This window comes from Myxocyprinus asiaticus, chromosome 11 (assembly GCF_019703515.2).
Source record: "Myxocyprinus asiaticus isolate MX2 ecotype Aquarium Trade chromosome 11, UBuf_Myxa_2, whole genome shotgun sequence".
Classification (NCBI taxonomy): Eukaryota; Metazoa; Chordata; class Actinopteri; order Cypriniformes; family Catostomidae; genus Myxocyprinus; species Myxocyprinus asiaticus.
Window position 1 is genome coordinate 24118051 of NC_059354.1, and position 288358 is coordinate 24406408.

General features: G+C 42.7%; 2 protein-coding genes and 1 pseudogene across 2 annotated transcripts; all 3 read left to right on the top strand.

Moving 5' to 3' along the window:
- Nucleotides 1-17296: 17296 nt before the first annotated feature.
- Nucleotides 17297-31747, top strand: LOC127447998 (uncharacterized; annotated as a pseudogene).
- A 6259-nt stretch (nucleotides 31748-38006) lies between these two features.
- On the top strand, nucleotides 38007-205217 carry LOC127447843 (contactin-associated protein-like 5). Its single transcript, XM_051709940.1, has 24 exons — nucleotides 38007-38106; nucleotides 61187-61297; nucleotides 62875-63068; nucleotides 95976-96123; nucleotides 113275-113478; nucleotides 114137-114321; nucleotides 118321-118464; nucleotides 119799-120072; nucleotides 127567-127710; nucleotides 128621-128792; nucleotides 134696-134802; nucleotides 140831-140950; nucleotides 141950-142150; nucleotides 152172-152328; nucleotides 162918-163045; nucleotides 163234-163404; nucleotides 164826-165044; nucleotides 165159-165398; nucleotides 184800-185024; nucleotides 189034-189167; nucleotides 190966-191050; nucleotides 196022-196222; nucleotides 200074-200148; nucleotides 204792-205217. The coding sequence occupies exons 1-24, from the start codon at nucleotides 38037-38039 to the stop codon at nucleotides 204986-204988; spliced, it is 3906 nt and encodes a 1301-aa protein (XP_051565900.1). The 5' UTR covers nucleotides 38007-38036; the 3' UTR covers nucleotides 204989-205217.
- Nucleotides 205218-220439: 15222 nt separating this feature from the next.
- Nucleotides 220440-221363, top strand: LOC127447999 (uncharacterized). The gene has a single exon (XM_051710282.1). The coding sequence runs from the start codon at nucleotides 220440-220442 to the stop codon at nucleotides 221361-221363; it is 924 nt and encodes a 307-aa protein (XP_051566242.1).
- The last annotated feature ends 66995 nt before the right edge of the window (nucleotides 221364-288358 follow it).

Sequence of the window (288358 nt, forward strand, 5' to 3'; positions counted from 1 at the left end):
AACTGGGAAAAGAGCAAGCTCTCCCCAGTTCAGAGCATCTCTTTTCTCAAGAAGGAGTTAGACTTAGTCTCCATGATAGCATGCCTCACGAGCGAGTGCGCGCAGTCGGTGCTGAACTGCCTGAAGTCATTCAGGTGGAGTACGGTGGTCCCACTGAAACAGTTTCAGAGGCTCCTGGGGCATATGACGTCCACGGCGACAGGTGTGCCGCTCGGGTTGATGCATATGAGACCGCTCCAGAACTGGCTTCAGACTCGAGTCACAAGATGGGCATGGCACCGTGGCACACATCGCGTGGCCATCATGCCGATCTGCCACCACTTCTTCAGTCCTTGGACAGACCTTGCATTTTCATGGGCAGGGGTTCCCTTACAGCAAGTGTCCAGGCGCATCGTGGTTATGACAGATGCCGCCAAGTTACACCGCGACTGTGTTGGCATATCAACAGCATCATGTTTTTGGCGGTACTGCTCACCCTGCGGAGGCTTTTGCCGTTGATCCAGGGCAAGTTTGTGTTGGCCCGGCCGGACAATACGGCGATGGTGGCGTATATAAACCACCAAGGCGGCTTACGTCCAAGTTGCATGCCACAACTCACCTGCTGTCTCCTCCTCCGGAGTCAGAGTTCAGAGTGACTGATGTTGCTGCGGACCACTCACATCCCAGGTGCCCCGAACCGTACAGCAGACGTGCTATCATGGCAGGTGATGCTCAGGGGAGAGTCGAGACTCCACCACCAGATGGGCCAGCTGTTTTGGAGACGATTTGGCAAAGCACAGGTAGACCTGTTTGCTTCCCGGGAATCCTCCCACTGCCCGCTCTGGTATTCTCCGATGGGGGCTCCCCTCAGCACAGACGCGCTAGAACACAGCTGACCATGGAGGCTACGTGAATGTGTGCCCCCCCAGTGAGCCGGCTTGCACAGACTTTGTGCAAGGTCAGGGAGGACAAGGAACAGGTCACCCTCATGGCACCGCACTGGCCCACTCAGACTTGGTTCTCGGATCTCATGCTCCTCACGACAGCCCCTCCCTGGCAAGTTCCCCTGAGGCACGACCTCCTCTCTCAGGGACAGGGCACCATCTGGCACCCTTGAAGGTGTATGTGGCCGCCATAGTGGCGCACCATGATGCGGCAGACTGTAAGTCCTTGGGGAAGCACGATCTGATTATCAGGTTCCTGAAAGGCGCCAGGAGGCGGGATCCTCCTAGGCTATGCCTCTTTCCCTCAGTATCTCTCCGTGGTCCTTTTGGGCCTTCGGAGAGCCCCGTTTGAGCCCCTACAGCCAGTTGAGCTGAAAGCCCCCTCTTTGAAGATGGCCCTCCTGACTGCACTCACGAAATCCATCAAGAGGGTTCGGGACCTGCAGGAGTCTTCTGGAAGTGACACCTGCCTGGAGTCTGGTCCGGAGTGTTCTCACGTGGTCTTGAGACCCCGACCGGGCTATGTGCCCAAGGATCAAATGACCCATTTAGGGTTCAGGTGGTAAGCCTGCAAGCGAAGCTGCACCAGGAGGAGGTAGACCCAGCCTGTCTCCAAATAGAGGCTTGCCCACTGGATCATGGACACCATCGTGCTGGCATACCAGGCCCAGGCCGTGCCCGCTCCTTTGGGAATACGAGCACACTCTACGAGGAGTCTGGCATCCTCGTGGGCACTGGCCAATGGCACCTCTCTAGCAGACATCTTCAGGCCAGCGTGCTGGGCAACACCCAATACCTTCACGAGATTTTGTGATCTCCGGGTTGAGCCGGTTTCATTCCGTGCGATGTCAGGTATGAACAGGTACATTTACAGGACAGCTGGCTGGGTATACCACTTGCGTACACCGCCTTTCCCCTCCATGAGGAGAAGACATGTGCTTCTTCTCCCATGTTAGTTCACGAACCCGTGAACCCTGGATGTCTTCCTCCCTAGCCCTATGGCTCGTGAATTCGGTGGAGGAATTTGCAGCCAGATCCAGTACATGCGCTAATAAGCCCTGTACTGGGGTGGGTGCTCCACAGGTGTCAGTTACTCTGGTAGCCCCCTGTGATGTATTTTCCATGGTACGGTCTCCCTGTCGGCAGACCCGCGTCTCCCTTGGGCAGAGCTCTCTCTGCCCCTGGTCACTGTGTTGTAGAGCTCCTCCCCTTTGAGGTAGGACCCACCACCGCACCTCTTCCATGTGCAGCTGGTCAGCCCACATGACCTATTGCCACATGTTACCTCCCCTTTGGACAGGATGTGGTCTCCGCGGGGTCTTTTCCCCCTGAAAGTATAGAAAAGGAAAAGAACACCTTCCCCAGCGCGTGTAGTAGCGTTAGATGGCCCCAGCCGAATCTAATACTCTGTGGAGAGAAACATAGAGAGAAAAGGCCGCGGCTGTCGCAACTAGTCGTAACTAGCTCTCATGCTAGTTACATCACTTCCCACCCTCAGGGGTGTGGGGAACTACATGACGTCTTTTGATGCATTGGGGGAGGCTACGTGCAGACTGATGCACCTGCTATTATGCATGCAGCAGCTTGCTTGCACCTGCATCAGCAGTTCACGTAACACGGTCAAAGATGATCATTAATTATTAACATTGATGAAACATTGATTAAAATTAACACTAGCTTATTGATCCTTCAAATTCAACAATCATCAAAGATAATTATCAATTATCAAAAATCAATAGAATATTAATAAGGATTAATATCACCGGGGCACCACCCTTGAATCAGGGACTAATAACCAGATAGTATAACAGTCTCAATATTAGATTGTTCTCTTAGGAAAATCGACATCCTAAGAATATTGAACTTCGGAAAGAAATAATGAAGGCTTGAATCTGAGCACTGACATCCCCTGTCAGCATTTGACACAGGTGTATGGAAAACAAACCAAAACACTTCTCTTTGAAATATAACAACATTTATTTATGCAGTAATATCAATTAATAATCAATACAATGCAGTCAATAAACTTCCGACTTACAACTACAAACTAAACAGTGACATGATTAGATATGGTAACCAAAATAATCCTATATCACATGAGAGGAAGTTGTGTGTGCGTGTGTGTGTGTGAGAGAGAGAGAGAATGGGGGTGTGTGTGTGTGTGTGTGTGTGTAAGGAGGGATGCGCACAAAATGGCGGACATGACTGTCATGGAGAGTACATCACGCGAGATTTCTGGCTGCGAATGTGGGCGGAGAGAAGCCAGTCAATGGCGTCTGCCCACTTATCGCGTGTCTCCGCTTGTACGATAATTTAGGGACAAAGCTGAGCTTTACCATGAAGTTATCTACTAGCCAAAAGTGTGTGCGAGAATGTTTGTGAGGGGTCGTGTGTGTGGTTAGTACGAGAGAGAGAGAGAGAGAGAGAGAGAGAGATTAAAGTGGCAGCACCAAAGCCGGTTTTGCGATCGTGGGAGAGAAAGCAACTGTTAGTTTATCACTCAGAGACGTGGTGGATGGCTCGTAAACCGTCCCGCAGTCTTTGTTTCTTTAATGGATAAACTCAGTGTGCCGGCCTCACCCGCGATGGCGGAAATACACAACAGTCCAATGTGGTTGGACTACAACACAGCAGATCTCATCCGTGATAACAGTACATTACTGTTATACCTTGAGTATTATTAGCAGCAATGAGCGGACTCGGCGGTCTGTAAACTGTACAAGCAATAACCTTGATACACAAGAATAACACACTATAATATTCTATCTCTGCCCAGATGTAAACCTCTTACTTGAATCGTATGTGGACGCAGACGAATGTGTGTTCATCCGTCCTTTAACTCCGACTCGGTTCCTCGAGGCTCGGGTGATGATGGGAGGCCGTTTCCTTGCTCTGTCGGCGGGCGGTACGGCTGCTGATTCTCGGCAGGCTGGCGGAGAAATCAGCGATGTCGACTTGATTGAAGAGGGAAGAGCAATCTTTTCTCTTCACTTCTGCAGGCAAACGGATGAAGATGCGGATTGCTCGGCGGTCTCCTTCGGATCTGTTAGTGTTCGGTGGAACACAGAGTAATCTCAACTCGTTCAGCGAGATGGAGATTGTATGGCCACAGTTTCAATTCGGATGTTACTTTCTTGTGACACGAGGCTACACCTGAGAGCAGTGATGAGCTGCGTCTACACACAGCGAGCAAAGTTGCTGGAAGCAAATCCCGGAAGCATCTCAGAGGTATTTCTACTCCTGATGACGTCATGTTTGAGGGGCGTTCTGTCGTGTGCCTCATCCAATAGGAGTTGAGAGTTTGATCCTTTAGTGAGCAAGGATTCATGGGATTTGTAGTCTGTTTTGGACTCCCTTTGTTTGATTTTGGCGTGGTTTTTATCAGTAAGATTTATGACGAAGTGTGTGGGCCTCAGTTAGGTTTTACCACTGTGTTATTCCTGCCTTTGTCTTCTATCTGAATACATGAGGCCCAACAGGGGGGTATATGAATAGCACAAAGATTTAAAATAGATGGAAACACACTTAACTACACCACCCTGGAAACTGCATCCAGGGAAATTATTTAAACCCAACCAAAAAGTCACTCAGGTTCGTTTGTGCAATAAGAAGGCCTGGAAAAGTTACCGGCCCAAAAGAAACAATGAATCACAGAAGAAGGGTCACACACAACCCACACTTTAAGGAAATCTTTTAAATGGACAACACATAATCAAATAGTTCTGATAGGGATAAATTAACGGAATTTGCACAGAAGCACCATAGAAGGCAAAATAGCAGCGTCACTTTCACAATATTATACAGGCCAAACTGGAGTTGAAGCAGCCATCAGCCAACCAGCAGGGTACATCACTGCCTTCCACAAGATGGAATACAGGTTTTAACGGCAAGCAAGATCAGCAGTCTACTGCTGCTCAGACTACTTCATGCTTTTGATAAACTCTCAGAAAGCGAAGAGCAATTGAAAGTAGCAATAGCATATGTTTCAGCGTGTAAACTTGCAGGACCGGAGAGATGAGGTGCAAAGGGCAGAATCCCATACAATAGAGAAGACACTCACTCTGGGAACATTGATCTCTCAATAAGTTTGTTTGGGCCTGATATACCTACACACTAATTGCTGATTAGAAACAAGGGTGAGGAGGAGAGAATGACAGGAACACATGCACACACAGAGATAGATAGATAGAGAGAGAGAGAGAGAGAGAGAGAGAGAGAGATCCTTAAAGGGCCAGACTCTAATCTCTATATTGCCACATATATTTTATTTTATGATGTGATATTTTACAAATTTACCTGTCTTATATTTTAACCCATGCAATTCCATACAACTATCCTGCTTTCTCTGTATTACCTCACCATGTGGTGGGCCAAGTTTCTGAAGGCAGAATAGTAAATGTGGGTGGTGATGTGTGCATGTTTTCAAATGTATTTATCTGTCTGACGTCAGTAAGTTTCGGAAGTATAGAACTAGAACGTTTTTGCAGTAGTTCCAGTAAATTATCTTTGTGAATTGAGGAGGAAGTTTAAAGTTCTAAAGGTTACAGTATGTTTACATAGAACAATGAAATCTTTTATCTCAAAACATCAAGGGAAATTTGATTTCTGATGATACGATCCCTGTAAGTAACAAAATCCCCCAGCTTCATATTCACTGCTCGTGTCATGCAGCATGACAGGTCACATTAGAGCTTTATTGACCATCTGTCAGTGACTGGCCTCAGATGCCAAAGGCTGTTTCTGCGTTTGAATGACAGCTTTTTTGTTGTGGTGTTTGTGTGACAGCGGCCTGTCCTGACACCCGTCTGTAATCTGAGAATTAGAAATAATCATGAACCCTCAATGAAGTGCAGAACGGAAACTAAGACCCAGGGATAAACTGTAAAGGACAACACTGTTTTATGTAACAACGCTACAATACAGACACTTGTCTTCTGTCATGTTTAGGTCTTACTTTGACAAACACATGACACAGTAATGATTTGAAACCAGTTTTCCGGTGTATGGCATGTGTACATTACAATGCAGTGTAATATTGTGTGTATTATGATGTCTTGAATCAAGTAGTTTATTTTAGTATAAAGAAATCTACCCTGTACAAAGCTAAAACTACATTATTCCTATTACTAATAAAATATCCCTCAGAGTTCCAGAATTAACTTACTGTTTGTAAACACATGTGCCTAGTCATCATGTAAGAGTATATGATTATATTTCTAATTATTTTAGGTCATTTGTTGTTTTAGAATCACAATAGCCTCTCAGTTACAGCAATTAAAAACTACACATTTGTGCATGTTATTAACAGGTCACGTTATTAACGGTTCTTTGATTAATAGGTAGTATGGTTGCAGAGCAATCCAATTAGAACTTTCACTTTAATATATAGAGTAGTGTTTGGTTACATCATGTCTGGTGCTGTTTGGGCTGGGGAAGGTACTTTGAAGCTACTCTTGAATTAAAATAGATAAAACTACACACAAGCTACTCTTGTATAATAGTATAACAGTAGTTAGCTAGTTACTAACAAAAAGCAGCTAACTACATTGAAGATATTTAACAAATTATACTATTTATTTCTGCTGTCAGATTGAAATTATACTTTTTTAATGGGTAATATATTTAATTAGGGTGGCAGTAGAAATACAATTTAACAATACATGTTTGTACTAAATATAAAGTAATAATAATAATAATAATAATATATATATATATATACCGGCTGTCACGTGTTCCGGCTGGAGAAACTATGCTGTTCAGTTCAGTCAGTCACTGTACACATTTCAGGACAGCATTGCTTCAGTCTGGATGGATGTTTATCTGTTAACTGTTTGGCGAAGTTGTTTACTTGCTTTGCCTGGTTATGTTGTCTGGTAGGGTTGTTGAAGCTTATATTGCCTGTCATGCTCGTATGAAATGAAAAATACTCGTGTTTTACCGATCGTGATGTATCACATTGTCAGGTGAAGTTACTGTAGCATGTTTACTAATATTCATGACTTCGGAGTATTTTATAACACTGCTGTAGTTTCCAGGTTCCTTAAGAGTGTGCCGCTGTTTTCTCATTTCTTTTGCCCCAGTCGCAGAAATGCACAAGCTACTGTATCACTTATTATCCTTTTATCAGTCTTTCTGTTTACAATGTAAAATCATCTCAAGTTGTTTAAAATGTACTGATTTTATAGCACAGTAATGTACATATTAATTTGTTTATTGTGTAACCATCTATCTATTATAACTTTACTGCAAAATAAATTATTAATGACATTTATTATTGTAATTTTTATATTGCATATTTCTGCAAAATAAATTTCATGTTTAATACAGTGTTTTACTTGCATTATCAACCGAGACTGTATAATTTAATATAAAAGAATAAAGACTTCCATTGAACTCTGTAACAAAACTTCACAGCAGGAGGGGAAGGAGGACACAGGGAACCAGTTTCTCCATCTCACAAGTAAGGCTTTTAATTAACAAAACTTTCAGCATTACAGCAACTCAACAGCTTCACAAACAGTCATCAGCTTCTCAATGGCTTGTCAGAGTCACAATAGCTCTAACAGCATCACAATAACTTTATCAGCATCACCATAACTTTTATCAGTGTCACAGCAGGTCTCTTGTCCCTGACTTTCTCTGACTCCCCATCGGTGGTGTGGTCCTTTTATACCACTCTCCCCAAGCTCACTGCAATTAGAAACAGGTGTTAAACATAATCTGGCTCAGGTGTATGCACCCTTATCGCTTTCCCTCTCGCCGGGCGGACGCTCGACCATGCCCCCACTGCAACATATCCCCACCGCCAGACTCAGGCCGGGGAGACATCCGGCCTGCCTACCACTCCCCCCCTCCCTCATTTCTGGAAAGGAAGTCAGCGACAGCCATCTGCGCTCCCAGTCTGTGGAGCCAGATACCAATGGGTGATCCGCATGTTGGTATGCTTCATGCAGTGGAGCCATTGGAGTGGGGCGTAATCTGAGCAGAGGGTGAAGGCCCGCCCCAACAGGTAGTACCGGAGAATGAGGACCACCCACTTGATGGCAAGACACTCCTTTTCAACAGTGCTGTACTTAGTCTCCCTCAGCGAGAGCTTGCGACTAATGTACAGCACCAGGCGCTCCTCCCCCTCCACCACCTGCAAGAGCACTGCCCCCAGCCCTCTGTCTGAAGTGTCCATCTGTAACACAAAAGGGAGAGAGAAATCGGGTGAATGCAAAAGCGGCCCCCCACAAAGTGCATCTTTAACTCGCGTAAACGCCTTCTGACACTGCTCCGTCCACTGTACCAGGTCTGGAGCTCCCTTTTTAGTGAGATCAGTCAGCGGGTTGGTGACGTCCGAATAATTTGGCACAAATCTCCTATAATAGCCAGCCAGCCCCAGGAACTGTCTCACCCCCTTTTTGGTCTTGGGTCTCGGGCAGGTCACAATCACCGCAGTCTTGTCAATTTGGGGACCACCTGCCCATGGCCCAAGTGGAACCCCAGATTCCGTACCTCCACCCACCCAATCGCACACTTCTTGGGGTTTGCTGTGAGTCCCGCCCGTCGCATTGACTTCAGAACCGCCCTTAGATGCTGCAGATGCTGCTGCCAGTCATTACTGTAAATGATGATATCATATAAATAGGCAGCAGCGTAAGCCAAATGCGGTCTGAGGATTCGGTCCATGAGACGCTGAAATTAGCTGGGGCCCCAAACAAACCGAATGGAAGTGTCACAAATTGGTGTAAACCAAATGGTGTGGAGAAGGCCATTTTTTTCATGGGACACTGGTGTCAAGGGGATCTGCCAATAACCTTGTGTTAAATCCAGTGTAAAATAAAATCGAGCAGTGCCCAACCGATCGAGCAACTCATCAACACGAGGCATTGTGTAGGCCTCAAATTTAGACACCACGTTGACTTTTCTATAATCCACACAGAATCATACCGACCCGTCGCTCTTATGAACCAGAACAACCAGGCTGGACCAATTGCTGTGGAATTCCTCTGTTACCCCGATATCGAGCATTGCATCCAATTCTTCCCGAACAATCTTTTTTTTGTGTTCGGGCAGTCAGTAGGAACGGCTACGTACCACTACCCCCGGCTCAGTCGCGATATGGTGCTGGATGAGGTTAGTATGACCCAGCAGATGGGAGAACACATCTGCAATTTCCTGCTGCAACCTGGCAGCCTCTGCGACTTGATACGGTGAGAGGTGGTCTCCACAAGTGACAGGGGTGATATGATTGGGTTTTGAATTCACCTCCGGCCTGAGCTCCGCCATCTCCAGAACCACTGTAGCCAATGTCACAGGGACCGCCTCCCTCCATAATTTCAGGAGGTTGAGATGGTATATTTGATGTGCACCCCCTCTATCTGTTCGCTTCACCTCATAATCAAGATCTCCTACTCAACATGTGACCTCAAAGGGTCCTTGCCACTTAGCGAGTAATTTGGAGCTCGATGTGGGGAGTAATATGAGCACTTTATCTCCCGGTACAAATTCCCCAGAATTTAGTTTCCCCAGAGTGTGGAGTTTTGCTCTAAGATCAAGAATGTACTGAATTTCATTTTGACTGGTGAAGGTCCCTCCACCCATGTCTTCCATATGATGTCGAGCAGCCCGCGTGTGCGCTACCCATACAGCAATTCAAATGGGGAGAACCCAGTGGAGGCTTGCGGGACCTCTGGCACTGCAAACAACAGGGGCTCGAGCCACTTATCCCAATTCTTAGCATCTTCTTGTATGAACTTACGAATCATATTCTTCAGGGTTTTATTAAATCCCTCCACCAGGTCATCTGTTTGTGGATGGTACACGCTGGTGCGGAATGATTTAATACCCAATAATTCGTAGAGTTCGCAGAGTGTATGTGACATAAATGTCGTGCCTTGATCAGTGAGGATTTATTTCGGAATCCCCATCTGGGAGATGATTTTGAAGAGTGCCTCCGCAATACTGCATGCTGAGATGTTGCGCAGAGGCATTGCTTCCGGATATCGCGTTGCATAGTCCACCAGGACTAATACAAAGCGATGACCACGTGCAGTCCGGTCTAATGGCCTGATGAGGTCCATGCCAATTCTTTCGAAGGGGACCTCGATTAATGGAAGGGGGCACAATGGCGCTCTTGGGGTAGCCGGTGGATTCACCAGCTGGCATTCACAGCATGCCGCACACCACCTGCGAACATCGCCGTGAATGCCCGGCCAATAAAAACGGGCCATTAGTCGGCTCAGTGTCTTCCTTTCCCCTAAGTGACCCACCATCGTATTATAATGAGCCGCCTGGAACAACATTTCCCGGCAGCTCTGTGGTATTAACAGCTGGTTTGTATCCTCCTTTGTTTGAGTGTCCTGTGTCACTCGATACAACCGCTCTCTTATTATTGCAAAATATGGAAATGAAAGTGTGATGTTCGGCTGGATGTTCTGACCATCAATAACTTTCACTTGGTCGAAGGCGTGCCTGAGGGTTTCATCCCTCAACTGCTCCAGAGGGAAATCCCTTTCAGGAAATCCCCTGAGGATGAGAGGGGCTGCAGCCTCCCCCCCTCACATCACCCTGACGTGGAGCTGATGAAGACGGCCCCAGCATTGCGCGTTTCACATCTAACAGCTTTCGCGCAGGACCCATCCGCACATATACCCTTCAACGCATTTTTGAATTCAGGCCAATTAGTACCCAGGATTAGCGGATGAGTGAGGCGGGGACTAACCGCTGCCTCCACTCTATGCTTTGTTCCCCAAAATGTAATAACGAGGGTCACTACCGGGTAGATGTGAATATCCCCATGCACACACTTCACACTCACCCTTTTGGTTGTGCCCAAAGCCTCGTGTTGAACCAAGCATTGGTGGACAGTGGTCTGGTTACAACCTGTGTCCACCAAGGCTTGGTGTGTACTCCCCTTGACTCTTACCGGTATCCTGTACCCTCCAGCCCGATCGGGGGCAGCCTGTGGAGTGTCGGGGATCCAGACCACAGTTCCCAGCTCCATCACAGGGTACTGATCCCAAAAGTGCCCCAGATCCCCGCAACTCCAGCAGGCTGGCCCAGGCGCCACTCCCACACCGGGAGAGCGTTGGGGGCATTGAGACACCAGGGAAGAAACAAACCCCTGCAAACAGGAAGCCGGCTTCGGTGGCGGGACTCCATGTCTCTGGGGTGCTGGGATGGGCTGTGGAGAGTGAGCAGAGTGAGATAGGAGGGAGAAGAGACCAAGGAATACACAGGGGGAGGGGAGAAAGAGTGGGAGGGCTCTTCCGCCCTCAGGTACACCACCAAATGGTCCTCTGCCAGTTGAACCGCTTCCTCCAGCGATGCCGGGCGATGGCACTGGACCCATTCTGCTGTCCCCTTTGGTAGCCGATGGATCAGCTGCTTCAGCACCACCTGGTCGATAATTCCCTCGAAGTCCCGGTCCCCCGCCAGTAGCCATTTCCGGCAGGTGTCACGGAGACGTTGAGAGAAGGCAAACGGGCGGCTGGTCCTCTCCAACTTCATCGAGCGGAAGAGCTGGTGGTGTTGTTCTGGGCTCCAGCCAACCCGCTGCAGGATGGTTTTCTTCAAGTCGTCATAGGCCAGAAGACTAGCTGCCGGCAGTTGTTGAGCTGCGAGCTGGGCCTCCCCGGACAACAAAGGGATAAGCTGGGCCGCCCACTGAGCACACGGCCAATGCCAGATCTCACCGGTTTGCTCGAACAGATCGAGGAAGGATTTGGGGTCATCTTCTGCCCCCATATTCATGAGCGAGGGCGGGGGCAAGGGGCTAGTGTTGTCCGGGGTCGCAGTTGGGGCTTTCTCCTGGCTGAGGAGGCTGAGGATCGCCTGCTGGTCCTCTGCTTGAGCCCTGAGGATCTCATAGAAACGGCAATCCTGGTCCTGATGAAGCTTAAGCAGGGCCTGTTTGTGGGAGTGGTGCAGGCCTGCGAGGGACTTGAGGACTTCAGCCAGTGGTGAGGACTCCATGGGGCATACTTCCTTCGGTTCCATGTCCCGGATTTCAGCACCAGTGTAACAAAACTTCACAGCAGGAGGGGAAGGAGGACACGGGGAACTGGTTTCTCCGTCTCACAAGTAAGGCTTTTAATTAACAAAACTTGCAGCGTTACAGCAACTCAACAGCTTCACAGACAGTCATCAGCTTCTCAATGGCTTGTCAGCGTCACAATAGCTCTATCAGCATCACAATAACTTTATCAGCATCACCATAACTTTTATCAGTGTCACAGCAGGTCTCTTGTCCCTGACCCTCTCTGACTCCCCATCGGTGGCGTGGTCCTTTTATACCGCTCTCCCCAAGCACACTGCAATTAGAAACAGGTGTTAAACATAACCTGGCTCAGGTGTATGCACCCTTACCGCTTTCCCTCTCACTGGGCTGACGCTTGACCATGCACCCGCTGCCACAAACTCATATCAATCACAAATTTTACCTCTTAAATTGATAGTACAATACAAACGTTAAGAGAAGATAAAACACTTGAAAAATCATTTTAAAATATACTGGTAACTGGTGGTGGTTGAGGAGAGTCCCCTGTTCTCTATGTAATTCACTTTAAGTGCAGTGTCAGAAAAGTGCTGTAAGTGTAAAATTAATACATTCATTCAAAATATGAATACAAATGTTGTTTATTTTTTATCAAAGCAAGTTATATTTTGGTTTAAAATGTTTAATCGAATTGGTTAATATCAACATGAAAATAGAGCATTATGACCCCGGCTCTGAATATCTCCCAGTCATGATCACACACAGGCAATGTCCAGGTAGCTAAAATCATGAGATTCATCCGCAAAGAAGAGCAGTGCCGAAAGCCCAAAACACAGCTCAAGTAAAGTGTTCTTCTGCAAGTTGTTTGGAATTTTAAGTTTCAACCACTGATGTTGCTAGAGAGCACAAAGTTCTGTAGTGCAGCTTTAACTAAATATTTCAATTAAAAGAAGACTGTCCCTGTGTCCGAAACCACGTACAGTATGTACTGTATTTGATGATGGGTGCACTTCTTTTAGGAATACATGTGAGTAGTATGAATAGATTATGGACATACTTCATCTGGGGATGTGGGCATTGACTTGTGACCCGAATATATAACATAAGAACAACAACTGCGAAAGCTATCTGTTCTTGTGTTGTTAAACAAGCACTATTCAAGCACAAGGAGCAATTATCTTGGTATATGCAGCACTTAGAGTTGAGAAGAGGCACCTGGCTCGTGGTTTACCGTGGTTCTTTTAAATCCAGCATTCTGAACGTGGCATCGCCTCAGCTCCCGAGGGATTGTGGGATCGTTAAGTGTCCAGTCGATCTACACTTCAGAATCTCACCGGAAATAGTAGGTCATCCTGGTATTTCTCACTTACTGCTTCATGAATACTGTGGATTCGGACATACTACTCCATTGCCATACTGTTTTTAGCACACTGTATTGTAGAGAAATATGGATATTCAGATGCTGCTAGTGACTTCCTGCAAAGTCCTTAAAGGCTGCACAGATGCTAAAGTGAATCATTTATGTGAACTAGTATATTTAAATGAACTTTCGGAACCAAAATATTCACTAAAATAAATTGGACTTCTTAAAGATCAATAGAGGTAACATTTATTTTAACCGGTTAATTTACATGAACTGTCCGAAAGAACTGATTTCTACCAGTATATGAGAGAGAGGACAGTTTAGGTGAGCACGTTGGATTACTCCATAGGCTACATTACTGCATTCGCAATACAATGTGACAAATGGAGCACTCTGGGATGCTAAATGTAGCTTGTTACTGTAAAAACTACACTATTGTGGAAAATAGCAGAGCTACTGACATGCTATTGAAGCTATTGAACTTAGAAGTGTCACTGTTTTAATTACTTTAATTATTTACTCCCCACTACTCCTCACTGACAGTCATAGATACATAGATACTTTTTATTAAGTCAGTAGTAGGAAATATACAGTAGCTTTAGATCTGGTTTCTCAGATGGAGATTTTCTCTGAACTGAAATAAAATAAATAAATATACACTGTGAATGGTCCTTCAGTTAAAGCTCACAGACAAACATGGCATGAAGTTAGTCTATGAAAGAACAAACTGATTAAATTATGAAACAGATAAAAACATAAAAGTAGACCTTGGACTTTGAATTAATATTTGTTAAAAGAAATTCATTTTCTGATCAAAACAATACCCACATCTGCTACTAAAATACTAATGTATTTCAAAAAGTGTGTGTGATTATATAAGAAGGCCAAAAAACAGTGAGCTAAGCTAAAAGTGGCTACACAAGTTACCATGAATCCAGTATTGCAGTCAAGAGATGGTTTGGTTTACAAATTCTAATGTTTGCAATTAAAGGCAGAATGCAGCCATTCCCTTTTACAATTGTGCATCTGGATCCACTTAAAAATCCACTCAACAGATTTAAAATATATATATATCAAGCTGTTTAATGAAGTGGATTCTCAGCAGAGTTTCTAACGGGCAAATCTGCAGTAGTATTTATAATGTGTGTGCCACATAGAATCACTACAGCCGTAAATTCCTCTCTGTATTGAATGAAAGCAGTAGAAATGTGTAAATGTAAGACTTATTACATTTTCTATTCCAAAGCTATTGCAATTACAAGAAGAAATAGTTCACATTATGTTAATGTATGTAAGAAATGCAGATAGTAGAAAGAATGATCATATTTTTAGTATGCAGTGTTGGCACTGTTTAGCTTTCTTCTATTACTGTTCTGAACCATTCATATCTGTCAGGACCATTTAGTAACATGCTGGGAATATAGTTAACAAACCTCAGTGCAGAAAGACCTGTTGCTCTAATACAAAGCACATCATGCTCAAAGCACAATTCTTAGCATCAAATAGCTGTCAGTAAAATGATTTATGCCTCCCATCACATCGCAAAAAGAGTCATTTCACATCACAGTTGCCACACTGACATTGTTCTGGTATATACAGCCACAGTTTTCCTTGTATGGTTTCATTCTCAAAAATGGCTCCAGGTACTTTCCATTTACAGTCCCTCTGCAGCACACACCTGACTCAGCAAGTGTCTTCTGACAAACCCAGCTAGCGGCATTTTGCGCTTCGTACATCCAGAACGGGCTAATAGTGGCCTGATCCAGCTGAGTCCCGAGAGAGGTGCTGTCAGGGCATATTGGCCTCTTAATGAGATGCTAAACTGTTGTTCCCTTGAGGTTAAAGTGAACTTTCAGTTGGTATTTCTAACCTGTCTTTACAGCAGGCAACCTCCTGTTCACCTCTTTGTGTTAAGCTTTGCCTCTGTGAAGAAGGTTGGAGATGTTTCCAGAAAAAAATAATTGTGTGCTACAGTGAGAAAATCAACAGGGTTTTTCTTTTCCCAGGTGCAGGTGAAGCCCGAGAACAAGTGGTGATCTTTAAACTGTGTGTGTGTGTGTGTGTGTGTGTGTGTGTGCATGCGTGCGCGTGTGTGTGTGTGTGAGCGAGTTAGTGTGTTTGTGTGTGAGTGAGTGAGTGAGTGAGTGTGTTTGTGTGTGAGCAAGTGAGTGTTTGTTTCTGAGCTCTGACATAAACTGAAGGCAAAGACCTTACAAAGTGAGGATCTTGATCAATGAATTTCTAGACTAAAGCAGGCTACTGCGTGAGCATCTGATTAATGTACTTATGTAATTCTATTATTTGTGTTAATATAGGGGTAAGTATCTAATGTAGTTTAGAAATCTATTACATATCCTTAAAATGTGTAAAAAAAAGCAAGTGTCAAATACATAGATTGCTGTTGTTACAACCTAACCCAATACCAAGGTGGGTTGTAACACTGATTGAAAATATGGACGTCACATCATGTAAAAACAAAAAAGAAAAATAATAATGCGGTAATCAAATTTATTTAAAAATACTGAATAATTATAATTATTCATAATTATTAATATTTTTTAACTACTATTAATATAATTAATAATTATTTTGAAACAACAGAACCTGCTGATTCAAATGATACTGGTCTGTTTTTTCTTTCTTTTTTTTTTTTTTTTTTTCACAAGCATGAATGTGATCGAAAAATCTAATTATGAACCAGATATTACATTTTACTTTATTACCTCAAAATTGATTTTAGTCCTGTAAATCCTTTACATTTTTAACAAATTCTAATGTCACCTCAAGAGGGAGCTTGGCATCGTTTCGAAGGCTGTTACTTGTTAGGATGCATCCTTTGTAGGCAGCAGTAAATAGAGTGTCCTCAAATTCGAATGAGTTTTGTTTTAACGAGATGGCCTTCGTAGGACAAATGGAAACAGAACATATCATGGTTGCTATGACAGCACACATTTTTCTCAACCTGCATGAATGCTTTGAGTGAGAAGGAAATATTTGTGGTAAACTTTACGAGGGTTATAATGATGTACAGAGAAAAAAATTGATTTTGCGGCTGTATATTTACTTTAATACTTTATTTTACATTATATATTATTATAATTTTACATATTATGTAGCATATTTTACTCCCATCTACTGAGGTACTTAAACTTGGGAAGTAACATCACTTGCATTAGAACATCATATTTATGGGCAAATAAGCATCATTTTTTCAGATAAATTATGTTAGTTTCTGTTGAAGCAAAGAATTGTGGGTTGTGTGTGCCAACAAAGAATACATCTCTTGCATCCTCCGAATTCCCATTAAAGAAGGTCATATTCAAAGACTGCATTCAGAGTCTCCTACTCGCTTTTCTGAAATGAGACTGCTTCGATGATGTATGCAGAAAAGAAATGCCACCTCTGGAGCACGCAGCCTTCAAAACGAGACACAGTACTGATTTCATCCCTGTAGCTAATTTCAAACTGTTTAAACTCATGGTGTTACAACTCCCCTAATCTTTAACTGTAATTTCCCAAGCATTTTTCTATAACTTACTGTGGCAGCAGGAGCATGGACAAGCATCCGTCCGGAGAGAGAGAGAAAGCGGTAAGGGTGCTTGCACCTGAGCTAGATTATGTTTAACACCTGTCTCTAATTCCAGTGAGCATGGGGAGAGTGGCATATAAAAAGCCACGCCACCAGTAGCAAGAGAGAGAGAGACTGGCACAAGGAAGGCCACGGTGCTACAGAAGCTGTTGTGCTTAATCTACTGTTTTTGTGAAGCTGATGTGTTTAAGTAACTACGTGCCTGTAAAGCTGATGTGTTTAAGTAACTACGGGCCTATGAAGCTTATGAGTTTGTGAAATTGTAAAGCACTGAAGTGGCCGATTAAAACTCTTACCTGAACCTGGAAACCCCACTTCCCTGTGTTCTCCTTCCTTTCTGCCTGTGAAGCTGTGTCACACTGGTGCCGAAACCTGGGAAAACTGAAGTACACCCCATGGAGTCCTCCCAGTTGGCCGAGATCCTCCAGTCCCTCACCAGTATGCATCAGTCCAACCAGCAATCCCTGCTTGAGCTACGCCAAGACCAGGAATGGCGGTTCTTCGAGATCCTGCGAGCTCAATCAGAGGACCGGCTCGCGATCCAGAGCCTCCTCAGCAAGGAGAAAGAGAGAGCCGCGACTCTGGACCACCGCAGCCAACTGCCTCCCCCCACACTCCTGAAGATGGGAGCCGAAGATGATGCCGAGGCTTTCCTCGACTTATTTGAGAGAACCGTGGAGATCTGGGGCTGGCCACGTGACCAGTGGGCGGCCAGGCTCCACCCACTACTGTCCGGGGAAGCTCAGCTTGCTGCCCAACAGTTGCCGCTAATCTCCTGGCCTATGACGATCTGAAAAAGTCTATCCTGCAGCGGGTGGGTCGTAGCCTGGAACAGTATCGCCAGCTGTTCCAGACCTTGAAGCTGGGGAAGACCGACCACCCATTTGATTTTTCATGGCAATGGTAATACGTAACACGAGAGACTGCGTGATCTCCACCCTCTCTTTAAGTTTACCAGAAGCGATGATTTAGAGTTAAAAAGTACTTAAATATTTATCTTTTTTTTTTTTTCACATTAGACATTAATTTAGACATTAATTTAACGGCTGGAGTCATATCGATGATGTTTATGCTGACCGTCTGTGATTTTTGGAGCTTCAAAAATCGGATCACCATCCACTTGCATTTTAAGGACCTACTGAGCTAAGATATTTTTCTAATTTTCTTCAAATGTGTTCTGGTGAAGAAAGAAAGTCATACACACCTGGGATATCATGAGGGTGTGTAAACAATTTCCTTTTTTGGGTGAACTATCCCTTTAACATATCACATACTACACTATCATTCATGACTTCATGGAGTCACATCTCACTCTAATTAATATACTGTGACACCTGCAGCATTTTGCAAATCTTTCTCAGAGAGAAAGATTTGTGTGGATATAATAATGCTGTATGATGTTGTGGTTGCTTTTAGTGGCGGGCCCAACATCAGCTCAGTACAAGTGATCCAATATATTCCTTTAAAGCTTTGCATATAAATAAAGCCATTTGTCAAATCTCAGTCCAAAGGGGAGGCCCCTCTCTGAGGTGTTTATATTTCCCATCTGGCTCTTCTGGGTGATGGTTGTGTACTGCAGTAACAGCTGCAGCCCACCTGTCCCTCCACCCCTAGCTCAACTTCTGTGAGACAAAAAATATAGAAATAAACAGTGATTTATAAAATGTTGTCATACTGTATTTCCAAATGTTTACTAAATGCTTAGAAGGCTTTCACAGATGTATGTGAGCAGGTGCTAGAACAAGACGATCAAATAAAAAAATCAAATATAAAATCAAATCAAATCGGAAAACTAACCAATCAGAGATACTGTGTTCCTACAATTAATTTGTATGTTTAGGTTTGCTGACATCAGATTTGATGACATGTCTTTGGCGGTCAAGGTTTGGAGAGAGGGTACGTGGATTAATTTGCATAATGGTGAGAGTCAGCCAAATGACTGAAAATGCTTCCAGCATCTTTAAACTGTTGCTAAACTTGTTGGAAACTGCTCTATTGGCAGGAATGCTCATCCTATGCTCTGTGTTCAAGCATTAATGAATGGCAAAGACTAAGTAAATGCTTAAATAAGAGTTTTCAAGCATCTCTGGTCATGGTGAAGCAATCACTGTGTCTAAAGTTCTGCTGTACTGGAGGTTCAGTACTAGAGTTGTTTTTGAGAGATTATGTTTTTACTCAGCTCAGGTCTTTTCATTTGCTGCTTGTACCAACTAGCAATAAATTTTACACTGACTGTGTTCAGAATGGAATACTAGCCTACTACTTATTGTTCCATATACACTGTATAACTTCTTCTCTTCTTAAAAATAGCAAGTGAAACGTTAGCACTTTCCATGATAAAAAAAAAGAAGAAGAAGAAGAAGAGAGATGTTAAGTACTTTTCTGAACATACTCTTTCTGTCTTAAACTGATGTGAATGACCCCTCACTACCTCTATTCCTTCATTGAGCTGTAGACCCCAGCATCCAGAAACATTTCCATCCTCCTCATTGGAGAAATGAAGTCAAATTAACTGTTAGAGCAGCAAACCCTCTGGGCTCATTCAAATAAATGATAAGACGATCTTTGTATTTATTATTACAATGAGCTAGTCTTTGAAATTTGAGACCTAACTTAAGAAAGTATTGTATATTCTCAGCTACTTTCCCTGCAGTGGGCCATTACTTTGATCTGTGCATTTTATTGCAAATTGTATTGGTAATACAGTGTCTGCTAGAAACATACAAATAATATTATGTAAATGTAACAAACTTTGTTCTTCTAGAGTATCAAAAGGAGGATGCATCAGTGCTACAGGAATGTAAACTTTCCTCTGGTACACAATCACACCTGGACGACAGATTTTTATGGTTTATTTTATTTTTTTATATCTAGCTCCCTTCTTTATTTCCTACAAAGCTGGTCAAACTTATGCACTCCTGCAGGACACAGCAATTCAAACTTTTCAGAATCACTTGTAAAATTGAGTCAAGAAAACTGTGTAAGTGACTGCTATTTTGAACTTTTACAAACCTTCATAACATTGTAAGGATCATAAAAGTGACCTATTGTTTCAAGACATTTCATCTTTCAATCCACAAAAAGAAAAAAGAAAAAGAAAAATAGAGATAGGTTCCATGTCTGGCAGATGAATGAGCAGAGTCAGAGTGCTTTTTGAGTGTTGCGTGTTTTGAACATGCTTATGAAGTGTGGGACTAAGGAGGATTTGTTGGTGAATGTTTTAGGCATACTCTTTTTGACATACACTCAAATGAAATGAAAAGCATTTGAAAAAATTAATGGAAAATGACAAACAATAGATTAAAATATGAATTTGAGTGCATCATGCTAAATAACGAACCAAAATTAAGTCAAGTAAATTGTCAAGGGACTTAGCGCTTGACATCATTGCCGATGTTCTTTGCAGGATCATTCATTTCGCATTCTCAAAGCCTGGTGTCACTGCACCTTTAGCCTTTTATGAGACAAAGCTCACCAGACTGATTTAACACCCTTTTGTGATGAGTCTTTATAGGATCCTAGTGCCATTTATTATCATGTACTGCTTGAACTCATATTTGTATATGCTGTATGTACACACACACAGACACACGTGTCATAAACATGTAAAATATGTTCTTGTTATTTCAGTTTAACATATCATGTGCTGTCCCTGCTGTGTAAGTAACGTATTTTATCAAGAAACTTTATGGTAGATTTGTCATATAATCATGGCAGAATTAGTCAGTTCTTATTGCCTGGGGTCATTCTTTTCCACAGAGATAATTACATTAGAAAGGCAATAAGACACAGTGATGATTGTGGATGCAGGTTTCCATGGAGCCTTTCTTTTGTTGGGACAGACAAAGATCTGATATTTTTTTTAATGTAGGCAGAGCAGGAGAAAGAAGGATCTCAAAGATATCCCTTTTGTTACTTCATTTAGACTAATCACTTATTTCTGCAATGATACCATCTACAAAGACGGCACATGAAACTCTTCAAACACTGATTTGTGATTGTTAATGAGAGACAATTCTATTGTCTCTCATAAACAAGAATCATTATTCCTGTCCCAAAGAAACCAAAAATCAAAGGACTTAATGACTACAGACCTGACGCCCTGATGTCTGTGGTCATGAAATCATTTGAGAGTGTTGGCCCACCTGTGAGGTGTTGGCCCACCTGAAGAACATCACTGGACCCTTTCTAGATCCCCTTCAATTTGCTTATCGAGCAAACAGGTCTGTGGATGATGCAGTCAACATGGGATTGCATCATATCCTGCAACATCTGGACAGACCAGGGACATATGCAAGGATCCTTTTTGTGGACTTCAGTTCGGCTTTCAACACCATCATCCCAGCTATACTCCAGAATAAATTACAACATCTCTCTGTTCCCACGTCTGTCTGTCAGTGGATTACCAGCTTTCTGACAGACAGGCAGCAGCTTGTGAGACAGGGGAAATTCACTTCCAGCACCTATACAATCAGCATTGGGGCCCCCCAGGGATGTGTGCTCTCCCCACTACTCTTCTCCCTCTACACCAATGACTGCATTGCCAAGGACCCCTCTGTCAAGCTCCTGAAGTTTGCAGACGACACCACTGTCATCGGCCTCATCCGAGATGAGATTGAACAGCTGGCTGTCTGGTGCAGTCAAAACAACCTTGAGCTGAACACGCTCAAAACGGTGGAGATGATTGTGGACTTTAGGAGGAACACCCCAACACTGACCCCCCTCACCATCCTAAACAGCACTGTGGCAGCAGTGGAGTCATTCAGGTTCCTGGGCACTACCATCTCACAGGACCTGAAGTGGGAGACACACATTGACTCCGTTATGAAAAAGGCCCAGCAGAGGTTGTACTTCCTTCACCAGCTGAGGAAGTTCAACCTGCCACAGGCACTGCTGATACAGTTCTACTCAGCAGTCATTGAGTCTGTCCTCTGCACTTCAATAACTGTCTGGTTTGGTTCAGCTACGAAATCAGACATCAGAAGACTACAGAGGACAGTTCGGACTGCTGAGAGGATTATTGGTGGCCCCCTGCCACCCCTTCAAGAACTATACACTTCCAGAGTGAGGAAAAAGGCTGGAAAAATCACTCTGGACCCCACTCACCCTGCCCATTACCTTTTTGAACTGTTGCCTTCTGGCTGACGCTTCAGAGCTCTGAGCACCAGAACCATCAGGCACAGGAACAGTTTTTTCTCTCAGGCTATCCATCTTATGAACAGTTAATTTGCCCCATTGAGCAGTAACTATGTGCAATACACAGTTTAGTCTTTTTTATATTTATCCAACACATCCAACCTCTTCTGCCATTTCATTCCTCTGAAAAAAGAAATTAAAAAAAATTTGCACTGTACATAACAGATTTGTATTTGCACTGTACATAACAGATAACAGATTTGTATTAGATTTGCACTACCTATGTGTATGTGTGTATGTATGAATGTGTGTGTCTGTGTGTGTATGTACGTATGTGTATAATTATTTTTTATTTTTTATTATTATTTATGTCTTGCTGCTGTTTTTGTATTGTTGTACACTGGAAGCTCCTGTCACCAAGACAAATTCCTTGTATGTGTAAGCATACTTGGCAATAAAGCTGATTCTGAGAGAAAATGACAACTGGGACACGAGAAATGGGTTCTATACTTTTAGACATAAAAGTGATCACGTAGGAAAATCTGGATGTGGAGTTACAGATGTTTTCACTGCTTTATTAAATTAATTAAAACAACCCATTTTTCACAATTGGGCAGATTATTCAGTGTATTATACACAGTCACTTTAATTAATGCACAGGTCTGCATTACAAGAAGGAGGAAATGTACTAATATTGTATGCAAATTGAATCACATCATAATATAAACTGTGATGAAAAACTAATATTTATTGTTTTTCACACAGGCTGGCTAAAACATGGCAAAACAATAATAATAAAAACCCTGCTGAATAGAACAGCTAAAACTAGCCTAAGCTGGTTTGTCGGTCTTAGCTTATCTTTGCAAAATGGTTGGCAAGCTGGTTTCACAGCCTGACTGGATGAAATGTGCCCAACCCCCCTTTTAAAACTAGGCAAGAGAGCAGTCTGAAGCAGGGAGACCCGCTAAGACCAGAAAACCATCTGGTCTTGTTGCTGTTTTAAGCTGTTATTTCAGCAGGGGGGAAAATGCCACCATACTGACTGTGAAATAAGCATAAATTACTATCCTGTATTTACAGTATGTTATCACAAAAATGCATTGCTCCTAATTGTTTACCTATTCAAGTGAAATCGGCACTTGAAACACCAGTGAGTATACCTTCTGAAAACCTGACCTGACCATTCATAATATTTGGTGTCAGCCTGTAACAAATGTGTCTCCGCTCAGAAATAGCAAATGCATCTCAGCATTGTTTGAGCATGACTTCTTTCACCCTGACACCAGCCATCTTGTGTGATGCTATCTGTCAGTAACTGCTATTACAGACATGATGGCTGTTACTGGAGCTGCCATAAATCAAACAGATGAGTCGTTGCCTGAATTTTGTCAGTGAGAGTTTGATTTCTCTTCCCTTTTTTAACCTGGGGCCACAAATGAAGAATGATTTGATTACATTAGTAAAAGAGAGTGTGGTTTCATAGTAGAACTCATCCCTTTCTAATGGATTCACTTTGTTCAGTATGAAGTGTAAGTGTGAATATACTGTATATCCATTAGTTCAAGAGACACACAGAAACAGATGGACTTTGATTTAATGCACAAGAGTGACTTGTGAGGAAAAGCTGAAGTACATACTTCATAAACAAGGCAATGTAATAACAGGCACTGTTTAGAATGGAGGATGGATGATGGTAAATAGACAGTACAGAAGAGTACATACTGTATAGTGAATGAATGAACGTTACATTGCTTTTCTGATACTACACTCAAGGCGCTTTACATAATGAACAGGGGGTTCTCCTCAACCACCACCAGTGTGCAGCATCAACATGGTTGATGCGACGGCAAACATAGTGTGCCAGTACGCTAACCACACACCAGCTGTTGGCGGAGAGGAGAGAATAGAGTGGATTTTAGGGATTATTATTAGTGGTTATGGAGTATTAGTTTAACATCACCATTCAATTTACAGATGTATGGCTTTGATATTCTAAGCAAGCAACCAAGCTAGCTTACAAAAACCCAATGATAACCATGAAATAATAAATCAATAATAAATAACTTGATAACTGTAGAAATGTCTTGGCTTTGCCTTCATCATAAATCTTTGAATATACTGAAAGTATTATTCAGAAGCAACATTCAGTGTGACTCATTCAAGCTGCAAAGGACACTCAGTTGTGGGGAAAGTTCCAGACTGTGGTGCCCAGAATCTAAATTTGGGTCTCTAATGGTGGAAACTTCTTGAAATGATGTTTCATAAAATGCATCCATGTTTCATAAAAAGACACTGAGTTAGATTTGAGAATTTGTAGTATATTGGTAAAGTTAAATTAAGGACAAAAAAATGTATCAATATACACAGTATCTAAATGAGGAACACATATCATTAGGCCAGTAACTCTTTATTATACATGTTCTCTGTTTAAGGTAGATAGGTAAAGGTAGCTGTCCAGTAAAGGAAAATGTAACATATGGAGTAATGTCTGTCGTTCAGAGCCTCAGACACATTCCTGACTCTGTGCTGAGAGGGCCAGTGAAGGTGAAGACTGTTCTGGAGATGTGTGAGTAATGAAGCAGTTCATGTCTGACATTGTGAAGAGAATGAAAGAGACCAGAGCAGACAAAGGCTGTCCCACACTACGGTTACCAGAGATGATTTCAGTAGAACACAAGAATCTTGCCATTTCCCTGCGGATCTGTTTACAAGAAGAACTTTGTGGTCTAGTGTAAACTCAACACCTCAGAGCAGAGAGAGCTTGACACTGACAAAAATCAGAATATGCATCAAATGTTGGTTTTGTCTGTGAATATCAGTAAGCGTTTAAGTAAAATAATGTAAATTTTACCGTACAGTATTGTAATCTGAAGACCTGTGAACCAACTTGCAAGATGATAAAATGCTGAGAGTGTGTATAATCATTATTATACAAATTAGTTCTGGTATTAGAACTTGATTGGCCAAACAATGTTCCAAAATTACTGATATTTAATATTACAGAACTGGGAGGCATTTGTACCGCTCCAATTGTGTTCATGACTTTCAAAGTGGTAAGGATTTTGGTTCATTGTTCATTTTGATTTTGTTCACGGATTCGTTCAGCGAATAATTTCTGGTGATTGTATCTTTATGCCAGCAGGTGGCAATACATTTTATTTTGTGAGTGAGTCATTGAATCATTGATTATATTATATTATATTATATTACATTATATTAGAAATTGTTCACCCAAAAATGTAAATTCTCTCATCATTTACTCACCCTCATGCCATTCCAGATGTGCATGCCTTTCTTTCTTCTGCTGAATATAAACAAAATTGTATATAAGAACACTGTATTTCAACTCTGTAGGTCCTCACAATGCAAGTGAATGGGTACCAAAATGTTGAAATGCCAAAATACAAATAAAGGCAGAATAAAACAAATCCATAAAACTCCAGTGGTTAAATATACGTCTTCAGAGGTGATTTGATAGGTGTGGGTAAGAAACAGATAAATATTTAATCCTTTTTTACTTTATTGCTTTTTAATTTTGCTACTATATTACTACATTCTCTTCCATGCCTGGTTGGTGGCGATATGCACAAAAAATGTGAATTGCCAAAACTAAAACAAGAAGAATGTGAAAGTGGAGATTGATATTAAAAAATGATTTACATATTGAACTGTTTCTCACCCACACTTATCATATTTCTTCTAAAGACATGGATTTAACCACTGGAGTCATATGGATAAATTTTAGTCTGTCTTAATGTACTTTTGGAGCTTCAGAATTTTGATACCCATTCACTTGCATTGTATGGACCTACAGAGCTGAAATATTCTTCTAAAACCTTTGTTTGTGTTCAGCAGAAAAAAGAAAGTCATACACATCTGGGATGGCATGAGTAAATTTTGAGAGGATTTTAATTTTTGGATGAATTATCCTTTTAAACAATACAGAGTAGGTCATGAATGAAACAATGGAGATGAACGACACTGGTTTGTTTACAAAACCCCGATTCATTCACAAAGGAAACACAGGTAGTTTGAAACCAGATTTAGAGAGCGGAATTGTGCTTGATGCTTTGGCTCATTTTGGAACTACTGCGTTTTCGCTGGCTGAGAAAAAAATGCATGAACTAACTGGCCAATTCTTGTCTGAAATGTACGTTATTCAGTAATATACAACAGTTAGTTCCAGTCCTCTAAATCTGATTGTACGAGAGAAGTTCGAAAAGTACTGATGTCACAGAACATCAGCACTTGGACAATTCACTGCTTGTGTTCGTGGTGTTCTAAACTAAAGTGTAAGAGCAGTGCAGTTGTGTAAAGAGATAGATGTGTCTCTGTGACAGGTTTGAGGAATGTGGAAGCAGGAGATGGCAAATCCAACACAAAGGTAAATTTAATAATAACACAAAACACGTTCGCTTAACAGTGTAACGGTAAAGCTCCACATAGAAACACTCAAACGCTCTGGGAATGGCAGCGGCCAACACACGACTTGTCAGCTGGGTTCTCTCTCACACTCTGAGGTCCGGCGCCTTTTTGTTTCCCCTGTCTCTCACTGCGAACATAGAAACAGCAATTACAAGCAATTCATCTCAGGTGAAAACCCTTACCACTTCCTCTCTCCCCAGACCAACGCTCAACCACGCCCTTGCCTCCACAGTCTCTTTTCATTTAGTTTTGTGACATTGCAGATTTTACCCAGCAGGTGGCAACACATTTTTTTTGTGTGTGTAATATGATCCAGTTGAAGTGAAGTGCATTGAGTCAGCGTCAGTCAGTGTTTTCATTCATCTGCATGCTGTGATTGCTCAAATAACTTCTTCACTACTAAAGCTGGGAAATAGCTTTAAACAGCTTTAAACTAACAACTTCAGCATTAAGGTTCATAATGGCTGAGAGACACAAATGACTGATTAATTACACAAACTCAAGGCGCTTACCTCTAACCGGAGTTTCCATATTAGAGAGGACATATTCTTTAAAATGGCGGAGATTGCGGTTTCTATAGCAAATGACTCTTGCGCACCTGCTACCACGAAACAGGGAGGAATACCCCCACTTGGATAGCTATTTTTCCCACTGAGAAAATATGAAGCATTTGACCAAAATGACAGTATCTTCAGAAAGCTGACTAACACACTACAGCATCTGTGTTTGAGAGTCGCGACAAACTCACACATGCTCCCTCTCTCTCTCTCTCTCTCTCTCTCTCACACACACACACACACACACATCCTTGTTTTTCCAATAACTTGTTAGAAACAACCCACGCTGTGATACTAGTTCTAAAGTGATGTTTTTTTGAGAAGCTTGGACACATCATATGGTTTGAACTAACAATGGCAGATTCTGATCCATTGCGTAAGAAAGTAGTTCCATGACCAAATGCGTTTTTTTGTGACCGTATTCAGTTTTGCCTAATTTTTTTATTTTTTATTTACTTGTTCATTGAACTGTTGTATAAAAGCAATATTATACTTGCAATCATGTTATATGGCCCTAATTCAGCACTGCTTTGATTGCCTATGGCCAATTATTTACTTGTTTGTTGAACTGTTGTACAACATCACACGTGTAAATGTGCCATTTGCCTGAATATCAGCATGGCTCTGATTACTTTGGAATCACAGCTGTGCTAATAACAACAGCACTCTTGCTTGTCTGATATTGCTTAAGTGTAGAACTTCTCCATTATATATTATCTGTTATGGCACATTAAAGTTTTTATTTGTATTATTGTACAAGAAAGAAATGGCAATATTGCTGAGAAATAGAATGTGCAACAATTGAATTACATGAAGTTAACAAGTTAACTAAAGTTCAGGAGCAGGCCACGCCTCAACCAATCATCTACTTCCCGTCAATGCACTTATACTGAACCAACCACCTCAGCTCCGTTTGTCTCAGTTTCTCGACGGACTCACTTACCATGGATCCCGAGCTTCAGATCAACCCTTCTGACTCAAATGATGATTTATTTCGAATACATTTTCCTTCACCCAGGAAATCCTCTCAACAGTCCTCACACAGCCAAATTCCACACCGGCTGTGTTCCGCCGTTCTTATTCCCCAACCCCACGGGCATTCTCATCCAAGCTCACTGTCTGAGATTTCTCCAACCCTGACTCGATGACAGGACTGCTATTCTCCGCTCCTCGTCAACAGCGTCTCTCTCATCCATCCACCTGCAGTCCTCCTCAGCGCATTCGCATTCGCATTCGTATTCACGGCATGTCTCCCAGACCAGAGACCAGCATCAATTAGTGGACCGTGGCTCGCTTTCAGCGAGCTCTTAAGGATAAAGGCATCCACTTCAGCCACTCTGACAATAAATCAAGATTATTTCAACTTTACACAGCATCTAACAATACGTCAGCAACTATAAACTCCGAACCCTCAACACTTCCGGCATTCTCATGCGATCCTCCCACCGTCATTCGTGACGTCACCATGCATCCTCCACAACGGCCTCAGCCAGCAGCATCCACGCCACCTAGTGGAGTCCAAGCCAAATTCCAGCATTATCTGCTCCTTCCACCTCAAATCTATCCCAGATCATTACATCCTTCTTTTCATCCCTATGCTCACAAACAGCTCCAAATCCTCACGCACTTACATCCTTTCATCCCACCATCCATTCCTCTACCCTTCCTTCAGCTGTTAATAACAGCATGGCTCCTGTCATTCCCTGTTCCTCTCTATCAACCAACCCAAATCAAGTTCCCTTTGCAGTAAACCCAGGAATTCTACCTCTCAACGGATCTTTTCAACCTCATCCTATTTCTTCTTTCTTTCCAACTAATCTATCCCTTTTCCCCTCCCTCAGCTATCCTAACACCTCCCCTTCCCAATACCCTCACATTCTGCCAAAAAACAGTAGCCCATATACCCTGGCTACAGCAGCATCACCTCCTTGCCCAGCTTCATCAATTCATCGGCCCTCCCCCGTTTCTTCATCCTTACATCTGCAAATCCTATCAGGTAACTACACCGACCTAGCCCAACTTCTTCAGCCATCCCTCTTAAATATCAGACAGCCCAGAGAGCTGCAAACCAGCCAAGGCCTAATGCAGCTCAGCCACACAATAAATTCCCGCTCTAAAGACCTCACCCCTACCGAATTCGCTTTAGCCTTCTCGATTTACCATGATATATTTTGCTCTGTCTATCCAGATCAAAGGACCGAGCTAGACTATTACCTATCAGTCATTCTAGACATGGCCGTACGTTTTGGAGGGACAGGCTTCAACAACTACCATGTTCTTTTTGCCACTCAAGCAGCAGGTCAATTACAGCCGTTCAACCAGGGAACATACTAGGGCACCCTCAATGCTGAACTCTACTGCCGCATTTTCGCAGCCCGTACTTCACTCTCCTGTGAGCTATTTGGAGCCCCGTCACATCCAGCCTCAGCGTGCACTGTCATCACCCCCTTTCACTCTCAACCCTCCTCCTCACGAAAAAACTCAGTACTCAACCGATTATCTACAGCAGCCCCACCTCCTCCTATTATTACAAAACCCCTCGACATACGCCCCACAGTTAACGTTCCCATACCCAAAAGTATCGACAAAAGAGGACGACCAAACCTCTACCAAGGAGGCAGAATGGTCTGCAACAACTTCAACCATCTCAGCTGCTGCCTTTCTAATTGCAGACTCCTTCACACCTGCTCCTTCTGTGGCGGTGCCCATGCAAGGAACTCTTGCCCCCACAACCCAACCACTCTACCAGACTGACTACTTAAGTATCTCGGCACATCAGTTAAGGTAAAAGCCCTAGCCACCGCCTTACTAGATCTCCCTGACAGAGAGTTCATCAATGGGTTCAAAAACGGTTTCCATCCAGGTATAGAAATAAATCCTGACATTTTTTGCACCCCCCATAACCTCCAGTCTGCCCTCTCTGAGCCAGACACCGTTGACACACTAATATCCAAAGAAGTCCAGCAAGGCTTCATGATAGGCCCGTTCAAAGAGCCTCCGTTTTCTCCATTCCGCATTAGCCCCATCGGCATTGCCACTAGGAAGTACTCCAGAAAAAAAGAAATTAATCATCGACCTCTCTTCCCCCCATGGCACTAACATTCCTAGCATCAATAGCATCATTCCAGCCCCCGACCTCTCTATGCAATACGCAACCATCGACCACGCCATCACTCTCATCCGCAAGGCAGGCCATGAAGCATGGCTCTCTAAAGCAGACATCACCAATGCTTTCAAAGTCATGCCCATTCACCCAGAATTCTGCCGTTTATTTGGAATATTCTGGAAAGGAGCTTATTATTTTGCATTGCGCCACACTATTGGCTGTAGAAGCAGCCCCAAGATCTTCGACTCCCTCTCGGAGGCCTTATGCTGGATTCTCATCAACCTCGTCCTCCACCTTCTCGACGACTTCCTCATCATCACACCTCCATCCGTGCCTCCTCACTCAGGGCTTTCCACCCTCGTCAACACCTAGTCTTTTCCGAACTAGGTGTTCCCCTTTCAAAAGAGAAAACTTTAGGGCCATGCACTTCTATCACTTTAGACTCCGTCTCCTTCCAAGCAACTCTGCCTCCCACAAAAATACATCGCATATCATTGCTCTTATCAAATTATCTTCTAGCAGTCAGGTGCACAAAGCAACAACTGTTAGCCCTCCTTGGTCACCTTAACTACGCCATCAGAATAATTCCCCAAGGAAAATCTTTCCTTTCCAACCTCCTAACAAAAGCAGCAACAGTCCCCTCCCTCCATGACAAAGTCACTCTGGACAAACTTGTAAAATGGAAATGCACCTCTGGCAACAATTCCTGTCTTCATGGAACGGTATATCCTTCTTTTATAATGACTACATCACACAAAGACATTCAGCTGTACACAGATGCAGAGCCTTCCACCGGCTTTGGGGGATACTACAGCGGCCGTTGGTTCACTTCCGAATGGCCGCCCGAGTTTAGCCACTTCGTCCAACAATCAGACGTTCTCTCATCTGCACTCTACGAAATGTACCCCGTCATCATAGCAGCTATCCTTTGGGGGCACGAATGGTCCAGACACTCCATACTCATTCACTCAGATAACTCAGCAGTAGTTGAAATCATAAATAAAGGCCGATCTCGTTCCCCAGCCATCATGCCATTCGTTCACAGACTAACACTAATATCCACCCAACACCAGTTTCTCATTCAAGCAGCTCACATTCCTGGCTACCACAATACCATAGCTGACTCTTTGTCTCATTTTTCCTTCCAGAAGTTCAGAACCTTGGCTCCAGAATCAGACATCCACCCCATGCCAGTTCCACCGTTTTCAGCCTCCATCTTCAATCCTCTCTCATTCTTCGGCTTCCTAAGGTGCTCGGAATTCACCCCACCTACTTCCGCCTTCAACCCCGCCATTCATCCCAGCCTCCCAGACATCACAGCCCATACTTCAGATTCTTTCAAATACACACTGAAGAAAAGTAAAACCAACCACCTTGGAGAGTCATTTCCCATTTCCATTTTTCGCCTCAACTCCTTCCTCAGTCCATACGAGCCACTTTCGGAATACATCCTTTCCAGATATGCCAACCATTCATCACCTCAAGAACCACTCTTTCTAGTAGAGAACAAAAAATGGCTACAAGATTCTGGTTTAACAAACACTTTCAAAATATTCTCAGCACCTCCGGCATATCTCCCGAGCACTAATCCATCCATTCCATCTGGATTGGTGCAGCCACCACAGCCGCCAGCACAAGTATCTCAGACAAAACAATCAGAGTCCTAGGTCGCTGGTCATCCGAAGCATATTGTTCATACATCCACAATAATCTCAACGATCTCAAGCCCATATCTGCTCATTCAAAACCTTGGGGGTCTTCAAGTCACCTGGCTTGCTACCTATTGAGACGAAGCTCCCACTCTGAGTCTCCCTGGCCAAGACTCCCCGATCGAGGACCTCAACATCCTTTCCCTCCCTACTTCATCCAAACCTGACCATTTCAATAAAATCCTTTATCTTCACCATTGTGGCGTGGCCTTTGCTAGTGAAATGAAGTTAACAAGTTAACTAATGTTCGGGAGCAGGCCACGCCTCAACCAATCATCTACTTCCCATCAACACACTTATATTGAACCAACCTCCTCAGCTCTGTTTGTCTCAGTTTCTCTACCCCACCCAACCCTCCCCTCCTAACTCATCCCTTCAACCCCCCCCCCCTTTCCTCCAATCTCTAAACATCCCCCCTCCACTCCACTGTCGGCATCCGGGGGGTCTTCAAGTCACCTGGCTTGCTCCCTATTTCATCCATACCCGACCATTTCAATAAAATCCTTTATCTTCATCATTGTGGCATGGTCCTTGCTAGTGAAAGTACATTTATCAAACCATGTCTGTATTTCCCTGAATTATGCATTCCCAGAAGAATTAATAGAACATACCCAATAGCTGAAAACTTTGCAAAGCATTATTGCACTTCTTTGGAAATAATTGGAACACGGCCTTAAGCTGCCATACTCTTCACTGAGGTGAGATTGCAGCTGCTTCAGGGAGTGGTATAAGAGATGTTGAAATATTTAACACCCCACAACTTTTGAGACTTTAAAATAAAGAATAAATTTTTCGTGGTTCTTCATCTTTAGGAAGGTGATGTTAAAGCATGAGCCAGATTTGTTTGAGTGAAAGAATGTTTAAAAAACGGCCTTGTAATTTAATAGCTCTTTGATGTACAGCCTCATAACTTGACACACGACAAGAAAAGGCTCAGGGTATGACCTTAACGGTGAGTCTATTGAGCTGCTAGATAAATGAGAACTGAATGCTTTTATGCAGATGGTGAAAATAGTGCTGTCATTGAAAGGCAGGGCACATGAATCATTTTTGTATGTACTTTACAGACACATAGGTGTTACCCTTGAAGTCCTATGTAACTTTAGCATTAAAGTGATTTTGAATGGACAAAAACTTATATTTAATAATGCATAATTGTTCTGTAACCGGGCAGTGCCAAACAATAACTTTGGCAAGAAATTCTCAAGGGGCTCTGTCACATGGAAAATCTATTTCAATCACAACCACCGGAGAGGAAAACAGAAACTAGCATGCATGGTTGAAAAATCCTCATATGGTGATTAGATATAGAGTGCATAATCCTACCATATTTGTGACGGTGAGATCATGAATCTTTTTGCAATAATTAGACCACAGGCATATTTATTGCACACAATTGATGTTGTACAAAGCATGTAATATTGATCACTGTAATATGAAGTAGTGCAAATATAGAAAAAACATCTGTTACAGCTCATGATCAATTCACAGTAAACTACAAGGAAATAACTGAGTGGTCATGCATTCAAGCAGACAGTATGTATATTGAGAAAGACTTTCTAAGCATTAAATAAATACAGTGATACACTGACACATAGTGTCCCCAAGAGTATTTGGACATATAAGTCACACCTTATGTCAAACAAATTATGCCTAATTACTGTAACTTGCATTTACATTTAATCATTATACAAATTAGGAACAACATACTGTAAGTAATTGATCATACATGTGCATATTTGCAGTATCGCAATGGCATGTTTTTAGAGTATAAAAGAAGAGTTACAGCAGTAGTAGATTTGCAGAAAGGTAGAGAATATGGCAGTGTTTATGGCAATGGTCTAGTTAAGTGTTTGTGATTCTTCAACTGTTCCTACTTTACTTTTCTGAGCCATTTTTGTCATTTTTAGTGGGCGTATGAAGTCAGTTCCCCTCAAGTTCAGAAAGGTGTCCTAGCAGAGTAGGACACATCCCTTACATTCCATAAAGTTAATTTTATTTACTATGGACATGTTCAACATTTATCAACCAGAAACTGTCACACTACTTCTTTCCTCATTTGAACACTTATGATTTAGCACAAAAGTCTTGCTATAATGTTTGCTTGAAAGATGTGCTTGCCCTATCTTTCCTAAAAAAATACATTGCACTCGCTTTGATATTTTGTCATCTAAAGTAGTAATATTCATATATTTTAAGTGTGTTTTTGGGGCCACTGTATCAACATCATGCATGGTTTTGGTTCGTGGTTCATAAATAATTTATCAGAAGATGTGTCAGATGTGCTGGTGACAAAAATTCAGTGAATGCAAATCTCTCATATGGAGCAGTAAGTTATATTAATAAGAGCTCACCCATGAGAAACTGGACATCTGAACTGAGAGGGTCAAATTTTTAAATATTAATGTGAGTGTCTCCTCAGTCTGTCCCAAGTGAAGCCTGTTTATGCTCTCTTATTTAATAACATGCTTATCACTGTTTCCGTTGGAGTCTTCTGACCGCAGTGTTGAACTATCTGACTGTTGCACAAACATACTTATCATCCAACTGTCTACCACCAGCTTTGAACTTACATTGAAATGTTAAGCTGCCCACCATTTTCCCACAAATATAAAGCATATGAATAAGAAGGCTATTAAGTGATAATTAAATAATAAAATAATAAAAATAACATCAAACAGATTTGTTTTAAAGTAACTTCTGAATTTACCAGAATTGTTAATAAAGTTGTTTTTAATTGATTTAATTACACTATGAAATTATTACTTATAACTTATATAAAATACTTAGAATACAAACATTACTTAAAAAAAGTAAAAAAAAGCATCTGTTAACTACACTTGGATATACTGTAGATCAAGAACACAAAGGACAGCTACAGTAAACTTCTCCTCCCAGTATTTAGAACAAGTATCCTGCACATCACCTGTCATGTGATGATACAGTTTAGGGTTGGTTTATGCTGGTTTAATCCATCTACTGTTCATCTGATCAATGATACAAACTCAATAACCACTAATGTGTGAACAGGAGAGAGTAAATAACCAAATGAAGATAAAAAGTCTTTGAATTAGAGGTTAAATAACCAAGACTTCTTTAGTTTGCTGTGTTTAAATACAGTAGTTGAGTGAAAGAGGTCTCATAGAGGTTGGCATTTGACAATAAATGTAGTCAGGCAGTACACTAAAGCCGAGCTGCTTTTCATACATTGATTCATAGCATTTGAACATAATTCATTGATCAAGGCCAAAAGCACTGCTGCTGACAACAACGTTCGGACCACATTCTGTTCATTTTTTCCAAGTCCTCACAAGGGGAAATGGTGGGTCAGTTGAGTCAGTAGGCAGGTGTTGTCATCCCATTTAAAGCTAGCTGTCTAGCAAAGTAAGATGGATGAGCCCCAAAAGTGTTTACAACCAGCAGTCCAAAAATAAATAAATAAATATATACACATGGTAAAAGTGGAAACCTCCAATTGTTACCGTAAGGAGCTCTTTCTACCTGATCTAACCATTTGAATTAGTTTTGTTGTTGTAACCTAATGTATTCAGGCTGATTCAATTATGTTAAATCATATTTATGACTTGAATGAAATTAGTTATTTAGATGTAACCACGTGAAACATATTTATATTTTATTTTTAAATTTTTTAGTGTAGACTGTCCTTTCATATCAGAGCTACACGATACAAGTAATGCAGTCATAGTGTAATGTTGTGGAACTTGGCCACTCTCTTGATTTAAAAAAAAATTATAATAATAATCTCTTTAACTATATGGAGTTACTGTATATATGTCATTACACTGGTACCCTACAGGGACATTATACAATTGTTGTAATTACACATCCACATTGCAAGAACAGTCCGATCATGTAGATTTGCTATTTATAATATTCGGAAGATCAGACCCTTCCTATCTGAGCATGCAGCACAACTCCTTGTCCAGGCTCTTGTTATATCTAGACTGGACTTTTGCAATGCTCTTCTTGCAGGACTTTCTGCATGTACTGTCAAATCTCTGCAGTTGATCCAGAACGTGGCAGCATGATTGGTCTTCAACAAGCCCAAGAGAGCAGATGTCATGCCTCTCTTCATCGAACTGCACTGGTTGTATTGGGTTGCTCGCATTAACTTCATTGATGCTTGCTTACAGAACAACCACTGGCTCCGCACCCCCCTATCTGCACTCCACACATCAAGACTACATGCCCTCCAGAAGCTTACGATCGGCAGGTGAGTGGCCCCTTGTGGTACCATCTCAGAAAGGCACAAAATAACTCTCCTGGACCTTCACTTTAAAGGGATAGTTCACCCAAAAATGTTAATTCTCTCATCATTTATCATGATGTCATCCCAAATGTGTATTACTTTCTTTCTTCTGCAGAACACAAACAAGGATTTTTTTGAAAATATTTCAGCTCTGTAGGTCCATTCAATGCAAGTGAATGGTGGACAGAACTTGGAATCTCCAAAAATCACATAAACACAGCATAAAAGTAGTCCAAGTGGTTAAATATATGTCTTGATGGTGATATGATAGGTGTGTGAGAGAAACATATCAATATTGAAGTGCTTTTTTACTATAAACATCCACCTTTGACCTGTCGACCCGCAGGTGGCAACATGCACAAAGAATGTGAATCGCCAAAAAGAAAAAAATTTGGAAGTTAAAGTAAAAGTGAGAATTTAGAGTAAAAAAAAAAGCTCAAATATTTAAATGTTTCATACCTGCACCTATCTTATTGCTTAAGAGACATTGATTTAGCAAGTGAAGCATAAGGATTACTTTTGTGATGCTTTTATGTGATTTTAGGAGATTCAAAATTCTGGCCACCATTCACTTGCATTGTATGGACCTACATATCTGAGCTATTCTTCTAAAAATCTTCATTTGTGTTCTGCAGATGAAAGAAAGTCATACATATCTGGGATGGCATGAGGGTGAGTAAATGATGAGAGAATTTTCTTTTTTGGGTGAACTATCCCTTTAACTGTTCCTAGCTGGTGAAACAACCTGCCAAACTCCACCCAAGCAGCTGATTCTCTAGCCACTTAGAAGAGACATCTATAGACATCTAAGACCTATTTCTTTAGCTAACACTTGACCCAACCCTACTAACAACTGTCTTATTTTTTCCTCTTAAAAAATAATCTCAGTCCATTCTTTAACCACTATCTCTCACCTTCCTCTCTAATTGTGCTTCTCTGAGCAATTTGCAACTTTGTTTTATAGCACTTCTCTTATCACTGCCTCCTTAGGTTGAATCTCTTCTGCTTAGTTGTAAATGTAAAAAACAGTCAAGTTTGAAAGGTTGGGAAACATTCAGAACTGTATTTAAATGGCTAAAATGTCCAACGCATGCTTTATAAACCACCGGGAAAAGTGTCAACTAGAAAGTAATGGAACATTAACAAAGCTTAATTAATTCACTGCCATTGGTTGTCGATATCAGTCTTAATAGAGCGAGCTGCTATTCTCTCAGTGGAACTGTCCATGGTCCTGAACGTGTGCCGGTGTCCTGAAAATATATGCTACCTATCAGGATGTGCTACCAACGCTATATTCGCATAGTTTTAGGGTTGGGTTTAGGGTTTTGGGTAGGGTTAGGGCTTAGTACAGCCTCACACCATATCACAATATCTGATAGTTATGCTGGTAGCACATTCTGATAGGAATTATCTGCCTGACAGTATGTGCTAATAGGTTTTTAACACATTTCATGCTGTTGTAGTTAGTACATACCGACAGGTTTTAACTTTACATATCACTGTTTTCACTGCTGGTAGCACACCATGAGCAGGTAGCACAGAATCGGTCACGAAATCACACAAATAGCGTGAATTGCCCTTGCCCCAGATGAGTATTGCACACTTTTTCACACTGCTCCCGTGTATTCCTACAAAACAAATACATATATCAAAGGGGGGTTCTGATGCATTTAGAGCACAACCAGTGTTTGTTTTGGAAAATGAGGGGTGCGTTGTGAAGGAGGGAGCGAGATCTGTTTGTATGTGCATGCGTGTGTGTGTGCGCGCGCGAGAGAGATGACGATGACGACGGTTTGGGAGCTGTGGATGTCTTTAAGAGGTTCTTTCCCGCCTGGTATTGGTTCTGCTGCTCATTGGTGTTAGGACAGAGAGGCACGAGCCGCTGAAATACGAGACGAGAGAGACGCGTGAATCGTATTGGAAATACATTTATTTCCATAATTTTAGGATATACTGCCATCAGGAAACCTGGGCAGCATGTACTTGCCAAGCGCTGTCAGTTTGACGCTGCTCTCCGTTCTCAGCTCAGCAATGTGCGGCATTCATTGTAAGTACCTTGTAGTGCACTGACATATTGTGTTAAAAGTTGCCTACGTTATGTTTTCTTTTTTTTTACGTCTTTAATGAGACCCAAAATATTTTAATGTGACGCTATACCAGAGCATTAAATAATTTCAAAGAGTGGAGAGAATACTAGAGCTATTGCACATGTAGTGTAGACTAAATTAACTTTCTTCATTAGTTACGCTGTTTTAATGCCGGGGCTGTTGATATGTATGCCGTCAAGTTTGGTTAAAACTTTTGATTATCACTGTCTTTACAACACGCCTTAGGGGCCGTTCATTAGGGGCGCGATTTTAACAGCTTAAGTTCTTTTTAACTTGACAAGACTATATTTTACTGTCATCGAAGAAGCGCTGAGATTTTTTTTTATTGTATTTTTATTTTTATTTTTATTTTTATTTTTATTATTATTATTATTATTTTGAAGTTGCTGCTGTACAGTAAGCCTTTTTTATGGTGTTTTATTTGTTTATTTTATTTTTTGTCACTTCGCATTAACATTGGTCTTTAATTCTTAACATTACTGTAGTGAAGGACACATTTTATGAACGTGTTGCTTTCAGCTGCTTTCACTATAATGTTAGCCTTGATATTTGGGAATAGTTCGGCATAAACGCCTCCCTGCTCTTCGGTCCAAGTTCGCCGGTTTCCAATCAAGTTTAAATGTTCTTTCCGGCATGATTAGATTCCTGAACACTCCAACTAAAATATGCACCTTTAAATATTCTCTAAAGCGTATGTAGGCTACACTTAGTCGGTCCCCTTTGCAGCTATAAAAGTCAAGAGAGGACCGTGCCTTTCCACCTGCATGCACCGTAATTCTGTGGTCGCATTACAAGTAAGATCCAACCACGCTAGTGTGTCGCCTGCGTTATGATACGGAACACCTGTTAGTTTAGTTTCATACAAAGATTTCTGTCATTTCTCTCTCTCTCTTTTTTTTTTTTTTTTTTTTTTTTTTTTGTATGTATGTACAGTCAGTTTTACTTTGCTATGTTATATACTGTATGAAACAAAAACTTTTCAATAATGCATGGCTCCGCTGTAATTTAAATGTGCTCTGTGGATCAGCCATCTCAGTTGAAGTGAATCCTCACTGAGAACAGGCTAAAGGATATTCTCATATTTACCACAGAGGCACCAGAATAAAGCTGAAGATGCATCATGCCCTTGTCATCTGTGTCAGGTAACAGCGATAATGGTTGCCGCTGTCTCTCTCAGGAGCCACTTTCTCGGTTCTCAAAGAGGGATAACAAGGGGATGACCTTTCAGATCTGGTGTCCCTGGAAGAACAACTACATCCCTTTTATTGTGACCACTGGAACAGTAGAGGGTCCCAACATGACACAGGATGAAAGCCTTGTTTCACCTGGCTAGGGTAAACAGTGAGTCGGGCCCAGGGACTCTGTGTTTTGAGAAACTAGACATTGTCTGTGGGTCAGGTGAATGGAACATTTTACCCTCAAAAATGTATAAAATAGGGGCTTTGTTTTTAAGCTGAGCAAAATGAGTTATCTAAGCCATAGAGAATTAGGTGATTTATACCGTTTGAAAGGCATGAATATTCCTGAATATATTAGAGACTTACAAACATGCTGTTGACCTCACATTATCTCTAGAACACACTGCGCTGGAGAGAAGAAGAACACCTTACTAACCCCTTGAAGGACAGTGACACTGACATACTTGGCTGCCATTTATTCACTCTTTATGTTGTCATTTTTGGAAAAGGACTGAATAAAATTCAAGTTTTTGAATTTTAAAAATTCTAAATAACTGGGCTGTGTTGTCAGTCAATGGTTCCATGAATGCCGGAATTAAAAAAATTCTGTCCAAATGTTTGTGATCACTGCTGTCCAATTCGAAGACTCCCAGTTTTTAGTGCAAAATATGTGCATTGACCGAAAACAGGACATACTGTACATACTGTATACTGTATATTCAGTTTGTTTGCATGTCATAGTGTCATTCAGGAATAGGCTGACTGATTAAACATTCTAAATACAACTCTCCTCTCAGCGGGGGAGAGAGGAGTCTTGTCGGGCATTAGCATGATAGAGTAATTTATTTCAAATTTCTTATGAGGTCAAACACAGGGAGGGAGCTCTCCTGTGGAGCTGACCAGATTTCCTACTGGCAAAGAGGAGAAGGGAATCTTTAGTTTTTTTTTTTTTCTGTTTCCTGTATAATATGGAGAATGACTGGTTTAATGCTAGAGTATAGGCTAATCTTTTCAGTTTTCAGTAGACTCACGACCAACTTGCTTACTGTTATCTTGTCACGCAAAGAGAGAAGAAATCAAATTAAAGCACCTTTGAAAGTGAAAAGGGGAGAATGCTTTGGAGAATTAAGACAATAGCAGATTATATAAATTATCTTGAAAGGTGAGAGGCTTTGAAGCACATTGACTGTGTTGTCCATATTTTAAACTTGACTTCATCTCCATGCTGATTTATGCTGTGTGGGCGTCAGAGAATGAAAAGATTGATTAATCGATGCTTTATTCAGGCAAAGTCAGCCTATCACTGCATCCCCTGCTTCACATCTGCAGAGAGAGATACAGTTAACTGAATGAGAGAGATTTTTACAAGGATTTTGATGAATTTCTGATGCTGACAAGCTCGGTCTGACAAAATTATTTGCATTGTAGGTTAGTGGATAGTCAGCAGATTGTACATATCTGTGGAGATTGTGTTCAAAATGTTCAATCCTATAAAAATGCATTTTTGTCAAGCTGCCTCTGTCCTAAAATGCTGACATCGAGGCACACTTGTGTTCTGTCTGAAATTATTGTTTTATGACCCCGATCTCTTACAGTCCCCTATGCCTGAATCTCAGAGTAGATTTAATCTCAGGGTAGCTTTACTCATTTGTTACAATTGACCCTTCATTAAGCTCTCCCTTGGCTTCCGTTGCTCGTTCTGACAAGCTTTGTAGAACTTCCCATAGGAATGAATGGGAGACTGCCGTGAACGCCATGGTTTTTGGCTAAATATTCTCATAAACGGAATTGATAATATTCTTATGTGGGATGGATGAAGAGTGACGTTGCAAAGCATATTTATCTGATATTTTTTTTTTGTAAAATAATTTGTTAAATTACACAGTAATTTGATTGAAAACTGTGGAGACTGTAAATCAGAATTGAGGCAAATGATCATTACAGTCACTTAAAAAGAAACAGGGTCATTTAATGGCGATTCTCCACCTGATAACATTAGCTTAAGTGAACAGAACTGCTCATAATGTCTCATAACACACTCACTATGATGCTGTGAACCTTTTTTTTTTTTTTTAGTATCACCTTTACTAAGACTTGAATCTATACGTAAATGAATTAACGTTAAGTTATTAGCTTTAATTTACCTTGGAGAAAATGTAGGTATCCTTGCTCATGTTATCCATGTTCATTTGGGAATGAGGAATGACAAAGTTTAATCCATAGCATGCTCTTCTCGATATTTATTTAAATATATTTAAAAATATTTTTTAAAAGAAACACTGTAAACACTAATAGTAATCTAAAATTATAAAAAAATAGTTTACTCAACTTAATCTTAACTTTTTACTATTCTTACTAGTTTAAATTAAGTTACAGTTACTCTCTAAATCATAAAGTTGTCATTAATAAAAACATTTAAGTGGTCCTAATTAAACATTACTTGAAATGTCACATTTTGGAATCATAACTCAAATACATAAGTTCTTTAAAATTTGGCTTCATGTACTACTAACTTAAAATTACCAAGAACAAAATTGCGGCTGTGTGGAAACACCTAAACCCTTGCGCTTGAATAAATTATGTTTGTTTGGTCAAAACATGGTAATTATGTAGTAAAATAATAGTTATTTTTTTTTTTAATTTATTTTATTTTTTTTAAATGTATTTAGTTTTAATTCTTATGATTATTGTTGTTGTTTTGTTGTAGCTGGTTGATAATTGAGATTTTTGTTAAGTCACCATAAGGGTGATAAGTGTTACCTTTTGTGAAATTGGAGCCTGTTTAGTTTAAGCCATTCTTCTTTACTCAATTGTACTTTACAAAGGGCAGATTTACACTACCGATCAAAAGTTTTGAAACACTTGACTGAAATGTTTCCCATGATCTTAAAAATCTTTTGATCTGAAGGCGTATGCTTAAATGTTTGAAATTATTTTTGTAGACAAAAATATAATTGTGCCACCATATTAATTTATTTCATTATAAATCTAAAATTTAATAAAAAAAAAAAAGTTTTTGAAATTGATGACTTGGACCAAATAATAAAGAAAAGCAGCCACTAAGTGCCCAGCATATAGATGGGAACTCCTTCAATACTGTTTAAAAAGCATCCCAGGGTGATACCTCAAGAAGTTGGTTGAGAAAATGTCAAGAATACATTTCTGAAAATTCTAGGCAAAGGGTGACTACTTTGAAGATGCTAAAATATAACATAGTTTTGATTTATTTTGGATTTTGTTTAGTCACAACATAATTCCCATAGTTCCATTTATGTTATTCCATAGTTTTAATGACTTTACTATTATTATAAAATGTGAAAAAAAAAAGTATATATATATATATATATATATATATATATATATATATATATATATAATAAAGAATGAGTAAGTGTTTCAAAACTTTTGACCGGTAGTGTATGTGCACTATGAAGTACTGAGTAGAGTCCAGTGTGCCATATGTCAAACTTAGAGTCTAGTCATAATTTCCCTTATCCCTCATATCTTTCTGTATAAGACATGTTATAATCCAATTTAAATAATTAAATCAAAGCAACAATACTTTAATCATAGATGAGTTAAGCTTACTTGTAACTAGTTAACGTTACTGTTCAGTTTACTTGAGCCAAATAAGTATGTTTACTTAGAAAAAGCATGCAAACCAATTGCCTTGAAAAATCTAAGTAAGGTCAACTAATTAGATTTTACAGTGTAAAAAGACTGCATTTATCCTCTCTAGGTACAGTGTGCAGGGGTGGACCAAAGGTAGGCATCTGCCTAGGGCCCCCGGAAGCCAAGGGCTCCCTATAAATACAAATAATATGCTTTGTTATTATCTTATGCTAAATAACATGTGCTGAAATTTTAAATATCACTGTAACAACACCGATATGATTGATATTGCTGTTATTTTCAGCACCATCAATGCAAGCAACCCCCTTCTACCTCAGATTAGGCTGTAGTGGAATATTCCAAGGTTTTTATGCATCTACACAAGTTCGTAAACAGGTAAAAGTTAGCAAAACCACTTGGATAGTTTTGTGTGATTTCTCTGTTTTTTTTTTTTTTTTTTTTATGGAATCGAGACTTCATAAGGTAACATTGTCTTTCCAAACGGATCAGATTGCTGCACAGACTGCACAGCCTGCACCGCCTGCACAGCCTGCACCGCCACCCGCCGCTACTTTCACGAGCACAGCACTCACTATAGTCACCAATATGATGATTATGAAAAAAAATAAATCTCTGACTGTTGAAGTGTTTTCACCCTATTTAGCAGTGTAAATTTAGCAAACTTCATGTTTCCAAATTTAAAAGTTGATTAAAGCCTTCTGGAAACACGCAAAGTTAACATTTAGTCTAATAATTTGGATATATTTCATTCAAGGTCAAGTTGATGGAGGAAGAGTGCACTGAGAAAGAGGGAGCGTGAGAAAGAAAAAAGGTATTGTAGTGGTCAGTGGCAATTTCTCAGGGCCAGCAAAGCCTTCTCTGCTGGCGTAGCATGCCTAATAAATAAATATTTTTTCATCCTTTCATTCTCTTTTTGCCTATGTATTTTCACTCGCTTTCCACTCTAAATTAATCTACAAACGAATAGCAAAAAAAAAAAAATGTATCCAATCAGAATTTATTCCTCGATGCTTACAAGCAAAGTGTGACAACTGTTTCACAAATCGCATGCCCGAAGCTGAGCTTGTTAGCCGAAGCAGCGTGTGAGTCTGAGCTCCACCCCGTCAGGCCTTCAGAATCTCCACAGAATCCCTCAACAGTGTAAGTGAATAGGCATCTAAAATCAGATTGTCAGATTCATCAGCCAATCAGATTGATTTATTTGTTCTTGTGGGTGTGGTCTTTAGGATATGTCCCAGTCGAGGCCTTCTAGCAGGCCTTGAGTGACGCAATCACGCTTTAAGTGATGTATGTAATTTGAAAGCAAAGAGCGCGAGATCTTGCTGACGAGTTGGCTGTCATCACTGCTGGTAATGCCTTTGAGAAAGAGATCCTTATAGATTTAAAAACCTGAGATGTTCTGCATGATCATGCGATTGATTAATTAAACAGGAAAGGAGGACTGATTTTCACTTCAAGCAAATTGGTAAGTGCTTTTTGCATTGTTATAGCAACATCAGGAGTTTTCTAAGTGTAAATTAGGCTGCTTGAGCATTCAGTGTCGGATCAAGTTTTGAAAAGTAACCGTGTACCCTGACGAAACAAAATTTATTGCAAGCAAAATTTAAAGCTAGGGTGTGTAATCCAGAGAGGCTAGCAGTTAGCAAGCTAGCTTTGAAAGCATAGAGCCCGCCCTCGCTTCAGAGGTATCTCCAAAGCCACGCCTCATCTATCACACATGAACACACACACACACACACACACACACACACACACACACACACAGAGCAGAGTTAATTCTGCTTTTAACATGCTCTTGATCCAGATGATTTTTCATTGTAGAAGTTTCTAACACAGTCTTTCTTTTCTTGTTTCCTTTTACTGGTGGTTCAGGAGGAACATAAGGTAGCTGCGGTTCGCCTTCCATTCTCGCACTCACTCTGCACAGTGTCAAGGAACCCACGCTGATGACGTGTGATTGTTTGCGCGAACAAGTTGCGCAGCAGTATGCAAATATAGATTGACAAACAGGAAGGACACCCTATCATTACATTCGGACCGAATGCAATGATTGGTCAATCATTTTTTAGTCCTGTCCCTTCCACAGAAGATAAATATATATTTTTTTACATTTAGACCACTTAAATTATTGATTGCTATCAGGATGTGAAGAGACTTTCAACCAGTATAACAAAAAATGTTTCTGGAAAAGATTGCACACCCTAGCTTTAAATCACAAATATTATTAGAGAGCTTTTTCTTGCTAGATTGGTTCTGGCTTTCATGCATGGATGTGTTTTTAAAATTTCAATTGGTATTATTAGTTGACTGCCACGTAATGTATGATAGGCATATGGCATCTTACTCATTGTGAAACTGTGTTTTCTTAATGGCATGAATTGCACTGAAGGCCTAGACTTAAAATGCACGGGGCACGGCTGGTAGTGTATATACTGTATTGTAGTTAATAGTAGCCAGATTGTGTTTTTATAATGTGTTGTCAGACATTATTAACAACTCAGAGAGTAAAATAGTGAAGTCTTCTTTGGCTGCCATGTGTATTATTTACACAAACGTCACAGGAAAATTACGTTGCTGTGGAGAAAGCTGCTTACTGACCTAGTCACATATATAGTCAGTGAAATCTTTCAGGACTTAGGACTTTTCTCCATACCATTTCTTAAAATACTAATAATAATAATAATAATAATAATAATAATAATAATAATAATAATAAAAAGGCTTACAGCACCTTTAAGAGAAAATCAACCTAAATGTCATTGAAGAGGGTCCCATTCCTGTACTTTGCCTAGTCACTAAATCCTCCCCTGACCATGTGTCACTATTACAAGTGACCCAGCAACAATGTTTCTACATTTTGTGGATAATTTCTGTAAAATTCAGCTTAAAACTGCTCAGATACACATCACTGCTGTAGATTCTCATTGGAAAAAAAGCAAGCGTTTGTCAGAGAAATGGACTGGTCAGAAACGCTTTTAAGGCGGGGCTTAGCGAAGGATCAATTAGATTAACCAAACTTTTGAGCCATCTTGGTTTTATTATAGTGCTGCCTATGTTCTTCTCTTTGTTTCATGATTCAAGAGTATATTTATCTTGCAAACATATAGTTCAGTTACAGTTACAGGCACACATATTGCTCTCCTTTTGTTCTCTGTGTGGTAATTTGTCATGTTTGTCTTGCTGTTCCTCTACTTCTTCTTCCCTCAGTGTAAATACACAAAACGAACGAACTACAAATTGTATTATTCTTATTTTGTATTTGATTCAACTGAATTAACTTATTCAAAGGGAAGATTTCAAAATACTAGGCTACTTTAATATAAAAGATTTAAATAGCTACTTTAATATGATAGAAGCCCTTTTGGAGCGATGCTTTTAAAACTGTCATATTTGTCAGTTTGAGATGAGCAGAAACAGGAACTGGTACACGTCTGCGGCCTCTCATTAGTTGTTTGCTTTCAACCGGAATCTTTTGATGATAGTATGAGGAAAATTATCAGCCCTAAATGAATGAGGCTTTGCACACAGCCCTTGCTCGAGAAATTAGTACAATGAGATCTTTCCTGGTCTAGTTTCTTTCCTTTAAAATAATTAATGGGAAATACTTAAAACGTTGGTTTGATTGTTTTTTTACATACTGCTGCAACCAAAACAAATTACTAATTGGAAATGTCCTTTCAATGCCTCCAAATACAATGCAGTGTTGGGAAAACCTCAGTGCTTGTACACAGCAACAGTCATTCTCCATTATTTGATCTCCATTCTTTGATATTACACGGTCACTTCTCATGTAAAATATTCCTGGATTATACCAGCCTTCATGTACATTCAACCCTTAAGTGCATTTAATATTTTAGGATAAGAATATCCCCAAAAAAGTTATTAATAAGAGTGATATTTTTTTTCTCCTATGAATACTCTGAGTATCATCTTTGAAAAGTTGTGTTTGTCAGGTGTCAAACTTTTAAAATGTACAGCGGTCACCAAAATGTTGATGATAAATACTAGAAAATGATAATGCACCATCTTTTTTAAGTATAATGATACTCTTATTGAGTATCTGACAACCATGTGCAGGTCAAAGCATAGCCTGTTATGTACCTGTATTGTGCTCCAATCAGGCCGGGTGTCAAATGTATAGTGAACAAGGACTTAAATTTTAGTTTCTTTCCCACACAAATTTATCGTAATGCTATAGAAGACATGGGTTAAACCATTTGAGTCCATTTGAGTACGGATTACTTTAATGTCCTTTTTGGAGCTTGAAAGTTTTAGACTTACATTGTTTGGACATAAACACCGTAGAAGAGAGAGAGAGTCATACACGTTTGAGACAGCATGAGAGTGAGTAAATGATGAGAAAATAATAATTTTTATGGTGAACTATCCCTTTAAGTAGTTGCAAGTAGACTTAACTAGAGGTCGACCGATATATCGGTTTTGCTGATTAATCAGCACCGATAATAGATTTCTGGAACTATCAGTTATTGGCAAAAATCCACACCGATAGTTTTTCCCCACATGAGACTACACTCTGCATGGAGTGGAACACTTCATATGCAGATTTAAAACATCAACAATGAAAAGGTATGTACACAGTACACTACAGAACACGTTGTCATATCATTATAAAGTAATTAATTTGTTAAATTAGTAGAGAACAGCAGTATATTTGCTGACAAGGCTGAGAAAACAAATTAATATCTTCATGCAGCTGAGAGAAATGTATAAACAAAACAGAAATGCATCTGATTTCAGTTAAAACATTTTTATCCTCGTTGTTATACAATAACTTTAGATCAGTCACATTCTTGCGCTAAAAAGGTCTAGACACAGCGCAACAAATACAGTTTAACAGAAAGCAGGTGTCTCAATATGATTTTAACGTTATTTTTAATTAGACACATCATCTAAAAATCAGCACTCCTGCACAAGATGCTGAATAAACAAAAACAAAGGGAAACAAAGACATTCATCTAGTGCACATTTACATGGAAAAACAAATGGATGGTTGCAGAAGCATTCGGTGTGATCAGCCCCTTACAGTTGGTGGAGGTCTTTGGCCATTGCGTCTTGCTCTCTTATAAGCGTTTCTCAGATTAAGAAATTAGTTGTTTAAATGCTTTGTCAGGAAAGATGTTCAACTTGGAAATCTGTGTCTCGAGATCCTTACGTTCTGTTCCATTCTGTTGTGTTCCGTCTGTTTGAACTGCCCCTGGCCTGGGTTCATAGTCTGAGCCACTTCACCACCGAGTTCAGCTGAATACCACTGTTATCTGTGAATATTGCTACTCTACATACAACTGTACTGAATAAAAAACAATGTGGTATTTTGCTGTTATTATGAAGCTTGAGTCTGGAGTAGTTTTCATAGTTGAAAATGAAAAGCTCTTTTTTATCAGCCAGGATAGAAACGTTCTATGCAATAATATAACGGTGCTGAATGGTTTATGTATTTATTGCGCCCACTTGTGGACTAAGGAAACAACGTGAATTTAAAAATCAGCTGACTTTAAAATTTTAATATTACTTCATATGTATTAATATTTATATACTTATTTCATTTTAAAAAGTACAATACATTTTCGTGGTTCAGTCAGTACTATTTATTTTTGTAATAAATTTCAGCATTATTTTATTTTGAGTGTTATTTTTTCATTCAGTATCAGTTTTAAAAAATATCGGTTGATTAATCGGTTATCAGCAGGCACTGCCCAACTTGGTTATTGGTATCGGTAAAATCCACTGTCGGTCGACCTCTAATAAGTATGGTCACCAGAACAGCAAGGAGGTTTTTGACCCATAACTTTTAATTATACTGATGTGACACCACAGCACCGTTGAGTGAATTGTGATTATTTAAAAATTTTTAATAAGTGTACAGAGATTCTCTATAAATGTGCATGGAGCAACGGGAGGCGGAAGCGCTGAACTGAAGGCACAGGCAGACGGACAGTCCGACTCAGCTGAGCTACCAATCAGAATGTTTATTTTATACGCAATTGGATATTTTCAAACCAATAATATTTTCCATTTCAATAAGAGGCGGGTTCACTTCTAGAATCTACTATTCTACAGTGAACAGGGATGGGGAGTAATGGAATACATGTAAAGGGATTACTGTCATGTGTATTTTGTTGATTATTGTATTTCATGTCTTTTATTTTGAAAATTTAAGTTCCTGTTTCATGTCATGTGTTCCCTTGTCATGTGATTTCATGTTTTCCCTCCATGTTCATGTTCATGTGTCTTGTTTTCATTGGTTTATTGTTTAATTATCTTGTTTAGAGTTCTGATTGTTCATTGGTTTGTTCTCCCATGTCCATGTATTTAAACCCTCATGTTTTCTATTGTCCTTTGTCAGGTATTGTTTGTGATTGCAACTTTGTTGGATAGTTCATGCCATGCCATGCCATGTCAAGTCTATTTTATTTTATGTCAAGTCAAGTTCATGTTCATGTTAATTGTTCATGTTTATAGTTAGGGTTTCTCATTTTATGTAAATAAATTGCACTTGGGTTTTTCATTTCATCATCATCGTCATTGCCAGCACCAACAGCTACGTTACGGAAATACTTGACCCAACCATGAACCCAGCAATCCAGCTCCTCCGCCTACGTCAGAGGAATCGTCCCCTGGAGGTTTATGTTGAGGACTTTTGCGCTCTGGCCTGCCAGGTGGACTTTAATGAGGCTGCCCTCAAAGACTGTTTCCGATTTGGACTAAATGAGCCTATCTCCACTTTGATGCCTGGCGGTCGCAGTTCCCTCAGCCTCGCTCAGTATATCGACCTTGCCCTGCAGATCACTGGTTCTACGTTCACTGTGTGGGAGGCGAATGCCGAGCCAGAGTTCCACGACATAGCTGCCGAGTCAGAGTTTCACGTCATGGCCGCCGAGTCAGAGTTTCACGTCATGGCCGCCGAGTCAGAGTTCCTCATCATGGTTGCTGAGCTAGCGCAATCTTTTGTCTCAGCAACGCCTCAGCCTGCTCCATGCCATGTCACAGCAATGCCTCAGCCTGCTCCATGCCATGTCACAGCAACACCTCAGCCTGCTCCATGCCACGTCACAGCCCCGTCTGAGACTGCTCCATGCCACGTCACAGCCACGCCTGAGCCTGCTCCATGCCATGTCACAGCAACGCTTCAGCAACACCTCAGCCTGCTCCATGCCACGTCACAGTACCGTCTCAGCCTGCTCCATGCCACGTCACAGTACCGTCTCAGCCTGCTCCATGCCACGTCACAGCCACGCCTGAGCCTGCTCCATGCCATGTCACAGCAACGCTTCAGCATCACCTCAGCCTGCTCCATGCCACGTCACAGTACCGTCTCAGCCTGCTCCATGCCACGTCACAGTAACGCCTCAGCCTGCTCCATGCCACGTCACAACAATGCCTCAGCCTGCTCCATGCCACGTCACAGCCCCGCCTCAGCCTGCTCCATGCCACGTCACAGCCACGCCTCAGCCTGCTCCATGCTATGTCACAGCAATGCCTTAGCCTGCTCCATGCCATGTCACAGCAATGCCTCAGCCTGCTCCATGCCACGTCACAGCCCCATCTGAGACTGTTCCATGCCATGTCACAGCCACGCCTGAGCCTGCTCCATGCCATGTCACAGCAATGCCTCAGCAACACCTCAGCCTGCTCCATGCCATGTCACAGCAACGCCTCAGCCTGCTCCATGCCACGTCACAGCAACGCATCAGCCTGCTCCATGCCCTTGGCCTGTCAGTCCCTCGACATTGCTTCGGCTCTGCGTTCCCTCGGCTCCACTGCGGTCCTTCAGCCTGTCGGCTTTGCCAGGGGCCCTCGTCCCTCCAGCTCCTCCTTGGTCTGTCAGTCACCTGGCTCCTCCTTGGCTCTCCGATCCTCTGGCTGCGCCTCATCCCTCCAATCCGTCATTTCCACCAGGGACCTCCTTCCCCACGGCTCCACCTTGGTCCTCAGTCCCACCGGCTCCACCTAAGTCTTCCGATCCCCCAGCTCTGCCTTGCTTCTCTGAGCCTCTGGCACCTTCTTGGTCCTCCCCGCCTCCGGCTCCACCCTGGCCCTTCGAGTCTTCGGCTACTCTCTGGGTATCCAGTTCCCCATGGCTCCGCCCCTCGAGTCTCTCACGGCTCTGCCTTCCATGGCTCCACCCCTCGAGCCTCTCATGGCTCCACCCCCACAGGCTCTGCCCTGATCCCATGCTCCACACCAAGCCATGCCTCAAGACCACCCCCCAGCTCCCTATTGAACTTTGAAATTTATGTCATGTTTTATGTGTTTTGTTCATGTGTTGGGGTGTCGGGAGCCGCCCCTTAGTGGGGGGATATGTCATGTGTATTTTGTTGATTCTTGTATTTCATGTCTTTTATTTTGAAAAGTTTAGTTCCTGTTTCATGTCATGTGTTCCCTCCATGTTCATGTGTCATGTTTTCATTGGTTTATTGTTTAATTATCTTGTTTAGAGTTCTGGTTGTTCATTGGTTTGTTCTCCAATGTCCATGTATTTAAACCCTCATGTTTTCCATTGTCCTTTGTCAAGTATTGTATGTGATTGTTACTTTGTTGGATAGTTCATGCCATGCCATGTCAAGTCTAGTTTATGTCAAGTCAAGTCAAGTCAAGTTCATGTTCATGTTTATTGTTCATGTTTATAGTTAGGGTTTATTGGTTCTCACTTTATGTAAATAAATTGCACTTGGGTTCTTCATTTCATTGTCATCGTCATTGCCAGCACCAACAGCATCGTTGCAATTACATATTTAAAATACAAAAAACAAGTAACTGTATACCACTACAGTTACAATTTAAATAATTGGTAATTAGAATACAGTTACATTCAAAAAGTATTTTGATTACTGAAGAGATTACTTTGCATTTTATTGTCATTTGTTTAATTTAATATTTATTCCTTTCAGATGGAAAACATTTATACGATGCGATCCAACATATAAACGATGCAATCCAAAGTGCATTTGAACAGCGGTGAAACACTTTCTTATGATGTATTACATTCATACGAGCAGACAGAGAAGTAAGTTTGAAGTAAGTTTGGAGCAGAAGAAATAGAAATAAACCTTGTGTAAATTGTCAGCTTTACGCTAAGCTAAAATGCTATTTCTAGCCATTTTACCTGCTACCAGGCACGACCATATTTTTTATCAAGAAAATTCACTTTAGATCATAATTTCTTTTTTTCTAGTAAGACCTTTGATATTAGGGCAAAAATCATATTCTTGATAATATTTTTTGTATTGTTTTCCTGTAAAAATATCTAAAAATCCTTAAAACAAGATCAATTTGATTTATCTTGTTTTAGAAACAACACTGCATAAGATATTTAGGTTTTTCAGAGAATGTATTTTTATGCCCACAGTATGCCCACCTCTTCAGTCATTTCTACACCACTGGCACTATATAATAATTTACATGCACATAGTCACTGGGCATTGCCATGAAGTTTTGGTATTTTCATGCAAGCATGCACTAAGTCTAGGCACAAGTAGGTTTGGGGAAATTTTGTGAGCATAGTGCTTATGGGCTGGGTCAAGTGCAATTTAATCTGGAAGTTCTTCTCCTGTTATTGCACTGTCTGCGTCCTGTTATATAGTCCATTCCCTGTCATGCACCAGTGATATAAACAAAGACAGCACATTCATAAGAAATTGGTAGTGTTAATGGGCTGTATTTAATTCATTTATAGAAACACACACAAATAAATAAATAAAATCAACCAAAAATATTTCTAAATTCAAATTACATTTAAAATGAAACTAAAATATAATCAAAATAACGAAGTAATCAAAAATATATTACCACCTCCCTTTAAATCCAAACAAATTACCCTTTCCAACTTCTTCCACCTGTCTCTTTTGCAGTGACTTAAAAATCCCTCTTCGACAACAGGTGAATTTGTATTTTTTTAATACAAGTTGGATCATAAATACAATTGTAAATATAATAATCATAATCATAATAATAATTGAAATATAAACCATGAACTCTAGAAGGTTTTACACAAATCTCATAAAGTTTTGTTTCATAAAATGGCTACAACAGTGATTGTCAGGGAAATAATTTGATGTTCCACTATATTTCCAGAGTTTGTACAGTACCACCTGCTGGTGGAATATCCAAACTGCAAATGCAGGACCTGAGTTTAGACTTTGTGCTGAAAACAGACGTGGGTCTGAAACGGCTTAGCACAATGACCTATTTCTCAGGAAATTAGCAAACTGCGCTTTGCAGCACTTCATTTACATCCAATACACCCACAGTTTGCGCGCACACACCCACAGATAGCGTAAACAGTCCCACCCACACCCACTTGACATGAAAATTGCGCTTAGAATTAGCGCTTTCACGAAAATTAGAGAAGACGTTGCGTGCCGTCTTTGCGTGTTGTGCTGCGCTTAGCACGGTCATGAAAATAGAGCCCATAATATTTTATCCTATTTGGCTTTTTATGTGTATGTGTGTTCTTTCAAGTATGTTTAGATGTTTTCATATCTATACAAGACAAATACATTGATTAAGGGATTTTTTTTTGTTTTTGTTTTTTTTTGCACTGCACACACAGTCCTTGAAACTGCAGGTATTACTTGTAGGCTACCCTAGAATTATTAAGCATTCAAGATTGTGGAAGTGACTGAATACTGTCTCACTGTGGCTTTTAAGCATCCGCCCCTAAAACACACTGACATTTTGACCTTAACATAATAGAATAAAGGAACGCTGACCTCTTAACTTTGCTGAATGCTGAAACTGAATGACTTTTGCAGAAAAGAAATTGAATTTTTTCACAGAGGTCAAAAAGTCTAAGAGTTAAATTTAGATGCAGTCAGACACAGTATGTCACACTAGCAACCACAAGTGTACTCGCTAATGTGCTGACAATTGTGAAATATAATTAATGCAGCCAGTGTCTGTTTGTGCTGCAGTGACAGTTGGAGTCAATGATGTTAAAGATGGATGGCTTGCTCTATACAGATGCAGATATAATCAGATATTGAGAGCTTTCATTTCCCAGCATGTGTAGGAGTGAGAAAGCTATTTACGCTGATCCAGTTATACATATGATTGACATCATCGGGAGTAGGGTAATGCAATTGCATTGATAACAAATACATATCATCATAGAGGGCCAGTTTGGCAATTTTATGTATTATATATATATATATATATAATACATAAAATTGCAAACTGGCCTCTATGATGATATGTATTTGTGATATATATATATATATATATATATATATATATATATATATATATATATATATATATATATATATACTGTATATATATATTATTATTATTATTATTAATATTATTATTGTTATTTTGTTATTTTATTTTTTTTATTTTTATTTTTTTTGCAGAATGATGTTCAACAGATATGAAACAAATGCTACCTAGATTATGAAAACTGTGCATTCTGTGATAATCCAAAGAGAAATTATGAGAAATAGAGTAAGAGTTCAGGGGAGACTGTTCAAAGGCCTGATTTAATTTAGTGTCAGATTTGACTACATGCTCAAACAAGATGCAGTGATTTTATTAATATGAATCATATTCCACACAGATAATGAGACTTTATAGGAATGTTTCTGTAATATGTCCCCAGAACATTTATGGAATAGTATGCAAAAAATGTCTCTATTACCTGACAGATATCACTGAATTAGATGTCCTGAAATATCACACCTATCTCTGTGAGAGCGCTAGTCTCTTTCAGATTCTTTTTTTTAGCCGGTCAGAAGACTTTGAGGTGCTTTCTGTCTGTCAATCATTTTGAGATTTCACAAGGTAGTCCATACATGGTTGAAGCGGATCACTCAAGTTTAATGCCATATTCAGCTTCACATGCAGTTGTCAGTTGTTAGTATGTCATGCGCAAACGTTATTTTGCTACCGTTGCTTTTGATTACTTTGACAACACTGAGATGACGTGCTGCTGCTATCTTGCTTCATCTCTGATAACACCGGTCGCAATGTTATATTTGTTGGGCAGGGTTTTAAATAGAGGGGGTGCCTCTAATTGAGTAGCCATATCTTGCAAAAGTTTCAGAATGTCTAACATTGCTTACCGAACTTAAATTATGACAAGGTCACTTTAGGATTCTGAAATCACAATGTTACTGTAATATAGCCCCAGGACAGTGTGAGAGAACAAGAGGGTTAAATGACAAAAAAGTGTTTGAATGGTTCAGTTAGACAGTGTGACAATGTCATAAATATGTTGAGGCAAAATCCTTGAGGAGCTCTGATGTGATACGACAGAGGTTTTTCACAAGTGTAATAGACACAGCAGGAGGATAATGTACTCAGATGTATGAAAACAGCTTGATCCTCTTCATTTTGGTGTTAAATCAGTATTACAGACATCTGTTCATGTACATGATCTGAGTGCTGTCAAGTCAGGTCACACAGAGGCATTTTGCAGCAATATGCAATCATATTTTACCTCATCTGCACTCAACCCTTGTGTTTCGTCATTGAGCTGAAAGCATTACTCAGCTCCCTCTAGCCTGCATGGTCACCATTTAATCAAAATCAAATGGATTCACTATATGAACACAGCTCTTGATTCACAGATAGCTGGAATACAGTGATTATTGTAATTGCTCGGTTGCCAGTTTTCACTGTGTCTTCACTTGCTCTGCACCAGATTACAGTTTCTTGCTGTGTGTTGGCGTGTAGATGTGGAACAATCGGGAGAGAGCTGGAGTCCAAGCAGGTCCATTCCCCTCCCTGATCCCAGATCAGCAGCCCATGAGTGCTGACACGCTCAGATCGCTGTACTCATAATCTGCCACTCCACGCTGGAGGCACAGTAATCCTAAACTGAGCTCAACGAGCACACAGGGAGAGCAAGAGCTGCCACAGTCTTTTTCTCGAAGATTCTTGTCATTCCCTCAAAAGTGCCCTCATGAGCTTGTATAGTAAAACTGATATATTGCAACCTTCAAAATATCAGGAAAAATTCAAATGAGGAGCCAAATATACCAGCCCCTCATGTCATTCCAACCATGCATGCTGTTATTTATTTATTTTTTACACAAAAGGAAAGATTTAGAAGAAACTTCGCACAGGTCTTTTTGTAATTAATTATTTGTTCCGATTAACAAATCAGAGAGAACGATTCGTTCACAACACACTGACTGAATGATCTGGTCACAGCTGTTCTCGAGTTAAAAACTCATTGAAAGGAGAAGATTGTCAGTGAATAACAACTTTTATAAAAAAAAATAAATAAATAAAAATAAAAAAAAATTAATACTTTTGCAATCCTTTATTCTGTAAATTTTATAATAAATTTTGATATGTTCCTCACACTAAACAATCAAATTATTTCAGAAGACTTGAAATATAACATATAATCGTGAAATATAATCATAAGAACTGCTTTTTGGTGTGTTGTTGTTCTTTTTGCTACTCAACAAATGTGGTCACAATGAACTGTGTTGTTGTATGGAAAAGATTCTTCAAAATTTTGTGTTATGCAGGGGAAAAAAAAGAAAAGAAGTGTGACATGAGGTGAGTAAATAATGACCCATGTCATTTTGGGTGAGCTATTCTATTAATGTTTAGTTGCTTACTGTGTATGGACACTAATGTCACAAGTTATTTCCTGTTAAATGTCACTTCCATGCTATGATTATGTGGCAAAATGAGTTAAACCTCAGATTGCTGTAAATGGATGAGGATGACGGTTAATTACTCCTCTGTGAAGAATTAATGCAGCCTGAGCTATTCATGTGAGGTTTGCCTGAACAAGAGTCTCTCATTTCAGAATGATTCACTCCATAACCTTTTATGGCAGCATTCAGAAGAGATCTTGTTTTCTGCTGTTGTTGGTCTCTTTACTGGATATCTGTAAAGGTCAAGAGAGCTACAAAATAAGAATATGAAACAAAGAAATACTGTTAAGAGATTCAGCCACAGCAGTGACTTCCCATATGTATGAAGGTCATAAGAGGTTATCACTTAGCAGGAGATAAATAGCTGAACATATGTTGTCTAAATTTAAAGGTAGGAGTTATCTGAAGCATACGGTATTCTTCTGTGACTGTTTTCAGTGATTGAAGTACAACATAGGCCTACTTATTCAAACAAAATGGGTATATCTGACCCTAAGAATTTGTAATCTTGCATGTGGCACTAAACAGAACATAATTTATTATTTGGGTTTTATTATATAATTTTAAGAAAAATCTATTTAATCTATTTTTACTGTAATTAAATAATATAGCTAAAAAAAAAAAATCTTAAAAAAAAATTTTTTTTAAAACTAGTAATGGAGTTTATAATTATAATAATATACTATTCATTTTAGATCATATCAAGTGTTATATGAGTTTTTACATGTAAATTTACTTAAAAAATCTTGTAATTTAATAGATCTTTAATGTTAAAAAAGTATGCCCATTTTTTTTTTTTTTTTTAAATATCTAAACACTAAAAAAATTATTATGACCATGTTTACAATAATTTTGTGTTAAAATGGGTATCGATGTGTGAAAAAGCAGCATTACATTATCTTTCTTATATACCATTTGAAACTGTCACTTATTTAAAATTACAGAAAATGTTTGGCCTCCAGTTCAACAATGTGGTTGAATGACAAATTATAGAATGATGACATGTAGCTTTACAATACAGCTTTTAAACAATCAGCACACACATACTTCCTGTTCTTATCATTTATTTAATGCTGTTGTCCTCCCTCAAAATTGTTTGTTTGTCAAACAACTATTTTAGAATGTTGCCGCATCAACGCTGACTATCCGAAAGAAAACATTTACACTGGTAGCTCTTGCAATGTCCATCTTTCCACCACCTGGATTCAGACTGTCAATTACCCAATTTAATCCCCCGAATTTTGAATTTTGCCTGCGTTAGCTTATCGTCGTTCTTTCCATCGACCGCGCTTTCTATCGATAACCCCCCCCCCCAACTAGTCACTTCTAAAGTGTCCCAAAATCCGAAATGGCTTGTCTCCTAACGTTCAAGATGTATTTCTTTTATCGTTGCTTTTATTTAATTTGACAACTATTAAATCAATTATGTACAGTATTACTATATATTTTAAGTGTTACATAACTAAGGAAAGTATATGTAAAATGACATTAAATAATTTAATTTTTAATCATAGAAAACTGTATTTTACTGGCATTTTACATTGTTTTAACCTCATTCAAGCTGTGATTATCTGTAAGTTAATAAATCTATATGCTATAGAATAACAGAATATGTATTTCTATTATTATTAAGTTTGTCATTTTAAAAGTTACAGAATTATATTAAAAGTCACCATCTGTGAAAATACAGTAATTATGTCTTTTTTCAATGATAAAAACTGTTTGTTGACTGTTTACAAATGCTTATAGACATTATACACTGATAAAAACACATTTATTTAACATTTTTATTTTGAAAACATCTATAATTATACAAGATCTCTGTCAATTAACAAACAAATCAATGTGAAATTACAGAACGTATACTTCTTTTTACTGTTAATTGTCACTAATTGTATCTCATTTTAAAATTTATTTACAGTATTAAACTAGAATGTAACAGTTTCATACATTAAATAAAATCTAGATATTTGTGAAATTATGATAAATTTGTGAATGTATTTTAACAGTCTTTTTATGTAGAAAAAAACAAGATTTTCCTTAAAAAAATGGAAATTTTATGGTTATTCACAGTTACAGTTTTTCCATGTTATTCTACATTAGACATGTAAATTCACAGTCTGTTTCTGTAATTCTATTTATATTTTTCTGTACTTTAAAAATACAGGGAAAAAAACTGTAAAATAAACAGTAAAAAAATAATATATATATATATATATATATATATATATATATATATATATATATATTTTTTTTTTTTTTTTTTTTTTTACAGTGTATAATACACCTTCCTGGTCTTATTGTGTGCGATTAATTGGTGCATTATTTCAAATTAAACACATTTTTTGTCTTGGTTATCTTATTAAAATTTATGAACTTGCCACACCTCTGCAACAACTTTCTTTTTTGGCTGATATCTTGAATCCCCCTTATTTTAAACCCCTCCCCACATAGCTCCATTTTGGTATCTAACACCCACTTTTCATGGTCCAATCAATTTCCAGTGGATAAAACCTACATTTTTTCTCATTAAATATCCTGTTTAACTAGAAAATGCATCCGTTTATGGAAGTCAAATAGGCTGTGAGCGGGCTTTCATGATGACTTTAAATGGCAATCACTTTGTAGAATGCATCAATGCCGGTGGGGAGCGGACCAAGAAATCCCTTGTGTAAATATTGATATTCAATTACCCTTTCATATCTCTTTCTTCCTGTCTCAAGGCCTATGCTTGCATTGCAAAGTAATTCACATCATTGGGGAGCCGTAATAAAAAACTGAAAGAAGATGAGCATCTCTAAAAACCCAGGAGAAGAATGAGGATGGGTTTGTCAACATGCTGATTAAATTAATTTTGATTTACAGTCATTGATAAAACATGCTGTGTACAATGGCAGGTTTGGTTTGGAATAGGAGGGTTTTAAAGTAATTGTGCCCTGAAGCTGTTGGAGGTCTAATAATGAGGACAGATCACAAACGAGCATCTACAGTGAAGAAGAGTCCAGGTTTCCATTTTTTATTTTTATTTTTTCTCCAGATTTGTGTGCGCATGGGTGTCGTGTGGGTGTGTGTATGTGTCTAAAACATTTTTTAATCATCTGTGAACTTTAGATGATAATATAACACAACCTTTTTCATCAAAAGTTAAGACCCCTACTGAGTTTTATCCCTAATTATGACACTCTTACTAAGGTACAGGGTTATATTTTGTTGATACTGTAGAGATAACCTTCAATACTTTCTTTCTTGACCCAGAATCCTGTTTTCTCTCCATCTCATTTTTAAACGTTTGACCACTAAGCCATTATTTATTTAAATTACACAGATTGTACAGTCTTTAAAACATATTTAACCTTTAATCATGTAAATGCTAAACATTTAAGTGTGTAAATGTTTTATTTGCTTCAGATAATTGTTAAATTACTCCAGCAATAAATCAATTTCAACTCAGATCTTTACTGTATGTTGATTTCCATTTTTCAGTAAAGTGGTTGTGATGTAACTTGAGCTCATTGCTAGATATCATCTCTATCTTACTGACTGAGTGTTTTGAGCCACTGAATAACCTTAAAGAACAGAGGTTGTGGCTTCTGTAGATGGGACTTTTATTAAAGTTTCACAGGTTGGCAGGTGATCTTATATAGTTTAACAACACACACACACACACACACACACACACACACACGTTGGTGTAGCTATCATTATGAGGACTCTCCATAGACATAATGATTTTTCATCCTCGTAAACCACTTAAACCTGCTCACACACACACACACACACACACACACACACACATTGGTGTGGCTGTCCTTATGAGGACTCTCTATAGACATAATAATTGTTTTACTATATGAATTATAGATTCTATCCCCTAACCCTACCCCTAAACCTAACATCACAAAATTTACATTCTGCATTTTTACGTTTTCAAAAAACATCGTTTAGTATGTTTTTTAACCGATTTGAATTATGGGGACACTAGAAATATCCCCATAAACCACATTTATAGCATAAAACACTTGTAATTACCAGTTTGTAACCTAAAAAAAAAATGTCCTCATAAACCACCCAAACCTGCCCAGTCACACACACACACACACACACACAGACGAGAGAGAGAGAGAGAGAGAGAGAGAGAGAGAGAGAGAGAGAGAGAGAGAGAGCGTCACTTCTATCATATTCTAGAAAAGTGTTCCTTTGTGCAAAAAAAATTTAAAGACAGAGAGTAGGTTATCTTTAGCATTCACAATCCTTAGCAATCACATTCTGAAGAAAGACATTACTACAAATATGTTCAGCAACAGAAATGCAGTTGTTGTTTTTTTAGTTCTTTTTGTAGTTCTTCATTTTTGCTTGAATGAAGCTTTTACCAAATCCACATATGAGATATGTGGTGCTTCATTTTTAAAAATTTAATTTCACTAAAATTAAATAAATAATTATTATTATTTTACTTGAAGACTGAGTAGGTACTCCTGACACTAAATGGCTTCTGGCAGCATGGAAACATATTACACAGACATGAGTGGAGAAGTTTTTAACATAAGCTAATATTTGCTTGTTCTTTTCTCCAGACAGCTGTGATGGATCTCTGGCATCTCTTCTGCCTGCAACCTCGTTTCTGAGCTCTTCACATTTCTCAGACAGTCGGGCGGCATACTTTGCCAAGCTAAACAAAAGAGATGGTGAGCTTTAGAGTGTACTTGTATGATAATTCATTCATGTCTGTGTCACCGTAGAATTTAGTAAATTACACATAAACATTTTACAAGATGTAAAACATTTGTTTTAGGGATAGTTCACACAAAATTTTTACATTTACTCACCCTTGTGTCATTAGCTCCAAACCCATTTGTCTTTCTTCCACTGAACAGAAAAGGACAGCCTCAGTCACCATTAACTTTCAATGTATGGAGAAAAAATGCAATGAAAGTGATTTGTGGCTAAAATTCTGCCTAACATCCCCTTTTGTGTTACATGAAAGATTGAAAGTCATATTTTGGAACAACATGAGGGTAAGTAAATGATGATAGAATTTTTATTTTTGGGTAGCCTATACAGTACATTTAAGTATTATAAACTGCACCCTTGAGTATATAATTTAGGCCCACAATGAAAAGAAAGAAAACAACGACCCTACCTTTAGAAAATCACAAATTTGATACATTATTGAACTGCCCATTGCCCTCTTTCTGCATGTCCTCTGTGCTATTTAAGATGTGACCAACCTCTGCCATGTGCATATGTAACAAACTAAATGATTCCTCTCTCTGTGGGTTTTGTGTAAATGATGCTTCCTTGAAGTCAGAGGTCCCACGTTTAAAATTCTGCTCTCATCTACTCCTGTGGTGTTAAGCTGCCGTCTGCAGTGCTTGAGTAATGAACCTTTCTGTCTGAGCCAGACCACTTGCTCCAAACAAGCCTTGGTTGGAGGATCATGGGGGCAGAAAAGCATCTTTATGACACTCATCCCTGCAGCTGATTCAAAGTAAATGCTGTACATGTTAAGTGAGGTCAAGAATGTCTTTTTGGCTTGTTTAGGTGTCTACTGAACGACAGCAGATAACCACATGGATGCAACTAGTCTGAGAGCCTAAACTGAAATAATTTTTTCTTTCATATACAGTGGGGTCCAACATTCTGAGACCACTAGTGAAAAGCTAGTTTGAATTTTTTTTAAATTATTATTATTACAAATTATATTATCAGTACAAAATTTGAGTGAAAAGTTGAATAAAAGAATTAACATACATTTTTGAATTTCTAAGTATATAGTATGTCCTCCTTTTGCTTTAATTACATCATGCACTTGAGCTGGCATGGATTCCATGATCCATGTTATTCCATCGTGATTTGAGAATGTTTTCAAAAAGTATTTTGTATGCTTCAGTTGAACCAAGGAAACCTGACCTTTTGTACAAAATAGTTAACATAATGCTTACATATGTTTAGTGGCCTATACATAGTGCAGAATCTTATGTATTTTTAATTCATTTTATGTCATACAGTACATTTTTCAAAATCCTAACACTTTCTCCTCATTTCCATGTTTAAATTCGATTTTAAATCCCAGATTTTCAATGTAGACTCAGACTTCCGGACCACATTATATTTAATTGAATGAATGCCAGTTTTCTTTCCCTCATGTCTGGGTTTTGAGCAAGCACACCAAATGAGCCTGATCTCAGAATAGCTTCACTCAAAATACAATAAGTTCTCAGAGTTTGATAGACATTTATAGAAGTATTTTTTCATTCTCTAGGAGGAGGAGGGTGGAGTCCAGAGTCAACAGACAGGTTGCCCTGGCTCCAAGTTGACCTACAGGACCGGATGGAAGTGACAGCAGTGGCAACACAAGGTCGTCATGGCAGCACAGATTGGGTCAGTGCCTACATGATCCTTTACAGTGACACGGGACGTGTGTGGAAGCAATACATGTTGGAAGGCAGTGTCGGGGTAAGTGTGTGTATTTTAGTAACAATTACTGATGATACAGCCTTTACATCTGCATGGGTTTGGATTGTGATTTATAAAGACAACCTACAGTCAGCCGGTCATTATTGCACAATGAATTTGGACAGGGTGATAAGAAAGTCATGTAATCGCCCTTAAGGGGTTCATTTTGCGATAATGACAGGATGGCTGAACACTCACCCAAATATTATATGTTTACTTACAAAATATACAGTATAAATAAATGGGCATGAAAAAATGAGATCAAATTATTCAATTACTTTGAATAATTAGTTGAAATCACTTTATTATATGAGAAGGCAGATTGATACAAGCGATGTGAAACTAACACTGCTAAAGTATGTGAGAAAGTGGTTGCCTGGGACAATGGTCAAATATGCAGATTAGAGGTCATGATACAAAAATATTTGAAAGCAGAATGCTGTGATTGACCAATCAGAATCAGGTATTCCAGAGAATATATGATTATATTCCAGAGAATCTCTTTTTGCAGCTTAACATTTTCTGTCAATTACACATTACCTGTGCTGTAGTGGAAAATAATCATCTTCTTTTGAACATATTCAGTGAAGCTTATTTTCCAGAGCTGGAGCTGCAGTTCTGATCCCATTAACTGAACTCTGAATTCAGCTACTAACATATGAAATGCTACTAGCAATTTCTGAGGTCCCCAAAACAGAACATTCTAATGATGCTGAAGCTGCCACATACTCTCAGTAATCACAGATGTTGAAGAGAGCTTGATGCTGAGCCACCAACGCTTCTAATGTCTTTGTCCTCAGGCTGATCCTCCACTGTTATAATGTCTATAAATGATGGAAGATTAATTGTCTCATATCGCTGCATTGTAATTACATTTAAACTATGAGGCCGCCGCTTTATTAAATATATAATGACATTTCAAAGTGTATTTAATAAAAGGAGAAGATTATAGTGGACTGAGATATAATTTGTTTCTAATGTGTTGGAAATGTAGAATAAAGTTGATCAGAAGTTTAAAGGTTACAGGCTAATGTTCTACCAGCACTTTTCTTTGATACTCAATAGGCTCAATATAAGCTCTGAATATTTGACATTATGTAAGAAATGGCCCAGATTCTCAAGCCCTGCATTGAATCTGGCAACATTTCAGAAATATCTCATGCTGTTGTGCTGACAGAGGGGTTATATGCAACCCCCCCCGACAGACAGACAGACAGACAGACAGATGGATAGATAGATAGATCTGGTGGTGGTGGGAAGGAGGCGGTTGCCACATCGACACCTGAAGGCAGCAGAGTGGTTGGCTGCTGACAGACCTTTAAAGCGAGAGGTGAACAGTGATTGGTTAAAGGAAATTATAAATGAAACAATGACGTGTACAGTGTGTCTTCCTGACAGAACTACCACTTATGCTTCCATTTCTATCAGAAAGACTTGGAACAGCATAGCATAAAGGGAATGACAATAAAAATAATAAAGTATAGTCCTTGGTCCTGTGAAAAATTGAGCAAACCATCAAATCCTGTCAGGGAAGACGGCAGAGGCGAGGAGCCTACCCCTCAAAAACAAATTCATACTAGGACCCCCATAAGAGAGAAAATAAGGAATACCGACCAGGTCTTCATGCTGGCATGGAACAATCTATATTAGAAATGTAAAATATGTAAAATTAGAAACATATAACATTTTTTTTTTTTAAATGTGCAACTCTAAAGTGAGAGCTTATAGCATTCAGTGAAGGATATGCCATGCTGGTATTGCACATCAATTGTTGTTTTGTTTTTTGCTGTGTTTGATGCATTTGAGCCCTGAATTGTGCAATACCCTTGATAAGAGTAACCAAAGCTTATGATATATATGAGTCCTGAATTGGGTGAACATTTGGTTGTGCAATACCTTTGAAAAGAGTAATCAGTGTTTTGATGAAAATGAGCCCTGAAGTGCGTGAGCATTTGGTTGTGCAATACCCTTGAAAAGGATAACCAATGCTTATGACACAGGAAGGGAAGGGGGAATTGGTTGTGCAATACACTTGAAAAGAGTAATCAATGCTGTATTTGAACCCTAAATTGGGTGAGCATTTGGTCGTGCAATACCCTTGAAAAGATTAACCAAGGCTTATGACACATGAAGGGAAGGGGGCATTGGTTGTGCAATGCCCTTGAAAAGAGTAACCAATGCTTGCGATGCCTTTGAGCCCTGAAATGGGACAGTGTTTGGTCATGCAATATTCTTGAAAAGAATAACCAAAGCTTGTAACGTATTTGAGGGAGGGGAGCATGTTGTGGAATACCCTTGAAAAGGATAACAATGCTTGGAGGAGTATAAGGGAGGGGAGCATTATTTGTGCAATACCCTTGAAAAGGATAACAATGCTTGGAGGAGTATGAGGGGGTAGAGCATAGATTGTGCAATACCCTTGAAGGATAAATTAAGATTGTGGGAGGAGGGAGTGCAGAGCATTTGTGCAATTATTGATTTTTTTTATTGATAATAACATGATTCTACCACCACCAGAAGTGTAATAAAAATTGTACCAGCTTGATTTGCTTAATATGAGCTGTGCTTGGTTGATTGAATGAAGGTTGGGACATATGTATGTCTTGTATGATGAAGAAGACCATCATCTCAGCATCATGGAAGACTTAGGAAGTCCTTTTATAGCAGCTGCTGTGGCGGCTCCTGTTCTGAAGGAATGGCCAGAATACAATCGAGGGGAGAGACCACAATGTAGAAGCATATTGAAAAGATGAGATGTGAACCAATGGCGAGTCGTGGTGTCCCCTGAAGAATTAATAAATAGAGGGGAGGCAGCTGAAGTGTGAGGCCGTGACTTAAGATAATTTATCATAGAGGCATATGGGCAAAAGGAAATATTGGGAATTTTACATATTGTAATGGTGCGACCCTGATCTAAACTATCTGTTTTAGAATGTTTGAGAAATAAAAAATAATTTTTTACCCACACCTCAAAAATCCATAGAATGCCAAGAGGAAAACTGCTTCTAAAATTATGTCATCGGATTTAGAAAAACAACCTGCTTTGAGAGTGGAAATTAAGAGATGTAGAATGTCTAAAAAGATAGGAAGCCGTTTTTTCGGGAATGGTAGGGAAGGATTTTCTGATACCTCTTAGAATTAGCCGGATGGATGAAAAGGAAAAAAGACTAGGGAATTCAGGTGAATGACATCTAGCGTGAAACTGTATGCCCACCACCATTTTATTAATGGATGAAGGTTTCAATAATTGGACATTAAAGCAAAAAGCAATAAAAACAGACAGTAGACACTAACATTGAAATAATGGGGTCTTGTGAGAGTTGCAAAATGAAAAATATTGAAACCAGGCAGAATCGTAAGCCTTGAGCATAGATGGGGCAATACCATGCCTTATTAAATCTTTAGCGGAATCTAGCAGGGGCAAAAGGGATGGGCTTAATCGAGCAGAAGGTACTCTAACGGAGGACACGGTACTGGAAGATCGCTGGCTAATGGGCAGAGGTGAGGAAACTCCTGAAAACGAAAGCAAGACAAAGAGTCAGCAATGGAATCATGAAAACCAGCGATGTGTTTTGCTGTGAGTAATGTTATATTATATGTTAATTAATGCTTTGCTAAGTCAAGCATCTCAGTAGAGACATGATCATGCCGCAAGAAGATCGACCTTTGTTGATTATTGTCGCAATAAATGACATCGTGTTTGCGTGACTATTGAGGTCAATTATTGGGGTAAATTTCAAAAAGAGCAGATGAAAAGGAATCGCTAACTAGCACTTGAAGTTCTGTTGGCCAGCTCCCTGCGAACCACAGCCCATCAAAGTAGCCCCCGAGACCGATGGAGGAAGCTGCATCAGTAAAAAAAGACAGGGAGTCGGAGGATTCAGGAATGTCATTATAGAAAAAGAGAAAAATGGTCCAAAATTTAAGGGCGGATCGACAGCCTTCATTTAGGGTAACCTTATCTGACAAATTGACTGGCCTGGCAACATCCGACCTGCCTATTCCCCCCCATTTCTGGAGAGAAAGTCAGCCACGACCATCTGCGCCCCTGGTCAGTGGACCACCTTGAATTTAAAGAGGTGGAGAGCCAGATACCAACGGGTGATCCACGCGTTAGTATCCTTCATGCAGTGGAGCCACTGCAGAGGAGCATGATCGGATCAGAGGGTAAAGGCCCACCCCAGCAGGTAGTAGCGGAGGGTAAGAACAGCCCACTTAATCGCAAGACACTCCTTCTCGTTGGTACTATACTTTGTCTTCCTGAAGGAGAGATTGCGACTAATAAATAGCACTGGCCGTTCCTCCCCTGCCACCTCCTGCGAGAGCACCGCGCCCAGCCCTCTGTCAGATTCAAGTCTGCAAAATAAAGGGGAGAGAGAAGTCAGGTGCATGCAAAAGCGGCCCCCCACACAGTGCAGACTTTACCTTAAGAATAGCCTGTTGGCACGACTCTGTCCATTGTACCGGATCAGAAGCCCCCTTTTTAGTAAGGTCAGTCAGCAGGCTGGTGACATCAGAATAGCTAGGAACAAACCTCTGGTAGTAGCCAGCCAGCCCCGAAAACTGCCTTACCTCCTTTTTGGTCTTGGGCGCCGGCCAGGCTGCGATCGCTGCAGTTTTGTTAACCTGTGGACGCACCTGCCCGTGACCCAAGTGGAACCCCAGATACCTAACTTCCACCCACCCAATTGCACACTTCTTTGGGTTGGCCGTGAGTCCAACCTGCCGCAGCGCTCTCAGGACAGCCCTCAGATGTTGCATATGCTGAAGCCAATCATTAATATAAATGATAATATTGTACAGATATGCTGTGGCATATGCCGTGTGCGGTCTGAGGATCTTGTCCATGAGGCGCTGAAATGTGGCCGGGGCCCCGAACAAACCGAACGGAAGCGTCACGAATTGGTGTAATCCGAACGGTGTGGAAAAAAGCCGTTTTTCTCTGGATACTGGAGATAAAGGGATCTGCCAATAACCCTTTGTTAAGTCCAGCGTCGAGTATAATTGAGCCGCGCCCAACCGATCGAGCAACTCATCAATTTGCGGCATTGGATAAGTGTCAAATTTGGTCACTGCGTTTACTTTCTGGTTGTCAACTCAGAACCGGACTGAGCTGTCGCTCTTCGGTACCAGAAATACCTAGCTGGCCCAATCGCTGTGCGACTCTTGTATTACACCCTGAGACACTTCTCAGTGGAAGGAGGAGGCGAGAAGCAGATTTCCTGGTTCAGGTAGGCATTTTTATTTTCCTTACTGCAGCACATACACGCTCTCAGGGCTTTACGTTGTTGGAAACCACAGTTTAAAAACATCCACAAACTAGCTTACACAATAAACTCATAGTAACTTCTAACTTCATAGTCCATGCCCAGGCTCTCTCTCATCTAAGTGCTGTGTGGCTCTCTTTATGCCGCTCTCCCCGTGCTCACTGAAATTAGAGACAGGTGTTAGACATAATTTAGCTCAAGTGTAAGCGCCCTTACCGCTTTCTCTCTCTCCGGAGAGATGCTTGACCACGCCCCCGCTGCCACATATCCCCACCGCCCGACTCAGGCCAGGGCGGCATCCGGCCTGCCTACCACTCCCCCCCCATTCCTGGAAAGGAAGTCGGCGACAGCCATCTGCGCCCCCGGTCTGTGGACCACCTTGAACTTAAACGGCTGAAGAGCCAGATACCAACGGGTGATCCGGGCATTAGTATCTTTCATGCGGTGGAGCCACTGGAGTGGGGTGTGATCGGAACAGAGGGTGAAGGCCCACCCCAGCAGGTAGTATCGAGAGTGAGGACCGCCCACTTGATGGCGAGACACTCCTTTTCCACGGTGCTGTACTTAGTTTCCCTTAACGAGAGCTTACGGCTAATGTACAGCACCGGGCGCTCCTCCCCCTCCACCACCTGTGAGAGTACGGCCCCCAGCCCCCTGTCTGAAGCATCTGTCTGTAAAACAAAAGGGAGAGAGAAGTCAGGTGAATGTAAAAGCGGCCCCCCGCAAAGTGCAGCTTTAACTTGCGTGAACGTCCGTTGACACTGCTCCGTCCACTGGACCGGGTCTGGAGCTCCCTTTTTAGTGAGATCAGTCAGCGGGCTGGTGACATCCGAATAATTAGGTACGAACCTTCTATAATAGCCAGCCAGCCCCAGGAACTGTCTCACCCCCTTTTTGGTCTTGGGTCTCGGGCAAGTCGCAATCGCCGCTGTCTTGTCAATTTGGGGACGCACCTGCCAGTGACCCAAGTGGAACCCCAAATACCGTACCTCCACCCGTCCAATCGCGCACTTCTTCGGATTCGGATGCGCAGCGATCTCAGAACCGCCCTCAGATGTTGCATATGCTGCTGCCAATCATTGCTATAAATAATGATGTCATCTAAATAGGCAGCGGCGTAAGCTGAATGCGGTCTGAGGATTCGGTCCATGAGACGCTGAAACGTAGCCGGGGCACCAAACAAACCGAACAGAAGTGTCACAAATTGGTGTAATCCAAACGGTGTGGAGAAGGCGGTTTTCTCACGGGAAATTGGTGTTAAATTCTATTACCCCCATATCAAGCATCGCATCCAATTCTTCCCGAACGATTTTCTTTTTGTGTTCGGGTAGTCGATAGGGGCGGCTATGTACCACGACCCCCGGCTCGGTCTTGATGTGGTGATGGATGAGGTTTGTACATCCCGGTAGAGGGGAGAACACATCTGCAAACTCCTGTTGCAACCTAGCAACCTCCGTGAGTTGTCTCGGTGAGAGGTGGTCTCTGCAAATGACCGGGGAGAACTGATTATGTTTTGAACTCACCTCCAGTCCGAGCTCCACCTTCTCGGGAACTATCATAGCCAACGTCACAGGAAGTGCCTCCCTCCACAATTTCAGGAGATTGAGGTGGTATATTTGACGTGCGCCCCCTCTATCGGTTCGTTTAACCTCATAATCGAGATCTCCCACTCGTCGTGTGACCTCAAAGGGTCATTGCCACTTGGCGAGTAATTTAGAGCTCGATGTGGAAAGCAATACAAGCACTTTATCTCCCGGTGCAAATTCCCTTAGCTGAGTTCCCCTGTCATACAGTCGGCGCTGTCGTTCTTGAGCTTGGAGCAAATTCTCCTGTGTTAGCTGCCCCAAAGTGTGGAGTTTTGCTCTAAGATCAAGAACGTACTGAATTTCATTTTTACTGTTTGAAGGTCCCTCCTCCCAGGCTTCTCGCAATACATCAAGCACACCGCGTGGGCGTCACCCATACAGCAGCTTGAATGGGGAGAAAACAGTGGAGGCTTGCGGGACCTCTCGTACTGCAAATAACAGGGGGTCAAGCCATTTATCCCAATTTCTAGCATCATCGTGCACGAACTTACAAATCATGTTTTTGAGGGTTTTATTAAATCGTTCCACCAGGCCATCCGTTTGAGGATGGTATACACTGGTGCGAATCGATTTAATATTTAACAACTCGTACAGTTTGCGTAGTGTCCGTGACATAAATGTTGTGCCCTGATCGGTGAGGATTTCTTTCGGAATCCCCACCCGGGAGATTATTTTGAAGAGTGCCTCCACAACACTGCGTGCTGAGATGTTGCGAAGAGACACTGCTTCCGGATATAGCGTTGCATAGTCCACTAGGACCAATGCAAAGCGATGTCCGCGTGCTGACCGTTCTAATGGCCCGACGAGGTCCATTCCAATTCCCTCAAAGGGGACCTCGATCAGAGGGAGAGGGCGCAATGGCGCTTTTGGGGTGGCCGGTGGGTTAACCAGCTGGCATTCGCGGCATGCCGCACACCACCTGCGGACATCGCCGCCAATGCCCGGCCAATAGAAACGGGCTATTAGACGGTTCAGTGTTTTCCTTTCTCCTAGGTGACCCACCATGGGATTATAATGAGCCACCTGGAATACCATTTCCCAACGGCTCCTTGGAATCAAAAGTTGGGTTGTATCCTCTTTGGTCCGAGTGTCCTGTGTCACTCTATACAACCGCTCATTTATAATTGCAAAATAGGGGTATGAAAGGGCGATGTCAGGCTGGAGTTGTTGACCATCGATGACTCTCACTTGGTCAAAGGCGTGTTTGAGGGTTTCGTCTCGCGACTGCTCCAAAGGGAAATCCCCGTCAGGGAATTCCCTGAGAAGGGGAGGGGCTGCAGCCTCTCCCCCTCTCTCGTCATTATGACGTGGAGCTGTCGAGGATGGCCCCGGCTCCGCCTCCCCTGCCAGAGCATCGCACATCACACATCTCCCTATTTTCGTACAGGACCCATCCGTGCAAATTCCCTTTAATAAAATTCTAAAATCAGGCCAATCAGTCTCCAAAATCAGCGGATGGGTGAGGCGGGAACTAACCGCGGCCTCCACTCTATGCTTTTCCCCCCAAAATTTAATCGTCAGGGTCACTACCGGATACTTGTGAATATCCCCGTGTACACATTTCACCTTCACCATTTTAGTTGTGACCAATGCCTCGGGTTGAACCAGGCGTTGGTGGATAGTGGTTTGATTACAACCGGTGTCCACCAATGTTTGGTGAGTACCCCCCTCCAGCCCGGTTGGGGGCAGCCTGTGGGAGGTCAGAGACCCGCACCACTGTCCCCAGCTCCATCAGAGGGCACTGATCTCGGAAGTGGCTCGGGTCTCCGCACCTCCAGCAGGCTGGCCCAGGCGCTACACCCGCACTTGCATCGGCAGGCACCCCCCCCCCCGAGGGGGAGAGCGGTGGGGCATTGGAGTAGGGGAAGGTGTCGCCTCCCACACCCGGGGAACTGGTCTCCGTGGCTGAAGTCCTCCTCGTCTGCGTGGGGCAGGAACGGGACCTGGAGAGAGAGCAGAACGAGAGGAGATAGGGGAGGGGAATGAGACAGGGGGAAGAGAGAGAGAGAGGGAGGGCTCTTCCGCCCTCGGGATCGCCGCCACGTGGTCCTCCGTAAGCTGGACAGTTTCCTCCAGCGACGCCGGGCGGTGGCACTTGACCCACTCCACCATCCCTTTTGGCAGTTGATGTATTAATTGCTCCAGTACCACCTGGTCGATGATCGCGTCGACGCCGCGGTCCCCCGCTAGCAACCATCTTCGGCAGGCATCGCGGAGCCTTTGGGCGAAGGCAAACGGGTGGACGGATTTCTCCAACTTCAGGCTCCGGAAGAGCTGACGACTTTCTTCCGGACTCCAACCAACCCGTTGCAGGATGGCTTTTTTTAAGTCTCCGTAGGCCAGGAGGCTCATCTCTGGTAGTTGTTGAGCCATGAGTTGGGCTTCCCCGGACAGCAGCAGTATGATTCGGGCCGCCCACTGGTCGAGCGGCCAGCCCCAGATCTCGGCAGTGCGTTCAAAGAGATCCAGGAACGCCTCTGGGTCGTCCGCCGCCCCCATCTTTTGTAACGCAGGAGGGGGTAACGGCATGTGGGTGTCCAGGTTCGCGGCTGGGGATGCCTCCTGGCTGAGAAGGCTCCGGATCGCCTGTCGGTCCTCTGCGTGAGCGCACATGAGCTCCACAAACCGCCGGTCTTGATCTTGTTGGAGCTCAAGCAGGGATTGCTGGTGGCTCCAATGTAGGCCAGCAAGGGCTTAGAGGATCTCCGCCAACTGGGAGGACTCTACGGGTCGACTTCTATCCATCTTTAATCAAACTTCAGATTTCCGGGTTTCGGCACCAGTGAGACACTTCTCAGTGGAAGGAGGAGGCGAGAAGCAGATTTCCTGGTTCAGGTAGGCGTTTTTATTTTCCTTACTGCAGCACATACACGCTCTCAGGGCTTTACGTTGTTGGAAACCACAGTCTAAAAACTTCCACAAACTAGCTTACACAATAAACTCTCAGATTTGTAATCGTAGTAACTTCTAACTTCATAGTCCATGCCCAGGCTCTCTCTCGTTTAAGTGCTGTGTGACTCTCTTTATGCCGCTCTCCCCATGCTCACTGAAATTAGAGACAGGTGTTAGACATAATTTAGCTCAGGTGTAAGCGCCCTTACCGCTTTCTCTCTCTCCGGAGAGATGCTTGACCACGCCCCCGCTGCCACACACCCATTTCAAGAATTGTCTCTAATTCTTCCTAAACAGTCTTTTTCTTGTGTTCAGGAAGGCGACAGGGGTGGTTACGAACCACCACCCCCGGGGTGGTCTCAATATGGTGCTCTTTAAGGTTCGTGTGACCGGGAAGGAGTAAAAACACATCTGTGAATTCCGCTTGCAACCGGGCAATGTCTGTAAACTGCGACAGTGAGAAGTGGACTCCGCAAGGGACCAGGATGAATGAATTTGGTTTGGGAGATATCCCCGGCCCGAGCTCCGCCCTCTCTGGAACTACCGTCGCCAGGGCTACAGGCACCGCCTCCCTCCATGGTTTGAGGAGGTTGAGGCGGTAGATTTGACGTGCCCCTCCCCATCCACTTGCCTAACCTCATAATTGAGATCTCCAACTCGTCGTATGACCTCAAAGGGTCCTTGCCATTTGGCGAGTAATTTGGAGCTCGAACTGGGCAGCAAGCACTTTACAGTGCATATCCATAGTTGAGTGCCCCTTTCGTACAGTCAGTGGTGACGTTCTTGAGCTTGGAGCAAATTCTCCTGTGGTACCTGCCCCAAAGTGTGAAGTTCTGCTTTAAGGTCAAGAACGTATTGAATTTGTTTTTTGCTATTCGGAGTTCCTTCCTCCCAAGCTTTCCGTATGATGTCAAGCATGCCGCGTGGCAGACGCCCACATGCAGTCCTCTCTAATGGCCCGATGAGGTCCATGCCAATTTTCTCAAAGGGGACCTCGATCAACAGCTGAGGGCTTAATGGTGCTTTTGGGATGGCTGGCGGATTCACCAACTGGCATTCACGGCACGGCGCACACCATTTGCGTACGTCGCCGTGAATACCTGGCCAAAAGAAACGGGCCATTATGCGGTTCAAAGTTTCTTCGTAAGCTAAGTGGCCAGCCATTGGGTTATAATAAGCCAATAATGGCTCTTTGGTACTAATAGCTGAGTTGTATTTTCTTTGGTCTGAGTGTCCTGCATCACTCGATACAACCGCTCTTTAATAATAGAGAAGTACGGGTATGTGAGCGCAACATTAGGCTGGAGCTGTTGACCATCAATTATTTTCACCTGGTCAAAGGCGTGCTTGAGGGATTTGTCACGCAAATGCTCCAGAGTGAAATCCCCCTCAGGGATGCCCCTGAGTATGGGAATTCCCCCATCTGCGTCATCATGACACGGAGTAAACGTCGATTGCCCTAGCACCGCCTCCCCCGCCGTAGCATCGCAGGTCACACACTGCGACACCGCTTTACAGGACCTATCCACACACATTACCCTCAATACATTTTTAAAACCAGGCCAATTGGTTCCCAGAATTAGTGGATGGGTAAGGCAGGAATTAACAGCAGCCTATGCAACTCTATGCCTTTTCCCCCTGAACTGTATCTCAATGGTAACCACTGGATACTTGTGAATGTCACCATGCACACACCTCACCCTCACCTGCTTATTCCTATCCAATGCCCTGCCTTGCACCAAGCGTTGGTGGATCGAGGTTTGAGACAACCCGTATCCACCAAAGCTTGATGTGTATCCCCTTTTACTCTTTCCGGTATCTGATATGTCCCTACCTGATCAGGGGTGGCCTGTGGAGCGTTGGGGATCCGGACCAGTGTCCCCACCTCCATCACTGGACACCGATCCTGACTGTGTCTGGCTTCCCCACAGCTCCAGCAGACTGGCCCAGGTCTTCCTTCCAAACTCGTGGGGGCGGTCTCGCCAAACTGGGGGGATAGCGGAGGGAGACAGACAAGGGGAGGGGTCCCCTGGACCGGGGATGGGGTTTGGGAGGAGCTCCTACCCACCTCTGAGGAGCTGGAACTGGGCAGGACTAGGAGGGACGTGGTGGGGGGAGGGGAAGGAACATAAGACACAAGGTTTGGAGAGAGAGTAGAGAGAGTAGAAGGAAAAGAAAAAAACTGGATCGCTGCCTCCTGGAAACACTGCCATGTAGTCCTCCTCCAGCTGGACGGCCTCCTCCAGCGACACCGGGCAGTGGCACTGGACCCACTCGGACATTCCTCACAGAAGCTGGGCAACGAACTGCTCCAGTACCACCAGGTCGACTATATCCACGATGCCGCAGGTTCCATCTGCCAGCAACCATTTCTGGCAGGTATCCTGGAGCTTTTGAGCAAAAGCGAACAGGTGGTCGTGCTTCCCGAAACTCAGCGACCAAAAGAGCTGACGGCTTTGTTTGGGGCTACAACCAACCTGTTGCTGGATGGCCTTCTTTAGATGTTGATAATTGAGGAGGCTAGTGGCGGGAAGTTGTTGTATCACTAGCTGTGACTCCCCGGAGAGTAAGGGCCATAGCCGCACCGCCCACTGGTCAGGAGGCCACTTCCAGACCTCCACTGTCTTCTCAAAGAGGTCCAGAAAGGCCTCCGGGTCGTCGTCCAGCCACATCTTCATTAGGGCCGCGGGTGGGGTGGGGGAACAAGATCTTTGGGTTCTGGGCAAAGGAGGAGTCAGGAGACAGTCTTAAACTCAAACAAAAGGGCTCTGTATGGCCAAACAGACACACACAGCTTCAGGTGGTGGCTCTGGTCTCTCTCTCCACTCTGATGCTCTGGCATGCCTTTTCAGGTCTCCATCCACCATCACTATAATGAGAGACAGGTGTTAGAGGTAATTACGGCCCAGGTGACGAGCCTTACTGTTCTCTCTCTCCCACAGACCCCCCCATGCCACACTCACTATGTTCCCTTACTGGAAACATCTTTGTGTCTTCTGTAGTCTCTCAAGTCGTTAGATGATGAGCACTAAGAAAGCTATGAAAACTATGAAGTCCAAGCATTATTTTCTTTTAAAAAAAGATGTTGTTTGTAATTCATAATTACCATTACAGTGAAACAATCTTTTAAATATTTAAGTTGTTAAAAGAAGGTTTAAAATACACTCCTTTATATTTTTATTTCTTTATGCCATTTATCTGTTATAATAGACCTTTTACACAGACTGTGATGACGTGTTTCCGTCATATTTATCAGCGTAAATCTCGCAATTTTTTTTATATGAATTTTTTTTTAAATATTGAGTGCAAATTTAAAACATTATGCTTTGTGTTATATTATCCTGCAATTAGTTAATTTTTTTCCTCTTCTGCAAAGTTATTCAAACGTAATAGTGGATTTTTTCTTTTGGTAAGTGAAAATAATATTTGCTGTGCTCTCCAATTCACTCCCATTCACTGCTGTCGAAGTTTACCCTGCAAAAGTTTACTTCCGCGTTCCAAAATCTGGAATGTGAAAAAGGTCTATAACACTGTACTTTTGAATATATTCAAAGAAAATTAATGATAGAGTCATTTATACAGCAATGATGCTGATTAATAACAGCTGCGCTACAATGCATGAGCTCATTAACGTGTCATGGGTGATTGAGTCATAAGTGTCCCAATGTTCAGTGGATCAGTACCCTTACCAGTGACCGAATTCATGTTCATGATATACTGATTCACGACATAGGTAGCTAGGGAGCTGATTGAAACACAAGGTGAGCTTTCTTCCGCAGTGTGGACCAGCTCTTTGTCTCCCTCCATGTTGAAGGAGAACTTGTGAGCGAGTGGGGTCAGGTTTGCGTGCATATGCAGAGGGAGAGTGGGGGTGGGGTTGCGCGGAGAGTGTGAGAGAGGAAAGATGCGAACACTGGCATGGCTTTATGGAAGAAACTGGTTATGTAACGCAACATCAAACTATATATATATATATATATATTGTATTGTCTCATCCTATATCTTGTATGAAAATATATCTATCAGTGGCGGGCCATGCATTTATAGTCTAGGCCTTCAGTGTGATTCATGACATTAAGAAAACACAGTTTCACAATGAATAAGACACCCTATGCCTTTGGGCATCATACATTATGTCGCAGCTAACTAGTGATACCAATTTACATTTTAAATACACGTCCACGCACGAAAGCCAGAACTTGAAATGACACTTAATGCTCAAGCAAGACTAATTTTAACTGCACTATTTTGTGAAATGAACATCTCCCAAACAGACATTCAAAAATCAAAATTTTTCATATGAATCTACCAAGGAGGTCTATAATACCTGGAAAAATCTATCTAATAATATTTGCAATTTAAATGTTGCTTGCAATAAATTTCATATCATCAGTGTACACGGTTATGCTGCGTTTCATTCAAGTTAGATGTGGGATATTCCTATTTGATATCTCCGACCATAAATGCATTCCATTCCCCGATATTTGGAAGATGACGTTTAAGGAAACAAAACTGCAACGCTCCCGTTAGCTTAGCAGGGGTTTGACTCTCATTAGAGATGTCTCCTAGCAACCCAACTGATAAACAATGCTGCAGCGCTAGCATTTGTGCTTCAGGTGTACGATTAGCAAAAGAGATTATAATTTACCATGTTTTATACACCTGTTTCTGCAGGCGTTTGTTAAACAAGCTTTAATATCATGTAATGTGGAAATGAACTCATTTATCGATATTACTTAATAAAGTGAATGTTTATCACTTACTTTGTATATCTCCCTGAGTGTCGACATGTTTGTGTGACATCATGCTCCTGCATCTCGGCGAAATCAGAGTTGAGAATTTCTGCACGAGCCTACAAGTTGTAATTCTCACTTAAAAACTTTTCCTAGTAGAAAGTTGTAAAATCTGACTTTCTGAGTTGAATGGAACGCAGCACTACTTTTCAAAACTTGATCTGATACTGAATGCTCCAGCAGCCTAATTTACACTTAGAAAACTCCTGATGTTGCTATAACAATGCAAAAAGCACTTACCAATTTACTTGAAGTGAAAATCAGTCCCCCTTTCCTGTTTAATAAATGCAGAACATTGCATGTTTTTAAATCCATAAGGATCTCTTTCTCAATGGCATTAACAGCAGTGATGACAGCCGACTCATCAGACAGCTTGATCTTATGCTTTTCGCTCTTGAATTACGTACATCTCTTAAAGCGTGATTGCGTCACTCAAAGCCAGCTAGAAGGCCTCAACCGGGACATATCCTAAAGATCACACCCATCAAAAACAAATAAATAAATCTGATTGGCTGATGAATCTGACAGTCTGACTTTAGTTGCCCATTCATGTGCACTGTTGAGGGACTCTGCAGAAATTCTGAAGGCCTGACAAGGTGGAGCTCAAACTCACGCACTGCTTCGGGCATGCAAACAATTGTCCAACTTTGCTTGTAAGCATCAAGGAATAAATTCTGACTGGAAAAACTTTTCGTTTTTCTTTATTTGTTTGTAGATTAATTAACAGTGGAAAGTGATTAAAAATGCATAGGCAAAAAGGTGATTGAGAATGAAAGGATGAAAAATATCTATTTATTTGGCATGTTAGGCCAGCAGAGAAGGCTTTGCTGGCCCTGAGAAATCGCCACTGATATCTGTATATCTTAAAAAGTTGATATACTGCCCAGCCCTAAGAAGGACCCGTAGTTTTCACGAGGGAGAGGGGAATACCCAGCTCCAGAAAAGCCAATTTCAAAATGTCCAACATAGGGCTGTGGTTAGAGAGGAAATTGATCAGCAGAAATTCATCCAACAAATATAAAATGAAAGGAAGCTTGTGAACGTTCAGTAAGATCCAACACAAGGCTTCCGACAAAGAATTTAATATACGTGGACTACTACGGCACCTGAATGTGAATCTGACTGCAAAATGGAATTTGGACTGCTATTTAATGCAGAAGAGAGGCCAATCTGAGGGGTGAATGGGCACGATTTTGAAGGTATCTTTAATATCAGCCTTGGCCAAAAGAGCACTGTAGCCTGCTACTTTGATCAATTTGATAGTATGATCTACTGTGGCACAGTGAATGGAAAACTGCTCGAGGGGAATTAGAGAGTTAACGCTGGGGAAAGGCTTGGACCTGGTTGCCGACATATCAAAGATTAATCTTGTCTTACCCGAGTACTTACGAGAAAGGGCCAATGAGGTATCTTTTACTCAGTCCATTTTGCAACAAATCAGAAACTACAGTAGGTTCATTTACAGCTGATAGCAATTTTTTGAGAAAGATTTGGTAAGAGGAGAAAGAACTCCGACCTGAAATCGTTGTGATGAGCCAGTTAAGATGTAATCTACTAATGTGGTGTCAGGGTTGGAAGAGAGATAGTAAGAGAGCAGGGATATTGATTGGAGTAGAAGGGTAGAGAGTTAGTTTTTCTTTGGCACATAGGTCGGAACCGGCGAGGGCATACAGACTTCGGATGGGGATCTTTGCAAACATGCATTGTCTTTAAGAGAAGCATAGCAAACAGTCTTTGGGCACATGTCAGAAGAGTGGCCATGAGAGCTGCAGATATTGCAAGTAAGCACGCAGTGTCCGCCAAAATGTCTAACAAGGAATTCCGTGTCGGTAACAGACCAGTCCAGTTTAGAATTGAGTTGGGTAATGATCATAGATGATTTTGCGAAAAATAATTTGTGGTACTTGTAAAATAAAGTCCCTCCATACCAGAATCGAGATTGTTTACAGTATCAGTTAAAGAACGCACAGCCTCCAGGATGTAGTCTTGACCTCTGGCCGATGAAGTTGAAGGAGCAGCTGCATGAGGAGTTGATTTCTTGTTTGGCTGGGAACGAATAGGGAATCTTGATTAGCTGTGCATTTTCTCCCTGTAGATTTTGCAGTGGGTATGGAGGCTGGCAGGGAGGATGTGTGGTCATATACCAGCATCAGAGGACAGCCCAATACATTTTGAGCAAGTTGGTTGATTTCAGACCTGGATAGATCAGGATTTACTGGAATGCCATGACTTGACAGCATTTCCATGATCTTCGCAAGAGGCCAGCTAACCCATGGAGTGTTGTAATCGTGAGCTGTGACAAGGAGCAGGAATATCCTGGTGAGTAGGAATAGAATTCGGAATAACGTCTGTAACTACAGTATCTATATGTTCTTCTGCCGAAGAGAAAGACTCTGAGTCAGACATGGTGCCGCGAATGAATGAGTTGCCACATTGGCACCTGAAGGCAGCAGAGTGGTTGGCTGCTGACAGACCTTTAAAGCGAGAGGTGAACAGTGATTGGATAAAGGAAATTATGTATGAAACGATGACGTGTACAGCGGAAGTCTTCCTGACAGAACTACTGTTTACACTTCCATTTCTCAAGTTGATGAAATTCAAAGAGTCAAACTTCTACTGTAACTGAAGAACCGTTTGAAAGCGAGGGATCTGCTTATGCCCAGTGTGACATCAGCGTCTTGTTTAGCGAGCTACTGTATGATAAGTCAACTGAAAATTCACATTTTGAAGAGTGCCATTTTCAGAAATGTAGGTGAAAAGGTTTGGAAAAGAAAGTGTCTGTTGAAAAGAAGGACAATGAAAGTCAGGTAAATAATTGAAAAACAAAACACCTTTTGATTTTTTTGTCGAGCCTCACTGGTGCTTTCTCTAAATTAATGTTGTACTACATCTGAAATGGTGAGGAAAGCTGGTGGAGGTGTTGGGCTAAGCGGACAGCCCAACAGCAGAGCTTGTTTGCCTCCACTGTATGTCACAGAAGGTCTTTGTGTAGGAAGGTGTAAATGGGCTCCCCAAAGTGATGGATAATTGCTCTCTCCAGCCTGCACTGCTGCTGGTGGAGAGTGTTTTGATGTGTGCTTGTGTTTACTGTGAGAGTGCATGTGAAAGAAAGGAGGACAGAAACAAGGAATCAGGGACAGAAATCTTGATATGAAATTCTTGTTTATAGAGCTGTTGTATTAAAACAATATCACACAAGTAAGAATGCTTTTCAGTGCTCCAGATAAACATACAGTATGAGAGCAGTGGAACTGATTTGATAGCACTGGTAAAAAAAAAAATAATAATAATAATAATAAAAAAAAATGATTGGTTTCTGTCCTTAAAAGAATATTCCATTCAATACAAGTTAAGCTCAATTGACAGCATTTGTAGCATAATATTGTTTACCACAAAAATGACTTTTGACTCATTCCTTTTCTTTAAAAACAGCAAAAATCTGGGTTAAAGTGAGGCACTTACTGTACAATGGAAGTGAATGGGGGCCAATTTTATGTATTCATGTCTGACTTTGTCATTTTCTTCTTGCAGGCAGTGTATGTGTGTCTGAGTGTGTGTAAGCTACAGTAGTGTCTGTTGGATGCAAGAAGGTTACCCTGAGAATTTTTGAGACTGAATCTTAAGAGTGAAGACATGCTTTCTAAGATGACAGGAATTGAACTTGAGGCAGGTAACTAACATGACAGATGTTAAAACCAACAGCTCTATCTCAGTTGTTATTCTGTCAGAACATCCAGAATGCCTCTCTATGAAGTGTTATTTCTGTGCCGTAATGGCAGGAAGACCTTTTCTCCTTGTATTTAAACATGCATAATTTTCAAGATCTATAGTGTAATGCTGTCAAAAAGGACTGCAAGATCATCTTAAAATGTTTGCATAATGTGCCTTGCAGATCGTGTTCTACTGACACTTATTTGACACAGTTATTTAAACACTTTAGATCATGATGTCATGCCTTTGTGGAATCGTCACACCTCTGTTAAAGAACTGCAAAAAACACAATAAGTCTGGTCTTTTTTATAGTTGTCTCTGTTCTGAGTGGATGTAGCCTGCTCAAGGGGTCAGATTTTGTGAAATGCTGACAGTCCTTTCAGGCAGATCATTTGATCAAAGACAACAAAGGTTTAGTCCTGTGGCAGCAAAACTGTTGTTACATTTGAATAGTAAGAAGCTTGTTTTGTTTTGAAAAGCGAATAGCAAGAAGCATTGATACAATTCTATTTTTAACTAGTTGTCATCCTTTTAAAGGTTGATCATCTTTTCTTTCATTTTACTTATCAAAGACTATGCACAGTTCATTCTCTATGTCAGTCACGTATATGCGAGGATATATTTGCTTGTATGTGCTTTAAATATATTGCTTTATCTATTTGCTGATAATATATATATATATATATATATATATATATATATATATATATATATATATATTGAAATTGATAGTTGAAAAATATATAGTTGATATCTGCCTAGCATCTTATTTTTGCATGTCAGTTTAGCTTAATTCGGTTCTCAGGTGATAATTGTATGTAATTGACAAAGGGTATCTATATCTCTCCCTTCTACTCTCCTCCATGTGTGTCTGGTCTCGCATTACACAGAGGATTGATCAGCCACATAATCAATGAGAGCACCCATTGTTTTGTTAGATTAGCTTGCTTTAAGCAGTAGACTGGTGGTCAATTTGGATCCCATAAAATATAATTCATATAAAAGTATGCAAGTCATTTAGCCATAATAGGCCAGAATCAGAATCTTAGAAGAAGATTGTAGAACTGTACTAAAAATCACTTCAGCCATAAGTTTCTTGCTCGGCTCACTATACACATGCCAGCGACACACCTACAGCTCTCATACGATGATGGAATCGTCACTTGTCTGGCCTTCAGATCCTTTTAGATATTTTGTCTGTTTTTTGCTTCGCTGAACAACTGTAAATAATGTATTTATGATGTTTCCTAGTGCTGGACTGCAGTACATATTGGAGACAGAGAGGGAAAAAGAGAGAAAGGAAGAGACTGCATGACTATTGTGTGGGTAGAGTTTTCATGTCTTAGCTCTCGTTTAAACACGGTCACAGAGGCACAGAGGTGTTCTCTATTTTTTGACACTCTCAGGTCCTTGTTTCTCCAGAGACAGAGTGTAATTCATGCTTAGAGTGGGTCACTGGAAACCTGCTGGAGCACTTGGGCAACTCATAAACTCAGACTTCTTTTGATGAAACATGAAGGGTCAAATCCATTAACATTTCAAATCAAATATTTAAAGTATTTCAATTATATCTATGTACAATCTGTGAAAAGCTGCTGTTATTTGAAGGAAGACATTTTTTTGTTTTGTTTTCCAGTAAAAATATCTACACATCTTTTAAACAAGATTAATTTACTTAAGAAGCAATTGTGAATGATAATAGGACTGTCACAGTCTGTCTCCCTCATGTTCTTCAAGGACTCTTATTTTGAAGTTTTCCCCTGGACTACATCTCCCATAGTTCACTTCTCTCATCACTTCCATCTGCTCCTCATCACCCTCACCTGTATTCCATTCCCTCATTTAGTTCCTTGTGTATAAATACCCTCTAGTTTTGTTGATCCATTGTTAGTCCTTGATGTGTTATGTTATGATGTTAAGCTTTATTGTTTGTTCCACTCCAGCGATTGTCATTAAAATATTTTAAAGTCTCCTCTCTTCCACTCCAAGAACCCAACCTTACAGAAGAACTGACCAAACAAAGAATACAGACTCTCTGCAATTCCTCTCCACCTTCTACTCCAGCGATCCCTATAATCCTCCTCTCCTACATGTCCAGACCGACAAGAGTCGTGGAGCTTACCGGTTCACTTATGGATTTTTTTTGACAAGACCTTCCTCTCCTGGATTACACCAAGTTCTACAAATTCATCTCTTCCACCACTGTCTCAGACACCTACCTCTGTGCCATTTATGGAATGGGCTTGAACTTCCATCATCCCACAGCCCTTCCGCAAGTGGAGAATCTTCCCTTTTTTGAATATGTCTGAGCCATGCTGTCCATACATTTCCTCCCACCTCTACCGACGCACAAGGAAGACCCATACCAAGTCCCGGTGGTAGATCCCCCATATGCTGTGAATTATGGCGGGAACCCCGGGCCACAGCCAACGCCTGTGCCTGCCACGGTCAACGAGCCAGAGCCTGTAGCCTCGACCGTCCCAGAGCCTGTAGCCCCATCTGTCCCAGAGCCTGCTTTCACGGAGCTTATTGTCCTAGATTCCCTTCTCACCCATATGCCCATCCAGTGTACTCCTCCTCCGCTGTCTCTACCCAACATCATGGACACACTAGTTCCATCCAGTACCCTGGTCCTTCCTCCTCCGCTGGCTCCGCTCAGGACACTTCCTCCTCCTCCTGGTCAGCCGGCTCCTCCCACGTCACCGGCTCAACCTTCACTCCTTGTGAAACCATGGTCAAGGGGAACCTCAAACCCTCCGACTCTGCCTAGACCCTCCAAGCCCTGGACTTTGCCTTGGCCCTTCGTTCCCTCTGTCCCACCTCAGCTCTGTGTCCCTTTGGCTCCACAGTGGTCCTTCAGCCAATCGGCTTCTCTGGGGTCCCTCATCCCTCCAGCTCCGCCTTAGTTAGTCAGTCAACTGGCTCTGCCTCTGCTCTCCAGTCCTCCAGCAACGCTTCGTCACTCCGAGCCTCCAGCTTCACCGGGGACCTCCTTCCCTACGGCTTCACCTCAGTCCCACCGGCTCCGCCTCTGTCCTCAGATCCCCCAGCTCTGCCTTGGTCTTCCGAGCCTTTTTCGCTACCTCAGTCCTCCGAACCTTTGGCTCCACCCTGGCCCTTCAAGCCATTGGCTACTCTCCGGGCACAAATTTCCCTAGCTCCGCCCCTCAAGTCTCTCATGGCTCCGCCTTCCATGGCTCCGCCCTCAGAGTCTTCCACGGCTCTGCCCATTTCCTCAGTCTCCTCCTCCTGCGGTTCTGCCTCCTGACCCAGTCCCTGCCCTGTGGCTGCCTCCCAGGCCTCCTGACCCAGTCCCTGCCCTGTGGCTGCCTCCCAGGCCTCCTGACCCAGTCCCTGCCCTGTGGCCGCCTCCCAGGCCCCCAGATCCTTTCCCAGCCCTGATGCCACCCCCCAGGCCCCTGGATCCTTTCCTAGCCCTAAAGCCACCCCACAGGCCTCCTGATCGTCCTCCTTGGATCCATCATCTTCTGCGTCACCCTACCCTCATCTGTCTTTGGGCGCCAGGAGTCACCCTTTTAAAGGGGGGGTGGTAGGTAATGTCACAGTCTGTCTCCCTCATGTTCTTCAAGGACTCTTATTTTGAAGCTTTCTCCTGGATTACATCTCCCATAGTTCACTTCCCTCATCACTTTCATCTGCTCCTCATCATCCTCACCTGTATTCCATTCCCTCATTTAGTTCCTTATGTATAAATACCCTCTAGTTTTGTTCATCCATTGTCAGTCCATGAAGCGTTACATTGTGTTGTGTTATGTTATGGTGTTAAGCTTTATTGTTTGCTCCACTCCAGCGTTTGTTCCACTCCAGCGATTGTCATTAAAAGATTTTAAAGTATCTACTCCTACGTCTCCTCTCTTCCACTCCAGGAACCCAACTTTACAAGGACCTATTTTCAGGGAGTGTATCTTGAAATAAGTTTATATTTTCTACCCCACTGGGAGATTGTTTTTCTTGTTTTAAGCATCAGTAATGGTGAGTTTGAGGTTTATGCTTAAAACCCCAAAGAAAATAAAATTTAATTGAAGATACAGTGTATAAAAAAAGTTTTATCTTATACAATTTTGAAATTTTGCTTCGAAAGTTAATGTAACTTGTTTAAAAGATTTTTAGATTCTGCTGGGAAACAATGCAAACATTTTTTTATGAATTTTAGGATTCTTATTTTTATTTATTCTCAGTAAAATGCCTTCAACCTTCCATTAGAGACATAGCAAGCACTGTCAAATGTTTCCTGCCAGATAACAAATACAAAACCACCCAATTAAGCTTATCTCATGCTGGCTTCTCTCCATTGTGGATTCACACTGGTTTTAGGGGATCTGTGGATGGTGAATTACAGAAGGATGTAACAGCTGCACACGTTAGATGAAACGGTCCGTGGAGGGTTCATCATAACGCCAGCAGAGCATAGGAGGAGGAGGAGGAGGAGGAGGAGGAGGGGAGGGAGGGGGGGGATTGGTAGCAGGAGTTGGCATCTCCCCAGATCCGACAGGAGCTCCTCTATGCCCTTGAGCTGAGGTGAGCTGATAGGTAATTGGATGGATGAATTGTTTTCTTTTTTTTTTTTCTCTCAGAGGTGGAAAAAGATAGAGGAAGACACAGTCTGGGACAGGATGTTGTCGTCATTGTGTGCACAAATGAGAGCTTATGATGTAATGAGAAATGTGCTCATACTGAAGATTTTAAAACGGGAAAAAATCTAAATCATAATGAAGCAATATCACTCAAGCAAGACTAAATATTGCATGGCTGAAATTTGGCTGCAAGTAATCACAGCTGTGCTGATATTCAGTACAACAGCAAGTCTGTGTGATAGTGCTTTTAAACAACAATTCAATTAACGAGAAGTTAATTTAATAGAAGTTTATAAGTAAAATTTGTTTGTCTTATATTTGCTCCACTAACAAAATCATTCCAAAGTAGCATCAATTTTGTGTGTCGCTAAACAATGCACAATAGTTCTAATAGACTAATAGTTCACAAGTTCATGTAATTTTTGAATGAAGAGATTGTAAACATACAGTGGTGGCCAAAAATATTGGCACCATTGGTAAACAAGGCTGTGAAAAAATAATCTGCATTGTTTATCCTTTTGATCTTTCATTAAAACAAATCTAACTTTTAATTGAAGTAAAACAATTGAAACAGGAGAAATATCTCATTATTAAATAAATATTTTTCTCCAAAACGCATTGGCCATAATTATTGGCACCCTTTTATTCAATACTTTTTGCAACCTCCCTTTGCCAAGGTAACAGCTCTAAGTCTTCTCTTATAATGCCTAATGAGGTTGGAGAACACCTGGCAAGGGACCTGAGACCATTCCTCCATACAGAATATCTACAGATCCTTCAAATTCAGGAGGTCCATGTTGGTGGACTCTCCTCTTCGGTTCACCCCACAAATTTTCTATGGGGTTCAGGTCAGGGGACTGGGATAACCATGGCAGAACCTTGATTTTGTGGTCAGTGAACCATTATTGTGATGATTTTGATGTTTGTTTTGGATCATTGTCCTGCTGGAAGATCCAACCAGGGCCCATTGTAAGCTTTCTGGCAGAGGAAGCCAGGTTTTAATTTTTGTATCTGTTGGTATTTTTATTATCCATGAAGCCATGTATCCGAACATGATGTCCAGGACCTCTGGCAGAAAAACAGCCCCACAACATTAAAGATCCAGCACCACATTTAACTGTGGGCATTGGGTACTTCTTCATCTCTGTGCGTGCCAAACCCATCTCTGGTGTTTGCTGCCAAAAAGCTCTTTTTTGTTTTGTTTCATCTGACCATAGAACCCAGTCGCATTTGAAGTTCCAGTTGTGTCTGGCAAACTGAAGACATCTGAGTTTGTTGTTGGATGAGAGCAGAGGCTTTTTTCTTTAAACCCTCCCAAACAACTTGTGGTGATGTTGGTGAGGTCTGATATATTTTTTAACACTCTGACCCCAAGACCCAACTAATTTTTGAAATTCTCCGGCTGTGATCATTGGAGATTCTTTGGCCACTCAAACCATCCTCCTCACTGTGCGTGGAGACAATATAGACACACGTCCTTTTCTAGGCAGATTCTTAAGATCTCCAGTTGATTGGTACTTGTTAATTATTACCCTGAACATTTTCAATGCTTTGGCTATTTTCTTATAGCTACTTCTCATTTTGTGAAGCTCAACAACATTTTGCCACACATCAGAACTATATTCTTTAGTCTAACCCACTGTGATTAATGATTAAGGGAATTTGGCCTGTGTGTTACCTCATATTTATACCCCTGTGAAACAGGAAGTCATGGCTTTCATGTTCCTAGTCACCCAGGTGCACAATTTTTTTTTTAAATATGAATGGGATGTACTTCAGATATAATTCACTCAAAATAATTTCTAGGGGTGCCAAAAATATTTATTTAATAATGAGATTATGAGATTCCCCTCTTTCAATTGTTTACTTAAAATAAAGGTTAGATTTTTGTGATTTTTTTGAATGAAAGATCAAAAGGATAAACAATGCAGATTTTTATCACAGCCTTCTTTACTCACATTTACCAAGGGTGCCAACATTTATGGCCACCACTGTATTTGGCTAGCTGTCCATAATGGAGGGCTCGAGCTTGAGACTCGACCTGAGCCCGAGGTACGTACCCCCTGGACTTCCTTATCTGATTTAGTGGTAACTAGCCATGAAGGTGGAGTTGGGGTGGCAGAGGGATGCCAGAAGAACTGTCGCAGGACAGAGGTAAGCAAAGCCTTATATACGCTTACTGCAGCATTGATTGGTTGGATAAAATGAACATGCTCCTCCCGAACTTTTGTTAAGAACTTCATTTCATGAGTTCACATGTTCATGTATTCTTTGAATGAAGAGAAGGTACATATTTGGCTCGCTGTCCATAATGGAGGGCTCGAGCTCGAGACTCGACCCAAGCCCGAGGTACCCCTCAAAAACTGCTGACGATGGCTTCGATATCAGTTGTTGGCGGCAGATGCGTATGTGAGTACGCATACCTATACTTTCAGACGTGAACTGTTCTAAAGGGAGGGCTCACACTGCGATCCAAACGGGAGCTCGCAGTGCAAATGGGAGAGGGTTCTTACTCACAGCATTTGAACGGGAGAGCCCACTCGGCACTTTGAAAGGGAGAGCCCACAAAATAAATGTGAGTTAGCTCACACAGCCTTTGAACGGAGGAGCCCTCAGTGTGATTCGAATGGGAGAGCCCAGGTTGCATTCGAACGGGTGAGCCCCCACTGCGATTAAGAAGGGAGAGCCCACAGCTGGATCATGAAAGTCCACACTGCACTCGAAAGGGAGAGCCCACGGCCAAAGCCTGGACGCTCACAGAGCATTCAAATGGGGGAGCCCACGGCCGGAGCGTGGTAACGCACACCATGCTCAAACGGGAGAGCTCGCACAGTGCTCAAATGACAGAACTGAAAGCTTTCTAGAGGCCCTGGAAATGAGCGTAACCTCAAGCTATGAATGACGGCTGGGTTTACGTTGCTAATATTTATTAATGAAGTTATTTATTCATTCATGTATGACTAAATGCTTACGAACGCATGCATTTATAGATCTGCACACATGCATACCCATAAACGAACGTACAAGCAACATGCGCATGAACACCTATACGCATATGCCCTTTCATTGGATGAGAGTGCAAAATTATTGGATAGGATGACAGAACTGGTGATTCCTTTAAGGGCAAATTAGCCAATAAGAAGAGCTCTTCTGAAACGGTTCGTTCTAAAAACCAATGACAGGGAGTAAATGTAATCATTGTAGAAGCAGTGCCCAATAGCACAGGTACATCGCTCGGATGCTTATTTGATGTGTGTTCATATCTATTATATACATATTTCAATAAATATGTCTCAGTAGTCAGTAAGACATTCAGCAGATATCCCTGAGATGTTAGTGATTTAGAATGTTTACAAATCTGATCTTGAATATGTTTAGCAGATGCTGTTGTGGCTTCTGCCACCTCTGTGAAACATCACTCTTGAAGTCTTGGGGTTTTGATGCCAGAAGATAGATTTTATTATCAGAGATAGCAAAGCCGAGTTGCTCCCAGCACAACTGACTTTCTGTATTCAAACAGGCCTATATACACATATTCACCTAGGACGTGACCAATACACCCCATACATTTTGTTCTATGTCTTCAGACTGTTAGAGAACATGAAACTATTTGAGAGGCCCCTTTCCATCTCTCTACAGGGCCTTATCCTATATTTCTTCTAGTGTCAAAACATGAGACTCAAGATTACCTTATATGAGTACCATATGTGATCACATATGCCATTTTGAGGGGCCTCCTTTACACAGGCTTCTACACACACACACAGTAAAATCCATGCTTAACTATTAGAAATAATTGTAGACAAAAATGGCTATATTTACACTGATTATACTTGATTAATTTATATTTAACTTGATAAAAAATATTCCACAATGCCAATTAGACTGATGCTTCCAGATGAAAAGTTCTATAACAGAAATCTCGGAGACGCACGTGCCTGTCGGCCCCGGGCAAGAATGGACCCACTTTGCTCTTGGCAGACTGGCCCGTCTTGCCCTGAACTTGACATTAAGCCACTTCCAGATGCAAGTCATTCGAACGGAAGGGTTCAATCTGCAAAATGAACGGGCTGAATCCTAAAGCATGGCAACACGCAGCGTTCAACGTGAGAGCCTATGCTTTTTGCATTAAAATAATTGATTCTGGATTTCGAACAAGAGCTCACTCTGTGCTGCGAATGGGCTGAATCCTCAAGCATGGGACTGCACAGCATTCAACGGGAGAGATCCTGTTTCACGTAAAAATGATTAATGGTGTATATTAAACACGCTTTGCAATACGAACGGGCCGAATCCTCGAGCATGGGACCACACTGCATACAACAGGAAGGGCCCATATTTTCATTTAAAATCATTTACACTGCATTTAAATGAGGGCTCACTCTGTGATACACGCAGGCTGAATCGTCAAGAACAGCATTTGACAGGAGAGCGTATACTATATTCGGATGAAAATGATTGATGCTGAAAGGCCGGCTTATGTTTAGAGGTGACAGCCAACTGTCAATCACTAAAGTGGGTAGTGATTCATTTGGCATAAGTGGCATAATCTGAGATGGTTAATTAGAAAAGCATGATTAGGTTGCAGCACCTGGACAGCAGTAGCAAGAGAAGGGGACTCGCACTTGCAAAGTTGAGACTCATTACAGCTGCAGTGAAGCATAGACAAAAGCGCTTCAGTGGAAGCATGTTAAAATACTGCAGCAGCAGTACCATTAATGAATGAGGCAGAAGAAACCCGAAGCATGGTCGAACATAGATCACATCAGTCAGTAGCTAATACTGCGGCTAGCAGGGGCTCAAGTTTGGGCATTCATCTGCGTTCTGCTGAGATCACAGCCGAGTCCAGCACTCTGATAGCGGGTGTCTCAATTTTCAGAAACATTGGCATGAGTGCTACCACTACTTGCTGCTTCCTAGAGTAACAGTGTTTCAAATCAAATCACTTTTATTGTCTCACAACCATATACACAAGTGCAATAGTGTGTAAAATTCTTGGGTGCAGTTCTGAGAAACATAGCTGTCATGACAGTGATGAGACATATACCAATTTACAATAAACATCAGATTTACACAATACAATTTAAAATCTAATATACACATAATTACACACAACACAACACAACATACAAATAATAACATACAATGTACATTATACAATACACACAATATAGAATATACATTATACAATAAAAAATAGTACATATAGTATATCTAAAATGTACAATTGGTTGTATTGTACTGTAATAACATTCAGGCTGTCAGATGATAGTCAGTTGCCAGTGTGTTGTTAAGAGAGAATATAATTTATGACAGTCCAGTGTGAGATAATAAGATTAATAAAGTGCAGTGCTGATGTATATTGATCGTGAGAGATCAAGAGTTCAAAAGTCTGATTACTTGGGAGAAGAAGCTGACATGAAGTCGGCTGGTGCGGGTCCTGATGCTGCGATACCGCCTGCCTGATGGTAGCAGTGAGAGCAGCCCATGGCTCGGGTGGCTGGAGTGTCTGATGATCCTCCGAGCTTTTTTCACACACTGCCTGGTATATATGTCCTAGAGGGAGAGAAGCTCACCTCCGATGATGTGACTGGCAGTTCGCACCACCCTTTGCAGGGCTTTGCGGTTGTGGGCGGTGCTATTGTCATACCAGGTGGAGATGCAGCCAGTCAGGATACTCTCTACAGTGCTAGTGTAGAACCATGTGAGGATGTGGCGGTTCATTCCAAACTTCCTCAGCCATATCAGGAAGAAGAGACACTGATGAGCCTTCTTCACAATGGCCTCAGTGTGGATGGACCATGTGAGTTCCTCTGTGATGTGGACACCGAGGAACTTGAAGCTGCTGACTCTCTCCACTGGTACTCCATTGATGGTGATGGGGCTGTGTTCTCTTTCTCTTCTCCTGAAGTCCACCACAAGCTCCTTTGTCTTGCTGACGTTGAGGGATAAGTTGTACTCCTGACACCAGCGTGTCAGAGTGTGCACCTCCTCTCTGTAGGCTGTTTCATCATTGTCAGTGATCAGACCTACCACCGTCTTTGCATATAATACGACATTTACAGATAATGTAATGTATAAATTATGCATTTGCAGAAATGCCTAGCATTAAGAGGCACTGGCAATTAGGGTATTTAACGAATAGTTGAGCCAGAATAGTAAAAGGTGGGCTGCTGCAGGAGCAGAGTTTAAAGCAAAACTGTAGCAGTTGAGTGTTTGAGGTGGAATAGTAAGTGAGAGCATGGTAAAAGGAGCTCTGGGGGCTAGGAGTGGAAACACTGCTGTGTTTTCACTGCTGTGGAATCCCCTGTACATGCACTTTTATAAAGATGTATCAAACTTAGGAAATGTGATGGAAGGGTGTATAGCAATCGGATTTGCTAAGTTATGATAATGTTGATTAATTACACATTACTTTAAGATTGTGTAGCACAATTAGGTGTTGCAAGGCACCTGAAGAAACATGTAAAACAAAGTTGAAATGCTTGAGGGAGAAAGAGCGAGCGTAGCATTTGCATACACCTTTGGGGAAGGCAATAGACACTTATAATTTCTATAATTATTACAGCTTATTATTGAGAGAAGGGGTGCTAAATTCAATGACCTGCGAACCATCAAGGGAGAAGAAAGTCTAGCAAGTTGTTCAAGGGCACCGTACTGATCTGTGGATCACAGCAAATAGAGAGAAGGGAGTTTAGTTTGCACTGATAGGGAGATTATCTTGGTCAGTTTTTCTTATTTAGGCTTAATACAGCCATCAGAGGCCTGCAGGCCATAGAGGGAATTACATATAAACAGTTGTGTAATAAAAGTTTGTGAGCAGCCATAATGGTGACTGGTAGGTCCAAGCAGGTGAATAAAGGAAGCGTATTGTAATGGAAAGACAGTGTTCTCATTTCCTTACAATTGTAAGCAGGGGCAGATGATGCAGAGACAAATTTAACTTATTTACTGGATTAAATTTCTGGATAATTTGTGAAGCAATCAGTATACATACGTATGTGCATACATGCTACATCATTTAAAGTGGTGATTTGTCTTTGAATTAGAAGGCACTTGAAACTGAAGTACTTGGATGACTGTCCATGGTCTGATATTATTTATTTTATACGTATGGTTTTGGAGTTTCGTAGATTATTCTCTGAACATAATGTAATTCAATTAATTCTGCATTATACTGGGACAAGATGACTCATCTCGTTATGACGGGGACGTATGAAATTTTTTTCAGGAGTTTGTGCCTGAGAATTGGATTTTAAAATATACTATGGACACCATTTGCAGTAGTGTTGAATAAATACAGCTTCTTTATATTATAGCCTGTAATAAATTCTACAGAATAACTTAAATATTTTGAGGATAAAAGCAAAATATGAGGCCGAATCATCTGGCACTGATTTCAACACGTTTCTTTAAGATTGTGTGGCGTGCTGAATTTTGACAGTTTTGATGTGTCACTTTAAAAGGTAGACATAGGTACAAAAATTAGGTTCTAAGGTAAAGCTTCTTATAATTCAATAATTTAGAATAGCTTTAAAATAACTGACAACATGTGACAAAATAGAAAAGATATTTCTGTGGGATTAAAGTTGCTTTCACCTGCGTGAAACTTAGAGAAAAGTCATACAACGGTCTATAATTATACATTTGAATAAAGTTTGCAGAAAGCACTTGCTACATGGTTATCAGAGCTGCATGGCAAGGTGATCACAAATGCTGCAAGGAGGTAAGACACAGACAGCTGTAGCCTGGTCAGAGCGGGTGCTGCTGGGAAGCGAGCTCACACTAAAATGCTCTGGTTTGGAGAGATGTTTGAAATTTAGAGTAGCAGTCATTTGAAAGTAAGTTTGCTTGTTGCGTGATTGGCCCTGCATTCCAAATGGAATAAATCACCCTCTGAAGGGCATTTTGAGGGGAGAACAATCATAATAGTCATGTTGAAATAAATTTGAACAGAAATTCCAATAAAAGGCTTAAAAGGTGAGTTCCGAAAGCTCCACACCATTTAGCCCTCACAGTGGATTGAAAAGTCTTCGAAGGGAATAGGGCATACGGATGATCACTTCTGAATGGATTGCACCCTAAAACGGGCTGTACAGTAAGGTAATCAGGGCTGAGAGGAATTAAACACCTGAGCGGGAGAACCGGTTTTAAACTGGAGTGTGTTGGAAAAAGTTTGAAATCAATGCTGGTCTTTGATTTCCTTGCCTCAAATTAAAGCTGGGATAGAGCTCAAGTGAGGTGAAGCCAGAACAGCATTCAATCGTGGAGGCACCGCTCCGGGTGGAAGATGACAGGATCTTTGTACAGCCATATTGAGCTGTACTATAGGAATACAGTGAAGCAGTGGCCACTTGCGGAGGCAGCTTCAATACCAGGGTCTGCTTCATTGAGGAAATATTAGAAAGAAAGGAAGAAAGAAAGAAAGACATGACAGAAACAATAGTTAAAGTGGCAGCCGCTGTTGACACGAAAATAAGAATATAGTGAGCTGCTACGGCAGCTTTGTTGAAAACGTGAGCTTATCTGATGAGCTACCTATATACGCTTACTCCAGCTTTGATTGGTTAGATTAAATGAAAATGCTCCTCCCGAACTTTTGTTTAGAACTCCATTCTGTGTGGAGTGTCACAAACACAGACAAGTGGAGTGATACAAAAATGAAGTGTTGCAGTGCTGTTATACTAAAATTTAGCACCCTTGGAACTGCATTTATCCAATCAGATCAGAGGACTGTTTTATAACATAAAATATAGTCCCGCAACTGTTTGTTTTCAACATGATCACACAGGACGTCCCTTGGATTGGACACATTATGCCAACTCACTGACAAGTTGCATCTCACTTCAGACATTTTTGCATCGGTTCAAATGTTTTTGTTTTTTTTTACACCACTGATGGTTAAGTTTATAGGTTTGGAGTTTGGGTTGGGCATACAGTTTATAAAATATGCATTCATCTTCATTGTATAACTGCCTGTCCAGCTAAAAAACAACTCCCTCTTAGCAACCCTCTGTGGACATTACACCTGGAAAATGAAGCTCACGTGCTCATATGCCAAAAAAACAAAACAAACAAAAAATAAACAAAAACACACTGCTTTGGCCACTGGGGTTGTGTTTTGAATTTCAGTAAGCACAGAACGATTTAAGCTACAGAAAAGTCAACTTAAAGTTTCCAAGTTCAGTCTGTTGTTTTTCTGCAGAATGGAAAAAAAAATTAGATTAACACTGTATCTTTGCAAAGTAAGAGAATAAATCAGCAAGAAAAAAAAAAAGGCAAGAAATGAAATTCTGTCCTGCAGTTTCAAAACTGTATAATATCTGATTAAACAAACATACAGGCCAAGTCAAGACTTTCTTTGAGTAAGAGAATGCACTTGAAATTAATTTCCACACACCATGATAACTTGGCTCCTTAAGGGTGGAATTTCTGAAGTGCATCTTCCTTAAACTCCAATGCAGTGAGCTTTGCTTATCTTCAAATGGGTTATCCTTAATACTTTCGGCAGGCACTATATTTCTTTCTTCAAGTCTATGTGCAAGCAAAAAATGCATGGGGCTTTTAACTCAATTTACTGTCAGATTCTTGTTCTTGCTGGCATTGCTGTGTTTGTGGGCTACTAGTAAAACACCAGGGAAGGTGATGATATCGCTATTTTGCTATATTACTCAGATGTTATTTATCTCTATCTCAAATGGACATTGAATAGTCTATTTTTGAAGAAAGGTGACATTTTGCTTTTGTGATTCATCCATAACCATGTGTTGTTTTGGTCATCTGTTCTTGTGTTTAACACGAATCTCAACTGCAGAGTGAGTCAGACACACATTACTGTCAAATTATGTGTACTAGCAGATGAAAATAAGTTGTCATTTACATAAACTGTTTAGGCCTTTGGATTAAACTAGATCAGTGTTGTCATAATTAATTTTCCATATATTGTTCTTAAACATTTCACATGCAAAACACACAACTGATTAACTAGCACATTATCAAACTGTTATAAACCTTACCATTTGTGAAATGTCTTATCTCTCTCTTTATTTTTTTCTGTTTTCAGAAGATTGTGGGTAACGTGAATCCAGACAGTGTGGTCCACCATAAACTCGGCCAGTCTATCAGAACCCGGTTCCTACGGTTCATTCCTCTGGAGTGGAGCTCCAGTGGCAGGGTGGGCCTCAGGGTTGCTGTGTATGGCTGTGCATATAGTAAGTGACAGTTTCATTAAGTATGTAATATACTGTTCAACATGCTATACTTATATTTATACAAAGTTAGTGTGCTTTGAGCGGTTTCTAGGACCTTGCTAGGGTGTTGTTAGATGGTTCTAGGGCATTACTAAATGTTTGTTAACAAAGATACTAAATGGTTGCTAACAAAGATATCCAAATATCAGACACTTATCCAATCAGACCGTGTTAGCTAGATAAATAAGAAACTGAATTAATTATACTGAGCTGCACAAAATCGACTAAGACATTTGTATGTAAGATCTTTAATTATTCTGTGGCATGATCCATAAACTTGAATGAATGTGTGCTTTGCTGATAAGTGCTGCATGAAGAATTATAGTACATTTAATATCTCTGTTATAATAAACCACAGATCCTTAAAAACATTGTCAGGAGTTCCTATAATCAAGCATTAATTCACCATCTGAAAACTGAATATACAGTAGATACAGTGCATCCGGTATTCATAGCGCTTCACTTTTTCCACATTTTGTTATGTTACAGCCTTACTCCAAAATGGATTAAATTCATTATTTTCCTCAAAATTCTACAAACAATACCCCATGATGACAACGTGAAAGAAATTTGTTTGAAATCTTTGAAAATTTATTAAAAATAAAAAACGAAAAAAATCACATGTACATAAGTATTCACAGCCTTTGCCAAGACACTCAAAATTGAGCTCAGGTGCATCCTGTTTCCACTGATCATCCTTGAGATGTTTCTACAACTTGATTGGAGTCCACCTGTGGTAAATTCAGCTGATTGGACATGATTTCGGAAGGCACACACCTGTCTATATAAGGTCCCACAGTTAACAGTGCATGTCAGAGCACAAACCAAGCCATGAAGTCCAAGGAATTGTCTGTAGACCTCTGAGACAGGATTGTATCGAGGCACAGATCTGGGGAAGGGTACAGAAAAATTTCTGCAGCATTGAAGGTCCCAATGAGCACAGTGGCCTCCATCATCCGTAAATGGAAGAAGTTTGGAACCACCAGGACTCTTCCTAGAGCTGGCCGCCTGGCCAAACTGAGCGATCGGGGGAGAAGGGCCTTAGTCGGGGAGGTGACCAAGAACCCGATGGTCACTCTGACAGAGCTCCAGCATTTCTCTGTGGATAGAGGAAACCTTCCAGAAGAACAACCATCTCTGCAGCACTCCACCAATCAGGCCTGTATGGTAGAGTGGCCAGACGGAAGCTACTCCTCAGTAAAAGGCACATGACGGCCCGCCTGGAGTTTGCCAAAAGGCACCTGAAGGACTCTCAGACCATGAGAAACAAAGATTGAACTCTTTGGCCTGAATAGCAAGTGTCATGTCTGGAGGAAACCAGGCACCGCTCATCACCTGGCCAATACCATCCCTACAGTGAAGCATGGTGGGGGCAGCATCATGCTGTGGGGATGTTTTTCAGCGGCAGGAACTGGGAGACTAGTCAGGATCGAGGGAAAGATGAATGCAGCAATGTACAGAGACATCCTTGATGAAAACCTGCTCCAGAGCGCTCTGGACCTCAGACTGGGGCGAAGGTTCATCTTCCAACAGGACAACGACCCTAAGCACACAGCCAAGATAACAAAGGAGTGGCTCCAGGACAACTCTGTGAATGTCCTTGAGTGGCCCAGCCAGAGCCCAGACTTGAACCCAATTGAACATCTCTGGAGAGATCTGAAAATGGCTGTGCACCGATGCTCCCCATCCAACATGATGGAGCTTGAGAGGTCCTGCAAAGAAGAATGGGAGAAACTGCCCAAAAATAGGTGTGCCAAACTTGTAGCATCATACTCAAAAAGACATGAGGCTGTAATTGGTGCCAAAGGTGCTTCAACAAAGTATTGAGCAAAGGCTGTGAATACTTATGTACATGTGATTTTTTTCATTTTTTATTTTTAATAAATTTGCAAATATTTCAAACAAACTTCTTTCATGTTGTCAACATGGGGTATTGTTTGTAGAATTTTGAGGAAAATAATTAATTTAATCCATTTTGGAATAAGGCTGTAACATAACAAAATGTGGAAAAAGTGAAGCACTGTGAATACTTTCCGAATGCACTATGATGAATTGATAAGCATGTATCTATATTCACTGGATCTTTAATGAGTGACAAATATAACCTTGAAAGAAGAGCATCAGTTTGTTTTTAATTAGACGTGATTGGACGGCTATTGCTGGTAGTGCGGTGATTGCACCTAACAGCACAGATTAAATTGAGCCACATATCACATAATGGGCAAAATACTAATGCTAATTAGCTGCGATAGTTGTGAACTCAAGCTGAACCTGTGAATGGTGCAATACTCGGTAAGTTTCATTATCTGTGATTGCAAGATTACTATGCGGAAACCATGTCTCTGAAAGCCAGCGGATTCCTTATTTGACCAAATGGAGCAGTAGCTTATTAGCAAAAATAGATATTTTTATTCAGTGTTGGAATCAATGTAAGTTTTTCTGCTTTGCTTCACAAATCTGAAAAAGGGAAGCATTCATTTAAAAAAAAAAGTTTCACTTTCTATTCTCTCTATTACTCATCCAGACTGTAAGTGTTTGCCTCATAATAAGTGGCATAATACAGTTGTGAGCTGAAACACAGATAAAGGAATTCGGCAAAACAACTGTGCAAGCATGATTGAGAAAGACGATAAAGGCTTATGCTCTGCAGAATAATTGGTTTTGGTCTGTCAAAAAGTCTTCAACAAAGTCCTCAATAACTCCTTGAAGAGTCATGTCTTATAAGGATTCAAAGAAAGAAATGTTTAAACATCTGTCTTACTTGGAACACTGGGCTACGCTTGATTTGTTGCTTAAATGGGTAATTAAGCAAAATCACACAAGCAATAGTGCTGTTGTACTGATTATCAGTATGGCTGTGATTGATCTGTAGGCTCAAGGCCATCACTGGTGCATCACAGCTATGTTGATACTGTATTTATTACAACAGCGGGTTTGATATTTCAGTTCTATAAAAATAGACATTTTAGAGATATTAAAATACATTTGCTCCGCCAATGAAAACAGTTCCAAAAAACGTCCTGGTTACTTGCGTAACCTCTGTTCCCTGATGGAGGGAATGAGACATTTTGTCAATGTAGTGACACTAGGGGTCACTCTTGGGAGCCCGAAACACCTCTGGTCTTTGATAAAAGGCCAATGAAAATTGGTGAGTGGTATTTGCATGCCACTCCCCCGGACATACAGGTATAAAAGGAGCTGGTATGCAACCACTCATTCAGGTTTTATGCTGAGGAGCCGAGACAAGGTCCGGCCATTTCAGCGGGTAGTTCAGCGTTGTGGTAGGAGGGACACAACGTCTCGTTCCCTCCGTCAGGGAATGGAGGTTATGCAAGTAACCAGGACGTTCCCTATCTGTCACTCACTCGACGTTGTGTCGATGTAGTGACACTAGTGGTCCCTATACAAAACGCCGCAACTGGCTGAACTGTGTTACGTGAACTGGCGGTGTGTGATGGGCAGACCACTGTGTGCCTCGTAGCCAGCGCACCAGGCCGACACGTAACCTCCCCCAACATAGTTATGAGTGTCGAACGGCCCTTTGGGGACAAGTAGACTACCTAAAAGATAGAGACAGGCTAACCCAGTCGTGGCCTCTTTTCCCCTTCTTTTTTCCACTCCCAAAAAAAGAAGGGGGATTATCCGACTGGGCCGCCAGGTCTAGTGGGGGGGTGTCCCTCCCAAGGGTAGGACACCGCAGAGACCACACCTCACCCAAAGAGAGGGGGGATATTTAAGTAGAAAAAATATGTCACATGGTCTTGCCATCCATGTGGAGAGTCTCATGGTAGATCCTACCCAACGGGGGAGGAGTTACTACAAACATGGAGACTGTGGCAGAGGGGTTCTGCCCAAGGAAGATGCAGTTTACCAACAGGGAAACGAATTAGTGGAAGATATACATCGCATGGGGTTACCTTACAGGGAACCGCCACATGCGGAGCACCTACCCCAGAACAGGACTCTTAGTTAGCACGTGTACTGGGCCGGCAGTGAGTCTCTCCGAACACTCGACTGCCACAGGGCTCGAAGAAAGTCAACCAGGGAACATAGTTTGTGAACACTACTGGGAATTAATGGCGCACATCTTCAGCTCAGAGGAGGTGAAAGGCGCTATGTGCAAGCAATACACCCGGCCGGCTATCCCGGGCTTATCCGCTTGTATTGCATGCCACTCCCTGGGATGAAACCGGTTCCACCTGGAGGTTGTAGAACCTTGCAAAGGTGTTGGGTGTTGCCCAGCCTGCTGCTCTGCCCAGGAGGATGCTACACCCCTGGTAGAATGAGCTCGTAGCCCTACCAGGGGCGGCATGTCCTGGGCGTGATATGCCATAGCTATGGCGTCAATAAGCCAGTGGGCGATCCTCTGCTTAGAGACAGCACTTCCTTTCCGCTGTGCACCAAAACAGACAAAGAGCTGCTCAGAGATCCTAAAGCTCTGTGTGCGATCCAAATAGATGCGTAAAGCACGCACCAGACACAGCAATGACAGGGCTGTGTCTGCCTCCTCCTGGGGGCCACCTGGTCCCTAAAAGGGGTTGTGGGAACCTTGGGCACATAGCCCAGTCGGGGTCTCAGGATCACGTGAGAGTAGCCCGGACCGAACTCCAGGCACGTTTCGCTGACAGAGAACGCTTGCAGTTCTCCTATTCTCTTGATGGAAGTGAGTGCAGTCAGGAGGGCAGTCTTCAAAGAGAGTGCCTTAAGCTCAGCTGACTGTAAAGGCTCAAAGGGGGCTCATGTGACCCAGGGAAGGAGGAAACCGCTCTTTTGCTAAACTGTTGGGTACCACAGCCACTTGGGAATGCGGCGAAATTAAACAAAAAGGCAACAAAAGATTCTCCACCCGGCCCTCCATCGGGGGATGGAGTGGTCTTCCTACCAGCTCCAGTTGAGTGGGTTCCTTCGTCCTTGGGTCGTCGACCCTGGGTCGCTCATCTCAGGGGCGCTTTGACGACCTTCTTGTGTTCTTAGCAGCCGACTGTGAGATGGGTGGCGTCTGCTTCCTGCGGTGGGCTCCACGCCGGGGCCGGGCCAAAGGGGCGGGCTGCGGTGGAGCCGGTGCATTCACCGCAGGGGGACGCCCTTGGTGACGGGCAGACGGGGTGCGGGACCTTGAGCCTCATCGGGGCAGGATATGCCGGATAGCCTCCGTCTGCTGCTTCACTGTCAAGAACTGCTGGGCAAAGTCCTAGATGGTGTCGCTGAATAGGCCAGCCTGGGAGATGGGGGCAGCAAGGAACTGTGTCTTGTCAGCCTCATCCATCTCGACCAGATTGAGCCAAAAGTAGCGCTTCTGGACCACTAATGTGGACATCGTCCACCCAAGAGACCGCGCTGTGACCTTCGTCACTCAGAGAGCAAAGTCGGTTGCCGAGCGCAGTTCCTGGTGGCGAAAAGCAAGCCATGACCACAATGTTGCCATGGTCATGTTCTCGCAATGAGAACATGAACCATCCACGAACGCTGCCTCCATGTGGGTCGCGCCCAGACACGAAAGACAGCGATCATGACCTTATGAAGTTGTAAGGTAAGGACCGCAACCAGGAATAACACACAATCAGAAAAGCATCTTTAAAAAGACGTGACTTTAAAAGACATTCCGTGTGTGCCGCTCTTTTAGAGAAATATACTCTTTTAGAGAAATATACTCTCTTTTTTCTGCCGAAGCGCCCAGGGGCGTTCTCTGCAGTTCACCAGTGCAGAGGAGGGAGAAGCCGCTGAAATGCACCGTTAGATCCAGCAGAGGTGAATGAACAGTGAGAATTCAGCTCAATGAGCATGACCGTTCGGCTCCGAAGAGAAAATCTGAATGAGTGGTTGCATACCTTTTATACCCGTATGTCCGGGGTAGTGGCATGCAAATACCACTCGCCAATTTTTTTATTGGCTTTTTATCAAAGACCAGAGGTGTTTCGGGCTCCCAAGAGTGACCCCTAGTGTCACTACATCGACACAACATCGAGTGAGTGACAGATAGGGAACCAAAGCAGGTTCCACCGATGTGTGTCTCTAAGCAATGCACAGAAATGACAGCCTGTCAGGAACAAGAGTAATATAAAAAGTGAAGCATTCCAGTGCTGTTTGACACCATTTGTCCAATTAAATTTGACATCAGGAACCAACAGTTATATAATTAGGAATTGAGTCATATAAAAAGGTTTCCTTTGGGTGCAATGCCTTTTTAAACATCTCAAGGCAAACTGCATTACAATTTTCCATGTACAAGGAGGATATCAGAATCAGAATCAGAATGAGCTTTATTGCCAAGTATGCTTACACATACAAGGAATTTGTCTTGGTGACAGGAGCTTCCAGTACACAACAATACAAAAACAGCAACAAGACTTTAAAAAAATAATTCAAATTGAATAAAAAATAGATAAATATTGAAAAAGTATATATAGAATACACAATAGACAAATATATATATACACACACACACACACACATACATACACATACACACACACACACACACACATATACATATATATATATATATATATATATATATACATACATATACACACACATACATACATACACACACACACACACACATACATATATATATATATATATATATATATATATATATATATATATATATACATATATACATATATACATACATACATTTACATACACACACACACACATACGTAGTGCAAATCTAAATACAAATCGGTTATATACAGTGCAAGGGAATGTAATGGCAGAAGAGGTAGGATGTGTTGGATAATATAAAAAGACTAAGCTGTGTATTGCACATTAATTATTGCTCAAAGGGGCAGTTTTAACTGTTAATAAGATGGATAGCCTGTGGGAAAAAACTGTTCCTGTGCCTGACGGTTCTGGTGCTCAGAGCCCTGAAGCGTCGGACAGGAGGCAACAGTTCAAAAAGGTAGTGGGCAGGTATCTTTCAGTTCCAGAAAAGAGCTGGTGTTCTGCAGTGAAGCACATACTGCGATAATTCCTCTATCGCTGCCAGTTCCTAAACTCATACTGTTTACATGATAGCATTATATTTACATTGCATGAGCTTCATTATATGGATTTCACTAAATTTGCTTAAGTAAACCCTCACATATCATCTTTATCATTCTGTCTGAAAAGTGTGAAACCACATTCCCCATTAACAGTATGTAATTTAAATTTCAGTATGAGCATCTTTTGATCACATAAGTATTTGGGCACCAGATGAGTACATCAACATCACATTTGAAGCACTGGATTTGCCCAGTTGATCAAATTTGCTGTGAGCTGATGAGCTCCATTAACTTGCTCGATTAAAACCTCAAAGTACAGAGCATTGTGAAGGAACATTCTCCACTCTCCATATCAGAAAATCCAGTTCATGTTGTGCACATAAATCTTCAGACATGATAGTCATTTTATGATAGCTTTCCATGATCTAAATAGCTGTTAGAGCTCTTGTTCACTCCCTGATATTGCCGTTTTACTTGAATGCATGTCTGCAGATTTATGTTAAAAAACTGGCTACTCAATGAAGACGATGCTAGTAATAAGTATATACACAGTAATTTCACGTCATCGTGGAGGTACTATGTTTCAGTTGTGTCTCCTTAGCTTTCTCTCTATTTAACTTTTTATGCTATTAAAGACTCCCCATGTTGTCAGGATAAACAGTATAGATGGTTCTGGATAGATGGTTGCTTTGCAACAACATAGTCTCTTTTGCCAGGCTCAAAATTATAGAGTCATTGTTCTTGGCCAAAAACTGGTTGCTGACCCAAATACTGTAGGTTTGCAAAAATATTTTCCCTTGACATGTTCTGGGATTAGTCTAGCAACAAATTCACAGGGCCTGCCATCCCCCCGTGAGTTTGTCTCATTCATATTTGCCGGTGTTTACATTCCACCGCAGGCCAATGTGCAGGATGCGCAGCGCATGCTCGCCGACCAGATACTGTGTGTGGAGCGGACAAACCTGGACTCCTTAGTTATTGTCCTTGGTGACTTTATCAAAGGTAATCTCACTCATGAACTCCCCAAATAAAGACAGTTTATTAAATGCCCGACCAGAGAGAAGAACATTCTGGATCACTGTTACAGTAAGCAGTGCCTATCATGCCATCTCCCGCTCTGCACTGGGTCACTCTGACCATGTCATGGTCCACCTGATTCCTGCATACAGGCAGAAATTAAAACTATCTAAACCTGTTGTGAGGATATCAAAGCAGTGGGGCTGTGGAGGATCTGCAGGCATGCTTGGACTGTACTGATTGGGATGTATTCAGGACTGCTACCAACAGTCTGGATGAGTACACAGAGGCTGTGACATCATACATCAGCTTCTGTGAGGACTGCTGTGTACCATCACGCACCAGGGTGAGTTACAACAATGACAAACCCTGGTTCACAGCCAAACTCGGACAACTAAGGTTAGAGAAAGAAGAAGCATTTAGGCGTGGGGACAGAGACAGGTTCAGAATGTCAAATTACAGGTTTAGTAAGGCAGTGAGAGATGCCAAACAGCTGTACTCTGAGAAACTACAACAGCAACCAATGACTCTCCTTCTGCCTGGAAAGGGCTCAGAGAGATCACAAACTGCAAGCCTAAAGGCCCCACTCCACTAACAACTTGCGCCTGGCCAACAGCCTGAATTAGTTTTACTGTCGCTTTGAAAGACAATGGGACATTCCTGACACCATCCCCTGTGACACCATCAATCAGCTCCAGCCCTGCTCCACCTCCTCCATCACAGCAGGGGCCTGGTCCTCTCCACAGCTCCTTACCTCAGAGGCCCCCTCCTCCCCCACCACACTGACGACTCTCTTCATCATGGAGAGAGATGTAAACAGACTATTCAAGAGACAGAACCCCCGCAAAGCATCTGGGCCAGACTCTGTCTCTCTATCCACCTTGAAGCACTGTGCTGATCAGCTGTCTTCGGTGTTCACAGACATCTTTAACACCTCGCTGGAGACGTGCCATGTGCAAGCCTGCTTCAAGACCTCCACCATCATCCCCGTCCCCAAAAAAACAAGGACCACAGGACTTAATGACTTCAGACCTGTCGCCCTGACCTCTGTGGTAATGAAGTCATTTGAGCGCCTTGTGCTGTCCCACCTCAAAGCCATCAATGATCCTCTCCTGGACCCCCTGCAGTTCGCCTACAGAGCTAACAGGTCAGTGGACGATGCAGTTAACATGGCCCTCCACTTCTTCCTCCAGCACCTGGACTCCTCAGGAACTTACGCAAGGATCTTGTTTCTGGATTTTAGCTCCGCCTTCAACACCATCATCCTGGCTCTGCCGCAGGAAAAGCTCTCCCAGCTGAGTGTGCCTGACTCCACATGCACGTGGACCACAGACTTCCTGACTGATAGGAGGCAGCACGTGAGGCTAGGAAAACATGTCTCTGACTCCCAGACCATCATCACTGGTTCTCCTCAAGGCTGTGTTCTTTCCCCTCTACTTTTCTCCCTGTACACTAACAGCTGCACCTCCAGTCACCAGTCTGTCAAGGTCCTGAAGTTTGTGGATGACACCACCCTCATTGGGCTCATCTCTGGTGGGGATGAGTCTGCCTACAGGTGGGAGATTGATCGTCTGGTGACCTGGTGCAGTCAGAACAACTTGGAGCTCAATGCTGTGAAGACAGTGGAGATGGTCGTAGATTTCAGAAAGAACCTAGGCCCGCCCACCCACCCCCATTGTCCTGTGTGACTCTCTAGTTGACACTGTGGAGCCCTTCCGCTTCCTGGGAACCATCATCTCCCAGGACCTCAAGTGGGAGCTGAACATCAGCTCTCTAATGAAAAAATCACAGCAGAGGATGTACTTCCTGCGGCAGCTGAAGAAGTTCAACCTGCCGAAGACAATGATGGTGCACTTCTACACCTCCATCATTGAGTCCATCCTCACCTCCTCCATCACCATCTGGTACACTGCTGCCACAGCCAAGGACAAAAGCAGGCTGCAGCGTGTCATTCGTTCTGCTGAGAAGGTGACTGGCTGCAATCTGCCATCTCTCCAGGACCTGTATGCCTCCAGGACACAATCTCTTTGAGACACTCCCCTCCGGCATGAGGCTACGGTCCATTAGGACCAAAACCTCATGCCACAGGAACAGTTTCTTCCCGTCTGCAGCTGGCCTCATAAACAAGGTCTAGGACCCCCCTGACACTGTCTATTATCCAAGGCCATCCCCCTGTGGTGACTGCACTGGCTCCGCCGCAGCCCGCCCCTTCGGCCCGTCCCCAGCGTGGAGCCTACCGCAGGAAGCAGACGCCACCCGTCTCACAGTCAGTGGCTAAGAACCCACGGAGGTCGTCAAAGCGCCCCTGAGATGGGTGACCCAAGGACGAAGGAACCCACTCACCTGGAGCTAGTAAGAAGACCACTCCATCCCCCGGTGGAGGGCCGGGTGGAAAATCTTTTGTTGCCTTTTTGTTTGATTTCGCCGCATGCCCAAGTGGCTGTGGTACCCAACAGTTTAGCAAAAGAGCGGTTTTCTTCCTCCCTGGGTCACATACCCGGTGTGCACGGTCGTCATCACAACTACCATCCACGGGTTTTTCCTTGCAGGATTGGTGCTCCAGCAGTGGTCTTTCTGCCCCTGAGCGCCCAGCTGTGGCACACAGCCGCCCCTGATGTGGCAGTCACCACGGGTTACGAGGACAGGCCTCTTCCTCCCCCATCCCAGGCTGTTCCGGGGGTGGTCACAAGGAGCCAAGTAAGTGCTTCGATGTCCCTAGACTCAGCATGGCCACGACATGGTGTGGCACCTCGAGCTCCGCCCTGTCACGAGGCCCCACCTGCCGGTACGTCCGATGACGTTGTCCCCTTGGTCCCCCTTGCGCGGAACTTGCATGTGTGGCTTGAGCTTTCCAATCTGTCGAGATGGCTGATCCGGACCGTCCAACTCGACTACACGATTCAGTTCACCAGGTACCCGCCCAGGTTCAGCGGTATTCACTTCACCTTGGTCAAGGACAAAAACGCTGCTACCTTGCGTGCGGAGATCGCTACCCTCCTACAGAAGGGCGTGATAGAACCTGTCCCTCCATCCAAGATGAAGTAGGGGTTTTACAGCCCCTACTTCATCGTACCGGAAAAAGGCGGTGGGCTGCAGCCAATCTTGGACCTGCGAGTACTGAAACGGGCCTTACACAGACTCCCGTTCAAGATGCTGACGCAAAAACACATTCTGGCGAGCATCCGGCATCAAGATTGGTTCGCAGAGGTAGACCTGAAGGACGCGTACTTCCATGTCTCGATCCTTCCTCGACACAGACCCTTCCTGTGGTTTGCATTCAAGGGTCAGGTGTATCAATACAAAGTCCACCCTTTCGGCCTGTCCCTGTCTCCTCGTGTCTTCACAAAGGTCGCAGAGGCTGCCCTTGCGCCGTTAAGGTAGGTGGGCATTCGCATTCTCATCTATCTCAACGACTGGCTAATCCTAGCTCACTCTCGGGACATGTTGTGTGCACACAGGGACTTGGTGCTCTCACACCTCAGCCTACTAGGGCTTCGGGTCAACTGGGAAAAGAGCTAGCTCCTCCCGGTTCAGAGCATCTCTTTTCTCGGTTTGGAGCTGGACTCAGTCTCTTTGACGGCGCATCTTACGAACAAGTGCGCCCAGTCGGTGCTGACCTGTTTGAAGGCGTTCAAACAGAAAACAGCGGTTCCACTGAAACTTTTTCAGAAGCTCCTGGGGCATATGGCATCCTCGGAAGTAGCCACCCCATTCAGGTTGATGCATATGAGACCGCTTCAGCACTGGCTTCAGACTCGAGTCCCGAGATGGGCATGGCGCTACAGGACACATCGCGTGGTCATCGCGGCTCAAGATCCCGCACCCCGTCTGCTCGTTGCCAAGGGCGTCCCCCTGCGGTGACTGCACCGGCTCCGCTGTAGCCCGCCCCTTCGGCCCGGCCCCGGCGTGGAGCCCACCGCAGGAAGCCGACACCACCCGTCTCACAGCCGGCACCGACGAACACACAGAGGTCCTTGAAGCGCCCCTGAGACGGGCAACCCAGGGACGAGGGAACCCACTTACGTGGAGCTGGTATGAAGACCACTCCATCCCCCATTGGAGGGCCGGGTGGAAAATCTTTTGTTGCCTTTTTGTTTGATTTCGCCGCACGCCCAATTGGCTGTGGTACCCAACAGTTCAGCAAAAGAGCAGCTTCCTTCCTCCCTGGGTCACATACCCGGTGTGTACGGTCGTCACCACAACTACAAACCACGGGCTTTTTCTTGCAGGATTGGCGCTCCAGCGGTGCCCTTTCCACCCCTGAGCGCCCAGCTGTGGCATACAGCCACCCCCGATGTGGCAGCCTCCACGGGTTATGAGGACAGGCCTCTTCCTCCCCCATCCCAGGCTGTTCCGGGGACGGTCACAAGGAGCCAGGTAAGTGCTTCGGTGTCCCTAGACTCATCATGGCCACGATGTGCTGTGGCACCTCGCGCTCTGCCCCGCCGCGAGGCCCCACCTGCCGGTATGTCCGACGACATTGTCCCCTTGGTCCCCCTCACGCGGAATTTGGACGTGTGGCTTGCACTTTCCAATCCGTCGCAGTGGCTGATCCGGACCGTCCGACTCGGCTACGCGATTCAGTTCGCTAGGCGCCCGCCCAGGTTCAGCGGTATTCACTTCACCTTGGTCAAGATCACTTCACTTCACCTTAGCGCGGAGATCACTACCCTCCTACGGAAGGACGCGATAGAACCTGTCCCTCCAGCCGAGATGAAGAAAGGGTTTTACAGCCCCTACTTCATCGTACCAAAGAAAGGTGGTGGGTTGCGGCCAATCTTGGACCTGCGAGTACTGAACCGGGCTTTACACAGACTCCCGTTCAAGATGCTGACGCAAAGACGCATTCTGGCGAGTGTCCGGCATCAAGATTGGTTCACGGCGGTAGACCTGAAGGATGCGTACTTTCACGTCTCGATCCTTCCTCGACACAGACCCTTCCTACGGTTCGCGTTTGAGGGTCAGGCGTATCAGTACAAAGTCCTCCCTTTCGGCCTGTCCCTGTCTCCTCACGTCTTTACGAAGATCGCAGAGGCTGCCCTTGCCCCATTAAGGGAGGTGGGCATTTGTGTTCTCAGTTATCTCGACGACTGGCTAATCCTAGCTCACTCTCGAGACGTGTTATGCGCACACAGGGACCTGGTGCTCTCACACCTCAGCCGACTAGGGCTTCGGGTCAACTGGGTAAAGAGCAAGCTCCTCCCGGTTCAGAGCATCTCTTTTCTCAGATTGGAGTTGGACTCAGTCTCCTTGACGGTGCACCTTACGAACGAGCGTGCCCAGTCGGCGCTGGTCTGTTTGAAGGCATTCAAGCAGGGAACAGCGGTTCCACTGAAACTTTTTCAGAGGCTCCTGGGGCATATGGCATCCTCGACGGTGGCCACCCCGCTCGGGTTGATGCATATGAGGCCGCTTCAGCACTGGCTCCAGACTCGAGTCCCGAGACGGGCATGGCACCATGGGACACACCGCATGGCCATTACGTCGGTCTGTTACTGTCTTTTCAGCCCTTGGACCGACCTCCCATTTCTACGAGCAGGTGTTCCTCTAGAACTGGTCTCCAGGCGCGTCGTGGTCATGACAGACGCCTCCAAAACGGGTTGGGGCACTGTTTGCAATGGGCACGCAGCCGCCGGCCTCTGGATGGGCCTGTGACTGCATTGGCACATCAACTGCCTCGAGTTACTGGCAATTCTGCACGGCCTGCGGAGGTTCCGGCAGTTGATCCAGGGCAAGCACGTGTTAATTCAGATGGACAGCATGGCAGCAGTAGCATATGTCAACTGCCAAGGTGGTCTGCGCTCTTGCTGTATGTCACAACTCGCCCGCTGTCTCCTCCTCCGGAGTCAGCAGCACTTCAAGTCGCTGCGAGCCACTCACATCCCGGGCAACCTCAACACTACAGTGGACACGCTGTCATGGCAGGTTTCCCTCAGGGGAGAGTGGAGACTCCACCCTCAGGTTGTCCAGTTGATTTGGAGTCGATTCGGACGGGCACAGGTGGACCTGTTCACCTCCCAAGAATCCTCCCACTGCCCGCTCTGGTACACCCTCACCGAGGCTCCCCTCGGCATAGACGCACTGGCACACAGCTGGCCCCCTGGCCTACGCAAATATGCATTCCCCCAGTGAGCCTGCTTGCACAGACCCTGTGCAAGGTCAGGGAGGATGAGGAGCAGGTCATCCTGGTAGCACCCTACTGGCCCACCCAGACATGGTTCTCGGACCTCACGCTCCTCGCGACAGCTCCCCCCTGGTGAATTCCCCTGAGGAAGGACCTTCTTTCTCAGGGACGGGGCACCCTCTGGCACCCTCTGGCTCCCAGACCTCTGGAATCTCCATGTCTGGTCCCTGGACGGGATGCAGAAGACCTAAGCGGTCAACCACCGGTGGTGGTAGACACGATCACTCAGGCTAGGGCCCCCTCTATGAGGCGCCTGTATGCCTTTAAGTGGCGTCTATTCGCTAAGTGGTGTTCTTCCCAACGCGAAGACCCCCAGATATGCGCAGTCGGATCAGTGCTTTCCTTCTTGCAGGAGAGGCTGGAAGGGAGGCTGTCCCCCTCCACCTTGAAGGTGTACGTTGCCGCCATAGTAGCACACCACGACGCAGTTGACAGTAAGTTCTTAGGGAAGCACGACCTGATCATCAGGTTCCTAAGAGGCGCCAGGAGGCTGAATCCCTCCAGACCGTGCCTCGTTCCCTCATGGGATCTCTCCGTAGTTCTTCAGGGTCTACAGAGAGCCCCCTTTGAGCCTTTGCAGTCAGCCAAGCTTAAGGCACTTTCCTTGAAGACTACCCTCCTGACTGCGCTCACTTCCATCAAGAGGGTAGGTGACCTGCAAGCGTTCTCTGTCAGCGAAACGTGCCTGGAGTTTGGTCCGGGTTACTCTCACGTGATCCTGAGACCCCGACCGGGCTATGTGCCCAAGGTTCCCACCACCCCTTTTAGGGACCAGGTGGTGAACCTGCAAGCACTGCCCCAGGAGGAGGCAGACCCAGCCCTGTCATTGCTGTGTCCGATGCGCGCTTTACGCATCTATTTGGATTGCACGCAGAGCTTTAGAGTCTCTGAGCAGCTCTTTGTCTGCTTTGGTGCACAGCAGAAAGGAAGCGCTGTCTCCAAGCATAGGATTGCACACTGGCTCGTTGACGCCATAACTATGGCATATCTCGCCCAAAACATGCCGCCCCCGGTAGGGCTACGAGCCCATTCTACCCGTGGTGTAGCGGCTTCTTGGGCCCTGGCCAGAGGTGCCTCTCTAACAGACATTTGCAGAGCAGCGGGCTGGGCAACACCCAACACCTTTGCAAGGTTCTACAACCTCCGGGTGGAACCGGTTTCGTCCCAGGTAGTGGCACGCAACACAAGCGGATAAGCCCGGGATAGCCGGCCGGGTGTATCGCTTGCACATTGCGCTTTCCACCTCCTTTTGAGCTGAAGACGTGCGCCATTAATTCCCAGTAGTGTTCACAAACTTTGTTCCCTGGTTGACTTCCTCCGAGCCCTGTGGCAGTCGAGTTTTCGGAGAGACTCGCTGCCGGCCCAGTACACGCGCTAACTAAGAGCCCTGTTCTGGGGTAGGTGCTCCGCATGTGGCGGTTCCCTGTAAGGCAAACCCCATGCGATCTATATCCTCCGCTAGTTCGTTTCCCTGCTAGCAAACTGCGTCTTCCTTGGGCAGAGCCCCTCTGCCCCAGTCTCCATGTTTGTAGTAACTCCTCCCCCATTGGGCAGGATCTACCTTGAAGGCTCTCCACATGGTTGGAAAGACCATGTGATGTATTCTTCCATTTAAATATCCCCCCCTCTCTTTGGGCGAGGTGTGGTCTCCGTGGTGTCTTCCCCTTGGGAGGGACACCCCCCCCGACTAGACCTGGTGGCCCAGTCGGATAATCCCCTTTCTTTTTTAGGGAGTGGAAAAAGAGAAGGGGAAAAGAGGCCACGACTGGGTTAGCCTGTCTCTATCTTTGAGTAGTCGACTTGTCCCCAAAAAGGGCCGTTCGACACTCATAACTGTGTTGGGGGAGGTTACGTGTCGACCTGGTGTGCTGGCTATGAGGCACACAGCAAGTCTGCCCACCACACACTGCCAGTTCACGTAACACAGTTCAGCCTTGTGGCATTTCGTATAGGGACACCTAGTGTCACTACATCGACACCAACGTCGAGTGAGTGACAGATAGGGAACTTCATGGTTACTGGTGTAACCTCCATTCCCTGATGGAGGGAACGAGACGTTGTGTTCCTCCTGCCACAACGCTGAACTACCCGCTGAAATGGCCGGACCTTATATCAGCTCCTCAGCATAAAACCTGAATGAGTGGTTGCATACCAGCTCCTTTTATACCCGTATGTCTGGGGGAGTGGCATGCAAATACTACTTGCCAATTTTCATTGGCCTTTTATCAAAGACCAGATGTGTCTTGGGCTCCCAAGAGTGACCCCTAGTGTCACTACATTGACACAACGTCTCGTTCCCTCCATCAGGGAATGGAGGTTTTACAAGTAACCATGACGTTTTTATCTTACTATGTTTATTGTTTATTATATGCATCAAACACCAAAGCAAATTCCTTGTATGTGAAAACTTACAATTCTGTAAATTCTGAAAAAGTCAATTCTGATTCTGATTCTTTTCCTGATCACGCAGGTGGTGATATAGCTAAAGCCTTAAAACTTCAACAAGTCTTTCATCTTTCATCCTTGTAGCTTGCAGCCTTAGCAGTTTAGCCAACCTCACCTTCTCCATTTCCATTGCATTTTCCTCCCTTATTTAGCTTCAGCACAGTATAGGTCATATTCTTGATTGCATATTAAATGTTCTTATCACAATTTTGAGTGAAATTAATCTCCAGTCATTTTCTCACAACCACAGGAGTCTGGAAGGCTGCTGTAAAAATGTCATACCCATGACACTGATGTGAAATGTTTTGGCAGGCAGCAACAACAGTTAACAATGGAAAATTCAAAACAATTTATATAGTGTTCGATGAACTATTATTTTAGCTATTTAAAAAATGAGAATTTCTGTAGTGGAATTTTTTTCTCATCATTTTCAGCAAAAACATAAAAAATGTGCTAAATCTCATGTGTCTGTAGAATCATATGTGGCCGACTTTGATGGCAGAAGCTCTTTGCTGTACCGATTCAACCAGAAGTCTATGAGCACCGTGAAAGATGTTATATCGTTGCGCTTTAAGAGTCGACAGGCAGAGGGTGTTTTATTGCATGGAGAAGGTCAGAGAGGGGATTATATCACTCTGGAGCTCCATCGTGGCAGGCTGGCCTTGCATCTAAACCTCGGTAAGTTACAGTACTGGTGGAAGCAAGTAACTTCAAAGGGGTTAAGTATTCATATCTTCAAATGGATTTACATTGGTCTGGTTATTGTATTACTTGTTTTTTGTTTTGTTTTTTGTTTTTGCGCATGCAGCAGAAAATTATTTGTTTGAACATACTGTATGTATACAGTTGGGCTTCTGTAGTCTGAGTCCATATGTTCTATTTTGCATATTTTCTAATTTAATAAATTTTGCTCATTAGAAATTATATTATTAGCGTAACGTTTTGATTGAATAGTTGCACTCGAGCTGGCATCAGTACAAAACCTGATGATCCAATTTATCGTGGCATGATTTGAAAAATGTTCCAAAGAGAACCTTGTATGCTTCAATGGAAGCAAGGAAATCCTACATTTTGTACAAAGGAGTTTACATGGTCAGTGTCACATGGTCAAATAGTGTATAATCTTAATTGTTTCTTAATTTATATCATAATGTTTCTTTGTTTTAAATTGTTCACAATACTAAAACTGTTTATTTCCAGGTTTGAATTAGATTTTTAATCCCAGATTTTCAATGTGGACTTTGAAAAAACCCCATTGTATTTCAATATACTGTATATTTGCTACTGAGCATGTCTTTTAACATATGAGATATGGGAAACCTCTTTAAATGTCCAGATGACAGCAGGGTGAAGTCCAGCAGTGCTCGTATGGTGGTCACTCTAGGAAGTATCCTGGATGATCTGCACTGGCACTCTGTTCTGATCGAACGCTTTAAAAAGCAGGTCAACTTCACTTTGGACAGACATACTCAACATTTCAGGACCAAGGGTGATGGAGACTCTCTAGAGGTTGACTATGAGGTAGGTCTCTGGTACTCTTCCCCCACCCCCCACCTTATTTTTAGAAATTCCAAGCCTTTGTTTTGAGTTTGGGGTAAAAAAATAGTCCCCTGCAGGATTTGTCTGGTGGATTCTAGGAGACATAGTTTGTTCGGTTTGGCCGTCTCAAAGGGGGGACTAGTACTATGGTGAAAGAAGGTGTCAACCCTTTAAAATGGTCTGTAGTCCTAAATTAATTTGACCTACAATGTGTCCTGGTATTAAGTGATAGATAAAGAGGGTCTGCAACAAAGTATTATCTATTGTACTCCACTTTCCTACAAAACTTCAAACAATGCAGTTTTGAAATGTTTATTCTTTGTATTGAGCCAAGAACTCAATCTTTGAATTTCAGATTCTCAGTTGGTCAAATGTATTTTCACTATACAAATACGCTGGTCAGAGTTCACCAAACTTGAACTTTAGTATGCAGCCAAAGATGAAACTTCTTCACACACTGTATGCTTGTGTTTCCACTCTCCTGCATTTGCATGTGTGTAAATGAATGTCAATGGAACATAAAGTATAGTGTGACCGCACCTTTACAATTATAACTAAGGGTTTTCTTAACTTACAGTAAAGGGATAGTTCACCCAAAAATTTTAATTCTCTCATAATTTACTCACCCTTATGCCATCCCAGATGTGTATGACTTTCTGTCTTCTGCAGAACACAAATTTTTAGAAGAATAATTCTCTGTTGGTGCATTCAATGCAAATAAATGGTGACCAGAACTTTGAAGTTCAAAAAGGAGTTACCTTCATAATGTGAAATAAGTGGAGATTTATAGTAAAAAGGAGCTGATGTATTAGACTGAATAGTGCACTTCATGGCACATGTTGTGTTCCTGGGGGCCTAAGAAAAACAGTTGTTAATACCCATGAGGTGTTAGGTTACAGAAACACAAGAAAAGACTTTATTGATCATTGAGGCAAAACTTTAGTGTTGATAAATCCCCTGTGATGGAGAATCTACCTCCCCTCATATCATTGTTGCCCTGGCCTTCTGATCACCACCCTGATGATTGATGATCTGCAGGAGTGCAGCATGCGATAAGGTTTATCTGAAGTTAATAACACCATTAAGTCATCTATGAGGGACAGCACTGATCTATGTATGCACAAGGTGTCCTCGAAATACAGGAAGGGCATGACATGGCTTGGCTGCCACTGAGACACTGACCACCTGGTCCTGCACATCTGGACCTGCCCTCTCCCACACAAACACACAGCCCGACCTTTACTTCCACCAGTACCAAGGGCAACACATCCTTGTGTTTCATGCTTCCTCATGGACACTGAATTGCATGTATGGTGGCATGCGGAGAGAAATAAAAGGATATTAGTGCTAGCAGTGGGGAGGAATAACACTAATGCTAATATTTTAGGGAACAACAATAGAGAAGCTAACTACGCCACCCTGTTGTTGTAAACTGGGAAAACACCAAACCAATAATAAGAAAAGGGCACACAGATTTGAAGTTCCAAGACAAAAGGGCTAGAGACATGGATACAAATATACAGATGAAATCAAAAAGGCACTAGATACTCATTCCATCATTTAAAAGTGATTTAAATCACAATGAGCACAGGCAATAGCTGCATGGTTTGCAATAGGCTTCACACACACTCACAAGAATGGAACAACGTATACTTAAACACAGAGGGCTGAGGCTTACTAGGAGCAGGTGGGCTGGTGGAGCGCAGTGATCCTACTATAAAAAGATACTTCACTCATAGGTGTACACTCACTCACACAAGCACACAGGTGAATCAGCTGTGAATACACAGCACTCAGCACATGACAGGGGCACCACCACCATTTAGCGGGGAATGGCTAGCCCCCTACTCTGGGCACTCAGCTCCTGAGAAAACTCAGAAGAGAAAATTAACAAGCAATACATATAAATCATCATCTGATCATATAATAAAAAACAAACAAAATAAATAAATAAATAAATAAATAAAAACAAGGGTTTGAATCCACACTAAACAAAATATGTTATTGTGAAGAGCAGGGGAGAGGGAGAGAGGCTGGTGACGAATCACACTGCTAAGATCAATTTCACACAAACAATAACAAAATAAAATGTTTTCTATCAGAACAAAATAACACTATTTCCAAACTCATGACAATCTCATTGGCTCAAGACATACAGTACACAAACTGAGAGAATGATCACACTTCTCTCTGTAAGTCCCAAAACAGCACTTTCAGAGCCAGTGACAGCAAGTTTGAAATGGAAACATGCCAAAACCTAAAACGAGGCATAAACATAAACAGAACAAAGAAAATGTAAAACAAAACAGAACAGAAAACAAAACACAGTGGCAGAATTTCAGCACTGTAGCTTCAATGTAGACAGACGCATCCAGGTGAGCAGTTTATTTCACATATAAAAGGACAAACAATGACAAAAAGCAAAAAAAATATTAAACCCGTACACATTTTTTAAATCGCCATTATGAATGACACGATTTCACATTCGGAAATGTTGGAGCTACTGCCATATACACTGCTATTAATACACGGACACCAATGGCACAAACAGACTGGAGGAAGGCAGCAGTCAGACAGCGAAGCTCAATACAAGCCTCACAAAAAATGCTATTACACAAAGAGAAACTAACATTAGCCCCAGTATACCAGAGCTATCCAACAACAATGCATACCTTTAGAGCTGAAGCGTCTGATACTGGAAAGAGGAGGTCATTTGACCATGACGCATTTCTAGGTTGTACATAGGCATCCTAATATACCCCATGAATGCACGCTGATAGGCTTCGACTAATGTCATTTTCATGACAATGTAAACAAACTGCTAATCCAGGAAGGGTTCAACCTAACCTGCCACAATTGTTTGTTAATATTTGTACTAAAATAAAACAGCCCCTCTAGGATTATAATAGTTTTTAGTTCATTTAGTTTTTCTTTTTTTTTCCAATATTGTTTTGTTTTCATTACTTTTCACTATATGATTTAGTTTTATTAAAATGTATTTAAATGTAGTTATGTAATGCAAATGATAAAATGTATCTCCTGACAAGGAAAGAGCTATAGTAGAAGTGTTTTGATGTCAAAAGATGGCATTGTGAGAGGAACAGGGCAGAAAATAAGTGTTTATGAATTTATAATCTGCAGTTTTATTTGTGATTTGTGTGACCGTGAAAAGCCATTGTTGTTGTAGCATTTATTCCACCAGAAAACTGCCACGATACAAAAAACGGGCTGTATGTATAATGTGATCCTGTGATACCAGGTTGAATGTTACTCTATATCAGTGGTTCTCAACCTTTTTTTGATGAAGGCCCCAACTTCTTTCCTGCCTGAAGAAAGTACTGCAGACAGATTTATGTACTGATATGTACTTGTGAATTCTGGCCAAAAATTACAAGTTTTCTGTTTGCCGACTGCCCTGCAACCGAGCTGGACAGCAGAAATACTGAATTAAAACACATTCTGGACATCTTTGTCAGAGTGTCCATACATGAGATGAAGCTGAATAGAATTCAGCTCCAACAGCATGACATTGATCCTAAACACAAGAAAATCTACCACTGAGTGAAGAGAAATTTCACATTTGGAAAAGTTAAGTCAGGACCTGACCTTAAACCCAACAAAATGTTGTGGCATGACCTGAAACAAATTATATAAGACAGTCACGAAATACCAATGAATAGGGGCTTGTTTGTTTGCAACAGAAAATGGACTAAAATAGACAGTGTTTAAGACAACATTTAGTTGTTGTCCGACAAGGCTGACTCCAGTAGGCAGAGTCAGTAGTGGCAAAAGATTAATTAAATTAATGCATGGCTACAGATAAGTGTTTCAAAGTACAAAAATGTCAGGGCTGTGAGCCAGAGATAACTTTTGTACATTTTATGTTGTATTGCAATTTTAATTTTCAATTTCAGTAAATTCTAAAGAAAATAATGCAATGTTTTGAATTATGTTTAAATGATTGGTCCTTCTCTTTAAAAGCTAAGCTTTGGTGGGATCCCACTGCCTGGTAAGCCTGGAACCTTCATTAGACGTAACTTTCATGGCTGCATGGAAAACCTCTACTACAATGGAGTGAACGTCATCGACCTGGCGAAACGGCGCAAGCCTCAGATATACAGTGTGGTAAGTAACTTATACATTTTGAGAAGTAGGATCTGTATAGCGTAGTTGTGATTCTGTGATCCTCCCACTCAAATGTGACTCTCTATTGCAGATAAGTTTATTCTTTATAATCATATCAAATTACTTTTCTGTCACTTTTAAGCAAGAATCAATAAAGGTGTAAACAAACTGTGCAGAATTTCACACCTTTTTTATTTTACACCAGTTTTTAGTGACAGCAGGAATGATAATTTTGTGTCACATTAGAGTTCTGACTTGTTATAAAAAAGAACAATGCATTTAAATTCATCGTCACATTTATGAAGACATCACTTAGACACATTCCTGCTTACTCCTTTATTACAACCCATACTGAGAGAAGAAAGTGCTGGTATTTAAAAAAAAGAAGAAAAAAAAAGAAAAACGTGTTCACATTACACAGCTCAAGACTGTCTGGTTGGGAGGAGCTCTACAGAGGCCTTAGTTCAGTGATGTGGTATCTGTACAGCCCTGTGGCACAGGGATCAGTGAGGTGTTCACCTCACACTGCAGTAACCTTTTCATGCCTACGTGAGCTTCTGTACTGTGGATGTGCGCTCTTTGCTTCTGTTACTCTCTGTAGAGCTGTGCTGGTGACATTTATCCAGGTTGCCTGCTGCTCTTATGGGTTTAGCCTATCTGGCTCCCAGCCTATCGATTTCTCTCATTCTCTGTATAATGTCTTGTACTACTAGCTTTTCCAACATGGTTTTATTACGGCCTTTTTCCACTTCCACATTAAAGATTGCCATTGCCTTGCAACTGCAAACATGGCTTAAAACTTCAATGTTTGATCCAAGGAGGTATTTACTACCTGGAGAGAGCTACTGTACTTCTACGTATTCCCATTCATCTCAATGACAGATGCTTGGCTGACCCACTGGAAGTTAACGATTTAAAGTCTGCCATCTTTGCTCATGGGCACACAGTTCTGCAGCCAGATTTGTTTGAGCCAATCACCTGAGCCATTTGTAAGAATTCTTGGATACATTTGGATGGACATTAGTGGAGAAAAATTGGCCAGATGGTGTACATTTAATATTTACATTTAATCATTTATCAGAGACTTTTGTTTAAAGTGACTTATAAATGAGTAACATCACAAGCAATTTGTCATACAAGTGAAATAATATCTACTGTACAGTACTGCACTGATGTAGTTACATAAATTCAGTGATTCACCTTTCATACATGATGGCCATTCATCAGGTAAAGTAAATATGCAAGTGAGTCATTTGTACTCAAACTGCAGTGCCATGTGGTCACTCCCTGCTAGCATGTAAAGTGATGTTTTGGCTTTCTCTCTCCTCTCACAGGGCAACGTGACCTTTTCCTGCTCAGAACCACAGCTGGTGGCCGCTACATTTCAGAGCGCCAGCAGCAGCTTTCTGTCACTGCCTGCACCTGCACCAGTCTTGGAGAGCCCTTCAGTGCGCCTGCAGTTTCGCACCTGGAACCCTGATGGCCTGCTGCTGTCCAGTCCACTGATCTCAGCTCAGGAGCCTCAGTACTTGATATTGCAGATCAACAGTGGCCGACTCCACTTAACACACCAGACGTCAACTCTGAAGATGTCAGAGGTGTCAGCTGGTGAGGAGATCACTCTCTGCTCATCTCTCACTTGATCTTATATGCAAGATCACCAGTTTTCTCAAAAATACAAAGGATTAAAATGGTTCTGATTGTTGCATTGGGGGTACGTGGTGGTTAAAGTACAATTTCATAATACATTTTTGTCCTTTAAATGCTGGGATTTACATATACTGAGCCTGTAGCATGCTCTCCACCAAAAATGTGGAATTCACTTAGAATGCATTGTGCCCACTGATAGCCTTTTTTATTTGCACACGCTGTTTGTGTTGCAAAATGAACTGATCTACTACAGGAATTATGTCAGTTAATAATCAGTTAAAGGCACAAATACATATAAAGTGTTTGCAATTCCAGACTTTCTGGATTGGTTCTGTGCTTGGTTCTTTAGAATGCGAGGGGGGATTAGGCTGTTCTCCATCATACGATCGCTGCTGCCATTATCACAACAAAATGTACACAAACATCTAATTTTAATAGAATTCCATTATGAATGGAATGTTGATTACACCAGAGTTTTGTGAATAAGAACAATTTATTATAAGCTTAATTTATTTAGAAATGAGGTGTGTTTGCACGGAAAAGAATGAAAATAACTTAATCTAAATACAGTATTCACAGCACAGCACTAGTTAAGCGCATTTAGCACTGGTTAAACTGGATTGTGGGTGGGTAGTGAACAAGATGCAAGTGTATGAAATACCACCCACAAAGTGGCCCGACTGAATTCACCACTGATCATGAAATGAAAAAGTGGAGAATCAGTTAATAAACCCGGTCTCTTATGTTACTAAATCATTTTAGTGATGCAGTATTTATTCTTTTTAACATTCTTCCTAAGGTCACGTGACGCCATGCGAGGTACGGACGTGTGAACGGCGAGCTCTGCGCACTTTGCTAGTTTTGATACTTTTAATGATATAAACTGGTGAGATTTGATATACCCTGATCCAAAACTGTTCTAGGAAGACAACATGTCAAAGAATTAAAAATCCTCGGGCTCTGGAGACATTAAAAGACACTTATATGCTCAAGCTGACACCCCTCCAGAGGCCTCGGACCAGGGAGTCAATTTGGCTGAAGAGTTGAAAGAGATTTGACGTGAATTGCTGAACGTATCGGCAATGCTGACGAAGGTCATTGCTGACTTGGAAGATCTTGCTGCGATACGTCGATCGATCACTGCCATGGAGATGAAATTCACTGAGATGGTTACAAGAGTGGCGGATGTCGAGAAACGGATTGATTATCTGGAGTCATCGGAGAAGCAATTAGCTGCTAATCTGCTAGCGACCAAAACAGACTTGGAGCGTGCGACCAAAGCAGACTTGGATTGTGTCTGGGAAAAGTTGGAGATATGGAAAATCGTAGTCAGTGGAACAATGTCCGAATTGTTGGAATTCCTGAGCGAGCCGAGGGTCAGAATATGGTGAAATTTCTGGACGTGCTTTTTCCGAGTCTGCTCGACATAACAGGCCATAAGCTGGAAATCGAGCGAGCTCACAGAGTTCTGGATCGGTGATCCGCTGAGGGAGACAGGCCCCGATTATTTCTGGCCAGATTTCTGAGATCATCCGATAAAGATCTCGTGTTACGTGAGGCGAGGAGTAAAGGAAGGCTTTCTTGGAAGAACCACAACATTTCCTTGTTCCCAGACTTGGCGAATTCGACGAGAGAAACGTGAATGCAAGAAACTCTTACATCAACGAAAGGTTGCTTTTGCACTGATGTTCCCAGCCAAATTGAGAATAGATGCTAAGGATGGCTGCAAAGTATTTACATGTCCCCAACAAGCATTGAATTACTGCCGCTAAAGTCAATGGAGTGAGTAAGTCATTGTTTGATTCTCACGTTGCAGCCGAGTGGGCCTGATTCACTGAACATACACTTGACCATCCGAGGAGTTTGTTTTGTGTAGTAGCAGTCCTTCTGGACACTGTTGTGGATGAATCTGCATGTTCTTTTTACTTATGCCTCCTATTGCTTGAAGTTTGTTTTGTGGAGTATTTCTTGCAGGACACTGGAGTGATTGGGTCATCTGTTGCACTCATGTAACAGTCGAATGTGCTGGCTCACTGAACATTCGTTTGACTGCATGAGGAAACTGAACAGGTTTTTTTTTTTGTCTTTTTTTTCTGTTGGTTCTGCTAGTGGCTGAAGCTTGTATTGTGGAGGAGCACACCTTCGGGACAGTTATGTGGATGAATCTACATGTTCTTTGTGTTTATCCCACCTATTGGCTGGAGTTTGTTTAATAGATGTTCTTCTGTTATATAATTCTGTCTCACAAAATTTTTATAGAAACACCGGACTTGAGCAATCTGATGGCAAAGTTGTCGCACGGGCTCTAGTAGGTGTACATGGACTGTTTGAGTGTAGAGGGATGGACGCCGGTTGGCGCTGTCGTGCGTGTTGTTAATGCGCACATTTTTCTTTTTTCTGTTTGTTTGGTTCTGGGGGAAGTTCGGGGTTTGATTGTTGCACTAATGTTGGAATGTGGTCTTTATAGTTTTGTTTTTGACACACAATCTATTTTTTCTAATACACTACCGGTCAAAAGTTTTGAAACACTTACTAATTCTTAATTATAATGTTTTTTTTTTTTTGTTTGTTTTTCTTTTTTTTTTTTTTTTTTTTACATTTTAGAATAATAGTAAAGTCATCAAAACTATGGAATAACATAAATGGAACTATGGGAATTATGTTGTGACTAAACAAAATCCAAAATAAATCAAAACTGTGTTATATTTTAGCATCTTCAAAGTAGTCACCCTTTGTCTAGAATTTGCAGACATGTACTCTTGACATTTTCTCAACCAACTTCTTGAGGTATCACACTGGGATGCTTTTTAAACAGTATTGAAGGAGCTTGCATCCATGTTGGGCACTTATTGGCTGCTTTTCTTTACTATTTGGTCCAAGTCATCAATTTCAAAAACTTTTTTTAAATTTTAGTTTTATAATGAAATAAATTAATATGGTGGCACAATTATATTTTTGTCTACAAAAGTAATTTCAAACATTTAAGCATACGCCTTCAGATCAAAAGATTTTTAAGATCATGAGAAACATTTCAGCCAAGTGTTTTAAAAGTTTTGACCAGTAGTGTATGTCAAAATGTCAAATGTTAATATGAGTGGATTGTCTCTCTCCACGTGTAATGTGAATGTGTCTGGACACCCCATAAAAAGAAGGAAGGTTATTTCTCTTCTTAAACATAAGAAATATGATACAGTGTTTCTTCAAGAAACACATCTTTCCCCACAGGAAGCAGAAAAATTTGGGAAGATATGGGGTGGGCATGTTTTCTTTAGTGCTGGCTCAAGTAAGAGCAGGGGAGTCATTACATTGATAAGTAAGCATCTACAATTCAAATGTCTCAAACGGATTAAAGATAAATTAGGAAGAGTCACTATTGTTTTAGCAGAAATTCAGAGACAAAGGCTGATTTTGGCTAATATATACGCACCTAATGCTGATGATTAGGGCTTTTCTCTAGATCTTGAAGGGATGTTGCAAGCCGCAGACACCCCTCATGATATAATATTGGGATGAGACTTTAATCTATTGATGGACTCAATCCTTGATCATAGTGAAGCAAAAGTGTGCAAGCCCCCTAGCGCAACATTGACGCTTCACAGGATGTGTAAAAATCTTGGTCTTACAGATATTCGGAGACTTCTGAACCCATCTGGTAGGGACTATACATTCTTTTCATCAGTCCATAAGATTTATTCTAGAATAGATTTTTTTCATTTCATCTGTTGTTGATCACTCAATTGGAAACATTTTAGTCTCAGATCACACCCTGGTAAGTTTAGAGGTGTTGCCACATATGGAGAAGAGGAAATCATTTCGTTGGCGCCTTAATGTATCCCTTTTGCAAAATCCTGAATTCCAACAAATGTTAAAGGCTGAAATCAGTGTTTATATAGAGGCCAACTGGTCCTCAGTATCCTCTGTGGGCGTGGCTTGAGAGGCACTTATGGCGGTTCTTAGGGGTCAGATCATACAGTATGCCTCATTCATCAAAAAATCCAAAGCACGAGAACTCGTGGAGTTGGAAGGGAATATGAAAAGCGCAGAGGCAGAGCTGAAGCGCCGAATGTTGTCTGATGGCCTCAGAGAATTGACTCGATTGAAATACAGATATAATACTATTTTGTCGCAGAGGGTGGAGTTTTGGCTATTCAGGGCAAGACAGTCATACTTTGAGTTGGGGGACAAAGCAGGTAAGCTTTTGGCTAGATATATAAAACAGAGAGAATCTTTTCTACCATTCCCTCTGTGAAATCTGCTGGTGGTGAAATTTTTTCCTCGGCCATTGATATTAATAATGCTTTTAAAGATCTTTATCTTGATCTTTATAGTTCCACATCTTCGTCTACTGATGAAGATATTAGAAACTTTGTGGAACCCTTAGAACTCCCTAAACTGATGACTGAGCAAAAAAATTATCTTGATTCTGAGATAAGCTTGGAGGAGCTTGGCAAGGTAATTAAGGCCTTGCCTACAGGCAAGTCTCCAGGGCCAGATGGCTTTGCCACTGAAATTTTTAGATCTTATGTTACAGAACTGGCTCCACTTTTGCTAGAAGTTTATATGGAATCATTAAAGAATGGAAAGCTTCCACCAACCATGACACAAGCCAGGATCAGTCTGATTCTTAAAAAGGACAAAGATCCAAGCGAGTGTAAGAGTTACCATCCAATTTCCCTGATCCAGCTAGATGTTAAAATATTGTAAAAAATTCTGGCTAACAGATTAAGTAAAGTTATGACATCTTTTATACATATAGATCAGGTGGGATTTATTGGGGGCCGCAGCTCTTCTGATAACATTAGGCATTTCATCAATATCATGTGGTCAGTGGCGAATGATCAGACTCCGGTCTCTGCCATCTCACTTGATGCCGAAAAGGCATTTGATATGGTAGAAGGGGATTATCTTTTTAATATTTTGGAAATATACGAGTTCGGGAATACTTTTATTGGATGGATTAAGTTACTTTATAGACACCCAGTAGTGGCAGTACAAAAAAATTTATTAATTTCTGATTATTTTACTCTGGATAGGGGCACCCGGCAGGGTTGTCCTCTTTCCCCATTATTGTTCTGTCTTGCCCTGGAACCATTAGCGGTCACGATAAGAAAGGAAGATGATTTTCCAGGGGTGGTGGCGTGAGGTATGGTGCATAAGCTTTTGCTTTATGCTGATGATATTTTATTATTCGTCTCTGACCCCGTTAGATGTATGCCTTGCCTCCACAGAATTATTAATTCCAGTTGCCCAAACAGGGCATTAAATATTTGGGCATTTTATTCCAATCAAATTTGTCTGATTTATTTAGAGTTCATTTTGACCCCTTAATAAAAAAGGTTTTCGAGCGATGTGGGCAGGTGGGCTTCATTACATTTATCTGTGATTGGGAAGGTTAATGTTAATTAAATGAATTGTATTCCAAAATGTAACTACCTGCTACAGTCTCTCCCTGTAGATGTCCCCCTCTCTTATTTCAAGCAATTTGATAGCATTGCGAAATCCTTCATTTGGAATGGTAAATGTCCCAGATTGCATTTCAATAAGTTACATAGGCTGATTGACAATGGTGGGCTAGGCCTACCCAAGATTTTGTTTTATTATTATGCATTCGGTCTCAGACATTTGGCTCATTGGTTGCTTCAACCTGAGAGAGCCCCTCCCTGGTTTTGTATTGAACAGGAAGTTATTGCCCCTATTTCGCCATTGCAAAGCCTTTCTATCAAACTAAACGGAGAAGTTAAGTTACTCCCCGTTATCTCGCATTTGCACTCGGTATGGACAAAAGTGTCCAGAGTGTTTAATTCTGACATTTATTTAAATGTTGCCTCGCTCATCTGGCAGAACCCAAAATTATGTATTAATAAGTCCCCTTTCTGGTCAGAGTGGATTGTGAGGGAGGTTAATACACTCTGTGACTTATATGAGAGTGGAGTATTGAGCTCTTTTGAAAATTTGGTTCAACATTTTGGGATTCACAGATCTCAGTTTTATAGGTATTTACAGTTTTGCCACCTGCTCTGTACTATTTTTGGGAGTAGCATATACCCCACTAAAGTGGCAGATACTCTGGAAATGGTGATTATTGCTTTTGGAAAAGGTCATGAGGCATCAGTGTATTACTCCCTGCTAATTCAGAGTCTGGGGGATGGAGCTTTAACTTCTATCAATAGATTATGGGAGAAAGATATAAACTTGGTATTGGAGGAGAGAGTGTGGGCTAGGATTCTAAAAAACATCAAGTCTGCATCTAGAGATGCAAGGGTGTGCCTTATGCAATTCAAGATTTTACATAGATTTTATTGGACCCCCTCTAGATTGTATAGGCTTGGTCTTAAAGACACACCCACCTGCTGGCAATGTCAATCGGAGGATGGAGACACGGCCCATGTTTTTTGGTGGTGTGTTGAGAGCCAGGAATTTTTGCTTTTTTTGTGTGAGTGTGTATATACTTATGTGTGACCACAGGAATGTTTGTTGAGAGTCAGGGCGGGGTTGGGGATTGGGAGGAGTAATTGTGGGGTTTAAATGTTGATTCTATGTATATACGTTTTGCTTTTCTTTATTTGCTGTAGGAATCAATAACATACTACATAGGAGCATTGACTGAAATAGAGAATGTTGTAATTACTGTAATAGAAGAAGTGAAGCACTTGAGGCTCAAAATGACAAACAGATGGCTGGCACAGGGGAAACTGTAGACACATAGCAGCCGCACACATCTTGGGCACCCTTCACATGTAATAACCAGAATTAATTCAATCAAACCTCAAAGAGAATTTATCTTTAATCAGGGGGTCAGTGTGTGCCAGCAGATTTGCTTTGATGGCACTTTGTATTGTGATTTGAGTGCTCTGTTTTGCCATGGCTTTTTTTTTTTTTTTTTGTCTTTGAAACACTTTGTGTCTTTGCAGTTAGTCGCTCTTTTCCATGCAGTTACAATGACTGGTGACTGGAAGGTCCAATCTTCAAAAAGGCCACAAAAGCACCTTAAAGGTATCATAAATGTTGTCTATCCGTATGACTCATGCAGACTGAACACTGACATTTTAGTTGTTATTCACTACAAATCTTGACATCGGCTCTAGCTCTCATTGGCGAAATTGTAAAAAGTTCATGAAAAAAGTAGCGATGTCAGATTTGTGAACAAATCATCCTTTTTAAGTCATATTTAGTCAATGAATAGGTTGATTTGGTTCACAAAACTGGTCTGAATATAATTACATGGAAAAGAGCAACCAACTACATTTTACTAAACTTTTCCTTTTGTGTTCCACAGAAGAAAGACAGTCATATCAGTTTAAAACAATACAATGATGTTCATTCATCATAGCATATGTACACTCATATAATGTGATATGTTGCACTATAAGATCTTTCGCTTTCAAAGAAACTGCAGTGGTGTTTTCATTCAAACATATACATGCTGTTTTTTTGTTTTTGTTTTATTGACAGGCCAGAGGGTGAATGATGGTTTGTGGCATTCTGTGATTCTTAACACTAGAGGTTTGCAGATCATCATGACTCTAGACAATGAGCCTGCATCCACCATCGAGCTGGACAATTACTTGGAACCAAAAGACAAACACTATTTTGGAGGTAAAATAGTGCATACACACTTCCAGAAAGGATACAAGGATCGTTTGTCACAGTTGCATTCAGGATTAGCAGTCATTTGTACTCTAAACTTGGAGTATTCAACTAAATGTCATTCAGTTGCCACAATTTATTCATAAAATATCATTCACACCCCTGGGCAACAAACACAGTTAAATCATTAAAAAAAAAAAAAAAAAAAAAAACAGCATAGCAGAGCTAACAGTAAATATATGTAATTATATATTACATTTATTTAAAGAAATATAAAAAAATATATAATGATAATAGCACTGATAATAGCACTAATTACCCCAATTCTACAAAAAGTGATGTGTGTAATTTTGGCAATGTTAAAATGTTTCTACTACTTCTGCTTAATGTGCAGTGACAGTGATAAGTAGGTCATCTGTAGTCTGATTTCCTTGAAAAGTGCAAGTACTGTGAATCTGTGGTGCTATCAAAAAATTGCTCTAACTGTTTGAGCATCCTGACCACCCCGACACAGCAACATTGGCTCAATCAGTGGCATGAGTTTTTGGGGCTTCTGTTTTTTTTTATTTTTTATTATTATTTATTTATTTTATCAATGGCAGACATGGGTAGTATTCGGGTAACCTGTTTAAAAACAATTATTATTTTTGCAATTCCATTTGGTGACACCAGAGACACAGAAATGATATACTTTAGTTTTAAGTTGTTTTATAAAAATACATTTTTCTTTTTGAAAAAGTATATGAAGCCATAGAAGATAATGTTGTTTTGGAGGTCTTAAGAGTAAAATTGTATGAATATAAAGGACATAGTGCATTTGGTGACAGTGCCACTTTTGAAGCACTGTTTTTATTAAATATGTTGTTTTTATTATAACATTCATCTCTACAGGCAGGTGTATTTTCTTTTGTTCTTTCAGGGTGTCCTGCATTCCAGAACGACTCCAGCTGCTTGAATCCCACAATGGCCTTTCAAGGTTGCGTCCGGCTCATCCTTGTTAACAACCAACCTGTGGACCTTATGTTGGTCCAGCAAGGCCATCTAGGCAGCTACAGTCAGCTACAGTTTGACTTATGTGGCATCCGTGACAGGTGCAAAGTTTTCATCACTGTTTCTCAAAAATGTAAAGTTCTGTCATCATTTGTTCACTCTTATGTTGCTCAAAACCTGTATGACTTTCTTTCCTTCGTGGAACACAGAAGGAGATGTTAAGTAGAATGTTAGCCTCGGTCACCATTCAATTTCATTGTATGAAAAAAAAAAAAAGATTCTTCCTAACATCTCTTTTTGTATTCCACTGATGAAAGTCGCAAGGGTTTGGAACATAAGGGTGAGGAAATTATGACAGAATTTTCATTTGGAGATGAGCAATGCCTTTAAATCTGTCTACCACAAAACTATCTATTGGAAGTTGTTGTGTTTGTGGCACCTTGGAAACTTTCAGATGTCTAAGCTTCTGTGTCATTAAGGGTTCAGGTCATGCTGGCAGAGCTGGGCTATCGACAGAGCCCTAATTAGAACTGGAGGAAGTTAATTTGTACTATCATATACTGTAGGTTAGCAGTCCAATAACAAGCTCACTGCTGCATATCGCACTTCTTTGCATTACCGAATACTGGAATCAGAGGCCTTATCGAAACAAAACCACATGACTCCAGCAGTCCCCTGGGTCTATAGGGGCCCTGCATGGACCGATACAGTTTTCTTCTCTTGTCTCCTTATTAACTTTCTTTTGAGTAAACAAGATAAATCGTAACAATGGATGCTAGGAGCTGATCTATTTTAAAGATCTGTTTCAGACCAAGAGGATGTATGTCAAATTGGTCAAATAGTTCTACCTACAACACTCATGCTTATCTTAAAAGATTCCATAGAAAACCGTAAGTCATTAAAGGTGATGTGTGTAGTTTTTTTTAGAGTAAATACTTTTTTGTATGTCAGCTTAATGTGCAGGGACAAATGAATAGGAAGTTAGCCATTTGTAGGTTGATTTCTCTGAAAAGTGTAAACACTGTGGCTCTGTGGCACTATCAGAACATTGCTGTTTGTTTGAGCATCATAACAAAGCATCATTGGTTCAACCAATGGCTTTAGTTTGGGTTGGGGTTATCTTTTTGCCCGACCAATGGCAGATGGGTAGAGAGTTTAGAAAACCTGTTTGAAAACACTCATTATTTCTCCGATTCCATTCTGTAATATTAATGGTGCAGAAATAACACACTTCAACTGAAAATGATATCAGATTATTAATTAATTCAGGCTTTATTCCATAGTGACAATTTTCTCACTTTATTATACTGTATGTTTTACCAATATAAATCTACAAAACTACCCAATTCCCTCCAATTCAACTGGACCACCGCACTGGCTTTCATTCATTCTCACAGTATGTTTTTGTTTAGAGGCAGGAACATGTCCCACTGGCATGTCTGTACAGGGGGATTTTATTAATAGTGAACTTGTATGAACATGACAAGACCTCTCCATCAGCGAGAAGTCTAAATCATTCATGAGCAGCTGTCATAGTCTGAGAGCCTCTGCTGTGTGCTGTGTGTCAGTTTTTGAAAGCCTGCCAGAGGCCAGTATGCTGCTGGCTGCTAGACTGAACCTCTGTAAGCAGGCTCAGAATGGGTCTCTGATAATCAAGTGCCAAAAAATCTGACCCCTGCTACGTTTTGCCCTCTTTTTGGGCTTTGGATATTGTCAAAGAGTGCTTCACCATGGAGACACATTCGTTATACCTAATGACACCTACATTTTCAAACTTAATTAAGGTTCAGTGGAAGACATTAATTTATTATTTTTCTTTTTAATGATGAAATCCTTATTTTTTCTGAAGGTGGTAATGTATGGGACACATTCTATGCAATGGTTTCATCTGAGGTATCTGCAAATGAGTTATATGCTACTCAGAACTAGTTAACAGGGTCAATAACTACTGTGTGAGTCCCTCTGATGTTAATTTGCATGAGTTTTGCATAGCTCTGTGGTTTCAGAGGGCTTGACACAGGTCATTAATTCTCTTATTATGAATTCCCTTAAATTTCCCTTTGATTTTGAATATATCTCTATATTACATATATTGCTTTATATTGCTCATAATATAAATATTGCTCTACATTTTTAGTGTTACAGAGGTATTAAAGTGAATGTTATGTGACTTACTGACATTTAAATGATCAGTTAAAGTCAACAATGGAGATCAACTATCCATCACTCAGTAAAAACATTGAGCTGCCTCCTGCCTTCATGGATTGCTGCCAACTGAAGTGGAGCCTTACAAGTCAGCAATTTGAAAATGCTCTACATAGGCAGCAGCTCAAATATTGTCCATGTGACAGGAGGCTCGACTAGCACTTGATTTCAATACAGGTGGCACTAGAGGAACAACGCAATACTCATAAAGCATAAATATTCAATGCACACACATTTTGGGTGAAGTTAGTCTGTATTCTATTATTTAATCTCGTTTTCTTGATACTTTTCAATATTTAATGTATTATAAGTATATTTATAAACAAAATGTATCTTGCTTTGTCCACCATCTTGGATACCATGCATACGGTACTACCTTAGAATTTGGCCAAAACATGGTACCTTCGGAAGCAGCATAATTATGTTACTTATCTTTTGGAACAGACTTAGCATTGGGAGCATCTCTATGATGCCTTAAAGCTAGGGTGTGTAATCCAGAGAGGCTAGCAGTTAGCAAGCTATCTTTGAAAGAATAGAGCCCACCCTCACTTCAGAGGTGTCTCCAAAGCCACACCTCCTCTATCACACATGAACACACGTGCTTTTAGCACGCTCTTGATCCAGAAGTTTTTTCGTTGTAGATGTTTCTGACACGGTCTTTCTTTTCTTGTTTCCTTTTACTGGTGGTTCAGGAGGAACATAAGGTAGCTGCGGTTCACCTTCTATTCTCACGCTCGCTCTACACAGCGTCAAGGAACCAACGCTGATGATGTGAGATTGTCTGCGCGAACAAGTTGCGCGGCAGTATGCCAATATAGATTGACAGACAGGAAGGACATCCTATCATTACATTCGGACTGAATGCAATGATAGGTCGATAATTTTTTAGTCCTGTCCCTTCCACAGAATATATATATATATATATATGATTTTTTACATTTTTTTTTTTTTTTTTACATTTAGACCACTTAAATTATTGATTGCTATCAGGATGTGAAGAGACTTTCAACCAGTATATCAAAAAAATTTCTGGAAAAGATTGCACCTTAAAATGCTGCCTTCGGAGGCAGCTCTCTAATTTTTGGAACAGACCCTGTCCTGCTTCTTTCCACATCACAAAACCTACCACAAATTATCAGGTCATCGAGGTTTACTTTAAACACACTCCCGGACCTGCAACCTTTATCATTAAAACTTCACAGGGTGGTTTATTGCTGCAGAGCAGTTCTGCTCATTGGTTGGCATCATTTTATGGTCCAGCAAAGCATTTCTCCAAGCATGACTAGAAATAGCATAGAGGTACTGTAATGAAATCATCACCTGAAACAGTATCCAGCCTGCAGTTGACTCTCCGTGCAGCGGTTAATGGCTGTTTGAATAGCCGTGTTGTACGTGGAGGCCTCATAAAGTGGGCTCTTTAGGGACCAGGCATGCAAACTTAGATCTGTGAAATAATAAATGTGGGACTAAAAGGCCGGTAAATGTGAAATTTAAGCAGACAAAATGAATGTGCTATTAATCAACATGTCTCTGGAAACCTCCAGCAAGTGTGTTGATTTCTGTGTATTAGTTTATCGACTGGAGTTGCATGATAAGAATTTTCTAACCAAAAGAAATCAAGGGTTGTGTGGAATAATAGGGTTCAAAACAGTGTTACTATGGATGCAATCATTAATACAGTGAAAAAGACACTCTATTAGCATAACATAAATATATATAAATAAATAAAAATCTCCATGTACATGTACTAAAATAAAATATTTGATGCCATGTGTGTACCTTCATTTACTACTACTATTATTTTGAATGGCCATGGAAAACGAAGCAATGTGATAACAATTTTACCTAGTTGCAAAAAGTAGTCCGTTAATTTACCTGATGAACTTTCACTTTTTGTTGACCCTTTATGCTACGCAGAGCTAATGTGTGCTTCTAAATCACTTATTAGCAACTGACACATAAGTGCCAGCTTTACATGGGAATTGTTTGTGCAATTCTTCTGTAAATTTGCTTTCGTTTTGGCATTGTTTCCACTCAGCTGTCATTTGCTGCTACTGTCAAGCAACCGTTTGATGCCAAACACAACAGCGCTTTGTGCGTTCGTGGAGAGATTGACAGGCAGAAATTTGGCCAATAGTTGCTGCAAGCCTCTTATAATCGACCAATTGGTGTGTGAGAAGGCGGGACTTACAAAGAGGGGTTAAAGCAATGCAAATATGCGCGCACACACAATGAAGTATCAGACCAGATGCACATCATAATGCAACTAAAGCCGAATCCCAGACATTTTCGCTAATTTAAAAATCCCAGCCGGATGCTTTTTTAAGGTCCGAAAAAGAGGACATGTCTGGGAAAAAGAGGACGTATGATCACCCTAATTAAAGTAATAGTTCACCCAAAAATGAAAATTTGCAGATAATTTACTCACCCTCAGGCCATCCAAGATGTATCTGAGTTTCTTTCTTCATCAAAACAGAATTTAAGACTTTTAGGATTTAATTTCAGGCCTCCTCCTCTAAACAATGCAAGTGAATGTCCTCTATTTTTTGACGGTCCAAAATGCATATTTAGGGTGCATCAAAATAATCCACACGACTGCAAATAAAGTTTTTCTGAACGCAAACGATTGATTATTTTTAGATACAAAACAATACTTATATAATTTTTAACTACAAATGTTCGCTTCCGTACATCTCTGTGACATGCACTCATGAGAGGGATGACGTAAGCTCGTTGGTAAGGTCACGCGTCACGTGGAGGAGTCAGGAAGCATGTCATTGTTTACATTGTTTTTTGATTATTATTATTTGGAAATGTTTTTTTGTTTGTTTTTTTTTTTTTTTTTTTTTTATAATAATTGTTTTGGACTGTTTTGGTTTGTGAACGGCACAAGTTTCTCTTGTAAACAATGACACGTTTCCTGACTCCTCCTCCACGTGACGCGTGACCTTACCAACGAGCTTACGTCATCCTAGTATATAAGTATTGTTGGGTGAACGAAAGCCTTTAAGTAAAACAGAAGGGATAATATGAGCTGAAATTAGCCCTGAATCAACTCCTAAATTGATGCCCATTTTCATATTGTATATTACCATTTGCCTGTAATAACATAAACTCAGTAACAAGCAGCCTTTTTGGAAATGGTAATGATGTGAAATTGTGGGAAACTGGCAGACTTCTCAATGTGATGATGTTTTTCTTCAATTTTCTGCACTGGTGACTTAAGATTAAATTGCTTGTTATCTATTACTATGCTCACTGTCTCTGTCAGTTATTTTGGGGAAGATTGTTAGTATTTGTTTTTGCATAGAAGCTAAAAGATTCTCTTTAACACAAATTATTCTTTAAACTGTTATGACTTTGTGCTTACCACAGAAAAGTGAATAAATTCTTGTTATGGACATTTTCTCAAGTCAAGCAACTGTCACAGAAACTGGATTATTTTTTTTAAAAATTATCAGATTCAGACACATTTGGAATGAGATATTCTGTCAAAAAGCCAACAATTCTCTCTTTTATTTCCAATGAAACATACTGTAATTACAAATTTTCTGATTTATTATGTCATATTAAGGTAAGCAAATGACTAACAAATTAATTATATACACCTTCAGTCTCAGAACATTGGTTTTGACTGTGACAAACAGTCCATTCTCTGTCAACTGAGGACATTAATTCAAAATGAGATGGCTGAAAATAAATGCTGTTTTAAACTGCATTAATTGTAACCCTAGGTCATACTGTGTTTGTTTCCATTCTTTATGTCTGTGTTATATCTTTGTTTCTTGTATTTTGCCAGGTGTCTCTATAATTTCTGTGAGCATGGTGGCCGGTGCTCCCAAACATGGTCTTCTTTCTACTGTGATTGCACTGGTACAGGATACAGTGGAGCTACATGCCATAACTGTAGGTCTGCGCAATGGATTCCTACATCTCAAACACATTTATTATGTATCACATGTCAGATGTCCATATCTCTGCAACACATCAAATCTCTGGTGAGGTTTTATTCGCCGCACCCACTAACCTCAAAATTACACTGGTATCTGACAATTAATATTAAATAGACTTTATGAACTGAATATATAAAAACTTATCAAGTGGTTTTAAAATCACAGATAACAACAACTTTGATATCATAAAAGCCTCACTAAAGTTCCTTTTGTTATTTTTTTAAATTTTTTTTTTTACTCTTAGAGTTAGAAAACATGCACACACAGTGTCTAACATGGCGCAATATGTACTATATAAAAGACAACAATATACTGTTTTTCTCCTTTATTTGGAGATCTGCTCTTTAGCAGAAATCTGTCTCTCTTTATATCTGTGTTTGTTAAGGGAATTATCTCTAGTCTTTTAAAAAATAAAGATGGCACCGACAATTTTTACACAGAAGATTCAAAAGATGGCATTCCCTATCTGTCACTCACTCAACGTTGTGTCGATGTAGTGACACTAGGGGTCACTCTTGGGAGCCCGAGACACCTCTGGTCTTTGATAAAAGGCCAATGAAAATTGGCGAATGGTATTTGCATGCCACTCCCCCGGACATACGGGTATAAAAGGAGCTGGTATGCAACCACTCATTCAGATTTTCTCTTCAGAGCTGAAAGGTCATGCTCACTGAGCTGAATTCCCACGACTGTTCATTCACCTCTGCTGGATCTGATGGCGCATTTCAGTGGCTTCTCCCTCCTCTGCACTGGTGCAATGCAGAGAATGACCCTGGGCGCTTCGGCAGAAATAAGAGTATATTTCTCTAAAAGAGTATATTTCTCTAAAAGAGCGGCACACACGGAATGTCTTTTTAAAGACGTGTCTTTTTAAAGATGCCTTTCCGATTGTGTGTTATTCCTGGTTGCGCTCGTTATCTCTCGCCTTCTGACGGTCACGATCACTGTCTTTCATGTCTGGGCACTGCTCATGCAGAGACAGCATTCGTGGATGGTCATGTTCTCATTGCGAGGACATGTCCATGGCAACGATGTGGTCGCAGCTCGCCTTCGTAAGAAAGCAAGCCACCCCAGAGGCTCCCTGCCTCGGTTATTTTACCCATGGGTATGAGGCCATCGCGGCTAGCACTGGAGGCGATTTGGGGACCCCAATGGGACCGCCTCCACCGGGTATCCCCCTGCGGACCTCCCATTCCCCAGCACGCTTGTCTGCCCTGATCAGGCTTCCGGATGAGTTCGCCGGCTCGTCTCACGATGAGTTCGACCTCTTATTCAGAGCCCACGAAAGTGATGAGCTCTCAAGCGCAGCAGCGGAGAGCGGGCTCGTCCAGTTGGATGTGGAAGCCTCAGCTGGGCTCCTCCCTTCGGGGACGATTGCCCAGTCACAGGCTGACGCGGAGATGATGACATGCTTTCTCGGGCAGCCGCGAGCGTCGGCTAAAGTGGAACCCTCTGCTCTTCCCTGAACCCTCGTGGCTCGATGATTGGTTCCTGGGCTCACGGCACTGCTCAAAGCCACGCCCCGCCCCTGTACCTTTCTTCCTGGAAGTGCATGAAGACATGATAAGGTCATGGGAGGAACTTTTTTCTGCCCGGTCCCGATCTTTTCAGCTTCCCTGCCCTCACTACCCTCGATGGTGGGGCAGCTAAGGGCTATTCGGCAATGCCCCGGTGGATAAAGTCGCTCGCGGTGCACCTATTCTCACAGGCTGGCCTATTTGGTGACACCGTCAAGGACTTTGCCCAGCAGTTCTCGACAGTGGAGCAGTAGACGGAGGCTATCCGGCATATCCTGCCCCGGCATGGCTCAAGATCCCTCACCCCGTCTATTCGTCGCCAAGGGCGTCCCCCTGCGGTGACTGCACCGGCTCCGCTGCAGCCCGCCCCTTCAGCCCGGCCCCGGCGTGGAGCCCACCACAGGAAGCAGACGCCACCCATCTCGCGGCCGCCCAGAACCCGTGAAAGGCTTCAAAGTGCCCTTGAGACGGGCGACCCAGGGACAACGAAACCCGCAGCTCTGGCGCTGGTAAGCAGACCTCTCCATCTTTTTGTTACCTGTGCATTTAATTGCGCTGCATGCCCAAGTGGCTGCAGTACTCAAGAGTTCAGCAAGAGCAGTTTCCTTGTTCCCTGGGTCACGTATCCGGTGTGCACGGCCATCATCATGACCACCGTCCACCACTCTATTTGGCAGGTTTGGCGATCCAGTGGCGGTCTCCCGCCCCTGAGCGCCCAGCTGTGGCACAAATCCGCCCCCGATGTGACAGTCTCCATGGGTCATGAGGACAGGCCTCTTCCTCCCCCGTCCCAGGCTATTCCGGGGGTGGTCACAAGGAGACAGGTAAGTGCTTCGATGTCCTTAGACTCAGCTCGGCCACGACATGGTGTGGCACCTCGAGCTCCGCCCCACCGCAAGGCCCCACCTGCCGGTACATCCGACGACGTTGTCCTTTTGGTCCCCCTTGCGCGGAACTTGGACGTGTGGCTTGAGCTTTCCAATCCGTCATAATGGCTGGTCCGGACCATCCGACTCGACCGTCCACTTCACCTTGGTGAAGGACGAAAACGCTGCTATCTTGCGTGGAGATTGCTACCCTCCTATGGAAGGGCGCGATAGAACCTGTCCCTCTGGCCGAGATGAAGAAGGGGTTTTACACCCCCTACTTCATCGTACCGAAAAAAGGCGGTGGGTTGCAGCCAATCTTGGACCTGCGAATACTGAACCGGGCTCTACACAGACTCCCGTTCAAGATGCGGATGCAAAAACGCATTCTGGCAAGCGTCCGGCATCAAGATTGGTTCACGGCGGTAGACCTGAAGGATGCGTACTTCCACATCTCGATCCTTCCTCAACACAGACCCTTCCTGCGGTTTGCATTCGAGGGTCAGGCATATCAGTACAAGGTCCTCGCATCTTCACGAAGGTCGCAGAGGCAGCCCTTGCCCCAATAAGGGAAGTGGGCATTCGCATTCTCAACTACCTCAACGACTGGCTAATCTTAGCTCACTCTCGGGACATGTTGTGCGCACAGCCGACTAGGGCTTCAGGTCAACTGGGAAAAGAGCAAGCTCCTCCCGGTTCAGAGCATCTCTTTTCTCGGTTTGGAGTTGGACTCAGTCTCTTTGACAGCGCGCCTCATGAACGAGCGCACCCAGTCAGTGTTGGTCTGTTTGAAGGCGTTAAAACAGAAAACAGCGGTTCCACTGAAATTTTTCAGAGGCTCCTGGGGCATATGGCATCCTCAGCAGTGGCCACCCCGCTCGGGTTGATGCATATGAGACCGCTTCAGCACTGGCTTCAGACTCGAGTCCCGAGATGGGCATGGCACCGCGGGACATATCGCGTGGTCATCACGCCGGTCTGTCACTGTCTTTCAGCCCTTGGACCGACCTCTTGTTTCTATGTGCAGGTGTTCCCCTTGAACTGGTCTCCAGGTGCGTCGTGGTCACGACGGACGCCTCCAAAACGGGATGGGGCGCTGTTTGCAACAGGCATGCAGCCGCCGGCTTGTGGACGGGCCCGCGACTGCATTGGCACATCAACTGCCTCGAGTTGTTGGCAATTCTGCTCGCCCTGTGTAGGTTTCTGCCGTTGATCCAGGGCAAGCATGTGTTAGTTCAGACAGACAACACGGCAACAGTAGCATATGTCAACCACCAAGGCGGTCTGTGCTCTCGTTGTATGTCACAACTCGCCCACCATCTCCTCCTCTGGAGTCAGCAGCACTTCAAAGCCACTCACATCCCGGGCAACCTCAACGCTACAGTGGACACGCTGTCATGACAGGTTACCCTCAGGGGAGAGTGGAGACTCCACCCTCAGGTGGTCCAGCTGATTTGGAGTCGATTCGGACAGGCACAGGTGCACCTGTTCGCCTCCCAAGAATCCTCCCCACTTCCCGACGGGAAGACCCCCAGAAATGCGCAGTCGGATCAGTGCTTTCCTTCCTGCAGGAGAGGTTGGAAGGGAGGCTGTCCCCTTCCACCTTGAAGGTGTACGTTGCCGCCATAGCAGCACACCACAACGCAGTTGACGGTAAGTACTTAGGGAAGCACAACCTGATCATCAGGTTCCTAAGAGGTGCCAGGAGGCTGAATCCACCCCAGACCATGTCTCGTTCCCTCATCGGACCTCTCTGTAGTTCTTCAGGGTCTACAGAGAGCCCCCTTTGAGCCTTTGCAGTCAGCCGAGCTTAAGGCACTCTCCTTGAAGACTGCCTTCCTGACTGTGCTCACTTCCATCAAGAGGGTAGGAGACCTACAAGCGTTCTCTGTCAGTGAAACGTGCCTGGAGTTTGGTCCGGGCTACTCTCATGTGATCCTGAGACCCTGACCAGGCTATGTGCCCAAGGTTCCCACGACCCCTTTTAGGGACCAGGTGGTGAACCTGCAAGCACTGCCCCAGGAGGAGGCAGACCCAGCCCTGTTGTCTGGTGCGCACTTTACACATCTATTTGGATCGCACGTTGAGCTTTAGGATCTCTGAGCAGCTCTTTGTCTGCTTTGGTGCACAGCAGAAAGGAAGCGCTGTCTCCAAGCAGAGGATCGCCCACTGGCTCATTGACGCCATAACTATGGCATATCACGCCCAGGACATGCCGCCCCCGGTAGGGCTACGAGCCCATTCTACCAGGGGTGTAGTGGCCTCCTGGGCCCTGGGCAGGGGTGTCTCTCTAACAGACATTTGCAGAGCAGCAGGCTGGGCAACACCCAACACCTTTGCAAGGTTCTACAACCTCCGGGTGGAACCGGTTTCGTCCCAGGTAGTGGCACACTATACAAGCGGATAAGCCCGGGATAGCCGGCCGGGTGTATCGCTTGCACATAGCGCTTTCCACCTCCTTTTGAGCTGAAGACGTGCGCCATTAATTCCCAGTAGTGTTCACAAACTTTGTTCCCTGGTCGACTTCCTCCGAGCCCTGTGGCAGTCGAGTTTTCAGAGAGACTTGCTGCCGGCCCAGTACACATTCTAACTAAGAGTCCTGTTCTGGGGTAGGTGCTCCGCATGTGGTGGTTCCCTGTAAGGCTAACCCCATGCGATATATATCTTCCGTTAATTCGTTTCCCTGTTGGCAATCTGCATCTTCCTCGGGCAGAGCCCCTCTGCCCCAGTCTCCATTTTTGTAGTAACTCCTCCCCCATTGGGTAGGATCTACAGTGAAGACTCTCCACATGGTTGGAAAGACCATGTGACGTATTTTTCCACTTAAATATCCCCCCTCTCTTTAGGCGAGGTGTGGTCTCTGCGGTGTCTTCCCCTTGGGAGGGACACCCCCCGACTAGACCTGGCGGCCCAGTTGGATAATCCCCCTTCTTTTTTAGGGAGTGGAAAAAAAGAAGGGGCAAAGAGGCCACGACTGGATTAGCCTGTCTTTATCTTTTGGGTAGTCGACTTGTCCCCAAAGGGCCGTTCGATACTCATAACTATGTTGGGGGAGGTTACGTGTCGACCTGGTGTGCTGGCTATGAGGCACACAGTAGTCTGCCCACCACACACCGCCAGTTCAAGTAACATAGTTCAGCCAATTGTGGCGTTTCGTATAGGGACCCCTAGTGTCACTATATAGACACAACATCGAGTGAGTGACAGATAGGGAACGTCATGGTTACTTGTGTAACCTCCATTCCCTGATGGAGGGAACGAGACGTTGTGTCCCTTCTGCCACAACGCTGAACTACCCGCTGAAATGGCCGGACCTTATATCGGCTCCTCAGCATAAAACCTGAATGAGTGGTTGCATACCAGCTCCTTTTATACCCATATGTCCGGGGGAGTGGCATGAAAATACCACTCACCAATTTTCATTGGCCTTTTATCAAAGACCAGAGGTGTCTCGGGCTCCCAAGAGTGACCCCTAGTGTCACTACATCGACACAACATCTCATTCCCTCCATAAGGGAATGGAGGTTACACAAGTAACCAGGACGTTTTTCAATGTTTTTTGATGAATTTTCAAATCGTTCTCTTTCTGAACCCTTAGCTGTCTATGAAGCTTCGTGTGAACACTACAGGCTTACAGGCAGCACGTCTGGATATTTCTCTATAGATCCTGATGGAAGTGGCCCACTGGATCCCATTCAAGTCTACTGCAATATTACGAGCAAGTTACTCATTTATATTTATGCACTTTGAAGGCGTTTTTTTTTTTATTATTTTTTTTTTTTCAAAGCAACTTTAATTCAAGGTTTACATTTATCAGTATTTGTATTCCTTGGGAATCGAACCCATGAGTTTGCTGGCATCATGCTCTACCATTTGAGCTGCAGGAACTACTTTTCCCTATCTTTCCAGCACAAAAACATACACCATTCTCAACTCTACTGGGATCTCCTAAAATCATGTGAGCTATGGTAAAGGATTATATGAACTATGATATAATCCATCAAATATTGTTATTATTTATAATCCTAATCCTTAATCTGTTAATCTATGATATTTGGAAAAAGGAAATGTTATGTCATCACATCAGTTAGAAAGGCACTGATATGCATTAAACACACCTATTAATCCTCTGATCAATGGAAATCATGCAGCACTTTGCTGTAGCAATTCTGTCTAAAATATGAGATATTGATGCAGTAAGAAATTGAGAATGTAAATGTATTTTTAAACACGCCCTTTTTTGTTTACCTTAAATCTGTAACCTCACGTTTTAATATATCTCTGATTTCACATAATATGTAGTATCTCTTCTTTTACTATGTCACTCATTTGCAAATATGTTTATGTAATAATGTTAATAACTTCATGAAGTTTTGCCAAAACGTATACATGGAAATAAAAGATTAAAAAAATAAAAAAATAAAAAAATAAATATTAGCATGATGCCTATAGTAAACAAATGCTGAAATCACAAGACATCGCAGTTGTTTTGTTCATACAAGATTGTCACTTTTCCACTGACATTTTAACCTGTCGGTGATTCAGAGCTTTAACATTTTATAGTACCCTGCTGTTTGTGAATTTTGTTAAATTATACAAAGAAACTCCTTTTGTACAAAAAAACTCTCCATACAAAGAGATTTTTTTTTAACCTTGTACACTGTGACTGTTCTGGAATGTTGAAATAATGCTCAGAATTTTCAATAAAAATTTTCAGAGAACAAAGTGTGGACTGTGGTCCAACACAACAACACAGATGCCGTGAGAGTGCGAGGCTCTACGCTGCAGAAGCCACATGTTGGACGGCTCAATTATAGTGCCTCATCTGGACAGCTGAAAGCCTTGGTGTCTCTGTCAGATCATTGTGAACAAAGAATTGCATATCACTGCAGAAGGTCACGGCTGTTTAACCCCTGGGGTAGGTCCTGCTCTTTGTCTCCCAGCATTTACTATAATAGTAAATTACAGGGATAGTTCACCCCAAAATGAAAATTCAGTCATTGTTTACTCACCCCTGTGTTGTTATAACCCCATTTGACTTTCTTTCTTTTTCTTAACACAAAGGGAGAAATTGTGAAAAAATATTGTGCTCAGTGATGTCACACAGTGGCAGTTTATGGTGACCACCTCTTCAAGCTTCAAAAGGATGCAAAAGTATAATTCAGAAGTCTAATAAATTATTCCATGAGACGCATGACTGTAATGAAAGCTTATGATGAGCTTTGGTAAGAAACAAACTTAAATCTAATGTATTATTTAGTGAAACTGTTGACCGACTGTTACTCTCCTCTGCGCGTTCATGAGCCCCCTCGCGACATGAGAAAAAGTGTTTTGTTTATCTAAAAACAGGTCCACCACAGCGATAGAAACAACAGAACACAACACAGCTGCACACAAACCAGAGAACCGAATTTACTTAATATGTCTGATGAGTTTGTAGTCGGAAAATATATTAATTTCTTTGCCCAGTCTCATTTGTTTGAAACAAATCAAACTGAGAGAGATAGACAGAGGAGGCTGAAGCAGCAACAGTCACACTGTGTCCTAACCTGACGGCAAACGACACATGATAAAAGGCATATTTTCTATGTTAATCAGAGTTTTGGTCCTAACCAGCCGTGACAAGCGACAATATATTCTGTTGGTCACTTGGTTTCTATTTTGGGCATTGCGGCGGGAAACCTCACCTGCTATTGCACAAGTCCAAAACGTTCTCATTACAGTTTATTGAAGCCTGCATCTCACTAGTCAGTTAAAAACTTCTTTATTTTGCCAGAGAATGTTACACCTACCAAATGTTTTCGCTGAGGTATATCGATCTCTTCAGTCAGAGGTCTGTCACAAATGTTCACCTGTTAAGAATGGAGCCGAGACATTCTCGCCTTCTCTATCTCGGTTTGATTGAGACCTCTGTTTCAAACAAATGTGGCTGGGCATAGAAATGCATCTATTCTCCGACTACAAACTCATCAGACATATTTAGTAAGTTCGGTTTTCTGGTTTGTGTGAAGCTGTGTTGTGTTGTGTTCTGTTGTTTCTATCGCTGTGGTGGACCTGTTTTTAGATAAACAAAACGAATTGACGCTTGAGTGCCCCCATTTCACCAGCGGGCAGCGTGAATTACAGGTCTCGTGCAGTCTCATGAACGTGCAGAGGAGAGTAACAGTCGGTCATTAGTTTCACTAAATAATACATTAGATTTTGGTTTATTTCTTACAAAAGCTCTTTGTATGTTTTCATTACAATCGTGAGTTTCATGGAATAATTTATTAGACTTCTGAATTATACTTGTGCATCCTTTTGAAACTTGAAGAGGTGGTTACCATAAACTGCCATTGTATGACATCACTGAGCACAACAAAAACTGAATTTTATTTTTTGGGTGAACTAACCCTTTAAGGACTTTCTGGGATCTTTATTTGTCTTTGGTACAACAAAAATATATGGACACCCATACGTGCTTGTTGAGCAAAGGTGTTCATTCAGGTCTGGACTTTGTAGTCAAGTTCTTCCAAGCCAGACACAGTCAATTATTTATGGATGGACATTTTTTTTTTTTTTGCACTATGGCATTGTCTTGCTATAGCAGAAAAGGACCCACTCCAAACTTTTAAAACAAAGTTGGAAGCATGCAATTCTCTAGATTGTCATTTACATCTGTAGCCATAAGATTTAGGATCAAGCATCCGCACCAAACCATAATTAAAATGGGTTGTCCACATAATTATAGGCATGTGGTGTATCTAACATGCAGAAAGAACAATCAGTGCAACATACACTTGATTAGTTTTGTCAGGTACTTTAGTTCAAAGTAATGACAAATGCCTATTTCTCCTCTTTTTTTTTCTTCTGAATTATGATGAACTATGAAATATGAATTAGTGAAAAACTAGACATGTCACTGAAATGAGAGGAGAGATTTTGGTCTGTCAAATCATTATTAGAAGAAATGAAGACAGACACTTTTTATGATGTGGAAGACGGAGCATTTAAATAGATAATACTGTCGTGCAAAAAGATTGAGCTGCATTAGCATCTAACCAAATGCATCGGAGAAGGGTCATTATGGCTGCCCTGTGTCTGCAGGAAGAAAGGGTGTGATGTGGCTTTTGAAAAGCTCTTTTTTTCAGGTTTGGCAGCTCTCGGAGAGAATCATGTATAGGTTCCTCAGTTTATGAAAAATGTATGTAGCTCAATTCTCCTGAGGCAGATATCATGCCAGTGCAGACTATAAACAATATTATTATTCCCCACCCATTGTAGCATTAAAAAGATGCTTTTCTCTCTTTTCTCTCTCTGGTCCAATAGTCTTGAAAGAAAAGCATATTTTGTTTCATTGCTTTCGAAACACTGGTTTTCTTACTATTAAAAATGTGATATCTTAGTTACAAGTCTCAATAGTAAAACATAGCCTTGTTCACTTTTTTAAATATGTGATATATTATAAACACTTTGTTCCCTATCTGTCACTCACTCGACGTTGGTGTCGATGTAGTGACACTAGGGGTCACTCTTGGGAGCCCGAAACACCTCTGGTCTTTGATAAAAGGCCAATGAAAATTGGCGAGTGGTATTTGCATGCCACTCCCCCGAACATACGGGTATAAAAGGAGCTGGTATGCAACCACTCATTCAGATTTTCTCTTCGGAGCCGAACGGTCATGCTTATTGAGCTGAATACTACTGTTCATTCACCTGCTGGATCTGACGGCGCATTTCAGCGGCTTCTCCCTCCTCTGCACTGGTGCACTGCAGAGAACGCCCCTGGGCGCTTCGGCAGAAAAACTAGAGAGTATATTTTCTGAAAGAGCATTTTTCCCCTCTAAAAGAGTATATATTTCTCTAAAAGAGCGCACACACGGAACGTCTTTTTAAAGACGCGTCTTTTTAAAGATGCTTTTCTGATTGTGTGTTATTCCTGGTTGTGCTCGTTATCTCTCGCCTTCTAACGGTCACGATCACTGTCTTTCGTGTCTGGGCACTGCTCACGCGGAGACAGCGTTCGTGGATGGTCACATTCTCATTGCGAGAATGTGTCCATGGCAACGTTGCGGTCGCGGCTCGCCTTCGTAAAGAAGCGAGCAACCCCAGAGGCTCCCGCCTTGGTCCTTTTACCCACGGGTTTGAGGCCAGCGCGGCTAGCACTGGGGGCGATTTGGGGACCCCAATGGGACCGCCTCCGCCGGGTATCCCCCCGCGGACCTCCCATTCCCCAGCACGCTCGTCTGCCCCGATCGGGCTTCAGGGTGAGTCCGCCGGCTCGTCTCACGGCGAGTTCGACCTCTTATTCGGAGCCCGCGAAAGTGATGAGCTCTCGAGCGCAGCATCGGAGAGCGGGCTCGTCCAGTCGGAAGCCTCGGCTGGGCTCCTCCCTTCGGGGTCGATCGCCCAGTCACAGGCTGACGCGGAGATGACGACATGCTTTCCCGGACAGCCGCGAGCGTCGGTTAGAGTGGATTTCACCGCTCTTCCCTGAACCCTCGCGGCTCTGTGATTGGTTCCGGGGCCCGCGGCGCCGCTCAAAGCCACACCCCGCCCTGTTCCTTTCTTCCCGGAAGTGCATGAAGAGCTGACAAGGTCGCGGGAGGCACCTTTTACTGCCCGGTCCCGATCTTTTCAGCTTCCCCGCTCTCACTACCCTCGATGGTGGGGCGGCCAAGGGTTATTCGGCAATCCCCCGGTGGATAAAGGCGCTCGCGGTGCACCTATGCCCGCAGGGCGCCACCACCTGGCATGGGTGCCCAAAGCCCCCGTCCAAGGCCTGTAGGTTTACGTCGTCTCTGACGGTCAAAGCCTAAGGCGCTGCTGGACAAGCCGCCTCCGCCCTGCACGCCATGGCTCTCCTGCAAGTCCGCCAAGGCGCTAAAGGAACTGCACGAGGGTAGTACCGCCCTGGAATTGATGCAGGAACTGCGCTCGGCGACCGACCTCGCTCTCCGAGCGACGGAGGTCACGGCGCGGTCTCCCGGGCGGACGATGGCCACACTAGTGGTCCAGGAGCGCCACCTTTGGCTCAACCTGGTCGAGATGGGTGAGGCCGACAGGACACGATTCCTTGCTGCCCCCATTTTCCAGGCGGGCCTATTCGGCGACACTGTCGAGGACTTTGCCCAGCAGTTCTCGATGGTAGAGCAGTAGATGGATGCTAGCTGGCTTGTCCTGCCCCGGCGTGGCTCAAGATCCCCCCATCTACTCATCGCCGAGGGCGTCCCCCTGCGGTGACTGCACCGGCTCCGCCGCAGCCCGCCCCTCCGGCCCGGCCCCGGCGTGGAGCCCACCGCAGGAAGCCGACGCCACCCGTCTCACAGCCGGCACCGAAGAACCCACGGAGGTCTTCGAAGCGCCCCTGAGACGGGCGACCCAGGGACAACGAAACCCCCTGCTCTGGAGCTGGTAAGCAGATCTTCTTTTTGTTACCTTTTGCATTTAATTGCGCTGCATGCCCAAGTGGCTGCAGTACTCAAGAGGTCCGCAAGAGTGGTTTCCTTGTTCCCTGGGTCACATATTCGGTGTGTACGGCTGGCATCACGACCACCGTCCACCACTCCATTTGGCAGGTTGGCGCTCCAGCGGCGGTCTCCCGCCCTGAGCGCCCAGCTGTGGCACAAATCCGCCCCCGATGTGACAGTCTCCACGGGTCATGAGGACAGGCCTCTTCCTCCCCCGTCCCAGGCTGTTCCGGGGGGTGGTCACAAGGAGCCAGGTAAGTGCTTCGATGTCCTCGGACTCAGCACGGCCACGATGTGGTGTGGCACCTCAAGCTCCGCCCCGCCGCGAGGCCCCACCCACCGGTACATCCGATGACGTTGTCCCTTTGGTCCCCCTTGCGCGGAACTCGGATGCATGGCTTGCTCTTTCCAGTCCGTCGCGAGGGCTGGTCCGGACCGTCCGACTCGGCTGCACGATTCACTTTGCTGGGCATCCGCCCAGGTCCAGCGGTGTCCACTTCACCTTGGTGAAAGATGGAAACGCTGCTACCTTGCGCGGAGATCGCTACACTCCTACGGAAGGACGCGATAGAACCTGTCCCTCCAGCTGAGATGAAGAAGGGGTTTTACAGCCCCTACTTCATTGTACTGAAAAAAGGCGGTGGGTTGCGGCCAATCTTGGACCTGCGAGTACTGAACCGGGCCTTACACAGACTCCCGTTCAAGATGCTGACGCAAAGACGCATTCTAGCAAGCGTCCGGCATCAAGATTGGTTCGCGGCGGTAGACCCGAAGGATGCGTACTTTCACGTCTCGATCCTTCCTCGACACAGACCCTTCCTGCGGTTTGCGTTCGAGGGTCAGGCATATCGGTACAAGTCCTCCCTTTCGGCCTGTCCCTGTCTCCTCGCATCTTTACGAAGATCGCAGAGGCTGCCCTTGCCCCGTTAAGGGAGGTGGGCATTCGCATTCTCAACTATCTCGACGACTGGCTAATCCTAGCTCACTCTCGAGACGGGTTATGCGCACACAGGGACCTGGTGCTCTCACACCTCAGCCGACTAGGGCTTCAGGTCAGCTGGGAAAAGAGCAAGCTCCTCCCGGTTCAGAGCATCTCTTTTCTCGGTTTGGAGTTGGACTCAGTCTCCTTGACGGCGCACCTTACGAACGAGCGCGCCCAGTCGGTGCTGGCCTGTTTGAAGGCATTCAAACAGAAAACATCGGTTCCACTGAAACATTTTCAGAGGCTCCTGGGGCATATGGCGTCCTCGGCGGTGGCCACCCCGCTCGGGTTGATGCATATGAGGCCGCTTCAGCACTGGCTCCAGACTCGAGTCCCGAGACGGGCATGGCGCCACGGGACACACCGCGTGGCCATTACGTCGGTCTGTCACCGTCTTTTCAGCCCTTGGACCGACCTCTCGTTTCCACGAGCAGGTGTTCCGCTAGAACTGGTCTCCAGGCGCGTCGTGGTCACGACAGACGCCTCCAAAATGGGCTGGGGCGCTGTTGGCAATGGGCACGCAGCCGCCGGCCTCTAGACGGGTCCGCAGCTGCGTTGGCACATCAACTGCCTCGAGTTACTGGCAATTCTGCTCGCCCTGCGGAGGTTCCGGCCGTTGATCCAGGGCAAGCACGTGCTAGTTCGGACAGACAGCACGGCAGCGGTAGCATATGTCAACCGCCAAGGCGGTCTGCGCTCCCGCTGTATGTCATAACTCGCCCGCCGTCTCCTCCAACGGAGTTAGCAGCACCAAGTCGCTGCAAGCCACTCACATCCCGGGCAACCTCAACACTTCAGCGGACGCGCCGTAACAACAGGTTACCCTCAAGGGAGAGTGGAGACTCCACCTTCAGGTGGTCCAGCTGATTTGGAGTCGATTCAGTCAGGCACAGGTGCACCTGTTCGCCTCCCAAGAATCCTCCCACTGCCCGCTCTGGTACGCCCTCACCGAGGCCTTCCTCGGCATAGACGCGCTGGCACACAGCTGGTCCCCTGGCATTCGCATATATGCGTTTTCCCCAGTGAGCCTGCTTGCACAGACTCTGTGCAAGGTCAGGGAGGACGAGGAGAAGGTCGTCCTGGTAAGCACCCTACTGGCCTGCCCAGACGTGGTGCTCGGACCTCACGCTCCTCATGACAGCTCCCCCCGGGCAAATTCCCCTGAGAAAGGCCCTTCTTTCTCAGGGAAGGGGCACCATCCGGCACCCACGCCCAGACCTCTGGAATCTCCATGTCTGGCCCCTGGACGGGATGCGGAAGACCTAAGACCTAAGCTGTCTCCCACCTGCGGTGGTAGACACGTTCACAAGGCGCCTGTATGCCTTTTAAGTGGTGTCTGTTCGCTAAGTGGTGTTCTTCCCATCAGGAAGACCCCCAGAGGTGCGCAGTCAGATCAGTGCTTTCCTTCCTGCAAGAGAGGTTGGAAGGGAGGCTGTCCCCTTCCACCTTGAAGGTGTACATTGCTGCCATAGCAGCACACCATGACGCAGTCGACGGTAAGTCCTTAGGGAAGCATGATCTGATCATCAGGTTCCTAAGAGGCGCCAGGAGGCTGAATCCCTCCAGGCCATGCCTTGTTCCCTCATCGGACCTCTGTAGTTTTTCAGGGTCTACAGAGAGCCCCCTTTGTGTTTTGCAGTCAGCCGGGCTTAAGGCACTCTCCTTGAAGACTGCCCTCCTGACTGCGCTCACTTCCATCAAGAGGGTAGGTGACCTGCAAGCGTTCTCTGTCAGCGAAACGTGCCTGGAGTGCGGTCCGGGCTATTCTCACATGATCCTGAGACCCCCGACCGGGCTATGTGCCCAAGGTTCCCACCACTCCTTTTAGAGACCAGGTGGTGAACCTGCAAGCGCTGCCCCAGGAGGAGGCAGACCTAGCCCTGTCGTTGCTGTGTCCGGTGCGCGCTTTACGCATCTATTTGGATCACACGCAGAGCTATAGAATCTCTGAGCAGCTCTTTGTCTGCTTTGGTGCACAGCGGAAAGGAAGCACTGTCTCCAAGCAGAGGATCGCCCACTGGCTCATTGACGCCATAACTATGGCATGTCTCGCCCCAAAACATGCCGCCCCCGGTAGGGCTACGAGCCCATTCTACCTGTTGTGTAGCGGCTTCTTGGGCCCTGGCCAGAGGTGCCTCTCTAACAGACATTGCAGAGCAGCGGGCTGGGCAACACCCAACACCTTTGCAAGGTTTACAACCTCCGGGTGGAACCGGTTTGGTCCCAGGTAGTGGCACGCAACACAAGCGGATAAGCCCAGGATAGCCGGCTGGGTGTATCGCTTGCACATAGCGCCTTCCACCTCCTTTTGAGCTGAAGACGTGCGCTGTTAATTCCCAGTAGTGTTCACAAAAGTTGTTCCCTGGTTGACTTCCTCCGAGCCCTGTGGCAGTCGAGTTTTCGGAGAGACTCGCTGCTGGCCCAGTACACGCGCTAACTAAGAGCCCGGTTCTGGGGTAGGTGCTCCGCATGTGGCGGTTCCCTGTAAGGCTAACCCCATGCGATCTATATCTTCCGCTAGTTCGTTTCCCTACTGGCAAACTGCGTCTTCCTTGGGCAGAGCCCCTCAGTCTCCATGTTGTAGTAACTCCTCCCCCATTGGGTAGGATCTACCTTGAAGGCTCTCCACATGGTTGGAAAGACCATGTGATGTATTCTTCCACTTAAATATCCCCCCTTTCTTGGGGCGAGGTGTGGTCTCCGCGGTGTCCTCCCCTTGGGAGGGACACCCCCCGACTAGACCTGGCGGCCCAGTCGGATAATCCCCCTTCTTTTTAGGGAGTGGAAAAAGAGAAGGGGAAAGAGGCCATGACTGGGTTAAGCCTGTCTCTATCTCTGGGTAGTCGACTTGTCCCCAAAAAGGGCCGTTCGACACTCATAACTGTGTTGGGGGAGGTTACGTGTTGACCTGGTGTGCTGGCTATGAGGCACACAGCAAGTCTGCCCACCACACACCGCCAGTTCACGTAACACAGTTCAGCCTTGTGGCGTTTTGTATAGGGACCCCTAGTGTCACTACATCGACACCAACGTCGAGTGAGTGACAGATAGGGAACGTCATGGTTACTGGTGTAACCTCCGTTCCCTGATGGAGGGAACGAGACGTTGGTCCCTCCTGCCACAACGCTGAACTACCCGCTGAAATGGCCGGACCTTATATCGGCTCCTCAGCATAAAACCTGAATGAGTGGTTGCATACCAGCTCCTTTTATACCCGTATGTCCGGGGGAGTGGCATGCAAATACCACTCGCCAATTTTCATTGGCCTTTTATCAAAGACCAGAGGTGTCTCGGGCTCCCAAGAGTGACCCCTAGTGTCACTACATCGACACCAACGTCTCGTTCCCTCCATCAGGGAACGGAGGTTACACCAGTAACCATGACGTTCTCCACAAGAAAACCTAATTATTTGAGTTAAATATGTCATGTGTGTGTCTCCTACCAGATCCAAGGCATTTTATTGATTTTAAGTTTAGTAAGGTAATGTTGGGAGTTTATTATTATTATTATTATTATTATTACTACTTTTTAAATGCTCAAGAGTTCATATTTGAAAACTGTTTTTGAATTATTATAGCAGTTGCCATCAACAAATTTTGGGCCTTTGCTCAGAAAGGAAATCAGATGTTAAGTGGTACAAAATCCAATTTTGTGCATGATTTCCATTATAGTTGTTTGATAGAGAGAAGGAGAGTGTATGTTAAATTCTTTATCTGGAGGGTCTTTGTCAAGTCTGGCAAAGTGTTCCTCTTCTCAGTTTGGAGGTGACAGTGAATAATTAGTATAGCATATCACATGTGTAATCTCTCTCACTCTCGCTCACAGTCAGGAGACAGCTCTCAATAAACAAATGCAAGCATTTGATCAATAGCTGAAATGTTTATTTCAAAATGTCACATTTTTAATTAAGTTGCAGACTTCTTGTGGTTCATCAGCTAGCCAATAATAAAGGCACAAAGTCAAGCTTTTTTATTTCCAGTCTGGCAGTTATCCCAGGCTAAAATCGTAATTACTGGCCAGATTAAATTCCTTTTGGAATTAATATGCAATGCAGACCAAAGATTTATTGAGAGCCATTATTACCACACTTTATCACAAGTGTTTTGATTTGAGTGCTCTAAATTAAGCCATTAATTAAAAAAGAAGCCTAAGCTTAAAAGCGCAAACTCACATGCACAAATCAAAGTTAGCACATTTGACAGGTAGCAATGGCATCATGATGAAGTAATTACTCTCATGGAAAAAAGAAACAGAAAGTAATGCTTGGATCAGTTAACCTGTTCTAATAGGACCCAAAAATGAAAATTCTGTAATTTACTCACTATCATGTTGTTCTAATCCCATACTATCATGTTTTTCCATGCAATGAAAGTGACTGGTTACTGGGTGAATTATACCTTTTTTTTTTATTGTGATCAACAAGAACAACAAGAACTACAGTACTCAGTTTTATTACATTAAAATAAGCTTAAGATCTTGAGGATTTAATATGTCTGGTGTTTTTGCAGATGGCACCGCTTTGTCCTGGTGGGTGGACCGCAGAGGAGAGAAGAGGACGTACTGGGGGGGATTCCAGCCAGAGGTGCAGCAGTGCTCCTGCGGTCTGGAAGAGAACTGTGCTGACATTAACTACATTTGCAACTGTGATGCAGACAGAGTGTCATGGTAACAAGGCAAATGTAACTCATATCTGCTAGATTACAGAGATGCACCATATTTACTCACATTGCCTATTTCAGTGGTTCTCATTTTCTGGTTCACGACTCAAAATGGGTCACTAATGTGTTCTAATAGACAATGCTAAATGCAAATAATAAAATGCAATTAACCATATAATCATGCATAGCTAGGATAGCAAAATAAATAGGCTTATCATCTTTTAGAAGGGTGGAGAAAACACTCTCCATATCTTTTGTTGTTGATGTCAAAGGTTTTGCATCCAGTCGAATTCTATAGTATTTTGGTGGAAATTCACCTGTCACTTGGTAATATGATATTCAGCCCTGTGTTTGTTCTATATATTAGGCTGCGGAAAAAAAGAGGTATGCATTGTTTTTGCATTTACAAAATTGTCAGTTTTCCTCACTGATATATATTTATAGAACTGGATCGCTGATGCAACGTTAAACTGCCAGCAGGAGGTGAAGCCACCGGAAGTGTTTGAGCAGCCATCTTAGTATGCCCAACTTTTCATAGAGTGTCAATGACTGACAGGAGGAAACGTCCTGGTTACTTTTGTATCCTCCGTTCCCTGATGGAGGGAACGAGATGTTGTGTTGATGTAGTGACACTAGGGGTCACACTTGGGAGCCCCAAACACCTCTGCTTTTTTGAAAAAAGGCCAATGAGAATTGGCAAGTGGAATTTGCATGCCACTCCCCCGGACATATGGGTATAAAAGGAGCTGGTATGCAACCACTCATTCAGGTTTTGTGCTGAGGAGCCGAGACCAGGTCCCGGCCATTTCAGCGAGTAATTCAGCATTGTGGCAAGAGGAACACAACATCTCTTTCCCTCCATCAGGGAACGAAAGTTACAAAAGTAACCATGACATTCCCTATCTGTCACTCACACAACGTTGTGTCGATGTAGTGACACTAGGGGTCCCTATACAAAATGCCACAACTAGCTGAACTGTGTTACGTGAACTGGCGGTGTGTGACGGGCAGACTGCTGTGTGCCTCATAGCCAGGGCACCAGGCCGCCACGTAACCTCCCCCAACGCTCTTATGAGCGTCGAACGGACCATCAGGAACAAGTCGACTGCCCAACAATAGGGACGGGCTAGCCCAGCCGAGGCCTCTTTCCCTCTCTTTTCTCCCCAAAAAGAGTGGAATTTGTTAACTGACTGGGAGCCATAAGTGTCTGCATCGGGGGGTGTCCCTCCCAAGGGGAAGACACCACGGAGACCACACCCCGCCCAAAAAGACGGGGGTATTTTGAGTGGAATATGTCACATGGTCTTACCGAATCTTGTCGGAAAATGTCATGTGGAGAGGTCCCATAGTAGGTCCTACCCGAAGGGAGAGGAGTTTCTACACATCATGGTGACCGGGGGCAGTGGGGCCTCTGCCCAAGAAAGATGCAGTTTGCTGACAGGGAAACGATTTTGCGGAAGATATCACATGGGGTCGCCTTCGGGGAACCAGCACATGTGCACCTACCTCAGTACAGGGGCTCATTGGCGCACATACTGGGCGGGTCAGCGAGTTTCTCCGCAAACTCAACTGCCACAGGGCTAAGGAGGAAAGTCATCCAGAGATCACAGTCTGTGAACATGACTGGGAGTCGAGCACACATCTTCACCTCAAGGGAGGAGAAAGGCGCTATGTGCAAGGAGTACACTCAGCCAGTTGTCCCAGAACTTACCTGCTCCTGCCTGTCAATACACGGGACGAGACCAGCTCAACCCGGAGATTGTAGAACCTCACAAAGGTGTTGGGTGTTGCCCAGCCTGCTGCTCTGCAGATGTCTGCCAAAGAGGCTGTGGGCTCGTAACCCCGCAGGGGGTGGCACATCCTAAGCCTGATATGCCATCGCGATGGCGTCAATGACCAAGTGGTCGATCCTCTGTTTGGAGACAGCGCTTCCTTTCCGCTGTCCACCAAAGCAGACAAAGAGCTGCTCGGAGCTTCTAAGGCTCTGCATGTGATCCAAATAGATGCGTAAAGCTGGTAAGACTGAGATGTGGAAGTATGCGTCCTTCAGGTCTACCGCCGCAAACTAATCTTGATGCCGGACGCTCGCTAGAATGCGTTTTTGTGTCAGCATCTTGAACGGGAGTCTGTGCAAAGCCCGGTTCAGTACTCGCAGGTCCAAGATTGGTCGCAACCCACTGACTTTCCTCTGTACAATGAAGTAGAACCCTTTCTTAATCTCGGCTGAAGGGACAGGCTCTATCGTGCCCTTGCGCAGAAGGGTAGCGATCTCCGCACGCAAGTTAGCAGCGTTCTCGCCTGGCAAACTGAATCACGTAGCCGAGTCAGACGGTCCGGGTCAGCCATCGCGACGGGTTGGAAAGCGCGAGCCACACACCCAAACTCCGGGCGAGGGGGACCAAGGGAATGCTCATGTCCGTCGTACCGGCAGGTGGGGCCTCGTGGCGGGGTGGAGCTCGAGGTGCCATGTCAAGGGGATTCAAGCCCCGTGGCCGTGCTGAGTCCAGGGACATCGAAGCACTTACCTGGCTCCTGCCGCCCACCATAATATTGGCCAAGGAGGGGGGAGGAGGAGTCTCGTCCCACGTAGTCCACCGGACCCAATCCCATGTGGGCGTGTTTGTGCTACAGCTGGGCGCACATACCTGCAAAGATGGGACGGTGGACGGTGGTCGTGACGATGGCCGTGCACACCGGACATGTGACCCAGGGAACAAGAAAACCACTCTTTTGTTGAATTTTTGGGTACTGCAGCCTCTTGCAGTGAAATTAAATTAAAACGAAACAAAAGATTCTCCTCCCGGCCCTCCACCAGGGGATGGAGTGGTCTGCTCACCAGCTCCAGAGAAGTGGGTCTCCTTGCCCCTGGATCGCCCGTCTCAGTGGCGCTTTGAAGCCTTCCTCGGGTTCTTAGCAGCCGGCCGTGAGACAGGTGGCATCTGCTACCTGCGCTGGGCTCCACGCCGGGGCACGGGGCGGTCTGCGGTGGAGCCAGTGTTGTTGTTGCAGGATGTCGCACTTGGTGAGGAGTAGATGGGGTGTGGGGTCTTGAGCAGCGCCGGGGCAGGATGTGTTTTATGGCCTCTGTCTGCAGCTTCACCGCCGAGAACTGCTGGGCAAAGTTGGCCGAATGGGCAAAGTTGGCCGAATAGGCCAACCTGGGAGATGGGGGCGTCAAGGAACCGTGCCTTGTCAGCCTCTCGCATCTCAACCAAGTTGAGCCAAATTTGGCGCTCCTGGACCACCAGGGTGGACATTGCCTGCCCGAGAGACCACGGCGTGACCTTTGTCACCTGGAGAGCGAGGTCGGTCGCCGAGCGCAGTTCCTGCATCAATCACGGGTCAGAACTACCCTCGTGCAGTTCTTTTAGTGCCTTGGCTTGGTGTACTTGCAAGAGATCCATGGCGTGCAGGGTGGATGCGGCTTGTCCAGCGGCACCGAAGGCCTTAGCCATCAGGGACGACATAAACCTACAGGCCCTGGAAGGGAGCTTCGGGCGCCCGCACCAGGTGGTGGTGCTCTGCGGACACAAGTGCATCACGAGCGCCTTATCTACCTGGGGGATCACCGAATAACCCCTGGCCACTCCGCCATCGAGTGTAGCAAAAGTGGGGGAGCTGAAAGACCGAGACCGGGCAGTAAAAGGTGCCTCCCACGATCTTGTCAACTCCTCATGCACTTCCGGGAAGAAAGGTACGGGGGTGGGGCGTGGCTGTGGGCGGTGCCCCGAGCCCAGGAACCAATTGTCGAGCTGTAAGGGTTCAAGGGAGAGTGGAGGGTTCCACTCTAGCCTGACGCTCGAGGCCGCCCAGGAAAGCATGTCCATCATTTCCACGTCAGCCTGGGACTGGGCGACCATTCCCGAAGGAGGAAGCTCAGTCGAAGCCTCTGCGACTGACTGGACGATAACTCGTCTTCTTCCCGGGCTCCGAACGAGAGGTCGAACTCGCCCTGAGACGAGCCGGTGATCTTGTCCGAGCGCCCAACTGAGGCAAGCGAGCGTGCTGGGGAATTGGAGGTCCGTGGGGGGATACCTGGCAGAGGTGGTCCCATTGAGGTCCCCAAATCACCCCCAGTGCTAACCGGCACGGCCTCAAACCTTTAGGTAAAGGACCGAGGCGGGGAGCCGCTGGGGTGGCTTGCTTTCTTACGAATGCAAGCTGCGACCGCAACGTTGCCATGGTCATGTTCTCGCAATGAGGACAAGACCCATCCACGAACAATGTCTCCGTGTGACACGTAAGACAGTGATCGTGGCTGTCAGAAGCAGAGAGATAACGACCGCAACCAGGAATAACACACAAACAGAAAGGCATCTTTAAAAAGACGTTCCGTGTGTGCCACTCTTTTAGAAAGAAAATATACTCTTTTTAGAATATACTCTTTTAGTTGTTCTGCTGAAGCGCCCAGGGGCATTCTCTGCACTCCATGGGTGCAGAGGGGGAGAAGCCGCTGAAATGCGCCGTAGAATCCAGCAGATGAGGTGAATGAACTTTGTGGATGAATTCAGCTTCAATGAGTAGAACCGCTCTACTCCGAAGAGAAAATCTGAATGAGTGGTTGCATACCAGCTCCTTTTATACCCATATGTCCGGGGGAGTGGCATGCAAATTCCACTCGCCAATTCTCATTAGCCTTTTTTCGAAAAAGCAGAGGGGTTTGGGGCTCCCAAGAGTGACCCCTAGTGTCACTACATTGACACAACATCGAGTGAGTGACAGATAGGGAACACCCCCGTTTCACCATCTCCGACCCGCGGATACTAGAGTTGGGGTACTCGAGTTTGGACTCGGACTTGAGTCCGAGTCACGAGTCCAGTTTTAATGGACTTGGACTTGTCACGGACTCAGATGCATTTTTACTCTGATTTGACTCGGATTCGAGCCTTTGGGATTTTTTCAGAGTCCATGACATTTGTGATGCAATGAAAAAAATAAATAACAAAACAGAAATTAATGAACACATCTCTGTCTGCATGCTGCTGTATTAGCCCCTGAAGTTGTAGACATAGCTAGAGTTGTTTCACTGGTTAAGCAAGCACGTGCACAGCACACACATCAGTCAACCAATACGCTTGAATGTTACTACAGAGACTACTGGATATCATCGACTACCGAGGTGGCTGGCATAACGAAAGCATAAAGACGGGTATCTATCCAATGTAACAGAAACTAAACAAGGCAGTTTCACTCGACACGGGACCTGACAACTGGTAAAATTGCATGTGCCGTTTGTGCAGCCAAGACGGTGCTCGCATTGCGGTTTCATCTTGGTTCAAAACATAAAATCAAGAACTTCACTGAGTCAAGTCACCCACATCATGTCTCTCACAGTTTATTAAAAACTGCATATCAAAATAAAAATATATAAAAATAGTATTAATATTGGATATTAAATATTTGTATGTGTAATGTATCTACACATGAAGGATTCTATAGTCTCTTGTTGTCCACACAGTGTTGTCAGCTTAAACTCGTCCGTAATAGCTTGATGAATTAACTGTGTAACTTTTTAAATAGTCAGAGAAAAAAGCGTTATTGCTAAAGCAGACAGCAACTTTAAACAGATAAACAGCACCTATTTATTATTGATTGACTATATTTCAAAGCATTGACGAGCTGCTTAAAATGTCCACCATTCACAACATTCAACCATGCACAATAAAATATAAGGATATTTTGGGCAGTGAAATGTTTTGTTTATAATTTAATTATAGACTATAAATGTATTATTCGATGACAGAGTTTGTGTATGAAGCTAAACTTCATGTTACAAGATGAATTTAGTTGGTTATGACATTATTTATTTGTTTTTATTTAAACCACCATGTAACTTATGCACTTACAACTTACTGTGTCTTTTTTGTTTTTTGTTTTTTTTTTGTTTTTTTTGCCTACATCTCTGACACTTTTGAAGGACAATTCTGCTAAATTTATGACTAAAAATTATTCTCCATGTTTTTACGGTTAAAGAAGAGCTCAATGAAATTTTCTTTGGTTAGTATTTAAAGATTTCAGATTGATTGCAGACCAACGCAGCTGCCGCTCAAGCAAATATCAGTAAATATAATTTTTATCTTCTGCGGCAGCTGCTGCGAGATGCACACGGACGCATCAGGGATTTAGGTACACAAGCAGCACAAAGAACTGCCCTGCATTGTGCAAATTCCCGCAAATTAACTAGAAAATCATGTCCGTGATGACATGGCCCTAATATTACACTATGTAACACAATTTTTGTTCCTGGGTAGTAAGTGTTATTTCCTAATTGCTTATGCCTCAAAAGTATGGAAAATGGCTATTATTCCCCACAAACTTTGCTTTTGTGACCAGGACAGTGATATTTTGAAATTTACCTATTTCCAATGAGAAAACGGGCGAATTTGTGTCTTTTCGTTCACATAAAGTCAGAAAAAAACAACATATGAATTGCAAAATCCTTCTTTGTCTGTGGTCCGACAAAGGCACCGGCTTTGACCTTTGCCTCAGACAGCTTAGGGAAGAAGTCTTGAAGGTACTTGAAGGCTGTCGACTCCTTATCTAGAGCTCTGACAAATTGTTTCATAAGGCCCAATTTAATGTGCAGTGGTAGCATCAGCACCTTCCGGGGGTCCACCAGTGGCTCCCACTTGACGTTGTTACTCCCCACAGAGAGCTCGGTCCGATGTGGCCGGTCACGCCTGTGGTAGTGCGCCTTGGTGTCCCTGCTGTCCCAAAGGCAAAGATAGCAGGGAAACTTGGTCAAACCTCCATGGAAACCATTCAGGAATGCCACCATTTTGAAGTCTCCTATGACCTCCCAGCTGTACTCATAATACTTCAAGGCATCCAGCAAGGTCTTGATGCTGTTGTAATCCTTTTTGAGGTGCACCGAGTGAGCCAGGGGAAGAGACGGGTACTTGTTACCATTATGGACCAGCACGGCTTTGAATATTACTTTAGTATAAATACAGTACATGTTCATTTGGATTCATATGTTGTTGTTTTTTTACTTTGTGAACGAAAAGACACAAATTCACCCATTTTCTCATTGGAAATAGGTAAATTTCAAAATTTCAAAAAGCAACAAATAATTGAAATGTCAACAGAATGCAATAAGATGTGTTTTGAAGGACAGTTTTGTCTTCATACTGTTGGGCCTCATGTATTCAGATAGAAGACAAAGGCAGGCCTAACAGTCATAAAAAACATTCCTCAAGCCCCCTCCTTCTAAGTCGTAAATTTTACTGACAAAAATCGCGCCAAAATCAAACAAAGGGAGTCCAAAACAGACTACAGATCCATGAAGCCTTGCCCTCTAAAGGATCGAGCTCTCAACTCCTATTGGATGAGGCACACCACAGAACGTCCCTCAAACATGACATCATCAGGACTTCAAATAATTCTGAAATGCTTCCAAAGTTGCTTCCAGCGACTTAGTTCACCGAATACGGACGTAGCTTTTTGCTGCTCTCCGGTGCAACCTCGTGGCTTAAGGAAGTAATGTCCGACTTGAAACTGTAGCCATACAATCTCCATCTCGCTGGACGAGTTGAGATTACTCTGTTCAACCGAACACTCTAACGGATCCGAAGGAGACCGCCGAGCAATTCGCATCTCCATCCGTTGGCCTACAGAAGTGAAGAGATTAAAGATTTCTCTTACATCTTCAATCAATTCGACATTTCTGAGTTCTCCGCCAGCCCGCCGAGAATCAACAGCCGTACCGCCCGCCGACAGCGCAAGGAAACGGCCCCCGTCATCACCCGAGCCTCAAGGAACCGGGTCAAAGTTAAATGACGGAGGAAAACACATTCTACCTGTGTCCTCATGCGATTCAAGTAAGAGGTTTACGTCTGGGCAGAGATAGAATATTATAGTGTGTTATTCTTGTGTTTCAAGGATTTTGCTTGTACAGTCTACGGATCGCCATGTCCGCTAATTATTAATACTCAGGGTATTAATTATCACGAATTTGTTTTGCTGTATTGTGGTCCAACCAAATTGGACTGTTGTGCATTTTCGCCATCGTGGGTGAGACAGCAACTGAGTTCATCCATTAAAGAGTCAAATAACAAGGGACTTTTACGAGCCCCGCTCGTAAAACCGCGTCTCTGAGTGATGAACACGGCTGCTTTATCTCCAGCTATCGCGAAATCAGCTTTCGGGCTGTCACTTAATCTCTCTCTCTCTCTCTCTCTCTCTCTCTCTCTCTCTCTCACTAACCACACTGACACACACACACACACCGTCACACACACACCTTATGTGTTATAGGATTATTTTTATTTCCATATCTAATCATATCACTGTTTAGTTTGTAGTTGTAAGTCGGAAGTTTATTGACTGCATTGTATTAATTATTAATTGATATTACTGCATAAATAAACTTTGTTTATATTACAAAGAGAAGTGTTTTGGTTTGTTTTGCATACGCCTGTGTCATGCTGACGGGATGTCAGTGCTCGGATTCAAACCTTCATTCATTGTTTTTTTTCCCGAAAATCGATATTCTTCGGATGTCGATTTTCCTAAGAAAACAATCTAATATTGAGGCTGTTTTGATATTCGGTTATTAGTCCCTGATTTCAGGGTGGTGCCCCGTCAATGTTAATCCTTATTAATATTCTATTGATTTTTGATAATTGATAATTATCTTTGATTGAATTTGAATGATCAGTAAGCTAGTGTTAATTGTAATTAATGTTTCATCGATGTTAACAATTAACGATTATCTTTGATAAGTGTTGATTTTAAAGGATTAAAAAAAGCTAACATTGATTCTCATCAATGTTCTATTGATTTTTGTAATTAATAATTATCTTTGATAATTATTAATTATTGCTAATAACCAAACTTGCTCCTAAACGTAGCACACTACATTTACTGGAGTCCCATATGAGGTTTTAATGAGTTAGATCCAATTAATTAATTTAAATATTGATTAATAACTACAGAAATAATTACCAATTATTTCTGATAGTAACACTGATCTAAACAACCAGTAAAGCCCTACAATACACTTAAAGCATATGCTTTCATTCTGAAACCACTTTGAAGTATGTTCAGCAGGATACTACTAATAAAATATATATATGAAAGACAACAGAGGTGTTTTTGCTACATTTATATTGACAAACTGTTTTTCTTAGTTGTGAAGTTTAAAATAAGCTTAAAATATAGATGTTGAGTTTACGGTTACAATTTTAATTTAGATTCATGAACAGATTCATTCGGACCACTCGGACTTGGCCTGTTATGGACTCTGTCCCTTTTGGACTCGGTTTCAACTCGGACTCGATTGTTTAATGACTCGGACTTGACTCTGAAATGACTAAGGTGGACTCGAACCCAACATTAGTGGATACGACAGTTGCAAATTGCCCTCTACTGACAATCATGTTTAATGTTTGATTTGCTTGTTATGGATAATATTCGTTATGAGGGAGAAGCTATATGCGGATCGCAATGTCGGAGCATTCGCTTGCCCCGGTATTCAGTCTATCACTGCAACACAACGATCACCAAAGGAAGCAGGAAAACTGTCCAAAAGTTGTAATGTAAGTAGGAAAAGCTGTAATATCTGCTTGTTTAGGGTGACAGTACGTCCTTACCTCCGAAAGGGACTTTAAAAAAGTCAGACCAGGATTTCTAAATCGCCTTAAATGCCCGGATTTTGCTTATTTTCACAATGAAGTGCTCTCTGAAGTCAGTTTAATTCATTGTCCTCCAGTCGAACTGTATCGGCTTTGCTTTGCTTGTCTCCCTCAATCTCAGCGCCCGCTGCGTGTGTGATAGAGGGAGAGAGAGCATGTTCATTATTCAAGTGACCAGGCACTTTTTAGTAAAAACATAACTGAACAAACACTTCAAAAATCACAGTAAATAAGTCTGAAAATGTCTGTTTGTATCTTACCTCAGTTTCAGTGAACTTGTTAACATTCAGCTGATCTGTTCGCTGATGAAGTTTGTTAGAGGTGGATACTGTTTGATATACAGTAGATATACTGTATATAACTTGCTCAGGCTTTCAAGAAACAGTAAAAATTTCAGACTTTAAATAATTACATATGTAGGACGTTTGCGTTGTAGGGATGTACATGCAGATTTCAGATATAAAATCGGTGATTGAATGACTAATGTTTACTCACTGAAATTAGATGATTTCCTATTAAGTCAATAGGGACATTGGAATGTTTGGGCATATCAGTATGGTGGCGCAGTGGCTTCATTGATATGATGTCATGAGCAATCCAGTTCTATATATATCAGTGGTTTTCCTATATTCTTATTGACAATCCTTTTTGTGTCAATTTTCCTTTATTCATACAATCCTATTTTGCCTCATGTTGTGCTACTAATATAGTATTTTGTTGGACCTGTGAAGTTTTTGGTTATTTCAGAGTTTGATTTTAAGGACATTTTTGTTTACTTTTGCATGATAAAGAAATTTAGTACTACGTTTTGGGTTGCCACTTGATGTCTGGGTCCACCTGGGAAGCAGTACAACTTGAGAACTTTTTGTCTGCAGTCTTTTTGATCCAAAGACACATTCTGTATAATCTTGTTGCCAATACATATATTGTTAGTACATTTTGCATCTGTTTTTGTTTACAGGGAGAATGACACCGGTGTCCTCTCTTATAAGGAACACTTGCCAGTACAGGAGATAGCAGTTGGTGATACGTATAGACTGGGCTCTGAAGCCGTGTACATCGTGGGACCCCTGCTGTGTTCTGGTGACAGTATGTGAACTCATCTTCATTGCTGTTGTTATACATGACAGGGTGGATGGTTGTGTAAGAGAGAAAGAGCGAGATAAAAAAGCAAAGATACAGACAGACAGACAGACAGATAAATCCTATGTATAAAATTAATATTTAATCTGTCCAGACTTTCTAATCAAAAATGTCTCTTACATCTTCTATGCTAGAGTCCTTGTGGAATGCTGCTTCTTTTTATCAAGAGGCTTCGTGTCTGCACTTCCCTGCCCTACAGGCAGAGCTCTCCCTTGATGTCTCCTTCTACTTCAAGACTGCCTCCCCTTCTGGGGTCTTTCTGGAGAACATGGGCATGCAAGACTTTATCAGAGTTGAGCTAAGCTGTGAGTCCAAGCATACTCCTACAGCACTGTACAAATTTCAGTTTTAGGGGCAGAAATGATTCTATATGACACTATAGTAATAAAGATCTAAATAAAAACAAAATATAGTAATAGAGTTTAAAATAACAAAATTCAATACTTATCCATGCACTGGTGTACAGATACATACATGCAGAGAATAAATAAGCTTTTAATAAATATAAATAAAAACATTTGTAGTAAAATTCAGTTAATGATGATTCGCTTTTTCAGTTAACATAGCTGCATAATATAGCAACTAAGAAGTCTATATTAGCCTAATTAATTTCCAGTTGCTTCCAATTAAAACTTTTATTTAGAAAATTAATTACAGTTACAGTAAATATTTCTTTGCAGTCTTTCTGTCTTCTGTGGAAGACAAAAGGACAAGTGTAGCAGAATGTCCAAGTTGCTCTCTTCGATACAAAGAAAGTATGGAAAAGAGCTTGAACACTGCTATAAATAACTCCTTTTGTGCTTTAAGGAAGAAAAAAAAAAGTTATGTGGGTTTTGAAAAATATGAGGGTTAGCAAAAGATAACAGAATTTTCATTTTTGGGACAGCTATTCCTTGAATCCAGTGGTTCTCAATGATGATTTCTATAAAAAATATGATGGCATTTTTGTAATTACAAACAGTTGGCCTACTCTAAATACATGTAAAAACAATAAATACAAAATATAAGCATTTATTTGTTGTAACAAACATTTGTTGTAACAAAAATGTATTATATTCCCTCACTCCCCTAATGTAGCCTATGACAAAGGTAAGTAGTGATTTGATCATATTTATTATGAATCTATTTCAGCCTAAAGTACAGTTAGTGTTACTATAGTAAATTCAAGGGTGGTCATGTAGAATTCTGTGCTGAATTCAAATAGTTTCCGCATCTCGCGCCTTGTTTCTCACTGGTTCTCGCAGCGCTGCAATCATCAGAGGTGCGCGTTTAAGAGCTCGAGACTGGTCTGTGAGTAAAAACACACATGCTTTGCACCCGCGCTGCTCTGTCCATTGAGCCGTATCCACCTACAGAGCCATACAGGTGCTTTAGCGGAGGTTGTGACTTTGCCTGTCTATTTGACACTGCTAAACACGATATTTCAGATGTGTCGCTAGACTTCAGAATCAAATGAACCGCGATACAACCCATATAATGGAGTCTAGATAAACATTTTAATGCAAATAGGAACTTGACGATAGATTTGATTAACATGATTGATCAACACACCCATTTGTAACCAAATGCCCCCCTCTCTACTAATTTGCTCTCAGCGCCCCCTGGCATCCTTTGAACGCCCACTGGAGGGCGGTACCATCCCTGTTGAGAGTCCCTGCTTTAATCCAAGCAGGTGTAGAAACTCTTCAGATCATGCTTTAAAAATGTCATGTGTCTTTCCACCCAGCTCCCTCAGCTGTGATATTCTCCTTTGATGCGGGCGATGGGCCAGTAGTCCTGACAGTGAAATCTCCTGTGCCACTAAATGACAGACAGTGGCATTGGGTTCGAGCTGAACGCAGTGTGAAAGAGTCGTCCTTGCAGGTTGACCAACTGCCCCTGCGGATCATAGAATCTCCACCTGATGGACACCTTCGCCTTCAGCTTGGCAGCCATCTGTATGTTGGTAAGATGGACATTTTTAAAGTGAACTGCAGTGAGAAAGGGATTGTTTTGTTTGTCAATAGACTTAAGAGAGTCAGTCACATAGTTATCAGTCTTCTTTCTTTTTTTCTTTCAGGCGGCACAGTCACAAAGCAGAGAGGCTTTCTTGGGTGTATCAGGGCATTTACCATGAACGGAGTGAATTTTAACCTTGAGGAACAGGCCAAAGTGACACCAGGAGTGAGTTCAGGCTGTGCAGGTCACTGTAGCAGCTCGGCTGGTCTCTGCTACAATCGGGGGAAATGTATTGAGAAAAGCAGTGGTTACGTGTGTGACTGCACTAACTCTGCCTATGGAGGACCCTCTTGCACAGAAGGTACTAACTCATAATATAACAATTAAAGAACCCTTGAAATCACATGAACTAGTTTTCTATCCTATGTTGATGTATTATATATTGAAACCCGAGGTTTGGGCGGGACATATCAGACTCACTTTTTTCTTTTATTAATTAGCTTACATACTTTGGTTGTCTCAAAACAATGAACAGTGATTTGGAGAGTATTCCATAGTTTCCAAACTTTTATGAGTACACTAGCATATAGATGACCTCAAAAGGAAACACATGAATTAAAAGCCACAAAACTCGAATTCTGATTTCATGGAGTCTTGAAAGCATTAACTGAGGTTTTCTGAAATGTAACATTTTCATTATAAATAACATTCATAATATAATAAAAAAATATATTTAACAAAATTCAAAAACACTTTGATTTGTTGAACACCATAATGACATAAAATATTAAATGCATTTCTGTTTAATTTAAAATCCTGAATCCAAAATAATTTATAGACTTGTTATGCAATAAAAGATAGTCTGCAACCCAGCGTCATCATCTTTGTTTTAGACATGATGAAACCACCACCCAATGGGTATTGTGAATGCATGGTTGACTTAGTAATAATGTATACATATTTGCATAATGTCCTGTAAAAATAGCTTACCTATATGTCAGTGGGCAATTGCTGCCAGTCTTTGAATAACTCAGCTCTATCAAAGGCTCCCTGAAGCTGGACTGGAGAGCTTTGATGTTGCCTGTATGAGTACAGAAGGCACAGATGTCTCGGAGGCGTGTGTGTTGAGTGGGATTTGTGAATGTCTTGATGTACAGAATCTAAAACAAAGCTACTTTTTTACATAAGGATCTTGCAGTCCATTACAACCTCCCATCATGACAAAACTGCAGAGCAATATTATATTATTTTAACCTTGTTACGCATCTATATTTTAATTTTCTTTTCTCCTCATGTGGGTGAAATTTTCTAGCACCATGTTAATGAAAGTAACGACATAATGGAAAAATTACTTGCAGAAAACAAACCTCTCGGCATGTTATCAGAAATATAGTGTTGCGTACAGTTATTGGTCTGACAGTAGACAGGAAGGTAAAATCTACATATTTGTACTTATGAAGATAACAGAAAATCATATGCATGTTAAGCTTAACCATTCTAAGGCAGTGGGGATGAGACAAGAAAGCTTTCCTGTTCTGTTCTCTGGCTTTGCGCTATCATCGTCTTATAGGCTGTATAGTATTTTGGGCATCCATTGCACACTATTCAAATACAGAGAGAAAAGAACTCTAAAATATTTAATATCCATCCATCCATCCATCCATCCATGGATGAATAAAATCATGTCCCTAGTTCCAAAACCCTTTTTTCTCATTGAATATCCAATTCCATTCATGTATCATGAACATTGTTTCATGTTGAATTTAATGTTATATGTGACATTTGAACAGGCTCCCGTGCACCAGAGGGAGCCCTCACCTGAATATTGAACTCTGTCACTTCCTGTTCCTGTTTGGTCATTCACCATGTATATAAGCCATGTGCTCACAGTATCATGTTGTGAAGTATTGCCAGTTCCACTACCTTACCATTTGTAGACCTCCTGTTATGATTTTGCTTACGTTTTCTGGACTTACGTTTTTGGATTACTGTTTTGGATTTGTTTGCCCGTGGACCGATTTATGTATTTTGACTACAGCCTGTGACCCGACTATGATTGATGTTTATGACTTGGAGTATTTGAATAAAGACCCGCAAATGGAATCCTCTCAGCCTACCTCACCCTTACAGAATATTTCGACCTGGCTCAGATCCAGTAGATGTCTCTCAACTCCTTTCAACCATCGGGTATCAGAATGAGGTGCTCAAAGGTTTTCAACACCAGCTGCTAATGCTACAAGCCACCAATGACCATTTAACACAATATATTCGGTCTCTTCCTGCACCACGCCATGATCGGTAAGATTTGCTCTACCTGATAAGTTTGACAGCTCTCCTGATAATTGTAAGTGTTTCCTACGACACTGTTCCATCTACTTCTCAAACCAACCTGAAGTTTTTAACCAGGATAAGTTGAAATGCTCATTTATCATGACTTTGCTAACTGGGGAGGCATTAGAGTGGGCTACAGCTGTTTGGGATCATGATGCACATATTCAACAATCTTACAGTCATTTTACTACGTTGATTCGTGATGTTTTTCAATATCCTGCGGGAGGCATGGATGCAGCAGCTCAGCTCCCTCAACTACGTCAAGGCAATAAATCTGATTCAAATCATGCCATACAGTTTTGTACTCTTGCAGCACAGAGCAGGTTTAATGACATCACTTTGAAACACATTTTTCATTCTAATCTGTCAGCTAAACTCCAGGCTGAATTAGTATTCAGAGATGACTCCCTCGACTTCTCGAAGTACATTACCCTCGATATCAGACTAGACAATCTCTTATGATCACAACTATGTTTCCATACCTCCCTACCACATCATGTACCTTCAACTTCTGTTCAAGTACCAATTCAGCAGCAACCTATGGAGGCTATGCAAATAGGACAAACTCGTGTGTCTCAAGATAAACGTAGAAGATGATTACTCCATAACCTCTGCTTCTACAGTGGTGAACCAGGTCATCGCTGTTCCAACTGCCCCGTCAAACCTGCTACCACCTCTTCACAACGTTATAGAGCGAGTCACATCTTTAATACTCTAACAATCAGTCAAGGCTAGTCACTACCCATTATTTTGTCCATCGCTAACCAAGAATATCATTTCTCAGCGTTAATTGACTCAGGAGCTGCTGCTAATGTGATACATCAGGACTTAGTGAAGCAATTGAACATCCCCAAGACCAAGTGTGAACCACCTATTGCTGTAACTGCTGTTGATGACGGTCCCATCAGTAAAGGCCATATCACTCATCAAACTCTTCCTATAAAACTCCAAGTCGGTCTGCTTCATACTGAAGAAATCACTCTGTATGTCATTTCATCACCATGAAACCCAGTGATTCTCGGATATCCTTGGTTATCCGTTCATGAACCCCAGTTTTCATGGAAGAACAAGGACTTTCTGTTGGTCTCCTCACTGTCATCTTCACTGTCTGGAACTGCTACCCAAATTTACAGTCTGCACAACTCATCTCACCGAGAACCTCCCTTCATTGCCGAACAATGTCCCCAATGAGTATGCTGACTTGGCGGAGGTTTTTAGTAAAGAGAAAGCCACCCAGTTACCTCCTCATTGATCCTGTGACTGTGCTATCGACTTTCTTCCTAACACTTCCTCACCCAAGAGCCGTGTTTACCCACTGTCCATCCCAGAGGCCAAGGCCATGGAAGAGTACATTGACGAGTCCCTATCTTATGGATTTATTAGACCCTCTACTTCTCCAGCTGCATCCGGATTCTTCTTTGTTGACAAGAAAGATGGCAGCTTAAGAACTTGTATTGACTATCGAGCACTCAACGCAATTACTGTCAAGAACCGCCATCCATTACCACTTATTCCTTCTTCCCTGGAACAATTACAAGAGGCCAGATACTTAACTAAACTGGACATCAGATATGCTTACAACCTCATCAGAATACGAGAGGGTGATGAATGGAAAACAGCTTCTCTCACCACCAGGGGGCACTACGAATACTTGGTAATGCCGTACGGGCTCTCCAACTCACCTTCCATTTTCCGATCTTTCATCAATGAAGTCTTCAAGGATCTCCTGAATCAATATGTGATACTCTACATAGACGACATCTTGATCCATACAAGGTCGATTGAGGAACATATCTACCATGTAAGAAATGTCTTGCCACGTTTACTCCAGAATAATCTTTTTGTCAAAGCTGAGAAGTGTGAATTTCATGTCCTTTCCACCACATTCTTGGGATATAATATTAGCCACTCTGGAGTGGAGATGGATCTCACCAAAGTAAAAGCCGTCATTGACTGGCCCACACCCACCACAGTAAAGGAATTACAATGATTTCTAGGCTTCGCTAATTTCTAAAAATGTACAAATAGTAAAGCCGATGCATTGTCACGTATCTATGAATCTGTTAAGACACATCAGTCCAGAAAAGATTCTACCTTCCTCCATCATCATTGCACCTATCCGGAGGGATATCATGGAGGAGATTCTACGCGTTCAACGAGAGGAGCCTTCCCCTCCAGAATGTCCCACTAGCAAGGTGTACGTTCCATTCAGTCTATGCAATAGAATTATTCAATGGGTCCACACATCACTCACCTCTAGACATCCTGGACATCACTCATCTCTAGACGGCTTTACTATTCGTACTTTTTTTAGAAATTAGCGACTGATGTCAAGTGATGACTATCCACTGATGTCAAGAACTATTGTAAGTGCCTGTCAGACCTGTGCACAATCCCGCACACCTCGTCAACTACCTGCTATTAGAACCACTACCTATTCCACAATGACCCTGGTCCCACTATTGATTTCGTCACTGATCTTCCTAACTCTCAAGGATTCACCACCATCATGGTCACCATTGATCGCTTCTCAAAATTGTGCCGTCTTATACGATTGGAAGGTCTACCCACTGCCATGGAAACAACTCAAGTGCTGTTCAATCAAGTGTTTCGAATCCATGGATTACCTGATGACATAGTCACTGATCGAGGACCACAGTTCACTTAAAGAGAATGGAGAGCATTTTGCATACTACTAAACATCAATGTCAGTCTCACCTCTGGCTATCATCTGCAAGCTCATGGCCAAGTAGAACAGCTTAAGAGATCAGTAGAAACATATGATCATACTGCAGCAAAGAACAGAAGTGGAGCATCTTCCTCCCATGGGCAGAATATGCTCAACTCCGTCACACACTCCTCGATAGTTGTGACCCCCTTCCAATGCATTCTGGGATATCAACCTCCCTATTCCCTTGGTCTGTGGAAATATCTGAAGTACTTGCCATGGATGACTGGATTAGAAGGATTGAACTGGTTTGGGACGGGGCTCATGTCCATCTCCAATGAGCTATTCGATATCAGAAAATCCAAGCTGATCAACACAGACGCCCCCATCCTGAGTATCAGCCAGGTCATAGGGTGTGGTTTCTACTCACAATCTATGCCTGAAACTCCCTTGCAAGAAACTAAGTCCAAGGTACATTGGTCCTTTTAAGATTTTACGTCAAGTTAATCCAGTCATGTAAAGTTTAGAATTGCCTGCTACTTACCGCATCTCTCTTTCCTTTCATGTGTCCCTCCTGAAACCAGTCCACGAGGCATCGAGTCCTTCGTCGGTAACTTCGGGATCTCCTCCTCCACTCAAGATCTCCTGCCTACCTGGTTCGGGAGATTCTGGATTCTCACAGGAGGGGTAGTCAACTACACTACCTCATGGACTGGGAGGGATACGGCCTGGAGGAGAGATCATGAGTAGCAGCTAGGGACATACTGGATCCATCACTCACCAGAGACTTTCACCAAGCCCACCCGAATTGTCCGGCACCCTAACCAAGGCATCTGTTACATTTGAATGAGTATTTGAATAAAAACCCACAAATGGAATCCTCTCAGCCTACCTCACCCTTACATTATACATGTATATAATCAACTACACACACACACACATATGTGTGTATCTATCTATCTATCTATCTATCTATCTATCTATATATATATAGTTGAAGTCAGAAGTTTACATACACTTAGGTTGAAGTCATTAAAACTCATTTGTGTAACCACTCCACAGATTTCATATTAGCAAACTAAAGTTTTGGCAAGTCGTTTTGGACATCTACTTTGTGCATGACACGAGTAATTTTTCCAACAATTGTTTACAGATTGTTTCACTTTTAATTGACTATCACAATTCCAGTGGGTCAGAAGTATACATACACAAAGATAACTGTGCCTTTAAGCAGCTTGGAAAATTCCATAAAATGATGTCAAGCCTTTAGGCAATTAGCAAATTAGCTTCTGACAGGCTAATTGGTGTCAATTGGAGGTGTACCTGTGGATGTACTTTAAGGCCTACCTTCAAACTCAGTGCCTCTTTGCTTGACATCATGGGAAAATAAAAAGAAATCAGCTAAGACCTCAGAAAATTGTTTTTTATACCTCCACAAGTCTGGTTCATCCTTGGGAGCAATTTCCAAACACCTGAAGGTACCATGTTCATCTGTCCAAACAATAGTATGCAAGTATAAACACCATGGGACCACACAGCCATCATACCACTCAGGAAGGAGATGCATTCTGTCTCCTAGAGATGAACGTAGTTTGGTGCAAAAAGTGCAAATCAATCCCAGAACAACAGCAAATGACCTTGTGAAGATGCTGGAGAAAACAGGTAGACAAGTATCTATCCACAGTAAAACGAGTCCTATATCGACATAACCTGAAAGGCTGCTCAGCAAGGAAGAAGCCACTGCTCCAAAATTGTCATAAAATGCCAGACTGCAGTTTGCAAGTGCACATGGGGACAAAGATCTTACTTTTTGTAGAAATTTCCTATGGTCTGATGAAACAGAAATTGAACTGTTTGGCCATAATGAACATTGTTATGTTTGGAGGAAAAAGGGTGAGGCTTGCAAGCCGAAGAACACCATCCCAATCGTGAAGCATGGGGGTGACAGCATCATGTTGTGGGGGTGCTTTGGTGCAAGAGGGACTGGTTCACTTCACAAAATTAGATGGCATCATGAGGAAGGAAAATTATGTGGATATATTCAAACAACATCTCAAGACATAAGCCATGAACTTTAAGCTCGGTCGCAAATGAGTCTTCCAAATGGACAATGACCCAAAGCATACCTCCAAAGCTGTGGCAAAATGGCTTAAGGACAACAAAGTCAAGGTATTGGAGTGGCCATAACAAAGACCTGACCTCAATCTGATTTGTTTGACTTTGTGGGCAGAACTGAAAAAGTATGTGTGAGCAAGGAGGCCTTCAAACCTGACTCAGTTACACCAGTTCTGTCTGGAGAAATGGGCTAAAATTCCAGCAACTTATTGTGAGAAGCTTGTGGAAGGCTTCCATTTGACCCAAGTTAAACAATTTAAAGGCAATGCTACCAAATACTAACAAAGTGTATGTAAACTTCTTACCCACTGGGAATGTGATGAAAGAAATAAAAGCTGAAATAAATAATTCTCTATACTATTATTCTGACATTTCACATTTTTAAAATAAAGTAGTGATCCTAACTAACCTAAGAGGGAATGTTTTCTATGATTAAATGTCAGGAATTGTGAAAAACTGAGTTTAAATGTATTTGGCTAAAGTGTATAATAAATTATATATATATATATATATATATATATATATATATATATATATATATATATATATATATATATATATACACACACACACACAGTATATAGCACACTTTTGGGGTGTTTGACCTGAGGTCTTTTAGGGTGGGCAGTTAGGTTCACTTATTTTGTGTCTCTCGACTGATTATATGGGTACTGTCTTAAACCACTAACCTACAGTAAGTCACACCAATATGAAATAAAATTATTTTTAATACACCTGTACTTGTGTATATAAACTCAGCAAAAAAACAAATGCCCCTTTTTCAGGACACTGTATTTTAAAGATATTTTGTAAAAATCTAAATAACTTTACAGATCATTATTGTAAAGGGTTTAAACAATGTTTTCCATGCTTGTTCAACGAACCATAAACAATTAATGAACATGCACCTGTGGAACGGTCATTAAGACACTAACAGCTTATAGACGGTAGGCAATTAAGGTCATGGTTATAAAAACTTAGGACACTAAAGAGACCTTTCTACTGACTCTGAAAAACACCAAAAGAAACATGCCCAGGATCCCTGCTCATCTGCGTGAATGTGCCTTAGGCATGCTCTATGGAGGCATGAGGACTGCAGATGTGGCCAGGGCAATAATTTGCAATGTCTGTACTGTGAGACGCCTAAGACAGTGCTACAGGGAGACAGGAAGGACAGCTGATCGTCCTCACAGTGGTAGACCATGTGTAACAACATCTGCACAGGATCGGTACATCCGAATATCACACCTGCGGGACAGGTACAAGATGGCAACAACAACTGCCCGAGTTACACCAGGAATGCACAATCCCTCCATCAGTGCTCAGACTGTCAGCAATAGGCTGAGAGAGGCTGGACTGAGGGCTTGTAGGCCTGTTGTAAGACAGGTCCTTACCAGACATCACCGGCAACAATGTCGCCTATGGGCACAAACCCACATTCGCTGGACCAAACAGGACTGGCAAAAAGTGCTCTTCACTGATGAGTCGCGGTTTTGTCTCACCAGAGGTGATGTTCGGACTCGCGTTTATCGTCAAAGGAATGAGTGTTACACTGAGGCCTATACTCTGGAGCTGGATCAATTTGGAGGTGGAGGGTCCATGATGGTCTGGGGCGGTGTGTCACAGCATCATCGGACTGAGCTTGTTGTCATTGCAGGCAATCTCAATGCTGTGCATTACAGGGAAGACATCCTCCTCCCTCATGTAGTACCCTTCCTGCAATGCCACCAGCCATACTTCTCGTTCTGTGCGTGATTTCCTGCAAGACAGGAATGGCAGTGTTCTGCCATGGCCAGCAAAGAGCCGGATCTCAATCCCATTGAGCACATCTGGGACCTGTTGGATCGGAGGGTGAGGGCTAGGGCCATTCCCCCAGTTTATATATGAATTGACACTCTAAATAATTAAATTAACTGTTTATGATACTGTACACTTTAACTTCAGTAATGAATTAACTCTGCAAATTCCACTTAGAATAAGCAAACAACTGGATTTATTAAAGAAAAAAAAATTAGATGAGAAGGGAAAAATTTTAGACTGTTTCACAGTCCACAGATGAATATGGAAACATAAGTACAAATCAAATGTCTCAATATATAATTCTTTTAAATGTACTTAAAAATATTTCAAATATATGCACTATCCAATAAACACACTGAAAATAGAAAAGATATATCAATAAAATGAACTTTTACATGAAATACCTTTGTGACAATAAAATAAGAAGTTAAACAAATAAATTGCGTGGGCCCACACACACACATACACTCTCTCACTTGCGTTCACCCCCTCGTTGCAGGCCTGTACCATTGCTAGTGTGCATTGCGGCCACAAAACAAACAGAGAATTGGCTCTTTCACTCCGAAGAGCTAAGCAAAATAAAGATTGAGTACCTTAATTCCCTTTTAGCACTCATGTCCTCTGAATTACGGAAACTGGATCGCTAAACAGTCTTGTGTCTGACACGCGATCAGACATGCTGCGGTCTCGCCGATCACTCGCTGCCAGAGGAGCCCTGAACCTCACAATCATTCAGTGTGCTATCTGGATCTCCCTCCAGGCAGCGTTTCCAACGATTTAACTGTATCACTGCGGTTGGCGATGATGATTAATGCAGCAAGCTATTAAAGTCCACACTGCAGCTGCTTATAAACAATACTCTGCAGAATTGAGCTTATAGTCAGCACTAACTCATGTGGTGCTCACACACAAGTTAGTGAAAATAATTAGATGAGTTTAATCAGAATCAGAATGAGCTTTATTGCCAAGTATGATTACACATACAAGGAATTTGTCTTGGTGACAGAAGCATGTCTTTCTAATGTCTTTCCTCTAAGAACAGACACAAATAAAACATTCCATTACAAACAAAAAAAGAATACTCAGCGAGGTGCTGGATGAAACTCTTATTAACACTCTGATAGTAATTAAATGAGTAAATAAAATTAATCCTCTTCGGATTATCACGATTTACTCACACACTCATCTGTTCGCAAGCGCATACACTCTCCTTCTCCCTCGAATTCATGCGCACATGCGCTCTCTCTCCATGCCCCTCCCCCAAACTCACAGGAACCAATAATGGATCAAATCCACCTGTGTATAAGATGGGCTTAATGACTTATACACCCATGAATAAAGGGTGAACTAACTTGTTTGCAAAAACCAAGTTTTTCTAAAAGTACATTTCAACCAAACATTATGACTGCTTGGAGTTTCTTAAAGGAACAGGTACCAATATATACTTAACTTTGTGAACTATAATAAAAATCAACACACATAAGCATTGTTGATAAATGCATTCTAAGTTCTCCATTTCAATTTTCTTGAGGAAAAATCTCTGGGGTTACACTCTCCCCCTTCTAAAACTCTCATGCCCCCATGAGACTGCATGAAGATTCAAACTCAAATCTGCATAGTGGCTGTAACATTTGAGTTAGAGTTTACTTTGCCACACTTGGCACACTGGGCCAAAGGATGACACCACAGCGTACCACAAAAGTCTTTCACCTCAGAAGAGCTTCCGAGATGTATAACCATCCTTCTATACACAACAGACAAAGGTTTGTCTGAAGGTTGGCCAAGACCATCATAACTGAGCTTAATGACAGGTTTTGCAGTCCTCTTAGGATGACTGTCAACAGAATTTGTCTCCACTCCTGGAGCATTGCTGAACTGCTTTTCTCTCTCTTCTGTTAATAAATCCTTCCCCAATCTAGGAGGTGATTGAGAAAGATCTCTCATATTCTCTCTCAGACTTCTATCCATCACTTGATTTTGAGGATCATTACTTTCACCATCACTGTGTACAACTTCTTCCTCAACAGCAGGTTCAGATGATCTCATAGACAATGGTTTTGTCTGCATCATGACCCGCTCTGGCAAGTAAGAGCAAAGATCATTCTCACTATCAGAGGAACTATCCACTCCTTCACATTCATTGGTGGCGATTTGGTTTTCCTTTACTTGTTTTTTTTTAACAGACTGGGCTCTAGTTATGGGAGGTCTTGCATCTTTCCTCTGCCTGTTCAGGACAGAAAATATTACATTGTCTCCTATTGGCAACAGATGATCCCTGTGAAGTGTCTTTATCTTTCCAGTTCCTGTTTCAGTCCTCAACTTCTACACAGTTCCTTAACTTTTCCACTATAATGTAGGGCAAGGAATTCCACTTGTCATCCAGTTTGTGTTTACTGGTTAAGGCAAGATTCTGTATGAGAACACAATCTCTTTCATCAAGAATCTGATGTTTCATTTTCTTGTCATAGCGCTGTTTATTCCTTTGATGGTTTTTGAAGGACGTCTCAGCTGCTAGCTGGTAAGCATCTTGAAGTTAATTTATCATTCTTTCAACATACTGCTAGTATGTCACTTCCTTTTCTCCATCTGGTAAAGTACCAAAGCATAGATCCACAGGCAAACGGGCTTCCCTTCCAAACAAGAGATAGTATGGTGAGTAACCAGTTTCATCTTTCTTGGTACAATTGTATGCGTGCACCAACTGGCTGATATGTTGGCTCCATTTGGTTTTCTTGGCTGGGTCAAGGATACCCAACATGGAAGGAAGCGTCCTGTTTAACCACTCAGGCTGAGGGTCACCTTGTGGATGATAAGGCAAGGTTCGTGATTTTATGATCCCCAGCATCCCAAGGAGCTCCTTAATGAGACGGCTCTCAAAGTCTTGTCCATGATCAGAATGTATACGTGCAGGTAGTCCATAGTGCACAAAAAACGTCTCACATAGAACCTTGGCAACGGTCACAGCTCTCTGATCCTTTGTAAGGAAAGCCTGCTCATACTGTGTAAAATGGTCAGTTATGACCAAGACATTTGCAATCCCTTTGGAATCAGATTCAGTATAGAGGAAATCATTACATACAAGGTCTAAGGGGCCACTGCTAGTGATATGATTCAGTGGGGATGACCTCTGCGACAATTTCTTCCTGGTGACACACCTTCCACAAGTCTTTACATACTGCTCAATGTCATGACTCATTTTAGGCCAATAGAACCTATCTTTTTGAGACATTACATCCTCATCCACAATGTGTTTTCCTGGTTTGTATTATAAGCTAATATCATTAGTGGCTAATTTGGCTAACCATTGATGTCTGGTGGCATTTAACTTAGCACTCATCAAGATGTGAGTGAGTTAGTATCGGTTCTTACAACAAACTTGGCTCTATACAGGTAGTCATGTAACTTATCAATTACTACCCACTTGAGAGCCAGAAATTCAATTTAGTGAACTGGATAATGCCGTTCTGCAGCACTCAGCTTTCGGCTTGCATATGCCACTGACCATAGTCCCTCAGAGTATTCTTGATTCAGGACTGCACCTAAGCCATTCAAACTGGCATCAGCCATTAGCTCCATCAGTGGTCACACTATTGCAGAGTAGTTTTTAATGACGCATCAGCAGAACCCACATAACCCTAAGGAACGTAAGGATTTTAGGTCAGTTGGCATCTTCCAGTGGGTGACTATATCCACCTTCTCAGGATCAGAGGCAATCCCAGCAGAAGAAATAATATGTACCACATACTTGACTTGCTGTTGGCAGAACTAGCATTTGTGAATTGAAACTTTCAATCTGCATTTCTCAAGACGGTCAAGTACTTTGAAGAGTCTCTCTTCATGTTCTTCCAGCAAACGGCCGAACACGATCAGGTCATCATCAATCAGAGGTGTGGTTTACTGGTCGGGAATAGTGTGACTGTTGAGTGTCCTGTAGGCAATACACATCCTCACTGCCCCATTCTTCTTCCTAGTGATTACAATGGGTGATGCATAAGGACTTCTGGACTCTTTTATTATGCCAGCTGCAAGCAGGTTTTTTATGTGTCGGCGGACATCCTCAATGTCAGCAGGAGCTATGCGACAGGATCTTTCTCAGAATGGTCTTGGGTCACTCAATCGAATGTGATGTTCCACACCCTTCACTAATCCTACATCCCATTCCTGAAGGGACAAAACATTACTTTTTTCTGACAACTTCTGACATAACCTTTTCCATGCAGCAAGAATGGCAGACGTGCCAAAGTAAAACAACTCTGGGTCAATCTTCTTTGATTATGTTTTCTCTCTGTGAGTCTCAATGACAGTATCGGCAGAAAACAAGTGAGCAATGATGATTCCAGGTGGTATGGAAACCTCTTTTAATGTTTCATTATGCATTGGCACTTGAAAGGTATCCATGTTTACAGTGGAAAAGGGCAGCACCACAGGGGTAATTAATATTCCAGCAGGTAATTGGTCATTAGTCATGGCTTCAACAATAAAGATGTCCTTCTTCAAGGGCTCTTCACACTCAATTTTACAGGCCACATATACCTCAGTTCTTGGAGGGACAATGAGAGCACTGGGCCCTACCCACCTGACTCTTGCTTCTGATAGGTTTGGGCCTTCCTTTCTGGCTTTTGAGTTTAGCACACATCAGGGTAAGTGGTCTTGATCCTTAAAGCATGAGCTACTTGGAGTATTTGTGTCTCCACTCAAAGCAGCAAACCTCCTGAAAAAACTGGCATTTGCCCCAATTATCACAGGAACTTGGTGAAGTCCTTGAGGCTCAGGATAGACCAGCACTAAAATGGAGATAGACTCTTCCACTCCAGTGAAAGCAGCATGGAATGAGGCATCTATCACAATATATCCCTTGTATGGGCTCAATCCCCATATAGATAGTCCGTGAAGAGGCCTTAGTGGCACATCCAGAAGGTATATTGGGTACCATGAGACAAACACTATTGTAACCTAGGACCCACTGTCTAGCAGCGCCTTACACAGATGTCCATTGATCTTCATTGAGACAGTTGAGGAGGGACCCACCAATCCCTTAGGAAGACAGCTTGTTCTAGAGACATCAGCCTGGCTTTTTACTGAAAAACAATCTTTTGTCCCAGCTTTAGGACTGTCACTAGGCACGTCATTCCTCCCACTCTTAGCTTTTCTCAGGGAACAGACTAACTTCTGAATAACTTGGGTAAGGTTCTCAGGAGCTATACATTTTGTGGTGATGTGCCTGTCTTCCCCACACTGGTAACAGAAGTAATCCTCCCGAGCTTGAACATGTCTAGCTCTCGACTGAACAGAAGCAGGTTTGGGTTGTCATTGGGCCTGGCTTGCTTGCGGACCATAGCCTACACTCATGACTCCAATCTGCTGCTAAAGCTGCTGTATTTGTTGCTTTAATGCTTGGACTTCCAAGTCTCGTGGTGTCTCCGCACTTTTCTTAGTGGGCTTAGGTTTAGACTCCAGCATCATAGATGCAGCATACCCATTTGCGGACTCCTCTCCTAATTTGGCTCTCAGGTCCTGGAGTTCCGCTTTTAACTCTTTCACTACTGCAAAGCTGAGTTTTTCATCCTGACACTGCACTGACTTTACCATCTGGCTGCTTCATTTTCCTCAGCTTCTGTGATCTCATTTAAGAGAACTAGGTAAGTAGATGGTTGTGTTTTTCTCTTTCACAGCCTTAGCTGTAGAAGCATCAGGTCTGACTCAATGGCGCCTCTAATCAGTTGCTCTACTCTCACTCTGTCTATCATCTGTGGGGACAATCCACCTCTTTGTACTACTTTGGTTAACTATTTCTCCACTCTGCGCAGGAAATCTGACAGGACTTCGCCAGGACATTGGCGGAGAAGGCGGAAGGCAAAATACAAATCTTTGCCTGACTCAGAGGTTCCGAATGTACTTTCTAGGGCCTCTATGTACTGTAGAGCATTAGCATCAGGGCTAGAAAATCGTTCTGCTTTGATAATATCAAGGGCAGGCCCATTTAAGCTCTATACTATTCTTCTCCTCTTCTCTTTTTCAGAGCACTCACACTCAGTGATCATCATACATGCTTGGTCAATCCAGTTCTCCATTGTCTCTTCACCCAGCGGAGTAGGAACAGAGCCAGAGAAAGTATGTAATCTTCTATATGAATTACTGTCAGTGGGTTGTCTGCCCGTTTTGTCTAACAGGTCTCCCACAGCCCAGATTATTGACTCAGGAGAACCAGTAATGTGACTGGCAAGAGAAAATAAGGCTTGTATGTCCATCATAGACTTCCCTTCATCAGTCAAGAACATTGCCAGCTTTCCTGCAAACCTACCAGGAGATAGCCCAAACCCCTAAGTTACCATCTCCTTCCAGGGATCTTCCTCCTCAGCAGGCAGCAGTTCAGTGGGAATGAGCATAGGGTTCACAACCTCACGACACTCATAATACACTTAAGGTTTCTGGGTTAATGCCTTCTTTTGTAGCTCTGACACACATCCTTCCCCAAGCTTTCACAGTTTGAGTTACATCCTCAATACGCATCACATCGATATCAGCAGAAACCTCTACCAGCAAAATGGCATGAGTCTCATCAACCACTGCCTCTTTGCACCACCTGGTAAGTTCTGCTGGAAGTCAGGATTTCCAGTTGAATCCATTACAGTTGTCAGGTCTATAGCAATATACTATGTTAAATTAAATCAATTGGTTTCTAAATTTTCTTTTGAGCTAGGGCATAAAAGAGGAATTTAATGTACAGGCTACCACTGTAGCACTCTCTTCACTCACAGGGGTGTTTGACCTGATTGTTCTTTTAGGGAGGGCACTTGGGTTCAGGTATTTTATGTCTCTCAGCTGATTATATGGGTCCTCTCTTAAATCACTAGCCTACTGTAAGTCACACCAATATGAAATAAAATATGAATTTTAATACACCTGTACTTGTGTATATTTATGACTTAACACTCTAAATGATTAACTTAACTGTTTAAGATACTACACACTTTAACTTAAATGAATAAATATCCTCTGCAAATTCCACTTATAATAAGAAAATTACAGGATTTATAAAAAAAAAATAAAAAAAATAGGATAAGAGAAATATTTGAGACAGTTTCACAGACCATGTATGGACATGGAAATATAATTTTGGTATATAACCCTTTACAGGTGAGTGCAAATCAAATGTCTCTTAATATATAACACTCTTTTATACGTACTTAGTCTTAACTTGTACTTAAGGATATTTCAAATATACGCAATATCCAATAAACACTCTGAAAATAGAAAATATCTCATTAAAATTAACTTTTACATGAAATACCTTTGTGACAATAAAATAAGTGAAACAATTAACTTACGTGGGCTCACACACACCTCTCACTCATGCTCACCCCCTCGTTGCAGGCCTGTATGGTTGCTAGTGTGCGTTGTGGCCACAAAACAAAGAGAATCTCTCCGAAGTGCCAAGCAAAATAAAGATTGAGTACCTTAATTCCCTTTTAGAACTCATGTCCTCTGAATTAGGGAAATTAGATCGCTAAACAGACTTTGTGTCTGACGCGTGATCAGACATACCGCCGCCTTTTATACTTTAACTACAAATGTTCGCTTCCGTACATCTCTGTGACGTGCGCTCATGAGACGGATGATGAAAGCTCCTTGGTAAGGTCACGTGGAGGAGGAGTCAGGAAGCGCATCATTGTTTACATTGTTTTTTTTATTATTATTATTAGGAAATGATTTTATTTTATATTGTTTTGGACTGTTTTGGTTTGTGAACGGCACTTGGTCTGTGCAAGTTTCTATCGTAAACGACGTGCTTCCTGCCTCCTCCACGTGACCTTACCAACAAGCTTACGTCATCCCTCTCATGAGCGCACATCACAGAGACGTATGGAAGTGAACATTTGTAGTGAAAAAGTATATAAGTATTGTTTTGTTTCTCAAAATAATCCATCGTTTGTGTTCAGAAGAACTTTATTTGTCGACTGGAGTCATGTGGATTATTTTTGATGCACCCTAAATATGCATTTTGGACCGTCAAAAAATAGAGGACATTCACTTGCATTGTTTAGAGGAGGAGGCCTGAAAAGAAAAGTCTTAAAATTCTGTTTTGAAGAAGAAAGAAACTCAGATACATCTTGGATGTCCTGAGGGTGAGTAAATTATCAGCAAATTTTCATTTTTGGGTGAACTATTCCTTTAAAGTCCACACTATAGCTGCTTTATACAATACTCTGCAGAATTGAGCTTCCAGTCAGCACTAACTCGTCTGGTGCTCACACAGACAAGTTAGTGAAAAAAAAAATGAGATGAGTTTAATGTCTTTCCAATTAGAACAGACACAAATAAAACACTATCACAAAAACAAAAGAATATTCAGTGAGATGCGAGATACTGAAACTCTTATTAACAATCTGACAGCAATTAAATGCATCCTGTTCGGATTATCATGATTTACCCACACATTCATCAGTTCGCAAGCGCATACACTCTCCTTCTCTCTCGCATTCATGTCTCACACAAGTGCTCTCTCTCTCTCTCTCTCTCTCTCCACGCCCCTCCCCCAAACTCACAGGAACCAATAATGGATCAAATCCACCTGTGTATAAGATGGGCTTAATGACTTCTACACCAATAAATAAAGGATGAACTAACTTGTTTGCAAAAACCACGTTTTGCTAAAAGTACATTTCAACCAAATATCATGACTTCTAGGAGTTTCTTAAAGGAACAGGTACCAATATATATTTTGTGAACTATAATAAAACTCAACACACATGATAAGCAGTGTTGATAAATGCATTCTAAGTTCTCCATTTGGGGAAACATTTATGGGGTTACACATACACACACTATATATATGTGGCGTAACGAGCGGCTCAAGGGGTTCAGAAAGTTCTCAGATGATACACCTCTAAGGAGGTTTACCTCCACAGTAAGTAGCGACAACACCACCCTGGTTTAATTACCCAGGGAAATACCAAATAAGGACACACAGGTTCGATTTCTCTCACACAGAGACAATGAGATGTGGGTATGTATATACCAAAAATATGTCTTTATTAAATCACAATAAAAAATAAATAAAAAAAAGGGCATTCAATGTGGTGTAGCAGGAATAAAGTGCCAATAAAGGCAAACAGCACCAAGCTGTGATATAACATCAAGACACAAATGCACAAAATAATGAGCTGGGGCTTACCAGTAGCAAGGCAGGCTAGATACAGGGCTTTAATAATGCCCGCAATAATAAATACCCACACGTGCACCAAATCACACTCTCACGTACTCCAGTGAGATTCACTGCAAAGATCTGCACACAGCACTCAGTGAAAGGAGAACCACCACCACACGGGGACAGCTAGCCTGCCCACGCCAGGCCCCCAGCTCCTAGAAAGACAAAGAAAAAAATAAAATAAAACACAAAAAGAACACACAAACAAATCAAAACCAAATTCAAGAAAACCAATGATCACAGAAAATAAATCAAATTAGAAAATAAACTCAGGGTCTTATATCGGCCACCCTTTACAGGAAACAAAATCAAATTAGAATACAAAAAGAAAGACACTCAAACCTGAGGATATCAAACTCCAAAGTCTTTCTGAGTGCAAGTAGTAGCCCACCAACCCCACCCACCAGGCTTGAAGGGAAAAACAAACAAAATAAAGCCAGCAAAGCACCTAAACACACAAGCAAACTAAATAAAACAAAATAATATCAGCAGCAGCAATAGCAAACAAAACTATATAAAATGAAAAAAAGCTTGAAAGCCAGCAAAAGGAAACAAAAATATTTAAGCGACCACAGCGCCAAAACACAAACATAAGCTAAACAAGCGAAACAAACAAAGGTGAAACAAAACAGCAGCGAAGCTTCAAGCAGCAACAGAGCAGGAAGAGACATGCTAATGGGCTGATTTATTCACTTAAAAATGCAAAGAAAAGTTAAAAAAAAAAAAAACGAATCCACATACCTTTAAAGGTGGCCGTAGAGACATGAGTGGGTTTTACATACCAATATGGAGACCATAACATCTATCCAGCAGCCAATACTTAAGTTCACTTGACGAGAAATTAATACACAGATCATGCACCACAAAACCTGCGCAACATACTGAACATGCCCATAATGGTAAACAGAAAATACACCTACCGAGCAGGAGAGCAGCAGTCACCAAATGACACACTGTTCTTTAGTGCATCAATTCTTTAGAACAGCGCACTAAAAAAATCCGACTCCAATGAACGGCAACCAGCCGCACTATGCGGTATGGTGAGCACATCCGAGCAGACATCAGCTTTCCCATGAAATGTTACAATTAGCGGTATACAAGCGACAATAAGCAAGAGTACAGCAGTACAGAATAAACACATACATCTGACGCAGGGCAGCAGAATCCCAGAAACAGTTATCAGCTGAACAATTGACGCACTGCCTAGCTGACCTGGTGACACCTTTTTTTATACACCCACTAAATGAGGCTCAATAATAAGTAAACGCCAAAGGGGCGTGGGCATCAAATAGCCTTGAGGGTAGAGGCAAATAATTGCATTTCACCACACACACACACACACACACACACACATATATATATATATATATATACACTGTATAAATGAATAAAGTATATATAGCTTTCAAACTTCTAGTATTTTTTAACTTTCAGACAACATTCAAGGTTTCTCTTAACAAAATTTCTCTTACTTGTTATAGCAGTTTCTATTATTTATTCAATTGTTTGTCTCAATGTCTGTGTGGCAGTCCCACACCGAGTTCAAAGTGTTTTGTTCAAAACTTGCTGAAACCAAATGTCTCTCAAGTGTAAGCAATTAGATTTATAGTCGGTGACAAAATCTATCTTTGTGTCCACAGAGGTGTCCATGTCCTTTGAAAGAGGTGCATCTGTTATCTACACCTTTCAGGAGCCATTCTCTGTCATGCAGAACAGGACGGCCACAGTAATGTCTGTCCCCTCTCAGTATATCAAGTCCAGAGACAACATGGCACTCAGTTTCCAAACCACCCAGAGTCCTGCCATGCTGCTCACAATCAACACACTCAACCAGCAGTATGTGGCAGTCATCTTAGCACGGAACGGTGAGACGGCTGTGCAAATGTGAATCATTGTCAAAATAGATGGGCTGGTATTGGTTTATATGCCTATAATAGGTATATTGCAGAAGTATATTTACATCCCCAATTATCTGGAATATTATATTGCAAGATTAAATTTAAAGAAGCATAAAAAAGTTATAGCTTCCTGATTGTCTTCTCTCCCTCTAATTAGGTGAAGGCCACAAGGCCAATGTTTAATCCCCTGGGCTGCTCATTTAATTTTAAAACTATCAGTTTTACAGCTACATATATCACTCGAAGGTGTAAAGAATCTCAGTAAATCACAATAAGCTAACAACATATTATCAGCAAAACTAGATCAGGCATTCTCACAAACCTTATGATTTGAAAAACCAATGTCTTTAATTCCACACCTTTCTCCTGGTAGACATGAAAACTCTCAGATTAGTCATTCCTTTGATCAGTAACCTTACCACAGCATGGATGTTTATCATACAACATACATAGTGGCTTTAAAAAGTATTGGCACATTTGAACACTTGAGCTGCACTTAATTGTATGAATTGCATTGCATTAAACATCAAACCATGCCATGAGTTACCACTGCAAACAAATTATACTAGTTCCCTATCTGTCACTCACTTGACATTGTGTTGATGTAGTGACACTAGGGGTCACTCTTGGGAGCCTAAACACCTCTGATCTTTGAAAAAAGGCCAATGGGAACTGGCGAGTGGAATTTGCATGCCACTCCCCCGGACATACGGGTATAAAAGGAGCTGGTATGCAACCACTCATTCAGATTTTCTCTTCGGAGCTGAATGGTTCTATTCATTAAAGCTGAATTCATCCGCGAGTTCATTCACCTCATCTGCTGGATTTTACAGCGCATTTCAGCGGCTTCTCCCCCTCTGCACCCGTGGAGTGCAGAGAACGCCCCTGGGCGCTTCGGCAGAATAACAAAAAGAGTATATTCTAAAAAGAGTATATTTTCATTCTAAAAGAGCGGCACACACAGAACGTCTTTTTAAAGATGCTTTTCCGTTTGTGTGTTATTCCTGGTTGCGGTCATTATCTCTCCGCTTCTGACGGCCACGATCACTGTCTTACGTGTCTGGGCACTGCCCACGTGGAGACATCGTTCGTGGATGGGTCTTGTCCTCATTGCTCATCCCCTCATGGGACCTCTCTGTAGTCCCTCGGGGTCTACGGAGAGCCCCCTTCGAGCCCCTGGAGTCAGCTGAGCTTTAGGCACTCTCTTTGAAGACTGCCCTCCTGACTGCGCTCACTTCCATCAAGAGGGTATGGGACCTGCAGGCGTTCCCAGTCAGCGAAACATGTCTGGAATTTGGTCCGGGCTACTCTCACATGATCCTGAGACACCGACCAGGCTATGTGCCCAAGATTCCCACGACCCCTTTTAGGGATCAGGTGGTGAACCTGCAAACGCTGCCACAGGAAGAGGCAGACACAGCTTTGGCGTTGCTGTGTCTGGTGCGTGCTTTACGCATCTATTTGGATTGCACGCAGAGCTTTAGAAGCTCCGAGCAGCTCTTTGTCTGCTTTGGTGGACAGCGGAAAGGAAGTGCTGTCTCCAAACAGAGGATCGCCCACTGGGTCATTGACGCCATCGTGATGGCATATCACGCTCAGGACGAGCCACCCACCGTGGTGCTACGAGCTCACTCTACTAGGAGTGTAGCAGCCTCCTGGGCCCTGACCGGTGGCGCCTCTTTGGCAGACATCTGCAGAGCATCGGGCTGGGTGACACCCAACACCTTTGCGAGGTTCTATAATCTCCGGGTTGAGCCGGTTTCGTCCCGTGTGTTGTCAGGTCTGAACAGGTAAGTTCCGGGACAGCTGGCCGGGTGTACCGCTTGCGTATAGTGCCTTTCCCCTCCCATGAGGTGAAGATGTACGCCTTTGATTCCCAGTCCTGTTCACAAGTTGTGATCCCTTGATGATTTTCCTCCTTAGCCCTGTGGCAGACGAATTTGCGGAGAAACTCGCTGCCGGTCCAGTACATGTGCTAACTAAGCCCTGTACTGAGGTAGGTGCTCCAAATGCACTGGTTCCCCATAGGTGACCCCATGTGATATATCTTCCGCTAAATCGTTTCCCTGTCGGTAAACTGTGTCTTTTTTGGGCAGAGGCCCCTCTGCCCCCGGTCACCATGCTTGTAGAAACTCCGCCCCCCTCGGGTAGGACCTACCAGGTGACTTCTCCACATGACATACTTCCGACAAGACTCGGTACGACCATGTGACGTATTTCCACTCGAAATACCCCCCCCTTCTCTGGGTTGGGTGTGGTCTCCATGGTGTCTTCCCCTTGGGAGTGACATTTATGGCCCCCAGTCGGTTAACAAATTCCACTCTTTTTGGGGAGAAAAAAGAGGAAAAGAGGCCACAGCTGGGCTAGCCTGTTCCTATTTGTTGGGCAGTTGATTTGTTCCCGAAGGACCGTTCGATGCTCATAAGAGCGTTGGGGGAGGTTACGTAACGCCCTGGTGCACTGGCTATGAGGCACACAGAGGTCTGCCCATCTCGCACCGCTAGTCCACGTAACACAGTTCAGTAGTCGTGGCATTTTGTACAGGGACCCCTAGTGTCACTGCATCGACACAACGTCAAGTGAGTGACAGATAGGGAACGTCCTGGTTACTTGCGTAACCTCCGTTCCCTGATGGAGGGAATGAGATGTTGTGTCCCTCTTGCCACAACGCTGAACTACCCGCTGAAATGGCCGGGACCTTGTCTCGGCTCCTCAGCACATTACCTGAATGAGTGGTTGCATACCAGCTCCTTTTATACCCGTATGTCCGGGGGAATGATATGCAAATTCCACTCGCTAATTCCCACTGGCCTTTTTTCAAAGATCAGGGGTGTTTAGGGCTCCCAAGAGTGACCCCTAGTGTCACTACATCGACACAACGTCTCATTCCCTCCATCAGGGAATGGAGGTTACGAAAGTAACCAGGACATTTTTCTCAGAATTAACCTCATTTTTCTGAGCCATAATTGCAATTACTTTTAACCAACTGGTCTCAAGGATGTTTTAGTGGATGTATGAAGTCAGATCCCCTCGAGTGGCACACAGGTGACCTAGCAAAGTAACAACAGGTGTATTTTATCACATTAATTATGGATGAACCAAATTCCACTAAGTTTGACTACCAGAAAGTGTCCAAACACATTTGCTTTTATACTGAACAAAATGTTTTATCATTTGAAACCTAAAATACTTTTTTTTTAATGTCTTGCTTGAAAAGTGTGCTTGTGCTATATTTCTTTTAAATAAATGCCATTTGGCTTGATATTTTATTATAAAATGCAAAGACATTCATACATTTTGAAAGGTGTCCAAATGATTTTTGGGGCCACTGTATCTACAGTAATAGCACCACGCACATTATTTTTGTGCTAAGTCCAATCACATGTGCTTTTTGCAAATATTGAAGGGAAGTGTTAGCTGCAGTAATCCTTGGCACACAAAGAAAGCCAGGAGATGTTGAAATTTAACACTACCAACTTTGCATTATGAAGGTGCAGGTCAGTGCTGATATTCCCTCACAGTGTAAAGCAGAGTTCTTTAGTCCCCCAGATCTGGCACTATATGTGTGTAGGAGGGATAAATAAGTATGTATTGACATATTCAGTACAAGGCAAAGGGCTAGAGGCTGCCAGAGAATTAATATTTATGAAACTTTTAGAGCAGCTACTAAGGCCCTGCATAGTCTATATATAAAAGCTTTGTCACATAGACTTATGCAGTTCTTTCCTTGGGAGCTTCTATTGTCTTGCTGAGCTCTGTAAGAATAGTGAGGCGCAATTGTATTGGAACCTACATAATTTACTGTGATTGAAGTTACAGTGTTTTAAAATTTGCTTGACCAATCTAAGTACCAAATGGATAATTAAATTGATTTTACAATGTTTTACAGCATGCTCACGATAACATTATTCATCCCTGACTGCAGCTATGTGTAGCCTATGCCAAATATGCTAAATCTATTGATCTGTCCACTCAGGGAGTTTACAGATCTGGTACCGACTTCATAAGGAGAAGAGACCGGATGTGTTTAGCCCGATTTTGAGTAGTCTGTCAGATGGACGGCTGCATAGAGTTCATATCCATTGGGAGGGAAAGGATGTGTTTGTTCAGGTGTTATATTACATTACACACATGAAACACAAACTACAGATGTGTAATCATCACATGTACTGTACGTAAGAATACAAAATACATTATATAACTGGATACTACAAGTGTGGAACACTGAAATGCTTGTCATAAAATGCTAGTCATAAGAGGTTTGTGACACCTGCTTTCCAGCACTTACATTGTGCAAGAGAGCTCCCAGTTTTGTGCATTGGTTGAAAAGTTTTTTGGTAAATATCAAATTTTATGAATAAATATGTGTTCAGAAGAGTTGTGTGTTTAAATTGAGTGTTTGTTATGGATCATTTTTTAATGATGCATATGGATTGCATGTGTGGAGTTTGATCACGTTTTGCATAAATGCGAGGACTGGGTATGTACATTTTGAATTAATTATATCTTATTTAATGATTTATAGCCAAGAGTTTTTTCCAGTTTAGTAAATAAGTATAATACGTGTTATATCTGAAAACGTGTAAGAGAATTGTATTGTTTAAACTGTTATACATGTCCTTAAAGCCTGGTTTAAAAAATAAGCAAAATGCTTTAAGCGATTTAAGCATGTGTTAAATGCATAAAATGCTTTGACTGATTTAAGCAATACTTAAATGCATAAAATGCTGTGAATGACATAAGCATGTATTATGGTGGTGTCTGCTGAAGCATATGGGTAGGCTAATGTCCTGTTTGTATTTTCATTTAGCATTAGTCTCTACCATATTTCATTTTTGCATTTCATTTTTGTATTTATTTATTTATTTATTTTGTACTTCATTGAATTGTATTTTTTTATTTTTTTATTTTTTATTTTCTTTATTCTTTTCTTTTTTTTATACAGTCGTCAGATTACTATACTATATATATATATATATATATATATATATATATATATATATATATATATATATATATATATATATAAATGTTTGGTATAATGTACAGATTTTGCTGTTTTGGAAGGAAATTGGTACTTTAATTCAGCAAGGTGGCATTCAACTGATCACAAAGTATAGTCAGGACATTACTGATGTAAAAAAAAAAACAACACCATCACTATTTGAAAAAAGTCATTTTTGATCAAATCTAGACAGGCCCCATTTCCCCTCAAAAAAAGCTACTTTTGAAACAGAAAAACAAAAAGAAAAGGTTCAAGTGGGCAAAGAAAAACAGACATCAGACAACAGATAATTGGAAAAGAGTGTTATGGATCTTAACACCATTGAGCTTTTGTGGGATCAGCTAGACTGTAAGGTGCATGAGTGCCCGACAAGACAGCCGCATTGATGGCAAGTACAGCATGAAGCATGGGGTGAAATGTCACCTGAGTATCTGGACAAATTGACAGCTAGAATGCCAATGAAAGCTGTCATTGCTGCACATAGAGGATTTTTTATGAGAACTCTTTGAAGTAGTTTAAGAAGTTCTTATTTTTTATTTTTTTTTCAAATTGTAATAGTAATTTTTCATGTTATTAATGTCCTAACTATACATTGTGATCAGTTGAATGCCACTTTGGTGAATAAAAGTACCAGTTATTTTCCAAAAGAGCAAAATCTGTACATTATTCTAAACTTATGGCCACCAGTGTATGTGTGTGTGTATATAATATATATATATATATATATATAATCCCAAAGCAAATGCAATAGAAATAGCATTTCAATGATCCACACTTGTAGTATCCAGTTACACACATATACAGTATATATAGAGGGCTGTCATTTAACTCATTAATTTAGAGTGATTAATTGCGGTGCTATTTTTCAGTACTTCTTTCCTTCTTTCCATTAATTGTTTGCAGGTTGACCATGAAAATAAGAAGTACACCCTATCATATGATGCAGCGTTTAATTCTATGAAGTCACTGACCTTGGGAAAAGTGACAGGTAATGGATCTAATTTATCTGTTTTTTTTTTTTTAAAGAGCCTTATTCAGTCCTTTGCAATAGACAAGTTTCCAATTATCTGTAATATAGATTAAAAATATCTACATACTTGATGTTTGTAACGAATGAGGCTGGTATCCCTTCAGCTGACCACCAGAGGGAGCCTTCTCCTGAATACTGACACTATACCGTTTCTTCTATGGTGACTTCCTGTTTGTACTATATAAATAGCCATGCTTCTCCATTGTGACTTTGTGAGCTATTTCCAGTTTCACTGTCTTACCAAGCGTTATTCTCATTGTCTGTTTCATTGCCTACTTGTTATGACCATTGTGCCTGCTTTACTGGATTACTGTTTTTAGATTGCTGTTTTGCTCTGTTTTCCTGGTTGGACTGATTACCTGTGTAATGACTACTTTGCCTGCTTCAACGATTATGTTTCTGCCTCGTGTCTTGGATTTGTTTGCTGATTGTAATAAACTTCTTGCATATGGATTCTACCTTCGCTTCCATGTTGAGTCCCTTACAGAATACTTCGCCACCAATGAATCCAGCAGAAGTTTCTCAGCTTCAGGCTGCATTCGCTCACCAGAGCAAACAGCTCAAAAGTTTCCAGGAACAACTGAACCACCTAAGAACTGAAAATGAAAACCTTGCCCACTATATCCATTCTCTTCCATCTCCACAAGCTACACCTGGAAGATTGGCTCTTCCTGATAAGTTTGATGGCTCGCCAGAGAAATGTAAGTGATTTTTTTACGTCAATGTAAAGTATATTTCTCCAATCAACAAGAGTCATTCAGTCAGGAGTCCAAGAAATGTGCTTTATGATGACATTCCTTACCGGTAATACAGTAGACTGGGCCTCAGCTGTTTGGGAGAGTGATAATCGGCTTCGAACGTAATTTGATTACTTCACTTCCCAGATCCATTAATTGTTTTACACAGAGGAAGGTAAAGATGTCTCTGTTCAGTTGCTTTATGTAACGCCAGGGTTCACATTCTGCAGCTGACTTTGCCACACACTTCAGGACATTAGCAGCCCAAAGTGGATTAAATTAGATTGCACTCAGGACTGTGTGTTCAGAGAGGGACTGAACTACAATCTGCAGGCTGAACTCACATGTAAGGGTGAGGATTCAACACTCACTGAATTTTTTTCATTGGCTGTAAGGATTGATAATTTACTGCACAATTCAAAGATTAGTCCCAAGTCACAACCATCAGTCCATAGTCAAGTCCAGGCATTCCCTGAAGCTCCTGAACGGATGCGGATCACCTATACCAGAGTTTCTGATGAAGAACGCGATCGTCAAATCAGGAGCGACTGTGTTATTACTGTGGTGAAAGGAAGCATCGAAACTCCACATGCCCTTACAAAGGCAAGAAATATCAAGACTCCAGAACTATTGTGAATACCATGAACATTTAATCTCCCACACACCACAGTTACTCTCTTCCCATTGAGCTCTCCTTTGATAAACTGAAATCTGTTTCTGCACTTGTCAGCTCAGGGGCTGCTGTGAATTTAATTCACCAAGGTCTAGTACAAGAACTCCATATCCCTACAGTACCTTGTATACCCACCATTAACATTACTGCTGTGAATAATGCACCTATAGGCACAGGCATCACTCACCAAACTGTTCCAGTGACACTACGGGTTGGATTGTTTCACACAGATCATATCTCTCTTGTCGTTGACTCGCCCAAGTATCATCTCATCCTGGGTCACCCATGGCTGGCTATCCATGATTGCATCATCTCCTGGAACCAGGGAGAGTTAAAACAATGGTCAGATTACTGTCAGTCTAATTGTCTTCATGTCACAGTCACCATGCCATGTTTGACTACCAGTGTCAAAAGTCCTGAAAACAAAGCTCAAGTCCAGGTCCTGAGGGAATATTCTGAATTCCGAGGTATTCAGCAAAATCAAGGCTACAAAATTACCCCCTCATCGTCCATGGGACTGCATTGTTGAGTTACTACCCAACATGGCACCTTCTAAGAGCAAAGCCTATCCATTGTCAAGACCTGAAACCATGGCCATGGAGACTTGCGTCAAAGAGGCTTTAGCTTCAGGGTTCATTCGTCCTTCCACATCACCAGCTGCAGCTGATTACAAGATCCTGGCAGTCACAGAGTGGCCGAGACCCACACTGTTAAGGAGCTACAATGTTTCCTGGGTTTTGCGAGCTTCTACAGGCAGTTTATCCCCAACTACATTCTCATCTCTGCTCCTTTAACGTCATTAATCAAGGGAAAACCACCCAAGCTACTATAGTGACTCTGCTCAAAAGGCCTTCGACACTCAAGACAACTTTCACGACCATTCTCAAGCACCCAGATCCTAACCAACCGTTCATTGTGGAAGTGAATGCTTCAGACAGTGTCATAGGGGTGGTGCTCTCAACACCAAGGTAACCCTGGTAAACTTTATCCTTGTGCTTTTCCCACAAACTGAACTCAGCTGAAAGGATCTATGATGTTGGAAATAAAGAACTACTCTCCACGAAGGCTGGGTTAGAAGAGTGGCACCACTGGCTTGAAGGTTCTGTCCCTCCATTCCAAGTAATCACCGACCATAAGAACCTCGAATACATCAAGGGAGCAAAACGTCTGAATCCATGACAAGCCCGATGGTCACTCTTCAAGGTTTCAATTCAGTCACCTACCGCCCTGGCAGTAAGAACTGCAAAGCTGGTGCTCTCTCTCGTCGTCATGATCCCCTTCGCAACATACCTCAAAACGAATCTATACTCCCACCTTCTGTCATCGCACCCATAATCTGGGACATCATGGAAGAGATACAAAGAACCCAACAAGCAGACCCTGCACCACCTGAATGCCCTCCAACAAAACATTATGTACACGCGCTCTACGCCAAAGAACAATCCAATGGATCTATACCTCCCTCAGCACTGGACACCCTGGCATCCAGAAAACTATAAGCCTGGTACGTAACTCATTTTGGTGGCCTTCACTCAATGATGTCACTGCATACATTAAAGTGTCAAGTTTTTGCAAAGTCTAAAACCCCCAGAGAACTGCCAGCCGGCATGCTACAGCCACTGCCTATCCCTCAGAGACCCTGGTCCCACCTGTCTGTCGACTTAATCACTGATCTGTCAAACTCCAATGGGTATACCACCATCTTTGTTCTCATTTATCATTTCTCCAAGTCATGCAGTCTAATCCCCATGAAAGGTCTACCCACTGCCATGGAAACCGCTAACGCTCTGTTCCACCAAGTTTTCAGGATCTGTGGTCCGCAAGAAGACATGGTGTCTGACCAGGGACCGCAGTTCACTTCGAGAGTCTGGCAGGCTTTCTGTAAACAGCTGGACATCAACGTCAGCCTCATGTCTGGTTATCATCCTCAGGCAAACGAACAGGTGGAGAGACTAAATCAGAAAATCAGCAGATACCTCAGGTCTTAATGCAGTTGAGAACAACAGAGGTGTAGTGACTTCCTTCCATGGGCTGAATATGCCCAGAACTCCCTCACGCACTCATCTACTGGACTCACTCCCTTCCAATGTGTGTTAGGCTACCAACCTCCTATGTTCCCTTGGTCGGGTGAACCCTCTATGGTGCCAGCAGTGGATTGTTGGATCAGGCAGAGCGAGCAAGTGTGGGACAGTGCGCATGTCAGCTTGCAGCGGGCCGTCCGGGCCCAACTGATCCAAGCTGATCATCGGAGGCGTCCCCACCCTGACTACGAGACCTCAAGTTGAGGCTACCCTGCAGGAAACTCAGCCCCAGGTATGTTGGTCTGTTCAGAATTGTAAGACAAATCAATCCTGTAACTTACCAACTGGAGCTACCTGCTAACTACCGCATCTCTCCTTCCTTTCACGTGTCATTGTTGAAACCTGCCCACCTGACATCTGGCCCCAGAACCACAGATCCTGAGCCGCCTCCTCCGCTGGAGATAGATGGATCACCTGCTTACATGGTCAGAGAGATCATAGACTCGCATCGTCTAGGGGGCCTGATGCAGTACCTGGTGGACTGGGAAGGTTATGGACCAGAGGAGAGATCTTGGGTAGCTGCCAAGGACATTCTGGACCCATCATTGATCCATGACTTCCATCGAGGGCACCCGAATCGTCTTGCACCTCGACCAAGGGGATGACCCAGAAGAACACCGGGAGTTGTTCGTAGAGGGGGGGGGGTTCTGTAATGAATGAGGCTGGTATCCCTTCAGCCAACCACCAGAGGGAGCCCTCTCCTGAATACTGACACTATACCGTTTCTTCTATGGTGACTTCCTGTTTGTACTATATAAATAGCCATGCTTCTCCATTGTGACTTTGCAAAGTATTGCCAGTTTCACTGCCTTACCAAGCATTATTTTCATTGTCTGTTTCATTGCCTACTTGTTATGACCATTGTGCCTGCTTTACTGGATTACGGATTTTGGATTACTGTTTAGCTCTGTTTGCCTGGTTGGACTGATTACCTGTGTAACAACTACTTTGCCTGCTTCAATGATTACGTCTCTGCCTTGTGTCTTGGATTTGTTTGCTGATTGTAATAAACTTCTTGCATATGGATTCTACCTTCGCCTCCATGTCGAGTCCCTTACAATGTTATACACCGAAATCACCAATTAAATGTACGTGTTACTCTGCACATTCCTCAAGTTCTATTCTAAATAGCACCATTGTTTTTCAGTGCCTCTCATGGTTCTTGATGGGTTTGAATACTCCTGTTCTGACATTAGCCAATGATGATTCAACTCTGAAGCGCATGTATTAACAATGAATAAGCAGAATTGTTCCTACAGTATGTGTATAAGAGTTGCAGATTCTGAAACGGTGAAGCTTTATTTTATTTTTTTTCCTGTAATGTAATTTCAGACATAATTGCTAACTATGTGCAGTGTTTTTAATGAATAATCAAATATTTACAGAAAAAAATGAAATATATTAAATATATACATTCTCTTTGCATTATTCTAAACAGGAAGTGATGTAATGGATGATGAGGTAGCTCATGCTGGATACAAAGGTTTCATTGGCTGCTTCTCATCTGTCCAGTACAACCACGTTGCCCCACTTAAGGCAGCATTATTGAACCGAGGTAGCTCACTGGTCAGCATACAAGGACATTTAGTGGAGTCGAATTGTGCATTAGCTGACATTTCAACTTCTGTATCTCGCTTCGGTAAGCTCTTAGAAATGAATAGAAACTTTTTAAACACAGTGTTTGAGAACTGAATACGTAGAATTTCACTGCAATCAAAAGTGTGAATCTAAGGAACATTTTTGGTAGTGATGAGGCACATCAAGCACATCCTATCCCATTGCTCTTAAATAACAGTAAAACCAAGTTAGCTGGACAGCATTCACTTGGTGAGATTTTTGTGCTTCTGTTTGTGTGGCTTTATAATTATTGTAGGCATAATAAGAAGGCAATTTAAAAAGTACACACTTAAATATAGCTACAAGCAGCAATGAGTGTGGTCCAAGCCTCATTTCATATGCAAACTAATGTTTGGATGTGAACCTAAAGACAGAAACATAACAATTGCTAAAAAATCAGCAATTGTTTGTCTTTTCAACTAATCCTTGAAATTGTACTTAACTATGCATTATATCTGCAGAACATGCATGCCAATTGTTATTTATTTTTTTTTTTCAATTTGGCAGTTCATGGGAAGATCTCTAAAAGTTTTACAAAAAAGAAAGGGAGCAAGTAAGAAGGTTCATCATGTACGACGGCGTATAAGTGCCATGGGGAAAAATTTGTAAATCTAAGATTTTGAGAATAAAGTCGTAGCATTACGAGATTAAAGTTGTAATATTTTGAAAATAAAGCCACAATCATGAGAATAAAGTCGTAGCATTATGAGATTAAAGTCATAATATTTTGTGAATAAAGCCAAAATTACAAGAAACAGTGCCGAGCCAGCAGCTTCATCAATGCAAGAAATGGATGTGGATGATTCAGTTAAATCATACTTTAGTTTAGGATTTAGCAACAAAGAAATCCTTTGTCATCTTTTGGCACATCAGCGCAAAGTTATTATTGGGATCTGGACAATGCAGCGGTTATGTAGAAATTCAATTTATTCAGGAGAAAGAACCAAACAGACTTTCGCACAGTCCCGCTTGGCGTGGGTGATGCTTGGGCTGGGTTTCTCGAAGCTCTAAGTTGAACATTAGTAGCACTTAAATTGTACTTATTACAGCACTTTTCCCAAAAGCATCGCTATCTAAGTAGCACGTAAAACGGGGGTTGACGATGTAATCGGATATGGCAATATTTTTTTTTTTTCTGAAAAATATAATGAATATATTTCTTTTTTATATCGCCCAGCCCTACTGTGCACTTGTAGCCTTACTGCCATTATGCAGCATGCAATTTATGACTACTGTGTAAACAGACTAGGACTATTTGAATCATCCATTAGAGGAAGAAGAAGAACAGGAGGAAGAGAAAGAATGAATCGCTCATTGCAGACTCTCACTCTAATCTCCTTTGTTAACCACATTTTGTTTATTTATTTTGGTCTATTTAAGTTTTAAACTGCAGGGTTACATTACTCACATAATGTCTTCTAAGCAAATCTGTTCAATAAGAACAAATTATGCTTATCAAAGAAGGCCATTAAAACATTATACTATATTATGTTTCATGTAAACTTAGATCTATCTTTAGACCTAATTTAGACCTACACTATAAAATGAAGCACCTAGGCATGCAGACTGCTTCTACAAACATTTGTGAAAGAATGGGCCGCTCTCAGGAGCTCAGTGAATTCCAGCATGGTACTGTGATAGGATGCCACCTGTGCAACAAGTGCAGTCATGAAATTTCCTCGCTACTAAATATTCCATAGTCAACTGTCAGTGGTATTATAACAAAGTGGAAGCGATTGGGAATGACAGCAACTCAGCCACGAAGTGGTAAGCCATGTAAAATGACAGAGTGGGGTCAGCGGATGCTGAGGCGCATAGTGTGCAGAGGTCACCAACTTTCTGCAGAGTCAATCGCTACAGACCTCCAAAGTTCATGTGGCCTTCAGATTAGCTCAAGAACAGTGCGTAGAGAGCTTCATGGAATGGGTTTCCATGGCCGAGCAGCTGCATCCAAGCCATACATCACCAAGTGCAATGCAAAGCGTCGGATGCAGTGGTGTAAAGCACGCCGCCACTGGACTCTAGAGTAGTGGAGACGCGTTCTCTGGAGTGACAAATCACGCTTCTCCATCTGGCAATCTGATGGACGAGTCTGGGTTTGGCGGTTGCCAGGAGAACGGTACTTGTCTGACTACATTGTACCAACTGTGAAGTTTGGTGGAGGGGGGATTATGGTGTGGGGTTGTTTTTCAGGAGCTGGGCTTGGCCCCTTAGTTCCAGTGAAAGGAACTCTGAATGCTTCAGCATACCAAGAGATTTTGGACAATTCCATGCTCCCAACTTTGTGGGAACAGTTTGGAGATGGCCCCTTCCTGTTCCAACATGACTGCGCACCAGTGCACAAAGCAAGGTCCATAAAGACATGGATGAGCGAGTTTGGTGTGGAAGAACTTGACTGGCCTGCACAGAGTCCTGACCTCAACCCGATAGAGCACCTTTGGGATGAATTAGAGTGAAGACTGCGAGCCAGGCCTTCTCGTCCAACATCAGTGTCTGACCTCACAAATGCGCTTCTGGAAGAATGGTCAAAAATTCCCATAAACACACTCCTAAACCTTGTGGAAAGCCTTCCAAGAAGAGTTGAAGCTGTTATAGCTGCAAAGGGTGGGCTGATGTCATATTAAACCCTATGGATTAAGAATGGGATGTCACTTAAGTTCAAATGAGTCTAAAGGCAGATGAGCGAATACTTTTGGCAATATAGTGTATCACATCACATGCAGACTGTGGAGACTGCCTATTGATTTCAATGTGATTTTTTTTTACACTTTTTTATCCTCTGAAACCATGTACAATGGCTTTCTAATTATCAAAATATATTAATATAATTTATTAAATGTCCCTTTGTATCTGATAAACTGTGAAAGATGCAAGAACAATATGTGTAGTAATTTATGGACTTAAGAGCGATTCATAGCTCTCCATAGTTCATAGTTAATTTACGAGTGATTTTACATGCTACTTAGATAACGATGCTTTTGGGAAACGTGCTGTAGATACAATTTAAGTGCTACTAATGTTCAGCTTAGAGCTTCGGGAAACCCAGCCCAAGCATCACCCACACCGAGCGGGACTGCGTCTGTCTGGTTATTTCTCCTGAATAAATTCAGTTCCTACATAACCACTGTAGTGTCTGGATCCCAATATTAACTTTGTGCTGATGTGCCAAAAGATGACAAAGGATTTGTTGCTAAATCCTAAACTAAAGTATGATTTAACTAAATAATTCACATCCATTTCTTGCATTGATGAAGCTGCTGGCCTGGCATTCTATCGTTGTGATAATGACGCGCTGTTTCTTGAAATTTTGTGTTTATTCTCAAAATAATCAGACATTAATCTCATAATGCTACAACTTTATTCTCGTAATTTTGACTTTATTCTCAAAATATTATGACTCTAATCTCGTAATTTTGACTTTATTCTCAAAATATTATGACTTTATTCTCAAAATCTTAGATTTAACATTTTTCCCCCATGGCACTTAAACACCATCGTGCATCATGAGAAGGTTCAGCTTGAGGGAAAATGTTAACATTTTACACACCCATTGCTAATCCATACCATAACTGAGATTAATATACTTAGCCACAGAAATAACTTGCGTGCAAACATTTGGCAACTTTTCACCATATGGTCACAAAATGATAGCAATAGACATATTGATGTAAGAAATCATGTCACACAATTCAGTCAAAATTCAGTAATTGGGCAATGACAAGACATTTTGCCAATATTAAGCTACTGCATCATGCACAATTGATGCAGTTACTTTCAGAGAAAACTTACAGTATCTCTTTATTTCTAAAACTGTGGTTTTATTGTTAAATCTGTGGTGTATTTCTATGTGATTCATGTGCCACTGTCCTGTAGATCATGGAGAGGTGGTGGGAAAAGATAACAAGCATCGTGAAGACAACAGCCAGCCTGATTCAGCTGTAATCGGAGGTTTGTTTTACCACCTCTGTCTGCTTTACTGTTTCATTTGTTGCAGTCAGTGAAGTATTAAATGAGCTCTCACTATCACACATCTTGTTTATATCCTTCTTTTCTTTTTGTTCTCTCTATTTCAGAAAGGTGTTATGACTTATTATTGGTAATTTATTGTGTACAGTAATTTATGGTAATAAAATCTCCTTTGAAACTGTCACAAAGGTTAGTTCACGGTTAGTTATGTGCTGACGGCATGAATTTTCCATTAAAGGAGGAAGTGAATTTGTCGAAAGTTGGGCAAGACTATTCAAGTATTGCTCCTGATTTCTTCAGAACTTCTTTTCAGTGTTTATCCAAACCATTATAGCTACTCTGGCCCATTGTATATCACAGATGTCTGGATTGCCTCACCTGTTTGTTACACCTCTTGTCCATTCCCTCTGTCAATAAACCCCACGATTGAGTCCATCCCTCTGTGTCCGTGAGTTTCTCCGTGACAGAAGAACAGACCAACCAAAAAGGACTCAGCAGGTATTCCACCAACACCGACGAGCACAATCACCAAGAGCATGGAACTGACTGGTGCATTGATGGAGCTATTTAAACAAGATCTTCCTCTCTTAGAATACACAACTAAGCTCTGTCAACTTATCACCCCAATCACAACATCGGACTCCTACCTCAGATCCATTTAAGGAATGGGACTGAACTTTCATCGACACACAGCCCTTCTGGAGATGGAGAGTCTTTCCTTTGCGGATTATGTCCGAGCCACACTGGCCATCCATTACCCCTCACAAGTATTGACACACAGGACAGAGGAGGTCACTCCCATCACCCCCAAGGTAACTCCTATCCCAGCATTCTCCCCTTACACTGTGGGATATGGCGGGATCCCCATGCCACCACCTCTGCCTGCTCCGAAGACCACGGAGCTTATCTCGTTGTTTTCTGCACTATGTTCTAAAGTGAATGATCTTCCACTGATGTCGGTACGTTTGGCCATGAAGACCGTTCCTCGTGGATTATCAATGCCCATGCCTGCCACGGTTAACGAGCCAGTGCCCATGCCTGCCACGGTTAACGAGCAAGAGCCAATGCCTGTAGCCTCGACCATCCATGGCTACGCCCCTCGAGCCTCCCACGGCTCCGCCTTACATGACCTCGTCCCTCGAGCCTCCCACGGCTCCGCCCCTCAAGCCTCCCGTGACTCCGCCTTCCCAGGCTCCTCCCCTCGAGTCATCCGTGGCTCCGCCCTTCAAGCCTCCCATGGCTCCGCCTTCCCTGGCTCCACTTCTTGTACCTCCCCTGGCTCTGCCTTCCCTGGCTCCGCCCCTAGAGCCTATTATTGTTCCGCCTTCCACGGCTCTGCCTTCCATGGCTTCGTCCCTTGAGCCTTCCACGGCTCCGCTCCTCAAGCCTCCCAATGCTCCGACTTCCTTGGCTCCGCCCCTCGGGCATCTCCTGGCTCCTCCTGCCTTCATCGAGCCTCCCTCGGCTCCGCCTGCCTTCGTCAAACCTCCCTCGTCTCCGCCCTCAGAATCTTCCATGGCTCCACCCTCACCCCCTGAAACTCCACCTCCTATGGTTCAGCCCACTCAGCTACTATCTCCACCACTTGAGTCTCAAATCCTCAAATGACCCATCTCCAGCTCTGCCATTGGGATCTCAAATCCTTACTCCTGCTGCTCTGCCTCTGGATCTGCCTATGGCTCCACCCCCTAAGTTTCCACCTCCTGCGGCCAAACCGCCGGAACCCATTCCCTTCCTAGAGCTGCCTCCCAAACCTCCTGACCCTGTTCCTGCTCTGTGGCTGCCTCACCAGCCTGCTGACCCTGTCCTTGCTCTGTGGCCGTCTCCCAAGCCTCCTGACCCAGTCCTTGCTCTGTGGCCGTCTCCCAAGCCTCCTGACCCAGTCCTTGCCCAGTGGTCACCTCCCTGGTCTCCTGATCATCCACAAACTCCTCCCTGGCCATTGGATCGTCCGCCAGTTCCTCCTGATCGTCCTCCTGGATCCTCCCCTGTCATCTGTGTCCTCCTACCCTCCTTCATCTTTAGGTGCCAGGAGTCGCCCTTTGGGGGGGGGTGTTCTGTCACGGATCCACCGGACTCACTCTCTCACTCCACACAGTGCTCACTCTCCCCCGAGTTGATCACATGCAGTTGCACTTCATCAGTGTCTAATCAAGGACTGCATAAGAACCCGGCTTTCACTCACAATCATTGTCTGTTCTCATTGTCAGTGTTTCCCCGGAGACTATGGACTCCCTAATTTGTCTAGACGTACCTGCATTTATATACTTACCTGTTATTGTTCCCCTCACCAGAGTTTAGTATTAGTTCTTCCTCTGTTTGTTCCCCAGTGTTTGGATTCTCCTGTTATGTTTACGTTTCCTGTAAAGACCAAAAGAATTTTCCCTTCATCTGCATATTGTTATATTTCCCTGTTTGGAGTTTACTCACCTGCTGTTCGTGTCATACCTGTGTCTGGATTGCCTCCCCTGATTGTTACACCTCTTGTCCATTCCCTCTGTCAGTAAATCCCACGATTAAGTCCATCCCTCTGCTTCCGTGAGTTTCTCCATGAAAACCACATCACATTTGTATTGTAAACACTAATCCATCCTTTTGGGTCCCAGGCAACAGTGAAGCACCACTTATTCACTTGTCAGTCAGCCACTACTTTAAAACAAGTGTTTTAAACTGCCAGTTATGTGCATGTTTGAAAGAAAATAGCCATCCATTTAAAAAAAAAAAATGGAAAAATTGGAAAAGTCCAGACATGTCAAACACAACACTCCATGGAGCTTCTCCAGTTTGCCTGACATCAACATGCAATGACACAAATCATGCTAAGCATTCAAATCTGATGTACAGATCCCTGGACTGTAAAGACCCCTTGACTATAGAATATACAATAAACCATGAAAACACAGATCCTATTTCTCATCTCCGCCAGCTTTGAGATCAAAAAAGCATGACTGACAATGCTGAAAGTTTCACAGCAGTTTTAAGTAATTAGTATAGAGATGCATTGGCAGTAGAGGAAAGGTAAGGCAAATGATCAATGGATATTTCTTATAGAGAGTAAAAAAAAAAAAAAAAAGTGGTATCAAGTGGTCAGGAGGCTTTGTGCAGGGAGTCAAGTTCTTCCAGGGCAGTCAAGTTCTTCCTCACCAGACTTAGTAAACCATGCCTTAATGGACCTCACTTTGTGTACAGGGCCATTTTCATGCTAGAACAGAAAACAGCCCCCTTCAAACTGTTACTGCAAAGCTGGCAACACAATTTTCTAGAATGGCATCGTTTGCTGTAGCATTTTAGCATTTGCCAAAATTTGTCTTCACTGGAATTAATTATAATTAATATAATTAATTAATTTGAAAGTGGTGTCCACATAATTTAGACCCCATTTAGACCCCGTTTGCACCTGCTATTAAGATGTGTCTTGGGTGATCCAATCACATGTGGTTAGGTGAGACACATCGCTGTTTACACCTGGTCACTTAAATGTGTCTCTGACCACTTGTAAAGCGCAACAAAATCAAAGAGACAAAGAAAGCACTGAAAAAATGGTGCACTATTTCTTCCAGATGCAGCTGAAATTTAATCTATGCACAAAAGCAACATATCGAGCAGATGTCCATTATTTTATTGGATTAGTTGTATTAACCTGAGCTGCAGATGTTTGTGCTTCTCATAAGTGTTCCTGCATGTTGATATCAGACACACTGAAGAAGATCCGTGAAGTTCTCATGTTTGTGGATGTATCCACTTTTTAAAATTTAAAACTTTTACTTTGAAGTTGCACTCATGCACTCATGCAGATCTAGCGCGAGCAGCAATCTCCTGACAGTTTAAATGGCCTGGATCGCCTGCTTGGATTGTCACGGACTGACCGTCATGATTTGTGAATCAGAGGAAATTTTGATCCTGATCCTTAAGTTTTGATTCTGGCTTTTAGAATACGTGCTTCAGAGAAAGATATTAGATGAGCACTCAACGGGAAAAAAATGCTGGATTTTCATGAGGTTTGTGAATTACATCTGTTTAAACGAGATATCTGCATATTTGCAGATGGTATATAATAGAAGTTTTATTGATATTTGCCTTTTTATCATTAGACCAGATAGTTAAATGTTACATGGAACTGTTTAGGAGAGAAAGGGAGGCAGCACTTTAACATGCAACACTTTAGGCATGAAACAGGAGAGCACTTGCCGTGGCTCTGATATGCAGACCGTTTAAATAAGACTTTTGCACACTGGTCTATTATTTTAGTAACATGATAGCACATAACAAAACGAACCATGACAGATCGTTTTCATATCTCAGTCGCTTCACATGCAAGCAGGTGATTCTCAGAGCCCTCAAGAAACAAATCCTCCAAATAGGAAAATTTATCAGCCAATGCAGATTAAAAAATGCAAAATATTGGTCAATTTATCGACCACTATTTTTGACCACATTCAACTGTAGTTTTTGTGATCCGATCACAAAACATTTTAGACCCAGTTTAGACCTGTATTTAGAGCTTACCACATTTGATCAGATCACCAAAAACACATCTTAATACCAGGTGTAAACGGGGTCTTAGTGGATTTAAGATTGTATTTGCAATTTTAAATCCCCTCCTGAATCTCCTTTTTGATTCACAGGCGTGGTTATAGCTGTAGTCTTCAGCACCCTCTGTGTGCTGGCAGTGATGACCCGTTTCCTGTACCAGCATCGACAAGCTCAAAGAACTGCAAGACTCCAAGAAAAGGAGCACCAACGAAGCCTTGAAGCTGCTTACAGGGCAGAGTTTCACCTTCACAACTGTATGAGAGACACCATGCAGGAGTACTACATCTGACAGACACTTGCTAGTCTTTGCAGTTTTCAGTTTATCTATAAAGTCCTCCTGTGTCTCCATCAGAAAACCTGTGGTGAGACCCTTTTTGTCAAGAAAAGATTGTTAGTTGGAGATTTCCTCACTTTGAGAACATTGGAATCTTCTGATCTATGTAAGTAGTAGCTTGTAATTTTCACCGTGCTTGCCCCAACTGTTGGATTAATTAGCATTAGGTAAATTATGGGATGTGAGTGATATGTTTCTTTTTATAATTTAATAATATGCCCTCTGGATATGAACTGGAATGGAAAGTGACACTGTCATCATAACAGGCTTTACAGCATGAATGCAGATTCTGAGGTCTTAAATCATGCTTTTAACTCCAGGATTTAGATCTGTCATCCAATGACAAATCAAGTAAGCCAGTGAAATTTTCTACTGTAGGCTGACAAAAGCATCTACAAAGTGGCAACATTTCAAGAGGCAGGTACCCAACATCAGTCCTCGTACACTAGACAAATAGTACAATTCTTCAGGTTGGGGACAGAACAAGGACCAGACTCTAAAAAGTTGTCTTATACATTACTATGCCTCACAGCATTGTTAAGAAATACTGTATGTCCATGAGTTAACTCAGGGCAGTACAATTTACATTCGCCCCTAGAATTTAAAATAGTTTAGAAAAATACAGCTTTCTTTTATGGAAAAAGCTGCTAACAAAGAATAAACTTATTCAGTAAAGTGACGTAATTCAAACATTTGAAAAAAACATTTGCCATTTTGATAAATCCTGACATGTTCTTGAAATCTAATAAAAATATTTTGTTCCAATGAGAATTGTTCCCTGATAGATATAATGGTTTAAGTCAGCAGGTCAATATGCCTGCCATAAAAAAAAAAAAAAATTATATATATATATATATACCCCAAAATGAAAATCTCATAATTTACTCACCCTCTCGCCATCCCAGATGAGTATGACTTTTTCTTCTGCTGAACAAAGATTTTAAAAGAATATAGCTCTCTAGGTCCATAAAATATAAGTGAATTGTACAAAAATTGAAGCAAATATGCACAAAAGCAGCATAAGCAATCCATACAACTCAAGTGGTTATATCCATGTCTTCTGAAGTGATATGATAAGTGTGGATGAGAAACAGATCAATGTTTAAGTCCTTTTTTACTATAAATTCACCTCCCTGCCCAGTAGGTTGTGATATGCATGAAAAGTGGATATTGACAGTAAAAAAGGACTTAAATATTGATCTGTTTCTCAACCACAATTATCATATAATTTCTGAAGATATGGACGTTACGACCCAAATTTGGGACCAAAATAAGCCATCAAAAGTTGAAAACAAAAAGGTCACAATGGCCATGGTAAAGAAAAAGGTGGTTTATTTACAAAAATAAAGAAACAATAAGTAAATACATGATAAACCAAACAAGGACAGATGAGCTGACTAAATTAAACTGTCGAATTATTAAGAGTTAAGAAATCATACTAACTTCCGTAGAAAAGTACAAACACAGAAAAATAAACTTCCGGGTCAGCTTTCTTACTCAGTCTTGCTACTGTAGTCTGTTTTAACAAAACAAAAGAACTCACCATCCTTTCAAAATAAAGAAATCAAAACAACAGCAAACAAACATTAAACACTGGAGCAGGTTTCCTGGGGCAGCCGCTCCATGAAGTGCAGCCAGCACCTCTTAAATAGGCACGAATTCAGGTGTAGCTTATTAGAGTCTCCACCCCCATCTAACTGGCAGCCTTACACAAGAAACACAAAAGGTATGTTCGACTTGACTGCATCTCGATTTGCCAATCGGCAAGATTTGCTGTATGCAGTCGGGGGAGGAGTTTAAAAGAAAGCAGCCAAGCCGGACACTTTGCTCTTCCTGTCGTCTGCTGAACCTACACCAGTCACAGAATATCACACGATGTTTGGAGACAAAATGTGATTCAGATAGACAGATGCTTGAATTTTACACAAAATAATCAGAAACATTATTAATTTGAAAATTAATATTTCTACCATATACTGACATAGCAGAAGTAATGAGAGTAGAATGTGAAGTAATCAATTGCGAACGCAGCCCATGAAACGTGTGTAACCATTGTCATGTTGTGAGTCTGACCAATCATAAATGAGCTGTGTCATCATTCAGAGCTTGTGCAGCTCCTCTGGAGCAACTGCAGCAGCTGCACCAGCCGGCTGCTCGAATCGCTCTTGCGGTACTTTGATGGCATACGTCACGGTGACATGGCAGTGGCGCCGGTTCAAGTTGGACAAATTTTCTAACCGACATGCACTGCCTCAAGTCCAGCGCCGACTGGTCTGTGCAGCGCTAAATGAAGTCAAACACACTTGAAAAAAACCGAAAGAGCAGGGGCACGTAACAATGGATTTAACCACTAGAGATGTATGGATTTTTTTTATTCTGCCTTTATAAGCTTTTGGAGCTTCAAAATGTTGGTACCCATTAACTTGAATTGTAGGGACCCACAGAGCTGAGATATTCTTCTAAAAATATTCACTTGTGTTCAGCAGAAGAAGGAAAGTCATACACATCTGGAATGGCATGAGGGTGAGTAAATGATGAGAAAATGTTCATTTTTGGGTGAACTGTTCCTTTAAAGAAATTATTCTGTCATAATTTATTCACTGTCATGTTCCAACCCATATGACTTTCTTTCTTCCACTGAACACAAAAGGAGATGTTAGGCAGAATGATAGCCTCAGTCACCTTTCACTTTCATTGTATCTTTTTGTCATACAATGAAAGTGAATAATGACTGAGGCAAACATTTTTCCACAGAAGAAATAAAATCATATGGGTTGGGAACATGAGGGTGAATAAATAATGACAGAATTTTAATTTTTGAGTGAACTACCCCTTTAAGACTCATCTTAGTGTCTTCATCCATTGTGAACTGATGCCGGAGATTCCCCGACATTTTGCTATGGGATTCGCTATACTAATGGTGTGAAAAGGGTTAAGTGGATTACTTGGGCGGAATACTAAATACTCTCTCTTAAATGTATTCAGTAAAGTATTTTGAATACATCAAATAAAAAGTAACGTATTCAGAATACAAGAATACTTTTAGAATACATATTTATAAAGGCAAGGCACAATTGGAAGAATTAAGTGTGATATGTCATTATTATCTTATCTGAAGTGCTACACCTCCACTTTTAACTAATCTAATTGAATCTGAATAGCTTGTTTTTTTTGTTTTTTTTAATTAGATGTGTAGTTGGACACAATTTTTTTTTTTTTTTTTAAAGGCAGAAGACAAACAGAAGGCAGTTTGTGGTCAACTACAATATTTTAATATTTTAACATTTTAATCGTTTTCTTCCATTATTTGATTAGACTGACAAATAATCATACATTTTGACATAAAATTAGATAAGAAATGCAAATAAACCATATTTATTTTTAAGACGATAACTGGATGCCATAAAAGTAGTGAGGTCATGTGACAACAATGTGGTATATTCATTATTTTTAACTAGGATTGCTTGTATATTTTCATATTTAGGATGATTTATTCATTTAGTTTTATTTCATTTATTTATTTTATTACCACTTATTAATACTTTTATTTTTGGGTGCTTTTGATTCTTTCACTTATCATTTGTTTTATTTTTTAATTGTTTTATATGTTTTTGGGCATCACTTTGAATGAGATGTGGGGTTTTTTTAAGTGAGAAATAATATTAATATGCCTGTATTTTACAAAATATGTGTCACACTGAACTAGCCTCACATAGGTCTATAAGCCACACGTTTTACAGTAGTTATTTACATGAGGTTTTTATGATCTGATCTGATCTGACTCTGATCAGTCTTTGCAGTACTTTCTCCCATATTTTACCTATTCATAGTATTATTGTCATTAATAACTGCTATTTTTCAACAGTTTTGCAAATTTCTAATGTGGGCGTGACTCACCAAATGCTTATCGTGAGCTGTCCGTACACAGAAGCCGCATCTGCTGCATCAATTTATTTACACAGCAACAATGGCGGGAAACAATGTATCATTCGCGCAAATGTTCTATTTGTGGAAAAACCATTGCCGACTGTATTGATAATGTTGCACAACTGACAGCATGCTGATTGTTAAGGTCAAATCATTATACATGAATAACACGTTGCATTTCTATCTTTTTTTCTGAAGTTTTTCTGAACTACTCAATCAAGTTTCTCACTTGATTGACAAGATTTTGTTTCTTTCTGCCTTATTTTGTAGTCATTATGAGAGAAGTATTCTAAAAGTATTCTATTAAAATTTTATAAAGTAACTGTATTTTGAATACAGATGCTTGAAAACATAACAGGGGCTGAATACAGTTACTTCATTTTTGTATTCTGAATATGTAACACCGTTACATGTACACCGTTACAGCCCAACCCTGGGTGTGAATCACAAAGCACCCAAGACAATCTTGTTTTCCCTGTCCCAAACCATAAATGTCAGGGAATCTCCAACATCACATAACGACAAGTCCGGTTAACTCTTTTAGACATTCTACAATGACCTGGATAAGAGCATCTTCTTCATAGACAATTTTGGAATGATCATAACACAAGCCACTAGTTCTTTAATGTAAACCTGTAATTCAAAATCAGTATTTACACTAAAGAATAGTTTTTGTCATGATTTTGTCATAACCATCTCCATGAAAACAACACATCTATCAAACTGAACACAATGATTGTTGTTAACCATGCTTTAGTCAAATACACAAGATACTCCACATAAGTGGCAAACAGCTGTTATTTTATCGGGAGGGTTTTATTTACTAACAATGATATCTGTATCATGTAGGACTGGTCTGACAGATCTTTTTCTCTCTCTCTCTCTCTCTCTCTCTCTCTCTCTTTGGAAACTGAAGTGTCCTTTGATATAATTATCTCTAAAACTATTTTGTACCTCTATTGATATCAATTATTTTAGGGGCTGTTTTGTATGAATGTAAATGTGCAGCTATATTGTAAATACATGTTTAATAAAAAAAAATAAAAAAAAAAATACTTTTTTTTTCCATGATTGTGCCACATTTTCGTGGAAGTACTCATTACTGAAGCTCACTTACAGTAGCTCTAGTTTGCTTCAAACACCATTATTCTTTTATTGACTATTATTCACATTTTAAATCCACTGGTTTTATTCAACAGATTTCTGCACTGCACAATTACAGTATTAGTAGATTTTCATGAATTAACTAAAATGCTTGCCATGTTTAATGGCCATTACGAACAGAATATGTTAAAGACCAATTATTGAGATGGTTAATGTGAAAATGCACGTGCATGCATTTTTAACATATATAACCCAAATGAGCCTGATGCTGAATTGTGATTTTGTTCATACTAAAGGTAGGCATTTTGCTATTGACAAATATTGTGTGAAGATGATACTCAAAACAAGTGCACCATAATAACCTAAGCAAATATCATGCATAGGTTTACATAACCACGTGCCTGGAGTTCGGTCTCACGTGATCCTATGTGACCAAGGTTGCCACGACCCCTTTTAGGGACCAGGTGGTGAACCTGCAAGCACTGCCCCAGGAGGAGGCAGACCCAGCCCTGACGTTGCTGTGTCCAGTGCGCACTTTACGCATCTATTTGGATCACACGCAGAGTTTTAGAGTCTCTGAGCAGCTCTTTGTCTGCTTTGGTGGAGAGCGGAAAGGAAGCGCTGTCTCCAAGCAGAGGATCGCCCACTGGCTCATGAGGGTTCAGGGGAGAGTGGAGGGTTCCACTCTAACCCGACGCTCGTGGCCGCCCGGGAAAGCATGTCCATCATTTCGGCATCGGCCTGTGACTGGGCAATCGTCCCCGAAGGGGGAAGCCCAGCTGAGGCTTCTGCGTCCGACTGGACAAGCCCGCTCTCCGATGCTGCGCTCGAGAACTCATCATCTTTGCGGGCTCCGAACAAGAAGCCAGACTCGCCGTGAGACGAGCCGGTGAACTCATCCAGAAGCCCAATTGGGGCAGACGAGCATGCTGGTGAATGGGAGGTCTGCAGGGGGATACCCAGCAGAGACGATCCCATTGGGGTCCCCAAATCGCCCCCAGTGCTAGCCGCGCTGGCCTCATACCCGTAGGTAGAAGGACCGAGGCGGGAAGCCGCTGGGGTGGCTTGCTTTCTTACGAAAGCAAGCCGCGACCGGAACGTTGCCATGGTCATGTTCTCGCAGTGAGAACATGAACCATCGAAAAGCTGCCTCCATGTGGGTCGCCCAGACACGAAAGACAGCGATCATGACCATCCAAAGTTGAGAGATAACGACCGCAACCAGGAATAACACACGATCGGAAAGGCATCTTTAAAAAGTCGCATCTTTAAAAAGACCATGTGTGCCGCTCTTTTAGAGAAATATATACTCTTTTAGAGGGGAAAAAGCTCTTTCAGAAAATATACTCTCTAGTTTTTCTGCCGAAGCGCCCAGGGGCGTTCTCTGCAGTGCACCAGTGCAGAGGAGGGAGAAACCGCTGAAATGCGCCGTCAGATCCAGCAGAGGTGAATGAACCGTAGTATTCAGCTCAATGAGCATGACCGTTCGGCTCCGAAGAGAAAATCTGAATGAGTGGTTGCATACCAGCTCCTTTTATACCCGTATGTCCGGGGGAGTGGCATGCAAATACCACTCACCAATTTTCATTGGCCTTTTATCAAAGACCAGAGGTGTCTCGGGCTCCCAAGAGTGACCCCTAGTGTCACGACATCGACACAACGTCGAGTGAGTAACAGATAGGGAACTTGCTACCTCAGATACTGCTGTGTGTGGTTTCCATGGTGTTGCGATGGGGTTGCTAGGGTGTTCCTGGTGGTGGTTCCGTTGTTTCTTATGTCCGAAGTCAAAAGAGCCAACCTCTGTGATATTCTGGTCTCTAGAAATGGCTTGGCTCCCATCCATGGCTTGGGTCCTCATCCGTTTTTTTCATCCGCCAGGTAGTCTGATTGCGTTGAAACACAGTTTACAACAAGATGCATGTTTGGAGATAAGAAATTATGTTGATTGCACAAACTGTGCTGAACAAGTTTTGAGTTTAATACTTATGGTTAGGGTTTGTTAATATTCCTTAAAAGCATGAGAATGATCAGTAGAAGCAAGCAAAGGTATAGTTCACCCAAAAATTTTAATTCTCATAATTTACTCACCCTCATGCCATCCAAGATGAGTATGACTTTCTATCTTCTGCTGAACACAAACAAAGATTTTTCAGTTCTAAAGATCCATATTATGCAAGTGTGTGGTGACCTTAAAACTTTGAAGCTCCAAAAAGCACATAAAGGCAGCATAAAAGTAATCCATAGGACTCCAGTGGTTTAATCCATGTCTTCTGAAGAGATCTAAGCGGTTTTGGGTGAGAACAGACCAAAATGTAACTCCTTTTTTGAGCTTCAAAGTTTTAGTCACCATTCACTTGCATTGTATGGACCAACTGAGCTTTAGCAGTTTGTGTTCTGCTAAAGAAAGAAAGTCATACACATCTGGGATGGCATTAGGTTTAGTAAATGGGAGAATTTTAATTTTTGGGTGAACTATTTGTGACAAGGTTCTTTCACTCTCTCAAGGAGGAAGCGGGAGATGGCAAATCAAACTCAAAAGGTATCTTTTATTTCTCTTACTCAAATGCTTTTCAGCACACACAAATAATTCCACACACACAAGAGCAGGCTCGGCTCTCTCTCTACTCCGGCAGTCTGAATTGCCCTTTAAATCACTCTCCGCTCTCACTGCAAACACAAAACAGCTGTTTGAGGTGATTTCCAACAGGTGCCAACCAGTGTTATTATAGTTTTGGATTTTTAATTTAGATTTAATTTATATTTTATATTCAATTTTTCATTACAGTTTAGTTTAGTTTTTGTTAGTTTTCACAGTTTGTCTGTTTGTTTTAGTTTAGTTTTTGTTTTCTCAGTGTTTTTTAGTCTCAGTTTAGTTAGTTTTTATTTCAGTTTTAATATTTTTTATGGCTGCCAAATCTGAACGTTAACTGGTATCATTTAAAAAGTTTAACATTACGTTTCTCTGGGCAGTCTTGTGTTACGTCTATCTAGTGGTATTTTCATGTTTAATATGGATTGTAAATGTTGCAATATTTATAATATAGGGTGAATATGGGCAAAGTGACAAAAGACATTTAAGCTTGATCCACATTGTATCCATATGTATTTCATGACATCCCAAATATATGACTTTCTGAAATATTCTTCTAAAAATCTTAATTTGTGTTCAGCTGAAGAAAGAAAGTCATATACATCTGGGATGGCATGAGGGTGAATAAATGATAAGAGAGTTAACATTTTTGGGTCAACTATCCCTTTATCTTTTTGAGGTTTAAAATTGATTATTTTACTTTGGGATGTGTGGCAGAGCTGATTTCATGACCACAGGTGGAAAAGCAATGGTAAAGAAAATGACAGAAAATTTTAGGTAAATCTAGTTACATTTATAAACAAGTAAAAGTTAACTGAATGTTATGATGTGAAAGTGCAGAAGAAAATATAACAATTAATTTCATATATATATATATATATATATATATATATATCAGAATCAGAATCAGAATCAGATTTATTGCCAAGTATGCTTACACATACAAGGAATTTGTCTTGGTGACAGGAGCTTCCAGTGTAAAACAATACAAAAACAATAGATAATAATAAAAAATAAAACTGCACATATGTACAGACACACACATACACAGACACACACATACATACATACACACATACACATACGTAGTGCAATCTAATACAAATCTGTTATCTGTTATGTACAGTGCAAATGTTTTTTTGTTTTTTTTTCAGAGGAATGAAATGGCAGAAGAGGTTGGATGTGTTGGATAAATATAAGAAAGAATAAACTGTATTGCTCATACTTATTGCTCAATGGGGCAATTTAACTGTTCATGAGATGGACAGCCTGAGGGAAAACATTTTTTTCCTGTGCCTGACGGTTCTGGTGCTCAGAGCTCTGAGGCGTCAGCCAGAAGGCAACAGTTCAAAAAGGTAGTGGGCAGGGTGAGTGGGGTCCAGAGTGATTTTTACAGCCTTTGACTGCATCATCCACAGACCTGTTTACTCGATAAGCAAATTGAAGGGGATCTAGAAAGGGTCCAGTGATGTTCTTCAGGTGGGCCAACACCAGTCTCTCAAATGGTTTCATGACCACAGACTTCAGGGCGACAGGTCTGTAGTCATTAAGTCCTGTGATTTTTGGTTTCTTTGGGACAGGAATAATGATTGAGCGTTTGAAGCAGCATGGGACTTCACACTGCTCCGGTGATCTATTGAAGATCTGTGTGAAGATGGGGGCCAGCTGGTTAGCGCAGGATCGAAGACACGCTGGTGAGACGCCATCTGGGCCTGAAGCCTTCCTTGTCTTTTGTTTCCGAAAGATGCGGCTCACATCGTCTTCACAGATCTTAAGTGCAGGTTGAGTAGCAGGAGGTGTTGGTGTTTGTGTGAAGTGAAGGTCAGAGTGGGTGTGGGGTGAGAGCTTGGGCCTTTCAAATCTGCAGTAGAACACATTCAGGTCGTCAGCCAGTTGTTGGTTCCCTACAGGGTTGGGGGTAGGAGTCCTGTAATTTGTGAGTCGTTTCATGACACTCCACACTGATGCAGGGTCGTTAGCTGAAAACTTGTTTTTCAGCTTCTCAGAGTATCTTATTTTAGCCACTCTGATTTCCCTGTTCAGTGTGTTCCCGGCCTGATTGTACAAGACTTTATCCCCATCCCTGTAAACATCCTCTTTGGCCTGATGAAGCTGCCTGAGCTCTGCTGTAAACCAAGATTTGTCATTGTTGAACTTTAAATAAGTCCTAGTAGGAATGCACATATCCTCACAGAAACTGATATAAGATGTAACAGTATCTGTGAACTTGTCCAGGTCTGTGGCTGCAGCCTCAGAAACACTCCAATCCGTGCAGTCGAAGCAGGCTTGTTGTTCCCGCTCTGCTTCATTGGTCCATCGCTTTACAGTCCTTACTACTGGCTTGGTTGATTTTAATTTCTGGCTGTAGGTTAGAAGAAGATGAACCAGACAGTGATCAGAGAGTCCCAAATCTGCTCTAGGGACAGAGCGATATGCATCCTTTATTGTTGTGTAACAATGATCCAGTATGTTCCTGTCTCTGGTGGGGCATGTGATGTGCTGTTTGTATTTGGGCAGTTCACGTGTGAGATTTGCTTTGTTAAAATCCCCAAGAATAATAATAACTGAGTCCAGGTATTTTTGTTCCGTGTCTGTGATTTGATCAGCCAGCTGTTGCAGCGCAGCATTCAAACACGTGTTTGGCGCGATATACACACTCACCAGAATAAACAAGGAAAACTCCTGCGGTGAATAGAAAGGCTTACAGTTAATAAAGAGCGCTTCCAAATTAGGACAGCACATCCTCTTTAACATTGTTACATCTGTACACCAAATTTCATTGATGTAAAAGCATGTTCCACCGCCTCTCATTTTCCCCGTTAACTCCGTGATGCGATCCTTTCTGAACAGCTGGAAGCCCGGCAGATGTAATGCGCTGTCCGGAATGGCTACACTCAGCCAGGTTTTTGTGAAGCATAAGGCAGCAGAGGTTGAAAAGTCCTTGTTTGTGTGGGTGAGATGTAGTTTGTCCGTTTTGTTAGGAAAAGAGCAGAGATTCACTAAGTGAATACTTGGCAGCGCTGTTCGAAATCCATGCCGATGGAGTTTGACCAGCACACAGGCTCGTCTCCCTCACCTGCGTCTCCAACTAAAATGTCTAGCAAAACGTCTGAATATTCGAAAACCGGGAAAAGATTGTCTGGTACATGCTGTCAAATGTTCAGCAGTTCGTCTCTGTTAAAAATGACTGGAAAAAGATTACTAAACACAGGACAAACAAACAAAAACAACAAAAGATCTGAGGAGCTCCACACCGAGGCAGTCATCCGTGGCGCCATCATGATGATCATTGTGTATTCTAGAGAAATATTTTCCCTCTGTCCCACTTTACCAGTAGGATCTTCAAAGGTTCTTCTTATTGAATATTTCTTAATTTTTGCTTTTGACTAAGGCAGAAGACATCCTAAGCTTTCTTCAATGTATAATTAGGTTATGTGTCATTTTGATCACAATTCAAAGTGTCAAGAAAAGAAAAAATTCCAAAATGTTCCCACTTTGCCCATATTCAACATATTATGTCAAAAAATAAAACTAAAATGAATTCAACATAATGTTTATTTTAATTTAGTTATGAAAAAGTATTTTAATTTAGCTTCAGTTTTTTCCAATAATTTGAGTTTTTATTTTTATTTAGTTAACAAAAATGATTTCAGTTAGTTTTTGTTTTAGTTTTTCGTTAACTATAATAGCACTGGTGCCAACCCTTACCACACTCACTCTCGGCCTCGCTCTCCACAGAAGTCGCTTGGCCACGCCCCCAACACCACATAGCCCCATCGCTTGACTCAGCCCGGGGAGCCATCTGGCCTGTCACTTACTCTTCCCCCCCCCCCCCATTTCTGGAGAGGAAATATGCAACAGCCATCTATGCCCCGACCTGTGGACCACCTCAAACTTAAAAGGCTGGAGATCTAGATACCAATGGGTGATCTGCGCATTGGTATCCTTCATGCGATGGAGCCACTCGAGCGGGGTGTGGTCTGAACAGAGGGTGAGCATGCCCCAACAGATAGTACCGGTGGGTGAGGACCACCCACTTGATGGCCAAACACTCTTTCTCGGTTGTGCTGTACTTAGTCTCTCTCATCGAGAGCTTGTGACTAATGTACAGCATGGGGCGTTCCTCCCCCTCCACCATCTGGGACAGTAGTGCTCCCAACCCCCTGTCCGATGCATCCATTTGCAAGATAAAAGGGAGAGAGAAGTCAGAAGAACGCAATAACGGCTTGCCGTAAAGTGTAGCTTTAACTTGCATGAACGCCTGCGGACACGGCTTCGTCCACTGGACCGGATCTGGTGCCCCTTTTTTCATCAGATCAGTCAGCGGGTTGGTGATGGTTGAATAATTAGGCACAAACCTACGATAATAGCTCATCAATCCGAGGCATCGGGTATGCATCAAATTAGACACCGCATTTCTATAATCTACACAGAACCGGACCGAACCGTCACTCTTCTGAACCAACACCACTGGGCTGGCCCAGTCACTGTGGGATTCTTCTATTACCCCCATTTCTAGCATGGCCTTTAATTCGTCCCGAACCACTTTTTTTGTCTCAGGTAATCGGTAGGGATGACTGCATACCACTACCCCTGGGGTCATTTTGATATGGTGCTCTATGAGATTTGTATGACCAGGAAGAGGCAAGAACACAGAGGAGAATTCTTCTTGCAACCTGGCAACCTCTGTGACTTGTGAAGGTGAGAGGTGGTCTCCGCAAGTAACCGGGGTGACTCAATCGGTGGCTTTCAAGTCCACCTGTCTGAGCTCCTTCCTCTCCGGAACCACCGTTGCCAATGTTACAGGGATCGCCTTTCTCCATGGTTTTAATAGATTGAGGTGGTAAATCTGACATGCTCTGCCTCTATCTGTTCATTTAACCTCATAATCTATTTCCCTGACTCGCCGGGTGACCTCAAAGGTTCCTTGCCACTTGGTGAGTAATTTAGAGCTCGATGTGGGGAGTACATTTCTATAGCCGAGTACCCCTATTAAACAGCCGGCTTTGATGTTCTTGAGCTTGGAGCAAATTGTCCTATGTTAATTGCCCCAGTGTGTGGAGTTTTGCTCTCAGGTCAAGAATGTATCGAATTTAGTTTTTGCTGTTTGAAGGTCCCTCCTCCCAGTTTTCCTGTAGAACGTTGAGCATGCCGCGTTGTCGACACTCATACAATAATTTGAATGGGAGAACCCCGCAGAGGCTTGCAGGACCTCTTGTACTGCAAATAATAGGGGCTCGAACCACTTATCCCAATTTCGAGCATCTTCGTGCACAAACTTACGAATCATATAATTTAGTATCTGATTAAATCGTTCGATTGAGCCGTCTGTTTGGGGGTGGTAAACGCTGGTCCGAATCGACTTAATCCCCAATAATTTGAATAGTTCAAACATTTAATTTGAGCATAGTGTACATGACATAAACGTTGTGCCCTGATCAGTAAGGATTTCTTTCGTAATCCCCACTCTTTGGAGATTATACTGAAGAGTGCTTCTGCAACACTACGTGCTGAGATGTTGCACAGAGGCACTGCTTCTGGATATCCGGTGGCGTAGTCCACCAGAATCAAAACAAAGCGACGCCCATGTGCCATCCGCTCTAATGGCCCGATGAGGTCCATGCCAATTCATTCTAAGTGGACCTCGATCAAGGGAAGGGGGTGCAATGGCGCACTTGGTGTGGCCAGCGGATTCACCAGCTGACATTTTCAGCATGCCACACACCATCTGTGAACATCCCGTGAATGCCCGGCCAATAGAAACGGGCCATTAGATGGTTCAGTGTTTTTCCTGCCCTAAATGACCCACCATCGGATTATTATGAGCCGTCTGGAATAAAATTTCCCAACGGCTCTTCTGTACTAAGAGTTCGGTTGTATTTTCCTTTGTCTGAGCATCCTGTGTCACTCGATACAACTGATCCTTGATCATTGAAAAATACAGATATGCAAGTGCAATGTCTGGCTGGAGACGGTGAACATCAATCACTTTCACTTGATCAAAGGCGTACCGAAGGATCTCGTCTCGCATCTGTTCCAGAGGGAAATCCCCTGCAGGGAATCCTCTAAGGGCTTGGGAAGCCGACACTTCCCTCACCCTTACATAAACCCGATGCGGAGCTGATGTTGATGGCCCTGGCTCCGCCTCTCCAGCAACTGCATCGCAAACCACACACCGAGACACTTTTTACAGGACCCATCCACACAGATTTCCCTCAATAAAGCAGTAAATGCTGGCCAATTTGTACCCAAGATTAGTGGATGGGTGAGGCGGGGACTAACCGCAGCCTCTACACTATGCTTTTGTCCCTGAAAGGGAGAAAGAGGGGGAGAGAGAGAGAGAGAGAGAGAGAAAATGGCTCACCGTCCCCTAGATTCACCACTATATAATCCTCAGCCAGCTGAATCACCTCGGACAGTGGCATGGGACCCACTCCGCCATCCCCTTCGGCAGCCAGGAGACAAACTGCTCCAGCACCATGATGTTGATGATGTCATCGGCGTCGTCCTCCTCAGCCAGCAACCACCACTGGCAGGCGTCGCGGAGCTGTTGTGCAAAGGCAAACTGGCAGCCGACCTAGCTCAGCGTCAGTGTGCGGATCCGCTGGCGGTGCTGTTCCAGGCTGCAGCCGACCTGTTGCAGGATGGCTTTCTTCAAATCGGAATACCCCAGGAGGTTGGTCACCGGAAGTTGTTGTGCCATGAGTTGGGCTTCCCCAGACAGCAGCGGTAGCAGATAGACTGCCCACTGTGATCACAACCACTTCAGGGCTCTGGCTGTGTGCTCGAAGAGCTCCAGGAAGGCTTCCGGGTCGTCATGCGGTCTTCGTGAGCATTACATAGGGTCGTGCTGCTGCTGGGGTTATGGCTGAAGCCCCCTCCTGTGGCAGCAAGCTCCGCAACACCCGCTGGTCCTCCGTTTGGGCCTGGAGGAGCACCTCGAAGCGCTTCTCCTGCTCCATTTGTAGCTCCATGAGGGCCTGGTGTTGTGCTTGGTGGATGCTGGCGAGGGACTTGAAGACATGTTCCAGCGGCGAGGACATCATGGCAGCATATCCTTCCTCCTTCCTGGGTTTCGGCACCACTGTGGAAGTGGGAGACAGTGAATCAAACTCAAAAGGTATCTTTTCTTTCTCTTACTCCAATGCTTTTCAGCACACACAAATAATGCCCCCCCACACACACAAGTGCAGGCTCGGCTCTCTCTCTCCTCCGGTGGTCTAGATCGCCCTTTAAATTACTCTCTTCTGTCACTGCAAACACAAAACAGCTGTTAGAGGTGATTTCCCACTGGTGCCAACCCTTACTGCACTCACTCTCTCGTCCTAGCTCTCCACAGATGTCGCACGGCCACGCCCCCATCACCACACTATTCATTTAACATTTTGTTATAAGATCACAAGGTAACTCATATACATATCAGAAGACATTTTGGAGACGTACTCTGCTGCCATATCCTTTGGTATCTGTGGAAAACAATTTTAAGACAAGGTCTGAATAATTAAATATTTTCTATCAGCATAAGCAATTATATTTCATCACAACAGATCATATATGCAATTAGACTGATTACATAACACTTGGTTGTGAATCATTCTCTCTTAATCCAGGTGAGAATTTGGTTGGCCGTCAAGGCACATTTAATTTACCAATATATTTTACTTTGGCCTTATATAACTTATTTGTGTTGTCATAATATAAGCCAGGCTGGGTCCGTAAGGGCAAGACATATGAAGGACTTCACTGATACCCAGTAAACACAACTGATTAGAAGCAATTACCGAGATGGAGCCATGGCTATACGCTGTAATCTGCACTCCCGTTTGCATCACAGCCATTATTTGCAACATCCTCTTCTTTTTTTGCCTCATGCGACCAGTTACTGGAGTGACACTTCGTTACCCACTGCGGCTCTTGTTTATTGTTTTGTTATGCAATTCAACATTTCAACAACTTGTCATTGCGGTGACCATTGTTATTGCTTATGTTCCGCCACCTTTTTGGCTTCAAACCATAACTAGAGCTTTGATTTATGCAACCTTTTGTGGCAACTTTTCATGCAACGCTTGGATCAGCATTTTCTACTACATGTCAATTGTTCCACAGCATCTCCCCATCTTAGTCTGTATTAAGAAGAATATCAGAGTTGTACTGTATGCCGGCTTCACTCTGAATCAGGTAATACTCCTATTTTCTGTGTCTATGGGAGCAATCACATTTTTGTTGACTGAGACTCCCATGATCAATTCAACCATAAATAAACTAAACACAACAACAGCAGCAACAGTCAAGGAAAAAGAACATTTTTTATTTCTGGTGTCCAATGCTTTGTATTTGTTATATTGCACCTGTCCAATGGTCACATTATCAATCTCTTGGGGCAAAACCTTTGTTTATCTACGTGGACATATGAAAGCAATGGGACAGAGCTGTGAATCATTCTCCCAACCCCAACGGAAGAGCCAAATTAGGGTCACTGTAACAGGCATGGTACAGGCTGCCCTGTTCCTGCCCAGCACCATATGGACTGTAGCAGTTGCTCTGCTCTACATCTCAAACCTTTTTGAAACTGTTGATCCCAGCAGATACATCACAATGGCATTCTCCTCTGTGTCTGGCTTGGGAAATGTACTGTGTTTTGGATTCTCTCAGTCTGTGTTTCGGAAAGGAATTGCCAGTCTGTTTAAAAAAAGTAAAGCAGACTCTTGAGTGAAGTCTGAGGACTATGACTGTGAGTCAACATAAGATAAATGTCTCTTTTTAGGATTCTTGGCATTTATCTGATGTTTTTTCACTATCTTCAATATAAACAAATATAGATTTGGAGCATTTATGCTCTGAACAAAGACTTCCTTGACAAAGCAAGTGATACTACTACTAATACTACTAATGCTTCTTACAGTATGCTAGTAAAAATGAAATGATAAGAGATGTAAAAAATTATAAGAAAAATGTGAAAATTGTAAATAATGATGTCATTCTTATGTCATTATAATTAATATAAGCATTTTGGTATAGAGGAAGAAAGAATGATTATTGGGTGTATTTGTAAAACATTTAGCTTGTGCATCATTTAGTAGCAGAGTACTAATCATCTCAACCTGTACTCCTTAAAAGGATAGCTCACCCAGAAAATAAAATTCTGTCATTTACCCCCACGTTGTTCCAAACCTGTATTACTTTCTTTCTTCAATGGAAAACAAAGGGAAATGTTAAGCAGAATGGCAGCCTTAGTAACCATTCAATTTTATTGTATGGGGGGGGGGCACAAATGATACACAAGCTAAAAGTTTGAATGACAGAATTTTTATTTTGAGGTGAACAATCCCTTTAAACCCTTAATTAATTTATTTACTGTACATGGCAACTTTAGTAAATATTCTTGCACTTTATTTATTTTTATTTATTTATTTTTTTGGCATGATGGTGGTGATGAGGATTTCCAAAAGAGACCTGTAGCCCCTTTATTTGCATGGGCAAAATCACATATCCCGTTCACAGGAGCCTTTCGATTCAAGAAAACCAGTAGGTTTGATGGTAATGTGCAGTCAAATACATTCATCCTGTCCCTCCAAAGAAAGACGTCCTGTATATTTGCATTCACTAAACCTGCTTTATGCCTCATTAACTGATGTGTATACAGTATATACAGTATAGCACATGTTTTGCTGAACAGCATGTGATATCTCTCTGCCAGTGAGATTTGATAAAAATACACAGATCAGTCAAAACATTTTTTAATTGAGAGAGTTCATGCATAAATCGAACAAATATATAAAATGTAAAACTTCATATATTGAGTTCTAAAGCTCCATTACACTGTAGTTGTGTGAAGATTTTAAGTGTACTGCACAGCACAATGAAGTATGTAGGTACGTTTTTTATCTAGCATGTTAACTGAGCTGCTTGATTTCAGCTGTTCCAATTTTTTTAATTTTCCACATTAAGAGGACAATCTGTATGTTTTTACTTACCATCTTAAAACAGTGAAGATGTCAAACCTTTATGCCATTTTGATAACATCATAGTTTTTCATGTTTCATCTATAGAGTTGGTTTAGAACAATCATTTATCAATTGAGATAACAACTCACACCATATAGTGTGTGTGTTTAAATGGTTGGGGGTCATTATATATAGCTCACTGTGCAACACTGTGCAATATAGTGTTGTATTAAAAAAGTTGTAAGGTTTTAACGCTAAACTAACAACTTTATGTATCACAGGAATCTAAGGTAAAGAGTTTCAACATGAACTTAGTGAACATCAGTACTCTACTTTAGAGATGTGTCATACAGTGGTGTAAATAAAATCAATTAATGTAAATAAATTCTTAGATTATCTGATTTGAAGTACTGCACAAGCCTAGCTTGCCCTTATCGAAGGGCTCATGCACAAAAGTTGTTTATCTTTCAGCAAAAAGTATTGCACAAAAATGTTGCACTTATCATAGGGCCCTCATGATACATTGTTATCCTTTGGCAAGAATATTGGATAAATAACGTTCACCCTTATCAAAGGCCTCATGCGTAAACGTCATCTATCTTTCGACAAAGGGTATTGCACAACAGTGTCACCCTTATCGTAGGGTCCTCACATTACATTGTTTATCCTATGGCAAAGATATTGCACAAATTACGTTCGCCCTTATCGTAGGGCTCAAACGCATACGTTGTTTGTCTTTCGGCAAAGGGTATTGCACAACAACATCACCCTTATCATAGGGCCCATATGCTAGGTTGTTCATCCTCTGGCAAAGATATTGCACAATTATCATTAATACGCAAGCATGGTTATACTTCAGAAACGATATCACATGAACCATGCCCCCTTTATCATTAGGGTTCATGAGTAAATGCAAACACGGCTTATCCTATTGCAAAGGTACTGCACAAACCATTCTAGGGATATCGCATCATTTATGCACAATCAAAACAATTCCCATAAGCACAATAGTTGCATGTTGTGCAGCAATATACAGGCTTATGTTTGCATCATTCATTTATATTTCTTCTTTCAGATTTGTCCTTCACCTCTGAAGACCTAGTCCTTGTCTTGAGTCTAATATTTGTTTTTTCTTTTTTGGGGTGGGGGTGCATAAGTTAATTTAGGTTCTAATTCCTTTTGGGGTAAGCTTCGCTCCCTGCCGTCATCGCCTCTGGTGGGATGTAACAGTTTAAGCAAGCATTGGCACACTGAAGCATAGGATGGGGCTTACTCCAAATGATACAAGTACATTTTCATTCATATTAATTCAAATAATCTCAAGTCTTTCTGATAGAAATGTAAGCGTAAGCATAGTTCTAGCTGGAAGATCTCGGGATTCATTCTATCAGGCATCCCATCCAATAACAATTCAGCCTCCGCTTTATAAGCCTGCCAGCTGCCTCTCATTGTTTGCATACTTCCGTGTTTTCACCCTCCACCCCATCTCCACCAGTTTAGGTTCTGTCCTGGGCAGGGATAAGCTCTGCTCCCCTGCCGCCATTGCCTCTGGATGTATCTGACAGTTCAAGCAAGCATCGGCATGCTGAACCGTAGGATAGGGCTTATGCTAAATGATATATATACATATCTTTTATTTCGTATTAATTCCAATAATCTTGTGTCTTTCAGATAAAAATACAGTTATCATTTTGATGTGAAACTCTTCAAAGGATATTTGAAATTGTGGCTGAGCACATTGTTTTCAGTTTTTCATGAATCATTTCCCATTTGCTAACATTCATTATTTAATTTTGCAATTTAAACGCTAAATGCTTTTTACATTTATTTTTTTATTTAATCGCAATGCTTTTTATTTTATTTTCCTCTATTAAACAAGTTATCATTAAATTAACTGGTCCAATCTTTGTGCATCAATAAAGACAATATACATTTAAAGACCTTTAAGCACTTTAAGTTGTTAGAGTGCTGGCGTGATCAACATTTCTCTCTATATTCTAACTAATTATGCAGGGAAGGTTGATGAAGATGTCTTCATCTTATGAAACATATTTTATTTAATAAATACTAGCATGAAGGATAATTTCTTTCATTTTTCCTAATTATTTGCCTTACCCCTTAGTAATGGCAATCCAATAAAACTATGTAATTATTCCCTCTGGGTGTTGACACTTAATAAATCATTTTGAACTCCAAATATAATTTGAGGAACAGAAGCAAAAGGCCACTTGTAAGGGAATATTTCAGTCAGTCTACTGGCTTTGGGGTGCTACAAGAAATGGAATCAGAGGAAGCTGAATGGAATTTTAAAAGGAAAGAATTAATGCACAGACTATACTTCTGATGCCAAGTTGCTTTGAAGCATCTCTGATCAAGGTGGCCGAATGTTTATTGTTTATAACGTAAATTTTGAAATTACATTTACTGATATTCATTTTAGTTTAAAATTCAGTTTAATTAGAGTCGGCATCATCATTGCCAAGAAAATGTATATATAGCATGCACTGTAAAAAATAGTAATCTGCAATTACATTTAAGTTATATTTCTACTTGATCTAACCCTTAAAAATTGTTTGTGGTTTTGTTGGTGTAATCTTATGATGTCAGGTTGATTCAATCATATTACACCATATTTTTTATTTGGAAAAAATAAGTTAATTTAGATATTACCAACTGAAGCACATTTTTGGGGTACCTGAATGATCTAATTACATTTCTGAGTGAGCGCTGAAAGAATCTGGACAGAAGATAATCTTTTGAATACATCCAGTGTTATTTGTCAAGGTTGAGAGGTGACTATGATACATAGAACTTTGCATAAGAATCTATAGATATACAGACATGCTTTATTTATCATTGAGAAGATATTCTGTGTCATCTGTTAAACAAACATGTCTTCAGACATAGGGGAGACCAGGGCTAGTTGTCATATGGCCTACATCTCAGTAAGAGTCAAAAGGCAATTACAAAAATATGTGTTTTCACTAGCAGTAGTTTTGTATGTTGGTTTCAAATACCTAGTTCAAAACCCTCTTAAATTAGAATCATTTTTGGGAATTCTTCCCTCCAACCTAATATTTCAGTATCATTCTTTTTTAGCCATACGTTGCTCTTAGGGGAAAAAAATTTAACTATAAATATATAAATAAAAGTATTTGACTAACTGGGACCCAGGTCAGAAAGCAGACAAGCTGGCTAATCTGAATATCTGCTAGCTGCCTTGAGACATCACACAGGTCACATAAATTACAACACACAAAGAATGAATCACCTATATATCATATAGAGATTGTGTCTGTTCTCTGAACTACCAAACACACAACCTCATTAAACCATTTAGAAAAAACTTGATTGATGTCAAACTTGAAAATAACAAAATAACTGAAGATAACCATCATACAAAGGTAGGGCTACTAAACATTATATCACTTTCATCCAAATCACTAATTGTAAATTTAATTATTACAGATCATTGTTTGGATTCACTCTGTTTGAATGAAACCTGGATTAAAACAGATGAATGTATTAGTTTAAATGAGTCTACTCCCTCAGGTTATTGTTATAATCATGAGCCTCATCTGAAAGGTCGAGTAGGAGGTGTTGCTACAATTTACAGTGATATTTTCAGTGTTTCTCAAAGGTCTGGATATAAGTTAAAAAACATTTACTGATAATGCTTAATGTGACATCGTCAGATATAAATAAAAAATATTTGCTGTCCTATGTTCTTGCAACAGTATATAGTATGATTTTCTGTCAGATCTAGTGGTTGCTGTGGATAGAGCTTTAATTGTCAGTGACTTCAACATCCACAAAGATAACAAAAATTATACACTGGGATTAGCATTTATCAATATTCTCAACTCTGTTGGGGTTAGCCAAAGCGTGACAGGTCCAACCCATCATCATAATCATACGCTAGATCTAATTTTGTTATATGGAATTGATCTTGATAATATAGAAATTATGCCACAGAGCGATGATATCTTAGATGATTACCTCGTTTCTTGTATGCTGCGCTTAGCAAAAGTAACTCAATCTATGAAACGTTATCATTCAGGTAGAACTATTCTTTCAACTACTAAAGATAGCTTCACTAATAATCTTCCAGACTTGTCTCAAATACTCAGTATTCCAAAAAGTTCAGAAAAACTTGATGTTGTCACAGAAAGTATGGATACAGTCTTCTCTAGAACTCTAGATATTGATAGAAAGTTAAAAAGAAAAATTCTGCACCTTGGTACTATGATTACACTCATGCTCTCAAGAGAGCAGCTCAGAAAATGGAGTGTGAGTGGAAGAATACAAAATCAGAGATATTTTGCGTTGCATGGAAAGATAGTGTCTCTAACTACAGACAGGCTCTAAAAACTGCCAGGTCTGCATATTTGAGCAAACTCATAGAAAATAACCACAACAATCCTAGGTGTTTATTCAGTACTCTGCCAGGTCTGCATATTTGAGCAAACTCATAGAAAATAACCACAACAATCCTAGGTGTTTATTCAGTACTCTGCCAGGTCTGCATATTTTAGCAAACTCATAGAAAATAACTACAAACATCCTAGGTGTTTATTCAGTACTGTGGCTAAATTGGTTAGGAATAAAACTTCTATTGAACCAGATATTCCATTGCAGCATAGTAGAAATGATTTGAATTTATTTACTGATCAAATCGAAATCATCAGAAACAAAATTGGAATTACATATCCATCAGCCACAGCACTCCAGAAGACCCAAATTATTCCCTATGAGCAACTTCAGTCCAATGAGTAAGTGTTTCAAAACTTTTGACCGCTAGTGTATATTTATAAAAATAAAAAATAAATGTTTTTTTTAAAACGGCTATATTTTGTTGAAATGTATATATTTCTATAAAAAAAAAAAAAAAAAATAAATTATTTGCATACCTGATATGAAACGGCTGAGGAGCACATTTGGCTTTATCATCAGTTGGGACCTATGATGCTGTGCAGCTGAGCACTCCACAATAAAACTGATTAGTCTATTCTCTTCTGAAGAACATCTTTATCTAATTTCACATGAGTCAATGGCCACTAAGGCGAGTACACCACAACTTATGTAGATTATGTATGTGTTGAATGTAGATCAAGGGGAGGTGCAGGTAGTTTGCCAGTTATCTGATTTTGATGAATTGGACCCCTTGCCAGATCAACAGGATTGGGATTTGTTGGGTAAGGTAACAGTAAAAGTGGTGAGCATGAGGATCTAAAACATGGGCTGGTCAGAAAGCACAGATACGTATATACAGCTGATCAACATTGCAAAATGAACCTTCATGGTGATACAATATATCAAGAAGATATCCTCACCCTGTCATAGGGTATTGATTTCGCAATAATGATCAGCTAACTGTATACTATAACTTACATACTGTATATGTACACTACTTTCATGATATGATGTAAACATGATATATCATAGGGTGTACATTATAATGGAATAACCACACAGAGAAGATGCATTCAATCAAACCCTCTTTTCAAGTTCTGCTTGACAGTGATACAGAAATAAAAAGTTGCTGAACACTGTTCAGCATCTGTAGGTGTTGTTTAAATATAGAAATAAACAAAAAACATATTTGCAAACCAAAACCATGGAGCCCTTCAGATATTTATAAATGTTAATGTCAGATGGTGAAAGCTCAAATATGAGCTTTCATATTTATTATAAATTACAGAAAATAAATATAGACTCAAAACAAGCCCCACAGAATAAGGATTGTGCTTCAGATTGAATCCACCCATAAATTTAGGGGTGCAATGATCAAAACATCCACAGGGCTCAATAAATGAATTAGTCAGGAGAGAGACTGGCAGAAAATGGCTCAGTGGTATCATTTGTTCCGCTACCTGGGGAGAAAAATGGTGGGAATAAATTGATCTCTCCCCACATTAGAAATTATTAGTGCCAAAGATGTTGGAGAGTGAACGAAGAAGTGGCACACATTATTCATCTGTTAGCAGAAGCAAACAGCAGTTCAATATGAAGCAGAAACCCAATTATTTTGCATGTTCTCCATTTGCCATTTAGGATCAGCAAGATTCTAGATTAGAACTGAAACTGTTGCTGCTGCTGATAATAATAATAATAATAATAATAATAATATCATACTTTGTGATATATACACTGAACACATTTTAATCTAACACCTTATTGGGTAACATCTAAAATAACTGGTTTGATTCAAGACATTAAAAGATATTGATTTCACTGAATCAACCTGAATACATTCGGTAACACAAATACAAATAATTGTATATGATAGATCAGGTAGAAATACCACTTTTTACAGTGTATGACTTATCCAATTTAACTTTAATTTGTCCCATGTGTAATTTCCAGTTGGCTTACTCCAAAGATTTTGCAGTAGGTAAGCAGACAAATTACAAGACCATAAAATGAAAGAGGACTTCCATGTAATAATCTGCAAGTTTTCCAGACTATAATGGCAAATGTTCTCATAAAAGCATTTGTCTATGGCAGGGTGGATTGTGAGTGAAATATTTTTTGTTGGTAAATAGATTTCCATAATGCAACTCTATATGACATCAATATCTAGATCCATGATCTGCATATGTCAGTAAGAAACACATCGGGAGGAAGATTATCAGCTTCATAAAGAAATTAATCATTTCTGCTTTTCAAGTCTTTCCTCTGAATCTTTCTGTACACTTAGTTCCCTATCTGTCACTCACTCGATGATGTGTCGATGTAGTGACACTTGGGGTCACTCTTGTGAGCCCGAAACACCTCTGGTCTTTGATAAAAGGCCAATGAAAATTAGCGAGTGGTATTTGCATACCACTCCCCCGGACATACGGGTATAAAAGGAGCTGGTATGCAACCACTCATTCAGATTTTCTCTTCGTAGCGAACGGTCGATGTTCACTGAGCTGACTGTTCATTCACCTCTGCTGGATCTGACGGCGCATTTCAGCGGCTTCTCCCTCCTCTGCACTGGTGCACTGTAGAGAACGCCCCTGGGCATTTCGGCAGAAATAAGAGAGTATATTTCTCTAAAAGAGTATATTTCTCTAAAAGAGCGGCACACACGGAACATCTTTTTAAAGATGCCTTTCCGTTTGTGTGTTATTCTTGGTTGCGGTCGTTATCTCTCAACTTCTGATGGTCACGATCACTGTCATTGTGAGAACATGACCATGGCTACGTTGTGGGCACGGCTTGCAAGAAAGCAAGCCACCCCAGCGGCTCCCCACCTCGGTCCTTCTACCTACGGGTATGAGGCCAGTGCGGCTAGCACTGGGGGCGATTTGGGGACCTCAATGGGACCACCTCCGCCAGGTATCCCCCCACGGACCTCCCATTCCCCAGCACGCTCATCTGCCCCTGATCGGGCTTCCGGATGAGTCCACCGGCTCGTCTCATGGCGAGTTCAACCTCTTGTTCGGAGCCCGCCAAGCTGATGAGCTCTGGAGTGCAGCATCGGAGAGCCGGATCCAGTCAGATGTGGAAGCCTCAGCTGGGCTCCCCCCCTCAGGTATGGTCGCCCAGTCACAGGCTGACGCGGAAATGATGGACACGCTTTCCCAGGCAGCTGCGAGCGTCGGGCTAGAGTGGAACCCTCCACTCTCCCCTGAACCCTTGCGGCTCGATGATTGGTTCCTGGGCTCATGGCGCCGCTCACAGCCACGCCCCACTGCAGTTCCTTTCTTCCCGGAAGTGCATGAGGAGCTGACAGGGTCGTGGGAGGCACCTTTTACTGCCCAGTCCTGATCTGTCAGCTTCCCCGCCCTCATTACCCTCGATGATGGGGCGGCCAGGGGCTATTCGGCGATTCCCCCAGTGGATAAGGTGCTCGTGGTGCAGCTATGCCAGCAGAGTGCCACCACCTGGCACGGGCGCCCAAAGCTCCCGTCCAAGGCCTGTAGGTTTACGTCATCCCTGACGGCCAAGGCCTACAGTGCCGCTGGACAAGCCGCCTCCACCCTGCACGCCATGGCTAACATCTCACGGCCGGCCACCAAGAACCCACGAAAGTCTTTGAAGCGCCCCTGAGACGGGCGACCCAGGGACGACGAAACCCACTGCTTTGGAGCTGATAAGCAGAACAAGTGGCTGTGGTAAACATGAGTTCAGCAAAAGAGCGGTTTCCTTGTTCCCTGGGTTACATACCCGGTGTGCACGGCCATCATCATGACCACCTTCCACCATTCCATTTTGGCAGGTTTGGCGCTCCAGCGGTGGTCTTCCCGCCCCTGCGTGCCCAGCTGTGGCACAAATCCGCACCCGTTGTGACAGTCTCCACAGGTCATGAGGACAGACCTCTTCCTCCCCTGTCCCAGGCTGTTCCGGGGGTGGTCACAAGGAGCCAGGTAAGTGCTTCGATGTCCCTGAACTCAGCACGGCCACAACACAGCGTGGCACCTCAGGCTTCGCCACAAGGCCCCACCCGCCGGTATGTCCGACGAGATTGTCCCTTTGGTCCCCCTTGCCCAGAGCTTGGACGCATGGCTTGTGCTTTCCAACCCGTCGCAATGGCTGTTCCGGACCGTCCGACTCGGCTACGCGATTCAGTTCGCCAGGCGTCAACCCAGGTTCAGCGGCATCCACTTCACCTCAGTGAAGGGCGAGAAGGAAGGATGCGATAGAGCCTGTCCCTCCAGCCGAGATGAAGAAGGGGTTTTACAGCCCCTACTTCACTGTACTGAAAAAAGGCGGTGGGTTGCGGCAAATCTTGGACCTGCGAGTACTGAACCGGGCTTTACACAGGCTCCTGTTCAAGATGCTGATGCAAAAACGCATTCTAGCGAGCGTCCAGCATCAAGATGTCTCAATTCTACCTCGACACTGACCCTTCCTGCGATTTGCATTTGAGGGTCGGGCATATCAGTACAAGGTCCTCCCTTTCGGCCTGTCTTTGTCCCCTCGTATTTTCACAATGGTCGCAGAGGCAACCCTTTCCCCGCTAAGGGAAGTGGGCATTCGTATTCTCAACTATCTCGACGATTGGCTAATCCTAGCTCACTCTCGGGATGTGTTGTGTGCACACAGGGACCTGGTGGTCTCACACCTCAGCCGACTAGGGCTTCGGGTCAACTGTGAAAAGAACAAGCTCCTCCCGGTTCAGAGTATCTCTTTTCACGGCTTGGAGTTGGACTCAGTTTCATTGACGGCACGCCTCACAAACAAGTGCGCACAGTCGGTGCTGACCTGTTTGAAGGCGTTCAGACAGAAGACAGCGGTTCCACTGAAACTGTTTCAGAGTCTCCTGGGGTGTATGGCATTCTCAGCGGTGGCAACTCTGCTCGGGTTGATGCATATGAGACCACTTTAGCACTGGCTCCAGACTCGAGTCCCGAGATGGGCATGGCACCACGGGACACATCGCGTGGCCATCACACCTATCTGTCACCGCCTCCTCAGCCCTTGGACCGACCTCACGTTTCTACAGGCAGGCGTTCCCCTAGAGCAGGTCCCCAGGCACGTCATGGTTACGACAGATGCCTCCAAAATAGGCTGGGGTACTGTATGCAACAGGCACGCAGCCGCCGGCTCATGGACGGGCACGCAGCTATGTTGGCATATCAACTGCCTCGAGTTGCTGGCAATTCTGCTTGCCCTGTGGAGGTTTTGGCCATTGATCTAGGGCAAGCATGTGTTAGTTCGGACAGACAACACGGCAACGGTAGCATATGTCAACCGTCAAGGTGGTCTGCGCTCCCGTTGTATGTCACAACTCACCTGCCGTCTCCTCCTCTGGAGTCAGCAGCACCTCAAGTTGCTGCGAGCCACTCATATGTGCCCATCCCAGGCAACCTGAACACTGCAGCGGACGTGCTGTCATGGCAGGTTACCTTCAGGGGAGAGTGGAGACTCCACCGTCAGGTGGTCCAGCTGATTTGGAGTCAATTAGGGCAGGCACAGGTAGACCTGTTCGCCTCACAAGAATCCTCCCACTGCCCACTTTGGTACGCCCTGACAGAGGCACCTCTCGGTATAGATGCGCTGGCACACAGCTGGCCCCCTGGACTTCACAAATATGCATTTCCCCCAGTGAACCTACTTGCACAGACCCTGTGCAAGGTCAGGGAGGACAAGGAGCAGGTCGTCCTGGTAGCACCTTACTGGCCCACCCAGACATGGTTCTCGGACCTCATGCTCCTCGCGACAGCCCCACCCCTGGCGAAGGACCTTCTTTCTCAGGGATGGTGCACCATCTGGCACCTGCGACCAGACCTCTGGAATCTCCATGTCTGGCCCCTGGACGGGACACGGAAGACTTAAGCGGCCTACCACCCGTGGTGGTAGACATGATCACTCAGGCTAGGGCCCCCTCTACGAGGCGCCTGCATGCCTTAAAGTGCCATCTGTTCGCTAAGTGGTGTTCTTCCCGACGCAAAGACCCCCAGAGATGCACAGTCGGATCGGTGCTTTCCTTCCTGCAGGAGAGGTTGGAAGGGCAGCTGTCCCCCTCCACCTTGAAGGTGTATTTAGCCACTATAGTGGCACACCACGACACAGTGGATGGTAAGTCCTTAGGGAAGCACGACTGATCATCAGGTTCCTGAGAGGCGCCAGGAGGTTGAATCCCTTCAGACTGCACCTCGTTCCCTCATGGGACCTCTCTGTAGTTCTTCAGGGTCTACGGAGAGTCCCCTTTGAGCCACTGCAGTCAGCTGAGCTTAAGGCACTCTCTTTGAAGACTGCCCTCCTGAATGTTCTCACTTCCATCAAGAGGGAAGGAGACCTGCAAGCATTCTCTGTCAGCGAAATGTGCCTGGAGTTCGGTCCGGGCTACTCTCACGTGATCCTGAGACCCCAACCAGGCTATGTGCCCAAGGTTCCCACCACCCCATTTAGGGACCAGGTGGTGAACCTGCAAGCGCTGCCCCAGGAGGAGGCAGACCCAGCCCTGATGTTGCTGTGTCCAGTGTGCGCTTTACGCATCTATTTGGATCGCTCGCAAAGCTTTAGAGTCTCTGAGTAGCTCTTTGTCTACTTTGGTGGACAGCAGAAAGGAAGCGCCGTCTCCAAGCAGAGGATCGCCCACTGGCTCATTGACGCCATAACAATGGCATATCACGCCCAGGACGTGTCGCCCCCGGCAGGGCTATGAGCCCAATCTACCAGGGCTGTAGCGGCCTCCTGGGCCTTGACCAGTGGCGCCTCTCTAACAGACATTTGCAGAGCAGCGCGCTGGGCAACACCCAACACCTTTGCGAGGTTCTACAATCTCCAGGTGGAACCGGTTTCGTCCCATGTAGTGGCAGGCACAAGCAGGTAAGTCCGGGACAGCTGGTCGGGTGTATCGCTTGCACATAGTGCCTTTCACCTCCCCTGAGCTGAAGACGTGCGTTGTTGACTCCCGGTAGTGTTCAAAAACTGTGTTCCCTGGATGATTTCCTCTGAGCCCTGTGGCAGACGAGTTTGCGAAGAAACTAGCTGCTGGCTCAGTACACATGCTAACTAAGCTCTGTACTGGGGTAGGTGCTCCGCATGTGGTGGTTCCTCGTAGGTAACCCCATGCGATGTATATCTTTCACTAATTTGTTTCCCTATTGGTAAACTGCATCTTCCTTGGGCAGAGGCCCCTCTGCCCCAGTCTCCATGCTCGTAGAAACTCCTCCCCCGTAGCGTAGGACCTACCATGGGACTTCTCCACATGACATTCTTCTGACAAAGCTTGGCAAGACCATGTGACATATTTCCACTCAAAATACCCCCCCCCCCCCCCGGGCAGGGTGTGGTATCCGCGGTGTCTTCCCCTTGGGAGTGACACCCCTCAACTAGACCTGGTGGCCCCAGTCAGTTAATTCCTTTTTTTTTGGGAAGAGGAAAAAAAAGAGGATAAGAGGCCACAACTGGGCTAGCCTGTCTCTATCTTTTGGGCAGTCGACTTGTCCCTATTGGGCTGTTCGACACTCATAACAGTGTTGGGGGAGGTTACGTGTCAGCCTGGTGCGCTGGCTACGAGGCACACAGTGGTCTGCCCCTCACACACCACCAGTTCACGTAACACAGTTCAGCCAGTTGCAGCGTTTCGTATAGGGACCCCTAGTGTCACTACATCGACACAACGTCAAGTGAGTGACAGATAGGGAATGTTCTGGTTACTTGCGTACCTCTGTTCCCTGATGGAGGGAACGAGACATTGTGTCCCTCCTGCCACAACGATGAACTACCCGCTGAAATGGCCGGGACCTTGTCTCGGCTCCTCAGCACAAAACCTGAATGAGTGGTTGCATACCAGCTCCTTTTATACCCGTATGTCCGGGGGAGTGGTATGCAAGTGGTATTTTCATTGGCCTTTTATCAAAGACCAGAGGTGTTTCGGGCTCCCAAGATTGACCCCTAGTGTTACTACATAGACACAATGTCTCGTTCCCTCCATCAGGGCGTTTTCTCAGAATGAGGCACAAAATCACTCAGTGAATGTTCACAAATAGTCTTCAATTATTACTCTGCGTTTGACGAGCATTAACATCTTTGCATTAAATAAAACCTTATTGACTAGTCAGAACCTTTGAATCATTTTAATATCTCTCCTCTCAGGAATTTACATTAGGTTCCTGTGCACACATGTGATGCGACTGTGAGTGACAGTCAATCACTCTTTAATCTGTGATGGTCCACGGAGTGTCAGGGCTTTAAAATGACCACCTCTTACCAAGGTTTATCAAGTGTGACTCTTGTGCCATAGCCCTAATGCCGCACAGCTCTCATGCAGAGAGATGTCCTCATTTGTCACCAAAGCAAAGAGAGTGGCAACGGCTCCGCACACAGAATCCAAATGAAGAGAAAGGGTCTTTTAAATACACAGAGCATACTGGACTGGGAAAGTCTGAGCATGAGATGAGATATGACATTTGACTATCGACTAGAGCAGTGTATCTCAGACAACTTTAGATCTTTGTCCAGATGAATGCAAGGGAGTAAAAATCAAGCTAGTGAAGAAACATTGTAAACAATATTTTTCTAAATCACTAACTTTCTTTTCCAGCAATTACTTCTTCACCACAATCAGCATATGTTCTATTCCTTCATGCACTGTATTTTAAATGTGCATATCCTTTCCACATCTAACCATGTCTGACAGGCCACCTGGGAATATCTATTGCCAATTTTCCTATTACAAAGAGGTATTCTTATATGGAAATTTGCTGACCCATATTCCATGCAAAGTACATCCCAATGGTTAGCACTTCTGGCCTTGAAGAGCTGTCTGTCAGCAAAAAAAGATAAAGGTCATTTGTTTTTCATTTCATTGTTTTTCATTGGGGTTCCCCCCCCCCTTATGTCCAATAGAATTTTGATTAGGAGCAGAATTAGAAGAAGAATACATCTTTTGTTGTGGCAGGCCCAGGCCTGGTTGTACGGGGGTGCAACGGACGTTAAAGCACCCTCAATTGAATAACTTTGGTGCTTTATTGAATCTTTTCTTTAAAGGAATAGTTCAACCAAAAATGAAAATTCTTTACTTACCCTCATGCCATCACAGATGTGTACGACTTTCTTTCTTCTGCAGAACACAAATGAAGATTTTTAGAAGAATGCTCTGTAGGTCCTTACAATGCAATTGAATGGTGATCAGACTTTTGTAGCTCCAAAAAGCAAATAAAGGCAGCACAAAAGTAATCCATATGACTCCAGCGGTTAAATCTATATCTTCAGAAGCGATATGATAGGTGTGGGTGAGAAACAGAACAATAGTTAAGTCCTTTTTTTACTCTAATTCTCCACTTTCACATTCACTTTTATTATCACTCACACCCATTATATCGCTTCAGAAAATATACAATTAACCACTGGAGTCATATGGATTATTTTTATGTTTCATTAAGGTCTAATCACCACTAATGTGCATTGTATGGACCTACAGAGCTGATAAATTCTTCTAAAAATCTTTGTTTGTGTTTAGTAGAAGAAAGAAAGTCATACACATCTGGGATGGCATGAGGGTGAGTAAACGATGGGAGAATTTTCATTTTTGGTGAACTATCCCTTTAACTACTAGAGCACCCACTCTAAATTCAGATGCACCCTCAGACATTTTGAACTGTAATTGGGCCTGCATGAGCCTCATGTTGTGGTTACAGGTAATGAGGAGATTTCACAATTTTAGATTTGCTAAAAGCAATATTTTAATAATCCCATACTGCAGAATCAACGTATGGTAGATATCCAAATTTTCTTTTAATTTTGTTGCCAGTGTTTTCACATATTACCATTGTTTTGGTCTGCAGTAAATTCAGGTTCAAAGCAAACGGCAATGATGTGAAGATTATTATTTAAATATGAGTTCATTAATAAGAAGAATTGTTCAGTGATTCGAAATGTTTTCTCTTTTATCTCTGTTGAGAGACAGCCTGAAGCCTGTTTGTTTTTATTGGAAAGTGGATTACATTCTCTCTGAAATAGTGCTGCTGCTGTGAGCCTTCATGCACACTGCAGAATAAATATGAATAATGAATCATTTACAAGGTTTTAGTCACTTAGACATATTCCTATCTCTCTAATTTTCTTAATTACTTTACATTAAAATACATATGATTCACAAATAAAAAGCCCCAATTACAAATAATTAATAGGCTGTATGAAAATACTGTGAATGCAGTGAGTTCAGTGCATGCCTAAAGAATGGAAAAAAGGCAAGAGTGCAGTCAACACTGTTCTGAAATAGCCCTTTAATATTTATCACCCTGCCAGACTTCCAAAATATTCTCAGTAGAAGTGCATGGAAGATTTTGGAAGCAGCCAGAACAGCAAAGTACAAGCTAATATTCCTCAAGGTTGACAGACACAATTACTGTATGCAATGAAATGACAGCCCAAATGAAATAACAAGGCTCCTAAAACTTAAACTGTGCCTCAAGTCCTCAAGGCCACATAGGCTACTGCGAGACAATTTGTGGAGTATTTGGAGGTAAACTGATCAGACAACCTACCTAGTACTAGATGCAAAAGCTTAAATACTAACAGTGTCTGATTGAGACAACTACTGCAGACATCCTTGTGGTACAAGTAAAAGATAAAAATGGCATAAAATACTTGAAACAGCATGAGAGTTAAAGTTCAAAAACTTACCTAGGCCAATTAAAAAGAAAGTTGTTCTGAAAAACAAAAGTTTCTCTCAATTTTGTCTTGATGCAGGTTTTGTAAGATACAGGGATATCACAAGCTTCACTGATGTGTTCCTACTTTTCACGCCAATGCAGCCAGAGGGACTGGGAGAGTGCAGCAGTCTGAAATTCAGAATTTCAGTGTAGTGCATCAGAAAATAGTTGCTTACGTTTAATCTTTTTTCAGAGAACTTCCAGAGATGAGGCAAAATGAACACAAAAGAAATCGGCATGTTAGTGCCGAATGTTTTTCCACCTAAAGTTGTACCTAATGTGCCAAATTCTGAACAAGTGCCACCATGTGGTGAAAGTTCATGCCCTAAAAATCACCTGCACTGTGCCATAGTAAGCTTTAGTAGGCTCCCCCTTCATCACAGGGTCCTGGACAATGTTCCCGGTTTACTGGCCCTGGATGAGAATCAATGATTCTGATGGAGGAACAAGCCCATATTGTTTTTTCAAGATCAGAGTGAAGACAAGATAAAATTGTCAGTGTAAACCTCATAGCAGCAGACTTTGATAATGATGCAGGAAAATGAGAGTGGTCCATTAGAGTTTCCATCTGTTGTTAGTTCCAAAGAAAGCAATCTGGTGCCAGTGGCTGAAGGCTTGAGAAAATATCTTGGAGCAGGAATACTGTAGTGGGTTTATTATTAATTACTGATGCATATACTTGAATGCATTGAACCTCACTGTCATTACTGTAAAAATGACATGATGAAAAATGAAAATGAAATGAATGTTTCTGTTTCCCAGTCTATCTTACTTTTCATTGCTAAACATAACTTGATTTTCCTCATACTCCAAAATACAGGTGCATCTCAATAAATTAGAATGTCGTGAAAAAGTTCATTTATTTCAGTAATTCAACTGAAATTGTGAAACTCATGTATTAAATAAATTCAATGCACACAGACTGAAGTAGTTTAAGTCTTTGGTTCTTTTAATTGTGATGATTTTGGCTCACATTTAACAAAAACCCACCAATTCACTGTCTCAAAAAATTAGAATATGGTGATATGCCAGTCAGCTAATCAACTCAAAACACCTGCAAAGGTTTCCTGAGCCTTCAAAATGGTCTCTCAGTTTGGTTCACTAGGCTACACAATCATGGGGAAGACTGCTGATCTGACAGTTGTCCAGAAGACAATCACTGACACCCTTCACAAGGAGGGTAAGCCACAAACATTCATTGCCAAAGAAGCTGGCTGTTCACAGAGTGCTGTATCCAAGCATGTTAACAGAAAGTTGAGTGGAAGGAAAAAGTGTGGAAGAAAAAGATGCACAACCAACCGAGAGAACCGCAGCCTTATGAGAATTGTCAAGCAAAATCTATTCAAGAATTTGGGTGAACTTCACAAGGAATGGACTGAGGCTGGGGTCAAGGCATCAAGAGCCACCACACACAGACGTGTCAAGGAATTTGGCTACAGTTGTTGTATTCCTCTTGTTAAGCCACTCCTGAACCACAGACAACGTCAGAGGTGTCTTACCTGGGCTAAGGAGAAGAAGAACTGGACTGTTGCCCAGTGGTCCAAAGTCCTCTTTTCAGATGAGAGCAAGTTTTGTATTTCATTTGGAAACCAAGGTCCTAGCGTCTGGAGGAAGGGTGGAGAAGCTCATAGCCCAAGTTGCTTGAAGTCCAGGGTTAAGTTTCCACAGTCAGTGATGATTTGGGGTGCAATGTCATCTGCTGGTGTTGGTCCATTGTATTTTTTGAAAACCAAAGTCACTGCACCCGTTTACCAAGACATTTTGGAGCACTTCATGCTTCCTTCTGCTGACCAGCTTTTTAAAGATGCTGATTTCATTTTCCAGCAGGATTTGGCACCTGCCCACACTGCCAAAAGCACCAAAAGTTGGTTAAATGACCATGGTGTTGGTGTGCTTGACTGGCCAGCAAACTCACCAGACCTGAACCCCATAGAGAATCTATGGGGTATTGTCAAGAGGAAAATGAGAAACAAGAGACCAAAAAATGCAGATGAGCTGAAGGCCACTGTCAAAGAAACCTGGGCTTCCATACCGCCTCAGCAGTGCCACAAACTGATCACCTCCATGCCACGCTGAATTGAGGCAGTAATTAAAGCAAAAGGAGCCCCTACCAAGTATTGAGTACATACACAGTAAATGAACATACTTTCCAGAAGGCCAACAATTCACTAAAAATGTTTTTTTTTATTGGTCTTATGATGTATTCTAATTTTCTGAGATAGTGAATTGACTTGTTCCGCAGGGACGTTTGCAGTAGTTGTCTCAGACAGACACTGTTTGTATTTATATATCATTTTATCAGTTAATAAATCTAGAATCTAAAGAATGGTCAATTATCTTTAAGGCATTTGTGGCAAATTAAACTTTAAACACAATTAATTACCTAAACACATAACTGTACCTTGAGTAAATTTAACAATAACTTTGTGTTTACAGCTTCTTTCATCCTGCACCACTTCCTTCCCAGTGTGTTCTTCTCTTTTATTCTCCAACTAATTTTAAACAGTGTAAGAATTGTATAATGGAATGCTAAATGTAATGGGCATATTTAAACATGCCTGCATTTATCCAGCAATAATATGTAGGACATTAGCGAATTTGTGGCAGGGTATATTTTCAACTTCCAGCATTCATCACCAATAATATGTACGAATTTTATATGTAAATTAGTTTAGGAATCTTGGCCACGTTCAACCACCATTATATGAAGGATAAATGACAAACGATCAGATTAGAAATCTGAATAAAAATTCTCCACCATTAAATATGTAATACAACAGGCTTGTTGTATCTGCTCACAATTTATATTTAAGGAATTTTAGCTCAAGAAGCGAATTATGATTAATTTGTGGGCCATTGAAAGAATTAAGGTGTACGTCTGATAACTTGGCCACACTGAGTTGATTTGATGCATCTGTTAACTCTTTAGAGTAAAACTGTTCTCATGGACATTGAAAATAATATCACAAATATGTTGAAATTTTATTTGAGCATGAAGCGCAGATCTTTTCAGAATCAGATGACAAGATTATTTATCAAAATATACCAGTGAAATCCTCTTTGAATACAAACAAGACTTTATTTCTACTCTAAAACATTAAAAACTAAACTAACACACATAGACAAACATACAAACAGGTTGGTGAACAAGCTGTAACAGAAGGTGAATGGAAATTACCTGTAATGGAGAAAATTGAACTTTATCCAGTCTATAGGTCAAGCCCTGAGAACCATCAATACTTCATTTATTATACCTCGATATGCAATCGGGTTACCCAAAGTATTTAAATAAAACACCAGCACTTTCTAGCAAAAGTCTGGAGGTGTACTTGCATTTCGTCACATTGCTTTGGTTCTTTGGATCTTTGGCTTGGTCCGTAGAAAGTTCTGGTTGTTCTCTGTCTATGTTTTTGGATGCCAGATGGTTCGGTGTTGGAATGATCAGGTGGGGCTTTGAAGTGAGGCTTCCTGCAAGGGAGACTCGCGACCCTCCCCCCCCATCATGTGTGTGAAATGTAGAGCAGAGAAGAGAACTCTTTTCGAGGGGGAAGAGGCTGGTCCCTTTTAACCTTTTCTGTCTGGTCAGACCCCGAAGAGGCTCTAAGCCAATCAGAGGCAGCTTTTCAGATACCATGTGATCATCTCTCTATCCCTTCTTCTGAAGGTGATTAATGAGTCTTTGTTCTTAAGGTTTGTCAGTTTTCTCACTCAAAAGTGAACATACTTTTAGCCTGACTTTTATATAATGAAATCGGTGCAAGAGACTGATCTGTTAACATCAACATTCTCTACATAAACCGGCAAGCATTTACATATGAAACATCACATACTTTCTTTTTATGGTTACTTCACTACACATTAACATTTGAATATATATTATTAAACATTGTATAATTGAGCGTCATGTATGCAAAAGGCCATAATAATGCATTATATGATTCTAACCATAGTTAGGCATCATGTGATGCATCTTATCATATTAATGTTACGTTATGTGTGTTGTGAAGTGTAGAATGAACAATGGAGTCTTTTTATAGTGATATAGCATATTTTTTTCTGCTGTTTGTCTTGTGATCTCCTATGAGTTTTAATTTTAAGTGTAGCAAATTGGTCCAAGAACAAAGAAGCTTAGTCTAGGATTCTATGCTTTCCATTGCAATACTGAGGGCTTCTTTGGAGAGTCTCTTGCAGATGGTCGAGATGGCCATGTCATGTGATGATCATTAAGTGTGGGTATATTTCCTGATTTATAACATGAGTGAGGAGGGGTCTGAAGGAAGGTTATGTGCTATCCTGAAAAGTTTCCTTTGTTCAGTCGATAATTGAGAATAAACAGATGTGCATTCTTACATAAGGTTGATTCAGAATTTATGGGCACCATCTTGGCAGAGTCTTTAATTTATGATGTTGAGGAATTTTGGGGTATACTCTGTTTAATTTATCTTACTCTTCTTCTGTTCTGAGATCCTCAGATCTTACAGGAGACACTTAATTGTTTAAGTTTTCTGTTAATTTGGACTGTTCAGTTTAGATAGTGAATATACTATTTCATGTGTAAAATAATATGATAGTGAAAAAACTCCCTCTGCTGTCATCCTATCTGACACATTATGAAAGGCAATCGTCTGACGGGGAGAGTGACCTATTGGGTTCTTGAATAATGTATAATGTGCAAGGGAGGGCAGTCGGTGGACATTTTGGTGCCCCCTGCATATCTGCATATAGAGAGCAGTGGCCCTAAGTGACTTTAGAGCATGACCCATGATGACAATTTAACCTAACACTAAACACATTCTCTGCCAGCCAGATTTTTGACTATTTGCATAAAGTCTGGTACATACTGCAGCTTATTCTGCAACAAAGTGGAAGCTCATTTAAATTAGTGAATGTGCAGCATTCTGTTCTGCAATTAACACTGGTGGAATGAGCAGTTTACTGTGCGTATTGTATACAGACTTTTACTCCATCCACATGTAATAAGGAAGTATGAAAAAAATTCAGAGGTACAACTGTGCAAACAAAGCAGAATATACAGTTGTGCTTGAGGAATTTGTTGGTAAACTAAAAGAAATATTCCTGGTCAAATACATCTGTTGCAAAACCCTTTACTAAGGGACAATGGCATAAACCCCACAAATTTGGTAAATCCAGACAATTTTTGTTATCAGAAGTATTCCTTATAATAGTCTGCTATCATCTAAACAAAATTAAGAAAACACCTGGTAGAAAAAGGTATAAAACTGTCATGAATGTGCAATGTGCTTTAGACTACAAAAAGCCAAAAAGGTCAACATTCTTGAAAATTGCACAACTTCTGGCCTTCGGGTGTATCTGAGGCAGACAGTATGGTTAGTGGGATGTTTTATCTTTTAGCTCCAGTAATAATAAAAGATTGACTCCATAAAAGTTTTTACTCCCAACGTTTCATGATACTCCAATATTATGTCAAAGGATGACTGAGGAGACATTCACAGATGCATGGGCTAAGCCCCTGATATCCATTGACCCGAGAACTGTCCCTAGTTCCACACACTGTTGTCTAACTCCTTTTGTACAATTCAGCAGAAAAGAATGATGCCATAAAGAAGTGCAGAAAAATATGTCCCACTGCAGCCCTCAAATAATTCACAGAAGTCCACAACCTTTCAGTTCTCAAATTACAACCCCCCCTTCATCTCCTATGGAGAAAATATTACATTGTGATTATTAGAGTCCCCATGTGGCCAATAACAGGCCAGTAGCCATTCAGGTTCCATTAAAGGGGTTGGGAATGCAGTGATAAGAGCACTCAGTGGGGAAACTGGCCCACTGAGAGTGAGACTGAGAGAAAGACACAGAGAGACTAATAGGGGAGGCTACAATAAGCTTAGTCATAAATGACAGTTACCTACACTGGAGCTCAGACAAGTACAGAAGGTCTTTCAACCTCCCACCTTACCACCACTTTGATCTTTCTTGTATGTAATGCATCAATTTAAGGTAATATGGCATATAATAATTGTTCTCCTTATCCACCTTTCTGGGGGTCATACTGGGGAAATGAATGTGGGTGCAACTTCCGCTGGAAGTCGTTCTATAGCATTCCCTAGATCTGGCTGCAGTCATTTTAGACCCTGTTTAAAAATGGTAATAAGACACATTTCAGATGATCAGATCGCAAATGGTCAGTGCTAAATACAGTTATAAATGGGGTGCAAAATGTTTTGTGATTGGTCACAAAAAACACATACAGAGGTAGTCAAAAACCACATCGCATTTGAGGTTTAAAACGCCACCCTGATGCGTCCCGGATGGCAGCGAAGCACCACCTCTCACCAGTCAATCACCTGCCGAACAAAAATTTTAACTTATGTGCAGATTTAAAGGAAATAACCGTCCGATCTGAAAACCTGAAAAAGCGATTACATACCCAGTGACGAGAACTTCATGGCTCTTCCTCAGTGTGTCTGTCTGATTTGAACAAGCGGATTGACAAGATGACAAGCAATCACATCTGAAGCTGAACTAACACAGGTACTCTACTAAAACAACTGATAATTTTGCTCTAAATATTGCGTTTATGCTTAGATTAAATCTCAACTGCATCTGAGAGAAGCATCGCACCGGTTTTGTTTGTGCTTTCTTTGTCTTTTATTACTTTTTTGCAGTTTATCATCGTTCAGTAACACACTGATAAAGTGATTGATGTATGTCCTCATGAAATCAGACACGCTCTCCTCAAAATCCCAACACCGCATTGAAAGAATGAATGGACATACGCTGCAACAACAGCTGTGTTTACTTGATAACGGAAGTAACGGCCACATTTCTCACAAAGCATTACAGGACGTGGGAAAAAGGTGGATGCCGTATGTTTATCTTTAGAAAGAATGCACTGAGCCCTGCAGGATGCAAAACTGATGACCATAAATGCATGACTGTACACATATGTTTGTTTATTGATTGTATTACTGATTTTTGTTTACCTGAAATTAAAAATAGTGTAGCCAATCATCTAAAGAACTTTCACATTTATCAATTTACTCAACCCCATCCAGTCCCTCATTTTAAAAAGAACTGAAATTTGCTGGCATGTCGTATCCCCACTGCATCTGATTCCTGTTGTTCTGAATGTGTCTCATACCTTTTATCATAAATAAATAACGTTTTTCATAAAATCTTTAGGAACACAATGACAATGATACTGCAAGGCAATCAAGCTCATTTCAATATTATATTAGTTACTGAGAAATGTGTATTTTTACATGACTTGCCAGTTACAGTTAATATTACCACAGTATATATGTTATTTCTTTTTAGCATTTTAACCATACATAGAAAGATAATACACTTTAAGTACAAAGGGACTGCAAATTGTAGTCACACAGAAGTAATTTCCTGGCAAATTAGTGTGCCAATAACATTTGATCACATTAACATGCAAAGTGTCCAAAATACAGTGTCAAAATTTTCTATTTGTGCATGTTTTAGGGGGGGGAAAGCATAATATTTTAACCAAGTGCATCTCATCTAAAAGGGCATTGGAAAGAGAGACTTTATGACAGGAAGAGGGACTAAACATCAACCAATTTCATGCACACTTGCAAGAGGACTGTTTTTTTTTTTTTTTATTATTATAATTTTTTTTACTTGTAGTAGTGGGAATTTTAAGCACCACACTAGAAAATGCATTAGTAATCTTCATAATAAACCAAACATTTTTCTGATATATTTGCACATTAGCTGTTGTTGGAGTACAGTTAAGTGTCTTTTGTTTTTGTGCTAAACACAGGCACTCTGACAACATTTAAACACAGAGTTGATTTGCCTAATATTTCTGTTAGTATTGTCTTACTCCTTTCTTTGAACAAAGCTGATGCGAAGGCACTAAAATGTTTAACTGAAAGTGCCATTATGGATTTCAGTGTGATACACTTGTGTCTTCAAGAAACAGAACATTAGTTGTATCTTTTGACATCTGCTGTGAGAAATCAGAAGAAAATAGTTCTTTGGAGTGACTGAAAGGTCGGTTTTAAATGTGTAAATATTCAGATATACCATTCTGGGTGCTTTACAGTAATTTTTGGCTAAAGTTCTTGCCCAAGGCAAATTATCCACCCAAAAATGCTTAAGATGTCAAAAACATTTCTGAGAGTGAAAAAGAAAGTGTTGAGTCATCTTAGTGTTAACAAATATAAAAAATAATCAAACAAACTAAAACATTTGTACAAACTGACATAATACAGTAAATTGTTCTTTGGGGTTACAGAGAACGTCAAGGTTACTTTTGTAACCTCCGTTCCCTGATGGAGGGAACGAGACATTGTGTCGATGTAGTGACACTAGGGGTCACTCTTGGGAGCCCGAGACACCTCTGCTTTTTTTAAAAAAGGCCAATGGGAATTGGTGAGTGGAATTTGCATGCCACTCCCTCGGACATACGGGTACAAAAGGAGCTGGTATGCAACCACTCATTCAGGTTTTGTGCTGAGGATCCGAGACCAGGTCCCGGCCATTTCAACAGGTAGTTCAGCATTGTGGCAAGAGGGACACAACATCTCATTCCCTCCATCAGGGAACGGAGGTTACGAAAGTAACCACGACATTCCCTATCTGTCACTCACTCGACGTTGTGTCGATGTAGTGACACTAGGGGTCCCTATACAAAACGGCACAACTATCTGAACTGTGTTACGTGAACTGGCGGTGCGAGACGGGCAGACCACTGTGTGCCTCATAGCCAGCACACCAGGCTGTCATGTAACCTCCCCCAATGCTCTTATGAGCGTTGAATGGTCCTTCAGGAACAAGTCGACTGCCCAACAATAGGGACGGGCTAGCCCAGCCGAGGCCTCTTTTCCTCTTTTTTTCTCCACAAAAAGAGTGGAATTTGTTAACCGACTGGGAGCCAAAAGTGTCTAAGTCGGGGGGTGTCCCTCCCAAGGGGAAGACACTGAGGAGACCACACGCTGCCCAAAAAGAGGGGAAGTATTTTGAGTGGAATATGTCACATGGTCTTACCGAGCCTCGTCGGAAGTATGTCATGTGGAGAGGTCCCATGGTAGGTCCTACCTGAAGGGGGAGGTGTTTCTACAAAGCATGGCAACTGGGGGCAGAGGGGCCTCTGCCCAAGGAAGATGCAGTTTACTGAAAGGGAAACAATTTTGCAGAAGATATCACATGGGGTCGCCTTTGGGGAACCAGCACATGTGGAGCACCTACCTCAGTACAGGGCCTCATTAGCGCACGTACTGGGCTGGCAGCGAGTTTCTCCGCAAACTCAACTGCCAGAGGGCTAAGGAGGAAAGTCATCCAGGGATCACAGTCTGTGAACACGACTGGGAGTCAAGAGCACACGTCTTCAACTCAAGGGAGGGGAAAGGCGCTATGCGCAAGCAGTACACCCGGCCAGCTGTCCCAGAACTTACCTGCTCGTGCCTACCAATACACGGGCCGAGACCGGCTCAACCTGGAGATTGTAGAACCTCGCAAAGGTGTTGGGTGCTGCCCAGCCCACTGCTCTGCAGATGTCTGCCAATAAGGCACCACTGACCAGGGCCCAGGAGGCCGCCACACTCCTGGTAGAGTGGGCTCGTAACCGCAGAGGGGGTGGCACGTCCTGAGCCTGATATGCCATCGCGATGGTGTCAATGATCCAGTGGCCGATCCTCTGTTTGGAGACAGTGCTTCCTTTCCGCTGTCCACCAAAGCAGACAAAGAGCTGCTCGGAGCTTCTAAAGCTCTGCGTGCGATCCAAATTAATGCGTAAAGCTCGCACCAGACACAGCAACGCCAAGGCTGGGTCTGCCTCCTCCTGGGGCATCGCTTGCAGGTTCACCACCTGATCTCGAAAAGGGGTCGTGGGAACCTTGGGTACATAGCCCGGTCAGGGTCTCAGGATCACGTCAGAGTAACCCGGACCAAACTCCAGGCACGATTCGCTGACAGAGAACACCTGCAGGTCCCCTACCCTCTTGATGGAAGTGAGCGCAGTCAAGAGGGCAGTGTTCAAAGAGTGTGCCTTAAGCTCAGATGACTCCAAGGGCTCAAAGGGAGCTTGAAGGACTACAGAGAGGTCCCACAAGGGGACGAGGTCCGGTCTGGAGGGATTCAACCTCCTAGTGCCTCTAAGGAACCTGATGATCAAGTCGTGCTTCCCCAAGTACTTACCATCTACTGCATTTTGATGAGCCAAAATAGCGGCTACATACACCTTCAAGGTGGAGGGGGACAGCCCTCCCTCCAGCCTCTCCTGCAGGAAGGAAAGCACCGATCTGACTGCGCATATCTGGGGGTCTTTGCGTCGGGAATAACACCACTTAGCGAACAGATGCCACTTCAAGGCATACAGGTGCCTCGTAGAGGTAGCCCTAGCCTGAGTGATCGTGTCTACCACCGCGGATGGTAGACCACTTAGGTCTTCCACGTCCCGTCCAAGGGCCAGACGTGGAGATTCCAGAGGTCTGGTCACGGGTCCAGATGGTGTCCCATCCCTGAGAAAGAAGGTCCTTCCTCAGGGGAATTCGCCAGGGGCGGCTGTCGTGAGGAGCGTGAGATCCGAGAACCACGTCTGGGTGAGCCAGTAGGGTGCTACTAGGATGATCTGCTCCTCGTTCTCCCTGACCTTGCACAGGGTCTGTCCAGGGGGCCAGCTGTGAGCCAGCGCATCTATACCTTACTTGTGGTGTGGTGGTGGTGTAGTGGACTAAAGCACTGAACTGGTAAGCAGAAGGTTGTTGGTTCGATCCCCACTGCCACCACCATTGTGTCCTTGAGCAAGGCACTTAACTCCAGGTTGCTCCAGGGGGATTGTCCCCGCAAAACGCCGCCACCTGGCGGAATCGCCCGAGACTCCCATTCAAGGCCTGTAAGTCTATGTTGTCCCTGATGGCTAAGGCTTACACTCTCGGTGTTTGCAGCCATCGTTCTCATGACCGCCGTACGTCGAACATTCGCAGCCGGGGCACTACAAATGCGGTTTCCCCACATTTGCGCACCCAGATGCTGCACATACACATCCACACTCAGGCAGTTGTGACAAATCACGAGGACATGCAGCCTCCTCCCCCGTCGCTGAACGGCCCTATGGTGGGCACATGGAGCAAGGTAAGTGCTTTAGCGGTTCTTTCAGCACAGCCATGGGCTCAGGACGCCAGGCTCCTCAATGTGGCAGTTCCTGCTCCATTGGTTTGATTGTCCTGTTGGTGCCCCTCACTCGGAGGTTGGAGGCGTGGCTAGCACTTGGCTGGCCAGGACGATCCGACTCGGCTACATGATTCAGTTCGGTTCACTTTGTACAAAGTCAGGGAGGACGAACAACAGGTCATGTTGGTGGCACCATACTGGCCCACCCAGACTTGGTTCTCGAAGCTCACGCTCCTCGCGACAGCCCCTCCCTGGTGAGTTCCTCTGAGGAAGTTGCTAGAGCTCTCCAACCCGTCACATGTCGGCTATGTGATTCAGTTCGGCAGGCACCTGTCCAGGTTCAATGGCGTCCGTTTCACCTCGGTAAGAGCAAGGACGCCGCTGTCCTGCATGCGGAGATCACAGTCCATCTACAGAAGGATGTGATATAGCCTGTCCCTCCAGCCGAGATGAAGAAGGGGATCTACAGCCCCTACTTCATCGTGCCGAAAAAGGGTTGCGGCCAATCTTGGTCCTGCGAGCACCGAATCAGGCCCTACACAAACTCCCAATCAGGATGCTGACACAGAAGCGCATCCTGTCATGCGTACGACATCAAGATTGATTCGCGGCGGTAGACCTGAAGGACGCGTACTTCCATGTCTCGATTTTTCCTCGGAACAGACCGTTTCTTTGGTTCGCTTTCAAGGGCCGGGCTTATCAGTACATGGTCCTCTCCTTCAGTCTGTCCCTATCACCTTGCATCTTTATGAAAGTTGCAGAGGCAGCCTTTTCCCCACTAAGGGAAGTGGGCGTCCGCATCCTCAATTATCTCGACGATTGGCTGATTTTAGCTCACTCTCGAGATCTGTTCTGTGCACACAGGGACCTGGTACTCAGACACCTCAGCCGACTGGGGCTTCAGGTCAACTGGGAAAAGAGCAAGCTCTCTCCAGTGCAGAGCATCTCTTTTCTCGGGATGGAGTTGGACTCGGTCACTATGATAGCACGCCTCACGAACGAGCGTGCCCAATTGGTGCTGAACTGCCTGAAGTCATTCAGGGGAAGAACAGTGGTCCCACTGAAGCAATTTCAGAGGCTCCTGGGGCATATGGCATGCTCGGCGGTGGTTCCGCCGCTCGGGTAGATGCATATGAGACCAATTCAGCACTGGTTTCAGACTCGAGTCCCGAGCAGGGCATGGTGCCGTGGCACGCATAGCGTGGCTATCATACCGATCTGTTGCCGTGTGTTCAGCCCTTGGACGGACCTTGCATTTCTGTGGGAAGGGGTCCCCTTACAGCAAGTGTCCAAGCAGTTGTCGTCACGACAGATGCCTCCAAGTTAGGCTGGGGTGGCGTTTGCAATGGGCACACAGCTTCAGGTTCCTGGACAGGACCTCGACTTCATTGGCATATAAACTGCCTCGAATTGATGGCGGTATTGCTGGCCCTGCAGAGGCTTCAGCCGTTGATCCAGGGAAAACATGTGTTGGTCCAGACGGACAACACGGCGACAGTAGTGAGACCAAGGCGGTTTATGCTCACGTCGCATGTTGCAACTCGACTGCTGTCTCCTCCTTTGGAGTCAACAGCGACTGAAGTCGTTGCGGGCCACTCACATCCCGGGCAATCTCAACCACGAGGCGGACACGCTGTTGTGGCAAGTGATGCTCAGGGGAGAGTGGAGACTCCACCCCCAGGTGGTTCAGCTGATTTGGAGTCGATTCGGTGAAGCACAGATAGACCTGTTCCCTTCCCAGGAATCCTCCCACTGCCCACTCTGGTACTCTCTGACCGAGGCCCCCCTTGGCACAGATGCACTGGCATAAAGCTGGCCCCGGGGCCTGCACAAATATGCGTTTCCCCCAGTGAGCCTGCTTGCACAGACTTTGTGCAAGGTCAGGGAGGATGAAGAACAGGTCGTGTTGGTGGCACCATACTGGCCCACCCAGACTTGGTTCTCAGAGCTCACACTCCTCATGACAGCCCCTCCCTGCCGAGTTCCTCTGAGGAAGGACCTCCATTCTCAGGGACAGGGCACCATCTGGCACCCACGCCCAGACCTCTGGAATCTCCACGTCTGGCTCCTGGACGGGACGCGGAACACCTAAGTGGACTACCACCGGCAGTGGTAGACACTATCGCTTAGGCCAGGGCTCCCTCTACGAGGAAGCTATATGCCTTCAATTGGTGAACAGAAGCCACTTCGTGTTCTTCCTGAGGTGAAGACCCCCAGAGATGCGCAGTCGGGTCAGTGATTTCCTTCCTGCAGGTGAGGTGGGAGGGGCGGCTGTCCCCCTCCACCTTGAAGGTGTACATGGTCGCTATAGCAGCACACCATGATGCAGTGGATGGTAAGTCCTTAGGGAAACACGACATGATCATCAGGTTCCTTAGAGGTGCTAGAAGGTTGAATACTCCTAGACCGTGCCTCGTGCCCTCATGGGATCTCTCTGTGGTCCTGCTGGGCCTATGGAGAGCCCCGTTTGAGCCTTTGGAGTCATTTGAACTAATGGCCCTCCTGACTGTGCTCACTTCCATCAAGAGGGTTGGGGACCTGCAGACGTTCTCTGTCTGCAATATGTGCCTGGAGTTCGGTCCGGCACACTCTCACATGGTCTTGAGGCCCCGACCGGATTGTCTGCCCGAGGTTCCCACTACTCCCTTTAGGGACCAGGTGAGGAGCCTGCAAGTGCTGCCCCGGGAGGAGGCAGACCCAGCCTTTCCGTTGCTGTGTCTGATACGTGCTTTGCATGTCTACTTGGACCACACGGAGAGCTTTAGATGCTCCAAGCAGCTTTTTGTCTGTTTTGGGGTCAGCAGAAGGGAAAGGCTGTCTCCAAACAGAGGATGGCCCACTGAATCGTGGAGGCATATCAGGCCCAGGGTGTGCCATCCCCCCTGGGAGTATGAGCACACTCCACTAGGAGTGTAGCATCCTCCTGGGCCTTGGCGAACGGCGCCTCCCTAGCAGACACCTGTAGAGCAGCAGGCTGCGCAACACCCAATACCTTTGCATGGTTTTATAATCTCCGTGTGTTGGCAGGTACGAACAGGTCATAACCCCATGTGATGTATTTTCTGCGGTACGGTTTCCCTGATGGCAAACCCGTGTCTTCCCTCGGGCAGAGCCTCCTCTGCCCCCAGCTGCCGCGTTTGTAAAGCTCCTCCCCTCCGGGTAGGACCTACCGTGGGGCTTCTTTCCACATGTGTACTACTGGTTGGTAAGTCCATGTAATGTATTCTCCACATGTTAACCTCCCCTTCAGGCAGGATGTGGTTTCCTCTTGGGGAAAAAAGAACACCCTCCCCGACATGAATACATCTGACCCCAGCTGAATAATTTTTCATTTTTTGAAAAATAAAATAAAAGGCCGAAGCAGCTGGTGCAGCCTGTTCCCATTGTAAGTATGTCCTGCCCCCCCCCCCCCTTTTCTGGGTACGAGGGACCTTGCGACATTCGGTGGCATTGGGAAGGTTAGGTGGGGGCTGAGTGCACTTGCTACTAGGCATGCAGTGGCCTGCCTGCACCTGCACCGCCAGTCCACATAACACAGTTCAGCTGGTTGTGCCGTTTTGTATAGGGACCCCTAGTGTCACTACATTGACACAATGTCGAGTGAGTGACAGATAGGGAATGTCTTGGTTACTGTTGTAACCTCTGTTCCCTGATGGAGGGAACGAAACGTTGTGTCCCTCCTGCCACTGAACAACCCGCTGAAATGGCCTGGACTCTGTCTCGGCTCCTCAGCACAAACCTGAATGAGTGCTTGCGAGCCGGCTCCTTTTATACCCGTTTGTCTGGGGGAGTGGCATGCAAATTCCACTCGCCAAATTTCATTGGCCTTTTCTCAAATATCAGAGGTGTTTGGGGCTCCCAAATACAACCCCTAGTGTCACTACATCGTCACAACATCTCATTACCTCCATCAGGGAACAGAGCTTACAACAGTAACCAAGACGTTTTTTTTTTCTTCATTAATAACCTAGGCAGTTTGCATTTAGAAGATTCAGTGCCAGCCACTGGGTGGTCTTTGGTGTCAAGCTAGGAGAGTAGTTTGGCCCAGTTTTTGCACACTGTTTGGAGTAAATTTCCATTTAAATGATTACTGATCCCTACAGATAGAGTCAAAGAATAGAGGGTATCTCTACAAGGTCACAGCTATTCAACCACGAAATGTCAGAGAGAACAAACACCAATTGTCTAATTGTGTTTGACAGTAAATTAATAAAAAAATTTGGGCACGATGGACAGAAGGAAATGTAATGAATCAACTAAACATTCACAGAGACACAGGATCTTCCTTTGGTGTTTGAAGACTAATTGAAGACTGTACACCCAGCAGAGATGAGATCATATCACCACCACACATTCAATATACTGTATTGCTGGCTCTAAATGAAATATTTGTATTTTTGGTACACTGTGGGCATATACAATACAGTATAAAGTACATTAGATAGTTGAAAGAATTACTTTGCGTACTGAACCAAATTAATACATTAAATCTAGATGGATGTGTTTGCATTGCAATGCGAATATCTTCTGACTGTAATACTCCTGGAGTCTCACACACAAATGTTGGATGTTGAAGTTTAAGGGAAAATTATAAGGGAAGTCCTCATGAGGATATACTAAACTGCCTGCAAACCAAAAGTCCCAAAAAGGATAATAAGATCTACATTGTTTGGACCAGCCAACTGTCCCCACCAGGATAAGGGCTACATACTAAATGCTGTCTTACTGTATTGAAAATCTAACATACAAATAGGATTATATAAAGGGAGGAATTAAAGTCAATGAACCAAAAAATTAAAAAATTAAAAATAGACAGGGAAGATTAAAAAGAGAGGAAGACAACAGGAGAGTGACAGAGGGCTGAATACTTTGTTGAAGAAAAAGGGGGGAGTTGATTGGATGGGTAATAATTAGTTGCGCAAAGATTCCTCCACAGGTGTTCACAAAAGGATGTAAACCAACAAATTCAGCCCAGTAAAATAAAGTCAAGTTCACTTACAATGATTGTTCACCAAATAAATAAATACATAAAAAATAAAATTCTGTCATCATTCACTCGCCCTCATGTTGTCCAAACACCTTCTTTCTTCCATGGAACACAAAAGTTCTTTTCTGATTGTTCTTTTCCATGTTAATTGCAATGAATGGAGACTGAAGCTTTGAATGAATCTGTTGATCTGATACACAAAGCCGGTCTTAATGATTCATTTACGAATTGGACTGATCCGTTTCTCCAGTTCAGCTTACTGACTTAACGATCTGGTCGCAGTGGATCAGAAAGTTGTACAGTAGGGATGGGCAGATCAATCCTAAAGTATCAATACTTCCAATACTGATGTTGTATCAAAAATATCAATCCTCACATAAAAATATCGCTTCTAACGTTTTTATTTTTTATTTTTTTTATTTATTTTTTTTAACTATGGATTTAATTATTTGGTTACCACGAGCATACCTCATAAGCTTCAAAGTTAAATAAAAAGAATTAGGCTATATTAGCAAATACTTGTGCAGGATGGGGACTATTTCTTCTGTTCATCTTAACGTGCATAAATGCTGAAAGACACAAGCAGACAAGCACTTGCGCCATCACAAATCTTGTTCAAACAAGAGGGGGCAGTGCCATGCTGAGGTAATGAGAGAAAAACAGAGATACTGCTTCTGGAGTAAATTCACACTAAATAAAAACATATCTAAAGGTGACATTTATTATAATGTGTTTGTGTAACGTTTTTACAAGTTTATTTAAATTAAAAGTTGTTAGAACTTTGATAATGTTCTGTAATTGTTGTTAATAAATAATAATAATAATAATAATAATAATAATAATAATAACCATGTTTTTGTTTTTTTGTTTTTTGGCAGAAACCATGGTTTTACTATAGTAATATTGTAGTTGTAACCATGGTTAAAAATGTGGCTACTGTAGTAAAACAATGGTTAATTTTTGTAAGGGTAAACAAAACAGAAGTCTAATATTTTTTTTGTTTAGGCTTATCAATGTAAAAAATAAAAAATAATGACTTGAATTATGGCTAAAATAATATTTTAAATTACCCATTTTATCCCAATAAATCGCAAAAAAATCAATTTAGAGGTATCGGTATCGATGATATTGGACTTGGTGTCATTGGTATCGGATCGAAAAGAAAATAAGTGGTATAACCCATCCCTATCATACAGGTTTGGAATGACATGAGGGTGAGTACATGATGAGTACATTACTTTTTGGGATGACCTATTCCTTTAAAACATTAATGCTGTCCATTTATAGTTGTCTCTGTTTTGAGTGAGATTTTAATAATGATAACTATTTTAATTTAATTTGCTAGTAGTAGTAACAGTTCCTTTATTTGATTTGTCTGACGCTACAATAAATTCACACAGATATTTGAGAGAGCTGGAGAAGTGAGGTCATTTTAACAAGCCAAAGAAAATCCTGCTTCTGTGAGGAGGAACCAGGGCACCCCCTCTTGGGTGCAGTGATGTTGCACTGTTGTGGCTGCCTGCCAGTCACAGTATTTTTATCTGAAAGGTTATATTAGTGCTATGAAACAGAGAATCTGATGAGTGCAGATGTAATCTTGCTCCTGAGTCTTCAGTTGGTACCTCATCATAGTCCTGGGTTGTTAACATTAATGAACCTTCTGGATGACTTTGTACAACTCCTGACTCTCTGCATTCATGTGTGTCATGGCCAGACATTACAGGAATAGTTCACCAAAAAAAATGAAAATTCTCTCATCATTTACTTACCCTCATGCCATCCCAGATGTGTATGACTTTCTTTCTTCTGCAGAATACAAATTAATATTTTTAGAAGAATATTTCAGCTCTGTAGGTCCATACAATGCAACTGAATGGTGGCCAGAACCTCAAGTCTCCAAAAATCACAAAGTCAGCATAAAAGTAATCCATAAGACTCCAGTGGTTAAATCCATATCATCTGAAGCAAAATGATAGGTGTGGGTGAGAAACAGATAAATATTTAAGTGTTTTACATGTTCACTTTTACTGCCACATTCTTCTTCTTTTGTGTTTTGGCAATTTGCATTCTTTGTTCATATCGCCACCTACTGGTTTGGGCTGGTTAAAGGTGCAGATTTATAGTATAAAAGGATGTAAATATTGATCTACTTCTCACCACATCGCTTCAGAAGATATGGAATTAACTAGGGATGTGCGAGACTAGTTGACTAAATGGTTCTGATGCTGCTAGTAGACTGGAATTATATTACTAGTCAATTAATATTTCCCCCCATTAAAATGATCATAATTTTTACCCATTTACGTTTGGCCTTATATTTTTACAGAGGCTGCACTTAAATTACTGTTATATTAATGTTACAAATTTTAAATAGAATTAATAATACAAATATTATTTTAAAAAGAGGATATCTGGAGCAGATAGAAAGTTTCATTTCACCTCAGGCTGTGCGTGCTTCTTCCCTCTCTCACTCGTGGCACACTCAGGAAAATGTCCTCTCGCTAGACAAGCAAACTCAGCGAATTAGTTATGAAATCACTTCGGTGGTGGTGCGAGAATCAGATATCCAAACGTTTGAAAGTCCCTATGGATGTTTTCACATTTTAGTTTTTTTTACATTTGTGCATGCTTGTATGTTATTTTTCCGCTGTGTAGGCTTTTTCAAGTGCAGAATAGCCACCTCAGATGAGTCATGTCAAGTCAAGTCTTTCACCGGACCATGTCGACATGTTAATTTTGCTCATCAAAAAATGTATGCTTTTGAGTAAGTAGCCTAGAAAATGACTGACTGCTTAACGGGTTAAACTATCTTTTATTCTGTGTGCACGTCATGTTCAGAATACATTAGGTTTATTGTAGGCTACATCACAGGCCTTTTTTTCTATCCTATGGCTACTTTTTTTTTTTTTTTCGTAACTGTTATTGATTAATGTTCTTTATCAAACAGCTGTCATATTAGATCAATGGCTAATGCACGACTGCATGTCATGAAATACACACAACTTTTCAGCTCATTTTTTTTTTTTTTTTTCTCTCTTGTAGATTTGGCTTAGTCTACCTGTTAATTATTTTCAACAATTTCCTGACTGTTTTAATATGTTAAGTAACTTTTACGTGGTGAATTCTGTTTAGAACAGGCTGGGTTGCTCTATTGGTCCTGCACTATTCATTCAGTTGTTTTCAATAAATATGTATGCCTGTTAAATATTTGCTAATGTTGATTCAGTGAATGTGTGTCATGTTCTATATTTTATGTACAATGATCATAATGCAAGGTGAGCGCGTCACAAATAAATGTACCTTTTCTGTGAAATTTAGCTTCGGATTTGGGTCACATAAACCATTTTTTTTTGTTTGTTTTTTTTACTGTTTTCTGAAGGTTGGTTTTTTTTTTAGACTAGTCGACTTCAAAATGCCCGTTTACACGTCAGTGAAATTAGTCGTTCAGCACATCCCTAGAATTAACCACTGGAGTCGTATGGATTACTTTTATATTGGCTTTATGTGATTTTAGGAGATTCAAAGTTCTTGCCACCATTCACTGCATTGTATAGACCTACAGAGCTGAAATATTCTTCTAAAAATCTTCATTTGTGTTCTGCAGAAGAAAGAAAGTCACATATCTGGGATGGCATGAGGGTGAGTAAATAATGAGATAATTTTGCTTTTTGGGTGAACTATCCCTTTAACTGCACCACTTTGTATAACCTGCAAAGACTACATTGTCAGCAATGCATGTACTGTACAATGGTGGCCAAAAGTTTGGAATAATGTACAGACTTTTCTGTTTCTGAAGGAAATTGGTACTTTAATTCACCAAAGTGGCATTCAACTGATCACAAAGTATAGTCAGGATATTACTGAAAAACAGCACCATCACTATTTGAAAAAAGTCCTTTTGATCAAGTCTAGACAGTCCCCATTTCCAGCAGCCATCACTCCAACACCTTATCCTTGAGTTATCATGCTAAATTGCTAATTTGGTAATAGAAAATCACTTGCCATTATATCAAACACAGTTGAAAGCTATGTGGTTCGTTAAATGAAGCTTAACATTGTCTTTGTGTTTGTTTTTGAGTTGCCACAGTATGCCATAGACTGGCATGTCTTATGGTCTATATTTGGTCAAAAATGGCAAAAAAGAAACAGCTTTCTTTAGAAACTTGTCAGTCAATCCTTGTTTTGAGGAATGAAGGCTATACAATGCTTGAAATTGCCAAAAAAATAAAAAATAAAAACGGATGATTTCATACAAAGGTGTACACTACAGCCTTCAAAGACAAAGGACAACTGGATCTAACAAGGACAGAAAGAGATGTGGAAGGCCCAGATGTACAACTAAACAAGAGGATAAGTACATCAGAGTCTCTAGTTTGAGAAGACACCTCACATGTCCTCAAGCTGACAGCTTTATGGAATTCTACCCGCTCAACACCAGTTTCATGTGCAACAGTAAAGAGAAGACTCACTCAAATCAAATCACTTTATTTTCACACAGCCATATACACAAGTGCAATGGTGTGTGAAATTCTTGGGTGCAGTTCCGATCAACATAGCAGTCGTGACAGTGATGAGACAGTACCAATTTACAATAACATCAAATTAACACAGCACAATTTAAACATCTGATATTCACATAATTACACTCAACAATATACAAATAATAACATACACTGTACAGTATACAATACGCACTATATAGATACACATTATTCAATAAAAATAAAAATAAAAAATATATAAAAAAGTATATATAGTATATATAGAATGTACAGTAGGTTTTATTGTACTGTATTGACATTCAGGCTGTCAGTTGATAGTCAGTTGTAAAGAGAGAATATAATATAATATAATATAATATAATATAATATAATATAATTTATGACAGTCTGGTGTGAGATACAAGAGTAAGAGTAATAAAGTGCAGTGCTGATGTATTTTGATCGTGGGAGATCAAGAGTTCAGAAGTCTGATTGCTTGGGGGAAGAAGCTGTCATGTAGTCGGCTGGTGCGGGTCCTGATGCTGCGATCCCGCCTACCTGATGGTAGCAATGAGAACAGCCCATGGCTCGGGTGGCTGGAGTCTCTGATGATCCTCCGAGCTTTTTTCACACACCGCCTTGTATATATTTCCTGGAGGGAGGGAAGCTCACCTCCGATGATGTGTCTGGTAGTTCGCACCACCCTTTGCAGTGCTTTGCGGTTGTGGGCGGTGCTATTGCCGTACCAGGCAGAGATGCAACCAGTCAGGATGCTCTCTACAGTGCTGGTGTAGAACCGTGTGAGGATGTGGCGGTTCATTCCAAACTTCATCAGCCATCTCAGGAAGAAGAGGCGCTGATGAGCCTTCTTCACAACGACTTCAGTGTGGATGGACCATGTGAGTTCCTCAGTGATGTGGACACCCAGGAACTTGAAGCTGCTGACTCTCTCCACTGGTGCTCCATTGATGGTGATGGGACTGTGTTCTCTGTCTTTTCTTCTGAAGTCCACCACAAGCTCCTTTGTCTTACTGACGTTGAGGGAGAGGTTGTGCTCCTGACACCAGGGTGTCAGAGTGTGCACCTCTTCTCTGTAGGCTGTTTCATCATTGTCAGTGATCAGACCTACCACCGTCGTGTCATCAGCAAACTTAATGATGGCATTGGAGCTATGTGTTGCCACACAGTCATGTGTGTACAAGGAATACAGTAGTGGGCTGAGAACACAGCCCTGTGGGGCTCCAGCGTTGAGGGTCAGTGATGAGGAGATGTTGCTGCCTATTCTAACCACCTGGCGTCTGCTTGACAGGAAGTCCAGGTTCCAGCTGCACAGCGAGCTGTTTAAGCCCAGAGCCTGGAGTTTCTCATCTAGCTTGGAGGGCACTATGGTGTTGAATGCTGAGCTGTAGTCTAAAAAACAGCATTCTCACATAAGTGTTCTTTTTTTCCAGGTGGGAGAGAGCAGTGTGTATTGTAGATGCAATGGCATCATCAGTGGAGCGGTTGTTGCAGTAAGCAAACTGCAACGGGTCAAGAGATAGAGGCAGCACAGAGCAGATGTAATCTCTGGTTAGTCTCTCAAAGCATTTGCTGATGATGGGGGTCAGAGCAACAGGATGCCAGTCATTTAAGCAAGTTATTTTTGATTGCTTTGGAACAGGCACAATGGTGGATGTTTTAAAGCATGTGGGGACTACAGACAATGAGAGGGAAAGGTTGAAAATGTCTGTAAAAACACCAGCCAGCTGGTTCGCGCACGCTCTGATGACGTGGCCCGGAATGCCGTCTGGGCCCGCGGCTTTGCGGATATTCACCCGTCGGAAGGATCGGGTTACATCCGCTACAGAGACGGAGAGTGAACTAACCTCTGTAGCTTCAGCCATGAGAGCTCTCTCCGCGAGGGCGGTGTTATTTCCCTCAAAACGAGCATAAAAAGTATTTAGCTCATCCGGGAGAGATGCAGCGGTGTTCATGGCGGAGTTTTTATTCCCTTTAAAGTCCGTGATGATGTTAATTCCCTGCCACATGCTTCTAGAGTTGGTGGTGTTAAACTGTCTTTCAATCTTGCTCCTGTACTGGCGTTTTGTGGTTCTGATAGTTTTTCGGAGGGCATAACTGGCTTGTTTATGCTCCTCCGCATTCCCGGAATTAAAAGTCCCGCGCGAACATTAAGTGCCGCGCGAACATTGTTATTTATCCATGGTTTCTGATTCGGATAGATCCGTATTGTTCTGGTCAGAACCACATCCTCCACGCACTTTTTGATGAAACACATTATGCTATCAGCGTAAAGCTCGATGTCGTCATCAGAGGCGGACCGGAACATCTCCCAGTCCGTGTGATCAAAACAGTCTTGTAGCATGGAATCTGATTGGTCCGACCAGCACTGGATCGTTCTGAGGGTGGGTGCTTCCTGTTTCAGATTCTGCCTGTAAGCGGGAAGAAGCAGAATGGAAGAGTGCTCCGATTTGCCAAATGGTGGGTGGGGGAGGGATTTGTAGCCATCCCGGAAGGGAGAGTAGCAATGGTCCAAAACCCGGTCCCCTCGTGTGTTGAAACTAATATGCTGGTGGTATTTTGGTGCGACTGATTTTAAACTGGCTTTATTAAAGTCCCCGGTCACAATGAACGTGGCCTCAGGGTGCGCGGTTTCCTGCTCACTTATAATCCCATACAGTTCCTTGAGTGCCCGGTCTGTGTCAGCTTGTGGGGGAATGTACACAGCTGTGATAATGACCGCTGTGAATTCCCTCGGTAGCCAGAATGGTCGACACAGAAGCATGAGACATTCCAGATCAGGAGAGCAGAAAGACTTGATAGAATGTACATTCCTCTGATCACACCAGGATTTGTTGATCATAAAACATACACCACCTCCTCTGCTTTTACCTGAGAGGTCTTTCGCTCTGTCCGCTCGGTGCACGGAGAACCCCACAGGTTCAATGGCTAGGTCTGGAATCTTCGCAGACATCCAAGTTTCCGTAAGGCAGATAATGCAGCAGTCCCTTGTATCTCGTTGGAAGGAGATCCGCGCTTTCAGCTCGCAGAGCTTGTTATCCAGAGACTGAACATTTGCCAGTCGAATAGTGGGTAGCGGGGGTCGATTTGCGCTGCGTCTCACTCTGATGAGAACGCCGGCTCTGTTTCCCCTTTTCCTTTTGCGTTTCCGCGGCCGTGCTGCCCAGACAAAAGGCTCCGCTTGCGTGTTTGTAAACAGCGGGTCGGCATTGAGAAATTTGAAGTCCGGTTTACGGTGTGAAATTGCTGAACCAATGTCCAAAAGTGTTTGTCTGTCATAGACAATAAGGCAGACAACATCCAAGACAAAAAACATAAGAATTGTGAACAAAACAAACAAAACACTACTATGTTGTGTCGGAGCTCGCAACGCAGCAGCCATACTCAGCACCATCTTGAGTGCTTATGGGAAGAATTGCAAAGAAAAAGTCACTTTTGAAACAAAAATAAAACAAAAACAAAAAGAAAAGGTTAGAGTGGGCAAAGAAACACAGACATTGGACAACAGATCATTGGAAGATCCAAAAGTGTGTTATAGATCTTAACCCCATTGAGCTTTTGTGGGATCAACTAGACTGTAAGGTGCTTAAGAAGTGCTCGACAAGACAGCCACATCTATGGCAAGTGCTACAGGAAACGTAGAGTGAAATGTCACCTGAGCATCTGGACAAACTGACAGCTAGAATGCCAAGGATCTGCATAGCTGTCATTGCTGCACGTGGAGGATTTTTTGATGAGAACTCTTTGAAGTAGTTTAAGTAATAGTAATTGTTCACGTTATTAATGTTCTGACTATACATTGTGATCAGTTGAATGCCACTTTGGTGAATAAAAGTACCAATTTCTTTCCACAAGAGCAAAATCTGTACATTATTCCAAACTTTTGGCCACCAGTGTATATGATAGTTTGTCTTTTCTGCTGTTTTTAACATGAGCATTTGGTACTCGCAGTGCACTCCTTCTGATGTGGTTTAAACTGAAGGAGGTTCACTGTTCTTGACTGAAACCACCAAACAAATGCCATGAAAGGAGATGTGTCTACACAACCAATTCAAATTTATTTTCTATAAAGGGTGTTTGTTGTGGGTGGTTACAGTGGTTATGGATAAGGTGGGCTGTGAAATTCAACAAAAAATTAATGCAAATTCAGGTAATTTAATACAAATTAAAACTTAACATTACTGGAATACTTTTCTTCACATTTGTACTTAACCTTATTGTCCATTTCAAGTTGTACTGAAGACATAAGGTTATGGCATTCATGGACAGGGTTGGCTGTGAAATTCCACTGAAAAGTAATGCAAATTCAAGCAATTGAATGCAAATTCAAAATGCTACATTGCTGAAATACCATTATTTAAAAACAAAATGATTTAACCATATTGTCCATGACATGTTCTGCTTTAGATATAAGACATTGTTTGTCCCAGTCAGACAACATTTACTCCTAATAAACACTGTAAACGCAGGTTATTACCTTCAAGTGCATACTGCAAGTTTTGTTAATACTTATGCCTTCTGAAATAATCAACATCTTGTTGCAGGTGCTAATGTATTTAATTTCTTTGCACAATTTCCCCCACCATTGATTTATATCTGTGTGAGAAGAACAGAGGCCATAATGTTCTCAGAGGCCTGTCTAAATGCTCCTGCCTTGGAGAATGAGGGATCTTGTTCTTTGTAATTATTGTACACACCTATTTCACTAATGGAAGAGAATGACTGGCACAACAGCATAGCAAAAGCCAAGACCTGAGGAGTATTTGGGGAGTTTCTCCAGTGGCAGAGCTAGGGGTGGCCAGAGGTGGACCGAAGCCTGGCCACCCCATTGGCCACACCACACGCAATTGCCATTTTGGTCATTTTTTGTCTTTGGCAAAAGTTAGCACATTCGAACGATGCACGATACGAACATTTGTGTTATGTCTTCGTTAAGCTCATTTCAGACAGTTTATTTTTTACTTGGAGATCTCTTATCCAGGCTAATTTATTTTTTGTGCTAATGAATGATATCATTAATTAAGAAGTCTTCTAAATCAATGTCACCCCTCAAAAAAGCACAGTGTGTGGAAGAAATTTTCTTCAGTTCATTGATGGAGTTCAGGGATAGAATGGAACGACATCTGGTCCATGCAAAGCATATATGATAAACAGTTTGCACAGCATATGTGCTCTCCAGAAGTCACAATTCACCTCTCATTTTTTAGGGAGGAAAATGACAGCAATTAAAATTCCACTCTCTTATGACATATCCAAATTAAATTTACATCAAAATATCACAGTTAATCAAACTTTGTATTGAAACCCCTGTCACAAATGCAATTTATTTGGCGATAAATATTTATACTGATGCTCACTTTTTATTATTGGTTAGGGGTGATTAGCAGAAATCACATTTAAAAACTAACTAAAGTTAGTCTAATGCATATGCCATCCTTGGAGATAGAGGCCTCTTTAAGGGTCAAATTTTAAACAACAAGATGAGGAAAATCCATGAGCCATAAATGCCATGTGACTATTTACTTGCAACCGTTGGAAACAGACTTTCTCTTCCAAAAGACCATAACGGATGTTATGCATGGCCGTGGCCAGAAGGGTGGCACAGGATCACAGCTTCCACCCTAAAAATGAGATTTGCCACCCCAACTCGGACCCAGGGTTAGGGTTAGGGTTAGGGTTAAGGGTTGTGATTATCTAATCATCCAATCATGTGGCAGCAGTGCAATACATAAAATCATTCATATATGGGTCAGGAGCTTCAGTTAATGTTCACATCAACCAACAAAATGGGGAAAAAAATGTGATCTCAGTGATTTCAACCATGGCATGATAGTTGGTGCCAGATGGTCTGATTTGAGTATTTCTGTAACTGCTGATCTCCAGGGATTTTCACACACAACAGTCTCTAGAGTTTACTCAGAATGATGCCAGAAACAAAAAACATCCTCTGAGCGGCAGTTCTGTGGATGGAATCACCTTGATGAGAGAGGTCAACGGAGAATGGCCAGACTGGTTCGAGTTGACAGAAAGGCTATGGTAACTCAGATAATTCCTGTGTACAATTGTAGTGAGCAGAATAGCATCTCAGAATGCACAACATGTCAAACCTTGAGGCAAATGGGCTACAACAGAAGAAAGCAACATTGGGTTCCACTTCTGTCAGCCAAGAACGTAAAGATGAGGCTCTTCAGGTGTACTTTATAAAGTGGTCAGTGAGTGTATATGTAAGTGTGTGTGTGTATATACACTATATTGCCAAAAGTATTCGCTCACCTGCCTTTAGACGCATATGAACTTAAGTGACATCCCATTCTTAATCCATAGGGTTTAATATGACGTCGGCCCACCCTTTGCAGCTATAACAGCTTCAACTCTTCTGGGAAGGCTTTCCACAAGGTTTAGGAGTGTGTTTATTGGAATTTTTGACCATTCTCCCAGAAGCGCAGTTCTGAGGTCAGACACTGATGTTGGACGAGAAGGCCTGGCTCACAGTCTTCGCTCAAATTCATCCCAAAGGTGCTCTATCGGGTTGAGGTCAGGACTCTGTGCAGGCCAGTCAAGTTCTTCCACACCAAACTCGCTCATCCATGTCTTTATGGACCTTGCTTTGTGCACTGGTGCGCAGTCATGTTGGAACAGGAAGGGGCCATCCCCAAACTGTTCCCACAAAGTTGGGAGCATGGAATTGTCCAAAATCTCTTGGTATGCTGAAGCATTCAGAGTTCCTTTCACTGGAACTAAGGGGCCAAGCCCTGCTCCTGAAAAACAACCCCACACCATAATCCCTCCTCCACCAAACTTCACAGTTGGCACAATGCAGTCAGACAAGTACCGTTCTCCTGGCAACCGCCAAACCCAGACTCGTCCATCAGATTGCCAGATGAAGAAGCGTGATTCGTCACTCCAGAGAATGCGTCTCCACTGCTCTAGAGTCCAGTGGCGGCGTGCTTTACACCACTGCATCCGACGCTTTGCATTGCACTTGGTGATGTATGGCTTGGATGCAGCTGCTCGACCATGGAAACCCATTCCATGAAGCTCTCTACGCACTGTTCTTGAGCTAATCTGAAGGCCACATGAACTTTGGAGGTCTGTAGCGATAGACTCTGCAGAAAGTTGGCGACCTCTGCACACTATGCGCCTCAGCATCCGCTGACCCCGCTCTGTCATTTTAGGTGGCCTACCACTTCGTGGCTGAGTTGCTGTCATTCCCAATCGCTTCCACTTTGTTATAATACCACTGACAGTTGACTGTGGAATATTTTGCAGCGAGGAAATTTCACGACTGGATTTGTTGCACAGGTGGCATCCTATCACAGTACCACGCTGGAATTCACTGAGCTCCTGAGAGCGGCCCATTCTTTCACAAATGTTTGTAGAAGCAGTCTGCATGCCTAGGTGCTTCATTTTATACACTTGTGGCCATGGAAGTGATTGGAACACCTGAATTCAATTATTTGGATGGGTGAGCGAATACTTTTGGCAATATAGTGTATATATATATATATATATATATATATATATATATATATATATATATATATATATATATATATATACGTACAGGGTGTAACAGTTAAAATTTATCACAGTTCGGTTTGTATCACGATTTTAAGGTCACGATTTCGGAACGGTTCGTTATTTTCTATGCTGAGAAAAAAAAAATTACTGCCAAACCCAAAGTAAGAATCATCTATTTGGTAACAAACACAGGTTTGCCCTTACTAAAAATCACCTTGGTTTTACAACAGTAACCATAGTTTAACCATGGTATTTGTAGTAAAATCACTGCAGAGCCCTGGACAAGCTGTAAATGTTGCAGCATTTTAGAGGGAATGCCAGCAAGAAGAGAATTATAGTTGTCTAGACGGGAGGTAATGAAGGCGTGAATAACAGTTTCAGGATCTTTAAAGCTGAGTGAGGAATGAAGCCAGGCTATTATGGAGATGTAGAAAGGAGACCTTAAGGAGGGTGTTTATATGCACATCAAAACATAGCAAATAACACTCCAAGGTTACGTACAATAGGTGACAGCCTAACCAGCACACCATCATTGTCAAGACCATAGTCAGAGTGTGATGACACAAGAGCTTTTGGGCCAGTTTTATCAGTGTTATGTTTTAGGAAGATTGAGGCCATCTACACTTTTAGGTCATGGATGTATGTAGTTATAGAGGGATATGGAAAACCTATCCGCCCTGGAGCTGAGGACTGATGCATATTTGCATGTCGTCAGCATAACAGTGATAATTGTAACCATGTTGCAGGATTATGTGGCCAAGGGGGAGCATATAGATAAGGAAATGAAGAGGGCCAAGAACTGAGTCCTGTGGTGCACCTCGTGAGACGGGGCTGACCGTGACTTATGACTACTGATACAGACAAATTGGTGCCTAATGCTAAGGTAACATGTCAGCCATTTAAATGCAGTGCCTGTGATACCAGTGGCAGATAAATGGGAGATGAGTATGTTTTGACTGTATCAAAAGCTGCACTTAAGTCAAGAAGGACTAGAATGTTAAGGGAACCTGAGTCGGATGACATGAGAAGGTAAGTTATAACCCTTAGAAGAGCTGTTTCTGTACTATGTTGAGGTCGAAAGCCAGATTAAAAAGGTTCATGAAGATTGTTATTGATTGAGTGTGTTTATAAATGTGAAGCAACAATCTTTTCCAGCATTTTAAACAAAACTGGGAGGTTAGATATAGGCCTGTATTTACTTAAAATTGAGGTATCAAGACATAGATTCTTGAGCACAGGAGTGACAGCAGCAGCCTTTAAATTTAGAGGTACAATACCAGAGGTCAGAGACCTGTTATTAGGTGTGTGATAGGTGTGATGATAGCAGAGAGATTTTTTTAAAAGGCACAGTATGTGGGAGCAGGGTCAAGCTTGCAGGTAGAAGAGTTTGATGATCTAATTAATTCTGCTATGTAAGTTGCAGAGAGGGGGGCAAAGACAGTAAAAGGATGAACTACATATCCAGGAGGAGGATCCGTGGACTCATTAGGGGAGAAACCATGATAGATATAATCTATTTTCTCATCGAAAAATTTCAGAAAAGATTCACAGAGGTCAGTAGAACCAGGGAGAGAAGAGGGTGAAAGTAGAATGAGTTAACAAATACTAGAGAAAAGTGTTCTAGGTCTATGCTTAGAGCTATTAATGATGGAAGAGAAATATGCAGAAGGAGCAGGATTTTTAAGAGCAGATTTATACAGTGATGTGATCAGTGAAGGCTATGGAATGAATAGTAAGACCTTTTACTTTCATATCACAAAGTTCTGGGGTGTACCAAGGTGAAGAATGAGAGAAGGGAACTTGTCTAGTTTTAACAGGGGCAAGTTAATCTAAAACAGAAGGAACAATGTCATTGTGGATGGAGAAGTTTTCATCAGGGCAGGAAGTATCCATATGGGTAGCAGAGATAGCAGCATCGAGAGGAGGCAATAATGGATTTAAAGTTGCGATATGATATTACAGTTTTTGAGTTAGGTTTCAAACATGGAATAACAAAACTGAAATTAACAAGATTATGGTCAGAAATGCCAAGTAAGGAACCCAACACATGAACATCATCCACCCCGAGGAGCAAACTAGTCAAGTGTGTGGCCATGACAGAGTTGGAGATAAACATGTTGTGTAAAAATGAAACACTTAAGAACAATCATAAGAACTATAATCAAATTACAGTCTGTATCCAGTGGTGCCTGCAGCTGTATGGCCATAGGCACTGTGTGTACCATGAGCACTCCGACTGACATGAGAAATATTTTTACTCTCAGAATATTTCATCAATCATGAACTGTGTCCTGTGGCAGTTTTAAAAAAAAAAACTAGCGATGATCAATTTGCGAATTAACAATTATTTTAAGTCGGTTCTTTTCAGTGAATACAGTGGAAATTTGCCTACAATCAACTGAGACAAAAGGCTGTCTTTTTGAGATTTTTGAGAGGTAACTTAAGCTACTGCTGTGTCATGTGAACAAGGGGCTGTTCAAACTGAACGTGTTTTTACGTCCGCTCACGCTGTTTTTCAATCGTTTTCCATGTAAACATTCACTAGAGGATGTCTTTTGACAACTGCATCACGTTTCACTGTGTTTTTAGGATCTCTCACGGGAGCACTGCATTTTTAGAAGCCGCTTTAATTTAAAAAGAACTTCAACTGATAAAAACGTGTCTCGAGACACTAGTGTTGGGTTCGAGTCCACCTTAGTCGAGTCTGAGTCAAGTACGAGTCTTTAAACAATCGTGTCCGAGTTGAGTCCAAATCCAAAAGGGGCCGAGTCGGACTCAAGACCGAGTCCATAACAGGTCGAGTCTGAGTCGAGTCCAAGTGAATCTGTTCATTAATCTGAATTCAAATTGTAACCGTAAACTAAACATCAATATTTTAAGCTTATTTTAACTTTCACAACTAAGAAAACACAATTGTCAATATAAATGTAACAAAAACTCCTCTATATTTTATGATTAGTTTCCTGCTGAACAAACTTCAAAGTGGTTTCAGAATGAAAGCATATGCTTTAGGTGCATGAAGACAAAACTGTCCTTCAACACACTTCTTATTGTGTTCTGTTGATATTTCAATTATTTGTTGCTTTTCCCCTCCACTCAAACATAGACTAAAGAAAGTAAAAGCTGCGTTAGTCATTACAACCAGAGTTATTATTGTTTCGAATTTTAATTTTGTTTTTATTTCTACTTCATTTTCAATTTGTCCTTTCAATTTAGTTTGGTTTTATCTAAAATTATCCCTATCTAATAATGATCCAACACAGTAGTAATTAGCACTGGCTGAGACGTTACACGACTGACAGGGCGACATAGAGCACAAGCTCTAAGCACATGATGTCATGGTAACCAGACACATTTCAGCTGATTTGTTGAAGACTAGAATGAATGTATCATCAAATCAACATGCGAGCAATAAAACTGATTTTCTTCTCTGCAAACGATACCAGAGACAATAGCGAGACAGACAATGAGGAGATTTAATTTAAGAAGAAAAAAATCAGTGACACTACCAAAAACCAGGACTGTCCTGTGTAATAAACCGGGACGTCTGGTCACCCAATCTATAATTAAATTATTAACAAAACATTTCGCTGCCCAAAATAACTTCATATTTCGTTGTGCATTTTATTGTGGAAAAAACTGTAAAAGAACATATTTTAAGGAGCTCGTCAATGCTTTTAAAATATAAAAACAATAAATAGGTGCTGTTTATCTATTTAGAGTTGCAGTCTGCTTTAGCAATAACAGTTTTTTTTCCTAACTATTTAAAAAGTTACAGTTAATTCATCAAGGACCAGTTTAAGTTGACAACACTGCGTGGACCACAAGAGCCTACAGAGGCCTACATGTGTGGATACATTACACCTAAAAAGACTTAATAGCCTAATATTAATAATATTTTTCTGAATTTTAATTTTTATATGTTGTTTTAGTAAACTGTGAGAGACATAATGTGGGTGACTTGACTTAATGACGTTCTTAATCATGATGAAACCGCGATGCGGGCAACGTCTTGGCTGCACATATGCCGCGTGCAATTTTACCAGTTGTCAGGTCCCGTGTCATGTGAAACTGCCTTGTAGTTTCTAGTACATTGGCTACATACCTGTCTTTTTGTGTTCATCGTGCCAGCCACCTCAGTAATCGATGTTATACAGCAGCCTCTGTAGTAACATTCAAGCGTATTGGTTGACTGAGTGTGCCGCTCTGCACTCTGGCTACGTCAACAACATCAGGGTGTGCTACAACTGCTTGCAGACAGAGTGTCCATTAATTACTGTTTCATTATTTTTATTTATGTTGTTCATTGTATCACAAATCAAATGCCATGAACTCGGCTGGACTCTGAAAAAAATACCAAGTCCCAAAGGCTTGAGTCCAAGTCAAGTCTGAGTAAAAATGCATCCGAGTCCGTGACAAGTCCAAGTTCAATAAGTCCGAACTCAAGTACCCCAACTCTACAAGACACCTGCGTTCTGCTCTATTCGTTGTGGTGCGTTTTGCTTTTTTAGCAGGAGAACACGTCTGTTCTGAATGGCTACTGGAAGAAATGCTTTAGTCAATAGTTACATGAACACTAATCATACTCTAGAAAAAAAATACTTTCTCAAAGTCACCAGAATTGAATGCTTTGTTGCTGTTTTTGCAACAAACAAAAAAAATATCCCGGGGGAGCATGCCAGTTTCACAACCGGTGGGTAGGAGAACACAAGGAAGCAAGTTTTTCCTGGCTCAGGTAGGACTTTTAATAGGCCACTTCAGTGCTTTACAACTTCACAAACTCATCAGCTTCACAGGCACATAGGCATTTAACACATCAGCTTCATAAACATGTAGTCACTTAAACACATCAGCTTCATAAACATAATAGGTTAAACAGCTTCAGCTTCAGGAGCACCATGGCCTTCTTTGTGCCAGACTCTCTCACTCTGCTGATGGCATGGCTGCTTATATGCCACTCTTCCCATGCTCACTGGAATTAGAAACAGGTATTAAACATGATCTAGCTCAGGTGCAAGCGTCCTTACCGCTTTCTCTCTCTCCGGACTGATGCTTGACCACGCCCCCGCTGCCACATATCCCCATCGCCTGACTCAGTCCGGGGAGACATCCGGCCTGTCTGCCAATCCCCCCACCATTTCTGGAAAGGAAGTTGGCGACAGCCATCTGCACTCCTGGTCTGTGAACCACCTTGAACTTAAATGGCTGAAGAGCCAGATACCAACGGGTGATCCGCGCGTTGGTATCTTTCATGTGGTGGAGCCATTGGAGTGGGGTGTGATCCGAGCAGAGGGTGAAGGCCCGCCCCAGCAGGTAAACCCAGAGAGTGAGGACCACCCACTTGATGGCAAGACACTCCTTTTCTACAGAGCTGTACTTACGGCTAATGTACAGCACCGGGCGCTCCTCCCCCTCCACCACCTGCGAGAGTATGGCCCCCAGCCCTCTGTCTGAAGCATCCGTCTGTAAGACAAAAGGAAGAGAGAAATCGGGTGAATGTAAAAGCGGCCCCCCACAAAGTGCGGCTTTAACCTGCGTGAATGCCTGTTAACACTGCTCCGTCCACTGGACCAGGTCTGGAGCTCCCTTTTAGTGAGATCAGTCAGCAGGCTGGTGACATCCGAATAATTAGGTACGAATCTCCTATAATAGCCAGCCAGCCCCAGGAACTGTCTCACCCCCTTTTTGGTCTTGGGCCTTGGGCAGGTCACAATAGCTGCAGTCTTGTCAATTTGGGGACGCACCTGCCCGTGGCCCAAGTGGAACCCCAGATACCGTACCTCCACCCGCCCAATCGCGCAATTCTTGGGGTTTGCTGTGAGTCCCGCTCATCTCAGCAATCTCAGAACCGCCCTCAGATGCTGCATGTGCCACTGCCAATCATTACTGTAAATGATGATGTCATCTAAGTAGGAGGCAGCGTAAGCCAAATGCGGTCTGAGGATTCGGTCCATGAGACACTGAAACGTAGCCGGGGCTCCAAACAAACCGAATGGAAGCGTCACAAAATGGTGTAATCCAAACGGCATGGAGAAGGCTGTTTTTTCATGGGAAATTGGTGTCAAGGGGATCTGCCAATAACCCTTTGTCAAATCCAATGTCGAATAAAATCAAGCAGTGCCCAACCGATTGAGCAACTCATCAACGCGAGGCATTTGGGTATGCGTCAAATTTAGACAGCGCATTGACTTTTCTATAATCCACACAGAACCGTACAGACACGTCGCTCTTAGGAACTAGAAAAACTGGACTGGATCACTGTGGGATTCCTCTATTACCCCCATATCAAGCATTGCATACAATTCTTCCCGGACAATTTTCTTTTTGTGCTTGGGCAATCGGTAGGGACGGCTACATACCACCACTTCCGGCTTGGTCTCAATGTGGTGCTGTATGAGGTTCGTATGACCCGGTAGAGGGGAAAACACATCTGCAAACTCCTTTTGCAACTTGACAACCTCTACGAGTCTCCACATACGGTGAGAAGCGGTCTCCGCAAGTGAGCAGGGTGAAATGATTGTGTTTTGTATTCACCTCTGGCCTGAGTTCCACTCTCTCCGGAACTACTGTAGCCAACGTCACAGGGACCACCTCCCTCCACATTTTCAGGAGGTTGAGGTGATATACACCTCTATACACTCTATACAACCGCTTGTTTATAATTGCAAAATAAGGATATGAAAGGGCGACACCCGGCTGGAGTTGTTGACCATCGATCACTCTCACTTGGTCAAAGGCGTGCTTGAGGGTTTCATCTCACGACTGCTCCAAAGGGAAATCCCCTTTGGCAAATCCCCCGAGGACAGAAGGGGCTGCAGCCTCTCCCCCTCACATCATCCTGACATGGAGCAGACGAAGACGGCCCTGGCTCCGCCTCCCCTGCCAGAGCATCGCACATCTCACATCTCATTGCCTTAGAGCAGGACCCATCCGCGCACATTCCCTTTAATACATTTCTAAATTCAGGCCAATTAGTCCCCAAAATCAGCAGATGGGTGAGGCGGGAACTAACTGCGGCCTCCACTCTATATTTTGTTCCCCAAAATTTTATAACAAGGGTCACCACAGGGTCGTTGTGAATATCCCCATGCACACAATTCACCCTCCCCGTTTTAGCTGTGCCCAAAGCCTCGCACTGAACCAAGCGTTGGTGGATAGTGGTTTGGTCACAACCCGTGTCCACCAGTGCTTGGTGAGTACCCCCCTCGACACTTACCGGTATCCGGTACGCTCCGGCCCGGTCGGGGGCAGCCTGCGGAATGTCGGGGATCCGGACCACCGTTCCCAGCTACATCACAGGGCATTGATCCCGGAAGTGTCCCGGATCCCCGCAACTCCAGCAGACTAGCCCAGGCGCCATGCCCGCACCTGCATCGGCACTTCCACCTGAGGGGGACAGCGGCGGGGCACTGTAGGGGCAGGGGGTGTACCACCCACCTCGCTCTGGGAACTGGCTGCGGTGGCAGAACTCCACGAGAGAGAGAGAGCAGAGTGAGAGGGGAGGGGGGAACACACAGGGGGAGGGGGAAGAGGGAGAGAGAGAAGAAGAGGGCCCTTCCGCCCTCAGGTACGCCGCCATATGGTCCTCCGCGAGTTGGACAGCTTCCTCCTGCGATGCTGGGTGGTGGCACTGGACCCACTCCACCATTCCCTTTGGCAGACGAAGGATAAGCTGCTCCAGTACCACTTGATCGATGACTCCCACGACGTCACGGTTCCCCGCCAGCAGCCATTTCCAGCACGTGTCTCGGAGCCATTGGGAAAAGGCAAACGTGCGGTCGGACTTCCCCAGCTTCAAGGTCCGTAAAAGCTGTCGGTACTGCTCCGGACTTTGACCCACCTGCTGCAGGATGGCCTTCTTCAGGTCATCATAGGCCAGGAGGTTAGCTGCCGGCAGCTGTTGGGCAGCAAGCTGGGCTTCCGCGGACAAGAACGGAAGGAGCCTGGCCGCCCACTGGTCATGCGGCCAGCTCCAAACCTCAGCCGTCCGCTCAAAAATGTTGAGGAAAGCCTCCGCATTGTCTTCTGCCCCCATTGTGGGTGGGGGCAGGGGGCTACGGTTGTCCGGGGTCGCAGCTGAGGCTCTCTCCGGGCCAAGAAGGCTCCGGTTCACATGCCGGTCCTCTGCTTGAGCTCGCAGGATCTCAAAGAAGTGGCATTCCTGGTCTTGGTGGAGCTCAAGCAGGGATTGTTGGTGATTCTGATGTTGGCTGGCGAGGGACTGGAGGATCTCGGCCAACTGGGTGGGCTCCATGGGGCGTACCTCAATGATCCCGGGTTTCGGCACCAGTGTAAGACAGCTTCACAACCAGCGGGTAGGAGAACACAGGGAAGCAAGTTTTTCCTGGCTCAGGTAGGACTTTTAATAGGCAACTTCAGTGCTTTACAACTTCATCAGCTTCACAGACACATAGGCATTTAACACATCAGCTTCATAAACACGTAGTCACTTAAACACATCAGCTTCATAAACATAATAGGTTTATGTTTCAGCTTCAGGAGCACCCCACAGCCATAATTAACAAAATAATTAGGAGGATGGAACCAGACAAATATTCAAAACTATTAACATCATGAAAGTTTGTAGGTGTTGTCTTAAAACTGTGAAAAACTAAAAAACATTTATCAATTAATGTCATACAAAGTCCAGTAAACATAAAAAAGCTAAATCAATACTTGGTGTGACAACCTTTGCATTCAAAACAGCACCAATTCTCCTAGGTACACCTGGACACAGTTTTTCTTGCTTGTTGGCAGATAGGATGTTCCAAGCTTCTTGAAGAACTTTCCACAGTTCTTCTATCTATTTAGGCTGTCTCAATTGCCTCTGTCTTTTCAAGTAATCCCAGACTGACTCAATGATGTTGAGATCTGGGCTCTGGTGGGGCCATACCATCTTTTGTAAGGCTCCTTGTTCTTCTTCTATTCATTTTTTTTTTTTTTTTTTTTTTTTTTTGCAAAGTAAATGTTGAAATCTAAAATTTATATTTCCTACCGATACAATAAAAGCAGAATATATATAATAACCATTTTAAGACAAATATTTTTGTTAAAAATATAATGCGCCTAAGACTTTTGCATAGTAGGCTACTATACAGTATGTTAATAGAAAATTGCACCAAACCTTTGCACTCTTGCAAAATGACAGCCAAACCGTCTTCTCCCTTTACTGAGCTTTCTCTGACAACAGCTGTGTGTCATTCCAGAGGAGGGGCCAGTTCAGCTGTGTTTATGCAGGTGGAGGGGCCTGCTGAGCTAATGGTGAAAGGGAACAAATCATTAGTAGTGTAATATATTAGGGGTGGAGAGTGGTGAAAAGGGAAGTTCACATGCAAAACATTTAAACTTAACGGATCTTATAGAAACAGAGCTCTGTTATAACTCATGATAGTATTTCCTCTCCGTAAAAAGTGAAAGAACAACTCCTTCTCCTGAGCAGGGGAAGAAGAGAGGATGCAACAGAACAGCTTACACACTAAGGGAAAACTTATTGCAGGACAGTTAAGGCAAAGTTGGTGAGTTAGTCTTCAGATTGTGCAGTTTTGTGCACTCATGGCACTGTGGAATGTACAACTGAATGTTAAATTTAAAGTGTGGAACTGTTAAAAGCAATATTAAAAAGATGAGTGAAGAATTTTTAGGATGCTGACATGTACTGTTCTTCAACTTTCCAAGAGTTTTTCCTTCTCTGTTAACAAATACATCTGGCCAACTTTCCCCTAATGGTCAGAACAGAGTTTTAGCTTTCCTTCATATCTAAAATTGTGGCTTTGTAACTTGTGAAAGGTCCTCCAGTGGGTTGTGTATTTATAAAAGGTGTTGAGTGACAGAGATGCAATATGCTAGCTCAGCAAATAACCTCAAAGAGTTACGAGTGACATCTGACCCGTTAATTTAAGATGCACACATGCAGGTTAATAAACATGCATACTTCATTATACTTAAAACACATACTTCATTATACTTAAAAAGAATTCATTGTAAATTATCAGCATAACAATCTGGTCTTAGAATTTGGTCTTAGACTTTTGACCCCCAATGTGCAACAATTATATGCATGCAATTATATGCAAAGAGAACAGAAAATAATCATATATGTATCTTATTGTATGTCTCATTAATGGCATACATGTCTAATCCTGTGCTCTTTTTTGGCCCTTGGTATGTGAGATCAAATTATACATGTGTATATAAATACCCACTGAAATGCAAAATGGGAAAAAAAATTTAAAACGGTTACATCTCCATTACTTTTTTACTCATGCAGGTATTAGTTTGTCCTGTTGCCTTAGGCTTGATTTTGAATGCAAGCTGCAAATGTACTGAAAATATTATGTACAGATATACAAGTACACAAAGCTTACTTTTAAGCACATGCTGAAATGACCACTGCTACCTTTAAATTATTTAGAATTTAAATACACTGTAAAATGTAATAAATTGGCTTTACTTAAAAAAGTCAGGAAACCAATTTCCTTAAAATAATCAAGTAAATATACTTCTATCAGGAAGAATTGCAGACTTGAGTGAAATTCAAGATGACATTTATTTGATAAATATAAAACAGAAAATGTAATGTGTCTCTTTGGCGTAAGCCCCATCTGGCAGTCCGAAGAGGTTGTACTCGGAACCGTCATATCATGCCGGAGATAGGAGGCAGGGGCGAAGAGCCTACCCCTGTGCAGGACGGGACTTGACTGGTGGTGGTGGGGTGGCGGAGGTTGCCGTGTTAGCACAACTAGCTAATGGTGCGATGATGCACAGCTGCTAGTCTTCCCGCTAGAACTACGGTGCGCTTACATTTATTTGGCTCAAGTAAAGTGGACTATTCCTAGTTCACTTTACTTGAGCCAAATAAGTAAATTTCCTGCCAAATAAGTACATTTACTTTTTTAAAAAAGCAATCAGATTACATGTTTTTTATAAGATTAACTCTTTGGATTTTACAATGTAGAAACATGCTAGAAAATGCCCTATACACCGATCAGCCACAACATTAAAACGACCTGCCTAATATTGTGTAGGTCCCCTTCGTGCTGCCAAAACAGCACCAACCCACATCTCAGAATAGCTTTCTGAGATGCTATTCTTCTCACCACAATTGTACAGAGAGGTTATCTGAGTTACCATAGACTTCGTCAGTTAGAACCAGTCTGGCCATTCTCTGCTGACCTCTCTCATCAACAAGGTGTTTCCATCCGCAGAACTGCTGCTCACTGGATGTTTTTTGTTTTTGGCACCATTCTGAGTAAATTCTAGAGACTGTTGTGCGTGAAAATCCCAGGAGATCAGCAGTTACAGAAATACTCATACCAGCCCATCTGGCACCAACAATCATCCATGTGATTATCTAATCAGCCAATCATGTGGCAGCAGTGCAGTGCATAAAATCATGCAGATACAGGTCAGGAGCTTCAGTTAATGTTCACATCAACTATCAGAATGGGGAAAAAATGTGATCTCAGTTATTTGGACCGTGGCATGATTGTTGGTGCCAGATGGGCTAGTTTGAGTATTTCTGTAACCGCTGATCTCCTGGGATTGTCACTGAGTGATAATGACAAAAGTAATTACCTTAAATTTGAGTGAAAAAGTAGGATCTTTTCCTGTGACATAAAACATTTACGGTATGAGAGCTCCTCCCAAAGCCACAGGCATAAACATTGGCACAACTTAATGGAGTCAAACAAGTGTATAAATTAGCTGCCTTGTCAAGCCCAACTTTTTTTTTAAATGACAGCATCATAACTGTGCTAGTAGTTTCGAACCACATATTCCATTTTTTCCTGCAGATATTGAAATTTAAACTAAAAGATGTAGATATATAAGCATGCTAGTTTATGGTACATTTCAGATACAGTGGTCCCAATAAGTACTTGGAAACATTTGTACACTTAGGTCACACTTAAAAATAAATTATGAATTTCATTAGATAACAAATATCAAACCAAATGGCATCTGCAAACAAATGATGCTTCAGTAGATCTTTCCTCAGAACTAACTTTGTGTTTCTTTTTCCCCCCAAAATGATAATTCATGTCAATGTCATCATTTGCTCATTTACTCCTGTTTTTTTCCATGGAACACAAAAGGATATCATATGAACAATGACAACCTCAGCCACTCTTCACTTTCTTGAATGGTGACTGAAGCTGTCATTCTGCCTAATGTTTACATAAAAGTAAATGATAACAGAATTTTCATTTTTGAGTAAACAATCCCTTTAAGTGTGGCTTGAGGTTCCAAATACTTTTGGGGGCCACTTTATGTAAACAGAAATCCATTGATGGATTCGGGAAGGAAACACAGGGTGTGCTATGTGTTGGTGAGAGAAGGAAATACACTTTCTTTGTTTTAATGTGAGTGATAAGGCACAGGGCCCTTTCCTCCTTTAGGTCCCTCTTCCTGTGTTTATAAACTGTCAGAAAGGTCAAATGAGGCTAAATAAGATCTGGTGAGTTTAATAGACTATGTCACTCAGCACTATAATGATCTGAAACAAATCTACCCATCAGATCTACAGCTGACAGAACAATTGGCATATTGTGACATGACATGAGAAAGCTGTTCATGCCACACAGCTCAAAATAAAGTACATGGCCAAATCTTTGTGAATCCCTCCTCTATTTGGATTTGACTGTTTCAGCCTCACCCATAGCTGATAGCTGTGTGTAATGTAAATTCCACTGACAACTACTGCTGAAGATTATACTGAAGAGCATGATGAGCAGCCTCAGAATACTGGAAATGCATTTATTGTCAGAGAAAATGTGTAGGAACAACAACATCTCAGCAATGAAGTGACAGGCCACACAAGTGCACACAGCAGAGCCTCTGAAATTTGAAATTTGAGGAGTAAAGTGCTTTAACATTGTCTGCCCAAGGTTTCAGCTCCCAGTAGAGAAAGATTCATCAGAAGCTTCATAAAATAGATTTCCACGGCCAGCCAGCCACACACATGCCTCAGGTCAACATGCACAATGCTGTCTAGAGATGCATGCAGTGTGAACTTATTCCTTTTTGCCATTTTAATGAAAGAGATAGTGAGAGAGGATACAGGAAATGTTGTGAAATGCTGTTGGGGGGAGGGGTTGATAGTGAAATGGAACAAGCCATACTTTAATTTACATCGCTTGCATTGTGTCAGAGCAGGTGTTACGCTTCTGTTGATAGAGGGTTTTATTATTTGTTTTTGTTATTTTATTTTATTTTTTTTATGTGCAAACTTTCTCCATGTATACCGTCATGGTTTCTTTCGTAACCTCCGTTCCCTGATGGAGGGAACGAGACGTTGTGTCGATGTAGTGACACTAGGGGTCACTCTTGGGAGCCCCAAACACCTCTGATCTTTTTTTAAAAGGCCAATGAGAATTGGCGAGTGAAATTTGCATGCCACTCCCCCGGACATACAGGTATAAAAGGAGCTGGTATGCAACTACTCATTCAGGTTTTGTGCTGAGGAGCCGAGATAAGGTCCCAGCCATTTCAGCAGGTAGTTCAGCATTGTGGCAAGAGAGACACAACATCTCATTCCCTCCATCAGGGAATGGAGGTTACAAAAGTAACCATGACGTTCCCTATCTGTCACTCACTCGACGTTGTGTCGATGTAGTGACACTAGGGGTCCCTATACAAAACGCCACAACTAACTGAACGGTGTTACGTGAAGTGGCGGTGTGTGATGGGCAGACTGCTGTGTGCCTCGTAGCCAGTGCACCAGGCCGTCACGTAACCTCCCCCAACACTCTTTATCAGCGTCGAACAGTCCTTCAGGAACAAGTCGACTGCCCAACGAATAGGTGGACAGGCTAGCCCAGCTGAGGCCTCCTTTCCTTCTCTTTTCTCCCCAAAAAAGTGGAATTTGGGGGGGGGGGTCACTCCCAAGGGGAAGACACCACGGAGACCACACCCTGCCCAAAAAAGGGGGGGGGGGGGTATATTGAGTGGAAATACATCACATGGTCTTTACCGAGCCTTGTCGGAAGTATGTCATGTGGAGAGGTCCCAAAGTAGGTCCAACCCAAAGGGGGAGGAGTTTCTACAAAGCATGGCGACCGGGGGCAGAGGGGCCCCTGCCCAAGGAAGATGCAGTTTACCGACAGGGAAATGATTTTGCGGAACATATCACATGGGGTTGCCTTCGGGGAACCATCGCATGCAGAGCACCTACCTCAGTATAGGGCCTCATTAGCGCACTTACTGAGCCGGCAGCGAGTTTCTCCACAAACTTGACTGCCACAGGGCTAAGGAGGAAAGTTATCCAGGGATCACACTCTGTGAACACTACTGGGAGTCAAGAGTGCACGTCTTCCCCTCAAGGGAGGGGAAAGGCGGTATGCGCAAGCGGTACACCCGGCCAGTTGTCCCGGAACTTACCTGCTCGTGCCTGACACTACCTGGGACGAGACCGGCTCAACCCAGAGATTGTGGAACCTCACAAATGTGTTGGGTGCTGCCCAGCCCGCTACTCTGCAGATGTCTGCCAAAGAGGCGCCACTGGCCAGGTCCCAGGAGGCCGCCACACTCCTGGTAGATTGGGCTTGTAACCCTGCAGGGGGTGGCAAGTCCTGAGCCTGATATGACATCGTGATGGCGTCAATGACCCAGAGGGCGATACTCTGTTTGGAGACAGCGCTTCCTTTCCGCTGTCCACCAAAGCAAACAAAGAGCTGCTCAGAGCTTCTAAAGCTCTGTGTGCAATCCAAATAGATGCGTAAAGCTTGCACTGGACACAGCAACGCCAAGGCTGGGTCTGCCTCCTCCTGGGGCAGCGCTTGCAGGTTCACCACCTGATCCCTAAAAGGGGTCGTGGGAACCTTGGGCACATAGCCCAGTCGGGGTCTCAGGATCATGTGAGAGTAATCGGACCGAACTCCAGGCATGATTTGCTGACAGAGAACGCCTGCAGTTCCCCTACCCTTTTGATGGAAGTGAGTGCAGTCAGGAGGGCAGTCTTCAAAGAGAGTGCCTTAAGCTCAGCTGATTCCAAGGGCTCAAAGGGAGCTCCCCATAGACCCTGAAGGACTGCAGAGAGGTCCCACGGGGGACGAGGCATGGTCTAGAGGGGTTCAACCTCCTAGTGCCTCTCAGGAACCTTATGATCAAGTTGTGCTTCCCCAAGTACTTACCATCTACCGCATCGTGATGAGCCAAAATAGTGGCCACATACACCTTCAAGGTGGAGGGGGACAGCCGCCCCTCCAACCTCTCCTGCCGGAAGGAAAGCACCGATCCGACTGCGCATCTCTAGGGGTCTTCGCGTCGGGAAGAACACCACTTAGTGAACAGATGCCACTTCAAGGCATACAGGCGCCTCGTAGAGGAAGCCCTAGCCTGAGTGATCGTGTCTACCACCGTGGGCGGTAGGCCAAGTAAGTCCTCCACATCCCATCCAAGGGCCAGACGTGGAGATTCCAGAGATCTGGTCATGGGTGCCAGATGGTGTCCTGTCCCTGAGAAAGAAGGTCCTTCCTCAGGGGAATTCGCCGGGGGGGCTTTCGCGAGGAGCGTGAGATCCGAGAACCATGTCTGGTGGGCCAGTAGGGTGCTACTAGGAAGACCTGCTCCCCGTCCTCCCTGACCTTGCACAGGGTCAAGTAGGCTCACTGGGGGAAACGCATACTTGCGTAGTCCAGAGGGCCAGCTGTGTGCCAATGCGTCTATACTGAGAGGTGCCTCAGTCAGGGTGTACTAAAGTGGGCAGTGGGAGGATTCCCGTGAAGCAAACAGGTCTACCTGTGCTTGACCGAATCGACTCCAAATCAGCTGGACCACCTGAGGGTGGAGTCTCCACTCTCCCCTGAGGGTAACCTGACATGACAGTGTTGAGGTCGCCCGGGATGTGAGTGGCTCGTAGCGACTTGAGGCGCTGCTGACTCCAGAGGAGGAGACGGCGGACGAGTTGTGACATGCAGTGGGAGTGTAGACCACCTTGGCGGTTGATGTATGCTACCATTGCTGTGTTGTCCGTCCGGACCAATACGTGCTTGCCCTGGATCAACGGCCGAAACTTCTGCAGGGCGAGCAGTACTGCCAACAACTCTAGGCAGTTGATGTGCCAACAGAGCCGCGGGCCAGTCCAAGAGCTGGCAGCTGTTTTCCCGTTGCATACGCTGCCCCAGCCCGTCTTGGAGGCATCTGTTGTAACTACGACACGCCAGGAGACCTGCTCTAGGGGAATTCCTGCCTGTAGAAATGTCAGGTCGATCCAAAGGCTGAAGAGGCAGCGACAAACCGGCGTGATGATCACGCACCATGCCCATCTCGGGACTCGAGTCCGAAGCCAGTGCTGAAGCGGTCTCATATGCATCAACCCGGTGTGGCCACCGCTGAGGATGCCATATGCTCCAGGAGCCTCTGAAAGTGTTTCAGTTGAACCGCTGTTCTCTGTCTGAATGCCTTCAGACAGTTCAGCACCAACTGTGCATGCTTGTTCCTGAGGCGCGCTGTCATCGAGACTGAGTCCAACTCCAAAACGAGAAAAGAGATGCTCTGAACCGGGGAGAGCTTGCTTTTTTCCCAGTTGACCCGAAGCCCTAGTCAACTGAGGTGCCAAAGCACGCGGTCCCTGTGTGCGCACAGTGACTCTCGAGAGTGAGCTAGGATAAGCCAGTCATCGAGATAGTTGAGGATGCAGATGCCCACTTCCCTTAGCGGGGCAAGGGCTGCCTCTGTGACCTTCATGAAGACGCGAGGGGACAGGGACAGGCCAAAGGGGAGGACCTTATACTGGTATGCCTGGTCTTTGAAGGCAAACCTCAGGAAGGGTGTATGTTGAGGTAAGACCGAGACGTGGAAGTACGCGTCCTTTAGGTCTACTGCCATGAACCAATCTTGTTGCCGGACGCTTGCAATTATGCGCTTTTGCATCAGCATCTTGAACGGGAGTATGTGCAAAGCCCGGTTCAGTACTCGCAGGTCCAGGATTGGTCACAACCCACCACCTTTCTTTGGTACGATGAAGTAAGGGCTGTAGAACCCTTTCATCACCTCGGCTGGAGGGACAGTCTCTATCGCACCCTTGCACAGAAGGGTAGCTATCTCCGCACACAAGGTAGCGGCATTCTTGCCCTTCACCGAGGTGAGTGGTCTGTTCGCCAACTCTAGAGAAGTGGGTCTCCTCACCCCTGGGTCGCCCATTTCAGGGGCGCTTCGAAGCTTTACTCGGGTTCTTAGCGGCCGGCCGTGAGACGGGCAGCATCTGTTTCCTGCAGAGGGATCCACGCCGGAGCCAGGCCACAGAAGCGGGCTGCGGCAGAGCCGGTGTTATTGCTGCTGCAGGATGATGCCATTGGCAACAAGAAGACGGGGTGCGGGGTCTTAAGCCTCGCCGGGGCAGGATATGTTGTAAGGCCTCTGTCTGCTTTTTCACTGCCGAGAACTGCTGGGCAAAGTCCTCGACGGTGTCGCCAACCAGGCCCACCTGGGAAATGGGGGCATCAAGGAACCGTGCCTTGTCCGCATCTCCCATCTCAACCAAGCTGAACCAAAGGTGGCACTCCTGGACCACCAGGGTGGACATCGCCTGCCCGGAGAGCAAGGTCAGTCACCGAGCGCAGTTCCTGTATCAATCCCCGGACAGAACTACCATCGTGCAGTTCTTTTAGTGCCTTGGCTTGGTGTACTTGCAGGAGAGCCATGGCGTGCAGGGAGGAGGCGGTTTGTACAGCAGCACTGTAGGACTTAGCCGTCAGGGACGACATAAACCTACAGGCCCTGGATGGGAGTTTCGGGCACCCGCGCCAGGTGGTGGCACTCTGCGGACATAAGTGCACCGCGAGCACCTTATCCACCTGGGGGATCACCAAATACCCCCTGGCCGCTCTGCCATCGAGGGTAGCGAGAGCGGGGGAGCTGAAAGATCGGGACCGGGCAGTAAAAGGTGCCTCCCACGATCCTGTCAGCTCCTACTGCACTTCCAGGAAGAAAGGAACGGGGGCGGGGTGTGGCCGTGGGCAGCGCCCTGAGCCCAGGAACCAATCGTTGAGCCACGAGGGTTCAGGGGGGAGTGGAGGGTCCCACTCTAGCCTGACACTCGCGGCCGCCTTGGAAAGCATGTTCGTCATTTCCGCATCAGCCTGGGACTGGGCGACCATCCCCGAAGGGGGAAGCCCAGTCAAAGCCTCCACGTCTGACTGGACGAGCCTGCTCTCCGATGCTGCGTTCAATAACTCAGCCACTTCCCGGGCTCTGAACGAGAGGTTGAACTCGCCCTGAGACGAGCCGGCGATCTCGTCCGAGCGCGCGATCGGGGCAAGCGAGCGTGCTGGGGAATGGGAGGTCCGTGGGGGGATACCCGGCAGAGGTGGTCCCATTGAGGTCCCAAATCGCCCCCAGTGCTAACCGATGTGGCCTCAAACTTGTAGGTAGAAGGACCGGCGCGGGGAGCTGCTGGGGTGGCTTGCTTTCTTACGAATGCAAGCTGTGACCGCAATGTTGAATTCAGCTCCATGAATAGAACCACTCGACTTCGAAGAGAAAATCTGAATGAGTGGTTGCATACCAGCTCCTTTTATACCCGTATGTCCAGGGGAGTGGCATGCAAATTCCACTCGCCAATTCTCATTGGCCTTTTAAAAAAAGATCAGAGGTGTTTGGGGCTCCCAAGAGTGACCCCTAGTGTCACTACATCGACACAACATCAAGTGAGTGACAGATAGGGAACTTAGTTTGATGAAGGTTAGCTTACATTTTATCATTAATCTTCAGTCATTGCTCATATATTAAAGTCTATGTGAATTGGTTTGACAAGCACAGTTTGCTTTCATGTCTTGATCTACTGTATTTCAAACATAGTGTCATGACAACTTAATTATCAATAATAATTATCAAATAATGACAAACTTGACTCGTACTAAAAAGATCGACTTTTATTCCCATAGAGACCAATCAATCAACAAACAGTATTTATAATCGACACAATACAGGCATCAAATTTTACCTAGCCTCCTATCCAAAACTTTATTTTCAAGAAACATCTGCAAAAAAAATATATTTATTTATGTAACACAAATGACTGATGGATGTCTGTAACTTGTAATACGCTTCCCTCATCTCATTCCAATCCATGTGGTTTTCTTATTTCTGTGGTCTACAGTTATTTTTCTAGTAAATTATACTTAGGGTTGGGGTAAGAGGTTAAACTAAGGTTTAGGTTTAGGGGTTAAACTTAGGAAAAATCATAAGAACACTCATTCAAAACCCTGATGCTTCTTTTTCTACCATAGTACCCATAAGTTATTTTCCAATCAAAATCATGCTTAGGTTTAGGTTAGGGGTTCAACTTGGAAAAAAATATTTTTAAAAAATTATAACATTGTTCATTGGTTTGTTTATTTCCTCGATGGGAGTAAAAGACATACAGTATTCAAATGACTTCTCATGAGATCAGGTTGTGTATTTCCAGGGTTGGGAGGGTTACTTTTAAGATGTATTCCACTACAGATTACAGAATACATGCTGTAAAATGTAATTTGTAATGTATTCCATTAGATTAATCAAGGTCAGTAGTGTAATCGAAATACTTTGGATTACTGCTTCAGCACTGGCAGATGTTTTCACTTGTTTTGACTATAAACAAGTAAATAACAAGTGAAAAATATTTGCCAGCACAGTAAGACAAAATACACTTATATTAAAAAACACACATTGTCTGAAAAAAGCCTAGATATCTAATGCAGTTTTGCTTCTAAAACAATTTTTTACATTTTTAAGAATTTTTTGATATTTTTACAGGAAAACAATACAAAAATTCTCATCAAGAATAAGATTTTTGCAGTACATCTTTGCCTTATATCAAAGGTCATACTTTGGTAAACATGGTAGCTGGTTGCATGTAAAAGGGCTAGAAGTAGCATTTTGGCTTAGCATAAAGCTAAATGTTCACATGAAAATTTAAACAAGTTTAAATATTTCTGCTGCTCCCAACTCAATGAAATATTTTTTTAAGTATGTGAATTCTTTCTATTGATCTCCCAAAGGAAAGTTCCTCAGTGATGTCATATCCACCTTTTCATTCATAACAGTGTGAAAGCACCCTCTGTCTGCTTGAATTAATGTAACACATCATAAGAAAGTGTTTCAACACTGTTCAAACGCTCCACAGATCACATCATTTATATGGGTAAATGTTTTCCAACTGAATAGACTAAATATTAAATAAAATATATTACAATATTATGCGAAGTAATTTCAATATATTTTTACAAAAATTACCAATGATTAAAATTGTAACAGCATTTGAATACAGTTACTAATATTTTGTATTTTAAGTACGTAATCCCGTTACATGTTTTATGTTACTCCCCAACCCTGCAGACTGATCTCACAGTGAAATCGGAAACAGTAGGTTTAATTTTCTTTAGCTAAAATTGGTCTATGCCTACCGAAATGTAAAACACTGCCCCAAGTGCCCAAAGCTGTAAGTGTTGTTGGGCAAATGGGCACGTGTGAGCTCCATTTTCCATTTGTTATGTCCACGGAGGGGAACCAAAAGAGAGTTGTGAAGCGAGTTGTTTTCAGATGTACAGGCTGTACAGTGAAGAGGAATGCATGTTTTATAAACTGTAACCCCCAACCCAAAACCCCAAATATAAACCTAACCATCAGTGAAGTAAAAATGTAATGTTAGAGGGGAAAAGGCATCCTCCAAACCCTGTTCATCATCACTGATTATGCAATTGCAATTATTTCCTGGTTTCAACACAGGATCTGAACCTGGGTCTCCCATGCTGCTGGCGCAACATGCTTTCGGTCACGCCACAAGGGAAGATAAACACATTAAATTCTATGCAAAAATGTCTGATGGAAGATGGTGCTTGTCGGTGAGACTGCATAATGTAGCCGATCCTTGGATACCTGAAGTCACGGAAACAACATGCCGACTTTCCGTGCGATCATGTTGGTATTTCCTATTGAAACAGGAATTTTGGAGGGCATTGAATTTGATACTTGCTAGTGACTCATTAGAGACAGGTGGAGTTAGGGGGATGGATTCTCGTTCTAGAGAGCATTTGATGGGACAAAATGAGTTGGTGCAGTATTTTGAATTTTATCAAGGTTTAGATGTACATTAGCATATAGTGTCAAAGCTAACAGACAAGAATAAAAAGCCACAAAACTTTGGTTTGGATTTTACAGGGTCTTTAATGTATAACTTTTTGCTTGAAATATGAGCATTTTTATAAAATTTCACTCGCCTCTATAAAACAGTGGTTTTCTAACAAAATTTAAGCATTAAAATACCACATGCAAATACTATTCAAGAATCTCATTGAGATGTGGATGATGTAATCATCTACATGCTCATTTATCTTAAGCTATATGGCATTAATGAAACTCTCCTGCTATTTCCTCCCTTTAGTGCACATTGAAGCAATTCTCTCCAACCCCCCCCCCCCCTCTCTCTCTCGCTCTGTGTCTACAGACATTTCATCTCATCATCCCTGAGAACACTCTCCTACAGCTGTTCCCCTCAATCTGCCAGCCAAATATTCCTTCACATGTTTATAATGGACAACCCCACAGCACGAGCACTTAGTGTAGCCTCTGCTGAAAGCACATCTGTCACATCACCATACATAATCGTAAGTATTCTGTTGTTTGTGTGAACTATACAGAATAAGTATCAGCACAAACTGGGCCACCAGAATGCAGTTTTATGAAGGGGTGTGCTTGCCTGGATGTGTACTAGTGACATTTAGAGGAGTAGACTGCTCTGATTTTCACACACCATATGTAACTGAAATAAGGATGTGTGGCTTTCTATATTTGTGTGCGTGTAGGCCTGCAACCATTTTCCTGTATGTGTGTGCATGTATATGTATGTCATTAAAGTGTGTGATTAGTTATATTTTTGTAAATGAAGTACAAAGTATACTGTATGGGTAGCTGACATGAAATACTCTGGAAAGTTGACATGTCCTGCAGTGTGACATGCAGTACTCCACCTAAAACTATTTATTTGATACTAAACTAACCACATCTCATTATTTTTTCTGCAATTATTATGCATGCAACTTTTATGGACATGTTATGTCAACAATTATTTATAAAATAGACTCTATATTATGTTCTCTCCATTACAATAAAGAGTCTCCTTTATGTATTCTTGCATTCTGTGCTGTATCACAAAAAGTAGAGCAATTAAAACATCAGTCCAATATGTGTACCATGGCTGGCTCCCCAAAGGGTTTTTATTGTACTAGATTTATAATCTCTTTTCACTTCTGGAATACCAGAGATCTCTTTGACAGTGGATGCTGGTGGTGTTGTACAGCTCTGAAACAGGGATTGTTGAATAAGTTTTCTAGATCAAGAACAACCAGATGCGAAAACATAACATACAGCAAAACAAGTACATACAGTAAGTCAAAATACAACAAGGCTCTTGATTATCAAGAAAAATAACTATTAGCACATTGTGTTCTTTCAAAAGTAGAAAAGCAGGAACTATGATGCATTTACTGTATATTTTTTCAACTTACACTAGTCACTAATGCTACACTGGGTTGATTTCAAATACAATCTGGAA

Bases quoted from the DNA above. Each gene is read 5' to 3' on its own strand.
- LOC127447999 (XM_051710282.1), top strand. From the start codon at position 220,440: ATGGAGCCATGGCTATACGCTGTAATCTGCACTCCCGTTTGCATCACA.
- LOC127447843 (XM_051709940.1), top strand. From the start codon at position 38,037: ATGTACTTGCCAAGCGCTGTCAGTTTGACGCTGCTCTCCGTTCTCAGC. The intron at 127,711-128,620 runs GTAAAATAGTGC...TTGTTCTTTCAG, and splicing joins AGACAAACACTATTTTGGAG to GGTGTCCTGCATTCCAGAAC. The intron at 140,951-141,949 runs GCAAGTTACTCA...AAAAATTTTCAG, and splicing joins AGTCTACTGCAATATTACGA to AGAACAAAGTGTGGACTGTG.